Source organism: Rhinoraja longicauda, chromosome 33 (genome assembly GCF_053455715.1).
Source record: "Rhinoraja longicauda isolate Sanriku21f chromosome 33, sRhiLon1.1, whole genome shotgun sequence".
Classification (NCBI taxonomy): Eukaryota; Metazoa; Chordata; class Chondrichthyes; order Rajiformes; family Arhynchobatidae; genus Rhinoraja; species Rhinoraja longicauda.
This window is the reverse complement of record NC_135985.1, coordinates 7,565,235-7,840,633: the sequence shown is the minus strand read 5'-3', so window position 1 is coordinate 7,840,633 and position 275,399 is coordinate 7,565,235. Positions and strand designations below refer to the sequence as shown.

The window sequence follows — 275,399 nt, the reverse complement described above, 5'->3', positions numbered from 1 at the left end:
CTCTATGACACAAATCATAATGACTTAGATGAAGGGATTAAAAGTACCATTAGCAAATTTGCAGATGATACTAAGTTGGCGGGTAGTGTGAATTGTGAGGAAGATGCAATAAGGCTGCAGGGTGACTTGGACAGGTTGTGTGAGTGGGCGGATACATGGCAGATGCAGTTTAATGTAGATAAGTGTGAGGTTATTCACTTTGGAAGTAAGAATAGAAAGGCAGATTATTATCTGAATGGTGTCAAGTTAGGAAGAGGGGAAGTTCAACGAGATCTGGGTGTCCTAGTGCATCAGTCACTGAAAGGAAGCATGCAGGTACAGCAGGCAGTGAAGAAAGCCAAGGGAATGTTGGCCTTCGTAACAAGAGGAGTTGAGTATAGGAGCAAAGAGGTCCTTCTCCAGTTGTACCGGGCCCTGGTGAGACCGCACCTGGAGTACTGTGTGCAGTTTTGGTCTCCAAATTTGAGGAAGGATATTCTTGCTATTGAGGGCGTGCAGCGTAGGTTCACTAGGTTGATTCCCGGAATGACGGGACTGTCGTATGTTGAAAGGCTGGAGCAATTAGGCTTGTATACACTGGAATTTAGAAGGATGAGGGGGGATCTTATTGAAACGTATAAGATAATTAGGGGATTGGACACATTAGAGGAAGGAAACATGTTCCCAATGTTGGGGGAGTCCAGAACAAGGGGCCACAGTTTAAGAATAAGGGGTAGGCCATTTAGAACGGAGATGAGGAAAAAACTTTTTCAGTCAGAGAGTGGTGAAGGTGTGGAATTCTCTGCCTCAGAAGGCAGTGGAGGCCAATTCTCTGAATACATTCAAGAGAGAGCTAGATAGAGCCCTTAAGGATAGCGGAGTCAGGGGGTATGGGGAGAAAGCAGGAATATGGTACTGATTGAGAATGATCAGCCATGATCACATTGAATGGCGGTGCTGGCTCGAAGGGCCGAATGGCCTCCTCCTGCACCTATTGTCTATTGTCTATTGTCTAAGCTAAATTAATCTCCTCTGCCTGCACGTGATCCATATTCCTCCATTTCCTGCTATCCACGTGCCTATCTAAAAGCCTCTTAAACGCTACTATCATATCTGCCGCCACCACCAATCCTGGCAGTGTGTTTCAGACTTTGTGTTTCAGACTTTGTGTAGAAAGGAACTGTAGATGCTGGTTTACAACAAAGGTAAACACAAAATGCTGGAGTAACTCAGCGGGTCAGGCAGCATCTCTGGAGAAAAAGGGTCAGGACCCTTCTTCGGACCTTTAACGTATCCTTTAAACTTTGCCCCTCCCACCTGAAAGCTATGCCCTCTAGTCTTTGACCTTTCTATCCTGAGAAAAAGGTTGTGGCTGTTTACCTTATCTATGTCAATATACCTTACCTTATCAAACCATTCCTCCAATTTGACGACATTGAAAAAATCATCCACGCATTCATTTCCTCCCGCCTAGACTACTGCAACTCCCTATACACTGGGATCAGCCAATCATCCCTGTCCTACCTGCAATTGGTCCAAAACGCCGCAGCGAGACTCCTGACGGGTACCCGTAAAAGGGACCACATCACCGCGATTCTGGCCTCTCTCCACTGGCTCCCAGTACGGTACAGAATCAACTTCAAGCTCCTCCTATTCACATACAAAGCCCAAAATGGGCTTGCCCCCCCCCCCCCCCCCCATATCAAAAATCTTCTAACCCACCACTCTACCTCCAGGTCCCTCAGGTCGGCCGACTTGGGGCTACTGACTATCCCGTGGTCTAGGCTTAAGCTCAGGGGTGACCGCGCTTTTGCGGTTGCAGCTCCAAGACTATGGAACAGCATCCCTCTCCCCATCAGAACTGCCCCCTCCATCGACTCCTTTAAGTCCAGGCTCAAAACCTATTTCTACTCCCTAGCGTTTGAGGCCCTCTGAGGGGGGCGCTGTGAACTGTTTATGTATGTGCTGTTATGTTTGTGTGCCATTGTATGTTCGTTTCTTAGTACCTGAACTGATGTACAGCACTTTGGTCATCGTGGGTTGTTTTTAAATGTGCTATACAAATAAAATTGACTTGACTTGACTTGACTATGTAGTGAGGCAAAGAAATTTGGAGGAAGCATAAAACAGGAGTGGAAGCCTGAGGCCTTTGTGTTGTGCTTGTCTAATGGAGGCCATAGCCTCAAGTTAGCCTTTGCTGCAAAACATGAAGGAGAATTGAAGCTCTGGTGTGCAGGAACGCAATGAATGGCAGTAGGATTGGGATGGAGAGCCCCTTGAGTAAGCCCCATCACCCAGTAAAACCTTGGCCTGTCCGACAGACGTTTACCCCTTGGAGAGCAGGAGGCTGAGGGGTGATCTTGTTGAGGTATATAACATCATGAGAGGAATAGATAGGATGAATGCCCAGAGTTTCTCTCCCAGAATTGAGGATTCAAGAACTAGAGGGCACAGGTTTAATGTCGGAGGGGAAAGTCTTAATAGGAATCTGAGGGGTAACTTTTTTCACTCAGAGGGTGGTGGGGTATATGGAATGAGCTGCCAGAGGAGGTGGTTCAGGCAGGTACAACACTAAAAGACGTAGAAAAGGTCTCGAGGGATATGAGCCAAATGTGGGCAGTGTAGATGGGGCATCTTGGTTGGCATGGGCAAGTTGGGCTGAAGGGCCTGTGCCCGTGCTGTGTGCAGAGGATTTCAAAACTGACAGGGTTTTCATCTTCGAGCTCAAGGGCAGCACAAAATGCTGGAGTAACTCAGCGGGACAGGCAGCATCTCCGGAGAGAAGGAATGGGTGACGTTTCGGGTCGAGTCCCTTCTTCAGACTGATTCTATCTCAAGGGTGTTGTTGGCCCTTTGGCTCAATCAAGCGGGACTGGAAAAAGGAAACATGCTCTCCCACCTCTGTACCCAGCGCACAGATTGGGTGACATGCAATGGCTTAACTGTACAGGAAACTAATCCCTTGTTTTAAATGTTTTCTTTCCAAGGGCTTGAAAAAACATGAGCAATACCAGGTGGAAGTTTGGAGTGAGATTGTATCGCATATTCTAAACTTTAACAGTCGTTGGTGTGCAGACTAAAGAGGGGAGTGATGCAGACTGTAGAGAGGAGAGGGGAGGAGGGGAGCGAAATGTATCCATACATATCTATATGTATCTATCTCTATATGTATCTGTACGTCAGCATGGACAAGGTGGGCCGAAGGGCCTGTTTCCCTTCTGTACATAGGGTTGCCAACTTCCTCACTCCCAAATACGGGACAAAGGGTGACGTCACCGCCCCGCGCCCCACGTGACCTCACCCAGCCAGCGGCCACGTGCTCCCGCTCCACCAATGGCGGCCGCCCAATATCTTGAATGGACTATCCCGCCATTGGTGGAGCGGGAGCACGTGGCCGCTGGCTGGGTGAGGTCACGTGGGGGCGCGGGGCGGTGACGTCACCCTTTGTCCCGTATTTGGGAGCCAGGAAGTTGGCAACCCTACTAATACGGGACAAGGGCGGTCCCGTACGAGACAAACTAATTTAGCCCAAAATACGGGATGTCCCGGATAATACGGGACAGTTGGCAACCCCTACCTGTACACATCCAGCACTCTAAAATTGAAATCAAAATATTAGCTGGCATCGGAAATGATGTACGTTAGTGGGAAGAGTGGAACAGTATGTCAGTACGATGATTTAACAGAGAGTCTGCTGATTTAGAAAAGCATCCGAGCTCCCCAACAAACCCTTACTTTGTTCCAGAAGCCTTTCCTTTCGGACGTTTTAAATCGCTGTCTCCAATGCATCTGGTCCAACTTCAACCCCGCACAACATTACCAGGGGTATGGTTGGGATAAGTATCTTTCCCCATCGCAGAGTGACTCACACCAAACTGTTAAGACAAGCGGGAGAATGTTTCAAGGGATCGTGAGGAAGAATGGTTTCACCCAGAGTGTGAGGCGATGGTGGAGGCATAGACTCACACAATTAACCCGTTCAAGGCCACCCTCGAGTATACTCGTGACTAAAAACCTGGCAGTGAACAGGTTAACAGATATAAAATAAACTCTAGAACCGTGTCAGAAGGGCCAAGGAACAGGCTCAAGTGCAGGCTTGCCGATTGTTTCGCTGAACACCTCCACTCAGTCCGCCTAAACCTACCCGATCTCTTGGTTGCTAAACACTTTAACTCCCCCTCCTCCATTGTCAGAGTGAGGCCCAGCACAAATTGGAGGAACAGCAGCACCTCATATTTTGTTTGGGCAGCTTACACCCCAGCGGTATGGACATTGATTTCTCTAACTTCAAGTAGCCCTTGCTTTCCCTCTCTCTCCATCCCCTCCCCCTTCCCAGTTCTCCCACTACTCCCACTACTACATTGTATCTCAGTTTGCTTTGTTGTCACGTTCTCCCAGCTAACATTGATCTATTCTACATTCTCCTTGATCTCCATTCCCTTTGTCATATTTTCACACCTTACACTTCCTTATTTATGTATCTCCCTCTCCCCTGACGTCAGTCTGAAGAAGGGTCTCGACCCGAAACGTCACCCAATCCTTCTCTCCAGAGATGCTGCCTGTCCCGCTGAGTTACTCCAGCATTTTGTGTCTCCGAAGTGGGATTAGCATTCAATGGTTGGCACAGGCGTGATGGGCCGAGTGTCCAGTTTCTACGATCCATGTATTTCCCTTTTATTCAGCAATGTCAGTGTTAATACCTGGCTGAACACAAAGTGAGAGAATTCATATCAATCTTCTCCTTCGTGCAAAAGAACCAAAGAAACATTTTAAAGCACGCCATTAAAATCTCTTCATTGTCGCCAGAGTATAACATTATTAAATTTGGCAATCAGCTGCTAGAGAATCAAACCGTGTTCCTTCGGGAGACCATGGAGATGATCACGGAAAGTGCAAAAGACTAAAAGTAACCTGGAAAAAAAAAACACAAAAATATTATTCTTGACTTACCCAGTTGGATTCGAAAGAGTCACCAGTTCCTTTGGAAACGCAGATCTTTTGTTTTCAAGATACATTCCCTTTTCAGGGGAGGAAGCGTTGAAAAGGACTCGGTTTCATTACGTCATCGCAACACAATGGTGATGCTTTTAGGGCAAGATGACATTTTCCGAAGGAATTAACCCCGAGAGAAGTGAGATTTCTTTTCATTGCATTCGTTATTGAGCAAGTCCAGCAGAGAAATGTGCCAATAGCTTTCTCTGTTGTCACCTTTACAAACTCGGCTGAGATCTTACTCGAGTTTTGGCCAGAATGACTTTTGCTGCAATTGTTGATCGTGCATTTCCATAATAATTAGCACACATTCTCAGTGATCCAGCAATAGTGATCCGTGGGGGTCCATGATCATTCAATTCCATTCTACAGTCGTAGAGCTATACAGCATGGAAGCAGGCCCTTCGGCCCACCTTGTCCACGCCAGCTCATCTCGGGATAGTCCATTCAAGATATTGGGCGGCCGCCATTGGTGGAGCGGGAGCACGTGGCCGCTGGCTGGGTGAGGTCACGTGGGGCGCGGGGCGGTGAAGTCACCCTTTGTCCCTTATTTGGGAGTGAGGAAGTTGGCAACCCTACTAATGCGGGACAAGGGCGGTCATGTATGGGACAACCCAATTTAGCCCAAATCGCGGAATGTTCCGGCTAATACGGGACAGTTGGCAACCCTACTTATGGCCCTCTATAACCTTCCTATCCTTCTCCACCAAGGACCACAATCCTTGTGGTGGGACGGGTTTGGGGGCGGACAAGCTTGTGGATCTCAGTTGAGTCCAGATGGGCAGGGACGCCTTTGTTGAAGACCTGGATCTCTCAGTCTGTAGAAGGGCCTCACCCCAAAAAAGGTCACCTGTTCCTTTTCTTCAGAGATGCTGCCTGACCCAGCACGGTGGCACAGCAGTAGAGTTGGTGCCTTACAGCCCCAGGGACCCGGGTGCAATCCTCACTAAGGGTGCCGTCTGTACGGAGTTTGGGCGTTCTCCCCGTGCCCGTGCGAATTTTCACCAGTTTCTTCCCACATTCCGAAGAGGTTTGTAGGTTAATTGGCTTTGGTCAAATATCATAAGGTCATAAGGTCATAAGTGATGGTTGTCCTTAGTGCGTGTAGGATAGTGTTAGTGTGCGGGGATCGCTGGTCAGCACGGACTCGGTGGGCCGAAGGGCCTGCTTCCGCGCTGTATCTCTAAGCAAAACTGAACTAAACCCACTGAGTTACTCCAGCATTTTGTGTCTATCTTCAGTGTGAACCAGTATCTGCAGTTCCTTCCGAGACAAATATTCTTACCTAGTTTATGAACACTGATAGGAATGATGGGGCAACTCGAACCTAGTATTTAACCCCTCGTGCTGGTAATCCAAAGAGACTGGGGACTGGACTAGGACGGGTTCCCAATGTGAACGCAGTGAAGAGTACTGCTTAATAAAGCATAAACTCAGTATCGATCCAATCTGTCAGACTCTGATCAGATGAATTGTTATCATTATTCCCACCTTTACCCAGGACCCCCCTGTGATAGTGACAATAAAATATCCCCTTTATATTTTCACATACATTAAAGTGAAGAGCCTTCAGAGATTATACGCCTCTCCCCAATGCAATAGACACATTTTGAGCAATATTATAACCCCATCAGTTATCAGAATGTTCTATAGTTCAGATTCTATGGAAGAATTATTGAGAAACCTAGCCTCCCATTTCATTGATTAATATTTTGCCTCGAGCATTAAAGTAAATATAAAGGATTTCTCTGGTTACCTTTTATGCCAAGAGGAAGTTTCAGACTCAAAAATAATTCTTTCTCCTTAGGTAGAAAGACGTTCTTGCCTTAGAGGGAGTACAGAGAAGGTTCACCAGATTGATCCCTGGGATGGCGGGACTTTCATATGAGGAAAGACTGGGTAGACTGGGCTTGTACTCGCTGGAATTTAGAAGACTGAGGGGGGATCTTATAGAAACATATAAAATTCTTAAGGGGTTGGAGAGGCTAGATGCGGGAAGATTGTTCCCGATGTTGGGGGAGTCCAGAACCAGGGGTCACAGCTTAAGGATAAGGGGGAAGTCTTTTAGGACCGAGATGAGAAAACATTTCTTCACACAGAGAGTGGTGAGTCTGTGGAATTCTCTGCCTCAGAAGATAGTTGAGGCCAGTTCATTGGCTACATTTAAGAGGGAGTTAGATGTGGCCCTTTTTGCTAAAGGGATCAGGGGGTATGGAGAGAAGGCAGGTACAGGCTACTGAGCTGGATGATCAGCCATGATCATATTGTATGGCGGTGCAGGCTCGAAGGGCCAAATGGCCTACTCCTGCACCTATTTTCTATGTTTCTATGTTTCTATGAGTCATAGAGCTGTACAGCATGGAGATATACGTCCGACCATCTTGCATATGCCGACCAAATTGGCACACTGGGCTAGTTCCATTTGCCTGCATTTGGCCCATAGCCTTCTAAACCTTTCCTATTCATGTATCCGTCCAAATGTCTTTTACAAGTCCTATCTGAGTTTTGAAACACTTCACGCTGCCTCGGCAAGGCCAGCAGCATAATTAAGGACAAGTCACGCCCCGGTCACTCTCTCCTCTCCCCTCGTCCATCAGGCAAGAGGTACAGAAGTGTACAGAAACGCACACCTCCAGATTCAGGGACAGTTTCTTCCCAGTTGTTATCAGGCAACTGAACCGTCCTACCACCAACTGGAGAGCTGTCCTGACCTCCCATCTACCTCACTGGAGACCCTCGGGCTATCTTTAATCGGAATTTACTGGACTTTATCTTGCACTAAAAGTTATTCCCCTTATCCTGCATTTGTACACAGTGGGCGCCTTGATTGTAATCGTGTATCGTCTTTCCGCTGACTGGATAGCACGCAACAAAAGAGATTTGCACTGTACCACGGTACACGTAGCAATCTGAACTAAATTGGATTGAAAGTCATATCTGGTACAAATTCCTTCTCTGGAAGCTGTGTACTTTCTTAAGAACCAGCTGCAGTCTCGCTCAGTCGTAAAAGCTGAGTCGTTGAATCTCTGCCTCTCTGTACTCGGTCCAGACTCTCCTGGAATGCGATTAGCATCCCCACTGACTGCCAGAATTATGGTTCATCCATTGTCCCAGAAATGAATAATGCCACTCGTGTTGCAAGTTGTGCAAGAACCGAGGCTGCTCATGGGGTATCATTATAACGGCCCGTCAATCGTCTGCCACTTGTGTCCTTTGAATTCCACCTGTCCCTGATTTAGTTCCGTCATGAAGCTGATGAACTGATGATCGTGTGTCTTGTGCTTCAAGATTGCGCTGTTGTTTACTCATTTGATTTGTGTTTTCTCTGTCGTGGGATTAAAGTGTTTCTGACCCATCAATCAGCGAACGCGTGTGTGGGACACATCTTCAAATCGTACATTTTGCATAAATACCAGCAAACATGAATCCGATGCCAAAGAATTTCTAGCTTTCTGTGTGAAACAACTGAGCATAATCCTCCTTTTTGTTCGTTCCGGATTTCTCTGGGTGAGGACTGCAAGTTTCTCGGTCTCTGTGTAGGCCCTTGTTGAATTAGACAATAGACAATAGACAATAGGTGCAGGAGTAGGCCATTCAGCCCTTCGAGCCAGCACCGCCATTCAATGCGATCATGGCTGATCACTCTCAATCAGTACCCCGTTCCTGCCTTCTCCCCATACCCCCTCACTCCGCTATCCTTAAGAGCTCTATCCAGCTCTCTCTTGAAAGCATCCAACGAACTGGCCTCCACTGCCTTCTGAGGCAGAGAATTCCACACCTTCTCCACCCTCTGACTGAAAAAGTTCTTCCTCATCTCCGTTCTAAATGGCCTACCCCTTATTCTTAAACTGTGGCCCCTTGTTCTGGACTCCCCCAACATTGGGAACATGTTATCTGCCTCTAATGTGTCCAATCCCCTAATTATCTTATATGTTTCAATAAGATCCCCCCTCATCCTTCTAAATTCCAGTGTATACAAGCCCAATCGCTCCAGCCTTTCAACATACGACAGTCCCGCCATTCCGGGAATTAACCTAGTGAACCTACGCTGCACGCCCTCCATAGCAAGAATATCCTTCCTCAAATTTGGAGACCAAAACTGCACACAGTACTCCAGGTGCGGTCTCACCAGGGCCCGGTACAACTGTAGAAGGACCTCTTTGCTCCTATACTCAACTCCTCTTGTTACGAAGGCCAACATTCCATTGGCTTTCTTCACTGCCTGCTGTACCTGCATGCTTCCTTTCATTGACTGATGCACTAGGACACCCAGATCTCGTTGAACTCCCCCTCCCCCTAACGACACCATTCAGATAATAATCTGCCTTTCTATTCTTACTTCCAAAGTGAATAACCTCACACTTATCTACATTAAACTGCATCTGCCATGTATCCGCCCACTCACACAACCTGTCCAAGTCACCCTGCAGCCTTATTGCATCTTCCTCACAATTCACACTACCCCCCAACTTAGTATCATCTGCAAATTTGCTAATGGTACTTTTAATCCCTTCGTCTAAGTCATTAATGTATATCGTAAATAGCTGGGGTCCCAGCACCGAACCTCGCGGTACCCCACTGGTCACTGCCTGCCATTCCGAAAGGGACCCATTTATCCCCACTCTTTGCAGAGTCCTTTCATTTTGCAGCACTTCACAATAACCGTTTGTGTCTCAGAAAATCGAGACACCTCCATATTACTCCTCTCGGTAGCATCGTGTTCAAGCATACGGGCTTCTGTCTCTCGCTCTCTCTCTCTGTGTGATTGCTTTGCACACATTCGTCAGCAGAAACCTGGAGACACAAGAGACAAGAAACTCCATACAGACAGCACCCATAGTCAGGATCGAACCTGGGTTTCTGGCGCTGCAAGGCAGTCACTCTACCACCATGCACCACCGTACCCATCGTCCTTATACCTCCTTCTAACATCTTTCTACCCATCGTATTTGCTATGCAGCATCATCTCATAGAAACATAGAAACATAGAAAATAGGTGCAGGAGGAGGCCATTCTGCCCTTCGAGCCAGCACCGCCATTCATTGTGATCATGGCTGATCGTCCACAATCAATAACTCGTGCCTGCCTTCTCGCCACATCCCTTGATTCCACTAGCCCCTAGAGCTCTATCGAACTCTCTCTTAAATCCATCCTGTGATTTGGCCTCCACTTCCCTCTGTGGCAGAGAATTCCACAAATTCACAACTCTCTGGGTGAAAAAGTTCCTTCTCACCTCAGTTTTAAATGGCCTCCCCTTTATTCTAAGACTGTGGCCCCTGAGATGTTGCTGGTGAATTTACCCGGGTTCGATCCTGACTACGGATGCTGTCTGTACGGAGTTTGTACGTTCTCCCTGTGACCTCGTGGGAAACGTGTGCTCCGGTTTTGTCCTGCATTCCAAAGACGTGCAGGTTTGTAGGTTAATTGTGGAGACAGCACATGGGTTTGGAGAAGGACTTTGGGCAACTCTGGACCAGAATGTTGGACTCCTGGCCTGCTGCTTCTAGTAACATGTGGGATGAAATAAACCAGGAGGTTACATATTGTACAGGGTGGGCTGCTGCTCTTCATTGATACCCAGTTTGGGCAGCTTACAGCCCAGTGGTATGAATATTGATTTCTCTAACTTCAAGTAACCCCGACATTCCCTCTCTCTCCATCCCTCCCCCACCCAAGTCGCACCAGCTTCTCGTTCTCACCAGGCATGAGCACAATCAAGCCACGCTCAAGCACAACAGGTAGTGCATGGAGAAAAATACCAGAGTGCAGAATATTGTGTTACATCATTATAGGGTTGCAGTTTTACAGAGAAAAAAATCCAAGGGCCACCATGAGGTTTAGGTTTATTATTGTCAAATGTACCGAGGTACAGTGAAAAGCTTTGTTTTGTATGCTGTCCAAATAGACCAGAACGCCACAGGAAATCCTTCTTCCCTGTGGCTATCAAACTTTATAACTCCTCCCCCTTCTGTCATGGGTAGACTGAGATTGACTCCTCTCCCCCCTCCCCCCCCCCCCCCCCCCCCCACCCAAATCTTTGCACATCCCCCAAGTCTTTCCACTTGTCACTTTAATTTCACGTATTTTGTATCTAATGACTGTTGGCAGATCAATTTCCCTCCTGGGATAAATAAAGTTCTATCGTATCATATCGTATGAATCCAGTCTATTTGCTGGAAACCACTCAGTGGGTATTTTTAAGGCAGAGATGGATAGATTCTTGATTAGTACGGGTGTCAGGGGTTATGGGGAGAAGGCAGGAGAAAAGGGTTAGAAGGGAGAGATAGATCAGCCATGATTGAATGGCGGAGTAGACTTGATGGGCCGAATGGCCTAATTCTACTCCTATCACTTATGCCCTTATGACCTTATGGCCAGTCCAAGGATGGAAATGCTCAACAACTTTTATTCTATGCCTTTTTATAAAGGATATTCTTGCTATTGAGGGTGTGCAGCGTAGGTTTACTAGGTTAATTCCCGGAATGGCGGGACTGTCATATGTTGAAAGACTGGAGCGACTAGGCTTGTATACACTGGAATTTAGAAGGATGAGAGGAGATCTTATCGAAACGTATGATTATTAAGGGGTTGGACACGTTAGAGGCAGGAATCATGTTCCCAATGTTGGGGGAGTCCAGAACAAGGGGCCACAGTTTAAGAATAAGCAGTATGCCATTTAGAACTGAGATGAGGAAAAACTTTTTCATTCAGAGAGTTGTGAATCTGTGGAATTCTCTGCCTTAGAAGGCAGTGGAGGCCAATTCTCTGAATGCATTCAAGAGAGAGCTGGATAGAGCTCTTAAGGATAGCGGAGTCAGGGGGTATGGGGAGAAGGCAGGAACGGGGTACTGATTGAGAATGATCAGCCATGATCACATTGAATGGCGGTGCTGGCTCGAAGGGCCGAATGGCCTCCTCCTGCACCTATTGTCTGTTGTCTATTGTCTAAAGGACTATTTGAGAAAATTGTCAGTTTTGCATTTAGGATCAACTGGAAAAAGAGCAAACCATAGTTCTTCTGCATTTTGCTTTCAGCAGATGTTTAAGTAAATATGATTGCAGGCAGCTGTATCCAGCGTGGTGTCTGGTGTATGTATCATTGCAGACTGTAGTGATTACGTAGCTAGAAAAGCTGTAGTTACCTTTTCACATATTACAGTGACAATACTGAAATGGCTCTATTCCATGAATTATATTTGGGGTAGAAATCTAAGATTCGCTGACACGGTCCACTCAAAAACAGGACCCCCCTCGTCTCCTCCCCATCGCCCACGTGGGCTCCTAATGTTAATTAACTGCCTTGATGTGAGAGAGACATTTCATTAGCTATAATAGCTCTTAGGGCTAACGGAATCAAAGGATATGGGGAAAAAGCAGGAACAGGGTACTGATTTTGGATGATCATATTGAATGGCGGTGCTGGCTCGAAGGGCCAAATGGTCTTCTCCTGCATCTATTTTCTATATTTCTCTTATCTGTCTTTATCATTACATTGTACAGACAAAAGAAGAGGCAGCCACAGATTTGTATTGATTGCCACACTGTGATTGTGCAGATTTTGCCAGTACTGATTGAAGTACAGTCAGACAGAACAGTCTGATTAGCAAAGAAATTCACTGAGGCTGCAGATCATAAATTTGAAACTTCAGTGATGAAAACTATCAATTACACCGACTGCCAAACTATGGAGTGGGCGGGAGTCAGTGAATGAGACCAATATTGCCTCCCTATCTCCACATTAAGTCGATTTAGGGCGGCACGGTAGCGCAGCGGTAGAGTTGCTGCTTTACAGCGAATGCAGCGCCGGAGACTCAGGTTCGATCCTGACTACGGTTGCTGCACTGTAAGGAGTTTGTACGTTCTCCCCGTGACCTGCGTGGGTTTTCTCCGAGATCTTCGGTTTCCTCCCACACTCCAAAGACGTACAGGTATGTAGGTTAATTGGCTGGGTAAATGTAAAAAAAAAATTGTCCCTAGTGGGTGTAGGATAGTGTTAATGTACGGGGATCACTGGGCGGCACGGACTTGGTGGGCCGAAAAAGGCCTGTTTCCGGCTGTATATATATGATATGATATGATATGATATGATTTAAAGCAGGGTTTAATTTTCACAACCACTGGAGAAATATTTAGACTCGAACACTGGCGAATCAGCCTGATGTTTCATTTTCTGATCTATCTGCTTTAGATGAGTTTAAAGTGGTGTCTGACTTCTTTGTATGAGAAACATTTAGTCAGCACCATCTGAATCTTACACAAACAAACCAATATGATGCATGGTGTGTTGGTATTCATTGTCGTACAAAGTTAAAACAAAATAGGTCAAATTGCAAACAATATTCAAGTTTCATGGACAATTATGAATCCTCCAGTACTAGGCCATATGAAAGAATATTTCATCCATTCCATCGATATCAAGGGCACAGTCGTGCGGCACAGAAACAGGCCCTTCGGCCCAACTTGCCTATGCCAACCAAAAGGCACCATCTAAGCTAGTCCCATTTGCTCATGTTTGACTGATATCCCCCTAAACCTTTCCTATTCATATACTTGTCCAATTAAATGTTGTTATTGTCCCTGCCTCATCTACTTCCTCCCGTTCCATCGCCTCACGATCTTCTGTGTGACAATGTTGTCCCTCAGGTTTCTATCAAATCTTTCCTCTCTAACCTTAAACCTATGACCTCTGGTTCTTGATTCCTCTGCCATGGGTGAAAGACTCTGTGATTTCACCCCATCTATTCCCCTCATGATCTTTTACAACTCCATAAGATCTCTCCTCAGCCTCCCGTGTTCCGAGGAATAAAGACCTAACCCGTCCGACCTCTCCGGATACCCAGGCCCTCCAGACCTGGCAACAGTGGTAAAGAAGGTGTTTGTTTAGTTTAGTTTAGTTTAGTTTAGAGGTACAGCACGGAAACGGGCCCACCGAGTCCGCACTGACCAGCGATCCCCGCACATTAACACTGTCCAACACACACTAGGGACAATATACACATGCACAAAGCCAATTAACCTACAAACCTGCACGTCTTTGGAGTGTGGGAGGAGACCAAAGATCTGGGAGAAAACCCACGCAGTCACGGGGAGAACGTACAAAGTCTGTACAGACTGGACCCGCAGTCGGGATTGAACCCAAGACTCTGGCGCTGTAAGACAGCAACTCTACCGCTGCGCCACCGTGCCGCCCCACTGTTAGGTATGCTTGTTTTCATTGGTCCGGGCATTAAGTGCAAGGACCGGGAAGTTATGATGCAGCTTTATAGGACCTCTATTAGGTTACATCTATGTGCAGTTCTGGTAACACCGTCAAAGGAAGGATATGGAGAAATTAGAAGGGGTGCAAATGAGCTTTACCTGAATGGATTAGAGGTTTTAAGACACAGGGAGGGGTTGGACAGACTTGGATTGTTTTCTCCAGAACTCCAGAGGTTGAGGGGCGACCCAATAGAAGTAGATAAAAAAGTATGAGAGGCTGTTATGGATAGAGACCGTCAGAACCACCTCCCCCATCAAACGCTCGATGGTACAGCTTTAAGGTGAGAGGGGGGAGATGGATGGGGCCAGGCTTTTACACAGGGGTGGTGATGGTGAGTGTCTGGGACTCGCTGCCGGGGGGTGATGGTGGTGGGTGATGGTGGTGGATATCGCACAAGGTCAATCACATTCATCGTTTCCAGCAGTGTCTTGCACAACGCTATCCAGCAGCGTCTTGCACAAATTGTGTGTTGGGTTTTTGTAATGATCAAAAAATGTATTCAATTATTTAAGAACAATATTTACAATACAAGAAAACAAAACAGAGCCCACCACCAGAATACAATACAAACAAATGTACCGAATGAAACTATTATACAACTATAATTACAATCCCTATCCAGGATGCATCCAATCCCCCCGCGGTGCCCAGCGGTCCCGGAAATCCCCCAGGGTGCCCCTGGACAGCGCGTAGTCCCTCTCCAATGCCACAAAGGCACGGAACGTAACCCTGGAAAAGGGGCAGGCAGCCGGCTCGGCCAGAGCCCTCTTCCGCCTGGTGCCATGGGTCGCGGATGGCCATCTTGGCCAAATTGTGTGTTGTTAGGAGGGATTGGGAGCAGGATTGGGCCCCGTCAGTGCTCGGAGCCCCCTCCCCCCTGTTGTACGATAGGACTGATCTTCCATCTTCACCTGCACTTCCGTTTAGTCTCATCGTCAGAGTCCGTCTGCGGTAATGTGCAGAGTGCACGGTGGGTGATGGAAATGCCTAAAGCATCAGATCACAGCGGCAGATGAGGGAGTGGCCTGCCTCAGCAGTCAGTGCAGGAAAATAACTGCAGATGCTGGTACAAATCGAAGGTATCACAAAATGCTGGAGTGACTCAGCAAGTCAGGCAGCATCTAGGAGAGAGGGAATGGGTGACGTTTCGGGTCGAGATGCCTCAGCAGGCATGTTAAATGTACGGATATTTTGTGCACTTGTGAGCACTTTGGAACATTAGTTCTATCCTACACACCAGGGGCAGTTTGCAGAAGCTGATTAACCTACAGACCTGCACGTCCTTGGAATGCGGGTGGAGACCAGAACACCTGGAGAAAACCCACACAGGCCACAGGGAGAAAGTACAAACTCGGCACAGTCAGCACCCGTAGTCAGGATCGAACCCGGGTCTCTGGCGCTACGAGGCAGCAACTCTAGAGCACTGCGCCACTATTACTATGACACCCCAAATGTTTGAAGACTCCATTCTAAGTGTGTGTATTAAATCTGTGTTTTGTCTCATTGATCACCTCGGCATGACAAGAATATATATGTGTGTATGCTCATTTCATCAGGAAAGACATTTGCAAGGAACAATTGGATAAGCTTATTTAAAATATCTCACCCGATACTTGGTTTCGGAAGTAGATCCCATTCTTTATTTTGCTTGCTGTAAAATGATGCAGAATGTTGACTGAAACTGGGGCTCTGAGCTTTCTTTCACCACCGTCTCCAGGGGATCGTCTGCTTGGCAGCCAAGATGTCACCATGGCCATTGGATGGGGGCAGTGCATGCACATTTCCTCCACACCTGCGTTATCGCCCATTGCAGAACCTGCTTTGTGCTGGAAGATGGTGCAGAAGTGTCAGCACACTGTGAATAAGCGTAACCCCCTACCTCCCTCACCTCTGTCCATTTGTTCATTGTAGACGCACCTGGTTGTAAGTGGTTATGATTTGCTAGAAGCGTTATTGCAGAAGCAATGGTACCAAGCAGTTAAGCAAGCCGACTGCAGTTTATAATGGACTTCATTACAAGTTGTTAGGCATGGGTGAATGGCTCAGAAAACTAAAATGTCCATATAATCACCATCACACCCTGAAAAATTACATTTCCTATTTGTAAGCTCAGCTGAGCAAAATGTTTTGGCAACCCTGAACAAATTTTGAAAGACCATTTAGATGTTCTCAAGAAATCGTGAGTCACAATAAATAACAATCCTGCTGATTTCTGTATCATTTGCAGGTGACGAATGGCTGGTTATTCAAAAGTAAAGATTGCTTGTTGTAGAAAAAGTTTCGGTACTCTGCCTGCGTGGCAGAGTGACGCAGCTGGTCGAGCTGCTGCCTCTCAGTGCCAGAGACCTTGGAATGGAGTTTGCACGTTCTCCCCCGTGACTGTGTGGGTTTCCTCCAGGTGCTCCGGTTTCCTCCCACGTCCCAAAGAGTTTGTAGGTTAATTGGCCCTCTCAAAATTGCCCTGGGCGTGTAGGGAGCGGATGGGAAAGTGGGATAACATAGAACTAGTGTGAACGGGTGATCGATGGTTGGCATGGCTTCGGTGGGCTGAAGGGCCTGTTTCCATGCTGTATCTCAAAACAAAACTAAACATCTGTTCCCAGAAAAATCAAATACTGGTGGGCAGTAGCTTTAAAGTGAGATGGGGCAAATTTTAAGGCTACATCTTCCACTGATACCGGGTAACTAGATCACGACAGTGTAAAACCAAAGTGCGTCGTGCGACCAAAACAACGTCCATGGTGGGTCATGGTGGCCGAAGATGTCCTTGTTGGGTTGCTCCTGGGCATGGCCAAACTGGCCATCCGCGACTCATGGCGCCAGGCGGAAGAGGGCTCTGCCCGAGCCGGCTGCCTACCCCTTTTCCGGGGTTACGTCCGCGCCCGGGTGGTGTTGGAGAGGGACCGCGCGCTGTCCACGGGCACCCTGGGGGATTTCCGGGACTGCTGGGCACCGCGGGGGATTGGATGTATCCCGGATGGGGATTGTAATATCATTGTATAATAGTTTCAATTGGTATATGTGTTTGTATAGTATTCTGGTGGTGGGTTCTGTTTTGGTTTTATTGTACTGTATATATTATTTTAATATTTGAATAAATATTTTTGATTTAAAAAAACAAAAACAAAAAAAAATGGTGGGTTATGGTTGCATGGTTGGTGAGTGGCTGTCAAAGTTTCTACTCGCCTTTTTCCTTAAGTAGTTTGATGTCAGCTGGCGGCGGTCCATATCTGGAATGAGATGGCAGAGGAAGCTATAGGGGCGGATACAATTAATATTTGGACTGAGATATGAAGAGTTGGGTGGATTATGGGCCAAATCCAGGCAAATGAAATGATCTCAGAATGCCAACTTGGTCAGCATGGACAATATGGGCGGATGGGCCGGTTTGCTTGTTCCACCGCTCTGTGACAACTTTATAACTCTAAGTATAGTTCACTCAAGTACTTACCCTCTAAATATGGCCAAACAAATTAAAACATGCAAGTAAACACCAGAGGTTTGGAGATGTTTCCTCGTTGTGCACGAAGCCATAAATTGAGGAAGCCAGTCAAGCAACATTACCTTGGGAGCCAGTTACTGATTGTACCTTGTAATGATCCAAATCCAAAGAAAAGCTACTTAGACTGGGTCTCAGTCCACTGGGCCTTAGAACGGAGATGAGGAAGAACTTTTTCAGTCAGAGAGTGGTGAAGGTGTGGAATTCTCTGCCTCAGAAGGCAGTGGAGGCCAGTTCGTTGGATGCTTTCAAGAGAGAGCTGGATAGAGCTCTTAAGGATAGCGGAGTGAGGGGGTATGGGGAGAAGGCAGGAACGGGGTACTGATTGAGAGTGATCAGCCATGATCGCATTGAATGGCGGTGCTGGCTCGAAGGGCTGAATGGCCTACTCCTGCACCTATTGTCTATTGTCTATTGTCTATTGTATTGATGATCAAATTGACCTGGTTTTCATAATTTAAGATCTTTAATGTCAGTCTTGTTTTCAATCAACTACTCCTGTTTACTCTTGCTTTCATTGGAAATGTTAATTATTAAACCATGTTTTACTCATGAATTCATGGATGTGACCCATGGATATTGTACAGAGCCTTCTCAACTGCAACCATTTTTCTTTTGATCGGATAACCTTATGCGAGGCCAGTTGCCATGGGAACTTCTTGTCAGTAGCCGCTGAGGAAAATCATTCAAATTAAATAAGATTATGTTTTTGTTGCAAAACTGTCGGAAGGCGAGGCTTTTCACGGGAGTAGTTGGTTTTTTTTGTTGAGAAAAAGAGCATTTCAATTAGGTCAGACCTGGGTTGCGAGATGGTGTTTCGTTCCCAGCTCGTGAGATGCTTTTCACGGGTAATGTACCTGTCTAATCTGTTAATCATGTGTTTTCATGGAAATCAATTGTCCAAAGCGGACGAGATGAGGCCTCTTAATGGATTCTAAGAGTACACGTCTGCCAATGACAAGAGCTGTCACGATATTTTTGGTGGTGGTTTCCTGGCAACTTTAGACTTAGCAACCGAAATTAAGCCTGTCATTAAAAGGAAATGCGGCGTTCACAAGCTTACAAATCAAAACATTTTCAAAACGGCTGCAGTGTGATTGTGAAAGGTCTATCCATTCATTCCCAGGCTGCTACAGGTATTTAATTTTAAATGATACCAATATCTGAAATGAAGTCAATCGGTAGAAATTGTACATCAATCAATGAATGCGTGACAATTAATGTAGCTTTAATCGATGTGAAATATTTGAGAGAGACAAATCAATTTAACAATTCAAAATGCTTTGGACAGACCAAGTCTGAGTTACCTGATGAGGGAAATGCTTGTACAAAATAAATAGTTTTATGTTTGTTCAAAGAGAGGGATCACAAAAAGTTTGATATATACTGGAGCTTTAAAGGAAACTAAAGTCCTATTGCATTTTAAATCAGAAGATAGCATTTCAACGAAAGTAGATTTGGTGTTTGAAGTTTAAACATGTTTGGGTTTTGTTGTTCTTTGAGACCATCGTATCATTTTGGCAGACGGTTTCTAAACTATACTCTCTGTTGCTACAAGTCCCATTTGATTTGTGTTTCTGCGTTGCTTTATACAAGTTAGGGGAAAGAGACTTTGATCGTAAAATCAGACGCTTTGGAATCTTTTGAAAAGAGATTGCAATGTATCACAAACAAAAGGTAATCTCACCAGAACAGGATTAAAGGGAGGCTTTCTGTGTGGGCTGAGGCTGGACAAACGTCAGCTACATTATCGTGTCTGCTAAGTTGTTTTAAAAGTTGAGGTTGTTCGTCAATGAACTACAAAGCTCTGTGCGATACCCCCTTCCCTTCCAGGACGGTATCCCGTGAAAGAACTTCTCAAGTTTCTGCTTCATTTTAAACAAAGTACTACAGGTTTTGATGCTAAATGTTATGTACAGATGAGCTCAGTTTCTCACCTGGAATAAGAACAAGGCTATTCTACCTCCATTTTATTCATTTATGGGAGATGCTTTTCTGAAGGAGGGCAGCGCAATGCTAGGGCGGCAGGGTGGCGCAGCGGTAGAGTTGCTGCCTCATAGCGCCAGAGACCCGGGTTCGATCCTGACTACAGTGCTGACTGTACGGAGACTATACCTTCTCCCCGTGCCCGCGTGGGTTTTCTCCGGGTGCTCCAGTTTCCTTCCACATTCCAAAGACGTGCAGGTTATTATAGGATTATAGGAAGGATGTCGACAAAATGGAGAGGGTGCAGAGGAGATTTACTAGAATGTTGCCTGGGTTTCAGCACTTAAGCTACAGAGAGAGGTTGAACAGGTTGGGTCTTTATTCTTTCGAGCATAGAAGGTTGAGGGGGGACTTGATAGAGGTTTTAAAAAATTTAAGAGGGACGGACAGAGTTGACGTGGGTAGGCTTTTCCCTTTGAGAGTGGGGAAGATTCCAACAAGGGGACATAGCTTCAGAATTGAGGGACAAAGGTTTAGGGGTAACATGAGGGGTAACTTCTTTACTCAGAGGGTGGTGGCTGTATGGAATGGGCTTCCGGTGGAAATGGTGGAGGCAGGCTTGATTTTATTATTTAAGAGTAAATTGGATAGGTATATGGATAAGAGGGGATTAGAGGGTTATGGTCTGAGAGCAGGTAGATGAGACTAGGTCAGAGAGAGTGGTCGGCGTGGACTGGTAGGGCCGAACGGGCCTGTTTCCGTGCTGTAATTGTTATATGGTTATATGGTTATAGGTTTGTCGGTTAATTGGCTTCTGCAAATTGTCCCCAGTGTGTCAGATAGAACCAGTGTGCGGGGCGATTGCCGGTCGGTGTAGACTGGGTGGGCCGAAGGGCCTGTTTCCATGCTGTATCTCCAAACTAAAAAGGGCAGGAAATAAAAGAGAGGGAAATCAGTGGAAGATGGAGCCTTAAATAGCAATAAATGCAAGGTGATGAAAGCAGGGAATGGAGAGAATGATTATCTTCATCTCCCTCCCCCTATCCCCCCCCTATCCCCCCCCCCCGTCTTTCCTATCATTATCCTACCCCCCCCCCCCCCCCCATCTTCCTCCTGCCCCTTCCACCTATGTCCCTCCCTCTGGCATTATATTTCACTCTTCTTCTCCTTATCGGCATGCTTTTGCCTTCTTATCTCTGTCTCTTTTAGTCCTCCTTTTCTTACCCTTGGCTCCATATCATCACTCTCTTTTGGCCACCCATCTACAAATCAAGAAAACCCCTCACCTGCACTCTACCTGTCACTTGCCAGGTTTTATCCCGCCCCCATCTCTCTTCCCCACCTTTCACACACACCCCCCACTTCCCCTGCCCCCCTACAATCAGTATGAAGAAGTGTCGCGCCCAGAAACATCACGTATCCATGTCCTCCAGAGATGCTGCCCAACGTGCTGAGTTATTCCAGCACTTCTGCACACGATTCCAGCATCTGCAGTTTAGTTTTAGTATAGATTTAGAGATACAGGGCGGAAACAGGCCCTTCGGCCCACCGGGTCCTTGCCGACCAGCAATCCCCGCACATTAACACTATCCTACACACTGGGGACAATTTTTACATTTACCAAGCCAATGTATCTACATACCTGTCCGTCTTTGGAAACCGAAGATCTCGGAGAAAACCCAAGCGTTCACGGGGAGAACGTGCAAACTCCGTACAGACGGCGCCCGTAGTCGTGATCGAACCCGGGTCTCTGGCGCTGCAAACGCTGTAAGGCAACGACTCTACCGCTGAGCCTGCTTCCTCGTGTCTAAAATTAAATCAATTCGCGACCAGCAAATAAACTGAATACGGTATAATACCCGGGAGCAAAAAGAAATCCCTAATTCATCAGAATAATAAGTACAAAGTTGAAAGGAGATTTGTGGGGTAAGTTTGTTACGCAGAGAGTGGTGGGCGTCTGCTACACACTGTGGTGTGAGTGGTTGACACGATAGTGGTATTGAATAGGCTTTTTAGAAAGGCACATGACTATGGATTGATATGGACCACGTACAGGCTGAGGAGATTAGTTGAATTTGGCATCGTGTTCGGCATGAAAAATGTGGGCAGAAGGGCCTGTTCCTGTGCTGTATTAATCTATGTTCTATGTGCTATGAACAATATGCACTTAATACATTTGTAGTCTTTCCCGACGCAGTTAATATAACTTCATTGTGATCAACTTCGGTGGTCAGGCAGAGTCCAAGGAGACCAATGAGCGTTTGTGGAGAAAATTACAGATTAAAATTAATGGTTCAATGGTACTTTATTTTCACATGTACTCTAGGTGCAATGAGATTCGTTTTATGCATACACTTCAATAAAAATCTGTAAGTAAACTCAGTCATAGCTAGCATTGGAAGCACCATTTTATTTACTTCATACCAAGGTTATGCAGACATTTCCCTTTTGACAAAGTAAACGCTATCTCTTTATTTTGACTTCACCTCAGGTCCCTCCTGTTCAAACCCCTCCCCCGCTGTCTTATAAAAAGGCATCTTGCGCTGCGCTCTCCAACACAATCGGCCTTAACATGCTCTGCAATCTCCAGCTCTTCTTTCAAACTTCGGCTCATGTGGAAATGAGGAAGTTCGGCCTGGGCAGTGGGCTGCTGCAGATATCCAGAGCAGCCCACCAGAACATCACCACCGTGGTGGGACCTCCAGTGGCATCGAGGGCCACTGTCCCTCTGCTGCTCCTCCTGGCACTGCTTTGCATTTTCATCAAGCTCTCTCAAAAGAAGTCGACTTTGCCAGGTAAATGGGATCGCGTGTTCCTGTGTGTGTGTGTGTGTGTGTGCGTGTGTGTGTGCGTGTGTGCGTGCGTGTGTGCGTGTGTGTGTGTGTGCGTGCGTGCGTGCGTGCGTGCGTGCGTGCTTGTGCGTGCGTGCGTGTGGGTGTGTGTGTGAATGTGTGTGCGTGTGCGTGTGTGTGTGTGTGTGTGTGTGTGTGAATGTGTGTGTGTGCGTGCGTGCTTTTTTATCTTTTTTTCACTTTTAATTTCCAGTTTCCGTGAACCTTGTTGCGTGTTGTGACTGTTGGCAGACCAATCTCCCTCCGGGGATGAATAGAGTTCCATCGTATCGTATCGTATCGTGTGAGTGAGTGAGAGTGAGAGAGAGAGAGAAAGAGAGAGAGAGATAACCAGAAGAGCAACCTCTCCCGTGTTCCTAACTGTGTGATATCTTTAAGCAGGTCCTTCTTTCTGTCTGGGCATTGGACCGCTCGTCTCTTATGGTAGATTTTTGTGCATGGGAATTGGCAGTGCGTGCAATTACTACAATGCAAAGTATGGCGAGATAGTGAGAGTGTGGATCCATGGTGAGGAAACACTTATTATTAGCAGGTAAATCCGTTTGACAATTTGCAGAAACCCAATAGTTTGTTGAATACTAAAAAGGCACAAGGCGCTGGAGTAACGCAGCGGGTCAGGCAGCATCTCTGGGGAACGTGGGTAGACGAAGGGTCTGGTTTGGGGTCAGGAGCTTTCTTCAGACACCTCACGCGCCATTCAACCCTTCAATTCCAACCTACATCCCAGACGTCTCACTACAAGGTGGTGCAGCGGCAGAGTTGCTGCCTTACAGCGTCAGAGACCCGGGTTTGATCCTGACTACCGGTGTTGTCTGTACAGAGTTTGTACGTTCTCCCTGTGACCGTGTGGCTTTCCTCCCACATTCCAAAGACGTGCAGACCTGTAGGTTAATTGGCTCCTGTCAATTGTCCCTGGTGTGTTAGGGTAGAACTAGTATGCGGGTAATCGATCACTGGTTGGCACAGACCCGACGTGCTGATCGGCCTAAACACGCGCCCTCCAACACTCCAATCCCAGCACTTTGTGTCTTTTTTTGTAAACCAGTATCTGCAGGTCCTTGTTTCTCTAGTTTGTTCAACAAATACTCTATGTGTCAGATTAACTGCACGGACATTGAAGGAGATAACGTTTCTCTCCCTTATGTTAAAGTTAAATAGGCATTTGTTTGTTTTGTGGCAACGACCAGGTTGCCATAAAGACATTGCGCAGGCTCCCTTTCTCCTGAAGATCCTCTGATCCAGCCGTCTTGTTTATAATTAAACCTACGCAGGTATTGTGCTGCAAGGTTTTGAGCTTGGAGACTGTCATCAGTGACTCAGACTGGCACTAGTGGCCAGAGTTAGACAGTCGGGCTGTCAGCCAACTTTCTTTCAATTCTGACTTCTCTGTTCAGATCCTCTGCTGTGAACCATGTGATGAAGAAAGGTCACTATATCGCCAGGTTTGGCAACAAACATGCTCTTCAGTGCATTGGCATGAATGAGAATGGCATTATTTTCAACAATAATCCTTCCATCTGGAAACAGACCCGTCCGTATTTTGCCAAAGGTAAGGAAGTTTTGCCAGCTAGTTGTAAAGTGTGAGTTCAGTCGCGGATGGCAGAGTGACACGATGGTAGAGTTGCTGCCTCACAGCGCCAGAGATCGGGTTCGGTCCTGACCACGGGTGCTTATCTGGATGGAGTTTTACCTTCTCCCCGTGACCTGCGTGGGCTTTCCCCAGGTGCTCCGGTTTCCTCCCGCACTCCAAAGACGTACAGGTTTGTAGGTTAATTGGCTTCGGTAAAAATTGTAAACTGTCCCTAGTGCGTGGGACAGTGCTAGTGTGCGGGGATCGCTTGTCAGTGAGGATGCGGTGGGCCGAAGGGCCTGTTTCAGTGCTGTATCTCTAAACTAAAAAAATAAAACGAAACTGTCTGTCCCAGCCATGAATTTGCAAGGCTGCGCTGTATTAAACGGCTGCACTTTTTCCCAAACACTCTAGCACTCAATTAAAGCTTCAGTATAATATACACAAAATTCTGCAGCCGTATTGTTTAGCAGTTGCTTTAGTAATGCATAGGTCTGGATTAACAATCCAGAATCCAGTAAAAGATCAAATGAGACTGTGACAATCTGAAAATTGAACCTATTTGAAGAATATATGGGGGGGGGGGGAGGTTTAAACTAAATAACCAGAATTATTCAAATAACCATGAAGCTTTGAACTGGTAAAAGCTTACTAGTTCTTTAGCACTTCATTCTTCGATTGGAAACAACTGGAATATTAACGATAACAAAGCTATTCATGAAGTTCCCCTGCCATTGGGCCAATGAATGAAGACCATTAAGTGACGACAATGTTAGAGATCTTTGACTGTGAAGAGTACATTAACAAAATAGTTCATGACATAGTGGTTTTATATTAATTTAACGTGACAAAAGCCTAAAAAAACCCTCTTCTCTGTATGTTGTCGATAAATTAAAATCTCACCCTCCATACAATGAGAAAAATATCTGCAATTATATTAACAATAGATTCAGTAATAGGTTTATTTACGTTAATAATAATAATAATATTCCATGTGCCATGGTCATGAAGCTTTAAATGTTTGGACTCTTAATCCACGAGGTTACTGACTTTGCTGAAGTATTGAATGGGAGGAGCGATGTCTTTAAAGCAAAGTTTTGAGTCAATAAAAATCTTTTATATGAATTTTATTTCCCACCTCCAATATATGGATTCTGGTGGAAAAGAAATCAAGTCATGAAAGGATTTAAGGTCAGATTTTAAATTTCATAAGTCAGAAAATTTATATAATCAAAGATGGGTTGGACACGTTAGAGGCAGGAAACATGTTCCCAATGTTGGGGGAGTCCAGAACCAGGGGCCACAGTTTAAGAATAAGGGGTAGGCCATTTAGAACGGAGATGAGGAAAAACTTTTTCAGTCAGAGAGTTGTAAATCTGTGGAATTCTCTGCCTCAGAAGGCAGTGGAGGCCAATTCTCTGAATGCATTCAAGAGAGAGCTGGATAGAGCTCTTAAGGATAGTGGAGTCAGGGGGTATGGGGAGAAGGTAGGAACGGGGTACTGATTGAGAATGATCAGCCATGATCACATTGAATGGCGGTGCGGGCTCGAAGGGCCGAATGGCCTCCTCCTGCACCTATTGTCTATTGTCTATTGTCTATAAATGGAAGTGTGAAGTAGACAATGCAAGTAAAATTATACAGGATTTTTTTTAATTTTTACTTGGAATTTGTTTTCATCGTTTGGAATTAATATTGTATTATCCGTATATCTGATAGTTGAACAGCTTTACGTTTTTACTACTGCAATGTCAAGAGTGTTTAATTGTCATCTGAACACCAGAATGATTAAATCCTTACTTGCTAAAGCTTTATAGGCCCATTAATGAAAGAGCACATTGATAAATATATAAGGATCAATAATACAATAAATTAATAATCAACAATACCAGGTAACCAGTTCATAATAGAGCACAACGGAAGTCCATAGTGTAACCAAAACAAAGTGTATGGAGGGCCATAGTTGCTGATGTGAGTGCAGTTTTCAAGAGCCTGATGGTTGTTGAGAAGAAGCTGTCCTTGAACCTGATGAGACCGTTTTCAGGCTCCTGTACCTCCTTCCCAATGTGGTAGCGATAGAAAAGCATTGCAAGAGTGGTGTGTGTCCTTGATTATCAAATTATATTTGTTACACTTTAGACTTTAGAGATACAGTTTGCAAACAGGCCCTTCGGCCCACTGAGTCCATGCCGACCTGTGATCACCCCATACACTAGCACTATCCTATGTACTAGGGACAATTAACAATTTACAGAAGACACTTTAACCTACAAACCTCTACGTCTTTGGAGTGTGGGAGGAAACCGGAGCACCCGGAGAAAACCCAGACGGTCACAGGGAGAATGTACAATCTCCGTACAGACAGCACCTGTGGTCAGGATTGAACCCGTGTCTCTGGTGCTGTAAGGCAGCAACTCTACCGCTGCGCCACCGTGCCGCCCTAAATCTCTGCATTATAATTTTTGCTCATTTCGCAGAGTGCTTATTAAAGATTAAAGTTTAAATAATATTCCATTTAATTCTGCTGCCGATCTACTGCTGTGCGATTTAAGTTACGGCCAAAGGCTGCAATACTTTCAGTCCAAGTTTGAGTGGGTCACCAAGAAGCCAGAGAGTGGCTGATCCGCTACCCAACACAAGGATGTACGAGACTCGCCCTAACAATGACCGACGGCAGGAGGGGATGGTGGGCAGTGGGCATGGTTTCCGCAGCCTTGCATCTTGCTCTGTCCACCTAAGGTGCACCCTGAGAGGAGGCATTGAGCATTTGTCAACGATAAACTCTGCCGCTGTTTACTTCTTTGTGGTTTAGATCATGTCATAAATGATAGGAGCAGAATTAGGCCGTTCAGCCCATCAAGTTAAACTCCGCCATTCGATCGTGGCTGATCTATCTCTCCCTCCTAACCCCATTCTCCTGCCTTCTCCCCCCATAACCTCTGACATAGAAACATAGAAAATAGGGGCAGGAGGAAGCCATTCGGCCCTTCGAGCCAGGGCGCCAATCATTGTGATCATGGCTGATCATCCACAATCAGTGACCTGTGCCTGCCTTCTCCCCATATCCATAGGAAAGAAAACTGCAGATGCTGGTTTAAATCGAAGGTAGACACAAAATGCCTGAGTAACTCAGTGGGTCAGGCAACATCTCTGGAGAGAAGGAATGGGAGATGTTTCGGGTCGAGACCCTTCTTCAGACAGAAGAAAGGTCTCGACCCAAAACGTCACCCATTCCTTCTCTCCAGAGATACTGCCTGACCCGTTGAGTTACTCCAGCATTTTGTGTCTACCTTCTCCCCACATCCCTTGATTCCGCTAGACCCTAGAGCTACACATGTACTAATCAAGACTCCAAGTTTACTTTGAAAGTCCATGGAATAATGATAACTTCCTTTGCAAGTCAGGCACCAAATCATCACAAATCAAGCCTCTTGCTTTCCCAAGGGGGACCTATTAGCATCAACCAGTTCCACTGTTCCCATCCTTGCCTCCCTTCATTATCACCTCTTCCCCGGCCAACAATGGACCATTGTGGGTTCCACCCTTCCTTGGTCATCTGTTGCCGGCCCTGCTTTGCTCTGGACTTTTCTTACCCCTAGTTGGCTACTTTCAATCTGAAGAAGGTTTCCCGTTTCAAAACGTTGTCCTTCCAGTATTGATTTTGCAGGATTGGAAGCTCTTATTTAACGGAATGTTTTCATTGCACATAGAAACATAGAACCATAGAAAATAGGTGCAGGGGTAGACTTTTCAGCCCTGCGAGCCAGCACCGCCATTCAATATGATCATGGCTGATCATCCAAAATCAGTACCCCTTCCCAGCTTTCTCCCCATATCCCTTGATTCCGTTAGCCCGAAGAGCTCTATCTAACTCTCTCTTGAAAACATCCAGTGAATTGGCCTCCGCTGCCTTCTGTGGCAGAGAATTCCACAGATTCACAACTCTTCGGATGAAAACGTTTTTCCTCATTTCAGTCCTAAATGGCCTACCCCTTACTCTTAAACTGTGACCCCCCCCCCCCCCCCTGGTTCTGGACTCTCCCAACATCGAGAACATTTTTCCTGCATCTAGTCTGTCCAACCCCTTAATAATTTTACATGTTTCTAAGACCCCCTCTCATCCTTCTAAATTCCGGTGAATATAAAAGCCCAGTCGATCCATCCACGCCTGAATTTAAACTGGATGTGTTTGCTGTACAGTCACTGTACGCACTATGAGACTTGGTGTGAGCGGTCTGTGTATCTATTTCAGCCCTGACTGGCCCTGGTCTGCGGAAGACGCTGGGTGCCAGTGTGGAGTCTACCCGCAGTCACCTGGAGAAGCTGCTGGGAGAGAACCAGACTACTGCCTGTGTGGACATTTTGCTGTTCCTCAGAGCCATAACCCTGGACATCGCCAACAGGCTGTTCCTCCGCGTACCTCTGCACGGTAATCCCTATCTTTGTCCTGCCTAATGCAATCGCCTCAGGCCCAGACAGTCTGTAGCAGGGTCAATAGACAATAGACAATAGACAATAGGTGCAGGAGGAGTCCATTCGGCCCTTCGTGCCAGCACCGCCATTCAATGTGATCATGGCTGATCATTCTCAATCAGTACCCCGTTCCTGCCTTCTCCCCATACCCCCCTGACTCCGCTATCCTTAAGAGTTCCATCTAGCTCTCTCTTGAATGCATTCAGAGAATTGGCCTCCACTGCCTTCTGAGGCAGAGAATTCCACAGATTCACAACTCTCTGACTGAAAAAGTTTTTCCTCATCTCAGTTCTAAATGGCCTACCCCTTATTCTTAAACTGTGGCCCCTTGTTCTGGACTCCCCCAACATTGGGAACATGTTTCCTGCCTCTAACGTGTCCAACCCCTTAATAATCTTATACGTTTCGATAAGATCCCCTCTCATCCTTCTAAATTCCAGTGTATACAAGCCTAGTCGCTCCAGTCTTTCAATTAATGCATTTAATTAAAATTTAAGTACAAAAGTCAACAGTTGTAATTGTCATATACACCGGAAATGGAACAATGAAATTCTCACTGGCGGCAGCTTTACATAAGTTCATAAGTTCTAGGAGCAGAATTAGGCCATTCGGCCCATCGAGTCTACTCCACCATTCTATCATGGCTGATCTGTCTTTCCCTCTCAACCCCATTCTCCTGCCATCTCCTGATAAACCCTAACACCCTTACTCTATCAAGAATCTATCCATCTCTGCCCTAAAAATATCCACAGCAGTCCGTGGCAATGAATTCCGGACCTTTTACAGACCCATTAATGCAATAACACAGATAAATATATAATAATACTCATACATTCAAGTAATAACAGTGACACTAGGCAGGGGTAATAGTGTAATACTGGTAACTATTCTGGCAGTGAAGTTTAAAATGGCGTATTAATCAAAAGCACGAGCAATTAAACCCCTCTGTGTTATTTTAATTCATCCATTCATAAACTAATTTGAATTATTGATTAAAGTTTTGTTCAGTACAAACGGTGCGGAGATTCATTTCACACCAATGTCGAGAGGAGGGAGAGTCTAGGACCAGAGGCCACAGCCACAGAATAAAAGGACGTACCTTTAGTAAGGAGACGAGAAGGGATTTATTTTGTCAGAGGGTGGTGAATCTGCAGAATTCATTGCCACAGAAGGCTGTGGAGGCCAAGTCAATGGATATTTTTAAGGCAGATTCTTGATTAGTACAGATGGGCTACCTTATGGGGTGAAGGCAGGAGAATGGGGTTGAGAAGAAAAGATAAATCAGCCATGATTGAATGGCGGAGTAGACTTAATGGGCTGAATGGCCCTATTCTGCTCCTAGCACTTATGAAGTTATGATCCTGATGCACCTTAATCCAAGGATAAAAATTGAAAAAGTTGAACAGTGTGGAATGTTAGCAAGCAGATTCCGATCCGAGCTCAGTATTTTTCTCTTTCTGGGGAGAAACCAATTTGTAGCCTTTAGCCTAGACTTGCATGCTGAGGATAGACACAAAATGGTGGAGTAACTCAACGGGACAGGCAGCATCTCTGGAGAGAAAGAATGGGTGACGTTTCGGGTCGAGACCCTTCTTCGGACTGGTGCTGTGGCGTGGGACTGGGGAGGGGGGTTGAGGGGGTGGAGGGGGTGGCATGGATTCCTAAACCGGGCAAGCAGCGTTCACACAGCTCGGGTGACTTGACCGTCCGTGGACAAGGGAAGCGGAGAGCTGACGCGCCGGTTTATTTTGCAGAGGGAGAAATTGTGGCCAAAATCCAGAAGTACTTTGACACGTGGCAGACACTCCTGCTGAAACCAGACATCTTCTTCAAGTTCAAGTGGCTGTACAAGAAGTATGAGGAGGCCGCGTGAGTACAATTACTTCCTGGACGCAAGGTCCAGCTTCCGTTGCAAGTGAGGTAACGTTGGAGCACAGTGGAGGGAGGGAATGCCAGGGACTCGTTGAGGGAAAAATGAGACGGGATTTGTATTTGCTCTTCGTGGGCACGTAACGTGCAAGGTTCAATGGGTGAACTCTCCCTGTGGGTGGCACTGGCCCTGTGGGTGGGGCTCACCCTAAGGGTGGCACTAGCTCCTCTAGGTGGCACTGGCCCTTTGGGTGACACTGGCCGTGTGGGTGGGGCTCACCCTATGGGTGGCACTAGCTCCTGTGGGTGGCACTGGCCCTGTGGGTGGCACTGCCCGTGTGGGTGGGGCTCACCCTAGGCAGGGGCTCACCCTATGGGTGGCACTGGCTCCTGTGGGTGGCACTGGCCCTGTGGGTGCCACTGCCTCTGTGGGTGCCACTGCTCCTGTGGGTGGCACTGGCCGTGTGGGTGGGGCTCACCCTATGGGTGGCACCAGGTCCTGTGGATGGCACTGGCCCTGTGGGTGTGGCTCACCCTATGGGTGGCACTAGCTCCTGTGGGTGGCACTGGCCCTGTGGGTGAGGCTCCCTAGGCAGGGGGCACACCCTATGGGTGGCACTGGCCCTGTGGGTGGGGCTCACCCCACGGGTGGTACAAGCCCAGTGGGAGGGACCTGCTCTGCAAATGGACGCAGCCATATTACAGTACCCACAACACTTCTTTCAATCATATTTTACACGTCAACAATCGTTGTGAAGGGATCCAGTTTATAGGCAGCAATCCTTTTGAATGTTAGAACAGGTTTTTACTTGCGTTTATTTTAGCTTAGTTTAGAGATACAGTCAGGAGCAGGTCCTTCGGCCCATCGAGTCCATACTGACCATCTAACACCCGCCCACACGAGTTTTATGTTGTCACTCTTTCTCATCCACTCTCTCCATTGGGGGTAATGTACAAGTAACCTACAATTCACAATAGGGGTAAACTACCGATTAACCTACAAACCCGCACGTCTTTGGGATGTGGGAGGAAACCAGAGGGAGAACATGCAAACTCCACACAGGCTGCACCCGGAGTCGGGATTGAACCTGGGTCCCAGGCAGGCTCTGTGGGGTGTGAGGAGCCGCAAGGACTCGTCTTCCTCCAGTCCCGGTCTCGTCAGGCTCACAGTCACGATGCTCTGTGTGTGGTCACATTTCAGCCGTGAGTTGCAGGATGCAGTGGAAGAGCTGCTCCTGAAGAAGCAGCAGGAGCTGAGAGAGGCTGAGAAACTGCAGGACATCACCGACTTTGCCACCGAACTGATCTTTGCTCAGGTGAGTTGCCCTCACAGTTAACGCTCCACTAACTATTGACTTGCCAAGGAAACAGGCCCTTCGGCCCACCGAGTCCACGCCGCTCACACTAGTCCCATGTTATCTCACTCTCTCATCTGCTCCGTACACATTAGGGGCAATTTACTCAGACCAAATAACCTACAAACCCTGGGATGGCAGATTGATCCCTGGGATGGCAGGACTTTCATATGAAGAAAGACTGGATAGACTAGGCTTATACTCACTGGAATTTAGAAGACTGAGGGGGGATCTTATTGAAACATATAAAATTCTTAAGGGGTTGGAGAGGCTAGATGCGGGAAGATTGTTCCCGATGTTGGGGAAGTCCAGAACCAAGGGTCACAGCTTAAGGATAAGGGGGAAGTCTTTTAGGACCGAGATGAGAAAACATTTCTTCACACAGAGAGTGGTGAGTCTGTGGAATTCTCTGCCACAGAAGGTAGTTGGGGCCAGTTCATTGGCTATATTTAAGAGGGAGTTAGATGTGGCCCTTGTGGCTAAAGGGATCAGGGGGTATGGAGAGAAGGCAGGTACAGGCTACTGAGCTGGATGATCAGCCATGATCATATTGAATGGCGGTGCAGGCTCGAAGGGCCGAATAGCCTACTCCTGCACCTATTTTCTATGTTTCTATGTTTCAAACCCACACGGCTTTGGGATGTGGGAGGAAACCGGTGCACCCGGGGGAAACCCACGCGGCCACAGGAAGAACGTGCAAACTCCACACAGACAGCGCCCAAGGTCAGGGCCGAACCCGGGTGCTCTGGCGCCATGGGACGGCAGCTCTACCAGTTGCGCCACCGTGCCACCTCCTCCCGTAGATCTGTCGTGTGTGGTGAATGCAATGTTGGCATTGGGTCTGCCGGCGCTGAACTAACTTGTCTTTTTCTGCTGTCTGTGCAGACACACGGGGAGCTGACTGCAGACAATGTCAGGCAGAGCATGCTGGAGATTCTGATAGCGGGGCCCGACACGATGTCTGTCACCATCTACTTCATGCTAATGCTCATCGCACAGCACCCCGAGGTGGAGAAGGAGATAGTGGAAGAGATCCACGCAGTCACAGGTACGAGGCAGGGGGAGACGAGGCAGAGAGGATAAACCAGTGTCCACTCTCATCATTAAACTACCTTGCTACTTGGATCCAAACTCTGAGATTGGCTTTGTGAAAAGCAATCGAGCAATCAAGCAATCAGCAGGAAGCAAATCTAAGCTATTGGCTTTCGTTTAGAAATACAGCGTGAAAACAGGCTCACCAAGTCTAAGTCGACCATTAATCTACCTATGCGCATAAGTCCTTTGGGGATCTTATAGAGACATATAAAATTATAAAAGGACTGGACAAGCTAGATGCAGGAAAAATGTTCCCAATGTCGGGGGAGTCCAGAACCAGGGGCCACACAGTCTTAGAATAAAGGGGAGGCCATTTAAAACTGAGGTGAGAAGGAACTTTTTCACCCAGAGAGTTGTGAATTTGTAGAATTCTCTGCCACAGAGGGCAGTGGAGGCCAAATCACTGGATGGATTTAAGAGAGAGTTAGATAGAGCTCTGGGGGCTAGTGGAATCAAGGGATATGGGGAGAAGGCAGGCACGGGTTACTGATTGTGGATGATCAGCCATGATCACAATAAATGGCGCTGCTGGCTCAAAGGGCTGAATGGCCTCATCCTGCACCTATTTTCTATGTTTCTGTTTCTATGAGTCATAGAGTCACACTGCACGGAAACAGGCCCTTCGGCCCAACTTGCCAATGCCCCATCTACACTAGTCCAACCTGACCGTGCTTGGTCAATATCCCTCTAAACCTCTCCTATCCAGGTACCTGTCCAAATGTCTTATAGATTCTAAGTTTCTAGTTCTACGTTATCACAATGTTGCATCCACTTCGTGCACACTAGGGGCAATATATTGGTAAAAGACTCTGAGGTCAGTTAACCTACAAACCCGCACGTCTTTGGGATGTGGGAGGAAACCGTAGCACCCGGAGGAAACCCACGCAGTCTCAGGGAGAACGTGCAATCTCCTCACATTGACAGCGCCCAAGGTCAGGTTCGAAATCGGGTCTCTGGTGCTGTGAGGCAGCAGCTCTACCAGTTGTGCCACCTCATCCAGTAGACTACTACCAAGACTACCGATCAGATGCCGACTAAATTATACCCCGTCCCTCTTCGTCTCCAGGGGAACGGGAGGTGCAGAACAGCGACCTGCAGCAGCTGAAGACGCTGGAGAATTTCATCAACGAGAGCATGAGGTATCAGCCTGTGGTGGATATTACCATGCGCAAGGCACTGAAAGATGACGTGATCGAAGGCTTCCTGGTGAAGAAAGGTACCAACATCATCCTTAACCTGGGCCGCATGCACAAGGACCAATTCTTTCTCAAGCCAAACGAGTTCAGCCTAGAAAACTTTGCCCAGAACGTGAGTATCTCCACTTGTACCTTGCACCTCTCATTCCATAAGATCATAAGAGATAGGAGCAGAATTAGGCCATTCGGCCCATCAAGTCTACTCTGCCATTCAATCATGCCTCCTGCCTTCTCCCCATAACCTCTGACTTCCGTACTAATCAAGAAATTGTCTATCTCTGCCAATTGTAACTTATATTGTTTTATTATTATTAGTATTATGCTTTGTTCATTCCATTTGTGTCAATATAAAGGCAACATTCAATGCACGTGGTCACATTTAATGCTGGAGTAACTCAGCGGGTCAGGCAGCATCTCTGGAGAGAAGGAATAGGTGACGTTTCAGGTCGAGACCCTACGTCAGGTTTTAGGAAGGCGTTGATGTCATATCATATCATATCATATATATACAGCCGGAAACAGGCCTTTTCGGCCCACCAAGTCCGTGCCGCCCAATGATCCCCGCACACTAACACTATCCTACACCCACTAGGGACAATTTTTACATTTACCCAGCCAATTAACCTACATACCTGGAATTATACATTGGAATAAAAATCAATTCATTCAAATTCTTTTTTAAAACTGCATCACTTATTAAAATTATACTATTCAAAATGTGTTATTGAATTATACTATTCAAAACTATTATACATGTGTTGACATGTTCTGCTTGTGGCCATTGTCCCTTCGTCAGATGATGCTTATCATATCATATCATATATATACAGCCGGAAATAGGCCTTTTCGGCCCACCAAGTCCGTGCCGCCCAGCGATCCCCGTACATTAACACTATCCTACACCCACTAGGGACAATTTTTACATTTACCCAGCCAATTAACCTACATACCTGTACGTTGATTTAGTTGATTTAGTTTAGAGATACAGCACGGAAACAGACCCTCCCAGTTGGGTGTGTGTGGTGAAGAAAGCTCACTATTCACAGGTTAAGGACTGACGTTCGCTCCAGTGGAGATGAAGGGCTACCTGTGACCCAGGTACATCTCTCTTAACTCTCAACTTTCAAATGGGTTGCATTTAGGTGCACATTTTTAATTGCTTTTGTATCATATCCAAATTCCAAAAATCAACACTTAATAAAATAAAATTTGCTGGAAACATTTGTTCCGATGAAAAGTCTTCAAGCTGAAACATTGCACCTTTCCACAGATGCTGCCCAACCCATGGTGTATTTCCAGCATTTTCCATTTTATTTCATATTTCATATTTGCAGCATCTGCAGTTGCTATTTGATTTTTTTTTTTAAATGTTTAAATAATGTGCTATTGTGGCTATTGTTCCTACGTCAGATGATGCTTAGTTGATTTAGTTTAGAGATACAGCGCAGAAACAGGCCCTTCGGCCCACCGAGTCCGTGCCGCCCAGCGAGCATCCCATACACTAACTCGCACTATCCGACACACTCTAGGGACAGTTTACAATTTTACTGAAGCCAATTAACCAGCAAACCTGTACGTCTTTAGAGTGTGTGAGGAAACCTGAGCACTCAGAGAAAACCCACGCAGTCACAGGGAGAACGTACAAACTCCATAAAGGCAGCATCCTTAGTCAGGATCGAACCCAGGTCTCTGGCACTGTGAGGCAGAACTCTAAAAAGACAGAGCAAAGAGGAAGGTACAAAGTGCAGAATATAAGGTGTCAGCAGAGTAGTGCATCAGCTCCAGAGACAAAGTCCAATGTCTGCAATGGGGCAGAGGTGAATCAGACGGTGCACTTTCATTGTGCTGCACCGCTCCGATGGAAGGAACATTTAGAAGCCTGATATCAGAGGAGAAGAAACTGTTCCTGAGGCTGCTGATGCCAGCTTCTCAGTCTCTGCTGGACGGGAGCAGAAAGAAGATGGAATGACCAGGGTGGGACGAGTCTTTGATTACATTGGCTGCTTTTCCAAAGTAGCATGAAGTACAGATGGAATCGATGGTGGGGCAATCTGCTTGGTGTGATGGACTGGGCTACATCTGCAACTCCGCAATTTCTTGGGCAGAGTTATTGCCAGACCAAGCTGTGATGCAACCCGACCATATGCTCTATGTGGCTCCATTCCCTACACATCCATATGCCCATTCGAAAATCTTTTAAATCCCACTGTCGCATCTCAAAGGACTGGACAAGCTAGATGCAGGAAAAATGTTCCCAATGTTGGGGCAGTCCAGAACCAGGGGCCACACACACAGTCTAAGATTAAAGGGGAGGCCATTTAAAACTGAGGTGAGAAGTTGTGAATTTGTGGAATTCTCTGCCACAGAGGGCAGTGGAGGCCAATCCACTGGATGAATTTAAAAGAGAGTTAGATAGACCTCTAGGGGCTAGTGGAATCAAGGGGTATGGGGAGAAGGCAGGCACGGGTTACTGATTGGGGATGATTAGCCATGATCACAATGAATGGCGGTGCTGGCTCGAAGGGCCAAGTGGCCTCCTCCTGCACCTATTTTCTATGTTTCTATGTTTCTATCTCCTTCCACCACCTCCCTTGGCAGTACGTTCCAGGCACCCACCACCCCCTGTGCAAAATAACCTTCCTTGCACATTTCCTTTTAAACCTTTAACTCTGAATTTAAAGCTATGCCCTCTAGCCTTTGACATGTTCATCCTTGGACAAAAGGTTCTGACCATCTGGCCTAGCTGCCTTTCTAATCAGATCTCCTCCTAATCTTCTCTGACACTCCAGAGAACTCAGGAACAAACCAGGTTTTACCCCCTAGATTGCCTGTAACTTGGCAGGAGAAGGCTTCAGAAGGCAGTGGAGGCCAATTCTCTGAATGCATTCAAGAGAGAGCTAGATAGAGCTCTTAAGGATAGCGGAGTCAGGGGTTATGGGGGAGAAGGCAGGAACGGGGTACTGATTGAGAATGATCAGCCATGATCACATTGAATGCCGAATGGCCTCCTCCTACACCTATTGTCTATTGTCTATTGTCTAAGGGAGCTGTACATTGCAAAAAATGGCAGCGCAGAGATTTGTACATTGTAAGTTGACATTTGCATCTTTTGAAAAACAAATCGGAGTGAATCTAGAAATCGAAAATTTCTTCGGCTTTTTCATCAAACTACAAAAACGTCTGCAGTCTCGATGGTGGCACGGAGCTGGTTTATATATGGCGCAGTGGTAGAGTTGCTGCCTCACGGCGCCAGAGACCCGGGTTCGATCCTGACCACGAGTGCTGTCTGTGCGGAGTTTGTACATTCTCCCTGTGAACACGTGGGTTTTCTCCGGGTGCTCCGGTTTCCTCCCACATCCTAAAGACATGCAGGTTTGTAGGTTAACTGGCTTCTATAAATTGTCCCTGGTTAGTATAACAGTAAAACTAAGTTTGGATCGCAGTAACAGGATCGTTCAGAGTCAGCATGGATTTACGAAGAGGAAATCGTGCTTGACTAATCTACTGGAATTTTTTGAGGATGTAACTAGGAAATTTGACAGGGGAGAGCCGGTGGATGTGGTGTACCTCGACTTTCAGAAAGCCTTCGACAAGGTCCCACATAGGAGATTGGTGGGCAAAATTAGAGCACATGGTATTGGAGGTAGGGTACTGACATGGATAGAAAGTTGGTTGACAGACAGAAAGCAAAGAGTGGGGATAAATGGGTCCCTTTCAGAATGGCAGGCAGTGACTAGTGGGGTACCGCAAGGCTCGGTGTTGGGACCGCAGCTATTTACAATATACATCACTGACTTGGATGAAGGGATTAAAAGTACCATTAGCAAATTTGCCGATGATACAAAGCTAGGTGGCAGTGTGAACTGTGAGGAAGATGCTATGAGGTTGCAGGGTGACTTGGACAGGTTGTGTGAGTGGGCGGATGCATGGCAGATACAGTTTAATGTAGATAAGTGCGAGGTTATCCACTTTGGTGGTAAGAATAGGAAGGCAGATTATTATCTGAATGGTGTCAAGTTAGGAAAGGGGGATGTACATCGTGATCTGGGTGTCTTAGTGCATTAGTCACTGAAAGGAAGCATGCAGGTACAGCAGGCAGTGAAGAAAGCCAATGGAATGTTGGCCTTCATAACAAGAGGAGTTGAGTATAGGAGCAAAGAGGTCCTTCTGCAGTTGTACAGGGCCCTAGTGAGACCGCACCTGGAGTACTGTGTGCAGTTTTGGTCTCCATATTTGAGGAAGGATATTCTTGCTATTGAGGGCGTGCAGCGTAGGTTTACTAGGTTAATTCCCGGAATGGCGGGACTGTCATATGTTGAAAGACTGGAGCGACTAGGTTTGTATACACTGGAATTTAGAAGGATGAGAGGGGATCTTATAAAAACGTATAAAATTATTAAGCGGTTGGACATGTTGGAGGCAGGAAACATGTTCCCAAAGTTGGGGGAGTCCAGAACCAGGGGCCACAGTTTAAGAATAAGGGGTAGGCCATTTAGAACAGAGATGAGGAAAAACTTTTTTAGTCAGAGAGTTGTAAATCTGTGGAATTCTCTGCCTCAGAGGACAGTGGAGGCCAATTCTCTGAATACATTCAAGAGAGAGCTAGATAGAGCTCTTAAGGATAGCGGAGTCAGGGGATATGGGGAGAAGGCAGGAATGGGGTATTGATTGAGAATGATCAGCCATGATCACATTGAATGGCGGTGCTGGCTCGAAGGGCAGAATGGCCTCCTCCTGCACCTATTGTCTATTGTCTATTGTCTATTGTCTAAGTGTAAAACTAACTATAAAACTAAGTGTAAAACTAAGTCTAAAAACTAAGTCTAAAACTAAGTGTAAAACTAAGTCTAGAAACTAAGTCTAGAAACTAAGTCTAAAACTAAGTCTAAAACTAAGTGTAAAACTAAGTGTAAAACTAAGTCTAAAACTAAGTCTAAAACTAAGCCAAAACCAAACTAATCTCTGTACGATGGTAAACATGGTAGCACTGATCTGGTTTAATCTCTGTACATACAATACAATACAATACAATACAATACAAACTTTATTGTCATTGTGCAGTGTACAAGTACAGAGACAACGAAATGCAGTTAGCATCTTAACCAGAGTGCATGCGATGGAATAGTAAAACATATAATATATACAGTAATTCAGTAGCGGTAGTGGAAATTCCGGTGAACGAGATCAGTCACTGATGGGAGGAGTGCCCGAGGGGGGGGTGGGGGGGGTGGCAGCAATCACCGAAGTGCAGAGTTAAGTAAGGTAACGACCGCAGGAAAGAAGCTGTTCCTGAACCTGCAGGTCCGGGAACGGAGAGACCTGTAGCTCCTCCCAGATGGGAGGAGGGTAAACAATCTGTGGTTGGGGTGAGAGCTGTCCTTGACGATGCAGCGCGCCCTTCGCAGACATCGCCTACTCTGGATAGACTCAATGGAGGGGAGTGAGGAACCGGTGATGCGTTGGGCAGTTATCACCACCCTCTGCAGTGCTTTCCGGTCGGAGACAGCAGTTGCCATACCATACTGTGATACAGTTAGTAAGGATGCTCTCGATAGTGCAGCGGTAGAAGTTCACCAGAATCTGAGGAGACAGATGGACCTTCTTTAGTCTCCTCAGGAAGAAGAGACGCTGGTGAGCCTTCTTGATCAGTGTTGAGGTATTGTGGGTCCAAGAGAGGTCATCAGAAATGTTGACACCCAAGAACCTGAAACTGGAAACACGCTCCACCTCCGTCCCGTTAATATGGATGGGGGTGTGCGTACCACCCCTAGTCCTTCTGTAGTCCACAATGAACTCCTTGGTCTTCTTGGTGTTAAGGACCAGGTTGTTGTTAGCGCACCACGTTGCAAGTAGTGCTTGTTAAAAATAATGCGCTGCCTCTGTCTCTTTGTGGACAAATGTAACACTGTTTACCAATTCTGTGTTTCCAGGTGCCACATCGTTACTTTCAGCCATTTGGCTGCGGTCCAAGGTCCTGTGTGGGGAAATATGTCGCCATGGTCATGATGAAAGGTATCCTGGTGACAATGTTGAAGCATTATACTGTGCACGCACACAATGGGAAAACCCCACACAACGTCAAGCACAACAACGACCTGTCCTTCCATCCCAACGAGGCACACGCACCTCTCCAGATGGTGTTCACTCTGAGGAAACACACAGAGGCCTAGGAGAGGGTGCCGGGGCAAGTGGAACACACACGAGCGTGACACAGAGCAAACTGAGGAAAGCCATCCCTAATGAAACTCTGCCACCTCCTCACAACGTTGACTCCAAACCACGATTAGAAATGCAGCCATCGTCTTTGCCTGTGAAGCTTAGATGTTAAGCGGTTATTTTTCAACATAAAAGTAATTTTCCTATGAATTTGTGTCTTTGCCCTTTTCCAATACATTCCGTCCTCGCTACCCATGGATTTGCTCTCTGCGGATTCACAAGATTAACCTCAAATGATTGTATCTATGTACAGGAAAATAACTGCAGATGCTGATACAAATCGAAGGTATCACAAAAGGATGGAGTAACTCAGCGGGTCAGGCAGCATCTGTGGAGAGAAGGAATGGGTGACGTTTCGGGTTGAGACCCTTCTTCAGACTGATGCCAGGGGGGTGGGGCGGTCCCGCTCCCCTTGACATCAGTCTGAAGAAGGGTCTCGACCCGAAACGTCACCCATTCCTTCTCTCCTGAGATGCTGCCTGACCCGCTGAGATGCTGCTTGACCCGCTGAGTTACCCCAGCATTGTGTGATAGTATCTATGTACACGTGCGTATACTAGGAACGAATCATTGTCTGGTTAATCGTGGCAGTCTGATCCCAAAACATCTGTGTCCATTTGCTACCTCCCTGCACTATTGGTCACACAGTTCCACTTTGTAGCTCTATCACCTGCAACCACTTGCAAGTTTGAATAGACATCAGCGAGCGAAATATCCTTTCCTGTTATGTGTTTAAATGTTTTTGTGTGTTTATGAATGTGTGTTAATGCTTTTGGAACATTATGGGGCATATTAGTATTATTTGCGAGGTGTTTGGACAGCAAAGAAGGGCGTCTTAGTCGAACCCATGTTTCTGTTATCTGTGGAAAGACTAAAATGTCAAACTCTCTCAGATAACGAGGGCTTGGGTGTACACTGAATATTGAGATGATTGGTGTGAATAAAAATGTAGTTAAATAAAAACGAAATGCTCTCAAACCTAGTTAGGAGATTTGAAAAAAAATATAGAGGGGAAAGTCATCTTTGGTAAACAGAACAAAATATCCTTAATAAGGGAAAGATATTTCAAGACGAGGATAAATTGCACTCTGTTGTCAGACCAGACTCGTGTATATCAGTCATTTTCAGGCCTGCATCGTGCAAACCACAGAATATATGCCTTTGTGCTCTGTCTCCATTGCAACAGGTGAGCATCACTTTCGAGCTTACGCTGAGATTGGGTTTCATATCATATCATATACATACAGCCGGAAACAGGCCTTTTCGGCCCTCCAAGTCCGTGCCGCCCAGCGATCCCCGCACATTAACACTATCCTACACCCACTAGGGACAATTTTTACATTTACCCAGCCAATTAACCTACATACCTGTACGTCTTTGGAGGTTTGAAATGCTTAAAATGGAACAAAAAACAAAATGGTTAATTATGAGGTGACTAAATATTTATTCATATTGCACAGAAATGTTGTGATCTCCTGTCTGCCCATTCTTGTCTTGTGCCTTTTATTTACATCTGGAGCCAGCTGGAGTGCAGTTCAGTATTGCGAGCACTAAAGGTAGCTGCTGCCCTGTGGCATCATGCCTTCAACGACGCACTGCTACAAGATAACGGAGAGCCAGCCTGTAAAACACTCCTCCCATTTTCTACCTAAAAAAGTGTCATCCTTGCAGGCTTCAATTCAACCCAAGCCTGGAACTATGCATGCTTCATTGTGGGGCAGCACGGTTTCGCAGCGGGTAACTCTGCAAATCATGCAGCATCCTTGGAGAACATGTTATAAGTGACCCTGAAGAAGGATCCCGACCCAAAACATCATCTGTCCATGTCCTCCAGGAATGATGCCTGACCCGCTGAGTTACTCCAGCACTTTGTGCCTTTCAGAGCCATTTACTTTAGTTTAGAGATACAGCGCGGAAACTGGCCCTTTGACCCACCGAGTCCGCGCCCACCAATGATCCCCACACTATCCTACACACACTAGGGACAATTTATACGCACACCAAGCCAAATAACCCACATACCTGTACGTCTTTGGAGTGTGGGAGGAAACCAAAGAACTTAGAAAAAGCCCACGTGGTCACAGGGAGAACGTACAAACTCCATACAGACAGCACCTGTAGTTTGTGAATTGTGCTCATTAATACCAGCAATTAATGTAGTAAAAGGTCTGGGTAGGGTAATTATTTATAAACTGTAACAACAATGTCTTGGCAGCATCACCCTCAATAAGGGTAGCCTGGTGGCGCAGCGGTAGAGTTGCTGCCTTACAACATCAGAGACCCAGGTTCGTTTCTGACTACGGGTGCTGTCTGTACAGAGTTTGTACATTCTCACTGTGATCGCATGGGTATACTCTGGGTGATCCTCCCACACCCCAAAGTGCAGGTTTGTGGGTTAATTGGCTTGGCACAATTGTAAATTGTCCCTAGTGTGTGTAGGATAGCGTTAGTCTGCTGGGATCACTGGTCAGCATGGACTCGGTGGGCCAAAGGGCCTGTTTCCGCACTTCTAAACTAAACTAAACACGTGACTTGCTGCTGTCAGAGTGATCTACCTGGTTCATCGACGGCCATTAACAAAGTTTTGCCCTAATTTCTGCCTGCAAGTGATTCATGGCCGCTTGGCCATTGATGACAACATCACATGTCTGACCTTTGACAGGGAACCGCTTCCTGCAAATGATGATAGGAAGTGTCTATCTACTCTTCTTGAGGTAGAACTTGAATAACAGATAGATACTCATCCTTCAAAGTAAGTACAAAACAATGTCCTTGGTTTTTCATGATTTACACAACCAAATTGGTGCAAAAGGTTCCAATTTTCAGGAAATGATCTAATCATATCAGTTTACACGTGGGATATTATTACATGTAAAATTGGCTGTTGAATTTATGATAGCATGTTCTCATTGGGATAGCTGGAGTAGGCTGGAACTTTGTAACTTTGTCGGCGCCCTTTACGTGGCTACCCTTTGCATACCTTGTGCATGGAATGCAAAACAAAGCATTTCACTGTGACATGACACATCAATTATTCAACCAAACTAACAAGTTTAAATACGGGGTTGGGTCTTAATATTCAATTTGTAACCCTCTAGTTTCAGAAAAGCAGTTAGTGGGAGCGTTGAGAGAAATATCACTTGGACACAGGGCAGAGGTTGGGAGGGACGTTCTGTAATATTTGTGATGCATCCTAAAATCTATGTAGGGTGCTTTCAACATTCATTGTTTAATATCACGGAAGTGGGGCTTCTGAGAGCCTTACCTGTGCGCCTGGCATAGCTTAAGATATTTACAGTTTATTAAATACCAACATAAGGTCATAAGGGATTAGAATTAGGCCATTCGGCCCATCAAGTCTACTCCGCCATTCAATCATGGCTGATCTATCTCTCCCTCCTTACCCCATTCTCCTGCCTTCTCCCCGTAACCTCTGACGCCCGTCCTAATCAAGAATCTATCTATCTCTACCTTAAAAGTACCCAACATGCCTCATCTACACTAGCCCCACCCACCCACACCACCCAACATGCCCCATCTACACTAGCCCCACCCATCCACACCACCCAATATGCCCCGTCTACACTAGTCCCACATCATTTAATCTCACATCTGCTCCAATCTTCACAATGCTCTGCTCTCAAATGGCCTTTATTTGCTGCATTGTATGTTAGTTTTATTCTGTGCTGGGCTCAAACTGAATATACAGGATATTTCATTTGCTTTTTCAAGACACAGCTCTGTGCCTGTCCTTGCCGTTTTTAGACAATTATTAAAACAAAATTAGCTTGATTAAATCATGTGTTGTTTTGCCAGCTTGTTAAAATGCAGCATGTGCAAGAGTAGCTTTGACTCATCTTAAAATGGTAATTTTACCATAAATTATATCAACCGGTGCAAAGCAGCAAGAATTGGGCCTGTTGCCGGCATGTAGAGATAATTAATATTGATATTAATTAGAACCATTAATGGAAGGTGTATTTCTTTTTGGAAATAGTCCATGTTTTTCTCATCAACTTTGTCTTGAAGAGGAAGGTTGATTAATAAACTGGATTATTCAGTGGATCATTTCTTGTATGGACTACTCGAATCATACAAAAAACAACAGAAACTAATCTGTACAGTCCAATGAACATGCTCCGCTGGTCAGTACAATCACGGCTGAGCCAACCCTGGTCTGAACCCCAGCCTCCACCGTCTCTCGATCCATAAATCTGTCTTCCTCAGTCTGGATCACATTCCCCAACGTTACTGCCAACATCTTTAGTCATCTTCACCAGCGGTTGAAGGGAACTTTTATACTGCTCCCAAATGGAATAGCACAGTCCATAAAAGCCGTAGCTCTCCAAATCTTTGAGCTCAGAAAGCTATTTTCAGTTGGCTGTGGACCTAGATTGTTACTAGGGTTGCCAACTGTCCCATATTAGCCGGGTCATCCCGTATATTGGGCTAAATTGGTTTGTCCCATATGGGACTGCCGTTGTCCCATATTAGGCCTGGGGCCCGGACAGTGTAGGTCCGGGGGGCCGCTCTAGGCCTGGACAGTGTAGGCCCAGAGGCCCGGGCGCTGCCTGGCGGAGGTTGCATAACAACCCGCCTCCCGGCCCGGGCGGCCACCGTTGGTGGAGCGGGAGCACGTGGCCGCTGGCTGGGTGAGGTCACGTGGTGGGGCACAGGGCGGTGACATCACCTTTTGTCCCTTATTTGGGAGTGAGAATGTTGGCAACCCTAATTGTTACCCGCACCTCAATGTAGGCAACTCAGCACACAGAGTCCATTGGGCATGCACAATGGTGTCAAGGATACACAGGGTGCTCCTTTGTTGCATCTTGGGCAGAAGTGACCCACAATAACACTGAAGGAAGTTGTAACTGGAAGATTGAAACCCGTGTTACATGGAGCATGGAGTAGGACAGCACAGAAACAGGCACACAGTGTCCATGCCACACATGATACCAAGTTAATCTCAGCCAGCATGTGATCCATATCCTTCCATTCCCTTCGCATCCACGCGCATATCTAAAACGACACTATCATAGCAAACTCCACCACCACCCCTGGCAAAACATTCCAGGCAGCCACCTCTCTCTGGCAAAAAAAAGTTGCCCCATATATCTTCTTAAATCTGAGTTATGAGAGGTATAGATATGGTAGACAGTCGGAACCTTATTCCCAGGATGGATATGTCAAAGACTAGAAGGCATGGCTTTAAGGTCAGATTGACCTTAAAGCCATGCCCTCTAGTCTTTGACATTTCCATCCTGTGAATAAGGTTCTGACTGTCTACCATATCTATACCTCTCATAATTTTGTACACCTCTACCAGCAATCTGGTAAACCTGGACGACAGGTTCTCCTCTACATCAGCACTGCACTGGATTTCCTCAATACCTAAGAACTTGCTGGAGAATCCCAAGTGTCCACATTCCTCCAGGTGGCGATTGATTTTCTATTATTAACAATCTTCTTCCCATCCCAGACACCTGAACACCCCCTTACCATAGCTGCACCAAATCATCTAACTAACTAATTCCATCATGTGATAGGAGCAGAATTAGGCCATTCGGCCCATCAAGTCTACTCTGCCATCCAATCATGGCTGATCTATCTCTCCCTCCTAATCCCATTCTCCTGCCTTTCCCCCATAATCCCTAACACCCGTACAAATCAAGAATCTATCTATCTCTGCCTTAAAAATACCCATTGGCTTGGCCTCCACAGCCTTCTGTGGCAATGAATTCCACAGATTCATCTGTCCAAAACACTTGGACTCATCTGCCCAGGCAGTCCTATCACCAGCTCACTCTCTGCATGGTCTTGACAATGGTGAGACATGGTGGAATAAGGTCCTACTCCACAATGGATGAAGCTTTGAGCCTTGGAGATGGCCAGATATAGGAGGCTCCTCGGCAAGTCAGTCCAGGACCGGCTGCAGACTTCACGTTGAGTATTCCTGATGCGTACACAAAATAATCCAATAAGTCTAAGCGTAACTCTTCATTGCAAAGGCAAACAAAACGTGGGTAAAGATTACATTGAACAATATGAACACCTACTGCATTTGCATGATCAATGAGAACCCATTGCTTACTTCATCTGAAAAACATTCGAACAATTCAATAAATAAAATAATCGCCTAAGTGGATAACTCAGAGAAATGTACCTACTGTAGTTTATGAAGTGTCAAAGCTGCATATTTCTGAAAGTCTCTTTGCCACAGGACCTGAATAGTCTTTCTACCGCTTTGACTTTTTGGTAGCGCTCTCACTAGTCACTAGGTTTATATGAATAATATTTGTAATTAAAGTGTTCATCAGGAATCTGATCATGCTGTATAAAAGTCACCTTATCACTATTTATTGGGAAATAAAAAGCATTTAAATTAAAATGTGTACCTTTTTTCATTGAGCAACGAACAGAAGCGTTTCACTGTAGCTCGGTACACGTGACAATAAACTTAACTCGAACTCGAAGGTAAGCACCAATGGCATAAAACTCCCAATACCTTCATTCATTATTTAACACAAACGAAAGCTCTCTTCTGTTGCTGATTTAAAGTCATTGAGCCAAAGCTATTCTCTACCTGTGTTTATATTCAAAGTGTGTAAGAAGGAGGACCAGTCTGAGAAGGGTCTCGACCCTTCCTGCTCTCCAGAGATGCTGCCTGACCCGCTGAGTTACTCCAGCATTTTGTGTCTACCAAGAAACTGCAGATGCTGGTTCAAACCGAAGATAGACACAAAATGCTGGTGTAACTCAGCGGGACAGGCGGCATCTCTGGAGAGAAGGAATGGGTGACTTTTTGGGTCGAGACCCTTCTTCAGACTCGAAACATTAACTATGAATTGGATTCTTGTTCTCTGAAACGATTGGGGAGGAAGCCATTCCGACATCCGGTGCTGTGCGCTTTCGTGCTTTTGCATCGTCTGCCTTGCTACACCTTAAAGCAATAACACACAGATCTGAAGATGGGTCTCGACTCAAAATGTCACCCATTCCTTCTCTTCAGAGATGCTGCCTGTCTCGCTGAGTAACTCCAGCTTTTTGTTGTTTTTATTCAGCCTTTCTTAGCAGTAGAAGTGACCCCTTTGCCGCTTGGTGGAAATGGGGATCTTGACGTCCATTTAACAATATCTCTGCATGTATCTAAATGCAAAGCAAGTCGGAAGACATTGTTGAACATAATTTCTTACAATGGAGGTTCTCTACCCATCGGGTTATAGAGCTGTACAGCATAAAAACAGGCCCTTCTGCCCACCCTGGCCATGGTGACATTCCGGGCTAGTCCCATTTGCCAGCGTTTGGTCCCGAGCCCTGTAAACCTTTCCTATCCCTATATCTACCAAAATGTTTTTAGACAGCACAATAGTGCAGGAGTAGAGTTGTTGACTTACAGCCCCAGAGACCCAGATCCCAAGCTGACTACGGGTGCAGTAGGTACAGAGTTTGTATGTTCTGTCTGTAACCCTGTGGGTTATCTCTAGGTGCTCCAGTTTCCTCCCATAATCCAAAGACACGCAGGCTTGTAGGTTAATTGGCTTCTGTAAGTTGCTCCTAGTGTGTGGGATAGCAGACGGGTGATCGCTGGTCGGCGCAGACTCGGTGGGCCGAAGGGCCTGTTTTCACGCTGCATCTCTAAACTAAACTAAACTGAAAAAACGTCATAATTGTATCTAGCTTACTCCGGCAGTTAATTCCAGAAATGAACGTCCCTCTGAGTGAAAGGCTTGCCACTGAGATGCCTCTTCCATCTTTCCCCTCTCGCCTTAACTATGCAGTCCTACCAGAGCAGTCTTACTGCAGTGAGTGCCTTAATGTTATGTGCGCGGTGGTGAAGTTAAAATGATTTATTTCCTTCGGTTTCTGTGGGATGACTCCATGTAACCTGTCCAATCCCTTAAGAATGTTATATGTTTCTGTAAGCCCCTCTCATAAGCATTTATTGCCGGAGGTGACATCCTCTTAAAAGAGTAAAGGGTAAGTGTGCATCGGCTTACATATCACAACACCATATCCATGTCAGTCTGGTCCTGGAAACTAACTACAATTAATTTTGCAAGTTTACTGTTTCGTGAATAACATCCATGACAATGGGCGATATTGACTCCTATATGAAGAGCATTTGTCTTCCCTTATAAGCCGACAATTTGCTTGGATAAAATTATTAGATTTCTTCAATGAAAATACAAATTGTTAGAAATACTCAGCCGGTCAGGCAGCATCTGAGATGGGAGAGGTATGTAGGTTAATTGACTGGGTAAATGTAAAAAATTGTCCCTAGTGTGTGTAGGATAGTGTTAATGTGCGGGGATCGCTGGGCGGCGCGGACTCGGTGGGCCGAAGGGCCTGTTTCCGCGCTGTATCTCTAAATCTAAATCTAAAAAAAGAAGCCATTACCAGAACAAGCCTCACTAACCTGACCTGTTGAATAGTTCCAGCAGTCTCCTTATTAACAACATTGGTACAACAAGATTTACAACATTGGTACTTGATTGATTTCATGTCTGGAGTGATACACAACTACAGAACGATTCATGTCAACACGAGGTTTGCTTGCGATGTGAGTACTGTCCATGACAAATTTATCCCTGCCCCAGTCTTGGCCCTTGATATTTCAGTGTGTTGCATTTACACAAAACATATGCAGAGGGAGCCAAGAAAGCTAAGAAGCAATAAATCCTTTAACTGTATTTTTCAAAAATAAGGTAAAGCATTCTAGTTGTTCACTTCAGTGTAGAATTAGACCGAGTACAAAAATCTGCTCCCTATGAATGATATGAAGCGAGTGACCTGTAGATCAGGTTACTTGCCAGCAGAGGGCAGGGTTGCAAAATTGTTCATGCTTTTATTAAACATATGGTAATCCAGGCTTTTAGCCATTATTAAATGGTATTCATTTTGCTAAATGGAATTTATATTCGGTAGAATTCTGACTTGATATAGAGTCATGGATTTATAGAGCGTAGAAATAGGCCCTTTGACCCATCTCGTCCATGCTCCATCTAAGCTAGTCCCATTTGCTCGTGTTTGGCCCAAACCTTTCCTATCCTTGTACCTGTCCAAATGTCTTTGAAACATTATTATAGTACCTGCCTCAGCTACTTCCTCTGGCAGCTCGTTCCACATACCCGCCACCCTCTGTGTGAATAGGTTGCCCTTGCCATATTAATTATTAACTATTATCAATAACCTGTATTTTCCACCTTGCACAGACCTTTCACACCAGTGGTGATGATATTTTGCACAATGCCCATCATGGGGTAACAATGCGAATGAAATAGCAATAACTCGTCAGGGAGCTGTAGATTTTGCAGTCCGTAGTTGAGTGCGTGACTGTCATTTCTTTGTGTAAACGCCTTGTTGGACAACAAAGGTGATATCCACAAGCCACACTGTATTCTTTCTTTCAAATCCTTCCTGTCAAAGCACTTCCCACACACTCTCCGCACGGTTGACTGGTTGTGTAGGCAAACCCGCTAAAGGTGGAGCTCGGGTTGGGAACATCCAGTGAAAAGCTTTTCACTGTACCTCGGAAAGGGTTGCCAACTTCCTCACTCCCAAATACGGGACAAGGTGACGTCACCGCCCCGCGCCCCACGTGACCTCACCCAGCCAGCGGCCACGTGCTCCCGCTCCACCAATGGCAGCCGCGCTGGGCCCCTGGCTGGGTGAGGTCACGTGGGGCGCGGTGCGGTGACGTCACCCTTTGTCCCTTATTTGAGAGTGAGGAAGTTGGCAACCCTACTAATACGGGACAAGTCGGTCCCGTACGGGACAAACTAATTTAGCCCAAAATACGGGATGTCCCGGCTAATACGGGACAGTTGGCAACCCTAACCTCCGTACACATGGCAATAAACTAAACTGAACTGAACTGTGCTTGCATCCCCACTCCCAAAGATTACATAAGTGTCTCCTTTCAGTAACTCTCCCCACCCTGTGACTAATCCCTCTTCATTTCACAAATAAGTGAACGTTCACAGTCTTTTTCTTAAATGTTTAAAAAACATTTAGACAGATACATGGATAGGCCAGGTTTAACGGGATATGGGCCAAATGAAGGCAGGTGGAACTAGTGTAGATGGGGCATGGTGGTCAGCATGGATTGGATGGACCGAAGGGCCTATTTCCATACCTTATAACTCTATTATGGGAGAGGATTCTAAAATTAGAGGCTTAAATTGAGAGGAGAGAGATTTAAGGGGGACATTAAGGGCAACGTTTTCAATCTGAGGATGGCCAATACCTGGCGACAGCTATAGAAGTGGATACAATTATAACTTTCAAAAGAGATATGGACAGATATATTGGTCGGAAAGGTTTAGGGTCTATGGGCCAAATGCAGGCAGATGGAACTAGCCCAGAATGCTAACTTGGTTGACATGGACAAGGTGGGCTGATGGGCCTGGTACCATGCTGTAAGGCTCAATGACTGTATCACTCTTTTACCGTGTCTTTTCATTAATCCTAACCACGTTTGGTTTGTCCCACCTTTTAATTTCGCAAACAACATGCTGCCTGTTCATCCCAAGAATGAACGAGTTGGAAATGTCCTTTTGCTACTTGTTGCGTTGTGTTGTATTATTCCATTGTTAAAACCAGTGGGTGGGCAGAAAATTAACTTACATCTCTTCATAGACAATAGACAATAGACGATAGGTGCAGGAGGAGGCCAGCACCGCCATTCAATGTGATCATGGCTGATCATTCTCAATCAGTACCCTGTTCCTGCCTTCTCCCCATACCCCCTGACTCCGCTATCCTTAAGAGCTCTATCTAGCTCTCTCTTGAATGCATTCAGAGAATTGGCCTCCACTGCCTTCTGAGGCAGAGAATTCCACAGATTCACAACTCTCTGACTGAAAACGTTTTTCCTCATCTCAGTTTTAAATGGCCTACCCCTTATTCTTAAACTGTGGCCCCTTGTTCTGGACTCCCCCAACATTGGGAACATGTTTCCTGCCTCTAACGTGTCCAACCCCTTAATAATCTTATACGTTTCAATAAGATCCCTCAGATACTTCAGACTGACGCTTTAACACTAAGTCTCTGAACAGATAGGTGGGCCGGAAGGCAAGGATGTCACATCGGCCCGTATTAAGACAAATGTGCACAAAGCCTTCTAACGCAAGTCCGATTTCTCCAACCTTAATTGTTGGTGTCAGGCATGATTATGAATTTAACAAAGTTTGGTTTACCACAATTCATTTCTGTTCTGAACGACTGTAGTTAATTCAAAAATAGACCATCTCTATTCATAGAACATGTAAACATAGAACATAGGCAATTACAGCACAGGAACAGGCCCTTCGTCTCTCAATGTCTGTGCCAAATATGATGCGGAGATAAATTAAACTTATCCGCTGAAGTTAGACACAAAAAAGCTGGAGTGATTCAGCAGGTCAGGCAGCATCTGTGGAGAGAAGGAATGGGTCATGTTTCGGGCCGAGACCATTCTTCAGACCGGTTAGGGAAAAGGCGAACAAGAGATATAGACGATGATGTAGAGAGATAAAGAACAACGAATGAAAGATACGCAAAAAAAATAACGATGATAAAGGAAAGAAGCTGTTTGTTGGGTGAAAACGAGAAGCTGGTGTGACTTGGGTGGGGGAGGGAAAGAGAGAGAGGGAATGCCGGGGTTACTTGAAGTTAGAGAAATGAATAATCTTATCTGCCTGCAAGTGATCCATATCCATATCCAGATCATGAGGGACCCCTGCCACCCCAGTAACGGACTGTTCCAGATGCTACGATCAGGCAAACGCCTCCGCTGTCACGCTGTGAAAACGGAGAGGATGAGACGGAGTTTCTTCCCACAGGCCATCAGGACTGTCAACTTTTATAACTCCAGAGACTAAATTTTTGTCTACACTATAGTAACTTATTAACTTTATTTATATGCTGTAACTGTAATTCTTTTTTGTGCACAATCCGCAGGCATTGCCACTTTCATTTCACTGCACATCGTGTATGTGTATGTAACAAATAAATTTGACTTTATTTGACTTGATATCCCTCATTCCTTGCACGTTCATGTGCCTATTTACAAGCCTCTTAAATGCCACCATCTTATCTGCCACCACCACCATGGCAGCACCCACCACCCTCTGTGTAATAAAAATACTTGCCCCACACATCTCCTTTAAACTTTGCCTCTCTCACCTTAAAGCTATGCCCACTAGTCTTTGACACTTTCCAACATGGGAAACAGGTTTTCGACTGTCCGCCCTATCGATGATTCTCATAATTTTTATATACTTCTATCAGGTCTCCTCTCAACCTCTAGTTTCCTCCACAACACATGCACGGTGGCGCAGCGGTAGAGTTGCTGTCTTACAGCGCCAGAGACTCGGGTTCGATCGTGACTATGGGTGCTGTCTGTGCGGAGTTTGTACATCAAACATTGAACATTAAACTGAACCTTGATCTCCACAAACATTCCCTACTTCCTCCACTCCCATTCTTGACTCTGCCGTTTAAAACATGCCAATTTCCTCACATTTCCTCACATTATACTCGCTGGAATTTAGAAGACTGAGGGGGGATCTTATTGAAACATATAAAATTCTTAAGGGGTTGGAGAGGCTAGATGCGGGAAGATTGTTCCCGATGTTGGGGAAGTCCAGAACTAGGGGTCACAGCTTAAGGATAAGGGGGAAGTCTTTTAGGACCGAGATGAGAAAACATTTCTTCACACAGAGAGTGGTGAGTCTGTGGAATTCTCTGCCACAGAAGGTAGTTGAGGCCAGTTCATTGTCTATATTTAAGAGGGAGTTAGATGTGGCCCTTATGGCTAAAGGGATCAGGGGGTATGGAGAGAAGGCAGGTACAGGTTACTGAGCTGAATGATCAGCCATGATCATATTGAATGGCGGTGCAAGCTCGAAGGGCCGAATAGCCTACTCCTGCACCTATTTTCTATGTTTCTATGTTTCTATTTCCAGTTCAGCAACGTTAATTCTGGTCCATTCTTCACTGATGCTGCCCGAACTGTTGAGTGTTTCTGACAGTTTCTGACTCTGGGAATGAAAGAGAGGCACGTATTTAGTGCTCTACAACTGGGGAGAACCAGATTCTGGTAAAATTCCTTTGTGGGAGTGAGTAAGAATCTAGCCAGCCGACGATAACTGAACCAATTGAAATACCACAGCTAAGTGATGATGGGGGCAATAAAAAAATATTCCAAAAAAGAATGTAGACACAAAATGCTGGAGTGACACAGCGGGTCAGGCGGCATCTCAGGAGAGAAGAAATGGAGGACAATGTCCCGCCCCCTCCCCTGACATCAGTCTGAAGAAGGGTCTCGACCCGAAACGTCACCCTTTCCTTCTCTCCTGAGATGCTGCCTGACCCGCTGAGTTACTCCAGCATTTTGTGTCTACCTTCGATTTGAACCAGCATCTGCAGTTATTTTTTCCTTCCAAAAAATAATATTCAGGTGAATTCTCAGTACATCGTTCAGGCCTGCGAAGCAAGAATTTATCTTGTCCTCTTTCCTAACCTGATGCTCATCTCACATTCTCCGCGTCCTCTATTTCCCATTTATCCCCCCTTTCCCCTCCCCCTGTTTCCTTCCACTCTTATTCCTCCCTCCAGCTTTACACTTCATTCCTCTTCTCTCCTTATCTGACAACCTTTTCACCTCCAGCCTCTACACTTACTCCACCCATCTGCCGATCAAATCCTCCCCCCACACCTGTGTCCACCTATCACTTGCCAGGCTTTGTCCTGCCCCCATCTTCCATTTCTAACCCCCTTGCTCCATCAGTCATAAGAAGGGTCCCGACCAGAAACGTCGCCTGTACATTCCCTCCACAGATGCTGCCTGACCCACTGAGTTCCCCCAGCACTTTGCGGGGTTTTTTTTAAAAGCAAGAATTGAATATCCTTGCTTGCCTGGGATGGTTTAAGCTTTATTAAAGCTCATCCATTTGCCTTTTGAAAGCTTTTCCAAAAAGCATTTGAGAGGATATTAGTCAAATATTTGTAAAGGAAACATATGACCAGAGTAAATGGAGGGGAACAGGTTTGCAATGACAGCTTTGATGTGCAGATGGTATTGGAACGAACACACTGAAGCGAATGACCTCCTTCTGTGCTAAACTATCTCTGTGATAGACTCAAGCGGGCAGGTCTGAAAACTGTAATGCCTTTCACACTAATGAGTGGCAGCTTAGCATAGATTTCATCAGCAAGATGTCTTCATCAATTTATTGCGTGGGCCCATTCGTTCTCCCTTTTCTAATCCTTGATGAAAATCTATGAAGAGTGCTCCTGGATTATTTGGATTATTTGCATGAAAGGGCATGCCCCTTCCATGTGTAACACTGCAAATCAGACAAGAAGGGGCTTGAATAATGCAGAAAGTTTAGTTTAGTTTAATTTAGAGACACGGGAAATAGGCCCTCTCTGCCCACTGAGTCCGCGCCGCCCAGCGATCCCCGCACATTAACACTATCCTACACACACTAGGGACAATTTTACATTTATACCACGCCAATTAAACCCACAAACCTGTGCGTCTTTGGAGTGTGGGAGGAAACCGGAGATCTCGGAGAAAACCCACGCAGGTCACGGGGAGAACGTACAAACTTCGTCCGGACAGCACCTGTAGTCAGGATCGAACCCGGGTCCCCGGCGCTGCAAGGCAGTAGCTCTCCCGCTGCGCCACCGTGCTGACGAAGCCTGTCGTCTTTTTACACATCTTTCCAAACGAAAACAAGAAATGTAGGAATACGACAACAGATTTTGTAGATTCTAAAGAAGTAAAGAACATGTGGTTTACGCTGAGACGGCATTTCTGGTGCTGGAGGAAATAGCTCCTGCTTCTATTTTTTTTGTGTGGTCGTATGTTCGTGGGACTGGATCCAAAAAAACTAAAAGTCACATAGCTTGGAAGATAGTGTCACGAGCAATAGTTGTTGGCTGCCTCCACTGAGGGTGTAGAACGGAACATATGTCGTGACTGAAGAGTTTCCAGCCAGAAACACAATATCTTGAACTTGGATCGCAAAGCATTGAGAAAAAATGTTAAGCAATCTGTTTTCCATTTTGTCTGGAATATACCTGCCCAGCGGGTAAAATCACACCAAACTCCAAATTAGATTGTGGGTATCTTCTCTGCTTTTAGTTTCAGTTGCCCTGCAGCTGCGGCTCGCCAGCAGTCTCTTTGTCTTTCTTCTTTCTTTGTCCATTTGTTAGTGTTAGATGTATGAAATAGCTTATCTTTAGCTGTGTATATGTGAGGGGTGGTGGGGGGTGGGGGAAACATTTAAAAAAATCTCTTCCTCAACGGAGATGCGACCCTTTCCGAGTCGTATCTCCGTTTGCGCTAAACGCGGGGCCTTCCATCGCCCGGTGCGGCTCGGCCGCGGGGCCTTCCATCGCCCGGTACGGCCGCGGGACGGTTCAGCGCCAGGTGCGGCTCAGCCGTGGGGCCTTCCATCGCCCGGCGCGGCTCGGCCGCGGGGCCTTCCATCGCCTGGCGCGGCTCGGCCGCGGGGCCTTCCATCGCCCGGCGCGGCTCGGCCGCGGGACTTTACATCACTGGTGCGGCTCGGCCGCGGGGCCTTCCATCGCCCCGTGCGGCTCGGCCGCGGGACTGAACAGCGCCCGGTGCGGCTCGGCCGCGGGGCCTAACATCGCCCGGCGCGGCTTGGCCGCGGGACTTTACATTGCTGGTGCGGCTCGGCCGCGTGGTCTTCCATCGCCCGGCACGGCTCGGCAGCGGGACTTAGCTGCGCACGGTACGGCCGCGGGGCCTTCCATCGCCCGGCTCGGCCGCGGGATGTTTCAGCGCCCGGTGCGGCTCGGCCGCGGGGACTTGGGCGTGGGGAAGAGAGCGGAAGTTTTGTTGCCTCCATCACAGTGAGGGGGTGTTTGGAGTCACTGTGATGGATGTTTGTGTTGGGGTCATGTGTCTTGTGTTTCTTTTTTTGTGTGACTGCTGGTAATGTAATTTTGTTCGGTACCTCGGTACCGAATGACAAATAAAGGCTCTGTATTCTGTATTCTCTCTGAGATACAGCGCGGGAACAGTCCTTTCGGCCCACCGAGTCCGCGCCGACAAGTGATCCCCGCACATTAACACTATCCTACACACACTGGGGACAGTTGACATTTTGTACTAAGCCAATTAAACTACAAACCTGCACGTCTTTGGAATATGGGAGGAAACTGAAGATCTCACGGGGAAACTGAAGATCTCACAGAAGCATCATGGGCTGTGCAAGCAGGTCACGGGGAGAATGTGCAAACTCCGTGCAGATAGCAACGTAGTCAGGATCAAACCCAGGTCCCTGGTGCTGTGAAGCAATAACTCTACCGCTGCGCACTATGCCGCCCAGCGTGGCTGGTTATTCTTTTGAGTTAGACGTACATCAAGTGACCTTATTAATCATGAAACTAATTTGGCCCTTAATGTAAGCTAGGCTGTTGTCCCAATCTTCCAACCTACCTCAGTGTGGACAATAAACATTTTCTCTGAATCGCTACATTGCTGTAACACTATACTCTACACTCTGCAGGTATTACATGTACAAAGCTTATTAGTGAATGCGAAGTTAGTTATTGTCCTATAGCACAAGTGTGTATAGGTGGTTTACACCGATGAGCCAAAACATTATGACCACTGACAGGCGAAGTGAATAACATTGATTATCTTGTTACAATGGCACCTGTCAAGGGGTGGGATTATATTAGGCAGCAAGTGAACAGTCAGTTCTTGAAGTTGATGTGTTGGATGTAAGAGAAATGGGCAGGAGTAAAGACCTGAGCGACTTTGACAAGGGCCAAATTGTTATGGCCAGACGACTGGGTCAGAGCATCTCTGAAACGGCAAGGCATGTGGGGTGCTCCCGGTCAGCAGTGGTGAGTACCTACCGACAGTGGTCCAAGGAGGGACAAACCACAAACCGGCGACAGGGTGTTGGGCGCCCAAGGCTCATCGATGCGCGAGGGTAACGAAGGCTATCCCGTCTGGTCCGAACCGACAGAAGGTCGACTGTGGCACAAGTCACAGAAAATTTTAATGGTGGTCACGGGAGGAATGTGTCACAATACACAGTGCATCGCACCCTGCTGCGTATGGGGCTGCACACGGAGGACCAACAGCATATTAGGCATAATTGTCTTCGGGAATCTGCCGTGGCAGAAAAATATGAAATCCGGATTACTGGAGAACAGGTGAATGATACCAGCGAGTCCTCAAAGAGTTAATACATCACCAACTGGACAGGCAATTCCAAATAACTCCAATTTCAGACACAATCAATCTCAGGAGGAATAGTTTTCTGACTCAGTTATTCTGTTTCCAGATGGCTAAGCCAGTTAATCAATTTAGCAATGAAAAGCACATTCTCCATTTATTGTATATTTAAAGGGTCAAAATGGCTTGGTTCGAGGACTTGACCGTGGCCTGAATAATGGAATGGAGGAAGAATTATGAATAATAAATTATGGATATATCTCCAATGATAGATAACTTTTTTAATACTCCATTCATTTCTCCAATTTGGATCTCTTATTTTTATTTTATTTTTCTCTATCTTTTCCTCTCTTAAAAAAAAGTATAGAAATATGTAGGACACAATTGTTAATATTAATAATATCACGAATGTATGTAATAAGTAAATTTTATTAATATGTATTTATGTTTAATAAAAATATTTATCAAAAAAAAGCACATTCTTAAAATAGGAAACAGCATTTGGAGATAAACCTGATCATGAGGTACAGACACAAGGAACTGCAGATGCTGGTTTAACAAAAAAGACACAAAGTGCTGGAGCAACCCAGCAAGTCAGGTAGCATCTCTGGAGAACATGGACAGGTGACGTTTCAGGTCGGGATCCTTCTTCAGGTTCTGGGTTCGATCCTGACCTTGGACGCTGTCTGTGTGGAGTTTGCATGTTCTCCCTGTGACTGCATGGGCTTTGTCTGGGTGCTTCGGTTTCCTCCTCAGATACGCACGGCACTCCAGGTTTTTGTTTCCAATATACTGCTGAGTAGGTGGGACATGTTGGCCGGTGTGGGCAAGTTGAGCCGAATTATACAGTGAAGTGCTGTTTCACTCTATGATTCCGTGAGCAGATGGGGAAATAAGGATATGAAAGATGAAGACTCAACAGGAATGACCTCAGTGACAAACCTGGACTCAATTGCTCCATCACTTCACCATCTGAAGCAAGCTGTTTTTTTCCAAATGTCGCTCAACACTATTTGAATCACCAAAGATTGCGAGAAAGAGTGATTTTTAGCACCAAAAAACACACTGCATATGCCATGAAAATAAATCTTCTCTCGAAGCTTTCCAGAAAACTTTTATAAGGGAGGTCACGGTGGTGCAGCGGTAGAGTTGCTGCCTTTCAGCGCTTCCAGCGCCGGAGACCCGGGTTCAATCCGGACTACGAGTGCTGTCTGTACGGAGTTTGTACGTTCTCCCCGTGACCCGCGTGGGTTTTCTCCGAGATCTTCGGTTTCCTCCCACACTCCAAAGACGTAGAATCGCTGCCTCACAGCGCTAGAGTCCTGGGTTCGATCCTGACTACGAATGCTGTCTGTACGGAGTTTGTACATTCTCCCCATGACCTGCGCGCGGTTTTCTCCGAGATCTTCGGTTTCCTCCCACGCTCCAAAGACGTACAGGTTTGTAGGTTAATTGACTTGGTAAATGTAAAAACTATCCCTAGTGGGTATAGGACAGTGTGAGGAGATTGCTGGTCGGCGTGGTCCCGGTGGGCCTGTTTCTGCACTGCATCTCTAAACTAAACTACTGTATAATGTAAACCTTTTACAATGTGACAGGCATTGATGAGGCCATACATTTTCCAGTTGAAACATGTATTCAACAGAGAGTTGAATTTATACATTGCTGTCACGTGTGGCTCCGGTCACGTGTGGCTGCGCCTAACGGCTGCGGCTCTCTGGCAGTCTGTTTGTCTTTTTTTTTGTGTGTGTCGGTGTTGGGATGGTTTTTTGTTTCTGTTTTTGACTGTGTATGTGTGGGGGGTGGGGTGGGGTGGGGTGGGGTGGGGGAAACCTTTCTTTTATTGGGTCTCTTCCCCGGGGCGCAGCTCAGCCGCGGGGCCTTCCATCGCCCGCGGGGCCTTCCAGCTCGGCCGCTGGACTTAACATCGCCGGCGCGGCTCGGCCGCGGGACCTAACAGTGCCCGGCGTGGCTCGGCCGCGGGGCCTTACATCGCCCGGTATGGCCGCTGGACGGTTCAGTGCTCGGTGCGGCTCGGCCGCAGGGCCTTCCATCGCCCGGTGCGGCTCGGCCGCTGGACTTAACATCGCCGGCGCGGCTCGGCCGCGGGACGTTTCAGTGCCCGGTGTGGCTCGACCGCGGGGCCTTCCATCCCCTTGCGGGGGCTGTGCGTGTCGGTCGCTTTGGTAGGGGTCGAGCTGCCTGTCCGTGGGCGCGGGGGGGAAGAGAGTGGAAGTTTTGTTGCCTTCCATCACAGTGAGGGGGTGTTTGGAGTCACTGTGATGGATGTTGGTGTTGGGGTCGGGTGTCCTGTGTTCTTTTCTTTTTTGCTGTGTCTTGTGACTGCTGGAATTTCGTTCGGTATTTATACCGGATGACAATAAAGTTCTGTTATATACCATCTTCTGCACAGTCACAGAACATAGAACAGTACAGCACAGGACAGGCCCTGCGGCCCACAATGTCTTTGCTGAACACAATGCCAAGACATACTCTGCTCTGCCTGTATGTAATCCATACCCCTCCATTCCCTGAATATCCGTGCACCTATTCAAAAGCTCCTTAAATGCCACAATCGTATCTGCCTCCATCTCCACTCATGGTACATGACCCAGCCTGCGTCTTTCAACGAAATCAATCAATCAAACCGTCCACAATTGACTAAAAAAAAATGAAATCTCCACCGAACCCTTTTTGTTACGGGGAGAGATAATAAGAAACATCTTCATAGATCTCATCTGCCTCACTGCATTCGAAGGCAAGGTGACCTCAGTGTGACACTCTGCCTCAGATAGATTTCTCCTGAAATTAGAGACGGTAGGAAGTGGCAGAGAAAGTCATCTGATGTCCCCGTTTCCATCAGACGTTGAGTCACTCTGTCAAAAGATTCCTGTTGGATTGCTGGCACGATGAGCAGACTCTCAAAGAAGTTAGTTTCGTTTCAGACTTCAATTATTATTCCAAATGGTCTGAAGAAGGTTGGCGACACGAAACGTCGCCCATTCCTTCTCTCCAGAGATGCTGCCTGTCCCGCTGAGTTACTCCAACTTTTTGTGTCAATCTTCGGATTAAACCAGCACCTGCAGTTCCTTGCTACACATTATTCTAAATATTTGTTTTAATTTCTGGCGGTTAACCTTTTACAAAGCCAACCTCACTTATAATAATAATAATAATAATAATAATAATAAACATTTATTTTATATAGAGCTTTTCCAAGTGCTCAAAGACGCTTTACAAAAACAGTCATGACATAAAAACAAACAGACGAACTGTCCTGACGGAGAAGCGGCCAACAAATAGCACCAGCGTCCTCTCACGTCAGGGTCCGGCAGTAGACAATAAAGAACACAAGACACACAATCACAATTTTAACACAGACAACCATCACAGTGATTGCTCCAGGCACACCCTCACTGTGATGGAAGGCAAAGAAAAGTCTTATCTCCTCCTCATTCTTCTCCCGTGGTGCCACGAGGCGATCGAGGCTCCCGACTTTTGAAGCCCCCACCGGGCGATGGAAAGTCCCACTTGGAGACACAAGAAACTGCAAATGCTGGAATCTTGCACAGAAAGTGGTGGAGGAGCTCAGTGGGTCAGGCAGCACCTTAGTGTTTTCGTTTAGAGATAGAGAGCAGACGGAAACAGGCCCTTCAGCCCACCGAGCCCGCGCCGACCAGCGATCCCCGCACACTCACGCTATCCTACGCGCTAGGGACAATTTACAACTTTACCGAAGCCAATTAGCCTGCAACCTTGCACGTCTTTGGACTTTGGAAGGAAACCATAGCGCCTGGAGAAACCCCACACAGGTCATGGGGAGAGCTGACAATCTCCGCGGAGGTAGCACCCGAAGTCAGGATCGAACCTGGGTCTCTAGTGCTGTAAGGTCGCAACTCTACTGCTGCACCACTGTGCTGCTGTGGAGGGAAATGCCAGATGAGTAATAGGTGGAATGTGCAGGAAGGAACTGCAGATGCTGGTTTACACCGAAGACAGACACAAAATGCTGGAGTAACTCAGCGGGACGGGCAGCACCTCTGGATAGAAGGAATAGGTGACGATCCAGTTGGAGACGATGCGTCTCAACCCGAAACATCACCCATTCCTTCTGTCCAGAGGTGCTGCCTGTCCCCGCTGAGTTACTCAAGTAATAGGTGGATACAGGTGAAGGGGAGTGATTGGTGGAGTAAGTGACAAAGGCTGAAAAGGAGACAAAATGGTGTAGGGTGAGAAGAGGTGGAGTGAAATGTAAAGTCAGGGGGAGGGATATGGGACAGGGATCAGGGGGAAGAGGGGGATAACAGCATAATATGGGACTCGGAAATGGGAGAAGATGAACGGGGGGAAAACTTTACTGAATTTAGTCAAAAGCTTCTTAGATCAGTGAGCATATGAAAGAGAAATTGTTCCATGAATTGGACTGCCGATATTGCTCAGCTAAGTCCAGTTATATTAGGTTGTACTGGGTCAGTGGACATGCTTCTTTTATTCCTTTCCATCCTACTTGAAAGCCACACATATATAAACTCTCTCATTAAATCTTTCCAAGAACATGAAGCTCATCTTTGTGCTTTGAAGATCTGGCATATTTTCTCACCCTGTTGACTGAAGCTTTAGTATGCAGCAATTTTCAAAGGGCTCGTAACTTTAAATATTATAGGTCAGAAGGTTAAACTATGCTTACAACGAAAATACCTCGCGTTTGAATACTGCATTAATTATGTCTGCTTTTGATGTCCGATCAAAGACTGGGTTACAGCAACCTAATGGTAATGAGCACCCAAATATCCTGCTGGCACTGAGTAATATATCAGTCATGCAGCACATAAACAGGCCCTTCGGCCCCGCTTGTCCATGCTGACCAAGAAGCCCCATCTAAGCTAGTCCACATTTGCCTGCATTTCATGTTCACAAGTGATAAGAGCTGAATTAGGCCATTCAATCATGGCTGATTTATCTCTCCCTCCTAACCCCTCTCCCTCTCCCCATCAGAACTGCCCCCTCCATCGACTCCTTTTAAGTCCAGGCTCAAAACCTATTTCTACTCCTTAGCGTTTGAGGCCCTCTGAAGGGGTGCTATGAACTGTTTATGTATGTGCTGTTATGTTTATGTGCCATTGGATGTTCGTTCTTAGTACCTGAACAGATGTACAGCACTTTGGTCAACGTGGGTTGTTTTTAAATGTGCTATACAAATAAAATTGACTTGACTTGACTTGACTTTCACCTGCCTTCTCCCCATAACACCTGACCCCCATATCCCATAACCCTGGCAACCATATGGGCATTTGGCCCAGATCCCGCTAAATCTTTCTTATCCATGTATGTGTCCAGGATAAATGATGTTGTGATATCTGCCTCAACTACCTCCTCATACCCACCATACACTGTGAAAAAGTCACCCCTCAGGTTCATATTAAACCTTGCCCCTCTCACCTTAAACCTTTGACCTCAGGTTTTAGATTCCCCTACCCTGGGTAAAATGGCGTCACATGGCCCTGTGACCGCGTGGGTTTCTCCGGGTGCTCTGGTTCCCTCCCACATTCCAAAGACGTACAGGTTCGGAGATCAATTGACTTTGGTAAGTTGTAAAATTGTCCCTAGTGTGTATTATAGTGCTGGTGTATGGGGTGATCACTGGTCAGTGAAGGGCTTGGTGGGCTGAAGGGCCTGTTTCTGCGCTGTGTCTCTGAAGTCTAAGACTCCCCTATCATTCACCCTATCTAATCGCCTCATGATTTTACACACCTCTCCATAAGATCACCTGTGCGCTCCAAGGAATGTAGACCTGGCCTGCCCAACCTATCCCTATGGCCCAGGTCCTGGAGTCCTTGCATGTCAGAATTCTGCCCAAAACAGTAATTTATCTGAAATTGCTTTATATCTGAAAAGCAATTTTCTTGAGTGTCATCGGTTGTTTAGTTTAGAGATACAGTGTGGAAACAGGCCCTTCGGCCCACCGGGTCCGCGCCGACCAGCGATCCCCGCATATTAACACTATCCTACACACACACTAGGGACAATTTTTTTAAACATTTACCAAGCCAATTAACTGACATACCTGTACGTCTTTGGAGTGTGGGAGGAAACCGAAGATCTCGGAGAAAACCCACGAAGGTCACGGGGAGAACGTACAAGCTCCGTACAGACAGCACCTGTAGTCGGGATCGAACCCGGGTCTCCGGCGCTGCATTCGCTGTAAGGCGGCAACTCTACCGCTACGCCACCGTGCCGCCCATCACGATACTGGCAAAAGCTTTTCACCGCTTTTTGGAATACATGACAACAATAATAAACTAAATCCACGACTAACATCAGGGAATTATGCCTCATTTTAACGAGTGTTTATCTTTTTATCTTGAAAATAAAATGTAATCAAGAAAATTATTAGTGCTTTTTTAAGTCACTCTGCAGAAATCACCCTGAACTCTTTGCAGAAATCACCCTGAACCCTTCAAGGGTCTTTGCACATCATCACTGAGCTGAAATTAATAAAATTACTGACTTATTCCCCTATAATGTTTTGCCAACTACTTAATGCTTTTCTCCAAAGATTATCTATTAATCCATATTCCTTCATCTCCTTCACCTGTCCATTTTCCAGAGACTATTTCTATTGTATGGATACAGTACAAAGCAGGTCATTATGGTCCATAAAATTAAACCATTGCTCTTCCATTAGTGCAGGAAGGAACTGCAGATGCTGGTTTAAACCGAAGATAGACACAAAATGCTGGAGTAACTTGGTGGGGCAGACAGCATCTCTGGGGAAAAGGAATAGGTGACGTTTCAGGTTGAGACCCTTCTTCAAACTGGGGGGGGGGGCGGAAATGGAAACGAGAGAGTGATATAGAGAGATATAGAACAAATTAATGAAAGGTACAGACAGTGAAACTGACCAGGACAACATTGAAACTAGTAGAACAACGAGGGTGGGAGAGGGACGGAGAGAGAGAGGATGTAAGAGTTACTGGACGTTAGAGAAATCAATATTCATCCCACTGGTTTGTACGCTGCGATTCCATTAGCGATACCACTACTAATTGCTTTCTTTGCAGCCAAATGATTAAAGTATTAAAGGGCAAATGAGAATATAGAGACTTTCAAGATCAGGAAAGCACAACCTGAAAGAATCCACAGGATTTTTGAAAGTCAATTAGACGCAAGACTTGAAGAGGAGGAATGTGCAAAGCTCAATGGAACCATCGAAGGGTGTTACTAATTGGAGCATCTTATTCAAGCCCAAGTGGCCTCCTGGTATGAGTCTATGATTCCATGTACACGTGTCCTTTTCAAATTAATAATGAACTTATGAGCAAGAAGTGAACCATAACTTGAATGTGGATTAGAAGGGTTCTGGTGGTCAGCTGATGGCTTTTGTTCATTGGTTTCACAGTAAGGACATCAGGAATTCCTGCAACATTGTATGCCTTCATGTTTGTGTTTTTCAGGTTACCTGTAATATTCTGAGGTGATTGACTGAACTCCAGTGTTTTCATAGTGTCATAGAGTGATACAGTGCGGAAAAAGGCCCTTCAGCCCAACTTGCCAACACCGGCCAACATGTCCCAGCTACACTAGCCCCACCTGCCTGCGCTTGGCCCATATCCCTCCAAACCTGTCTTTTCCAAGAAGATAATGAAGGTACCACCGTAGTGACAATGGGGACCCGGCATGGGGGAACCGTAGTATCATATCATATCATATATATACAGCCGGAAACAGGCCATTTCGGCCCACCAAGTCCGTGCCGCCCAGCGATCCCCGTACATTAACACTATCCTACACCCACTAGGGACAATTTTTACAGTTACCCAGCCAATTAACCTACATACCTGTACGTCTTTGGAGTGAAGGAGGGTGGGGGGGAGAACAAATGGTGACTGGCTCGGTGGCATTGGGGGGTGTCTGTAACTTTGTAAGCGCCCTTTATGGGCGACTATTTGCATACCTTGCAAGCAAAGAATTTCACTGTGACTTGTCACGTGTGACAATAAAGTATCAATAGACAATAGACAATAGGTGCAGGAGTAGGCCATTCAGCCCTTCGAGCCAGCACCGCCATTCAATGCGATCATGGCTGATCACTCTCAATCAGTACCCCGTTCCTGCCTTCTCCCCATACCCCCTCACTCCGCTATCCTTAAGAGCTCTATCCAGCTCTCTCTTGAAAGCATCCAACGAACTGGCCTCCACTGCCCTCTGAGGCAGAGAATTCCACACCTTCACCACCCTCTGACTGAAAAAGTTCTTCCTCATCTCCGTTCTAAATGGCCTACCCCTTATTCTCAAACTGTGGCCCCTTGTTCTGGACTCCCCCAACATTGGGAACATGTTATCTGCCTCTAATGTGTCCAATCCCCTAATTATCTTATATGTTTCATATTCTATTTATATAGTATTTTTTTGAGGCTATAAAGATGCTGGTACGCACATCAATTAAAAATTAAGTTTCAGTTATCAACAATGGTTTTCCATCGATATAACCCCCATCTTCTGTTTTGATTTTGTGACCAATCAACTTCTAAGTTAATAAACTAATAACTAAAAAGTATAAAATCAACACATGTTAAAAAATTAAACAGATTATAAAACTGATGTGCGCAAAAAAATATTAAGATGCCAATTGGGCGGCACGGTAGCGCAGCGGTAGAGTTGCTGCTTTACAGCGAATGCAGCGCCAGAGACTCAGGTTCGATCCTGACTACGGGTGCTGCACTGTAAGGAGTTTGTACGTTCTCCCCGTGACCTGCGTGGGTTTTCTCCGAGATCTTCGGTTTCCTCCCACACTCCAAATACGTACAGGTTTGTAGGTTAATTGGCTGGGTAAATGTAAAAATTGTCCCTAGTGGGTGTAGGATAGTGTTAATGTGTGGGGATCGCTGGGCGGCACGGACTTGGAGGGCCGAAAAGGCCTGTTTCCGGCTGTATATATATGATATATGATATGATATGATAGGTGCATGTCGTCTCAAAAAAGTATCTGAGGAAGGCTGTCGACCCAAAATGTCACCTATTCCTTTTTCTCCTTTTTCTCCAGAGATGCTGTCTGACCCGCTGAGTTACTCCAGCATTTTGTGTTTATCTTCGTCTCAAAGAAATCACTGGATTTCTCAGAGAAGTCCCTACTTTGTTATGGCCTTATCCTCCCTCCAGTTCCCCTCCCTCTACCTTCAGTCTGAAGAAGGGTTCCGACCCAAACCGTCACCAATTCCCTTTTCTCCAGAGATGCTGCCTGACCCGCTGAGTTACTCCAGCATTTTGGTATAAACCAGCATCTGCAGTTCCTTTCTACACAGTTACTCCAGCACGTTGTGTCTATCAAGTCAAGTCAAGTCAATTTTATTTGTATAGCACATTTAAAAACAACCCGCGTTGACCAAAGTGCTGTACATCAGTTCAGGTACTAAGAACGGACATACAATGGCACACAAACATAACAGCACATACATACAGCGCCCCCCTCAGAGGGCCTCAAACGCTAGGGAGTAGAAATAGGTTTTGAGCCTGGACTTAAAGGAGTCGATGGAGGGGGCAGTTCTGATGGGGAGAGGGATGCTGTTCCACAGTCTCGGAGCTGCAACCGCAAAAGCGCGGTCACCCCTGAGCTTAAGCAGAGACCGCGGGATAGTGAGTAGCCCCCAGTCAGCCGACCTGAGGGACCTGGAGATAGAGTGGTGGGTTAGAAGATTTTTGATATAGGGGGGGCAAGCCCGTTTAGGGCTTTGTATGTGAATAGGAGGAGCTTGAAGTTGATTCTGTACTGTACTGGGAGCCAGTGGAGAGAGGCCAGAATCGGGATGATGTGGTCCCTTTTACGGGTCCCTTTTTCGGTATAACCAGCATCTGCTGTTCCTCCCTGCACAAATATGTTGGTGTTGAGTTAACTTCACCTTTATTTTAAGTGCAAAGATCAATGGAATTAAAGTACGGTCATTGTGAGCGTGAATGAGTACAGATTCAGTGGGGCAATGTATCAACCTGCTCCTGATCTTGGTGTATTATTGTCACACGTGGGAGAGTCTATGACTAGAGGTCACAGTCTCAGAATTAAAGGACATTCCTTAAGGAAGGAGATGAGGAGACATTTATTTAGTCAGAGGGTGATGAATCTGTGGAATTCTTTGCCACAGAAGGCTGTGGTGGCCACAAGTCAGTGGATATTTTTAAGGCAGAGGTAGGTAGATTTTTGATTAGTACTGGTGTCAGAGGTTATGGTGAGAAGGCAGGAGAATGGGATTAGGAGGGAGAGATAGATCAGCTGTGATTGAATGGAGGACTAGACTTGATGTGTCGAATGGCCTAATTATACTCGTATCACTTATGATCTTATGACTTATGATCTTATGTACCAGGCCGTACTTTAGGGAGCAGCCCTGCCAAGCAGAGAGAGGGCCGCGTAGAACTCCTTGGTGCTGCTAACACAGTTTCCACTGTTCGAGCCTCAGGTGTTCCACAGCCTCTAAAAATAGCAGGCCCTTTATGCTTTAGATTTGCTGTATGGCTGCATTCTAAAAACTGATGACAAAAGCCAGCAGACTTGGGAAGAGCTATTTCGGTACCAAACACCGACGAGGATTGGGAGAGTCAAAAGGTGGGAAGCAAGCACAGTCTTCCGCGGCGACTGTTAAAGCGGAGATTGATGGGTTCTTGATTAGCAAGGGGGTCAAAGGTTACGGGGAGAAGGCAGGAGAATGGGGTTGAGAGGGAAAATTAGAGCGACCACGCTCGAGTGGGGATAGCAGATTTGACGGGCCGAAGCATCTTCTGCCCATTCCCTCCACAGATGTTGCATGACCCATTGAGTTCCTCCAGCACTTTGTTCTTTGCCCACAAACATTTAATGTTACTCGATCGTGAAATACTAAATGTTTCACACCATACGAATTTTCGAACTGAAGCTATTGATATTACTCTTTACCTGTAAGTAGGATGCACAGACTCTCTTACAACTGCGTATTACACTGATCCTTTCCTAGATTTGCCCTGGGTCCTTTCAGTCTATCCTTTAGGCGGCACGGTAGCGCAGCGGTAGAGTTGCTGCTTTACAGCGAATGCAGCGCCGGAGACTCAGGTTCGATCCTGACTACGGGTGCTGCACTGTAAGGAGTTTGTACGTTCTCCCCGTGACCTGCGTGGGTTTTCTCCGAGATCTTCGGTTTCCTCCCACACTCCAAAGACGTACAGGTATGTAGGTTAATTGGCTGGGTAAATGTAAAAATTGTCCCTAGTGGGTGTAGGATAGTGTTAATGTACGGGGATCGCTGGGCGGCACGGACTTGGTGGGCCGAAAAGGCCTGTTTCCGGCTATATATATATGATATGATATGATATGATCACAAAAGTCTTTAAAATAATCACTGCTAATCCCTCTTTGCAATTTACCCGATCTCTCTAACTGAGTGCACCTTAGCATCGTTGATGTTTATCTTTAATGCACATTTCTTAACAACAAATAGACTTGGAAGAAGAGAGATTTGGATGGAGGGTCTCAACCCGAAACATTACTTATCCATGTGATCCAGTGATCCAGTGATCCAGTGATCCAATGATCCAGAGATCCAGAGATCCAGAGGTCCAGAGATGCTGCCTGACCTGCTGAGTTACTCCAGCGCACAACAGATATGTAGACACTACATCTTGAACACCAGAATAAACAACAAACAAGAATTTCAGTAAGTAAAAAACAAATGATAATGGCGCAAAATCAAAAACAATGCTCCCAAGTCCATGTAGTTTGGAGTTTAGTTGGCGGTTGTGGTGTTTAAAAGCCTGTTGGTTTTTGGGAAGAAGCTGCTGCTGAACCTGGACGTTACAGTTTTCAGGCTCCTATATCTTTGTCAGTGATACGTTCTTCTCAGTATCATTCTCAAAAGCACGCATTGAGTGGGAGACCAAAACAGGACGCGTCTGGACACAAGATCGCCATTTTAACTCTCTCTGTATTTTCGCAATGCGCTGGGCAGCTTTACCATATTGTTGCATGCATACATCACATTGCAGCTTTACCATATTGTTGCATGCATACATCACATTGCGGCTTTACCATATTGTTGCATGTATACATCACAGTCAGAAATGAGAGCGTGGCCAGGGTGGTGTGGGTCTCTGATGATGCTGGCTGCTTTTTTGAGGCAGGAACTCCTGTCGATCCCATCAATGGTGGGGAGTGGGGAAGTCAGTGCTAATTATGTCGCTGATTATTAATTTATTGCATTATTGTGTATTTGTCGTGTTATTACATTAATGTCCCCCTAGAGATGGAACAAGCAAGAATATCATCGATCCATTGCCAGTATGTGTGACAATCAAACTCTCTTGACTCTTGACAAAAATTATCCATCATAGGAAAGTAATTTGGGGTTTTTTCTTGCTTTTGGGGAAGAAAGATGAGGTTGGAAGTGGTCGTGGCATGAATTATTATTTATCTTGTGGACATTTTCTGATTTCTGAACTTTCTGACATTGCTTTCAAAATGATGCTGTCAGAAGTGTGAAGCAGAAATCGACCACAAGCTGCTCATTCGATGTAGTGTGACTGATCATGAATTTCCTGCAGGCAACCTTAATCTACAAAATTCTGACCCTTACGCTTGAATGCTGCATTTAGAATCAAAGTGATTTTAGCCAAGAGAGTCTAAAAAAAGGGAATCAATGATCAACAGAATGAAGAAGGGTCTCGACCCGAAACGTCACCCATTCCTTCTCTCCAGAGATGCTGCCTGTCCCGCTGAGTTACTCCAGCATTTTGTGTTAAGCAACAGAATGACATTGTGCACATTCAGATGAAGTCAGCATCTCTCAATGGGTCAAACAGAGAACAAAGGTATTTTTGCTGGAGCTGGAAGTATTAGTGAAAAGAACTTGGAGACTCAAAGAGGAAGAGAACCAGAAGAGTTGTCCTATGAAAACTGTATTCACAGTTTATCTTTCTGACAGTGGGAAACATTTTAACTTAAAGGGCATAATTTGATTTACAGGCAGGGGCTAACAAAAAGGAGATCAACAGTTCAAATCCATCTGTGTGTGTACACCCTCAGGTTCGCATTAAATATTTACCCCCTTGACCTTAAACCTATGTCCTTTGGTTCTCGTTTCCTCTACACTGGGCAAATGGACTCTGTGCATTTGCCTAATCTATTCCTCTCATGATTTTGCACACCTCTACAAGATCAGCCCTCGGCCTCCTGCATTCCAAGGAATAAAGCCCCAGCCCGCTCAACCTCTCCCTCGAGCTCAGTCCTCGAGTCCTGGTAACACCCAATCCTACTGTCCTCCAGTTCTTCCCTGTGTTTCCAAGGTGTTGATGATGGGGGCTCAGTATTGATTATCCCATGAATGTCAGGGACAGGTGAAGGGTCTCTTTACTGTTTTGAGGTGATCAGTGCTTGGCACTCCAGGGCATGCGTGACAATCACCCCATGTATCATGGAAACATAGAGAATAGGTGCAGGAGGAGGCCATTCAGCCCTTTGAGCTAACACCGCCATTCACTGTGATCATGGCTGATCATCCACAATCAGTAACCTGTGCCCAACTTCTCCCCATATCCCTTGATTCCACTCGCCCCCAGAGCTCTATCCAACTCTCTCTTAAATCCATCCAGTGATTTGGCCTCTGCTGCCCTCTGTGGCAGAGAATTCCACAAATTCACAACTCTCTGGGTGAAAAAGTTCCTTCTCACCTCAGTGTTAAAAGGCCTCCCCTTTATTCTAAGTCTGTGGCCCCTGGTTCTGGACTCCCCCAACATTGGGATCATTTTTCCTGCATCTAGCTTGTCCAGGCCTTTTATAATTCTATATGTCTCTATAAGATCCCCTCTCATCCTTCTGAACTCCAGTGAATACAAGCCTAGTCGTTTCAATCTTTCCTCATATGACAGTCCCGCCATCCCAGGGATCAATCTCATATCTAATGGAATAAATCTGTATTCTTCAATGGAATGTGTGGAGCATGCCAACTGCAGCAGCCAGTGGTATATACTGTAATATCCATAAATTTATCATTTTTATACCATGGGTTGTAAAAATTGGGTTGATTAAGCATTGTTCAAACAGATGCCATGAAACTATCATTTCATTAACGGACTGCATCTGAATGTGTGATCTCCAAATCCAAATGGTTGTAAGCCCAGTTATATTATTTTGAGTGCTGTCCTCTTGTAATATTCAGTGCAGTAAATTATAATAATGTATTTCAGTCCTTTTATCACAGATTTTGCTTTGACACTGGTGATGGGCGGCACGGTAGAGTCGCTGCCTCACAGCGCCAGAGTCCTGGGTTCGATCCTGACTACTGGGGCTGTCCGTACGGAGTCTGTACGTTCTCCCCGTGACTTGCGTGGGTTTTCTCCGAAATCATTGGTTTCCCCCCACACCCCAAAGACATGCAGGTTTGTCGGTTAATTGGCTTGGTATAAATATAAATTGTCCCTCGTGTGTGTAGGAGAGTGCTGGTGTGCGGGGATCGCTGGTTAGTACGAACCCTGTGGGCCGAAGGGCCTGCTTCCGCTCTGTAAATCTAAAATAAACTGCTTATCTAGGGACCAAGGTTTATGGACTCTAATCCCCTGAAGGTTTAAGCACACCATCTAGGCAAATAATTCTGGTGTTGTACTAAAGGAGTGCTGGCCTGTTGATGGTTTAAAGAAGGACCTGTCCACTTTACCAGATACACATAAAGGATCTCGTGGCACCATGTCCAATGTTGATGTCTTTAACCCGAGGCAGCATGAAGTGAGGCTGTAGTGGACGGGGAGGTTGGTTTGCACCATGCACTGGGCTGCATCCACAACTCTCTGCAATTTCTTGCTGCGGTCTTGGACAGAGTTATCACCAAACCAAGCTGCCCTTGATCGGACAGATGGAAACCACAGGTTTGCACCTTGGTGTGGCTAAGAAACTGAGCTCCGGGATTAACAAGATGTTGGCAGTGGTGTGTTGAGTAAGATCTATATGGCCCGTGACACAGAGGACGAAGGGTCTCGACCCGAAACGTCACCCATTCCTTCTCTCCCGAGATGCTGCCTGACCCGCTGAGTTACTCCAGCATTTTATGTCTCCTGTCAGAGGAACCTTTTCACTTAGAGGATAGTCCGTATCTCAAATGAGCTACCAATGGAATCTATGATCCTGCCTTTTGAAAGACATTTGGACAGATATGAATAGAATGGGTTTGGAGAGCCATGGGCCAAATGCAAGCAAATGAGACTAGACCCATATGCCAATTTGGTTAGCATGGACAAAGATGGGCCAAAGGGCCTGTTTCTGTACTGTACAATTCTATAACTCTAAGGCAGTCCGTGAAAAGTGAAATAAAAATTGCTCTGCGTATGAATGAAATTTACTGGCAATCTCTACGAATGGGAGAAAGTATTAAAATCAGAAGTGCAAATATTAAAAAAAGGAAATTTAAAAGCAAGTGTGAAAGTTATCACAAACAAAAAGTGCTTATGTGTGGTGATACTTGCACTGAACTGTGTACAAAACGGAATTTCAGTTTACCTCGGTAACTGTGATAAATAAAGTCTTCAAGTTTTCATCCTGTGGACATACAGGGGACTTTGGGCACGTTCCAGATATTGAAGCCGTACGCCCACGTAGATTGACGTCCGCACTCCCATCCAGGTTAAAAACCAACCATAGCCACCGACTCCCCACTCAAATGGGACACAGAAGCCCAAAGTATATCAGACCAACCAGGTAGAACCCAAATCACTCCTGTGGAAACCTTGCTGGCTTGGCACATCCAAAGGAAAATGTCTTTAAAAAAAAGCAAATTAATTAATTAGTCGACTGATCGATTGATTGGTCGATCAATTAATTAATCAATTGATTAGAAAAAGCGATTTTTAATTTCTCCACCTCAATCTGATTTCCCATCTAATTAAGATGCGGCACAGTGGCACAGCAGTAGAGTTGCTGCCTTACTGAGCCAGACACCGGTTCAATCCCGACCTCGGGTGCCGTCAGTACGAGGTTTGTACGTTCTCCCTGTGACTGAGAATGTTCTCTCTGTGTGCTCCAGTTTCCTCCCACACTCCAAAGACATGCAAGTTTGTAGGTTAATCAGCTTCTGCAAATTGTCCCTAGTGTGTAGGATAGAACTCGTGCGTGGGTGATCGCTGGTCAGCACGGACTCGGTGGGCCGAAGGGCTTGTTTCCATGCTGTATCTCTAAACTAAACTAAACTAAACTAAGGGAATCCTTTCTTAATCTGGTGTTTTACTTACATTTTCTTTCACACTGTGAATTTTCTGACATTTGCTTTAAATGTACTCTTCACCAAAAATAACAGGAACGGGGTACTGATTGATAGTGATCAGCCATGATCGCATTGAATGGCGGTGCTGGCTCGAAGGGCTGAATGGCCTACTCCTGCACCTATTGTCTATTGTCTATTGTCTATAACTTTGACGGATATCATATCTGACAAATTAAAAATAAACAGTTTAATACCTCCAGCAAACCACACACACAGCTCACACACGCTTTGATTGCCTCAGATTTCTGAACAATTTTACAATCTTCATGATTTATGACTCGTGACCTGTGAAACAACTGAGAAAACTGTATTTTACATTTTTCGTGTGAGTTTCAAGCACCAAAAAACAGTCTGAGAATGACAAGTGTTTGTGTCTTTCTGTGGAGGATCTCACTGCAGTTGTAAACAACACATTATACTTCACCAGCAGCCAAAGGACACACTTCAATCTGCATTAAACTTTCAGTAGGAGACACAAAACTTTGAAGTTTAGTTCAGTTTAGAGATACAGCGCGGAAACAGGCCCTTTGGCCACCGGGTCTGCTCTGAACAGCAATCCCCATACATTAACACTACACCCACAAGGGACAATTTTTTTCATTTACCAATCCAATTAACCTACAAACCTGTACATCTTTGGGGTGCGGGAGGAAATTGAACATCTCGGAGAAAACCCACGCAGGTCACGGGGAGAACGTACAAATTCTGTACAGACGGCACCCATAGTCGGGATCGAACCCGGGTCTCAACTTTCTACTCCAGTCTGAAGAAGGTTCCTGACCCAAAACGTCATCTGTCCATTGCTCACACAGATGCTGCTGGACCCGCTGAGTTTCTCCAGCGTTTTGTATTTTGCTTAAATTTTAGTTTAATTTGCAGAGGGTCCCAGGCCAAACTGATATCATCATCAGGAGTCTGAGGGGAAACTGTTCACTGGTGGTTGGAGATGGACCAGGCATAAAGGGAGATGGATGGTTTATTGAAAGCCATTCCTCAGCTTCATAACCTCATGGTGCATTGTTTCACTAACTTCAATAGTAAACCATGGGCCAAACGTGGGCAGGTGGGACTAGTGTGGATGAGGCATCTTGGTCAGCATGGGCAAGAGGGCTGAAGGGCCTGTTTCCAAGCTGTATGACTCCATCACCCTATAATCACATGCTGCAAGTAAGCTCCCTGGACTGGACATTGGATTGGGACGAGGAATACTACCGGGACCCTTGACTTCCTCGGGCCGGGCGGTTGTGAAGGAGACCCCAGCATGCGGTACAAAAGTGAGAGACACAACTGTCAGTAGAAACAAGACACTGCAGATGCTGATTTACAACAAAAAAATACAAAAAGCTGGAATCACTCAGTGGGTCAGGCAGCATTTCTGGTGAACATGGGTATGTGACGTTTCGGTTCGGGACCCTTCTTCAGTCTGATTGATCGTTCCCTGTTTGTTTTCTTGTATTTAATAAATGTTTTATTGTTAATTTCAAATGGATGAAATGTTCCTTTCTCCATCATTGATCTGAAGGGTGGCACCCATTATCTGAATGGTGTCAGATTAGGAGAAGGGGAGGTGCATCAGCATGCTGGGGGATAGATGTGACTGCAATAAGTGAATCACATAGCTGCCCTGACTTAGTCCTTTGGCAAGATCATTTAAGGTTCTGCATTTGCACAGCAAATGGTCCATTATCAGATTTAGAAATATTAGGGATAAATGGGATTTTTTTTTAAATCTGCTATTATGTCCATTTAATTTTCTGGAGAGATTTTAGTTGAATATTGCAGGCGGCAACACCATAAGAACAAAATATTACTTTAGGAACGACTAGTTCAGAGATGGTTAGGTTTAGAGATACAGCGCAGAAACAGGCCCTTCGGCCCACCGGGTCCGCGCCGACCAGCGATCCCCGCACACTAACACTATCCTACACACACTGGGGACAATTTACAATTTTTCTATCTTGTTCTTTTCCTGCTAGTTTTCTTTGTGGCGTCAGTGCTGAGCTGACGTGATGAACATGGAAGGTGTTGGTTGCGAAGCAGGACGGTGGCAATGATGTCAGTAACGCTTGCTCGCTTCTGGTTAGCATCACCTGAGTCACCTAGCAACATCTAACAAAAAGTGTTACCATATCACACTTCTGCTCGCCCATTCTCTCCTTTCTCTCAAATTCTACCTTAGCTTCAAGCCACACGGCAACGATCAGTACGTTTCGGGTCGGGACCCCTCTTCAGAACATGGATAGGTGATGATCTGGGTCAGGGCCCCCTCTTCAGAACATGGATAGGTGACCTTTCGGGTCGGGACCCCTCTTCAGAGCATGGATAGGTGATGATCTGGGTCGGGACCCTTCTTCAGAACATGCATAGGTGATGATCTGGGTCGGGACCCCTCTTCAGAACATGGATAGGTGACATTTCGAGTTCGAACATCTATTAAAACAATAAGAACGCCACCTATCCATGTTCTCCAGAGATGCTGCCTGACACGTTGAGTTACTCCAGAACTTGATTCAGGAGTAGGAGAGATGCTGCCTGTTCCTCTGCGTTACTCCAGTCTATCTTCGGTCTAAACCAGCATCTGCAGTTCCCTCCTCCACGTGATTAATGGCCTGATGGCTGAAGGGAAGAAGCTGATCCTGAACCTGGGCCTTCCAGTCTTGCCAAAGGCGGGAGTGAAATGAGAGGGCTGGTCTGGGTCTCCGATGATGCTGGCTGCCTTTTTGATAGCAGCGATGATGTCTGTCCTATATGCTTAGCAAGTGATGCGCTGCGATTAACCATAACTCATTCTTAGGATGTGGTGATTTCTGTCGGTGTTAACAGCACTGCCATTAGTCATTTCCAATTGCTATCAAACAAGACCTCAGAAATGTCCACTAACCTTTATCTCCTCCTTGATGAGGTGGTTCCTGAGGCATGCTGGCTATAAATTATTTTTGTATATTTGTTAGTATTTATTTTGCAAGTTCTATTCTTATTGCATCTTTCAGGTCTGTCCCAAATGCTTCATTCCAAACAGTTGGGCCTGCTGTGTTCTGCAGTTGAATCTGGTGCCTTTTTTTTGCAAAAGTACCTGTAAATGGCAGTGAAATACTGTACCAGCAAAGCTAACGTGTCAGTAATTGTGCTTGAAGTAATGACATTGGCGGATACAATAGCCCAGTTGTTATGGTATTGTATTTGCCCTCCTGAGATCAATTCCTAGTGTAGCAAAACTGAGCTAATAACACTTGACAATTTTCGGACATGACAATAAATGCTTCAGAAGTCCAACTTGCCCAGGAGTCTAATTGATGTTGAGTTCCTCCCTTTCCATTTTCCTCGCGGTATAACGCTCCACGGGGCATGGGGTACAAATGCTGACAAATCATGCCACGCTATTTTTAGTTTGCCTTCGAGATGGAAAAGTTTTTTTGCCCTTCCAATCAATTTCCCTTGCCCTGGCCATAGTCCTTCAGCGGACAGCAAGAACCATCAGGTGACAATCGCCAGAGTGCCTTAGATGTCCGCGGCAGAAAGCAAGTCCCAATAATTGAACCTGACAGGAACCTGGGCAAGATGGGCCCAGTATTAACGGCATATGTTTAGTTTCTTTCAGTTTAGTTAAGATAAACAGCACGGAAATAGGCCCTTCGGCCCACCAGCGATCCCTGATCATTAACAGTATCCTGCACACGCTAGGGACAATTCACACTTATACCAAGCCAATTAACCTACATACCTGCACGTCTTTGGAGTGCGGGAGGAAACTAAAGATCTGGGAGAAAACCCACATGGTCAGGGGGAGAACGTACAAACTCCGTACAGACAGCACCCGTGGTCGGGGTCGAACCCGGGTCTCCGGCGCTATAAGTGCTGTAAGGCAGCAACTCTACCGCTGCGCCACCGTGCCGCTCCATATGTGTTGTGCCTTGGGTGTAGCGATGATTCAGTAAAACTCCAAAATCTGTATTACATTTGAAAGAGAAACACTGAACCTGTCATTAAAAAAACTCAGTAGAGTCATAGAGTTATAATGCGCGGAAATGGGCCCTTCTGCCCAACCTGTCCATGCCAGACCAAGGTGCCCCATCTACACTAGACCCACCCGCCCGCATTTAGCCCCTATCCCTCTAAACCTCTTTTAGTCTTGGACCTCTGGGAGCTGGCCATGGAGTCATTGAGTTTTAGTAACACAGCACGGAAACACACCCTTTGGCTCAACGTACCCATGCCCCATCTACACTAGTGCCACCTGCCGCATTTGGCCCATATCCCTCTAATCAACCTGCCTCAACTACCTCCTCCGCCAGCTCAGTCCATGCAACCACGACCCTCACTGTGAAAAAGTTGTCCGTCAGGTTCCTATTAAATATTTCCCCGCTCAGCTTAAACCTGTCCCCTGGTTCTTGATTCCCATTCTCTGGGTAAAAGACTCTGTGCATTCACCCTATCTATTCCCCTCATTATCTTATACACCTTGGGTAGACTCAACATGCTGGAGTAACTCAACTCAGTCTTCTTCAGTCTGAAGACGGGTCTCGACCCGAAACGTCATCCATTCCTTCTCCCCAGAGATGCTGCCTGACCCGCTGAGTTACGCCAGCATTTTGTGTCTACCTTCCATTTAAACCAGCATCTGCAGTTTTTTTCCCTACACATCTTAAAACCTTTATAAGACCACCCCTCATTCTCCTGCGCTCCAGGGAATAAAGTCTTTCCAGTAAGCTAATACTTACCTATTGCACTGTGGCAGAGGGATTAATGCAATTTTACAAACATATAAACAGCTCCCTCCCTGCAGTTGTCAGACTATTGAACGGTCCTCACATAAGCAAGAGTGTAGTCCTGATCTTCCAACCCACCTCTTTGTGGACGTTGGACTTGTTCACTGTAACTGTAACGCTACAATTTTGTTACACTATATTCTGCACTCCGGTATTTTTCTCTTTACCACTATGGGGATTGCACAGTTTTTTTATCCAGAATAGGGCAATGAAGAACCAAAGGACATATGTTTAAAATGGGAGGGGAAAGATTTGATGGGAACCTGAGGGGCAACTCTTTTCACTCAGATGATGGTGGGTGTATATGGAACGCGCTGCCAGAGGAGGTAGATGAGACAGGTGCAATAACACTGAACTGGACAGGTACATAGACAGGAAAGGTTTAGAGTGCTTTGGGCCAAATGCAGGCAAATGGGACTAGCTTAGATGGGGCATCTTGGTTGGCATGGATGGGTTGGGCCGAAGGGCCTGTTTTGTTGCTCTATGACTCCACTTGTGTACTGTGTATTGTACTTGTGTATGGTATGACCTTACCCTGTATCTCGGTACAAGTGACAATAATAAAGCAATAGCAGGAGTAATGGACATTAGAAACGTTTGCTTCCCCCACTTGGGTACCAAGCTCTCAGCACAGAATGCACTTCATGCAACTTTCCGTAGCACCAGCAATCATTCAGTGGGCTCTGTGTCAGATGGGACCGCATGAGGCAGCTGCTTTATCTCACGTGTTTGCCGATTAATCATTCTGACATGGCTGACCCCATTTCCTCACCTGAAAGGCAATGATTGATAAAGGCTTTCTTCTCTCTCGCTCCTCCCCAGCGCCAGAGAACTCTGACAGATTCCCAAAAGCGATAGCAAGCACCACGAAACAAACACTACAGGAAGGTTACATCCAGCATGTACATCGTCCTTCCCTTCATTGTGCTTGTTTCAATAATGTCTGCACCCATTTGTGCTTTCTTTTTAATGTGGAACACAGCACAGTACAACACACAAGATGCTGGTGTAACTCAGCGGGACAGGCAGCATCTTTGGAGAGAAGGGATGGGCGACGTTTCGGGTTGAGTCTGAAGAAGGGCTTCAGACCCCACAATGTCTGTGCCTAACATGATCCCAGGTTGAACTAATCCCCTCTGTCTCCACGCGATCATATGAAGTCATATGAAGAAAGACTGGATAGACTCGGCTTGTACTCGCTGGAATTTAGAAGATTGAGGGGGGATCTTATAGAAACTTACAAAATTCTTAAGGGGTTGGACAGGCTAGATGCAGGGAGATTGTTCCCGATGTTGGGGAAGTCCAGAACAAGGGGTCACAGTTTAAGGATAAGGGGGAAGTCTTTTAGGTCCGAGATGAGAAAGTTTTTTTTCACACAGAGAGCGGTGAATCTGTGGAATTCTCTGCCACAGAAGGTAGTTGAGGCCAGTTCATTGGCTATATTTAAGAGGGAGTTAGATGTGGCCCTTGTGGCTAAAGGGATCAGGGGGTATGGAGAGAAGGCAGGTACGGGATACTGAGTTGGATGATCAGCCATGATCATATTGAATGGCGGTGCAGGTTCGAAGGGCCGAATGGCCTACTCCTGCACCTATTTTCTATGTTTCTATGATCCCTTCCCCTCCATTCCCTGCATATCCATGTGCTTGTCTAAATGCCTCTTAAATGTCACTTCCATTTCTGCTTCCACTGCCAACCCTCGGCAGTGCGTTCCAGACACCCACCACCCTCTGTGTAAAAATAACATGCCCAGCTCATCTCAATTAAACTTCGCCCCTTTCACCTTAAAGCAATGCTCTCTAGTATTTAATATTTCCATCATGGGGAAAAGGTTCTGACTGTCTACCCTATCAATGCCTCTCATGATTATATATATTTCTGTCAGGTCTCCCATCAACCTCTGACATTCCAGAAAAAAACAGTCCATGTTTGCCCAACCTCTCCCTGTAGCTAATACCCCCTAATCCAGGCACCACACTGGTAAACCTGATAGACCTCTGCACCCTGGTAAACCTCTGCACCCTCTCCAAAGCCACTACATCCTTCCTGGGATGGGGCGACCTGAACTGCACCCACTCCTCCGAATGCAACTCTGTAACTATATTATGAATAAAAAGAGATAGACACAAAATGCTGGAGTAACTCAGCGGGACAGGCAGCATCTCTGGAGAGAAGGAATGGTTGGCATTTCGGGTCGAAGCCCTTCTTCAGACTCGACCCGAAACGTCGCCCATTCCTTCTCTCCAAAGATGCTGCCTGTCCTGCTGAGTTACTCCGGCATCTTGTGTCTATCCTCGGCGTAAATCAGCATCTGCAGTTCCTTTTCTACACTTAGCAATAAAAAGATTGATGTCAGAATCTGTGATGATAAAACCATCAGATTATTTTTAAAACCCATCTGATTAACCATTCACAAAAGACAACCTGCAGTTCTATCATGATCTTGAATCCAGAGGCACCTCAATCATAAACCCCCCTCAGTTCACGGGCAAAAATGGATGGATCGTGAACGCCAGCCTTGCCAGCGGTACACATGTGCAAATCTGAGATCTCTCGGCATCCAAGAATAAACACATCCATCTCACTGATGGATCTGATCTCAGCCCCTTCAGCTGCTAGGACTTCAATCTCATTACTCTGCATATTATCTCAATGATTTTAATGCTTAGTCAGTTGTTAATGTACTTGTTCTGAACCTACTTTCAGGAACTCTAATATATTTCTAGATGTACTTTGCCACTAGATTTTATTCTTGCACTGGACAGATCACTGGAAGAGCCACCTTTCTCCAATACACAAGGGAGCAAAAGAAATGAAACGGACATCAAAATTAGATCTGCAATTCCTCGTGCCTCCATTTTTCTGCTCCACCGTGAAATCTCCTCAAGTAATGTCAACTTTGAAGAGGTTCTCCTCCTCCTCTCGGGTGCCAGGAGTTATGGGGAGAATGGGGTTGCAAGGGGAAGATAGATCAGCCATGATTGAATGGCGGAGTAGACTTGATGGGCTGAATGGCCTAATTCTGCGCCTATCACTCATGATCTTGTGAACTCTCACCTCCGGGGGTTCTGCGAGTCCTTCTCTTACTGCTGCCCTCTGTGATTCCTGCTCTTCAACCATGTTCTGATGTGGCTTCGCTACAACAGCCGAATGTGAAGAAGACTCCTGACCCTAAACGTCATCTGTCACATTCCCTCTGTGTAGAAAAGTTGCCCCTCGGGTTCCTATTAAATCTATCCCTCCTCACCTTAAACCTATGTCCTCTGGTCCTCGACTCCCCTACTCTGGGTAAAAGACTGTGCATTATTCCTCTCATGATCCTGTAGACCTCTATAAGATCACCCTTCATCCTCCTGCGCTCCAAGGATTAAAGTCCTAGCCCCCTCAACCTCTCCCTGTAGCTCAGGCCCTCGAAGATCACTGGTAAAGTCTGACGTATCACTGCACAATGCCACTTTATGAGATGCAGACTGCCTGTACACTGATCAGCCAAAACATTATGACCACTGACCGGCGAAGTGAATAACATTGATTATCTTTTTACAATGGCACCTGTCAAGGGGTGGGATATATTAGGCAGCAAGTGAAGTCAGTTCTTGAAGTTGATGTGTTGGATGCAGGAGAAATGGGCAGGAGTAAAGACCTGAGCGATTTTGACAAGGGCCAAATTGTTATGATCAGACGACTGGGTCAGAGCATCTCTGAAACGGCAAGGCTTGTGGGGTGCTCCCGGTCAGCAGTGGTGAGTACCTACCGACAGTGGTCCGAGGAGGGACAACCCACAAACCGGCGACAGGGTGTTGGGCGCCCAAGGCTCATCGATGCGCGAGGGCAACGAAGGCTATCCCGTCTGGTCCGAACCGACAGAAGGTCGACTGTGGCACAAGTCACAGAAAATTTTAATGGTGGTCACGGGAGGAATGTGTCACAATACACAATGCATCGCACCCTGCTGCGTATGGGGCTGCACACGGAGGACCAACAGCATATTAGGCAGGTGGTCGTAATGTTTTGGCTGATGGGTGCAGTGAATACTGCTCACCATTCACAGTAAGAACAGGTATAAAACAGTCACAGTTCAGGCTTGGATGAAGTACTCATTGCAATCTCATCACCCTTTATAAGAAGCTTTCACCCTAATCCCTGAAACGCTTTATTCTAATCCACAAAATAATATTTGAGGTTCAGTATAACTTGATGTGCCTGATATAATTTATATAATTTTCTCAATGCTAATCTTCCTGCATTTTTCACTTTGTATATTAATTCTCCCCACTCTGTTTTTCTGGATTGCATTTCTCTCAAATCCATTAAACATTCCTTCGTTTCTAAGTAAAGGTGAACAAGTTCTCTGAAAGTGGTGATGCAGGTAGAGAGGTGATAGAAACATAGAAACATAGAAAATAGGTGCAGGAGTAGGCCATTCGGCCCTTCGAGCCTGCACCGCCATTCAATATGATCATGGCTGATCATCCAACTCAGTATCCCGTACCTGCCTTCTCTCCATACCCCCTGATCCCTTTAGCCACAAGGGCCACAGCTAACTCCCTCTTAAATATAGCCAATGAACTGGCCTCAACTACCTTCTGTGGCAGAGAATTCCACAGATTCACCACTCTCTGTGTGAAAAAAAACGTTCTCATCTCGGTCCTAAAAGTCTTCCCCCTTATCCTTAAACTGTGACCCCTTGTTCTGGACTTCCCCAACATCGGGAACAATCTCTAGCCTGTCCAACCCCTTAAGAATTTTGTAAGTTTCTATAAGATCCCCCCTCAATCTTCTAAATTCCAGCGAGTACAAGCCGAGTCTATCCAGTATTCCAGCGAGTACAAGCCGAGTCTATCAAGAACAATTTTTTTGAAAAGTTAGAAACAGCTCTTGTAGAGTCATAGAGTCACAGAGTATGAAACAGGCCCTTCAGCCCAACTTGCCAATGCCAACCAAGATGCTCCATCCACTCTCGTCTCACCTCCCCATTATTGGCCCATTCCCTCTAAACTTCTCCTATCCCTGTATCTGTCCAAATGTCTGTTTGTTATAATACCCGCCTCAACATCCTCCTCTGACAGCTCGTTCCACACACCCTCCACAATGAACGTGAAAAGGTTGCTCCTTGGGTTCCTATTAAATCTTTCCCTTCTCACTTTAAACTTATGTCCTCTGTTTTCTTGATTCCCCTCTACTCAGGGTAACTCTATGATAGTCCTAGTGTATGGGGATCGCTGGTCGTCATGGACTCAGTGGGCCGAAGGGCCTGTTTCCACGCTGCAACTCTAACCTAAACTAAAATCTTTGCTCCCCCTCATAACAAAGTATAACATTCATGCGGTTTTACGGAAGTGTAGGTTTGCAGAGTTCTGTAGTTCTTCTTCGTTCAGTGATTCCTGCAGATGACCTCAGAGAAAGTTTAAAAGAGGACCAGCGATAAGCAGAGGATCGCCAATCAAATGCTCCGATGGTTCAAAGGTGCTTCATTGCTGTGTTTAACTGCATATGTACATCTTCCACAAGCCATTTATTCACAAAATGCTGGAGTAACTCAGCAGGTCAGGCAGCATCTCAGGAGAGAAGGAATGGGTGACGTTTCGGGTCGAGACCCTTCTTCAGACTGAATACAATAGACAATAGACAATAGACAATAGACAATAGGTGCAGGAGTAGGCCATTCAGCCCTTCGAGCCAGCACCGCCATTCAATGCGATCATGGCTGATCACTCTCAATCAGTACCCCGTTCCTGCCTTCTCCCCATACCCCCTCACTCCGCTATCCTTAAGAGCTCTATCCAGCTCTCTCTTGAAAGCATCCAACGAACTGGCCTCCACTGCCTTCTGAGTCAGAGAATTCCACACCTTCACCACTCTCTGACTGAAAAAGTTCTTCCTCATCTCCGTTCTAAATGGCCTACCCCTTATTCTTAAACTGTGGCCCCTTGTTCTGGACTCCCCCAACATTGGGAACATGTTTCCTGCCTCTAATGTGTCCAATCCCCTAATTATCTTATATGTTTCAATAAGATCCCCCCTCATCCTTCTAAATTCCAGTGTATACAAGCCCAATCGCTCCAGCCTTTCAACATACGACATCGATTTGTACCAGCATCTGCAGTTATTTTCTTACTCTTCCACAAGCCAAATCAGACTTCTTCCACTGTGAAACCACTCCACCAGTATACTCATCATAAATGCTGAGCCATCGTCTTACACAACTTTCTCCAGCCAATTCTAAGAAAAACTGTTGCTAGATTCAGGTGATTGCTCAACAGTTCCACATCATATGAAAGAGTTATATCTGCAATGAACTGTTGATATGAATCACAATGATTGCAGAAATACCATGACTACATAATAAGACATTATTAACGTAACCGACAATGCCTGACCTGGTCAATTCATTTAACAAGTGCTTTCAAAAACAAATCCCTTTTTTTTCTTTTTACCTCATGCCATTTTTGGTTTCAGTGTTTTCATCTGTCCGCAATGCAATGTGGCATCACTTACAGACCTGGAACAGAATGAAGGACTTTGCCTGGCCAGCATTCAAATTCCAGGGCCTGTTGAAGCAGAACAGCCTTCCTCTGTTAACCTATTCCCTTTTCTGAAGTCAGATTTTTCAACTAGACCTGTTTCTGACTAAGGAGGGGACCTTAGTTATCGACTCTAACCTTCTCCCCCCCCCCCCCCCCTCCCTCCCCCCCTTGAATGTACAGCCCTCCACTCACTCTGCAGCAACCCCGACATTATCGTCAAACCCGCTGACAAGGGAGGTGCCGTGCTAGTCTGGCGCCCTGACCTAGAACCGGGCTGAGCCCTGGCACCAACTCGCACACACCTCCTCTAGACCATGACCCTGCAGATGAACACCAGGCTATCATCTCGCAGCTCCTGACTCTCAGTCCGAAGAGGGGTCTCCACTCAAAACGTTACCTATTCCTTTTCTCCAGAGGTGCTGCCTGACCTGCTGAGTTACTCCAGCATTTTGTGTCTATCGTCTGTTCCTGTCAAAGTTATAACTAAATCATTCTTTTTTTGGACAAACTATTCTATAGGCCAGGCTATCTCAAGAAATGTCTATATGCTCAAATGCAACCATTTAAAATCAATTTAAAATAACCAGTTACCAGTTTCTTGGATTTTATATAAAACTAATGGTCTAAATGTTGTCACCGTCTCCATCGGGTTAATATCTTCATTCCCATTGCTATTTCTTGGAGATTCAAAGAAGTCCAGTATTGACGATAAATATTTAATGATTTATTAAAATGCATGGATGAGATTTGCAATATTTATATTTCAAAAGTTATTTTTTTGATGTTTTTACAGACGTTTGTTGATGTGCGACAATAGATGAAGATGGTGAGCTTTTAAGTTAGTTTTATTTATTAATTTTCTCCAGGTCTCTTCATACTTCAGACATAGAGTCATACAGCACAGAAATAGGCCCTTCAGCACACCTCGTCCATACTGACCAGTTTGGGATGTTGGGCCATTTGTCTGCATTTGGCCCATGGCCTTCTAAACCCTTCCTATCCATATACAGTATCTATCCAAATGTATTTTAGAAGTCATAATTATATCCAAATTTGAGGAAGGATATTCTTGCTATGGAGGGCGTGCAGCGTAGGTTCACTAGGTTAATTCCCGGAATGGCGGGACTGTCGTATGTTGAAAGGCTGGAGCGATTGGGCTTGTATACTGGAATTTAGAAGGATGAGGGGGGATCTTATTGAAACATATAAGATAATTAGGGGATTGGACACATTAGAGGCAGGAAACATGTTCCCAATGTTGGGGGAGTCCAGAACAAGGGGCCACAGTTTAAGAATAAGGGGTAGGCCATTTAGAACGGAGATGAGGAAGAACTTTTTCAGTCAGAGAGTGGTGAAGGTGTGGAATTCTCTGCCTCAGAGGGCAGTGGAGGCCAGTTCGTTGGATGCTTTCAAGAGAGAGCTGAATAGAGCTCTTAAGGATAGCGGAGTGAGGGGGTATGGGGAGAAGGCAGGAACGGGGTACTGATTGAGAGTGATCAGCCATGATCGCATTGAATGGCGATGCTGGCTCGAAGGGCTGAATGGCCTACTCCTGCACCTATTGTCTATTGTCTATTGTCTATCCGCTCCAAAGCTTTCTCAGGCAACTCATTTCAGACATCAGTCTGAAGAAGGGTCTTGACCCGAAACGTCACCCATTCCCTCTCTCCTAGATGCCGCCTGACCTGCTGAGTTACTCCACCATTTTGTGATACCAGACATCAGTTCAGTTAATTTCATTTCAGTTTGGTTTATTGTCACGTGTACCGAGGTACAGTGAAAAGCTTTTGTTGGATTACCTTCTGAGTGAAAAAGTTGTTCCTGAGGTACCTCTTAGATCTCTCCCATCTCACCTTAAGCCTTAGACCATTTAGTTTTGGAATCCAATACCCTGGGGAAAAAGGCTGTGAGCATTCACTTGACCCATGCCCCTCATAACCTTGTAAGCCTCATCAAGGCCACCCCTCAGCTTCCGACACTCCAAAGGAAAATTCCCAGCCTATTCAACCTCTCCCTGTATCTCAAGGCCGCAAGACTTGGGAACATTCCAATGAATCTCATCTGTACGCTTTCCAACCATCTCAAGACCATCTGCATAGTTTTCTCAATTGATGTTCATTCATGTTTTCATTGATGTTACAAAAATCATACGCTATGGGAATGCTTTGGTGTCAGAACATTGTCTGTCTCTTATAATTTATACATCCTTAAACATAAAATAAATGTATGTGAAGAGGCTTACTAACATGATTTGGGTCACAGTCAGAGAGTCACGCAGCGCTGAAACAGAACCTCCGGGCAAGATGTCCCATCTAAGCTAATCCCATTGGCCTGCATTTGGCCCACATCCATCTAGACCTTCTCTATCCATGTGTCTTTTAAATGTTGTTGTTGTAACTCAACTACCTAGCCTCAACTACATCCTCTGGACAGGTTCCATCGACCCACCACCCTCTGAGTGAATCCCTTAGATTCCTATTAAATGTTGTCCCACTCACCTTAAACCTATGTCCTCTGATTTTTTTATTCCACTAACCTGGTTAAAAGACTGTGCCTCCACCCTATCTATCCCCCTCATGGCTTTATACACCTCTGAAACATCACTTCTCAGTCTCCTGTTGTAAAAGCGATAAAGTCCTAGCCTGCCCAACCACTCCCTCTAGCTCAAGACCTCAAGTTCAAAGAAAGTCCTCGTAAGTGTTCCCTGCACCCTTTCCAGCTTAATGACACCCTTCCTGTAGCAGGGTGACCAAAACTGGACATAATACTCCAAATGTGGCCTCACCAATGTCCTGTACAACTGCAACACAATGTCCCAACTTTACTACTCAGTAAACTGACTGAACAGTCTATTTGGCAAAAAGAAGTTAGAGTTGGGAGTAATGGTACCTTTTTACCCAGTCAACAGTACTTTCTGCATTTATTCACAAAATGCTGGAGTAACTCAGCAGGTCAGGCAGCATCTCAGGAGAGAAGGAATGGGTCTCGACCCAAAACGTCACCCATTCCTTCTCTCCTGAGATGCTGCCTGACCTACTGAGTTACTCCAGCATTTTGTGAATAAATACCTTTGATTTGCACCAGCATCTGCAGTTATTTTCTTACACTACCTGTACTTGGTGGACATTGCTAATAATTACAGGGGATGGATAAAGTTCAACTGTTCCAGATGTATTTTAAATGCTGCTGTAGTCCCTGCCTCAACTGCCTCCTCAGGCAGCTCGTTCCACATCCCTTGCTAGGTAAAAGCCCAGACCTTTTATTCAAAGATAAAACAGAATGTGCTGGAGGAACTCAGCAGGTCAGGCAGCATCTGTGGAGGGAAATGGACAGGTGACATTTTGTGTCGGGACCCTTCTTCAAAGTCTGAATGAAAAACTTTGGCCTCAAGGTTCACCTGTGGCACAGTGGCAAACTTGGTAGAGTTGCTGCACCACAGTACCAGAGATCCAGGTTTGATCCTGACCTCGGGTGCTAGACTGTCTGGAGTTTGCATGTTCTTCTTGTGACTGCGTGCTCCGGTTCCCTCCCACATCCCAAAGGCATGCAGGTTTGTCAATTAATAAGGCCACAGGTTCATCAGTGATAGGAGCAGAATTAGGCCATTCAGCCCATCGAGTCTACTCCGTCATTCAATCATGGCTGATCTATCTTTCCCTCTCAACCCCATTCTCCTGCCTTCTACCCATAACCCCTGACACTTGTGCTAATCAAGGATTGGGCTCTGTAAATTGACCCAAGTGCGCAGATCGAAGAAGCGAAAGTGGGTTAATGTAGAACCAGTGTAAATGGGTGATTGATGTCGGGTGTAGACTCGGTGGACTAAAGTTTCCATCCTGTAACTCTAAACAAAAACTAAAGTAAACGTGGACATTTCCAACAAGGTGAGAAACACGAGGAAAGCCAAATCTCTGCACACCAGCAATATCAGGTGACATTTTGTGTCGCGACCCTTCCTCAAAGTTTCTTTGGGACCCGAAATATCCTCTGTTCATTCCCTCCACGGATGCTGCCTGACTTGCTGCGTTCCTCCAGAGCTTTGCGTTTTACATCAGTGTGCTGCTATAATATCAACCCAAAATCAATGATACCGTGTAATAAAGTGTACTGCACTCTGTGGAAATACCAGGGCCAGTTGCACATGGTTTAACATTGAACAGTGTACCTCTGACTCAGTGCGTACAGCACCACAGGAGGCCCACTTACACATTCATGGCATCAAACCCCAGCATGTGCCAGTCACACAGTGTGTCACACCACTCTGAATTCCAAAGTTTATAAAAGGAAATTCACTCATTTCCTCGTGTTTTTTTTCCATGACCTTTGTGACTTTGCCTTTCTTCGAAAAACACAAGCTGGAGGTTTGCAAGTGGTTACTGAACAACAGATGTGTTTCTTAAGAATTAGTTACGTCGATCATGAGGAATTGGGCAGGGTTAAATATTGAGAAACAAGGAACTGAAGATGCTGGTTTACAACAACAAAAAAGACACAAAGTGCTGGAGTAACTCTGCGGGGTCAGGCAGCGTCCCTGGAGAACTTAGCTAGGTGATGTTTCAGGTCAGGAAATCTTCTTCCAACCCAAAACAGTCTGAAGGAAGATCCCAACCCAAAACGTCACCTATCCATGTTCTCCGGAGATGCTGCCTGACCCGCCGAGTTACTCCAGCACTTTGAGTCATTTTCATTCAAGAGTCAAGTGTTTTTTAGTCATATATCCCAAAACGGAAAAATGAAATTCTTACTTGCAGCAGCAGAATTAATATGTAAATGTAGTACTCTGTAAAGACCATGCTAACCAACAAAAAAGCTATATACTTTTAATGTTTCGTATGTTATGTTCGTTAATGTTTTCATGAATATTACAGGGAATATTACACCATAGACTGTGGCCATGCTTTGTTTCGTTTAGCTTAGAGATACAGCACGAACACAGGCCCTTCAGCCCACTGAGTCCACACCTACCAGTGATCCCAGCACGTTAACACTATCCTACACACATGAGGGACAATTTACATTTATACCAAGCCAATTAACCTACAAACCTGCACGTACGTCTTTGGAGTGTGGGAGGAAACCGAAGATCTCGGAGAAAACCCACGCGGTCACGGGGAGAACGTACAAACTCCATACAGACAGCACCTCGTAGTCGGGATCGGACCTGGGTCTCCGGCGCTGCAATCGCTGTAAGGCAGCAACCCTACCGCTGCGCCAACGTGTCAGAAGATTGCCTGACTCCTCAAAGAAGGGGATTAAAATTATAACAACACTTAAGGTGCAGTCTTACCGAACCCCTGTCCCATCACAGAAAGGCACCCTTGCTCATTGCTCAATTGCTCTTGCTATGAAGGCCAACATAACATTTGTTCTTTGAACCACCACGCTTCTTCTCAGCAAAGGATCCACAACAACATCTTTTTCAACACCTTTCAGCATTCGAATCTGTCTTCCTGTTTTTGCTACCAAAGTGGGTAACCTCAGAAAATACCAGGGGCAGGGAGAAGCCTGTGGAGCAATAAACCACAACAGGGTGAAGATGTCAAGTGAGTTGGTGCAATTAGTCAGTCAGATGGCCTGAGGAAGCTTCATTTTTCTTGAAGAAGCATTGAGACTGGAGCATTGAACTATTATCCCAACGCACTTCCATTTCGAAGCAAGGTAATTCATGCAAATACATGCAACAATGAGTGCTAAAATGAAGACATCTCAGTAAGGGAAATATCACAGGAAAGGGGCAGTGCTTGTCCATAAATTAACATTCAGTACAGATTTATCTAGCGTACATTGCAAAGGACAAAACACTCATTTCATGGAAGATAGACACAAAATGCTGGAGTAAGGAATGGGTGACGTTTTGGGTCGAGACCCTTCTTCAGACTGAATTCAGAAGGGTCTCGACCCGAAACGTCACCCATTCCTTCTCTCCAGAGATGCTGCCTGTCCCGCTGAGTTATTCCAGCATTTTGTGTCTACCTTCGATTTAAACCAGCATCTGCAGTTCTTTCCTACTAATTTCATGGATAGGCGTAGGAAGGAACTGCAGATGCTGGCTTAAACCGAAGATAATCACAAAATGCTGGAGTGTGCGAGGTGAAAATGAGTTACAGACAATGTCGTCCTGGTGAATTTCATTGTCTGTAACTCGTTTTCACCTAGCCCACAGGTAAAAAGGACCTTTTTCCTTGAATCATCGTTACTTTTTTGCATGTCTTTCATTAATTTGTTCTATATCTCCCTATGTAACTGTCTTCGTCTCTTGTCTCCCTTTCCCCCGACTCTCAGTCTGAAGAAGGGTCTCGCCCTGAGAGGTCACCAATTCCTTTTTCTCCGGAGATGCTGTCTGACCCGGTGAGCTGGTCCTCCTTCTTGCGACTAATTTCATGGATCTGGTTCTTGTGAATGGTGCATCAGTAAGTCCGCGTGGATCGGTAAGCTTGAGAATAGGAACATCTCAAGGGAAATAGATTTGTAGGAGCCAGTCTTTCAGAGTGTTTCCAGCATAGAGATAATTAGGTTATTTTTAAAGAGGATGAACAAAAAAAAATGTAAATACAGTGCATTTCTTTTGCAATCCCTTTTGGAGAGGTTTTTTTATAAATTATAACCATCATCATTGGGGAAATCTGTATCCTGTTAAATGAGGCAATAATGAATGTTTAAGTCTGCAGTGTTGAATAACCAAAGGGGGGTTGGAGCTGGGTTTCATTTCAGACACAGCAACACTGTTGCAGGATGAAATCAGACTGCTAATGAGCGTACCAAAAAGGCTGCAAAAGCAGACTTCACATTCAATCTTGCCCTCCCGTTCAATGCAACCATGGCTAACCAACTTCTCTCTGAGTCAGTTCCCCAGAGCCCTGCATTCCTCCAATCTTCCAAATATTTAATCTATTTAGAAGGACATCATGAGCTTCTCTATAAACATCGCCTGTCATGTCGTCTCCACCACCCCCTAGGGTCAAGAATTCCTGAAATTCACTACCCTTTGCAAGCAATAAATTCTTTAGTTTAGTTTAGAGATGCAGCATGGAAACAATCCCTTCGGCCCACTGAGTCCACGCCGACCATCGATCGTCCGTTCACGACTAGTTCTACGTTATCCCACTTTCTCGTCCACTCCCTACACACCAGGGGCCACTTCCTGAGGATCCTCAGGAAAACCAACCTGCAGGAGAAGCTCATGATGTCCTTCTATCGCTGCTCCATCGAGAGTGTGCTGGCATACTGTATAACCACATGGTATGCCAGCTACTCAGAAAAGGACAGGAAGGCCCTTCAGAGGGTCATCACGACGGCCCAGAAGATCATCGGCTGCTCACTGCCCTCCCTGGAGCACCTGTTCAGCCTACGCTGCCTCAGTAGAGCAAGCAAAATAATAAAAGATCCATCCCACCCCGGCCACCGTCTGTTTGTTCATCTGCCCTCTGGTCGACGTTTCAGGTCGATCAAATCCCGAACAAACAGACTTAAGAACAGTTTTTACCCCAGGGCCATACGAGAACTGAACACTACCTTCTGCACTAGGCAACACTGTTAAAACTTTTGTACTTAATATAATTGTATTTATTTGTTTTTGCATTTATTGCATATATGTTTTTACGCACCGTCAGGATTGGCTATTTTTTAATTTTGTTGTACTCGTTGCAATGACAATAAATGAATATTATTATTATTATTATTATTAATACCACACATACAAAAAAGACGCACGTCTTTGGGATGTGGGAGCAAACTGGGGCATCTGGAGGAAACGCACGCGGTCACAAGGTGAACATGCAAACTCCATACAGACTGCACCAGAGGTCAGGATCAAACCCGGGTCTCTGGCGCCGTGAGGCAGCAGCTTTGCCAGCTGCGCCATCGTGCCACCCCTTATGCACGCTAGTTTAATATAATCACCTATTTATTATGTGACTATGTCCCCTTTTTTATGAGACTCTCCCACGAATGGAAACATCTTAACATGTACCCTAAAAAAACCACAAAATGCTGGAGTAACTGAGCGGGTCAGGCAGCATCTCTGGAGGACAAGGATATGTCTATAGACATCCCGAGCAATCGCCTATCCATGTCCTTCAGAGATGCTGCCTGACCGGCTGAGTTACTCCAGCACTTTGGGGTTTTATTTTGTAAACCAGCATCTGCGGTTTCTTGTGTCAACATCTACCCTGTCATGACCCCTTAGGATCTTACAGTATATGTTCCAAGATCTCTTTCTTCTAAACTCCAAAGTTGACAGTTCCCATTTGCTGCATTTCCAACCGTGAATAATGACTCCACTCGCCTCTAAACTGGAACCATTAGCGTGAATGGTTACGGTCTTCTTAAAAACACATGTTTTAGAATAAAATTCATTGAGGCCCCTTGTCTATTTTCAAGGAATCCAGGTTGATTCAGTAACTCAAGCCCAGTTCCCTACCCAATGGTCAATGGTCAATAGGTACTTTCTTGTCACCTATAACCAGATACAGTGACATTCTTTGTTTTGCATGCGATTCAGTAAAATCATACAATATATAAGCACAATCATACCTTAGCACAAATGTGCAAAGCTCGTAGTGCATGGACAAGTTGGGCTGAAGGACCTGATTCCCTGCTGCATGACTCAATGACTCTTTATTGCCATATCAATGGAGTTGTTAAAGACGCTGTTTATCATTTGTGTCCTATTGAAATCAAATCCAAATTATTGATTGAATCCAGATAAAAGTGTGTTGGTGGTTGCTAAAGTTACAGTAAGACATCCGTGGAGTTTTATCAGAGGTGTACCACAGGACAATGATTCCACAATGCCCATGAAGTGCAGTGTGAGAAATTTGTCTCTGGCGCTGTTTTAGTCAGTGGTTTAGTTTGGAAGGAACTGAGCGGTAATGAATACAGTCTGAAGAGGGGTCTCGACCCGAAACGTCGCCCATTCCTTCTATCCAGAGATGCTGCCTGTCCCGCTGAGTTACTCCAGCACCTTGTGTCTATCTTCGGTGTAAACCAGCATCTGCAGTTCCTTCCTACAGTTAATGAATAAACGTGTGGTAATGATCGGCGGGTGAATCATATTTGTAGTGTAACGTGATCTGACCAAATCTGTACAGCGCCAATGTGTTTCAGTACACATAAGCCTAAGCAGATGTTCACATCACAGTGTTAATAATCCTCAGTGTAACCAAAGATACAGTTTCTGTTCACCCACCATTAGCTTATTACCAGGCAATAGCATGTGTTTGTGGGCGGAATTGCAGTGACAAAGGTATGATTATCTAGAATCATTTTGTTGCAAGAGCAAAGAATGGGCGGCAAGCTGGCACAGCGGTGGAGCCGCTGCCATACAGCGTCAGAGACCCAGGTTCGATCCTGACGGCGGGTGCTGTCTGCATGGAGTTTGTGCATTCTCCCTGAGACCTGGTAGACACAAGAAGCTGGAGTAACTCAGCGGGGTCAGGCAGCATCTCTGGAGAGAAGGAATGGGTGACGTTTCGGGTCGAGACCCATTCCTTCTCTCCGGAGATGCTGCCTGACCCGCTGAGTTACTCCAGCTTTTTGCATCTACCTTCGATTTAAACCAGTATCTGCAGTTCTTTCCTGCACTCCCCGTGACCTGCATGGGTTTTCTCCTGCTGCTCCTGTTTCCTCCGACACTCCAAAGACGTTAGTAGGTTCATTGGCTTTGGTAAAAATTGTAAATTGGTCCTAGTGTACAGGATAGTGCTAGTGTACGAGAACTGCTGGCCGGTGTGGACTCAGTGGGCCGAAAGGGCCTGTTTCCACGTTGTATCTCTAAACTAAACTAAACCAAAGTAAGTCCCAGCAGCCTTGCACAAAGCATGCATTTAAATTCATCATAGAAAGCTAACATTCCTCTTGACTAATTTCAGTATTAAAAAGTCACTGTCGATAAAAAGCATTGTAATGTGTTTAAAATATATTAACTTGCTGCACTCAATGATGGAATCAGCACTTCTACACAGTCAAAAATAAACCTGACAAACACGACCAACGTAGTGAATAAAAAGAAAGCTGTTATAAGCTTTTTCAATGTCATTAATCATGAAATTGTGCTGCATGACCCAGATTCACCATCAAATGTAAAGAGATTTAGTTTAGTTTAGTTTATAGATACAACATGGAAACAGGCCCTCCAGCCCACCAGGTCCACCATGGCCATCCATCACCCGCTCACTCTAGTTCTATGTCTTCCCACGCCTACATCCACTCCCTGCACAATCGGGGTAATTTAGAGAAGCTGATTAACCTGCACACCAGCAATTGTTTGGGATGTGGGAGGAAACCGGAGCGCCTGGAGGAAACCCTCACGGGGAGAACGTGCAGGCTCCAAACAGACAGCACCCGAGGTCAGGATCGAACCCGGGTCTCTGGCGCTGAGAGGCAGCAGCTCTTCCAGCTGTGTAGGAAAATAACTGCAGAGGGCGGCACGGTGGCGCAGCGGTAGAGTTGCTGCCTTACAGCGAATGCAGCGCCGGAGACTCAGGTTCGATCCTGACTACGGGCGCCGTCTGTACGGAGTTTGTACGTTCTCCCCGTGACCTGCGTGGGTTTTCTCCGAGATCTTCGGTTTCCTCCCACACTCCAAAGACGTACAGGTATGTAGGTTAATTGGCTGGGCAAATGTTTTTAAAAAATTGTCCCTAGTGTGTGTAGGATAGTGTTAATGTGCGGGGATCGCTGGGCGGCGCGGACTTGGTGGGCCGAAGGGCCTGTTTCCACGCTGTATCTCTAAATCTAAAAAAATCTAAGATGCTGGTTTAAATCGAAAGTAGACACAAAATGTTGGAGTAACTCAGCGGGTCAGGCAGCATCTCGGGAGAGAAGGAATGGGTGACGTTTCAGGTCGAGACCTTTCTTTGGACTGATGTCAAGGGAGGGGGCGGGACAAAGATAGGATGTAGTAGGAGACAGGAAGACAGTGGGAGAACTGGGAAGGGGGAGGGGAAAGAGAGGGACAGAGGAGAGTTGGAGGGCAGGAGGAATCACAGAGGGGGAGCAGTGAAAGAGCATGTTGCTAAACTCTTGTCAAAGAGAGGAACTTCTTCAAAGTAGACATACCTTGAGGAGAATTCGCAGTGGAGCGGCTTCCAGCTGTGTCACTATATGCCTTCTCTTCAAACCTGCACCAGTGCAAGTAGAGAGGGCGGAGAAGGGTATGAATACTGGGGCGGAGAGTTCTGCCAGAGGGTATACAATGGTTATGGTGAATCGGGAAAAGGGGGAGACCAGGGGGTAAAAAAGGGGTGAAAAGAAACACATCACACAGGTCCCAAAGATGGACAAAGGGTTCTCTTCCTTAGAATAGCTGAGACACAACTCCCCCAGCGTTAGCCAGCCAGGCTGATTTACCCTGTGTTGCTTAGCTTCCACTAGTAACAAGGTGAGGTTAGACAAGCCTGGATTGTTTTCACTGGAACATCAAAGAGTGAGGGATGAATTGATTAACGTATATAAAATTATGAGAGGCATAAATTGGTTTGACAGTCAGACCCTTTTCATGTCCCCAGAGTGGAAATATCAAAGATTAGAGGGCATAGCTTTAAGATTAGAGGGACAAATGTTGAAGGAGATGGGAGGGGCAAGTTTTTGTTACACAGAAGGTGGTCAGTGCCTGGAACACACTGTGGTGTGGATGGTGGTGGAGACAGATATAACAGTAGCATTTAAGAGATTTTTAGACAGGGATATGCAGGAAATGGAGGGATATGAACTGTGTGCAGCAGAGAAGATTAGCTTAACGGCATCATATTCGACATAGACACTGTGGGCTGTGTTCCGATGCTGTTCCATGTTCTATATTCTATGCAATGACCTCTTCACATAGACCTTGTGGGTGTTTTCTTTAGAATTATAACCCAGGCATGTTAACCCTTTCAGGATATGAGAGACGACATTTGAAAGGGAAATAACAGTCTATTATTTTCCTTGGCTTTGACTGGATCGATTTACTTCCACAACCTTTTTAGATCACGGAGATAAGAAAGTATAAGAATGACAAACGGATTGAAGAATAGGATTTCATGTGGCGACATGTGAAATCAGGCACTGTTATTGTATCGGTTGCAGCTAAGATTGTACCTTCATCCGGTGACTGTCAGGTAGGTGCCTTTGTACTGCGGCTTACAGGAATAATAAAATCAAAGTCAAGAGTGTTTAATTGTCATATGTACTGGCAACAGGATAATGAAATTCTTACTTGCTACACCTTAACAGGCCCATTAACGCAATGACACACAGATCTGATGAAGGGTCTCGATGCAAAACGTCACCCTTTCCTTCTCTCCAGAGATGCTGCCTGTCCCGCTGAGTTACTCCAGCACGTTGAGCCTATTTTCAGTGTAAACAAGCATCTGCAGTTCCTTCCTACACATAAATATATAGTAATGGATATTACAATAAATTAATAATCGGTAATATACCAGGTGATAGAGTCTGATGGTTGCTGGAAAGAAGCTGTTCTTGAACCAAGAGGTCATGGGTTTCAGGCTCCTGTTCCTACTAGGTTAATTCCCGGAATGGCGGGACTGTCATATGTTGAAAGACTGGAGCGACTAGGCTTGTATACACTGGAATTTAGAAGGATGAGAGGGGATCTTATCGAAACGTATAAGATTATTAAGGGTTGGACACGTTAGAGGCAGGAAACATGTTCCCAATGTTGGGGGAGTCCAGAACAAGGGGCCACAGTTTAAGAATATGGGGTAGGCCATTTAGAACGGAGATGAGGAAAAACCTTTTCAGTCAGAGAGTTGTGAATCTGTGGAATTCTCTGCCTCAGAAGGCAGTGGAGGCCAATTCTCTGAATGCATTCAAGAGAGAGCTAGATAGAGCTCTTAAGGATAGCGGAGTCAGGGGGTAGGGGAAAAGGCAGGAACGGGGTACTGATTGAGAATGATCAGCCATGATCACATTGAATGGCGGTGCTGGCTCGAAGGGCCGAATGGCCTACTCCTGCACCTATTGTCTATTCTCCCCAATGGTAGCAACAGGAGGAGAGTATGGGTGTGGTGGTGAGGATCTTTGATGCTGTTGCCTTTTTGTGGCTGAATTGTGAGACAGGAAGGCCCTTTATTGAAGGCATTAACTCTCAACCACACTGCAGTGTCTGGCACAACAATGTTTCAGGAGTTACACCAAGTGGCGCCAAGTGTCCCTTTAAACATGAAGATCAAATGCCTCACCTGTACTTTGATGGCCAAAAAGGTAGTGGTACATCAACAACTAACTTGATTGACCCTTGAGTTAAGGCACGAGGGGAAATGCCATAGAACATAGTTACATAGAACAGCGCAGGACCAGTTCCTTCAGCCTGCAATGTCTGTGCTGAACATGATGCCAAGTTATACTAATCTCCTCTGCCATATCCCTCCATCTCCTGCATCTCCAAGTGCCTATCTCAAAGTCTCTTATGTGCCACCATTGTACCTGCCTCTGTTGAGAAGGAAGAGGGACCATTGAGACTATATTGAATATTTTTGTGGCTTTCTTGGTGCCCTATATAAATGCCCTACATTCGCCCGAGTCTTTGCAGACTTGTGTCTTGTTTGCAAAACAAAGCATTTCACTGCGCCCAGTACATGTGACAATACAGTATCAACCAATCAAGAAAACCAAGATGAATCCCAAAGATAGACACAAAATGCTGGAGTAACTCAGCGGGACAGGCAGCATCTCTGGAGAATAGGAATGGGTGACGTTTCGGGTCGAGTCCATTCTTCAAACTGAGGAAAGTGGTCTGAAGAAGGGTCTCGACCCAAAACGTCACCCATTCCTTCTCTCCAGAGATGCTGCCTGTCCCGCTGAGTTACTCCAGCATTTTGTGTCTATCTTCGGTGTAAACCAGCATCTGCAGTTCCTTCCTACACATAAGATGAATTCCATCTTGCCCCTGTGTAGGAAGGAACTGCAGATGCTGGTTTGCACCAAAAGATGGACACAAAATGCTGGAGTAACTCAGCGGGACAGGCAGCATCTCTGGAGAGAAGGAATGGGTGATGTTTTGGGTCAGAATCCTTCTTTCCATCTCTCCCCCCTGCAGTCAAGTAAGAACAGGCTCTGAATTGTTTTTATAAATTCTGGGGGAAGTTACAGGGAAAGGAATCCCTTAATAAACAGCTTATTTACAGATTAGAAGGACATAAATGTATCAGATCCTTGCATCAGAAATCACTCAGGGAGAAGAAAAAAAGCACAGTGCTGGGGCCAACACAGACTGGACCATCTATCTATCTCACTGTGTCTCTGTGCAGAAAAGTGACCAGACTCGAATGAATGATGGCACAGGCAGCGGAAGTGACTCACATGTAACATTTTTTCTCTCTTCAGAGGAGTTTGGTGGAACAAAAAAAATCGTGCCAATGTTTCCCTTAGTGTGGCTCAGCCGAATTGAATAGAAAAAATCAGCCTTTAAAGGCAGCTGCCTTCTGATATTGCCGGTTGCATCAATCTTATTATGCAGACTCAGTCCTATCCTGTCTCCACCGTTTTAAAGATGATTTGAATGGTGATTTTGCAGCAATGAAGGACAGATCTTGCTTATAATAACTCCAGAGTTGTTTGTGGCCGAACTGTGACTAGCTACTTAACTGTCTGCAGGGAGCTGTGAACTAGCCCAGGCAACAACTGGGCTCTCGAGACTATTATTATACTTTATCAATCATTTACTCAGCTTGAATCCTTGCTTTCTTTCAGCAGCGTCCAGCTCGGTCATTAAGAGTGTCCCCCCCTTGTTCGCATTCAGCCGGTGTGCGAGGGTTTGGAGTGGTTCTGTTCTCCACTTTTATTACTTTCCTCCACTAGTTACAGCCCTTTGGAGAATGGGCTTCGGCGCAAGGCACAACCACTCTCCCGGCCGCCCAGTCACAGGGTTACGCTGTGTTTAAAACAACACAGGAGGGAGGGAGAGAGAGAGTACAGAGAAGGGGGAGAGAGAGTACAGAGAGGGGGGGAGAGAGGAGGGGAGAGGGAGGAGAGAGAAAGAGGAGAAAGAGAGAGAGAGAGGGAGAGGGGAGAGAGGGGAGAGGGAGATAGAAGGGGAAGACAGGGGGGGAGAGGGAGGAGAGAGAAAGAGGAGAGAGAGAGAGAGGGGAGAGAGGGAGGGGAGAGAGGGAGGGGAGAGAGGGAGGGGAGAGAGGAGGGGAGAGACAGGAGGGGAGAGACAGGAGGGGAGAGACAGGAGAGGGGGAGAGGGGAGAGGGGGAGAGAGGAGAGGGGGAGAGAGTGGAGGGAGGGAGGGGGAGAGAGAGGAGAAAGAGAGAGAGGAGAGGGAGAGAGGAGGGAGAGAGGAGAGGGGGAGAGAGGAGAGGGGGAGAGAGGAGAGGGGGAGAGAGGAGAGGGGGAGAGGGGAGAGGGGGAGAGGGGAGAGGGGGAGAGAGGGGAGGGGGAGAGAGTGGAGGGAGGGAGGGGAGAGGGGGAGAGAGGGGAGGGGGAGAGAGGGGAGGGGGAGAGAGGGGAGGGTGAGAGAGTGGAGGGAGGGAGGGGGAGAGAGAGTGGAGGGAGGGAGGGAGAGAGAGAGGAGAAAGAGAGAGAGGAGAGGGAGAGAGGAGGGAGAAGGGGAGGGGAGAGAGGAGGGGAGAGAGACAGGGGGAGAGAGAGGGAGAGACAGGGGGAGAGAGACAGAGGGAGAGAGGAGGGGAGAGAGACAGGGGAGAGGAAGACAGGAGGGAGAGTCAGGAGAGGGAGAAAGTGGAAGACAGGAGAGTAGAGGGAGAGAGAGAGTACAGGGAGGGAGGGAGAAAGAGAGAGGAGAAAGAGAGAGAAAGAGGGAAGGGAGAGAGCGAGGAGAGAGGGGGAGGGAGGAGAGGGGAGATGATGATGATGATGATGATGATGAAGTCGAGTTGGGAGGCGGCAGTGCCCGAAGCTGACTCACTTTAGGCTCAATCTGCCTCCAACTTGCAGTGGTGGCTCTGTCTGTATGCTCGGCATAAATAATTCACTTTAGCTCGACAGCCACCAAGGACAGGGGGGGGGAGAGATGGATTTGGAATCTGCAGAAGTTGGTGAAGTGGACATGTCACCAGGTGAGTGAAGTTTGTTTTTTTTAATTCTCAGAGCCAATGCGGTGTGGAAACCAGCCCTTCTGCCCAACCTGCCCACCCCGACCGACATGTCCCACCTGCCTGCGTTCAGCCCATAGAATCACCTCTAAACCTGTCCCATCCATGTACCTGTCTCATTGCTTCATGAACGTTGGGATAGTCCCAGCCTCAACTACCTCCTCCGGCAGCTCGGTCCATACACCCACCACCCCTTGTGTGAACAAGTTACCCCCCTGAGCTTCCTATCAAATCTTTCCCCCTTCACCTCAAACCTATACGCCCTCTGGATCTCGATCCCCATGCTCTGGACAAGAGACTCTCTGTTTTGGGGAAAGGGCATTTCATGAAACTATTGTAACCTGACGAGACGTGAGTGGATTTACCCCCCCCCAGCGAGTACTTGTATTTTAGACACAAGGAACTTGTCTACACTATAGTAACTTATTAACTTTATTTACATGCTGTAACTGTAATTCTTTTTTGTGCACAATCCGCAGGCATTGCAACTTTCATTTCACTGCACATCGTGTATGTGTATGTGACAAATAAACTTGACTTGACTTGCAGGTAGTGGATTACCAAAAAAAAAGACACAAATTGCTGGAATAACTCAGTCTGAAGAAGGGTCCCAACCTGAAACGTCGCCAGTCTGTCCATGACATGTTCTCCAGAGATGCTGCCTGACCCGCTGAGTTACTCCAGCACTGTGTGTCTTTCCTTGCACACGGTTTGGCACGAAATACCAATGAAAGATCCTTTAAGTGAGCACTTTGTCTCATTCTGCTCGCGTAACTGAGCAAAATGTACACCGCTGGCGTTTCTAAAGTAACAGAATAACTTTCTGTGAAGAATGCACCCCACTCCTTCTGAGGAAGCTTTCCAATGATGCTGTGTTTCCTGTGCAGACTGTTATTTGTGCTTTTAACTTGTGATTAGTATTTCACTCTGTTCGCCAGCTAGTGTCTGTCAATGAGACCAACACACGTTGCATGAATTCATTAGAAGTGGGTCCAGTCGAATATTTTTTTTAAAGCGTCTAATATATATTTGTCCATCTACTTCCCATTTGTCAAATGGGAAAAGATCCATTTCAGCAGGGTTTATTTCCATTTCACTGCTGTTGCAAGGAGTTTAAAAAAAATCAGGACGTGTTTCACATCTGCATTAAACAGCTCTTGTCTCTGTAGCGCCGGCCAAGTTGTCCCCAAAGGGGCTTTCAATTTACAGTGTGGTTACAGAACAAAATATCTCGACAGGCCAGCACGTAGATGTCTTTAATGCTGAGCAGTGGTGGGGAGAGGAGGAGAGTGCGGTGCTCTGGAAGGGAAGGGTAGGGTGAGGTGGACAGATGGGGAGGGGTAGGGTGGATGGGAGGGGGGGAGTTGGAGGGGTAGGATGGAGGAGGGAGGGGGGAGTGAGGGGTGGGTGGACATGGAGGGTAGGGTGTGGTGGATGGGAGGGGAAGGTTGGAGGGGTAGGGTGGAGGTATGGGGTGGGTGGACATGAAGGGAGGGTGGACATGAAGGGAGGGGTAGGGCGAGGTGGGCAGATGGGGAGGGGTAGGGTGGATGAGAGGGGGGAGTTGGAGGGGTAGGATGGAGGTGGGTGGACATGGAGGGGTAGGGTGGATGGGAGGGGGGAGTTGGAGGGGTAGGATGGAGGAGGGGGGAGTGAGGGGTGGGTGGACATGAAGGGAGGGGTAGGGTGAGGTAGACAGATGGGGAGGGGTAGGGCGGATGGGAGGGGGGTGTTGGAGGGGTAGGATGGAGGTGGGAGGGGGTGAGGGGTGGGTGGACATGAAGGGAGGGGTAGGGTGTGGTGGATGGGAGGGGGGTGGTGGATGGGGTGGGATGGATGGGAGGGGGAGGTTGGAGGGGTAGGGTGGAGGAGGGGGGAGTGAGGGGTGGGTGGACATGAAGGGAGGGGTAGGGTGTGGTGGATGGGAGGGGGGTGGTGGATGGGGTGGGATGGATGGGAGGGGGAGGTTGGAGGGGTAGGATGGAGGTGGGAGGGGGTGAGGGGTGGGTGGACATGAAGGGAGGGGTAGGGTGTGGTGGATGGGAGGGGGTGCTGGATGGGGTGGGATGGATGGGAGGGGGAGGTTGGAGGGGTAGGATCGAGAAGGGAGGGAGTGAGGGGTGGGGTGGACATGAAGGGTAGGGTAGGGTGAGGTGGGCAGATGGAGTGGGTGGACCAGAGGATTGGGGTGATCTGAGCCGGAGGGGAAGGGTGGGGCGTGGGGGAGAGTTTGGGAGGGGTGGGGTGAACGGGAGGGGAGGGGTAGCGTGTGGTGGAGAGGTGAGGTGAGGTGTAGTGGGGTGGACAGGTGGAGGGCTGGGGATACAGGGGGTTGTGCATGAGGATGCATGAGTGAATAAACAGGAAATGCACGAAGCTTGCATTGTTTTTATGAGCAAGTGGCAAATATTGGAAACTTTTCCACTTCCACATCAAACTCTGGCTTAAAACTGTTGATTCCTCTTGGAAAACAGCAGGATTTCCGGCCTTTGTGTTAATGAGTAAATGTTTCTGAATGTTGTCCCGGCCTGCTGATTAACAATCCCAGTGACTTTTAGTTGTTTAGTTAATCATTGGTCTTGATTCATGATAACCTTTTAGAGTCCTGGAGCCATGTAGCACAGAAACAGGCCCTTCAGCCCAACTTGTCCATGCTGACCAACATGCCCCACCTAAGCTAGTCCCATTTTGGCCCATAAAACCTCTACACATTTTCTATCCATGTGTCTTTTAAATGTTGTTATCGTACCTGCTTCAATTACATCCTCTAGCAGCACATTCCATACACCCACCACCTTCTAACTGGATCCTCTTAAATCTCTCCCTCTCTCCTTAAACCTGTGTTCCTCTGGTTCTTGATTCCCCTACTCTGGGTAAAAGACTCTGTGCATTCATACTTTGTTTACTCTTTCTTAGTCCAGAGTATTGTACAGAATGTTACAGTTGTACAAGACATTGGTGAGGCCACATGTGGAATATTGGTTTGCAGTTTTGGTCATCCTGTTATAGGAAAGATGTTGTCAAGATGGAAAGGGCGCAGAAAAGATCTACGAGGATGTTGCCAGGACTCGAGGGCCTGAGCTATAGGGAGGGGTTGAGCAGGTACATGGATAGGTCGGGTTTGGAGGGATGCGGGCTAAATGCTGGCAGGTGCGACTAGTGTATATGGGACATGCTAGTCAGCATGGGAAAAGTTGGGCCGAAGGGACGGTTTCTACATTGTAAGTCTCCATGACTCCGAGTAAATGAAGCATAATAAAGGAATTATTGAGCCCCAAGCAAGAACCTAGACATGCCCACCAGTCAGCGTGATGTTGTAAATGATGCAGTGATTTGATGTATGTTGATCTCGGAAAACTTGTTTCTTTTTCATCCAAGGAATAGGTTGCCAATGAAATGATCTTCTCTTCTGCAAATTGACGTTGGTTGGTTTTGCTGTCTACTCTGTGCTACTTGCCTGCCCCTGGACTAATTTTGGAAGGGTTGATGGAGAGATGGGTGATGTGAGTGAGCAGGAGGAGGGAACTGGACTTGGGTCTTTCTCTGGTGTTGCTGAGAGGGGAGCAGAGATGGGAAATGGGAAGCTCCTCACTAGTCAAAGCAGTGGGATTGGGAAGAGAAGCCTAAGGTTCCAGCTGGAGAGATAAGGATGGAAACAGATATCTGTGGTCCTGCCCAGCTAGAATACATGAACACTCTGTCAAAGACCACAGACTAGCTGAGAAGGACAAGACACAATGGCTTACCTCTTCACCAAGACATAGACAATAGACAATAGGTGCAGGAGGAGGCCATTCGGCCCTTCAAGCCAGCACCGCCATTCAATGTGATCATGGCTGATCATTCTCAATCAGTACCCTGTTCCTGCCTTTTCCCCATACCCCCTGACTCCACTATCCTTAAGAGCTCTCTCTTGAATACATTCAGAGAATTGGCCTCTCTGACTGAAAAAGTTTTTCCTCATCTCAGTTCTAAATGGCCTACCCCTTATTCTTAAACTGTGGCCCCTTGTTCTGGACTCCCCCAACATTGGGAACATGTTTCCTGCCTCTAACGTGTCCAACCCCTTAATAATCTTATACGTTTCGATAAGATCTCCTCCCATCCTTCTAAATTCCAGTGTATACAAGCCTAGTCGCTCCAGTCTTTCAACATCTGACAGTCCCGCCATTCCGGGAATTAACCTAGTAAACCTACGCTGCACGCCCTCAATAGGATGCACTTGGTAACTTTAAAGATATTTTGGTACTGAAGTGAGAGTGTAAATCTGACTGGTGTGATTATATATATTTTTTTAAAGCAATCTCGGGAAAGATTGAGGTACATTTGGACAGGTACATGGATCGGAAAGGTTCAATGGGATAGGGGCCAAATACAGACAAATGGGACTAGCTGAAATGGGACACCCTTGTTTGGCATAGACAAGTTGGGCCGAAGGGCCTGCTGTAACTCTTCTGCATTTTGGAAATAGAGAAAGTGAATGCTTGGGCAACAACAGCAAAATCACATCACACTAGGAATGGGCTCTGGAGCCACCAATGTGTTCAGTTGCATCCCAACGTAAACAGTTTATTGCTCAGATCACAGGCCAATCCCATGGTATTTTAAAAAAAATAAACAAAAAATAAATTCCACTGGTGCATGGTGAGTATAAACCATATGCTTTATCTCATTCCGTTTCCTAGGGATTTAATTGTTCATAAATAAACTTCCCTGTTCAGTGGAAACATCTGGATTTATAGTTTGGAACTGAATTGGGTTTAAGAAAGTCTAATGCACTGTAAATATTTTATGCATTATTAACTTATTTAAAGGGACTCCGAATGCGTAAAGATAACTTGGTGAACATTTTTGTCATTAAGCCTTGCTTCTGAGAGTATACTTAGAGTCATGGAATGATACAGTGTGGAAACAGGACAGACTTGCCCACACCGGCCAACATGTCCCAGCTACACTAGTCCCACCTGCCACCATTTGTTCCATATTCCTCCAAACCTGTCCTATTCATGTACCTGTCTAACTGTTTCTTAACTGTTGGAATAGTTCCTGCCTCAACTACCTCCTCTGGCAGCTGGTTCCATACTTCCACCACCCTTTGCGTGAAAAAGTTGCCCCTCAGATTCCTATTAAATCTTTCCCCCCACCTTAAATCTTTGATGTTGCTGCTAACTGCTCCAATTGGGTAAAGACCACAATTTGAAGAACTGCTTTATGTAAACCAGCATCTGCTTCTCTTTGTGTGTCTGCATTGTCATACTTTGTTGCTGGTATTATTGTCATGTGCACTGAGACACGGTCAAAAGCTTTTGTTTGTGTGCTGTCGATCTGGCTCTGCGTTCCTCATCTCCACAGTGCTGTCCAGTCAAATCAAATCATACTATATACGAGAACTACCAAGCCATATACAAAAGGCCATAGAGTCATACAGCACAGAAACAAGCCCTTTGGCCCAACTTGCCCATGCTGACTAGGATATCCCATCCACACTAGTCCCATCTACCCGCCTTTGGCCCATCTCCCTCTAAACCTTTTCTATCCATGTACCTGTCCAAATGACTTTTAAGACATTTAGACAGGCACAAGGTAGTGTAAAGAAAACAAATACTAGACTGCAGAATTTAGTATTGCAACTTGTAATGTTACAGTTGCAGAGAAAAAAACTCCAATATCTGTAATGAGGTAGGTTGGAAGATAGGCACTGCCCCCTAGAGTATGGGAGGACTGTTCAATTGCCTGACAACATCAGGGAAGAAGCTTTTCTGAATCTGGAGATGTGAGCTTTCAGGCTTTTGTACCTCCTGCCTGATGGGAGAGGGGAGAAGAGGGAGTGGACCAGGGTGAAAGATGAACAGCTACTTTGTTCATTCGTTTACTAAGCGGTTCTTCACCAGCTGAGATTATTAAGGGAGGTGATTTAGTGACAGGGGAGGCCGAGATCAGCTCCATCTAAAGCTGCATTTTAACACAACACCCAGAAATCAAAACATTCCACAACATTGTGACATGGAGTCAACTTGCTCAATCTGCTTACAGGCAGGAGGCCAAGTCCACAGCTTCTCTGAGGCTAAGCACGAGGAATTCGGATGCTGGAATCTTGCACAAGACACCAGGTTCTGCAGGAACTCAGCGGGTCAGGCAGCATCTGTGGAGAGAATGGGCAGAGAATTGGGTCGGGACCCTTCAGGCTGATAGTCCTAAGGGAGGGTGATCTGGAAAAGATTTAAAGGATGACGAATTAAAGAACGTTCTTTTAGGAATGAGACGAGGAGAAATGTATCTCGTCGGAGGGTGGTGAATCTGTGGAATTCTTTGCCACAAAAGGCTGTGGAGGCTAAGTCAGTGGATATTTTTAAGGCAGCGATAGATAGATTCTTGATTCGTACAGGTGTCCGGGGTTATGGGGAGAAGGCAGGAGAATGAGAATTAGAAGAACAAATGTGCCGGCAGATTGCAGACAGCTGCAGGTCAAATAAGGTTGTTGCAGTGTGGGATTTTATCTTTCCCAATATAGACTTGGAAAATCCATTGTACTGTGCTCAAAATTACCTCCATGTGTTGTTGAATTTCATAATACTGAATATGATTGAGAACCATACAGCACAGATAGACTCTTTGGCCAAAGTGTCCAAACCAAGTAACCTATCCACCCGTGCGTCTTTGGGCTGTGTGATGAAACTGAACCACCCAGAGGAAACCCACATTGTCACAGGGAGAAGATGCAAACTCCACACAGAAAACACCAAGGTCATAAAGTCAGATCTATACAGCACATAAATGGTTCCCTCAGCCCACATTTTCCATGCCAATCAAGTTGGCAGGTTCCATTTGCCTCGTAGCCCACTAAACCCCTTCCTGTCCAGGTATCTGTGCGAACGCCTTCTAAACGTCTTAACGGTCGGTGCCTGCTTCCATAGATTCCCTTGGCAGCTCATTCCAGATGTGGACTATGAGTGAAACTGGTTGTCCTTGAAGGCCCTCCAATCTCTTACTTTCGACCTGTTCCCTCTCATTTTGGAATCCTTTACACTGGGGAAAGATGTTCACTTTATAGACAATAGACAATAGGTGCAGGAGGAGGCCATTCGGCCCTTCGAGCCAGCACCGCCATTCAATGTGATCATGGCTGATTATTCTCAATCAGTACCCCGTTCCTGCCTTCTCCCCATACCCCCTGACTCCGCTATCCTTAAGCGCTCTATCTAGCTCTCTCTTGAATGCATTCAGAGACTTGGCCTCCACTGCCTTCTGAGGCAGAGAATTCCACAGATTCACAACTCTCTGACTAAAAAAGTTTTTCCTCATCTCCGTTCTAAATGGCCTACCCCTTATTCTTAAACTGTGGCCCCTTGTTCTGGACTCCCCCAACATTGGGAACATGTTTCCTGCCTCTAACGTGTCCAACCCCTTAATAATCGTATACGTTTTGATAAGATCCCCTCTCATCCTAAATTCCAGTGTATACAAGCCTATAGATCCATTGAGCCAAATGACCTGTTTGGATGCAGTAAACAGGGCAATACTGGAGACAGGCTCCAGTCTTTCAACATATGACAGTCCCACCATTCCGGGAATTAACCTAGTGAACCTACGCTGCACGCCCTCAATGGCAAGAATATCCTTCCTCAAATTTGGAGACCAAAACTGCACACAGTACTCCAGGTGCAGTCTCACTACGGCCCTGTACAACTTTATCCATGCTCCTCGTGATCTCGTACACCTCAAAGTCACCCCTCGGCCTCCCACGCTCCGAAGAGAAAATGTGCCAGCCTATCCAACCTCTCCCCATAACTCGAGCCCACAGGTCCAGGTAACGTTCAGGTGGTCCGGAGAGCTGTGTGGCACCAGTTCCATCAGATGCACCATCCGCTATTTGAATATTGTTGACCCCATCACATTGATTCCCATCACACAATGTACCTTCACAATATTCCTTCACTATTGATCTGTTACAGAGAGAATAATATCTGAGTTCCCCTATTCCCATATGTGAATTAATTTGAAATAGAGATCATTTTATTTTTAGAAAGCCAGATCATTATACACATTGGCTTATTTGTCACTGTTCTATTTTACTGTTGAAGATATACGCGACTTGTGGGTTTTTTTAGCACTTCATCTATTTTCTCATATTTCACAGGATACATTAATGGATTTCCCTGCTCTGTTCCTTCCCTGAGTTATTAATAACTTTCCCACCTACTTTGCAGTTTAAGAACAGCATTGTTATCAATGAATTGATTGTGCGATGCAGCGTATGGAAACAGGCCCTTCGGCCCACTGTGTCCACACCAACTATCGATCACTTGTTCACACTGTTATCCCACTTTCTCATCCACTCCCTGCACACTAGGGGCAAATTTACCGTCAGTTATGTACAAACCTGTGGGACGTGGGAGGAAATCGGAGAACCGGGAGGAAACACACACGGTCACGGTGAGAACGTGCAGACTCCACACAAACTGCACCCGAGATCAGGATCGAACCCCTATGAAGATAGATGGAGGGCCAGTGGTGTTGTGGAAGTAGGGAGTCTGCAGAAGTACTTGGACAGGTTGAGAGTGTGGGCAAAGGAGTAGCAGAAGAAATACAGTGTCGCAAACTGTACAGTCATGCACTTTGGTAGGAGGAATAAAGGAGGTGTGGAATACTTTCTAAATAACAAGAGAGGATCTTATGGTCTTGTAGCATGGTTCCCCTGCTGCAGACGTAATAATGTCCGTAAGATATAGGAGCAGAATTAGGCCATACACCCCATTGAGTCTGCTCTGCCATTCGATCAAGACTGATCTATTTTTTCCCTCTCAACCCCATTCTCCTGCTTTCTCTCCTTAACCTTTGTTATTATTTTATCCGTGTTATCGTTTCTCACAAGTACCAACCACGCAGCCAAAAACCAAACCGATGCTTCCATTTCCTCATGAGACCAGGAAAGTTCAGATGCACAATACAATACAATATATCTTTACTGTCATTGTACAGGGGTACAACGAGATACGGAATGCGCCTCCCATACGATGCAATAATTGAATTAGCTAGTCAGTATTAATTTAAACAACCCAATGAAACAAATTGTAACAATTTTAAAACAGAATAAAGTGCAAGTAGATCTGTGCCGGTTCACTGTGCGATGTGACCATCCGGCTCAGCAGGACCGGTTCATAGCAGCTATGGCCCTGGGGATGAAGCTGTTCCTGAGTCTGGAGGTGCGGGCGTAGAAGGTCTTGTATCGTCTGCCCGATGGTAGAAGTTCGAACAGACCGTTGCAGGGGTGTGAGGAGTCTTTGTGGATGCTGGTGGCTTTTCTGAGGCATCGTGTGTTGTAGATGCCCTCGAAGGCTGGTAGCTGTGTTCCGATGGTCCTCGGAGCTCTATGGACTACCCGCTGAAGAGCTTTCCTGGAAAGTGGACAGCTTTGTGGAAAGTGTTGTGTCACGCCTTGGTTTGAGAACAGCACCGCCCAACACCACTGGAAATTGCAGAGAGTTGTGGATGTTGCCCAGTCCGTCACACAAACCAGGCTCCCCGCCATCCACTCTACACTATACACTGCCTCAGGAATGCAAGCAACTTGGTCAAAGATCTTTATCACCCCGGTCATTCCCTCTTCACCCCTCCCTTGTCAGGCAGACGATGCAAAAGCGTGAAAGCACAGATCACCGGATGTCGGAATAGCTTCCTCCCCACTCGATTCAGAGAACAAAGAATCCAATTCAGAATTCAGAGTTAATGTTTCGAGTCCGAAGAAGGGTCTCGACCCGAAACGTCACCCATTCCTTCTCTCCTGAGATGCTGCCTGTCCCGCTGAGTTACTCCAGCATTTTGTGTCTATCTTCAGTTTTTAACCAGCATCCGCAGTTCATACATAGATACATAGACAATAGGTGCAGGAGGAGGCCATTCGGCCCTTCGAGCCAGCACCGCCATTCAATGTGATCATGGCTGATCATCCACAATCAGTTACCCGTTCCTGCCTTCTCCCCATATTCCTTGATTCCGCTAGCCCTAAGAGCTCTATCTATCTGTCTTTTGAATGCAAACAGTGAATCGGCCTCCACTGCATTCTGAGACAGAGAATTCCACAGATTCACAACTCTCTGTGTGAAAAAGTTTTTCCTCACCTCAGTTCTAAATGGCCCACCCCTTATTCTTCCGAAACAGCAGTTTAAAGCTGAGTTATGGTCTTGTAGACTGGTGCAGACAAGAATCTTGACTTATGCTACCCTATCTTGTTTTATATTACGGCTTTATTGTACAAGAGAAGAGAGTTACATTCTCTTCAATTTGTTTGAGAGTTTTGTAGTTGAAGGGCAAAGTATAACTTTGCTACTAATCACAGGATATGTTACCTAAGGATCTTGTAACAAACAGCTCGAGGAGTTATTTTTCTCGGCAATAGTTTGCAGGAAGCTACAGACCAATATGCCGCCCTAAAAGAAGGCGTCTTAGCTCACAACGAGGCATTGCTAATCTGTATCTAGAATTATGTTTGAAAATGTTGTTCCCCTGCAGTTTAGTAAGTTTATTTATAGTATGTAGTGATCCAGGAGTCTACCCAAGGTGTCTGAACTTGAAGAATAAGTTCGTTTAGAGATACAGGGTAGAAACAGGTCCTTCGGCCCACCGAGTCCCCGCCAGCCAGCGATCCCCACACATTAACACTATCCTACACAAACTAGGGACAATGTACATTTATACCAAGCCAATTAACCTACAAACCTGTGCGTCTTTGGAGTGTGGGAGGAAACCGGAGATCCCGGAGAAACCCACGCAGGTCACGGAGAGAATGTACAAACGCCACACAGACAGCACACGTAGTCAGGATCGAACCCGGGTCTCTGGCGCCGTAAGGCAGCAAACTCTGCCGCTGCGCCACCGTGCCGCCCATCTTGCCTGCGATTGTTCTGTCACAAGAAGCATCGAAGCTCTGAGAACCCCCATCCACAGCCTTAAATATTTACCGCACCATTGGTGGCAAAATACATCTGCTGTATTTATCATCATCTGGATTCACCACAACAACTCATCCAGCCTCTTCGGTAACACCATCCAAACTTGCAGCCTAGAGGGACATGGCCTTGTAGGAATAACGTTTACTCCGAGTGCCCCAGACACCCTCCGGACTTGGAACTATTCATTGCCATTGGGTCAAAATCCTGTCACTGTTCTCCTCGACAGCACAGTGGTGGTCCCATCAGTGTACAGGCTGAAATGCTTCAAGGGACCAGTTTATCAGCAATTCATCGAGACAGCTATGAAATGGGCAATAAATGCTGTCCTTGGCAGCAACTCCCTGTCCCCCATGAAAGAATAAATAGTGGACGTGTTTATTTTTATCCAAAAAGGTACCTATTAAAAATCAAGTTATATTAAGTCTAAAATAAGCAACATCGTGTGTCACGGAGACATGGTGATGAGGATGATCACAAGTTCAAAACTGACTCCGGCTTCTCATTACTATGCATTGACTCTGTGCTGAAGAATACTTGTAAAGATTGGATGAGGACAGCATTCATCTCCGCCAGGAATCAAATAGCTTACTGACATTGAATATTTCATATAAAAAAATTACTATTTAAGGAAGTCTTAAAAATTACAATTCAAGGAATTAAAAAGTTATTCCTGTCCCAAATGCTGAAGTGCTTTGTCGTCATCAGTTCTCTGCTCTCGTCTTCTTCTACGTTGAGGTAAATTAAAGACCCCCACACAGTCTTTAAGTGGACTGTCTTTAATTGGACTTTACCTTGCACTAAACATTATTCCCTTTATCATGTATCTGTACACTTGCTGAATTGTAATTGTTCTGGGCCTCCTCCATTGTCAGAGTGAGGCCCAGTGCAAATTAGAGGAACAGCACCTCGTGTTTCGCTTGTGTAGCTTACACTCCAGCGGTATGAACATTGACTTCTCTAACTTCAGATAGCCCTTGCTTTCCCTCTCTATCCCCTCCCCCTTCTCAGTTCTCCCACCAGTCTTCCTGTCTCCGACTACATTCTATCTTTGTCCCGCCCCCTCCCCTGACATCAGTCTGAAGAAGGGTCTCGACTCGAAACGTCACCCATTCCTTCTCTCCAGAGATGTTGCCTGACCCGCTGAGTTACTCCAGCATTTTGTGTCTGGCTCGATTGTAATCAGTATTGTCTTTCTGCTGACTGTTTGGCATGCAACAAAAGCTTTTCACTGTACCTCGGTACACGTGACAATAAACTACACAGTTGGGACATGGTAAAAGATCATTGTGCATCGTAGTTGTTCCATGATGCCTTTAGCTGGCTTTATTTCATCCTGCACTACGCTGTTCTAAAGAAAGATATATCACCTATCCATGTTCTCCACAGATGCTGCCTAACCTGCTAAGTTATTCCAGCACTTTGTCCTTTTTTTGTAAACTAGCATCTGCAGTTCCTTGTGTCTCCACTTCTTGTTGTTGTCTTTCAGTCTCTCGCTTCTCTATTCACTCAAATATTTGTCTCACTTCAAAGAAACTGAGTCGAACTCTTGCGTTCCACAGTTGTCCAAACGCTTGACACAAGAAACAGCAGATGCTGGAATCTTGAGCAAAAAAACTGTGCTGGAGAAACTCAGGGAATGGGCTGCTGAACGATGGTCCCGACCTGAAATGTCATCTGTCTATTCCCTCCACACATGCTGTCTGACCTGCTGAGTTTCTCCAGCACTTTGTGTGTGTGTGTGTGTGTGTGTCGTCCTAACGCCTGAAAGTTTTGGCAAAAGCTCAGTCTTCGGGATTTTAATTGGGACAGAAGTCATTTGGCTGAAAGACTAAAGAAGGAATTTGTCAAACCTAATTCTCTGGTCCAGTGCCAACTTTGCAATCTCCATTTGAATTGAGGTTCGTTGATTGGTAAACAAAAACGACTGAAAAGAAATTTAAAATTCTAGTCAAGACACAATATAGCAGATTGAGACATTTGTGACCCATGAAAGCATTTCCCTTAAATATTGACTTCAGTGAAGTGAACTAACTTTGGGGAACTATGGTGTAAAAAGGCCAGTTTAAGACTTATAAGGCATTGAGATTCTTGGCTAAATGAACACACTAGCTATCTTTTTCCACCAGTTCCAATAGTAAAACTGCTTCAATATGATACTTTACCTCAAGACACTTCATGTTCAAACCAAGTCCAAGCTATAGTATGGGAGGACAAAGTTATCTTGGAAAGGTTTATGTAGGAATTCACGTTTGCATGTGGAAGAAGGCAGCATTCATCGCCATTAATTGCATTGTCTAGCAAAGGCTACAGGGAATTGGCAATTGACCAGACTTGTAAGACCGGGAGTGGAAACAAGGATTGAAAAGGTTAGTGAATGGAAGTGAGGACAATGAGGTTGATTAGCACGGATGCAGTACACTTGGAAGTGCAATGCAGCATTGATATACCAGCATGGCATCAAGCCGAGGAAGGCTGAATTTAGAGATCATTCCAACGATGATCATGTTCCCTGGAATTCAGAGTTGGATAAAGTGAACGTTTGCAGTCTTTTCCACAGCGTAGTGGATTCTAAAACTAGAGGAGCAGAGGGTTAAAGTAAGAGGGCAGATGATTTAAGAAGGATCTTGGGGGCAACGTTTTCACTCAGAGGTTAGTCTGTATCTGGAACGAGCTGCCAGAGTGGGTGCTATAAAAGTGGGATCAATTGCGATTTTTAAACGACATTTGGACAGATATATGGAGAGGAAGGGATTGGAGGGATGTGGGCCAAATGCGGGCAAATGGGACGAACTTGGTGCCAACTTGGTTGGCATGTTTCCGTGCCGTACAGCTCTATGACTCTCGGTAATAAGCAACTTATTGTTTTGAATTTTCAAGATATTAGTGAATCTGGAACGGTAGATAACGGTAGTTCCCATTGGTTGGGCAATCTGGATCCAAAGGTTGTAGACTAGCATCTGAAGCTAGATCATTAACGAATGAAGGTACAAAACACTTTCTATACCAATGGTCTTCGAGATTTACAGCCCACTGCTGCAAATGGTGAGAGATGCTGAATCAATTGCTAATTTTAAATGTGTGGTGAGTGGTAGAATTGCTACTAGTCAAAGCAATTAAGGGATATGGTGGGGGGGGGGAGGGTAGGCTCAAGGGGCGAAATTGTCAACTTTGGTTCTTGTGTTCCTTTGTACTGAGTGACAGAGAATCAGTGATGTTCAACAGGCGAATGGGCCTAAGGTGCTCAGGGTCTTGTGCTGCACAGGGTTTTAGAATTGATCAACAATTAGATTTTGTAGAGGGGTTAGAGGATCATTTATTATGGAGGAGACAAAGCCTGGGTATAAGGTTTACACCAGTGGGATGAATGGGAGACAGCCATGTACCATGTCTGGGATGGACGCAGATAGTCTCAGTGATGTATTGGATGCTGGTGGGAAGATCAGGCAGGGGTTAAACATGTTACCTAGCTTAGAGGTTGGTGTCTTAACAAGACAGGTACATGGGTAGGACTGGATTAGAGGGATATGGGGCATACGCGGACAGGTGGGACTAGTGTAGATGGGACATGGTGGCTAGTGTGGGCAAGTTGGGCCAAAGGGCCTGTTTCCGTGCTGTAAGACTCTATGACTCTAGAAGTTAGTGAGAACATTATCCCAAAAATCATAGTTCCAGGCAGATCATTAATAGAGTCCTCCAGCGCAGAAACAGGTCCTGTGTGTGGAAAAAGTAACCTCTCAGGTTCCTATTAAGCTATCCACTCTTACCTTAAACCTATGGCCTCTAGTTCTTGATTCACCTGCCCGGGGAGGGGGGGGCAGGGGGGGGAGAGACTTTACATATTGACCCTACCTATTACCTTCATGATTTTTCACCTCTATAAAATCACCCTTCAACTCCTCATCATTTAATTCCAAATTATTAGGATAGGAAAGAGAGGGCATTCTCTTAATTTTCATTGAACGAAGGCCGTGCTCCCTAAATCACTAACAAGGTTATTTATGAAATAACTGTACTTAAAGCGCTAGATCGATTTAGCTCTTAAAAACATTCCTCTCCCTGCCCTGTGACATCACTTTACAAACATGTATCTTTTCATGACAAAAGTAATTGATGTTAATGTTCAGGCCAATGATTGTATTAATTTGGTTATTGATGGCGATACTGGCCTTAAACAAATATCACAGTCTAGACTTAGAATACTGGAAAAAAAATCATCTTAACACCAGCATTGAGTGTGACTTTGTTGAGATTACTTCACATAAGATCACCCCAAAGTCAAAATAGTTAATCCATCACATAAATTGCAATTATAATGTCAATTTAACACCAAAATATAAGCTATAAAGTGAACAAAATATTTATTCAGCTGAAAAGCTTTTCATTCGAAACATTGAATATTAATATAGCTATGAATATATACAGTAAATTTATCGCCATGGCTTTTGCTTAATGAGTCTAAAAGCATGAGCTGATTTAGATTTTCAAAAATCTTTTTGCACTAAATCTAAGGCAGAGGCAGAGATAAATGGATTCTTAATTAGTACGGGTGTCAGGGATTATGGGGAGAAGGAAGGCGAAAGGGAGTTAAGAGGGAGAGATAGATCAGCCGTGATTGAATGGCGGAGTTGACTTGATGGGTTGAATGGCCTTATTCTGCTCCTATAACTTATGATTTTTTTTTTGGTTCTTATCATAAACCACCAAAATGTCACCATCTTTCTTAAAAACAATTCCAAAACATCTACCGAGTATCAAAAGTGCTCGGAAATGTAAGAGGCGTTGATTATTTTAATGGTTCTGCCTGAGAAGGGTGATATTGAAGATGGAAGCGTTAAGATGCGGTTGCCTAGATTTGTCCACAGCATGCCAATCGCCGAGATGGCTTCACTATCTTTGCTGGTAGCAAAGTCCCTCTAGATCCAGAGGACATAGGTTTAAGGTGGGGGGGGGGGTTGGGGGGGAGTAAGATTTAATAGGAATCCGAGGGGTACCTTTTTCACTCAAAGGGTGTTGGGTGTATGGAACGAGCTGCAAGGGGAAGTAGTTGAGGCAGGTACTATCGCAACATTTAAGAAACATTTAGACGGGTACATGGATAGGACAGGTTTAGCGGGATATGGGCCAAACGCAGTCAGATGGGACTAGTGTAGATGGGACATACTGGTCGGTGTGGGCAAGTTGGGCTGAAGGGCCTGTTTCCATGCTGTATGACTCTATAACTCTAATTGATAATTAGTCAACGTACCAGTTAAACAGCTTGGAGACAACTGTTGGTGTACGATCTCCAAACTGTTGCTGAAAGATCTAACTGATGAAGGGATCTCAATTTCTAATGATGGGCCTTTGTGTGGGGAGCCAAATTCAAGATTAATATGACCACTCTGTTCTACAGTCCACGTGTGATGTTTTTATCAGATAGGTATTGGGTAGCCAACTGAAGACTTTCAATCATCTTAGCTAACCATGGAGAACCAAAGACATACAGGTATGTAGGTTAATTGACTGGGTAAAATGTAAAAAATTGTCTCTAGTGTGTGTAGGATAGTGTTAATGTGCGGGGATCGCTGGGTGGCACGGACTCGGTGGGCCGAAGGGCCTGTTTCTGCGCCGTATCTCAAAATAGAGGGGAGATCTAGAGGGGAGATTGCATTCTAGGTCATTCTAGGTCACAGTTTAAAATTAACTGTGGTAAAAATACTTGTTTATTTTTTATTTTTTTTTAGTTTTAGGGATACAAAGTGGAGTCAGGCCCATCGGCCCACTGAGTCCACTCTGACCATTGGTCACCTATACACTAGTTCTGTTATCCCACTTTCGCATCCAAGCTAGAGGCAATTTACACAAGCCAGTTAACCAGGGAATGTGGGAGGAAGCCGGAGCACCCAGAGGAAACCCACACAGTCACATGGAGAATGTAGAAACTCTGCACAGACAGCACCCGTGGTCTGGATCGTACTTGAGTCTCTGGCGCGTTTACTACAGCGCCACCGTGTCATCCTAAATTACTAATTGTTCATTAGCAAAAGAAAAAGAGTAAATCTCACAACTTGTGTGACTGTTGAGCTCGCTACTTGCACCATTGATTGTGCTGCTAATCCCATTAAGTCTTCTGTTTCCAACATGCTTTTTCTCTCTTAACTGTTTGGCATCTCAAAGCTGAGATTCGCAGTGAGGCAGCATGAACTATAAAAACAAATGTCCATAAGGTTTTGCTGTGGAGGAATTTTTAGAGCAGCAATCTTTGACTTCCTTGACATTAGCATTGTACCAATACAGCCACCGTAGAGCATGCTTCAATCCCCCATGTGTTCAATGGGCACGTTGCCAACACACACCACTTTGTTTCCAAGGTTCAAGGTGGAATGCCTCTAGGGTTTAGTTGTAAAGCTGTGACATCCGTGGGAGAACGGAAGGAAATTGCTGCAGTTATTCCATTTTATTTGAAATTTAAAAAGGAGGATTCCAGTTCTCTCGCACAAAGAATAATTTCCTTTTAAACAAAAATAATAGGAAAATACAAGATGAGTCACAGACCACAGAGGTTCCTGACACGAGGAAGGGGAAGTTGGAAGCAAAGCAAGGAAGCACCTGCTTCGCAGTGAATGTTAAGACCACTGAGGTTCTAGTCAGATTTTTCGATTTTTCGATTTAGAGATACAGCGCAGAAACAGGCCCTTCGGCCCACCGGGTCCGCGCTGCCCAGCGATCCCCGCACACTAACACTATCCTACACACACGAGGGACATTTTTTACATTTTGCCCAGCCAATTAACCTACAGACCTGTAAGTCTTTGGTGTGTGGGAGGAAACCGAAGATCTCGGAGAAAACCCACGCAGGTCACGGGGAGAACGTACAAACTCCGTACAGACGGCGCCCGTAGTCAGGATCGAACCCGAGTCTCCGGCGCTGCATTCGCTGTAAGGCAGCAACTCTACCGCTGCGCCACCGTGCCTTCATGATGCCCTCGCCGTCAGCTCCCTCATGACCTCCAAGTCATTCAAATGCTACAAGTAACAGTGATACACACCGCACAAAGGTCGAAGTAGTATCTACGCGGAGAGGTTGGACAGACTTGGATTGTTTGATCCAGAATGCCGGAGGTTAAGGGGAAACCCGAATGGAAATCAGTAAATTAATGAGAGGCATCGATAGAGCAGATGGTCAAAGAACCTTTTTTTTTCTCGGGGTGGAAATGTCAAAGACTAGAGGGCATCTCTTTGAGGTGAGAGGGACGCAGTTTAAAGGACAAGTTCGGGGCAAGTTTCTCACGCGGGGTGGTAGGTGCCTGGAGCACGCTCTCTGGGGTGGTGGTGGAGGCAGAAACTAAAGTAACGTTTATGAGGGTTTTAGAAAGGCGCATGGATATGCGGGGAATGAAGGGATATGGGTCACTTGCAGGCAGAGGAGATTAGTTTAACTTGTCCTTATGTCTGGCATGGACATTTTGGGCCGAAGAGCCTGTTCCTATGTGTATGGAGGAACAGCAGATGCTGGTTTAAACCGAAGATAGACACAAAAAGCTGGAGTAACTCAGCGGGTCAGGCAGCATCTCTGGAGAAAAGGAATAGGTGACCTTTCGGGTCAAGAACCTTCTTCAGTCTGAGGAAGGGTCTCGACCCGAAACGTCACCTATTCCTTTTCTCCAGAGATGCTGCCTGACCCGCTGCAGCGTTTTATGTCTGTGCTGTTCTATGAGTGTTTGGGTCCTTGGATGGTGGGAAAGGAAGAGGTGAAAGGGCAAGTGTTGTACCACCTGTGAATGGCAGAGAAAGTGCTGAAAGAAGGCTTGTGATTGGGGGGGGGGGGGGGGGAGGATGGGCCAGGGAGTCGTTGAGGGAATGGTCAAAGGGGAGGGGAGGGGAGGGGAGGGGAGGGGAGGGGAGGACATGTGTGGTAGTGGAATCTCTCTCAGTGACAGACATTGGGAGCTATAATCTGGTGAATGAAGGAAAACTAGTGGAGTGGAAGGTGAGGACTCCATCCTTCTTCTGTCTGGGGGAGAGGAGGTGGGAGACGAGGCTCTGGGAAGTGGGCTTGCTGTGTTGTATTTCTGATTTCCAGCATCTGTGGAGGTGACAGAGGACAAGGATCCTGACACGAATTCCAGCATCTGCCGTCATTTTAGATTCTCTCTTTGATGCCAAGTCTGTTTGAAATGACCAATTGATGTCATGCAATTTCTACGCTGGAAACAACATTTGAAAGATATAATATCCTACTTTGGAGATGCAAGGAATTGCAGGTGCTGGAAACTGGAGCAAAACACAAAGCGCTGGAATAACTCGGCGGGTCAGGCAGCATCTGTGGAGGGAATGGGCAGTTGGCGGTTCGTGTCAGGATCCTTCTTTACTACCACCTCCACAGATGCTGCCTGACCCACTGAGTTCATCAACACTTGCTTAATATCCCACTTTGCTGAGTTCTAGGAGCAGAATTAGGCCATTCGGCCCATCAAGTCTACTCCGCCATTCAATCATGGCTGATCTATCTTTCTCTCTCAACCCAATTCTCCTGCCCTCTCCCCATAACCCCTGACACCCGTACTAATCAGGATTTTTCAAGGAATTCAGTTTGATTCCATAACTCAAGCCTCCTTCCCTTCCCACACCCCTTCAATGGTCAATAGGTACTTGATTGTCACATGCACAGTGAAACTCTTTGTTTCGCATTCCCACTAATCAATAATTTGTCAATCTCCGTCTTAAAAATATCCATTGACTTGGCCTCATTGCTGGGCAATGATAAGGGTACATAGGTAATCAAAAAGGTTTTTAATTACAAGGAACAGTGTGTATATATAGCAGTGAACACTGATTAATGGATACCACGTTCAAAAATAGCTTCAATTGCGTGTAATTGATGTGGAATTTCTGAAAACAAGTTTAGCAGGCACGCAGAAAGATCTCAAGGGATTAGCCAAATTTGGACATGGCCATTGTTCAAAGGCTCAGCAAGGGTGACTGTGCCAACAGCAACGCTGATTTTTTGCATTCTCACGAATGGATCTTCCTTTCACTGATGAATAATCCGTGACCCTTGATCAGCCCACGTTCAGTGGGATTCAGGTGATCTCACTGAGTCACACAAGGTTCTAGGATGGATTGATGGGGGAAATGCTGAGACACTATCCTCTGGCCCAGAGTCTGGTGTCATGGTCTGAGCATTTTATCGGGATGCAACACAACATGTCTGCACTAGTGGGAGAGTCTACAACTAGAGGTCACAGCCTCAGAATTAAAGGACCTTCTTGGAGGAAGGAGACGAAGAGATATTTCTTCAGTCAGAGGGTGGTGAATCTGTGGAATTCTTTGCCACAGAAGGCTGTGGAGGCCAAGTCAGTGGATATTTTTAAGGCAGAGATTGATAGATTCTTGATTAATACAGATGTCGGAGGATATGGGGAGAAGGCAGGAGAATGGGGTTAGGAGGGAGAGATAGATCAGCCATGATTTAATGGCAGAGTAAACTTGATGGGCCGAATGGCCTAATTCTACTCCTATCCCTTATGACCTATTGAACAGCAGACAGAAGACAACTAGATATATTTATGAAGGAAAAGAAAAGCTGGGGTTGGGGGTCAAGTAATCTCTTCAAAACAGCTCGTGAAAATATAATAGTTCAAATAGACCACATATTTTGAGATATTGTGAACTTATTTTGGCTGACAACTCAAATTTTAATTTTGCAGTTTTAATCTCTTGTCTCTGGTCTGTCCGAGCATTGACGGTATATGACTGATGAAAGAACATTGAGTACAAAATAAATCTTGCAGAATGGCAATGCCCTGCAGTTCCATCTGAAAGAGACGCATTTAGTGTACTGAGAGGCTAATGTGGCAAAAAGCCACAAGCTAGGGTGCTGTCCAATTCACCTCTACCCCATTGCGAACATTGGACTTTGTCTATGGAACTGGTGTGCTACAATGTTAAGAACCATATTCTGCACCCTGTATCTTCCCCTTTGCTCTACCTATGTACTTGATTGTATTTAGGTGTAGTATTATCTGATCTGATTGAATAGCATGTAAAACGAAGCTAACCATAAATCATAGGAGCAGAATTATAATCATAATATGGGCGGCACGGTAGCGCAGTGGTAGAGTTGCTGCTTTACAGCGAATGCAGCGCCGGAGACTCAGGTTCGATCCTGACTACGGGTGCTGCACTGTAAGGAGTTTGTACGTTCTCCCCATGACCTGCGTGGGTTTTCTCCGAGATCTTCGGTTTCCTCCCACACTCCAAAGACGTACAGGTATGTAGGTTAATTGGCTGGGTAAATGTAAAAATTGTCCCTAGTGGGTGTAGGATAGTGTTAATGTACGGGGATCACTGGGCGGCACGGACTTGGAGGGCCGAAAAGGCCTGTTTCCGGCTGTATACATATGATATGATATGATATGATAATAATAATAATAAACATTTATTTTATATAGCGATTTTTCAAGTGCTCAAATACGCTTTACAAAAACAGTCATGACATAAAAACAAACAGACGAAATGTCCTGCCGGAGAAGCGGCGAACAAATAGCGCCAGCGTCCTCTCACGTCAGGGTCCGGCAGTAAACAATAAAGAATTCAAGACACACAATTACAATTTTAACACAAACAGCCATCACAGTGATTGCTCCAGGCACACCCTCACTGTGATGGAAGGCAAAGAAAAGTCTTATCTCCTCCTCATTCTTCTCCCGTGGTGCCACGAGGCGATCGAGGCAATCGAGGCTCCCGACTTTTGAAGCCCCCACCGGGCGATGGAAAGTCCCATTCAAGTCAACTCCGCCATTCAATCATGGCTGATCTATTTTTCCCTTTGAACCTCATTCTCCGGCCTTCTCCCCTGGCACCCCTTTTCACTGTACCTCAGTACACGTGATAATAATAGACCTAGACCTAAATGATTGGAAAAATGCCTTGTTCGTGCTAAAGCTATGGGACACACACAGGCAAATGACACCAGTCCAGTTTGCCAGCTTGGTCAGCATGGACAAGGTGGGCCGAAAGGCCTCCTTCCAAGCTGAACAGCTCTACGGCTATCCATTGCAATTACATAGTTGCAGCTCAGAATACATGTACATTTCGAAGAGTTTATAATTAAAGCCGAGAAAATAATCTTTATTAAAAGCAGATGTCTAATAATAGGCTGGAAGGCTATTGTTACAAGGAATCAACTGTCCCATTTAGCCCAGAATATAAAGACATTATGCAATGATAATGAAACATATGGTGAGCTTTTCTGGTACATTACTTCAATTCTTTTCTAATAATTGTTGACTATTTGGGTAGTCAACCATGAATTTTGCAAGTGAGTTCAGGTGTGCGAGAAGATCGTTTGCCAGTCTCGATAAGTCTCTGAAAATGTTTGTTTTAGATTTTGTTTAGATTTTTTTAGATTTAGAGATACAGCGCAGAAACAGGCCCTTCGGCCCACCGGGTCCGCGCCGCCCAGCGATCCCCGCACACTAACACTATCCTACACACACTAGGGACAATTTTTACATTTGCCCAGCCAATTAACCTACATGCCTGTACGTCTTTGGAGTGTGGGAGGAAACCGAAGATCTCGGAGAAAACCCACGCAGGTCACGGGGAGAACGTACAAACTCCGTACAGACGGCGCCCGTAGTCAGGATCGAACCTGAGTCTCCGGCGCTGCATTCGCTGTAAGGCAGCAACTCTACCGCGGCGCCAAAAATGCTGGAGTAACTCAGCGGGCCAAGCAGCATCTCGAGAGAACATCGATCTGTGATGTTTCGAGTCGGGACCCTTCTTCACACTTCTTCAGATCAGTCTAAAGTAGCGCTCCCCGACCCGAAACGTCACTTATCCATTTTCTTCAGGCATTGTCTCCATGGCCACTAAATCGTGGGCCCATGCAACAGTCCTAAGCCAACACCGTGGTGCAGCGGGTAGAGCTGTTGCCTCACTGAACCAGAGGCCCAGGTTCCATCCTGACCTCAGGTGCTGTCTGTGTGGAGTCCACACGTTCTCCTTATGATCACCTGGGTTTCCTCCCACATCCCAAAGATACGTGGGTTTATCGATTAATTTGACCCGATAAATTGCCCCAAATGCATTGGGAGTGGATGAGAAAGTGGGATAGAAGACCTCGTGTTAATGGGTGATTGATGGTCGGCATGGACCTGGTGGGCCGTCGGGCTTGTTTCCAAGGGCTTGCACATGGACCCCTGTCTCTACCTGGAAGGACTGCTGGAGTCCCTGTACGGATGTGGGGGAGGGGGTACAGGAACAGGTGCTATCTCCTGCGGTTGCAGGGGAAAGTACCTGGGGAGGGGGTGGCTTGGGTGGGGAAGGGGTGAGTGAACCAAGGAGTTGTGGCAGGAGTGGTCTCTCTGGAAGGTGGAAAGGGCTGGGGATGGGAAGATGTGGCTGGTGATGGGATCACGACGGAAATGTCGGAGAGTGATGTGTTGGATGCAGAGGGCAATGGGGTGAAAAGTGAGGAGGGAGGACAACTCTATCCTGTATCTTTCAGTCTATCAATTCAATCATACCCTCACACGATCCAACAGTTTCAACTTGCACAAGATGAGGACATGAGATCAGGTCTCTCAACTCCCAGTACTGTCACAGTAAGCACTTCCAATGGTAGTCACTTTTAGCTCTCTGTAATGCAACGGTCCAAAAATTGAGATTATTCAACTTGATGCTGAAGTCGCATATCCGCATGTCAAATAAATCCACCATTGCTAAATGGCGTGGGCGGCTTTATTTAAGGTTTGGGCCTCAGGATGTGGAGTGGACTCTGTCAAGCCTGCACTGAGAAACAAATTACTGTCAGATCAGTGTGTTAATGACTTCCTCTGCAGAAACTGGAATAAAATAAGCTAGCTCTTATCATGGGCAATTTATACTTCAATGCACTAAATCACAAGTGTCAGTTTAAATGAGATCCTCCCTGCTGAATATCAAAATTGAGTTTGGAGGCAAAAGTTTACCAGGATTGTAGTGTACAGGAGCTGTGCATTCTTGAGTTATTTTAGAGATACAGCAAGTAAAAGAGGCCCTTCGGCCCACCGAGCCCACGCCGACCATCGATCAACCATTCACACTGGTTCTGTGTTATCCCACTTTCTCGTGCATTCCCTGCACGACTAGGGATCATTTACAGGGACACATTAACCTACAAATCCGCACATTTGTGGGATGTGGGAGGAGACCGGAGCACCCGGAAAAACCCCATGTGGTCACCGGGTGAACGTGCAAACTCCACACAGACAGCAGCCGAGGTCAGGATCGAACACTGGGTCTCTGGCGCTGTGAGGCAGCAGCTCTACCCGCTGCACCACTGTGCTGCCCCTTCTCATTGTCAAAAAACTTGATCACGGGGTGCCAAATTAAACTAATCTCCTCTGCCTTTGCGTGATTCATATCCAAAAGATCTCCTAAATGCCACCCCTGGCAGTGCGTTCCAGGTCCCTCACCATTTCCCCCACACACCTCCTTTACACTTTGCCCCTCTCACCTTAAAGTTGTGCCCTCTAGAATTTGACATTCCCACCCTGGGAAAAAGGTTCTGCTCTCTTCTCAAAGTTTTATACACTTCTATCAGCCTCCCTTCAGCCTCTGATGCAACAGAGAAAGCAAGCCACATTTGTCCAACCTCTTCTCGTAGCTAATAACCCCAAACCCAGGCAGCATCCTGGTAAACCTCTTCTGTGCTCTCTCCAAAGCCTCCATATCCTTCCTCTAATGGGGCAACCAAAACTGCACACAATACTCCGAATGTGGTCTAATCCGAAGTCTTACAGACACGATTGGGACAATTGTAGAGGGATGAGGGCCAAACACAGGCAAATGGGATTAGCTTGGATGTAGGGTTGCCAACTGTCCCGTATTAGCAGAGACATCGCGTAATTTGGGCTAAATTAGTTTGCCCCGTACGGTTCCGCCCTTGTCTCGTATTAGTAGGGTTGCCAACTTCCTCACTCCCAAATGAGGGACAAAGGGTGATGTCACCGCCCCGCGCCCCACGTGACCTCACCCAGCCAGTGGCCACGTGCTCCCTCTCCACCAATGGCGGCCACCCGGCCCGGGCCAATGGCGGTCTCTAGCCAGCGGCCACATAGGGGACAAAGGGTGACGTCACCGCCCCGCGCCCCACGTGACCTCACCCAGCCAGCGGGCACTGGCTTGGGGAGGTCACGTGGGGCGCGGGGCGGTGATGTCACCCTTTGTCCCTTATGTGGCCGCTGGCTAGGTGTGGTCTTGTGCGGCGCGGGGCGGTGACGTCACCCTTTGTCCCTTATTTGGGAGTGAGGAAGTTGGCAACCCTGCTTGGATGGGACATCTTGGTCAGCATGGATGAGTTGGGCCAAAGGGTCTGTTTACATGCTGTGTGACTCGATGACCCAATCTGTACGTCGAGCCTGTGTATTTAGCACACAACGTGCCTTGTGGGGTTGCAATAACACATGGAAACTGTCCCAGCACAGATCCAGCCACGGAATTAACAGAGCCTAGTTTAATAGGGTATCCAATGTGTGTAAAAGGCAGCATTCTGCTTTCCAGCTCCATTTAATCAGTGATGAAATGACAGTACAGTACATGCTGTGGGCCAACCGCAGGTCTGTGTGGCTCGAAATAATATGATGGCTCGTGATATGTCTGGATCTTGACAGTTATGGAGAGCCTGATGCATTAAAAACCAAATCTGATTTCTCAGACACTCTTTCAGCCAAAGTTTCCTAATTGATCCTGATCTCGGAGCGGTGATGGATGTTACCATCTAGCTGTCGTGAATTTATTTTTTAACAATAATCCTCGTTTATAACATGGAGCAGCAAGTTGCAAACGCCTTCCTCCTTTACCCCGGCCCTGGCGACACGGGTAGAACTTGTATTGTTAATGCCCATTCTGGGTCTCGCACAAAAGACGGTAGAAACATAGAAACAGAAAAATAGGTGCAGGAGTAGGTCATTCGGCCCTTCGAGCCTGCACCGCCATTCAATATGATCATGGCTGATCATCGAAAATCAGTACCCCGTTCCTGCTTTCTCCACATATCCCTTGATTCCTTTAGCCCTGAGAGCTCAATCTAACTCTAGCCTTAGAGGGAGTACAGAGAACGTTCACCAGATTGATCCCTGGGATGGCAGGACTTTCATATGAAGAAAGACTGGATAGACTAGGCTTATACTTGCTGGAATTTAGAAGACTGAAGGGGGGATCTTATTGAAACATATAAAATTCTTAAGGGGTTGGAGAGGCTTGATGCGGGAAGATTGTTCCCGATGTTGGGGAAGTCCAGAACCAGGGGTCACAGCTTAAGGATAAGGGGGAAGTCTTTTAGGACTGAGATGAGAAAACATTTCTTCACACAGAGAGTGGTGAGTCTGTGGAATTCTCTGCCACAGAAGGTAGTTGAGGCCAGTTCATTGGCTATATTTAAGAGGGAGTTAGATGTGGCCCTTGTGGCTAAAGGGATCAGGGGGTATGGAGAGAAGGCAGGTACAGGTTACTGAGCTGGATGATCAGCCATGATCATATTGAATGGCGGTGCAGGCTCGAAGGGCCGAATGGCCTACTCCTGCACCTATTTTCTATGTTTCTATGTTAACTCTCTCTTGAAAATATCCAGTGAATGGGCCACCACTGTCTTCTGTGGCAGCGAATTCCACAGATTCACAACTCTCTGGGTGAAAACGTTTTTCCTCATCTCAGTCCTAAGATGGGCATGTCCTTGTGCAAGAATCATCAGCTGAAAGTGGGCTTCATGCGATGTGTTGCCAACCATGCCAAGGACCAGGCGGCCTCTTCGTTAAAACCCAGCCAATGTTCTCGTAGTTAACGCTTTACCTCTTCAAGAAGGTAACTCTTCTAGATATAGCTCTGAGTGCTAACGGAACCACGGGATACGGGGAGAAAGCAGGAACAACGGGGTACTGATTTTGGATGAGCGGACATGCTCCTATTGAATGGCGGTGCTGGCTCGAAGGGCCGAATTGGCCTACTCCTGCACCTATTTTCTATGTTTTTAAGATGGAGGACTTTTTGGTAAGGTTGCTGAGAGGATTTACGAGGACGTCGCCAGGACTTGAGTGGTTGAGCAAAAGGGAGAGGTTGGGTAGGCTAGGATGAGGGTGGTCTTATTGAGGTGATACCATCATGAGGGGAATATGATCATGAGGGGGTAGATGCACAGAGTCTTTTACCCGGACGAGGTGAATCAAGAACCAGAGAACATGGGTTTAAGGTGAGGGGGGGGACGATGAAATAGGAACCCAATGGACAGCTTTCTTTACACAAAGGGCGGTAAATGATATTATAGAGGTGTATAAAAACATGAGGGGATGGCACAGTGGTACAGCAGTAGAGTTGCTGCCTTACAGCACCGGATACCCGGGTTCAATCCGGGTGCTGTCTGTATGGAGTTTGTACGTTCTCCCTGTGACCGTGTGGGATTTCTCCGGGTGCTCCAGTTTCCCCCCACACTCCAAAGATGTACATGTTTCCTGCCTCTAACGTGTCCAACCCCTTAATAATCTTATACGTTTCGATAAGATCTCCTCTCATCCGTCTAAATTCCAGTGTATACAAGCCTAGTCGCTCCAGTCTTTCAACATCTGACAGTCCCGCCATTCTGGGAATTAACCTGGTAAACCTATGCTGCACGCCCTCAATAGGATGCACTTGGTAACTTTAAAGATATTTTGGTACTGAAGTGAGAGTGTAAATCTGACTGGTGTGATTATATTATTTTTTAAAAAGCAATCTCGGGAAAGATTGAGGTACATTTGGACAGGTACATGGATCGGAAAGGTTCAATGGGATAGGGGCCAAATGCAGACAAATGGGACTAGCTGAAATGGGACACCCTTGTTTGGCATAGACAAGTTGGGCCGAAGGGCCTGCTGTAACTCTTCTGCATTTTGGAAATAGAGAAAGTGAATGCTTGGGCAACAACAGCAAAATCACATCACACTAGGAATGGGCTCTGGAGCCACCAATGTGTTCAGTTGCATCCCAACGTAAACAGTTTATTGCTCAGATCACTCTTAAACTGTGGCCCCTGGTTCCGGACTCCCCCAACATTGGGAACAGGTTTCCTGCCTCTAACGTGTCCAACCCCTTAATAATCTTATATGTTTCGATAAGATCCCCTCTCATCCTTCTAAATTCCAGTGTATACAAGCCTAGTCGCTCCAGTCTTTCAACATATGACAGTCCCGCCATTCCGGGAATTAACCTGGTAAACCTACGCTGCACGCCCTCAATAGCAAGAATGCAATAGAAAGATTGTAAATTGTCCCCAGTGTGTAGGATAGTGTTAGTGTACGGGGATCGCTGGCCAGCACAGACGGTGGGCCGAAGAGCCTGTTTCCACGCTGTATCTCTAAACTAAACTTAACCTATAGCCACAGGTCTGGCAATTGGAGGGAAACACAATTACTTCCCCCCTCTCGAATAACCAATTCTCAACACATTTCAGTATCTTATCTCCAACTGCCCACATTTGCTCTACCAAGCCATTTTCATGTTGCCTGTAGATGTTATTCCCCTCCAACTCATTGCCATGATTGGTGTAGTAGGTTTAGTGGTTTTTGGAAATTGTCCCTGGTGTGTGGGATAGAACTAGTGTATGTGTGATCACTGGCTGGTGCAGACTCGGTGGGCCGAAGGGCCTGTTTCCGCGCTGTATCTCTAAAGTCTAAACTCTTTGCCATATAGTATAAGAAAATAACTGCAGATGCTGGTACAAATCGATTTATTCACAAAATGCTGGAGTAACTCAGCAGGTCAGGCAGCATCTCGGGAGAGAAGGAATGGGTGACGTTTCAGGTCGAGACCCTTCTTCAGACTGATGTCAGGGGGGCGGGACAAAGGAAGGATATAGGTGGAGACAGGAAGATAGAGGTAGATCTGGGAAGGAGGAGGGGACGGGAGGGACAGAGGAACTATCTAAAGTTGGAGAAGTCGATGTTCATACCACTGGGCTGCAAACTGCCCAGGCGAAATATGAGGTGTTGTTCCTCCAATTTCCGGTGGGCCTCACTATGGCACTGGAGGAGGCCCATGACAGAAAGGTCAGACTGGGAATGGGAGGGGGAGTTGAAGTGCTCAGCCACCGGGAGATCAGATTGGTTAATGCGGACCGAGCGCAGGTGTTCAGCGAAGCGATCGCCGAACCTGCGCTTGGTTTCGCCGATGTAAATAAATTGACATCTAGAGCAGCGGATGCAATAGATGAGGTTGGAGGAGGTGCAGGTGAACCTTTGCCGTGGTTGGTACCGTACAGTGATGGGAAGTGAGGAGTTTGACTGATTCTTCTCATTCGCTCTCGGGCGCTGGTTGACAGTCTGAGGACCCCGTCCACTCCTCTCCTCTGTCCCCTGGCCTGCCTGCTTTCTACATTTATCCTGAGGTTCCTTCACTTTATATTTGCATCACTCCATGCTCCTCCGTCTCTCTGCACTGACCTCGGCCTCAACTGCCTTCGCTGTCACTATTGCGTTTGCTCAGATGGAATATCCATTTATCTTTCTAACAGCAGGCTCTGGTTAGAACAACTGCTTAAACCAGGCCTTACGCTGGTGGGAGAGCTAGTTAATTAACATTGTTTAGAAACGGCGGCATTTAATACGATAATAAGAATTAACATTAGCAGTGCTGACAGAAAGGGAGATTCCCTCTGGACCAGTGGATCAGTGGGACAGATTCTGACAGGATTTGATTATTCCAACATAGATCAGCACAGCACAGCAGCAGGTCCTTCGGCCCACGATATCTGTGCCCAACATGGTCCCTGAGTTCCAGAGTAAGGAATCACAGTCTGTCCAAACTCTCCCTGTAACCATCCCCCCCCCCCCCCCCCCCCCTCTTAATACAGACACAAAATGCTGGAGTAACTCAGCGGATCAGTCAGCATCTCTGGAGAAAAGGAATAGGTGACGTTTCAGGCTGGAACCCTTCTTCTGAAGAGGTGCTGTGACCTGAAACGTCACCCATTCCTTTTCTCCAGAGATGCTGCCTGACCCGCTGAGTTACTCCAGCATTTTGTGTTTATCTTTGGTATAAACCAGCATCTGCAGTTCCTTCCTAAAGCAGGCATCATTCTTGTAAACCTCCGCTGCATCCTCACCAAAACCTGTTGTCCAGCTGCCATTTCCGAGACTCGAGCGCATAATCCACTCAAACCATGCTCTTTGCCTTACATCTTTTACAGTGTAGAAACAGGCCCTTCAACCCACCGAATCCACACTGATTCACTAGGCTCTCACTAGGGTCTCTTCTACATCCCGCAGCTCCGCTCTTGCTCCCCCTCCCCCCACTCGCAACAAGGACAGGATCCCTCTCGTTCTCACCTTCCACCCCACCAGCCAGCGGATCCAACATATCATCCACCAACATTTCCGTCACCTACAACAGGACCCCACCACTGGCCATATCTTCCCATCCCCTCCCCTCTCTGCGTTCCGCAGAGACCGTTCCCTCCGCAACTCCCTGGTCCACTCGTCCCTTCCTACCCAAACCACCCTAACCCCGGGCACTTTCCCCAGCAACCGCACGAGATGCAACACCTGTCCCTTTACCTCCCCCCTCAACTCCATCAAAGGACCCAAACAGTCTTTCCAGGTGAGACAGAGGTTCACCTGCACCTCCTCCAACCTCATCTATTGCATCCGCTGCTCTAGATGTCAACTTATTTATATCGGCGAAACCAAGCGCAGGCTCGGCGATCGCTTCGCTGAACACCTGCGCTCGGTCCGCATCAATGCAACTGATCTCCCGGTGGCCCAGCACTTTAACTCCCCCTCCCATTCCCAGTCTGACCTCTCTGTCATGCGCCTCCTCCAGTGCCATAGTGAGGCCTGCCGGAAATTGGAGGAGCAGCACCTCATATTTCGCCTGGGCAGTTTGCGGCCCGGTGGTATGAACGTCGACTTCTCCAACTTCAGATAGCTCCTCTGTCCCTCCCTTCCCCTCCTCCTTCCCAGATCTCCCTCTATCTTCCTGTCTCCACCTATATCCTTCCTTTGTCCCACCCCCGACATCAGTCTGAAGAAGGGTCTCGACCCGAAACGTCACCCATTCCTTCTCTCCCGAGATGCTGCCTGACCTGCTGAGTTACTCCAGCATTTGGTGAATAAATTGATTTGCACCAGCATCTGCAGTTATTTTCTTATAGATAGAGTGGATGTGGAAAGAATGTTTCCACTGGTGGGAAAGTCTAGGACCAGAGGTCACAGCCTCAGAATTAAAGGGCGCTCTTTTAGAAAGGAGGGGAGGAGGAACTTTAGTCAGAGGGTAGTTAATCTGTGGAACTCATTACCACAGAGGGCTGTGGAGGCCAAGTCAATGGATATTTTTAAGGCAGAGATAGACAAATTCATGATTAGAATGGGTGTCAAGATTTATGGGGAGGAGGCAGTGATCAGCCATGATTGAATGGCCGAGTAGACTCGATTGGCCGAATGGCCTAATTCTACTCCTATAACTTGCGAACAAACGAGGGGTAATTTCCAGGGGGGATGGGGCAATTAACCTACAAACCCACATGTCTTTGGATTATGGGAGGAAACCGGAGCACCCGGAGGAAACCCACGTGGTCACAGGGAGAATGTGCAAAACCTACAGACAGCGCCCGTAGTCAGGATCTAAACCTGGTTTCTTTGAAGCAGTCAGGCTACTGACCCTTGCAACTGCTGTACAATTCAAACCAATCCGACCCTAAATCATGAGGCCTCGAGGCTCGAGAGAGAAACATGCTGTGAAACCACATTTGGTATTGGTTTTGGTTCACTATTATCACATGCAACGAGGTACAGTGGAAAACTTTGCATGCATGCTATCCAGTGAGTTCATACCATGCGCAAGACAGAAAGGAAAATGATTTGAAGATGGAGGGAAATGAAGAGACAGTGGAGGATGAGGGGAGGGATATACCAGTGGGGTCCAGTTGTCTGTTCCGTAGAAAACGCACACCTCCAGAATCTGGGACAGTTTCTTCCCAGCTGTTATCAGGCAACTGAACCATCCTACCACAACCAGAGAGCAGCGCTGAACTACTATCTACCTCGTTGGTGACCTTCAGACTGTGCTTGATAGGACTTTGCTATCTTCACCTTGCTCTGAGTGTTATTCCCTTATCGTGTATTTATACACTGGAAGTGGCACAATTATAATCATGTATTGTCTTTCCGCTGACTGAATAGCACGCAACAAAAACTTCTCACTGCACCTCGGTTCAGGGGACAATAAACTAAACTGAACTGTTGTAGTGGTGGAAGTCAATGTAAGGAAATCCTTTGTGATCAATGTTTATTTTTGTCTTTATTTTCACAGCGGGAACCGAAACTTTTAATTCCAAAAGCTTGGCCCTGCAAGCTCAGAAGAAGATCCTCACCAAGATGGCCACCAAGGCAGTGGCCAACATGCTCATCGACGACACGAGCAGTGACATACTGGACGAGTTGTACAAGGTGGCCAGAGAGTACACGAGCGACAAGAAAGAGGCCCACAGGGTCTTGAAGGATTTGATCAAGATCGCTTTAAAGATCGGGATCCTCTACCGAAATAATCAGTTCAACCAAGAGGAGGTGGAGATCGTGGACAAGTTCAAGAAGAAGTTAAACCAGGCGGCCATGACGGCGGTGAGTTTCTACGAGGTTGAGTTCACGTTTGACAGAAGCGTTATGGCTGAGCTGCTGAAGGAATGCCAGGACTTGCTGCACGAACTGATAGAGCGCCACCTCACCCCCAAGTCCCACGGTCGCATCGACCACGTGTTCAGACTCTTCGCCGACACGGAATTCCTGACAGACTTGTACAATCCCGACGGCACGTACAAAGAGTCGCTGCAGAAAATCTGCCGGGGCGTCAACAAACTGCTCGACGAAGGGATTGTCTGAACTCGGCAGCCCCCCGGATCAGGAAGGCTTTCGAGGTTTGGGCCGATCCGCAGAGAACATCCATCCACCATTTTCATTCACCACTTCTACTGTTTGACCTGGGTGCCACAGCGATTCCTTTTGTCTGACTGTTACACTGTAGGTGTTTGTATTTAAATACAAACCCGTTCGTGAATCCAATCTGTTGCTTGTGAGAAAGAGTAAACAATCTGTTGTGCCAATGTATGTTGAAGAGCTTTTGTTAAATTGCTTTTCCACTTGCACGCATTGAGATGCTTTGAGTACTGCTGTCTCCAGAATCCAAGGTATATTCCAGCACAGTAACCCGATTTATTGTTGGAAAATGTATTATGGAAACACAAAGTGATCAATGGAATAATGGTCGAATCATTCTGAAAATACAATAATTTAGGCCAACAGCTGTCGTTAGCTGGGGGTTCAACAGAATTGAATGGATGGTAGAGCTGCTACCTCACATTGCCAGAGACCCAGGTTCAAACCTGACCTCGGCTACTGTCTGTGTGGAGTTTGCACGTTCTCCCCGTGACCGCCTGGGATTCCTCCAGGTGTTCCAGTTTCCTCCCCATCTCAAAGACGTGTGGGTTTGTAGTTTAATTGGCGGCTGTCAAATTGCCCTTGGTGTGTAGGGAGTGGATGCAAAAGTGGGATAAACGAGAACTTGTGTGAATGGGTGATCAACGGTCAGTGTGGAGTCGTGTGGGCCGAAGGGCCTGTTTCCATGCTGTATCTCTAAATGACACAGAATTGAGAAAACATAGTTGTGTCTATTGTGCCTACGCTGGTTCTCCTGTGCTGTTCACTGTGTTCCATTTTTTTCTAATCATTTTCCATTAAAGTTCCCCTTTACAAATATTTATACTGTTGCTCTTCAAATGCCATTATAGACTGTGCTTCTGGTAAAATGTCGCAAGTTAAAAAAAACAGGTTCCCGTATCTTATCTGTCAAAGATCAAGGTAAGAAGTTCCCTACACACCTGGGACCAGATCTGAACCGCTCTGGTACATTTGGAGCATTGCATGCAGTTCTGGTCACCGCATCAATGGAGGCTTTGGAAAGGGTGAAGTGGAGGTTTACCACTGGATTAAGGGGTATTAGTTACAAGGAGATGTTGGACAGATATGGATTATTTTCTCTGGAATGCCAGAGGTTGAGGAGAGACCTGATAGAAGTATATAAAATGATGAGAGGCATAGACGATGTGGATTTGGAACGTTCTCCCCGACATCCACTTAGGTTTCCTCTAGGTTCTCCTGTTCCCATTAAATCGTCTTACTCTCACCTTAAACCTGTGTCCTCTTGTTTATGATTCCCCTCCCCTGATTCGCTCTAGCTATTTCCCTCATGGTTTTATCTGCCTCTATAAGATCAACTCTCAGCGCTCCAAGGAATAGAGTCTTTAGCCTCCCCACCCTCTCTCCACAGCTCAGGCCCTGGCAACATCGTCGTAAACTTTTTCTACATCCTTCCTGCAGCAGGGTGACGAAAACCAAGTACAATCCTCCACATAGGTCATGACCAGAGCCATGACCCTTCTGAAGCGGGATAAATCTTTGAGCAGAGTTCAAGTAGACCACACAGTAGCAGGCAACAAATAACCAGCACTTTCATCTGGAACAACTAAATTGTGAGAATGTTGCCACAGCTCTATGTAGAAGCTTGCAAAGGAGGATTGGTATTAATAGGAGTAAGAACAAGTCTCTCTTTTACACAATTCAGTCTGAAGAAGGGTTCCGACCCGAAAGGTCACCTATTCCTTTTCTCCAGAGATGCTGCTTGACCTGCTGAGTTACTCCAGCACTTTGTGTCTATCTTCAGCATAAACCAGCATCTGCAGTTCCTTGGTAGACGCAAAATGCTGGAATAACTCAATGGGACAGGCAGCATCTCTGAAGAGAAGAAATGGGTGACGTTTCGGGTCAATGATAGTGGGAACCAAATCTGGAAGACTACCTTGCTTTGCAAATCTGGCTTTTTTGTTCACAACCTTTTGTATGCGTTGTTCTCAACGGCTTTAGCACATACGAAAATGTGTCTGTTGCCCAGGTAACTGAAACCTCTACTGGACCAAGGACAGGATGCAGGTTTAGGAAGTACTTTTCTAACACAAGAGTCCTCACATTTATCTGGTTTATCTACATTTTTCAGCAAAAATCTATAAAGCTTAATCGATTGAAACGTTGGTCAGTGGAATTTTGTCAACAAATTCGGTGACGATTATAGCTCTCCCCCCCCCCCCCACACATACCCAGCCCCCCCTTCCCCTACTCTTCCCCCCCGCCCTCCCCACCCCCCACCCCTACTGCCCTCCCCTACCCTCCCCACCCCTACTCTGCCCTCCCCAACCCCCACCCATGCCCTCCCCTACCCTCCCCCTCCCCCTCCCCACCCTACCCTCCCCAACCCCCGCCCTCCTACCCCCCAAATCAACAATACAATGCCGTCAATTATCAGTGTCGGGATTCACAAGTCAAGGAACATCTTTCAAGGGATGCATTCATTGCTAAATCCATTGTAATAATAATAATAATAGTAATATTCATTTATTGTCATTGCAACGAGTACAACGAAATTTAAAAATAGCCAATCCTGACGGTGCGTACAAACATATATGCAATAAATGCAAAAACAAATAAATACATAAATACAATTAAATACAATTATATTAAGTACAAGATTTTTTAACGGTGTTGCCTAGTGCAAAGGTAGTGTTCAGTTCTCGTATGGCCCTGGGGTAAAAACTGTTCTTAAGTCTGTTTGTTCGGGATTTGATCGACCTGAAACGTCGACCAGAGGGCAGATGAACAAACAGACGGTGGCCGGGGTGGGATGGATCTTTTATTATTTTGCCTGCTCTACTGAGGCAGCGTAGGCTGAACAGGTGCTCCAGGGAGGGCAGTGAGCAGCCGATGATCTTCTGGGCCGTCGTGATGACCCTCTGAAGGGCCTTCCTGTCCTTTTCTGAGCAGTAGAGTACAGTTCGTTAGCAAGATAACAAGGGATCTTAATATCAACCAGAGATATACATTCCCTTTACCACATGTAAATCCATCACGCAATGAGCTTGCAACCTTTGCCAAGGGCCTCGAGTGTAAAATTCACATTCAAAACAGCAACTCACTGTGAAGACATGACTAGGGTTTGTGGCGACAATCTTTGTGCGAGAGGTTTGCCAAGAGAATGTAATATCTTTGTTTCTAATGAACCGAGTGAATAATAATCCCTCATTAAAGCAAACAGCTTTTTTTACAGGTTAAACAAACTTCTGTTGTGCGTAATATTTTATTTATCCACCCCTGACCTCTCAGAATTCTGTTACCAAGAAGATCATACAATCATGAAATCGAGAAAAGGCAAAGTTATCTTGCAGACAGGGAACATGGTGGTGCAGTGTTTTAGTCACTGGCTTTGTGTTCCCAGTAATGGATGTATTGAATGTCTCCTTTGTCTGTGGACTGCATGGGTCCCATGTGAAAGGAATATGAGCCTTCACAAGATCGACAAAATGCTGGAGTAACTCTGCAGGACAGGCAGCATCTCTGGAGAGAAGGAATGGGTGGCGTTTCGGGTCGAGACCCTTCTTCAGTCTGAAGAAGGGTCTCGACCCAAAACATCACCCATTCCCTCTCTCCAGAGATGCTGCCTGTCCTGCAGAGTTACTCCAGCATTTTGTGTTTATCTTTGGTTTCTTCCTAGTTCCTTCCTTCACAATCCAGTTTCTCGTGGCTATAGACCACAGCTCTGATTGACACACCATAGGCACTGCTGGTCTGGATGTTAGTGATGTTAGAGGCTTCTGCTTCACAGCTTAGCAAAGAACACTGCACTCTGCATTTGAAAGTGCAACTTGCCCACTACACTAATCCCACCTGCCTGCGCTTGGTCCATATCCTTCCAAACCTGTCAATAGACAATAGACAATAGGTGCAGGAGTAGGCCATTTAGCCCTTCAAGCCAGCACCGCCATTCAATGCGATCATGGCTGATCACTCTCAATCAGTACCCCGTTCCTGCCTTCTCCCCATACCCCCTCACTCCGCTATCCTTAAGAGCTCTATCCAGCTCTCTCTTGAAAGCATCCAACGAACTGGCCTCCACTGCCTTCTGAGGCAGAGAATTCCACACCTTCACCTCTCTGACTGAAAAATTGATGTTTTTCTGATAATTGGAACAACAATATCTGACTACATTGTAACGGGAAATGTTTTCACAGCAGATTTCTGTACAACACGGCCTGTATTGTTCAGTCGTTTCAAGGTTAGAAATCTGCACATTGCCTACCTATAATAGTCACAATGTGCAGCCGGAGCTCTTTCTGTAGAATGTCAAGTGCTGACGTCAAAGCTTCCGATGACTCTGATAAGAAGTCAAGATTCTGTTTCACGTCGTTGGAGAGTGAAAGCCAAAGGTTCCCAAATTCTTCAGTCGACAGTTTTAAAGGCCTGGAAGCAGACAATAGACAATAGGTGCAGGAGTAGGCCATTCAGCCCTTCGAGCCAGCACCGCCATTCAATGCGATCATGGCTGATCACTCTCAATCAGTACCCCGTTCCTGCCTTCTCCCCATACCCCCTCACTCCGCTATCCTTAAGAGCTCTATCCAGCTCTCTCTTGAAAGCATCCAACGAACTGGCCTCCACTGCCTTCTGAGGCAGAGAATTCCACACCTTCACCTCTCTGACTGAAAAATTGATGTTTTTCTGATAATTGGAACAACAATATCTGACTACATTGTAACGGGAAATGTTTTCACAGCAGATTTCTGTACAACACGGCCTGTATTGTTCAGTCGTTTCAAGGTTAGAAATCTGCACATTGCCTACCTATAATAGTCACAATGTGCAGCCGGAGCTCTTTCTGTAGAATGTCAAGTGCTGACGTCAAAGCTTCCGATGACTCTGATAAGAAGTCAAGATTCTGTTTCACGTCGTTGGAGAGTGAAAGCCAAAGGTTCCCAAATTCTTCAGTCGACAGTTTTAAAGGCCTGGAAGCAGACAATAGACAATAGGTGCAGGAGTAGGCCATTCAGCCCTTCGAGCCAGCACCGCCATTCAATGCGATCATGGCTGATCACTCTCAATCAGTACCCCGTTCCTGCCTTCTCCCCATACCCCCTCACTCCGCTATCCTTAAGAGCTCTATCCAGCTCTCTCTTGAAAGCATCCAACGAACTGGCCTCCACTGCCTTCTGAGGCAGAGAATTCCACACCTTCACCTCTCTGACTGAAAAATTGATGTTTTTCTGATAACTGGAACAACAATATCTGACTACATTGTAACGGGAAATGTTTTCACAGCAGATTTCTGTACAACACGGCCTGTATTGTTCAGTCGTTTCAAGGTTAGAAATCTGCACATTGCCTACCTATAATAGTCACAATGTGCAGCCGGAGCTCTTTCTGTAGAATGTCAAGTGCTGACGTCAAAGCTTCCGATGACTCTGATAAGAAGTTAAGATTCTGTTTCACGTCGTTGGAGAGTGAAAGCCAAAGGTTCCCAAATTCTTCAGTCGACAGTTTTAAAGGCCTGGAAGCAGACAATAGACAATAGGTGCAGGAGTAGGCCATTCAGCCCTTCGAGCCAGCACCGCCATTCAATGCGATCATGGCTGATCACTCTCAATCAGTACCCCGTTCCTGCCTTCTCCCCATACCCCCTCACTCCGCTATCCCTAAGAGCTCTATCCAGCTCTCTCTTGAAAGCATCCAACGAACTGGCCTCCACTGCCTTCTGAGATAGAGAATTCCACACCTTCACCACTCTCTGACTGAAAAAGTTCTTCCTCATCTCCGTTCTAAATGGCCTACCCTATTCTTAAACTGTGGCCCCTTGTTCTGGACTCCCCCAACATTGGGAACATGTTTCCTGCCTCTACTGTGTCCAATCCCCTAATTATCTTATATGTTTCAATAAGATCCCCCCTCATCCTTCTAAATTCCAGTGTATACAAGCCTAATTGCTCCAGCCTTTCAACATACGACAGTCCCGCCATTCCGGGAATTAACCTAGTGAACCTACGCTGCACGCCCTCAATAGCAAGAATATTCTTCCTCAAATTTGGAGACCAAAACTGCACACAGTACTCCAGGTGCGGTCTCACCAGGGCCCGGTACAACTGTAGAAGGACCTCTTTGCTCCTATACTCAACTCCTCTTGTTATGAAGGCCAACATTCCATTGGCTTTCTTCACTGCCTGCTGTACTTGCATGCTTCCTTTCAGTGACTGATGCACTAGGACACCCAGATCTCGTTGAACATCCCCTCTTCCTAACTTGACACCATTCAGATAATAATCTGCCTTTCTATTCTTACTTCCAAAGTGAATAACCTCACACTTATCTACATTAAACTGCATCTGCCATGTATCCGCCCACTCACACAACCTGTCCAAGTCACCCTGCAGCCTTATTGCATCTTCCTCACAATTCACACTACCCCCCATCTTAGTATCATCTGCAAATTTGCTAATGGTACTTTTAATCCCTTCATCTAAGTCATTAATGTATATCGTGAATAGCTGGGGTCCCAGCACCGAACCTTGCGGTACCCCACTGGTCACTGCCTGCCATTCCGAAAGGGACCCATTTATCCCCACTCTTTGCTTTCTGTCTGTCAACCAATTTTCTATCCATGTCATGTGCTCTAATTTTGCCCACTAATCTCCTATGTGGGACCTTGTCGAAGGCTTTCTGAAAGTCGAGGTACACCACATCCACTGACTCTCCCCTGTCAATTTTCCTAGTTACCTCCTCAAAAAATTCCAGTAGATTTGTCAAGCATGATTTCCCCTTCGTAAATCCATGCTGACTCGGAATGATCCTGTTACTGCTATCCAAATGCTCAGCAATTTCGTCTTTTATAATTGACTCCAGCATCTTCCCCACCACTGATGTCAGACTAACTGGTCTATAATTACCCGTTTTCTCTCTCCCTCCTTTCTTAAAAAGTGGGATAACATTTGCTATCCTCCAATCCACAGGAACTGATCCTGAATCTATAGAACATTGAAAAATGATCTCCAATGCTTCCACTATTTCTAGAGCCACCTCCTTAAGTACCCTGGGATGCAGACCATCAGGCCCTGGGGATTTATCAGCCTTCAGTCCCATCAGTCTACCCAAAACCATTTCCTGCCTAATGTGGATTTCCTTCAGTTCCTCCATCACCCCAGGTTCTCCGGCCCCTAGAACATTTGGGAGATTGTGTGTATCTTCCTCAGTGAAGACAGATCCAAAGTAACGGTTTAACTCGTCTGCCATTTCTTTGTTCCCCATAATAAATTCCCCTGCTTCTGTCTTCAAGGGACCCACATTTGCCTTGACTATTTTTTTCCTCTTCACGTACCTAAAAAAACTTTTGCTATCCTCCTTTATATTATTGGCTAGTTTACCCTCGTACCTCATCTTTTCTCCCCGTATTGCCTTTTTAGTTAACTTTTGTTGCTCTTTAAAAGAGTCCCAATCCTCTGTCTTCCCACTCTTCTTTGCTATGTTATACTTCCTCTCCTTAATTTTTATGCTGTCCCTGACTTCCCTTGTCAGCCACAGGTGTCTCTTTCTCCCCTTTGAGTCTTTCCACCTCTTTGGAATAAATTGATCCTGCAACCTCTGCATTATTCCCAGGAATACCTGCCATTGCTGTTCTACCGTCTTCCCTGCTAGGGCCTCCTTCCAGTCAATTTTGGCCAGCTCCTGCCCCATGCCTCTGTAATCCCCTTTGCTATACTGTAATATAGCTATCCATGCACTTGCCTAACTGTTTCTTAAACATTGGGATAGTCCCAGCCTCAACTATTTCCTCTGGCAGCTTGTTCCATACACCCACCACCCTTTGTGTGAAAACTTTACCCCTCAGATTCCTATTAAATCGCTTCCCCTTGAACCCATGTCCTCGGGAAACTTGAGAGACCTTGTATAGTATTACAGTGCCTTTTACAACTTAGTCTATTTACGGTAGTTGATCTGATGGTGTTCCCAATGCTGGGGTTAAGTAAGGGCGTGTGCCTCCTCCAGCCTCACGCACCAGGGAGAGGATTGCAATTTACCATAACTGGTTGCGACCCATCAGAAAAATGGACGTTGATCCTCGTTGCCCAATCTCCACTCAAACCCGGATAATGGGAGATGCAAGGCAGACAATTCCCCAGGGAGGGCATAACTCTAAGGGGAGAGGGGAATGTTTATAGGAGGTAAGCCGGGAAACGTAATTCTGCACACAGAGGGTGGTGAGTGCCTTAGTTGAGGGTCGAGGTAGATACTGCAGTAGCATTTTAGAGACTTTTGGACAGGCACATGGATTGTCCCTGGTGTGCAGAATAGTGCTAGTAGTGTACAGGGTGATCGCTGGTCGTCGGGAATGTGGTGGGCCGAGGAGCCTGGTTCCGTGCTGTATCTCGAAACTAATGTAAACACAAGAGAAACCATCCAAGGATTATTTTTCTGTGTCATTCTGCAGGCAAAAAAACCCATTAAAGTTGTGTCGTGCTTCAATCTAAAACATTTAATGACCACATCAAGGTAGCAAAATCAAGGAAGTCAGCGGGCCATGCAGTAAAATAATTTCTGCTTTAATAAAAATAAGGGTTACTAAATTCATACGGTCTTAATGGATTAGCAACATTAATCTTCAAACAAATTATTGACTGTGACTACAAAGACTGGAAAAAGCTCTTTATTTTGCCTAGAATATTTACTCATTTGCTACCTTTTAATGAAGAGTGTCACAGCATGTCCTGTTATTAATCATAGCCATTACGTTGGTTGCTGTAAGTGACTATTTATTTTAAAAAACATTCTTAGTCTAAGACATGTCAATACTTGCCATAGTCATGTGCATTCTCACCCAATTAGTTGCTCGTGAGCAAGCAGAATGAACAATGAAAAATACGCGTGCAATAAGAAATTTTAAAAGTATATTTTATATTCATCGAGAACATTTGCAGAAGCAGAACTATAAATTAGTTGCAAGATAATTTAAAATTTTCAAATTACGGCTTTCAGAAAAGCAAACACTGTATTCGATTATAATGTCTGTCTTCCACGGTGAAAGATGTATGGAAGAAAGCAGCAGAAGGAACAAATCAGGTGCACAAGTTAAAAAAGAAATCTGCCTACTCACCCACTAATTGATGGTAGACACAAGGAACTGCAGATGCTGGTTTACAAAACACAAAGTGCTGGAGTAACTCAATGGGCCAGGCAGCATCATTGGACGACATGGACAGGCGACGTTTCAGTTTGGGACCCTTCTTCCAATGCCAGTGTCATTAAAATTAGGGAGCAGCTGTCTTATAAGAATCCCTTCTACAGTGTCTTATATTATAAAGACTAATGGCAAAGTGTTGAGAAGAAATTATTTATTTTTGGCAGGTTCAGAATTCTAAATATTTTTTTCCAAGGAGAGCATGTACTTTTATATAAACAAGCAGCAGCCACGGATTGTGTGCTGTTCTTGGGAGAGCACTGAGGGAAATGCATGCAACACTTATCACTGCTTTCACCAAGGGGTCAGGGTCTAACACAAGTCAGGATTTCAGACCTAGATGCACATACATTTTCATTGATCAGAAGTTAAGAAAATACTCATGTACGACTAAAGTAATGCTAGAGACATGTGAAGACTCGACCATGTTTATCAGCCCATAAAATACTGCACGAATTTCAAGAGATGGAATTAAAGGGCCTGTCCCACTTAGACGATCTTTTTGGCGACTGCAGGCGACTGTCAAAGTCGTAGCAGATCGCCAAACTTTTCATTTACCCGACGACAATGACCACGACAATGACCAGTCAGGTCGAGATTACAGCGTCTTCTGAAACATCGCGAAAATTCCCACGCTGTCAATGCTTCTCAGGCGTCCTGGTTTTCGTTGAAATCACTGACAAGTCGGTAAGTACTTGAGAGTTTTGAACTATAACACCTTGAATGGGTTACTTAACAACCAAGCTTCACTGTAACAAGGAATAAACTGGATTTATTTCCAGTTTACTAATAGCTGTATTTAAAAAAATAATTTAAAAAGTGGATCAGTGGATATCTTTGTTAATAGTGTGTGGGCATTTTTTGAAAATTTACGGGAGATGCATATCTGGTTTGTGGGTTGAATATCTGGGTTTGGAGCCCACTTTAAATGAAATGGCTGAGGCCAAAAACATCGCAAAAATTCCCACGCTTACCTGACCGTCAAACTGCCGCCTCCAAATCTACCTGTCAAATGTCCCGACGGAAAATAAATTGGTTAAACGCAAGCATTTTATGGTATTTTGAAATGACTTTACTTATTTTAATATTATGTGCTTCTAAATGTATCTTAAGAGAACCTGTCAAACCTGGGGACAGCATGCGACAGCGACCGCAATAAGCTACGATACCTGGCGACAAGCCCAGCTGTCGCGGAGAGATTTCAAACCGTTTGATTTCTCAGCGACATGCCGAGATCCACTACGATCTTTGGAAGACTCCTCACGATCATGCCCGCGACACCCCGGCGAACGTTCAGGGACAGCCTAGTCGCCCGCAGTCGCCTTAAAATCGCCTAAGTGGGACAGGCCCTTAAAGTTGCAAGATAACAATGCGTGGTTTGGAGTACTAGGGTGCTGTCTTCATGTTCGATTAAATACCTTCCTTCCGTACAGCAAAGGGGACGAGTACTTTCTCAAACAGCGATGTCAAGAACAAACCATTTAATGCAATTGTGCGTTTATTTTCATTATGTTCCTTATTTTGTTTTAACTCTCCCAAATGACGGCACAGCAGTTTGGCTGCCATCTTAGTTGCAGGCACTTAATTTTACCCTGATCTCAGGTGGTGTCTGCACAGAGGCAGCAAGTGCTTCCTGTCTGACGACTTTTCCGACTAGTTTCTGACTAGTAATCGTGTTTTGTGTTTCTGCTGGCTGGTTAGCACGCCACAAAAGCTTTTCACTGCACACGTGGCAGTAAACTAAAGTAAACAGATTTGGTTTCTTCCAACATCTCAAAGATGTAATTGTAGGTTAATTAGTTCTTATAAATGAACTTTTTCATAGCGTCACACAACACTGAAACAGGCCCCTTGGCCCAACTCACCCATGCCAACAAAGATGCCCTATTTAAGCTAGTCCCATTTGTTCTCGTTTGGCTCATATCTTTCCCCTTGAGTTTCTTTCCCCTTGAGTTAGATACTGACATCCTTTCCAAAATATTGTACTTACCAGGTTGGACTATTCATCTTGTCGACAGCCATAAGCCGGTATATTAATCTGTGAAATTCCATGTCCTCAAAGGGGTGTACTAAATGTGTAACTTGTTTCCCTTTAACCCTGATTCTGAAATTAGTGGATTGCAATACTTGCACATTACCATATTAAGCATCTCCATTTTGTAGTTCAAATATTTGAAGGCAGCACAGTGGCAGAGCTGGCAGAGCCGTTGCCTCACAGCGCAAGAGACCCGAGTTCAATCCTGACTTCAGGTGCTGTCTGTGTGGAGATTGCATGTTCTCCCTGTGACCGCTTGAGTTTCCTCCGGATTCTCCCCCCCCCCCCCCCCCCCCAATCGCAAAGATTTGCGGGTTTGTAGGTTAATTGGCCTCCGTAAAATTGCTGCTAATGTTTAGAAGGTGGTGGTATAATACAGAACTAGTGTTGACAGGTGATCGAAAATCAGAGTGGACTCAAAAGGCCGAATGTCCTGTCTGCAGGCTGTATCTCTGCACTAAACTAATGTAATATAACACAGAAAGAGGCCCTTTGGCCCACTACACCCCTGCTGATGATAGTACCAGTCTACACTAATCCTTTGGTCAGCACACAGTCTGTAGCCACCTGTACTTTGGCGACTCAAGTGCTTGTCTGGATACTTAAATATGTAAAGAGCACCTGCCTCTACCACCTACTCACGATTCAAACTACACTCTGGGTCACAAAGGTCTTCCTGAGATCCCATCCAATTTACAAACCCACTCGTCCTTGGGATGAGGGAAGAAACCGGAGCATCCGGAGGGAAGCCACGCAGTCACAGGGAGAATGTGCAAACTCCACAAAGTCAGCACCCGAGGCAAGGATGGAACCCGGTTCTCTGGCGCTGCGAGACCAGCTGTGACACTGAGCAAAAGAGAAAATGGCAGAAACATCAAACTGTCATGAATTGATTATCTAACGTGAATCCATGGATCCATGTGACTGCAGAGTGGTTAAAGAGCTCAATGGAAGTGAAAACGTTCACACAATAATTGAGCACATTGCAAAGGAGATCATAATACTTTTGTACTCCGAGAAATAAAACAAAGCAGATGTATACAAAGAAGTTATATTGAGCACAGCAGTCATTAAATTACAGATGTTTACAGAAACCATAATTAAACATATTATATTTATTATGTAGATACACACTCACCCACGCACATTATTAAACAGGGAAACCGTACTATCGGTACAAAATAGGCTTATACATGCATAAGGCTTTGGGTCAGTCTTGATAAGCATTATAACTTACATGCACAACTGCTCCGAAAGAGCTTGAAAACACTTCCCTGATTATTACTTTTATCTTGACCACAGTGCAAGAAGTAAGAAGCAAACTCCCTTCTTTTAATTTTAGTGCAACAAATTAGTGAAGCTCTTGTAGCAAATTAGTGTCACGTCTAGGAATACAGGAGTAATAAAACTCTGCACCATCCAAACGAAAAATGTAATTTTGCAATTTCAATGCAGCTTGCAATAAGAGACGTGATCGAACGGAATTAAATATGCACAACTCAATCAATATCCCTACACAGGTTGGAGTTTCTGTGCTCAAAAACTGAAAGTGTGTGATTCGGCAAAAAAACTTCCGTCATTTAATGAGTACCCCATACATAAATGACTCCAAGTTGCAACACAGGCGGAATAAATTGATGATAAACACAAAACGCTGGAGTAACTCAGCGGGACAGGCATCTCTGGAGAGAAGGAATGAGTGAAGAAGGTTCTCGACCCGAAACATCACCCATCCTTCCCTCCAGAGTTTCTGCCTGTCCCGCTGAGTTACTCCAGCTTTTTGAGTCTACCTTCGGTCTAAACCAGCATCTGCAGTTCCTTCCTACACAAAATAAATTGCAATGGAACTCTTAATTGAGACCTTCCAAACTTGTTTGCAACTATAAAACATGCCAGACATGCTAAAATACTCCAAGATACTTGGCATTCATCACAAAGTAGGTAAGTAGGTTTTTGTTTTCACAATTCTCTTATGTGCAAAACTTCAAACATGGAATCAAAATACTACCATGATCCAAAACGTTTTACCTTACATTGCAGTTTCCATATAATGACACTTGCCTAGAATTTCCATATAAAAAAAATACTTTGGAAATGGCGAGACATTTAAACACCAACCGCGGGCCAATCTCAGGGAGTCTCCAAGAAGCAGTTTCGGTACATGGTTGCTACTGCTGCTTGCTTTTATACTGCGAACGGCTCTTACAATGGTTGACCATTATTCTTGTCACGTTGCCGCTCTGGGACAACCAACCTGCAGTGGCCTTGAACAACAGGTCCTCATCAAACACCACAGCCGCCTCGATTCCAATGAACTTGAGAAATATCGTCGAAACCAGTGACAACAACACAAGCTGCCTGACTATTTCTGCCTCGGGTTTTTGCCGAGCTTACATTTCTCGTATCACCTTCTGGCACTCGTACAGCAGGCAGTCTGGAAGGACACCACAACCTGATCGCAGCCACAGTGATAAAGTCCCAGCTTGGAATCGACAGTGGAGTAAGCAGGCCGTCGATGGAAGCAGCTGGCAGGACACAATCCCTTCGGTTCCTGCAAACAAAGGCAACAGTTAACTTGGACACAGTCATGGAATAAAACAGCATGTCCACTAGGCTCAGTACTGACTGGGGCGTCTGTAATGGGACTCAACCGCTACACCACTGTGCAACCCACTATGCAACTCATAATCAAGGATTCTCAATGGCTCTCCTCTGCCCACCCTCAAAGGATAGTCTTGCTGTGCTGTCTGCAAAAAATGTATTTCACAGTACCTGGTACATGTGACAATAAAGAAACCACTGACCACTGAAGAGCAGGAAGGAACTGCTGATGCTTGGTTAAATCGAAGGTAGACACAAAATGCTGGAGTAACTCAGCGGGACAGGCAGCATCTCTGGAGAGAAGGGATGGGTGACGTTTCGGGTCGAGACCCTTCTTCAGACTCATTGAAGAGGTACGGGCAGGTAAAATTACAGCACTCAAAAGGCATTGCGACCGGTACAAGGATAGCAAAGGTCGAGAGGGAATTGTGCTAAACGCAAGCAAATGGGACTAACCCGGGCAGGAACGGTCAACATGCACATGTCGGGCCAAAGGGCCTGTTTACATGATGCCATCTATAATTGATGTTTTTCTGATAATTGGAACAACAATATCTGACTGCATTGTAACGGGAAATGTTTTCACAGCAGATTTCTGTACAACACAGCCTGTATTGTTCAGTCGTTTCAAGGTTAGAAATCTGCACATTGCCTACCTATAATAGTCACAATGTGCAGCCGGAGCTCTTTCTGTAGAATGTCAAGTGCTGACGTCAAAGCTTCCGATGACTCTGATGAGAAGTTAAGATTCTGTTTCACGTCGTTGGAGAGTGAAAGCCAAAGGTTCCCAAATTCTTCAGTCGACAGTTTTAAAGGCCTGGAAGCAGACATAGGCAGAAACACAGCTAGCATGTCTACTGTTATAAAAGGATCCATGAAATTACATCAGCACACTGGTATCACAAAATAATTAGCCAATGTTATAATTTTACTCTACTATTAATCTAACCTGGAGAACTAGCCCTGAAATTCTAGGCAGAAGCCTCAACACTCCCTTTTGTGCTACGACATTCCACACTGAAGGTAGAGCACATCAAAGGCAAAAAACTGATTCCAAGAAAACATTAAAAGACACAAAGTGCTTGAGTAACTCAACAGGTCAGGCAGCATCTCTGGGGAACCTGAATAGGCGACGTTTTGGGCCGTACCCTCCTCCAGCACTTTTGCCTTTTTTTGTAAACCAGCATCTGCAGTTCCTAGTTCCTCCAAGAAAACATAACTCATCTTTACGAAAGCACAAAGTACTGGAGTAATGCAGTGAGTCAGCAAGCACATCTGGAGGACACGGACAGGCGAGGTTTCAAGTCGGGACCATTCTTCAGGCCAATTGTAGCAGTGGGGAGAACGTTAGAAGAGGGGTGGGGGGGCAGCATTAAGCCTGGCAAGTCTTGGGTGGATTCAGGGGAGGGGGTTTTGTTGGCAAAAAGTTGGACAAAGGCCAGAGACGGCCGGCCGGGTGAAAAGGGGATAAGGAGAGAAGAGGCATGAAATGTGAAATCAGAGGGAGGGGTATAGGTGGAAGGAGACAGTGGGGGGGGGGGGGGGGAGAGGAGAGTGGGATAGAAGGATAGAAGGAAGAATTTAGAAGGATGAGTGGGGATCTTATCGAAATATATACGATTATTAAGGGATTGGACACGTTAGAGGCAGGAAGCATGTTCCCAATGTTGGGGGAGTCCAGAACCAGGAGCCACAGTTTAGGAATAAGGGGTAGGCCATTTAGAACGGAGATGAGGAAAAACGTTTCCAGTCAGAGAGTTGTAAATCTGTGGAACTCTCTGCCTCAGAAGGCAGTGGAGGCCAATTCTCTGAATGCATTCAAGAGAGAGCTAGATAGAGCTCTTAAGGATAGCGGAGTCAGGGGGTACAGGGAGAAGGCAGGAACGGGGTACTGATTGAGAATGATCAGCCATGATCACATTGAATGGTGATGCTGGCTTGAAGGGCCGAATGGCCTACTCCTGCACCTATTGTCTATTGATAGCAGGAGATATGGGTGCGCATCCACATGGGGCACAGGGAAGAGAGAGAGGGGGGGGCTTTAAGCTCTCAATTAATTAAAATAAAAAAGGGGTGATAAATGATCTTCAGAGATGCAAAATCAGTTTGACGAGTTATGGCTTACAGCCAGAAATCTGCAGCGATCTTTCCCCTCGTTAATATTTCCATACCATGCAGACAACATACTCAGGGGAAAAGTGTGTGTGGTCAACTCCAATATACAGGGTTTCCATATCACCCTCGAGACGGAAATATCTGTTTACTCAATTGCCTGGAATATAACTACTTAAGAGTCAAAAGTAAAAAAATGTGTGATTGCAGAAATTAAAAGCAACAACACACAGTTTTGTGCTTAACTAATTGCAGATTATTAATTACTTCTTGAACCAAGCTAAAAGTTTCTTTCATCAAATGGGCATTGATAAAGGTTGATGTGACACAGCATAATAAAACAACAATGTTAAATCATGTTGTTGAAACTAGTATATAATTTTTTTTAAAGAGTTCGACAGGACAGATTCTCTCAGTTGTAGAGTCAGAGTGTCAAGAAAAAGGGTTGGCCATTTATAGACAATAGGTGCAGGAGTACGCCACTCGACCCAGCACAGACCGATGTGCTTTAATGGGAGGTCAGATGAAATATGAGATGCAATGGGATTGTAATCAGCTAACCATCAACTGGTCATGACACTCCAGAAGCACAAGCATCCAAGGTCGGGTCAATTTTCAAACTCCATTGATAATTGAGATGAAGATAAAAGTGGGCGGGTATTCGTCACCAGCAGAATGCTACCACACCGACCTTCGCATCCCCAGGTCACTAGCCAAGGCCTGGAAGCAAGCCACACACCTGCCGGAGTCACCACCACGGCTGCATGTGGCTCACAGACAACGAGGATTTAAATGGAAACCTCGCACAAATTTCACTGTTGCCCTTGCTAAAGATAATGCGACCATTGGGATTGTTAATCCCGAGTGTTCGGACAAAAGATGATCTTTCACCAAGAAGAAATTTAGCAGAATTCTTAATAAGAACGTGAATAGAAGTAAGCAGTACAGTTCAAGTGTAACACAAAATGCTGCATGGTCTGGCAGCTTCTGTGGGGGAAATGGACAGAGCTTTTCAGATCGGGACCCTTCTTCAGACAATCTGAGGAAGGGTCCCAAGCAACTTTGCATTAAAGAACAATATACCATCTGCCCTCCGAACTGCTTGTATCCGCACACAGATTGTGTAATTCATATACAAGCCCCCCTCCCAAATTCCCATAGAACTCCAACATTAACTAGTCTCTAAGTGCTAGAGTATCTCAGCGGGTCAGGCAACATCTCTGGAGAAGATGGATAGTTGACCGCTCAGGTTGGAACCTTTCTTCAGACTGATTATGCTGGGGAAGGGGGGTTAACTGGAAGAGGAGAGGGGGACAAAGTCTGATAACGTAGTTACAGGTGAGGTGGGGGGGAGGTGGTTGATAGGGGGAGGGTTGATAGGGGGAGGGTTGATAGGCAGATGGTTGGATCAAGGCCAGTGGTGAAATGACAAAAGGTGTGAGATAAGGATAGAAGAGTGAAGCTAGATGATCAGTTACAACCATTGACTGATTTCCTACAGTCTGAATAAAGGTCCCGACTCATGATGTCACTTATCCATGTTCTCCAGAGATGCTGCCTGACCCGCTGAGTTTCCCCAGCACTTTGTATCAGTTTGTTTTTGTAAATCAGCATCTGCAATTCCTTGTTTCTACATTGCTGGATGGGGGAGCAGTCTAGATTCAAGACAGGGATTTCTGAGATCTGCTTCTTTCTTTCCTCTTTGTAACATACAATGGTCTGTCACTGACTGCCTGAGAATACGCACATTCAGCCAGTGTGTACACTGTAGTTTGCTGCTCCTCAATCTTCCTCTACTGAATCAAAGACATTTTAAAGCGAATGCTCCATAATTAGAATTGTGAGCTAAGCCTATGCACGAGGAAAGGGCATTTTTAGGAATAATTATAATTTTGGTGCATTTTAGTGCTCGTACCTGATAAAGTCAGTTAAGAATAAAGCCAGTGTACATTTCTCTTCAGTGCATTGACGGGTCTTGGGATGATAACTGACGTGCCCTGAGAGGGCTACCTGGGAGCAAGGCTTCACCATTTGCAGACACAGCTGACATCGGACTGAGGCATGGCATTTTACGGTTGCAAAATGGAAACTTGAACCCTCAACAGCCTGTTTTGTTTTTTTTTAAATATTTTTATTAAAAGTATGGTAAATTACAATAATACAACAGATATATCTTAATACATTTTTTATACCGCTTCATTTTTTTGAGCTTTAAGAAAAAGATAGAAGTAAAGAAGTAAGGAAAGAAAGTGCGCAAGAGTCGTGAAGTGCAAGAGAGTGTTGGGAAAAGAAAGCCCCTTGGAAAAGAAGTAGAGAAGGAAGTAAAGTAAGAAAGTAGACCCTAGAAAAGAAAGAAAAAAAAAAAAAGGGGTAGAAACAATCGCTCTATTATAACATTAAACTCCGCAGGAAGGGGACTACCAACCAAGTCTGTTTTGTTGTTTTACCTCCCGTTACCAGGTCCTGATACCATTTATTTATTTATTTCTTTGTAAAATTACTATTGCACCTCATGCTTGTAATAGGTCCAAAAACGTAGACCACGTCTTTTGGAATTGGTCTGCTTTACCTGCTAAGAGGAAAGGGCATTTTTAGGAATAATTATAATTTTGGTGCATTTTAGTGCTCGTACCTGATAAAGTCAGTTAAGAATAAAGCCAGTGTACATTTCTCTTCAGTGCATTGACGGGTCTTGGGATGATAACTGACGTGCCCTGAGAGGGCTACCTGGGAGCAAGGCTTCACCATTTGCAGACACAGCTGACATCGGACTGAGGCATGGCATTTTACGGTTGCAAAATGGAAACTTGAACCCTCAACAGCCTGTTAAAGAGATTAAAATCAGAGTTAGGGAAGATGACAGAATTATACATTTGCAGCGTTGTCACATCCAAACCAGCAAAATATGATCAGATAAGGAAGGCAGTGTGTAACACAAGGCACTAGAATTCCCCATACGCTGAACTGGACAAACACTTCCTGCTAGCTCAGAGCCAGGAGACTTCACACGAGAAGCAGCTGAGGGGAACGCATGTGGTTTATCTCTCAGCTGAGGAACAAAGTATTAACCGATGGCCAACTTCCTCACATTCTCCACATCCAAAAGAAAAATACAAACAAATGTACAAGTCCAAGAGGTTTTGCTGCAAGATGGCCAATCTGATCCCAAGATATTTGTCACAATTGCGGAACCCGACACAATCTTGCACCAGCGATATCTCAAGACATATTCAAGAAGTACCTTGATGCAATACCAGTTCAATTCATTTGGGAAGATACAACTTTTGTGATTTGGCAGAAAGACTAAAGATAGATCAGAAAACATATTTTCATCCAAGGAGCGTGGGGACATGGAGCTTTTATCTTGAAAGGGTGATGGAGACAAAAAAAGCCTCGGTAAATTTAAAAGGCTCTGTGAACACCTGAGTCTTGGCTACAGTGAAGTTAAAATGCCTGCATTGTCTAAACAACGTGTTTGCCTTACATGGACACAATGGGCCAAATGCCCACATATTTCATTAATTTCTTTATTTTTCAATTATATTATAAGCTTGCAAAAATATAGTGAGGGAGCTGTATGAAAAAGGTCACCCCTCCTTGGGCAAATAACCTGCTTTTGTTACTTAATTTGATTCATTCATTTCTATGATTTATTTTTAATCGATAACATTACAGGTCCTCCTCGCGTTACAAACGCCAGACTGGGGGACATTGCAAATATACGAGCGAGTGTTTAGAAGCCTGGCGGGATGGATTTGTGGACTGCTGTGGGATTACAGGCATCTTCTGTTGGGTGGGAATGGGGCATTTCAATGTGCCTTCGCCCCACCCCCCCCCCCTCCCCCCACACCCCCCACACCCCCCCCCCACCCCCTTTCCCCAGAGCCGCAACAATGTAGGGTTGGGTCGAGTCGAGCAGAGCTGGGATTGTGAGCAGACTTGTTTGTTCGTTCAGACTCAGCGAAGGCAGCTGGCGGCCGCTATTCCCGCGCCTGCTCGCTCACTCTCCCATCACAGCTCTCCCACATAGTTTCCTCTTACAAACTGTTCAGGTTATTCATAAGTTCATAAGTTCCCGGAGCAGAATTAGACCAATTCGGCCCAATAAGTCTACTCCGCCATTCAATCTTTGGCTGATCTATCTTCCCCTCTCAACCCCATTCTCCTGCCTTCTCCCCATAACCCCTGACACCACACTAATCAAGAATCTGTCAATGTAAGAAAATAACTGCAGATGCTGGTACAAATCGAAGGTATTTATTTCACAAAGTACTGGAGTAACTCAGCAGGTCAGGCAGCATCTCAGGAGAGAAAGAATGGGTGACGTTTCGGGTCGAGACCCTTCTTCAGACTGAATCTGTCAATCTTTGCCTTAAAAATATCCATTGACTTGATCTCCACAGCCGTCCGTGGCAATGAATTCCACAGATTCGCCACCCTCTGGTTAAAGAAATTTCTCCTCAGCTCCTTTCTGCAGCTATGGCCTCTGGTCCAAGACTCTCCCACTAGTGGAAACATCCATCTCCACATCCTCTCTATCCAGGCTATGAACAGTTCTCGGGTATGGAACACCGAACCCTGGGAATGCCTATATAGCGTACAAAAATACAATGTAGGAACTGCCCACAAAAAGTAACCACTACTTGAGCAAATACTCATTTGTATCACTAAATTCGAGATAATTACATCAATCATATTTACCTTCAATTCCTCAGTTAATGTAAATTCGATGGTTGCATTCGTAACTTCCATATTGCTGTGATTAGTAAAAAATAGGATTATTAACAGGCAGTCCTCTTTCCAGACTTTGCAGGAAGACAGAGTTATATTTTCAGTGGCACAAACTTGCTCAAATCTTGAATGCAAAAACTCAGAGAATTCGACCGGCAAGCTTGGAGTCAAACTGGAGACAGGTTCATGGGCCACAGAGGAAGAGTTGCAATTTGCAGGCTGTATAATGTCAAAATTTCCATCTGCAAATAGACCCGAAAAAGATTCCTTTGATGCTGTAGGCTTGGCTTCGATTAAGTTGTTACTCAGGGCCCAGGCTTGATCAGATACTTGGCCAAGTTCCACTCCAGAGCAAGTTGCTGCATTCGCTGGAGGTACTGCTTTACTTTCTTGGAAGGAAATACAGCCTTCTGGAACATTATCCATTAGATCTGGAATCTCACCAGGGTGTGAAGCAGTCACCTTCTGTGCGGACGCCATCTTGTCAGAGCTATTTTGTTTCTCAATATTCTTTGACTTTCGGCGAAATGTATGGGCAGTGCTCTGGGTTTTCCCCATCTGGAAAGAATACAGAAAATATGTGAGTAGTATTTTTCAAATCTTTAAATTATTGTGTGCAGGTAGATAAACTATGGTCTTAGCATCTTGTTCGGCACAGACATTGTGGGCCGAAGAACCTTTTCTTGTGCTGTAATGTTCTACGTTCTGAAATGTTCTACGTTCTGATCAGCATTGGCCTTAAGAAAGAATTGCCTTCACAAGAACTTGTTTCTATCTTTTAAACAAATGTTGTGCATAAGCTAGTTCGATTCACCATTACCACATTGAGGACATTGGACTTTGTCTAAGGAGCTGATGTGCTACAATGCTGAGAACTATTTTCTGTGCTATGTATCTTCCCCATGGCTCTATCTGTTGTACTTGAGTTTGACGTGATTGTATTTATGTATGGTATATTTGATCTGTTTGGATACCATGCAAAACAAAGCTTTTTTCTCTGTACCTTGGCACATGTAACAAAAATAAACCGAAACCCAGTCACAATAGACAATAGACAAATAGGTGCAGGAGTAGGCCATTCGGCCCTTCGAGCCAGCACCACCATTCAATGTGATCATGGCTGATCATTCTCAATCAGTATCCCGTTCCTGCCTTCTCCCCATACCCCCTGACTCCGCTATCATTAAGAGCTCTATCTAGTTCTCTCTTGACTAGACATCACAAGATAATCCTATTCATCTTAACTGCAGTACAATCTAAGCACTTCAAAAAGCTGGTTGCGTGCTTATCAGGATTTTAGACAGAGGTAACAAATCGGTTACTGGTTCTGCTGCTCATTTTCTTACACCCTGCAGGTTGAATTGCCGAAGTTGAACTGCAGATTCTACCCAGCATTCAATCAATGAAACAGGAGGCACATGATACATGCCCAGAGATAAGTTCCAACATTACGATGTGTGATGGAAATAATGGGCAACAATAAAGTTGCTGCCTCAGAGAGCAGGGACCCGGTTCAATCCTGACCTCGGGTGTTGTCTGTGTGGAGTTTGCACGTACTCCCCGTGACTTTCCCCTAGTTTCCTCCCACATACCACAGACGTGTGGGTTTGTAGTTTAATTGGACTCTGCAACTTGCCATTGTGTAGGGAGGGGATTAGAAAGTAGGGTAATAGAACTAGTGTGAACAGCTGACTGATGGTCGGCAAGGACTCGGTGGGCCAAAGGGCCTCTTCCCATAATGTATAGTTCACTCAATAATATATAAACTATGAAATATGACTCTTGGAGTTTCACACAAATTTTCTGTGGGTCGAATCACAAAAAATTGAAATCAGCCTGACCGTGGGAGAAGACGGCAGGAGAAGAGGAAAGACATTCTGGCCTTCCATCACAGTGAGGAGGTGACTGGAGGAGACTCACTGTGATGGATGTTTCTTTTTTTTGTGTTTTGTGTTGGTTTGTGATTGTGTGTGTTATTGCTTATTTTTATTGCTCTTATTGTTGGACTGTGGGTGACGGAACTTCGTCCAAAAGACTTGTTTTTTTGGATGACAATAAAGGTTATTCTGATTCTGATATTTATTCACAAAATGCTGGAGTAACTCAGCAGGTCAGGCAGCATCTCAGGAGAGAAGGAATGGGCGACGTTTCGGGTCGAGACCCTTCTACAGACTGAAGAACTTCTTCAGTCTTCAAACTTCTTCAGGTCTGAAGAAGGGTCTCGACCCGAAACATCGCCCATTCCTTCTCTCCTGAGATGCTGCCTGACCTGCTGAGTTACTCCAGCATTTTGTGAATAAATACCTTCGATTTGTACCAGCATCTGCAGTTATTTTCTTACACTACCTGATTCTGATATTGGTTCATAACACAAGTACAAAGGTCTCCCTCTAGTGGCCATGTTGGATACTCCATTCAATGTCTCACAAATGAGGGAGAGAAGTCATCGTCATACAGCATGGAATCAGGCCCTTTGGCCCAACTTGCCCATGCCAACCAAGATGCCCCATCTACACTAGTCCCACCTGACTGCATTTAGCCCACATCCCTCTAAACCTAACGTCCTATTGGTGTAAAATGCAGATCCCACTGCTCTTCCATTTTCTTTTCTCAATATATATATATATATTGTGGGAACATCTTGACATGTGCTTTCATAAGCAGATATTTTCATTAAAGCATGATTGATGATTATGTTCCACCGTGAGACGTTGCAAGAGATCTGAAGTGATTCCGTTTCTGTGTACAAATGTTTATAACTGGCTGCACAGTTATGAGATATAATCCAGGACATTTATGACATTTTGCAATTTCAAAAAAGTTTAGTTCACAGAACCTGTAACTTTGATTTGGAGTTGACAAAAAACAGATTCCAAGCATTTATACATTCCATGATTAGGGATTGCAGAGTACACTTGGCAGACAGCACCCATGAGAGATCCATAAACTTTAACTAGCTAGTTTTTACAATTACCAGAACAATGACAACATTTTTTGGCCAGGCTTTGAACACACGTTAAACTTTTTGCCAACACCTTGAAAAATATTGCTCAGAAATTTAATTTGGGAATGTTCTTTGTAGATCTTTTATAACGCAAAACTTAATAGGAATTGGGAAATTTTACACAGAAAATTCACTATTTATGCCTTGTGTATTTTGAACAAAAGCGAGATATTTCTTCATTAAATTACGCTGTATGCTGTCTAAATGTTACTTGTTGTTAGATTGATTCAATTGCCTCAGTTACAAAGGTTTCACAGAAAATGGTGGCACTGAGCTCAATCATTGCCTGGGAAACTAAAATATGAACAGGTAAATCTGAATGTAATCCTTTGGATGTGAAGTCCTGTAGAACATTGTGAAGACATTCAAACAGGTTTCTTAAATGCATGTTCTTCCCAGAAGCAAAAGTAGTTCGAAGAACAGGCAGTGATCAGAATAGATTTTTTTTTTTTTTTTGCACAATGTCATTGGAAAGTAGAGTATAACTCTAACATATTACCAAAGAATGAGTTTAAGCTTAACAAAACAAAGAGTGTCCACTATCACACCTCAAAGATGTGCAGAGATTATCTTAGATATTTCTAATTGACATTTTAAGGAAGATATTACTTTTCTTTAAAAAAAGACCAAGTGCTGGAATAACTTAGCGGATCAGACAGCAGCACCCCAAGAGAGGATAGACACAAAGCGCTGCAGTAACTCAGCCAGCATGTCTGGAGAAAAGGAATGGGTAACGTTTTGGTCTGAACCCTTCTCCAGACCAAAAGTGCCGGCAACAGATGACCTCAGGAAGGGTGGAGTCCATAATGAGGAGAATCCCAGGAGAACATGGATATGGAGACTCTTCTTCAGACAGTCCAGGGATGCTACTTGACCCGCTGAGTTACTCCAGCACTTTGTATCTTTTCTTTTTGTAAACCAGCATCTGCAGTTCCTAGCTTCTACGGTATCATTTTTCTTTGTAAAGCAAGCTCCACAAGTTAGTTTAGCTATTTGGTCCAGAATTCAAATTCCAACATGAAATTAGGACTTCACAATCAAGGGTGAGTGACTTCAGTGGTACGGGTAGATTAAAGAAGCAGAAGAGATACAAAAAATTGTCGATGGTGGCTTACAAAAAAGGACAACGTCCTGGAGTAACTCCGCAGGTCAGACAGCATCTCTAGACAACATGGATAGTTTCTGGAGAACCTATCCATGTTCTCCAGAGATGTTGGCTGACCTGTTTTAATTTTTTTTAAAAGAGACTGAGATAGTTCTAATTAAAGCAGAGGAGATCAAAAACAAGATAGGTGAACAAAATCAAGAATACGTAGAAAATATACGAGGAAAAGCCATTTCCATTCGAGTTAACACACCAGACCTTTCAGCCTAGGCTTGTGCTGATCAAAAGAACCAATCAGTCTGAAGAAGGGTCTCGACCCGGAACGTCACCCATTCCTTCTCTCCTGAGATGCTGCCTGACCCGCCTAGTTACTCCAGCATTTTGTGATACCTGTGACTTGTACCAGCATCTGCAGTTATTTTCCTATGCAATCTAAATTAGTTTGGCTTGGCATCATGCTTGGCACAAATATTGTGGGCCTATTCTTGTGCTGTACTGTTCTATATTCTATGTTCCTAATAGATCCAACTGCCTCGTGTTGAGATCTTGCTTTTTATGTGCTCATAAAACGTCTTAGGATTTTCTTTGAATTTACTTCCAGTGACTTAAGTGCGAGAAACCAGATGACAGATGAGGAGGAAAAATAAAATCAGGGGCATTATGAACCGGGCCAAACTGTGGAATACACTGCAGGAAAGAATGTACACTCGCTGGCAAACTTCATGAGCATCACGTAAATACTTGAGCGGAAAAAAATACTGCATTGAGGGGAGAGGGCTTGTCTGAAGAAGGGTCTCGACCCGAAACGTCACCCATTCCTTCTCTCCCGAGATGCTGCCTGACCTGCTGAGTTACTCCAGCATTGTGTGAATAAATACCTTCGATTTGTACCAGCATCTGCAGTTATTTTCTTATCTTACATTACAATTGAAGTATCCAGAATAGCCGTGGATTTTCTCAGGCTTCATGCTCAACTCATTCTATTTGTAACCTGAAAATTATTATCAATTGCCAGGTGTGTATCAATTGCCAGGAACTGCAGATGCTAGTTTCCACCGAAGTGAGACACACGCTGCTGGAGTAATTCAGCGGTACAGGCAGCATCTCAGGAGAAAAGGAATAGGTGACGTTTCAGGTTGTGACCCTTCATGAGACTGATGAAGAGTCTGAACCAGAAGCAACACCTATTCCTTTTCTCCAGAGATGCTGCCTGACCTGCCGAGTTACTCCAGCATTTTGTGTCTATCTTCAATAGCCAGGTGCTAGAAGTAAATATGCAATTGAACCAACAATGCTCAGCTATTGTATAAACTCAGGGTGTTAATTCAATATAATTTCTATGGGTGCACTATAAAATGAACCAAAAGATGAATTATTTTTAACAAAGATGGTGCAACAGCTTTGCGATTCATAATGGCTTACAATCCTCTTTGAAGTGAATCTATACACATATATTGATGCTAACTTACCAGATTTACATTATTGGATCCCAAACCAACAAATAGAGATGATGCCAAAAGTTGTTTCTCTTGTTCTTCTGCAGAAATACTGACGACACTTTCTGCAGTGGAGGGACTTTGGGCAGCCATTTCGCCTTCGGAGACAGCACTTGTTTTGATTGAGGTTTCTTCTTTGGATTCTTTGTTTCGAAGGTAGCCCGTCGTACCCCACACTTTCTTCACCCCTTCAAGTTTCAGACCCTCTGAACTGAACACAAAGGGTACACAATTCAATACACAATCCAAATGTTGGCCAAAAAAATCCTTTGTTCATGCATGCAAGAAATCACTACTGCAGAGAATTTTTATAACGCAGAATGTTTGTTCTCTGTCTCCAAACACACACATAAAAGTATTAGTTTTACACTGCTATAAAGTCCCTAAACGTTTATGGGATTGGTTAGATGTTAGATATATGCCACAACTAGAGGTCACAGATTCAAGGCACACTTATGAGAAGTAAGCATTTAATTCAGAACGGAGATTCCAAAGATGTGCAGGATTGTAGGATAATTGGCATTTATAAATTATCCCTGGTGTGTGGAATAGAACTAGTGTACTGGCGATCGTTGGTCAGCGCAGAATCGAGTCGAAGGGCCTGTTTCCACACTGGGATATTGCTGCATGCACACTGACCACCTTGTATCTTCATGACCCCACCCTTCAAATGCACTTAATTAACACTTTAATCAAATGCTAGCCATTTAATATCATTGACTTATTAGCAGCCATCAGGGACTGCTGAGTAACCTTTAATTAATACATCCTCAAGATGAATAAAGTGCTCCCAAGCGATTCCTCTAACTCACAAAGTAGGTGGCTACATCAATTCAGACTCTTCTTTCAACGGCATATTCAACCAAACATGCTCGTGTTCAACACCAAAATCAACCGGGTTACAATCTCAAAAACGTTAACAAAAATCTATTTCACATGCTACATTTACATATTAGATTTATAATCTAAACAAACACATCTGCTGAAGCAACACAAATCAGTAAACTTACTCTTTTAATCCAGATTCTGTGCTGTTGTAAGAAATCTCTGAATTTAAGGACAAGTCTGCAGGAGATTGTCTTCCTGTCACACTGGAGATGTGTGGGCTCGGTGGGAAAGATAGTCCGTACGGCTCAAAATTCAACACTGTGAAAAAATAAAATGAAATTGCAGAATTGTGCGGCTAGTTTATTAACTGAAGACAGCAGGCATATGTGCCAACGTGGTCAAACTTTAGAAGAACGTAGAACCTTACAGCACAGGAACAGGCCCTTCGGCCCCCAATGTCTGTGCAGTACATAATGCTAAGCTAAACTAATCTTATCTGCCTGCACACAATCCATACCCCCCCCCCCCTCCTCCATATCCGTATGCCTGTCGAAAAGCCTCTTAAATGTCACTCTTGCATCTGCCTCCACCATCACTGCTAGCAGCGCATTCCAGGCACCCACCAACCTCTGTGTAATAAAATATATCCCGCCCGCCCCCTTTAAACTTTGCCCCTTTCACTCTAAAGCTGTGCCCTCTCGTCTTTGACATTTCCATCCTGGAAAAAAGGTTATCTTTTCTTTCTCTCTTACACTTGATTTTGCAATAAAAAATATTTGAACACACGAATTTATGGTAATTACTTCAGTTCGATATTTCCATGAGGGGGTGCTGTCTCTCTGTGTATTTGCTTCCTAATCTATTGCACACACAGACTGCATTGACTATACACTGCATTTGTGGCTTTGTGAACAACAAATCCAATGGTCTTCAATGTGAAATTAAAAAAGAAGCAACTCCTTCACCGTGGCAGCACGGTGGCGTAGCGGTAGAGTTGCTGCCTTACAGCGAATGCAGTGCCGGAGACTCAGGTTCAATCCTGACTACGGGCGCCGTCTGTACAGAGTTTGTCCGTTCTCCCCGTGACCTGCGTGGGTTTTCTCCGAGATCTTCGGTTTCCTTCCACACTCCAAAGACGTACAGGTTTGTAGGTTAATTGACTGGGTAAATGTAAAAATTGTCCCTAGTGTGTGTAGGATAGTGTTAATGTGCGGGGATCGCTGGGCGGCGCGAACTCGGTGGGCCGAGGGGCCTGTTTCCGCGCTATATCTCGAAATCTAAATCTAAATCTAAAAACTTCTGCAGTGGAAAGACCGAAATTAGGTCTTGAAAGAAAAATCATATGTGGAAGAGGCAGAAAGAGACGGAAGACAAAAAAAGAACAATTTTAAAACACGTTTCAAAACATTTCAGATTCTCTTGAAATACAAGGAATTGCAGATGATGCTGGAATCAAAGTAAAACAAAGTTCCATGGTTCACATTTGGCACCCTCCAAAGCTGAAAGGCATGTCGAGATCAGGAAATGATGGGGAAAGATCACCGGCTTGAAACATTATCTGCCTTTTCAGACAATGCCTGACCTGCTGCATATTTTCAACATTTTCTGATTTTATATCAGATTTCCAGCATCAACAATATTTTACCATTGAAAGCGATACCAGATGAGCAACGTTAAATCAATGTTGCCCTTCTGTAGATATAAATTTAAAGAGGGCTTGTGGTGATTTTGCTTGACTTTGCCCCAGATTCTAAACAGCTTGGGTTAAAAAATTGTGAAATAAATAAAGCAAATGTTGGAAACACTCAGCAGGTCAGTATCTGTGGAAAGAGAAACAGCGGAAATGGGAAAGAGAGATAACAAGTTTGTTTTCATTGTCAAAGGTGGGGTGAGGACAAGGCCAGGGTTCTCCTGGCGCTAAACTGTTAAAGCCACCATTTGGTTAACAGATTAAAGAGCAGTTATTGACAATTCCAGATTACACCTCCAGTTCAAAGTAAACCGTGGAGCATTTCTTGCCCAGAGTGATCTCTGCTCCCTTTATGGTCTTGGTTCAATGATATATCCACATAAACAGTGTCTGGGCATTAACTAGTAAAGCGAGCTGTGTGGAGGAAACAGTTTTAGAAGACGGCATTTAATTCAAAAGCTCCCAAAAAAGCTTCATCGTAATTGCCCAGCATTAATTTATTAGATGGACGGGATAAAGTATTAGGTTAATAAGCAATTACTTTGATAAAGATAAATTATAGAAAGCCTAAAGAAATTGCTTTTCCGCTGAGAAACCCAATTGATTCCAACATCATTGCTGCATGGTGGCACAGCGGTATTGTTACTGCCCTACAGCGCCGGAGACCAAGTTCGACCCTGACAACAGATTTTGTACTCCTGTGCGGAGTTTGTACATTCTCCCTGTGAACGCATGGGTTTTCTCCGGGTGTTCCAATTTCCTCCCACATCCCAAAGATGCACAGGTTTGTAGGTTTATTGGCTTTAGTAAAAATTGTGAATTGTCCCTAGTGTGTACGCTAGTGCTTGTGTACTGGGTGGTCTCTGCTTAGTGCGGACTGGGTGGGCCACTGTATCTCTAAGGGGTAATGTGAATCATTTATGTATGAAGCAAGTATACCATATCTTTTCTTCACCACCCTATGTACTTGTGTTGCCACTTTCAGGAGAGTTATGGGCTTGGTCTCTAAGATCCCTCTGTATATCAATGCTGACTTTTTTTTTTTCTTTACCTTTTTCTTGAGACAATTTCTCTTCTTGCCTTTGATGATGTGGCTTATACGGTGCAACTCCACGAGCCAATGCATCGGCAACAAAACCATCCAGAAAAGAGAGCGAAGCATCAACCTAAGCAAAGTAACAAGCACAATCCTGCTTATTCTTCTATTCGATTATTTGCAGTTTTGAAAATTGGCCGCATCCTTATAAATTAAATTCAACACAATGATGCAGCAAAACAGGTTGTTTAAAGTTGCCACAGATGCCCTCATTTGAAGGGGGGGGGCACAATGGTGTATCTGCTGCCTCACAACGCCAGACACCAGCGTTCGATCCTGACCTTGGGCACTGTCTGTGCACAGTTTGTACTTTCTCCGTGACCATGCAGGTTTCTTCCCACATCCCAAAGGTTTGTAGATTAATTGGGCCTCTGTAAATTACCCCTAGTGTGCAGGGAACTGGATGAGAAAGTGAGATAACATAGAACTAGTGATTGATGGTCAGTATGGACTTGGTGGGCCGAATGGCCCGTTTCCATGGTGTATCTCTGAACTAAACTAATTTGATATCCATCATGTCCAATAACTAGATAGTCACGTTGAGAAAGAACTCAGAACATTTCCCCATTCCTCAGCTCAGAGGACAGCAAGGGGGTACCAATCTTGGAATGAGACATTAAACCCCTCCCCCTCCAAAAATAAAAATTGCAATTTCTCCCGATATGCTTCGTGCTGAACAAGTTCCCCATATCTTGTTTGAAAATGGCCTGTCACGTTTGCCTGCAGAATAATGAATGTACTTCAAAAATAATTAACAGAAGTAAAGCATCTTGAAATACAAAGACATTTATTTCATCGATGCAAGCTTTTTCCTTAGACTTAAAGCCGTCGAGATTATCTTGCTGTTTTGTTCAGAATTACACCATGAATTCCATCTTCTAACCGAGTTACTGAAAAAACAATTCAGAGCCAAGGAGCTATACAGCAACGAAGCAGGCTTGTCAGCCGAACTCGTCCATGTCCAAAGACGTACAGGTATGTAGGTTAATTGGCTGGGTAAATGTAAAAATTGTAAAAATGTAAAAATTGTCCCTAGTGGGTGTAGGATAGTGTTAATGTACGGGGATCACTGGGCGGCACGGACTTGGTGGGCCGAAAAGGCCTGTTTCCGGCTGTATATATATATGATATGATATGTTGGCCAACTTAACTAGCCGAGCAAAGCCCGCTTTCTGCACCTGGCCATTATCCCTCCAAAATGTGTAGGAAGGAACTGCAGCTGCTGGTTTATAACAAAGATAGACACAAAGTGCTGGAGTAACTAAACAGGTCAGGCAGCATCTCTGGAGAAAAGGATGGATGACGCTCGAGGTCGGAACTTGGAAGGTCACCCTTTTTCTCCAGCGATGCTGCCTGGCCCACTGAGTTCCTCCAGCACTTTGTGTCTATCTTCAGTATCCCTCCAAACCTTTCCTATCCATTTACCTGGCCAAGTATTTTTTTTAATGTTGCAATTGTATCTGCCTCTACTACTTCCTCTGGCAGCTCGATCTATGTACAAACCACCCGGTGTGTACAAAAGTTGCCCGTCAGATCCCTTTTAAAACTTTCCCCTCTCATCTTAAACTTTTCCCCTCTAATTACCCAGCTTATCCTTACAACTCAACCCCTCCAAGAGCCAGTAACATCCTGGAAAATGTTTTTTGCACTCTTTTCGGTATAATGACATCCTTTCTATAGTAGGGCTACCAGAACTGCAGGTAAAGCATTTCAAAATAAATCCTGTGCTTGAAGAAATAGCTCACGCTCAGTGATTTGCAGCCTAAGTAAACTTACACACAAATAGTTACAAGAGACTCACCACTATATCATCACAACTTGCATTCAGTGGTAAAACTGAGGTCATCACCTCTCTGTTCTCAATTAATTGCTTCAACTCAAAACAACTTTGTCTCAAACACGGATCCATTGAATTCCCAAAACTTTGCATGATTTCAGGTAATGCTTTGACATTCAGAGTCAGATGGAAGAGTTTGGTAATTGCACTCAAGATCCAAGTTTTTGTTTCCAAATTTGCAGCACATTTTCCAAGTAAACAATGTAACTTCTGTATGACGTCTTCTGGTTTGGTATCTGATTTGAGGTAGGAATATTCTCCCAGCACCTGATACAAAGAGGAAGAAAATATTTCAACCATTTAATCCAATCTTTATTTTCATACAAATTTCTCTTACTTTCAGCCTTGCAAATATTCTAACATATATTCTCATCATAACTCGGTCATTCACCAAAAATGAGCAGCTTGTGTCAGTTATCTATCTATCTATCTACCTATCTATTATTTTACCAAAACTCTCATCTTGTATGTGGGTTTGTGCTTATATTTGTTTTTGAAATACAGCCAAAATGGTACACGATAGCGCAACAATTTTAGGCGCACCCTCCTCACCATCCCCTTGCGGTCTCAATAAATTAAGTTTTGTTACTTTTTTTAAATAATGAAATGAATAAATTTAAATAAATGCGCCCCCCCGAGGACCGGTGCTCCCGGCGTGCCTGACCTTCCTCCCGTGGTTCAGCGCGGCGGCAGAGTCAAACAAGATGAGCTGCAGGAGAGGTTTCGGGTCCACGGCTCGCTCTGTCCACAGCACTGGCCACACGGGGCCGAGGCGAGTGGCTCCCTCTCCCCTTCCCTGCCCCCCCCCCCCTCGCCCGCCCACGGCCCCGGGGGACACTCCTCTGCCAGGCAACGGGTCCACGGGTCGTCAGTTGGGGGAGGGTTGCCGGGCCCCCAGGAGAGGTTTTCACCCAACGGGGGTTGCCGCGCAGGCCCCCAGCAGAGATTTGGACCCAACGGGTTCCATGCCCATCTAGTATTCATTAATATGTTGATAACAGGCAACGGAACCAAGTAGAGAGCAGTGCTGAGCTCCCATCTACCTCCCTGGGGACATTTGGACTATCTTTAATCAGACTTTATCTTGCACTAAATGTTATACCCTTTATCCTATATCTGCACACTATGGACGACTTGATTGTAATCATGTACAGTCTTATCGCTGACTGGATACCAGGTAACAAAAAGCTTTTCACTGTACACATGACAATAATAAACTAAACATTAAATATGGGCCAGTATGTCTTGGCAAAATGTTCCAGCTTTCTTCCTCCCCACCCCCCCAACCACAATCAGTCTGAAGGGTCCCAACCCAAAACATCGCCTATCCATGTTCTCCAGAGATGCTGCCTGACCTGCTGCTGAGTTACTCCAGTACTTTGTATCCATATCTAACTGGGTCAGCTTCCCTGAAAATATTACAATGTGGCATTAACACACCATGTGCGTGAACAATCACAATCCTATGAACTGCTGAGCCTACTCCATTCCTTTTATTTATAATCTTACCCAGCTCATAACCTGTAGGAATTTCTGGGGATATTGTGCTTTGGGCTTTTCCAAAAGGGCAAGGCAGGAATTCACGGCATAGAGTCTCAACTGCCTATCCTCCACTTCATCATCAAATCCTAGAAGTCAGAAAGAACATCACATTTTAAATATCAATACTAAGCTGCAAATGTATCGATAACATTTATCTTCAGGAGTCATATTTGGAAAAGATCCAACTCGGGTGTCTAAATTATGTGAATGAATGATATACATCTTGTTATACTCAGTTATACCCACAAACGAAGAGTGGATGAGGAAAGACTGACATTAAATGCATTTGTCAGTACGACAATATCTCTGGCTTAGACAGTGGCGCCTAAACCTTCTCATCCAATTGATCAAACGTTTGGACTTCATGGAGAGGATGTTTCCACTAGTGGGAGAGTCTAGGACCACAGGCCATAGCCTCTGAATAAAAGGACATATCTTTAGAGAGACGAGGAGGAATTTCTTTAGTCAGCCGGTGGTGAATCTGTGGAATTCATTGCCACAAGGCGGCTGTGGAGGCCAAGTCAATGGATATTTTTAAGGCAGATATTGACAGATTCTTGATTAGGACAGGTGTCAGGGAGAAGGCAGGAGAGGATTGAGAGGGAACGATAGATCAACCATAAATGAATGGCGGAGTAGACTTGATGGGCCGAATGGCCTAATTCTGCTCCTATAACTTATGTATTTATGACTTATGGCCCATGTTTTAAGATAGCACGATAAATGAATTAATAATTCTGTCAAAATGATTCAAGCTTTGCAGCTTATTCATCACAAAATTAAAGCATTAAGAAAATCAAATTAAATAATTGAAAACAATATTAAAACATGAAACAAAAGACTCACAATGAATATTGTGAGGACAGTGACCCTTCTTACCAGTCTACCCGCCTGCCCCGTGTGTGCCAAAACCTACACCGCAGATGCAAGCCTGCATGTCAACTGGTTCAACAACTCTATATCCTATAATTTTGTTTTAATCCTTTGGACCCCCTCTTCCGGCCCAGTTTCACTCCTTTGCAATGCTGGGCCCCAGATGGAGGTCGGGAACCAGCGATCTTAAGTGTGCATCAGGAATAAGAAACACCTCAATAAAAGATTTCCCTGCTTTCATAAAGGTATGACATTTAAAAGGAGCGCCAAATCATTTAGATGCATGAATAAACAATACTTTACTGTCAGTGATACTCTTTGTTTTGCACACACAAGGTGCATGCCACATAAGGGTGTCACTGACGAAGTTACAAAGTATCCCACACCACGTCTTCTTTTATTCCCCCCCCCACCTCATGGTGGCTCCCCCGCATCTGGTCCTCCCTTGTTCTCCCCCTCCCCCCCTCACAAGGGTCCCCCCACGCCGGATCCTCCTTTGTTCCCCCCCCCCCCCCCCAACTACCCAGGTGGTTAACGCTTTTCAAGTTAAATATAACTACTGAATTTCATCAGTGAAATTTCTGCGGGTCGTTTACCTTCAGCCAGTAGTCTCAAGAAGTTGTTTGGGATTTCCGGTTGTATCATATCTCCGCCAACTGAAAACACAGTGTTCATGGTTTGTATGAACCACTCGTTACTGGGAGCATATGTTTATGGGTTGTCAAGGTAGGAAACCAATCCATCGTAAATCTGTGTGCTTGCGTTTGATGATGTGACAGGGAAAGCAGGGGAGGGGTTGGGAAGATGTACTTCAATTTAAAATTGCACTGAACAATACATGAAAGATTATTTTCTGGATGGCATACTGTTGAAATGCAAATCTGAAATTAGCATCTTCATTGCTCATTTTAGGAAATATTATACAATAGTACCTCGTACGTTATTCTCAGCTTTCTTTTTGCTAAGATTAGCAAGTGATGCAAAGCTAGCACTGCATCACCTTTTTCCACGAGTGGTAGTTCTACTCAATAACCAAAGTCTGTAGACTCTTTTTTGCTCTGGTTTATTTTCACCCACATGTTTAGACCGTAATGTTGTATCCTTATTGTTTCGATGTGGTTATGCTTTATTCTTAATTGTTAACTGTATGTTTGTGTTGTCATTTGTGAGCGGAGCACCAAGGCACATTCCTTGTATATGCACATACTTGGCCAATAAACGTATTCATTCCTTCATCCTGCAGCCAGACCATGCATAGATGCAATTTGCACCAGTCTAGATGCATGGGTACTTTGATTAAAATTTCAGCCAAGCTGCATTTTAAACTTCTGCAGTCATTAAGAGGGAGAACGGAAGTCCACTTAAATCCAATTATATCTGTGCAGCCCAGAACTTTTTTTTAACGTGAACTGCAACATTCCAGATATCTTTCAGCAATGCAGACTGAAACATCATGCAAATTTGCACTTTCTTTAATGTCCAGTATGTTACAACTATCAACGGTGAAGACCTTACAAACAATTTAAGTTTTTATTGTAGGAAAGAATGAACTGCAGATGCTGGTTTAAATCGAAGGTAGACACAAAATACTGTAGTAACTCGGCGGGACAGGCAGCATATCTGGAGAGAAGGAACGGGTCGGGTCGAGACCCTTCGTCAGACTTTTAAGTTTAACAATTTAAGTTACCCTGGAAAACTAAATGTAGGATTGAATCTTCTTTAAAAAATATATACTATTTCTCTAGTCTCTATTCTTTCTCCGTTCACTATCCATCAGAAGGCACCTGGTATGTAATGAGTGATAGAGCAACTAGGCTGAAAGAGTTTGCCAGGATGAATTTTCACATTGCCAATACTTGGGCTATAGGAGCAGGAACCTCATGACAACCTCGATCCTGCAATATAATGGACAATGGTTTAAAGAAATCACTGCGTTCTTTCCTCACCTTAAACTCATTTAAAATGTGACACTAAATATCCATTGCAAGTGTCTTATACCACAGGTTTTTTCCTATTTGTGATTTCAAAATCACCAGTTTTCTCATTTAATTTACACGTGGGAATACCTCTGAGCCCACAGTGGCGCAGCTGGTAAAGCTGCTGTCTCACAGTGCCAAAAATCCAGGTTCAATACTGAACTAGAGTTCTGTTTGTGTGGAATTTGCACGTAGATAAGTATAGCTGCTGCCTCACAGTGCCAGAGACCCGGGTTCAATCCTGACCTGGGTGCGGTCTGTGGAGTTTGCATGTTCTCCCTGCGACCGCATGGATTTCCTCCAGGTGCACCAGTTTCCTCCCAAATCCCAAAGATGTGTGTGTTTGTAGATGAATTGGCCTCTGTTAATTGCCTAGAGTGTATAGGGAGTGGATGAGAAAGTGGGATAACATTGATGTGAACAGGTTGGTATGAACTCGGTGGGACGAAGGACCTGCTTTCATGATGCATCTTTCAATCAATCAACAAACATTTCAAACAGAATAATTAATGTTATCTACAATCAGCGCCAGCATATTTTTCTGTTCAATCTACATATTCTCAGTCTCAGCATCTCATTCCCATTAGGAAGCCAAATATAATCAATGCCTATTTTTTCAGACGCACATCAAATGTGAAAGGATATTTTTCTGCAAGTTCTGCTATTTTGCCAACTAAATTGATGGTGATGTATTCATCCTTGCTTTGTCTCAAGTAGTCCAGCAGTTTCTGCACTATAACAGCTACGTTTTGTGCATTGGTAATTCGGTAGAGCAGTTCTAGAGTCTGTGGAAACAGTGCAACTTGGATCATTTTAAAACAGTTAAAACAATATGAATGAAATGAGGAGACACAAAAAAAAAACGACTGATGCTGGAATCTTGAGCAAAGTACAAAATGCTGAAGGAACTCACCGGATCCGACAGCATCTGATGAGGAAATGGACAGAAGACGTTTCGGGTCGGGACTCTTCTTCAGACTGACTGAAACTCTTTTCCAGTTTTTTGCCCTCTACTTCATTTAGTCTGAAGAAGGGTTCTAACCTGAATCAACATCTGTGCATTCTCTCCATAGATGCTGCCTGACCTGCTGAGCTCCTCCGGCACTTTTGTGCTTCACTGAATGAAATCAGGAATCATTTAAGAAAGCTCATCCACTTGGATATGGAAGAATTAACAATCCAAGGCTCCCACGCAATTTCCACTCACCAGAATCATCTTTGAAGCCAACTGAACTTAAATTAATTCAGAATAAAAACAAGAACAGTAAATCAATCCACTGGTAGATTCAATGAACCTTCAAATTAATGTTTTGAATATAAACAATCCCATCATTTCATTCGGCTTATCAAGCAAACTGCCTGGGTCAAAATGACTTACCTCTCTCTTTATAATCGGGTCAGAGTGATCTAAACATTCAATTATTGTCAACTGGTGCTGAAGAACTAGATTCAAATCTTGCTGGATTACGTATGTGAGTGCTTTTAATCCTGGAACATTTAAATACAATGTTCACTTGTCAACATAAACAATACAATGCAAAATAAAATTATTACAAGACAAATCATCTAATATCCTTACCTAGATATTTTAGGTTGTATTTTGGTGATAAGATAAACTTTCCAGTACACTTTGCTGCCTTCTCCAACAATTCTGACTTTGGATGAATGGTATATATTGTTTGAATACACTCAAACAAAATTGCTGAAAAACACAATATTAAAATGGAGAAGATGCAACATGGAAGCTGCAGAAACGCGTTTCTTGATGAGAGTCTAAAGAATTATTCTTCTGCATTGCAACAATGTGCCAACCGGAAAAAGAACTATACATATTTAAGACAAAATGTAAAGAATTGGCAATTGTTTGAATCTGGCAATGATTTCTTGGCAAAAGAATAGACACAAAGTGCTGGAGTAACTCAGGGGGTCAGGCAGGATCCCTCTAGAACTCGGGTAGGTAATATTTTGGGTTGGGACCCTTCTTCAGGCTGATTGTAGGGGGAAGGGGAAAGAAAACTAAAAGAGAGGAAGGACAGGACAAAGCATGGCAGGTAATAGGTGAACAAGGGAGGGTTTTGATAGGCAGATGGTTGGACAAAGACCAGAGATTTTTTTTTAAAGGTGTGAGACAAAAGGATTGAAGCGTTGTGAATTGTGAAGCCAGAGGAAGGAATGTAGGTGGAGAGGAGAAATAGGAGAAGCACAGAGAAGGTGGAGGAGGAGGGAAAGAAAGGGGGTGTGAGGGGAAAGGGGGAGGGGGTTGTTAAAGATGACCTAAAATTGGGGAATTTAATGTTCATACCATTGGGTTATGAGTTACCCAAGCGGAATATGGAGGTGCTATTCCTGCATTTTGCATATTGCATCACTCTTGCTGTGGAGGCCCAGGACAGAAGAGATCAGTATGGGAATGGGATGGGGAGTTAAAATGGTTGGCAACCAGGAGATCTAGTAGGCCTTGGTGATTTATTGCCAATATATTCTCTCCAAATTGATTAATTGAAAAAGACAGAACTATTCAACTCAAGCTAAAACATTAGCAAGTTTATTTATGGTGCGTCACAAATTCGTACAGTTGCACCAGAGGCGGCTTGGGGTTTATACAAATTGGTGAGATTAATGTCAGAGTATTGTTTACTGAAGACAATGGTTATGGTTACAGAGTCCAGAAATGAAATAAATAAGCGGCCAACAAAAAGATCTCCTTAAAGAATCACTGGCATGGTTCCCATTCAAACCACAGGAGGCAACCAGATTACATCCATGCAAAGCGAACCCCTCTGCCTTCAGAAACATAGGGAAAAACTATAATTAGCAGTCCAGTTCAGAGGATTTAAGGTTGGTTGGTTTAGTTTAGGCCAAAATTGATCATTATAATATACTGTTGAGCTCAAGAAGTGTATACCAAATACCCGTATGTGGTCACTGGAAAATTTTAGCCAGCTGAAGAGGCTATTAGTTAACTATTTCCCAGTTTGAAAGTTTCTCTCCAGGGCATCTGCTCGTTGGTGTGGACCCACAGAAGTAAAGTCAAGTGCCTAGAGTTACTTACCATAGGTTATATTGTGGTTCAAATCAGCTCTTCGTAAAGATTCATCAAGAACATCGTACATTAATTCACTCGTTCTGCGCCAAAATAAAAACACATTGCAAAGATAAATTTAGATTAATGAAGTGAATTATTTTAAAATGCTAGATATTTTAAAGAAAGGTGGCTTGTACAAAGAAAGAACACAGATTGATTTTATGTGCCTTTCATTAGCTCAGAATATCCCAAAGAATTTCACAGCAGTAATTGTGAATTTTAGCTGCTATTTTAACATATTGATTTATACACAAGGGGAATAGTTAGGGTGAATGCACTGTCTTTTCCCCAGGATAAGGAAATCAAGAACTAGAGGGCATAGGTTTAAGGTGAGAGGGGAAAGATTTAATAGGAACCCGAGGAGCAACCTTTTCACACAGAGGTAGGCATATGGAACGAGCTGCCAGAGGAAGCAGTTGTACAATAACAACATTTAAAATGACATTTGGATAGATACATGGATAGGAAAGGTTTAGGATATGGGGCAAATGTGGGCGAATGGAACTACCATGGACAGAGCATCTTGGTCGGCATGGACGAGTTGAGCCGAAGGGCTTGTTTCCATGCTGTGTGACTATGACACTAACAACTATTATTCTTCAAAATTGCCATGCAACTTCACTGTTCAGTCAAACATTCAGGCATGATCTCAATTTAATAATTCATTCAAAGGATTCCACCAGACATTCAAGCATTCTCTCAGTGATGTGACCGCATCCTAAATTCCATACGCAGGTCACTGGAATGGGATTTGACCCTGAAAACCTTATGATCTTGTAACATGTAGCAGCACTACTTTAAAGATACAAATTTAATTTCCAATGGAATTATTATAATCCAGTCAAGTCCCACATCTCAAGTGACTTAATATCTAATAATCTATCTCTCTCTAATCTGAATAAACTACTGAGCCTCCACAGCCAGGGTAGAGAATGCAAAGATTCACTACACTCTTGGTGAAACAATATCATTCCTAAAGAACGCCTTATTCTGAGATTGTGACACGTGGTGCTGGATTCCATCAGTTTCCAGATGAGATCCATTTAACTTGGCATTATGTTCGGCGCAAACATTGTTATTCCTTATCTTCCATGTCAGACAATTAAATACTTCTGAAGCATTATCACTATTGAAATGCACTATAACCGTCTGCTTTTCCTTTTTAAGATTGATTAGTAGGACTGGCTGTTACAATCCCTGAGGTTTAGCACTACAACTGACTTGCATGGTGTTGTTCTTAGGGATGACCACTAGGTGATGTTGCTACCATTCAGACACATCTTCAGTTGTGTGCCTCAACGTCACTGGGTGTTTCGGCCTTTTATCACAAGGCACCCTCAGTCAAGGCAGGCCCACCGCAGGGTGATCAGACCTGGGTGTGTGTCTTATGGTTAGCCTCTAGATGGTCACGTGGCAGCCCAGACAGCATCTCTTCTTTTCAGCCACAGCCAGTGACTGCTCCGTTCGGCAGCACTGGCAAATTCTTTGGTTGCTTTCCTTTGACTCCTACTTCCCTCAGGAGCCTGGTGGTGGAACTGGCAACAAACCCCCTGCACCCCGCCTCCACTGGACGCACCCTTACACTCCAACCTCGCTCCTCTGCCTCCACTGCATAAAAATACAAGCTCCAATTTCTACATGCAAGGACTGGCATGTTAATGATGAGCAACAACGGACATTCTTACGTCGTCGAAAATACATAATGCACGCTTTAAAATAGATAACCCCTATATGCATAGATTTCTGGATACAAATATAATCCCTGTCTGCTTGTTAAAAACCTCACCTGGATGCAACTTTTCCATTTTGAATTCCTACGCCCACATTTATAGTGGAAGCTGCCACTGTGCACTTGTCAAGCTTCCCCTCAGTGGAGTTACTGCAGCACCACTGCTGAGGGAGAGAGAGGGGACAATTACAGTGTGACAAGTTTACAGAGACAGTTACCATTATAAATATAAATAAAGGGCTGAAGAGAAACAAGGACTTTTAATATGGGAACCACTTTCTATCTGTCGATATTCACAAACATTCCTGACCTATAAAAAGATTTAATATAACGACATTTTATTTTAATGTAGAGTCATACAACATGGAAACACGGCCTTCAGCCCAACTTGACCAACATGTCCCATCTACACTAGTCCCACCTGCCTGCAACATGTCCCATCTACACTAGTCCCACCTGCCTGCGTTTGGCCCATATCCCTCTAAACCTGCCATATCCATGTAACCTGTCCAAATGTTTCTTAAACGCTGTGATAGTAACTTCCTCAACTACTTCCTTTGGCAGGTCGTACAATACACCCACCCCCCTTCGCGTGAAAAATTCTTGAATACATTACAGAAGACCAATCTGTAATTAAAATAATTGTATTCAAGATTTTAACTAGCTGCATTAGAACTAATTGGCAATGCCATTGCTTATTATTATTACTTGGGCCACATGTGATTCTACAGCCTCAACCAGCCGATAGAAATATTCCCCAGCCCTTCAGTCCAGGGTGGATGTGGAGAGGATGTTTCCACTAGTGGGAAAGTCTAGGACCAGAGGCCATAGCATCAGAATAAAAGGATGTACCTTTAGAAAGATGAGGAGGAATTTCTTTAGTCAGAGGGTGGTGAATCTGTGGAATTCGTTGCCACAGAAGACTATGAAGGTCAAGTCAACAGATATTTTTAAGGCAGAGATTGACAGATTCTTGATTAGTTTGAGTGTCAGGGAATATGAGAGGGCAGGGGTTGAGAGGGAAAGAGAGATAGAATGGCAAAGTAGGCTAGATGAGCCAAATGGCCTAATTCTGCTCCTATAACATACAAAAATGGTGATAGTGTACTTCCTAGATTTTGTTTCATTTTCAAATATGGTAGATTTATATATTGGATGGAAAACTAAGCAAGGAATAACTTACACCGGATCATCTTTTCCCAACAATCTTAAAATCCTCAGCAACTGGATCTGCAGCCAGGGCGCTGGTACGCTGTGGTAGTTGAAGTCCACTGCAAGCTTTCCTCCAACCACTTGCTTAAGAATAGCTACAAAGCTCCCAGTCAAATCTTTATGGCCATCTGGATTGTCCTAAAATACAGGAATTGAACTATTAACTTTCATTTCTTTACGCCGTAGAAGCAACAATTACCTTTTCAATTCAATACAAAACATAATGCTGGACAAACACAGCAGGTCAGACAGCATCTGCAGAGTCTGACCCGAAATATGATCTGTCCATTCCTTCCACAGAGCACTTTGTGCCATGTTTGGCATACCAGCATCTGCAGTTTCATGTGTCCACATAACCCTCCAAGGTACTGCCTGGCCCGCTGAGTTCTTCCAGTACTTTGTAGAAACAAGGAACTGCAGGTTTACAACAAAAAAAAACAAAGTGATGGAGTAACTCAGCAGGTCAGGCAGCATCTCTGGAGAACATGGATAGGTGACGTTTCAGGTCAGGACCCTTCTTCACATGTGTAAACTAGCATCTGCAATTCATTGTTTTTACATTTTACTGTTCCATTGCAAAACCTGCTCAAGGTAGTAAAGCGCCCCGACCCAAAATGTCACCCATGTTCTCCAGAGACGCTGCATGAGTTCCTTCACTGCTTTGTTTCTTTTGCTCAAGATTCCAGCAGTTCCTTGTGTCTACCGTTTCAATTCACATGCTCATCACTCTTTCCCTTAGAGAGGCACAGTTCAGACTGATGCTACTTCATACAAAACAAGTATTTTCATCATAGTTTCGTTTTTAATAAGTGGTTGACTATCCACTATTACCAAATTGCTCTAACTGGGTCACACGTATTAAGGCTAAGGGGTAAGGGGGAAATCAATGAGGGATTTCATTCCTAAGTGTTTCCAAGTGATTTGTATCAGAAAATATGGGAATGATTTTAGTTTAGAGATACAGCGCGGAAACAGGCCCTTTCGGCCCAGCGATCCCCGCATATTAACACTATCCTACACACACTAGGGACAACTTTTACATTTACCAAGCCAATTAACCTACAAACCTGTACATCTTTGGAGTGTGGGAGGAAATCGAAGTTCTCGGAGAAAACCCACGCAGGTCACGGGGAGAATATTCAAACTCCATAGACAGCACCCGTAGTCGGGATCGAACCCGGGTCTCCGGTGCTGCATTCGCTGTAAGGCAGCAACTCTACTGCTGCGCCACCCAAAGATCATCCCTCATCCTCCTGCTCTCTGAGGAATAAAGTCCAAGCCTGCCCAACCTCTCCCTGTAGCTCAGGCCCTCGATTCCACGCAATACCCTCGTGAATAATCGACAGAAATATTTTTACACTAGCATACTTAGATTAAGTAAAGCTTAAAACTTGTTATCAACTATCACCCTCCTGGAGTCATCAACCTACTAGAGCAGGGAACATGGTCCTTTGCTTCCTTGGTAACTGTCCTCAACGTTCACTGTTGCACAACCTTCCACCTGGCCCCATAGCGTGCCGACTGAGTTGCTGGATAATGACTTACAAACCCATGACCACTTTATCGGAACAAACCCACCCTACCCTGGGGGCAATTAATTAGTGTCACCCTGTTCTGGGGACACCGACACCTGAAGGTCTACTTGCCCCACCCGAGGGGCGGCACAGCGGTAGAGTTGCCGCCCGACAGCGCCAGAGACCCCAGTCCAGAACAAGGGGCCACAGTTTAAGAATAAGCGGTTGGCCATTTAGAACTGAGATGAGGAAAACGTTTTCAGTCAGAGTTGTGAATCTGTGGAATTCTCTGCCTCAGAAGGCAGTGGAGCCCAATTCTCTGAATGCATTCAAGAGAGAGCTAGATAGAGCTCTTAAGGATAGCAGAGTCAGGGGGTATGGGGAGAAGGCAGGAACGGGGTACTGATTGAGAATGATCAGCCATGATCACATTGAATGGCGGTGCTGGCTCGAAGGGCCGAATGGCCTCCTCCTGCACCTATCGTCTATTGTCAATCCTGGTCACGGGCACCGTCTGTACGGAGCCTGCACGCTCTCCCCGCGATCTGTGTGGGGTTTCTCCAGGTGCCCACACTCCAAAGACATGCAGGTTTGCAAGCTATTTTGGCTTTTGCAAAAATTGCAAACTATCCCTGATGTGTAGGAATCGCTGGTCGGCGCAGACCCGGTGGACAATCCAACTCAGCTGCCAATGGAATACAAGAGACTGCAGATGGTGGAATGTGCAATAGTCAGCAATCATACAATGCCACTACTTATGTAGACACACACAAACACTGTTTATGATTGCAATAACATACCCCAGAGTTAATGGACTGACTGAATTATTAAACAGTTAGATCATTTTAGTTTAGCATTCTGCATCCATTACTTCAGTGCGACTTGTTGGCAAAAGAATGAGGTTTGACAATATTGCATTTATGAGGCAAAAGAAAACCACAACAACAACAACAAAATAATTTATTACACCATGGTACCTTAATCAGCAGAAGGTAGATGTGAAGAGAGGCAGCCATGACTCCAGGGTCCTTGTCACACAGGGCTTTCTTAAACTTGTCATGAATGTGTTGAACTTGATTTGGAGCAATAAGATAGAACTTATACAACGCAAGCACTGCTTTTCTTCTTATTATTTCCCTATGAAGTAATATTCTCATTTTAGTTATGTTTACATAATTGCACTCATAATTATGAATTTTAAAACTCCTATGCTGACAGGAGTCACATAATCAACATCTCAGATTTTCTACGTGATCTCATCATAAAAACAACACAATTCTCAAGTTTTCCTTCAATGGTTTACATGGTCTCCCTCAAAGCATGCGATACTGCCAAGCCCACTTGTGAAATAAAGATTTGTTCTGACAGCCAATGCAATTGAGAATTATGAAAGAAAGAGACCCTAACATTTATAGTAGAGATTTATAAATTTCTCTAATTGTTCACGATCATTGTCTGAAAACGATGCATTGCATTATGGTGATGAGAAGCAACACTATTTATTATTCAACAGTTAAGCTAAATGACCTATTTTTTTTAAAATCAGAGTCCAATTGTGGTCAATCAATAAATACAGAGCAAAGTTGTGTATTACGTGATGACAAAAGTTTGTAAAGGCAGGCACAGATCATTTAACTTGACACTGACATGTTCCAGCTTATCAGTGTACCCTTCCCCTAACTTTTCATTTTTCATATCCTTCCCTGGTAAATGCTGATTTAGGACCCCCCTCATATCCCCCAAAGCCATACATGGCTGGGTAAAATGTAAAAATTGTCCTTAGTGGGTGTAGGATAGTGTTAATGTACGGGGATCGCTGGGCGCACGGACTTGGAGGGCCGAAAAGGCCTGTTTCCGGCTGTATATATATGATATGATATGATATGATGATTTCCCCTTTGGTTCCTGAATGGCTCCACCTTTCCCTCACTACTTTCTTGGATTTAAGGTACATAAAACGTTTTGGGATTCGCAGCTTAATCCTGGTTCCGAGGCTGTTTCAAGTCCTTTCTTCCCCTCCTAATAGTACGTGATTAAAAAAAAATTTTCACACCTGACAATAATAAACTAATTTATTTATTTAGTTCTCCCCAAGATTGTTCTCCTGCTACGTAGAGTGGGAGTCTTTTCACCCACAGTGAACATTTTTATGCACCCAGCAAAACACCCTGATTTGTCATGTACTCCGGCAGGATTCCACGGTGAAACAAATGCTCGATAAATTACACCTCACGATGTTGCCATCTTCCATTCTCGTCTCTTACTTTGAATGCTGAAGCTTCTCTTCAACCAGAGGAAGAACGGCAGGGATCATATCCAGTGGAAAAAGCTGGCTGCCAACAGTCAAAGCCATGCAAACCTCAAGAAGGTTTGTGCTCTGGAGATCCTGCAAGTAGACCAAGATTTTCTAGAATTAGTACAATTGCACCAAATGCTTGAAATAAAAATACAAAGGATATATCTTCTCAAATATTTGGACAAGCTCCACTAACTTATATGGATGCACAGCAGGTTTTATTTATCATCTAATTCTAAAGAAAATGCAGCACCAGAGACCCGGATTTGATCCTGACTTTGGCTGCTGGCTGTAGAGTTTATACGTTCTCCCCGTGACTGTGTGGATTTCCTCCCATACTCCAAAGACATACAGCTTTGTAGGTTGTTTGGCTTCTGTAAGTGGTAAATTATCCCTCGTGTGTAGGCTAGTGCTAGTGTACGTGGCGATTGCTGGTCGGACGGACTCAGTGGGCCGAAGGGCTTGGTTTCTAAGTGTAAAGACTAAATTAAATGATTCAGTCTTGGGAAACTTCCAACATTGCAATGCTCTTTCTAGAGTCCCTACACAGCTTTTTTTTTATCATTTTGGGTGTTTAAGTTACACCAGTTACTCGTGTACTAATCATATAAATCATCAAGCAACAGTGTGATGACTTGGTGTGCTCAATGACATTGATACCACACAGAGCAATTTTACTTTAGCCAACAAAACTCCATAAGGAACCAATATTTCTCTTTAAAGCAGTTAAAACAAAATGATATAAAACAATGCACAAAATGAAACTCCTGAACTAGATAGAATTAGTCTGAATGGGTTTTCAGTTTATACCACATGTACCGAGGTACAGTGAAAAGCTTTGTGAACGGGTGATCAATGTGGACTTGTTGGGCTGAAGGGCTGTACCTTTCCATCAATTCAATCAATCAATCAATCCCACTACCCCCAGAAATGACAGGGTGCAATTTACTGATGCTGGTGTAGGATTTTCAATGAAAGATTATTAAAAATGAAGGAAGACATTCCTAAAAGGCCAGTAAAAGCCAGACTTTCATACAATAAGGACAGATTGCTCACTCCACGTGGCCCTGCAATAAAAAGTTGCTATGTCACCTTTTTGTTTTGAAGATGCTATTGGTAATAAACTAATAGGCTTGTAAGCTGAGTAGTAACTGCGGCATCACCCACACCAAGGCAATAAACTAAGGCAACACTTCCATTAGTTTTTAATTCAGTTCACAGATTAATAGTCAGGATTAATCACTGATCAGTTGGGATATTTCTTACCTTTAGGACAGTGTTCACAAGCAGTAGCAGCAGCTCGTGTCCCTCATTTAGAAAGAGAGAAACGGCCAAGTAGCCTAGCAATGAATAAACAAGTAAACATGAGTACGCTCAGTATGATTCTCAAACAAATCTCCACTGCAGAATTTCAGCATGACAATGCGCATATTTTGCAGAAATCTGTAGTGCTAATCTTTGGCAAACTCAAATGTCACATTCAACTAATGCAGGCTGACAACGTGACACAGCTTTCTCACCGCCTGACTAGTCTACACAAAGGTAGCCACAATGTAGAGGATTGCACATAGTAATGACAATTAATCAACAACGATCAGGAGATACATTGAAAATTAACTAATTAACTGGATGGCATGGTGGCGCAGCAGTAGAGCTGCTGCCTTACAGCGCCAGAGACCCAGGTTCGATCCTGACTACAGGTGTTGTCCGTACGAAGTTTATAGGTTCTCCCTGTGACCATGTGGGCTTCTTCCGGGTGCTCTGATTTCCTCCTACATTCCAGAGACATGCAGGTTTGTAGGTTAATTGGCTTCTGTAAATTGCCCCTAGTGGTGTAGGATAGAACTAGTGTAAGGGTGATCGCTGGTCGGCATGGATCGAATGGCCTGTTTCCACGCTGTATCTCTAAAACTAAAACCTGCCCTCAGCAGGCAAGCACAAAGTCACAAGCAAGCATGAGAAGCTTTGTTTTACTTCCTTCTCTGCATCCACAAAATACGGTGGCCAATTTTAGAACCTTTACCAGTCAACTGAACAGTAGACCATTGACTAATAAGTGGAATTTCAAACATTATGCCTGATACGGTTCAGTACCACCCCAGTGCTGCTTCACCAGCGCAACTAAACTGCACATTTAAAATGCTGTGTATTTTTAAAAACACTGGGGAACATACCAACTCTTTTTTCCATCAGGCTGCCCTGCTGAGCTAACTTGATTGCGTGTATGTATCCGAAGGAGGCCTCGTACCCCAGCATTTCACAGTAGATGAGACGCACCAAACATTCACGCATTTGCTTCTGTAACAACACCAGAAGGTATTAAGGAACAATTCGTTCAAACAGTGATTGCAGCGTTCAAAATCTTCCAGCTCTTCACCATCGCTGGAATGCTGTGGTTACTGGCTTTAGATCTTTCATTAACTTCTCTCAACTGAAAGTATAAACAAGGAACAGCAGATGCTAGTTTATACCAAAGATAGACACAAAGTGCTGGCGTAACTCAGCGGGTCAGGCAGCATCTCTGGAGGAAAAGGCTGGGTGACATTACGACCGGGATCCTTCTTCAGACTCATTTTCAAACTCTGAAGTCAGACTCATTTGAGTCTGAAGAAGGGTCCCAAACCGAAACATCACAAAACCTTTATCTCCAGAGATGCTGCCTGACCTGCTGAGTTACTCCAGTACTTTGTGTCTGTCTGTGTTTCTCAACTGAAGTCTAATTTGTAAATATAAATTTTGGGGATACTCATCAGCATGTCACACTCTGTCAGACTGCTTTATGGCATCAGGTGGACCAGGGGGCATAGTTTGAAGCCAGTTCAACAATGGAGCAAAGCACAAAGTGCTGGTAGAACTCAGCAAGTCAGGCAGCATCTGTGGAGGAGAATGGGCAGATGACTTTTCAGGCCCAGACCCTTCTTCAGATGGGTCAAGTGAGGTTCCAACCCAGATATTATCCGTCCATTCCCCTCTGCAGATGCTCCCTGACCCACTGTGTTTTCTCAAGATTGCAACATCTGCAGTTGCTTGCATATCCATCTATGGAGCACGACTGGTCAAGGGGAAGGCAAGCATCTTGTGTGCTAATGTCCATGCATGGCTGAGAGGAGAAAGATGCCACAGTGTCACTCTGTCTGAAGGATCATCTCAGATGCAAAGCAACTCAGCTAACCTTGCACAAATAATACAGTTGTGGGTAAGGAAAGAGAATTTGAGATGTTGCCACAACAGTAGAGCTGCTGCCTCACAGCACCAGAGCCCCGGGTTCAATCCTAACCTCGGATGCTGTCTGTTTGTGTGGTGTTTGCACGCTCTCTCTCCCTGCGACAGCTCCAGTTTCCACCCACATCCCAAAGACATGCGGGTTTGTAGGTTAATTGTCCTATGTAAATGCCCTTGGTGTGTAGGGAGTGGATGAGAAATTGGGATAACATGGAAATCGTGTGAGCGGATGTCGGCGTAAACTGTGGGCCAAAGGGCCTATTTCCATGCTGTATCCTTCAATGCTTCAATCAAACAATCAAAAAACCAATTGTAGTGACCTCAGGACTGACTTGACAACAAAAAATACCACGATAAAATGTGTGTGTGTGATTAAGTGACTTAAAGCAGAGCGAGCTCCAAGCCAGTTACAAAATACTTTATTGAAAGGCAGCAAAAATAATCTATTCCTTCAAAGGAAATTAAGAATTACCGGAGATGTGGTGGGAGCAGAGACCTGTTCTTTTAACACGGCCAATTCCTTCTTGATCAGTTTCTCCTCATCCTTAAACAAAAATATCAACCATTTAGGAATGAAAACTTCAGTGATAGAACATTTGCTGAATTCACAATCTGAACAGTGAGCCAGAATAGACAAAGCATCAGTAAAAAAGTTCCACAAAAGTGCTTGAAAATAATCTTCATATGTCCATATGTTCCAGGAACAGAGTTAGGCTTTTCGGCCCATCTACTCTAGTCTGCCTTTCAATCATGGCTCATCTATCTTTCCCTCGCAACCCCATTCTCCTGCCTTCTCTCCATAACCCCTAACACCCTTACTAATCAAGAATCTGTCAATCTCCATCTTAAAAATATTAACTGACTTTGCTTTCACAGCTGTCTGTGACAAAGAAATTCCTCCCCATCTTTCTAAAGGTACGTCCTTTTATTCTAAGGCTAAGGCCTATTAATGGAAACATCTTCACATCCACTCTCTCCAGGCCTTTCACTATTCGGTACGTTTTACTGACGTCCCAACTCATCCTTCTAAACTCCAGCGAGTTACAGGCCCCTGTTTGTTTTTAAATTGTACACAGAAACATGGGATAGGTGGGCAGTTGCACAAGTTATTCAAACCACCTTATCCTTGTGATGCTGAAGGGAAAATCAATCCAGAAAATTAATTTAAACTATCCTCTGACACGGGACACATTTAAATTCCAAGTGGGGTAAATATTTCAAAACTACTTTTTATGCAAATAATCAGCAACCTTCTCACACGAGGTAGATTCAAAATATTTTAAACCCTTTTAGATACGCACGTGGATATGTAGGGAATACAGGAGTATGGATCACATGCAGGTAGAGATTAGTTTAATGAAGACCAGGCAGCATGGTGGTACAGCGGTAGAGTTGCTGCCTTGCAGCGCCAGAGACCTGGGTTCGATCCCGACTATGGGGGTCAAAGAAACAAGAGTTTTCCTCCAGTGATCTAGCTCACATTTATTTCTCAACCAAGATCACTGGAAAAACTAATAAAAGACAGTGCTGCAAATCCTCTCACAACTAGCAGTGACCCAGGAGAGATAAACAGTGTCAAAACTTAAAGTTGATGTCCATTTATCAAAACCTTTCATTGACCTGAAACACGACATAAGGGGAAAGGAGTGTCTGTTCAAGGAGAGTGAGGACAAGAGGTGGGAAAAGGGATGGGCAGTGTGTGAGAATTGGATGAGGAAGGAGTATGAAGAGGAGAAGGATCAGAGAGAAAGGGGAGGGATTGTCAAATGTGGGTGGGCTTGGTCAGGGGAAGCTGTGGTGGGGATGGGTTTGGTTGTGGAGGGGGCATTATTTGGAGGGGGCTGTGCAGAGGAGGATTTGGTGGAGAGTTGGTTGGGTGGAAGGATAGTTCTGGGAAGGGTAGGGGTAGATTGGCCAGGGTTGGTGGAATGAAATGAGAGGGGGGGGGAGGGTCTGCACTCTGTCCTGTCTAAACCCATCCCATCCTTCCCTCCCTCCTCTACCTCCCTCCATCCTGCTTCCTCCTCCTCTCCTCCATCGCTCCCTCCCCTCCTTCTTTCCATCAATCCTCCCACTTCCCCTCCCTCTCTCCCCTTCCCCTCCTCAATCCTCCTCCTCTCCCCGTTTCCTCCCTCCCACTCCCCCCGCTGCTTTTCCTTCCTACCTCCCTCTTCCTCCTCCTTTCCCTCCCTCCTCTCCAACCTCCAGTCTGAAGAAAGGTCTCGACCCTGAACGTCACCCATTCCTTCTCTCCAGAGATGCTGCCTGACCCGCTGAGTTACTCCAGCACACCTCTCTCTCTCTCCCTCTCTCTCTCTCTCTCTCTCTCTCTCTCTCTCTCTCTCTCTCTCTCTCTCTCTCTCTCTCTCTCTCTCTCTCTCTCTCTCTCTCTCTCTCTCTCTCTCTCTCTCTCTCTCTCTCTTTCTTTCTTTCTTTCCCTTCCTCCCTCCCCCTCCCCTCCCCTCCCCTCCCTCCCTCCTTGCCTCCATCCCCCCCTCCCTCTCGCACCTGTTTGGACGCCAGCTCGCTGAGGCCGCGGATGAAGCCGCCGAGCCGGGACGCGGCCGTGATGCCGGCGCCGCCCTCCAGCGACAGGAGGCCGGGCAGCGCCGACAGCGTCTTCTCCATCACGTCGCTCATCATGGCGCGGCGGTCGGCGAGTCCCCGGCCCCGGCCCAGTAGCTGTTACTGCTCCTCCCGTCCCTCTCCCTCACCGCCGCCACCACCAGTCCGTCCTGGGTCGCGCCATCTTGTTGTTGTTGCCGCCGCCGCTTTCGATCCCAAAACTTTATTGACATCGCAGCGCTGCACCATCCCGGCCGCCAGGGGGCGCGGTGGCCACAGGCTGGTCGGCACCATCCCGGCCGCCAGGACGAGCCATGGCCAGAGACTGCTCTGCACCATCCCGGCCGCCAGGGGGCGCCACGGCCCGACCGTCACACGATGGTGCTGCACGCACCATCACAGCAGCTAGGGGTCGCAGTGGCCAGAGGCTGCTCTGCACCATTCCGACCGCCAGGGGGCGCCATGGCCAGACCGTCACACGATGGTGCTGCACGCACCATCACAGCAGCTAGGGGTCGCAGTGGCCAGAGGCTGCTCTGCACCATTCCGACCGCCAGGGGGCGCCATGGCCAGAGGCTGCTCTGCACCATTCCGACCGCCAGAGGACGCCATGGCCAGAGGCTGCTCTGCACCATCACAGCAGCTAGGGGGTGCAGTGGGCTGGTCTGAGTTCAGTTTATAGATAGTGGGACACAGGCCCTTCGGCCCATCGAGTCCATACTGACCTGCAATCCCCGCACACTAACACTGCCCGACACGCACTAGGGACATGTTTTACAATTATACCACGCCAATTAGCCTACAAACCTGTGCGTCTTTGGAATGTGGGCGGAAACAGGAGCACCCGGAGAAAACACACGCAGATCACGCCATGGGGAGAACGTGGAAACTCCGCACAGACAGCACCCGTAGTCAGGATCGAACCCGGGTCTCTGGCGCTGTAAGGCAGCAACTCTACCGCTGTACCGCCGTGCCGCCCTGTCTTCATTAAACTAATCTCCTCTACCTGCATGTGATCCATGCTGCTCCATTCCCTACGTGTCCAAACCCTTAAACGCCACTATCACATCTGCCTTCACCACCACCCCTGGCAGCATGTTCCAGGCTCCCACCACTCTCTGTAAAAAACCTGGTCCGCACATCTCCATTGTGTTAGACATTTCCATCCTTGGAAAATTGGTTCTGGCTGACTATCATATTTGTGCCTCTCATAACTTTATCAGAACTTCCCTCAACATACGGTGTTCCAGAGAAATCAATCCAAGTTTGCTCAATCCAAGCCAGCCCTTTGCGTCTTATTTTGTAAACCAGCATCTACAATTCCGTGTTTCTACAAGTCAGTCCAACCTGTCCATGCACCCAGTGTACTCCATGTGCTCACCAAAGCCTCCTTCCTCACCTCCATCCTGAGATGCCAGCATCCTTCCCAGGTGAGGCAGAGGTTCACGTACACCTCTTCCAACCTCATTCAGTGTTCCTGATGTGGCCCCCTTTACGTCGGCGAGACCAAGCACAGACTCGGCAACTGTTTCGCCAAACACTTGTGCTAGGTCCATCAAGGTCTGCTGGATCTCCTTCTTCTTCAGAAGGGTCTCAACCCGAGACGTCACCCATTCCTTCTATCCAGAGATGCTGCCTGACCTGCTGAGTTACTCCAGCATTTTGTGTCTAACTTTGTTGTAAACCAGCATCTGCAGTTTTTTCCTATTCATCCCTATCAACATTTCCATCCTGGGCTTCCGGACTATGTTAGCTACTTTTCCGAGGCAGCGTGATGTGTAGATGGAGTCACTGGTGGTGATTCTGGTCTGTGAGATGGACTGGGCAACACTTACAACTCAAAAAAATTCTTGTGTTCTTCGGCAGACGTTGACATTCAATAGCATTACCAGGGCACAAAATGTTTCTATCCGCCTGTCAGCCCATGCCTGAATGCTGTCCAGATCTCTCTGCATTCAGGCCCATTTGATGAGGATTGTGATTTTGAAATCAACATTTTGCAAAGACCTCAGCAAAGATTCCCACTTCTGACCAGATGATGGCAGGAAGGTCATTGATGAAACGGCTGTAGATGGTGGTGCCTCGGCCACCAGCCTGAGGATCTGAGGCTGAGATGACTGACTCCAACAACTACCACCATCTACCTTTGTATGAGGTATGACTCCATCAACAGGAGAGCTTATTTAGTTTAGTTTAATTTGTAGATACAGAATGGAAAACAGGCCCTTCGGCCCAATGGGACCACGCCAACCAATGATCACCTGTACACTAGTTCTACCCTACACACTGGGGACAATTTACAGAAGCCAATTAACCTACAAATTTGAACTTCTTTGGAATGTGGGAGGATACCGTTGCATCCGGAGAAAACCCATGCGGTCACAAGGAGAACATACAAACTCCTTACCTGTAGTCAGGATCGAACCTGGGTCGACGATTGTCATCGTCGTACAACGTGGAAACAGGGCCTTCAGCCCAAATGACCCATAATAACGAGGAAGATACCCTCTCCACACTAGTCCCATATGCAAGTGTTTGGCCCATATCCCTCTAAACCTTTCCTATTCATGTACCTGTCTTTTAAATGCTGCCTCAACTACTTCCTCTGGCAGCTCATTCCATGTACCCACCACCCTCTGTGTAAACAAAGTTGCCCCTCAGGTTCCTATTAATAGACAATAGGTGCAGGAGTAGGACATTCGGCCCTTCGAGCCAGCACCGACATTCAATGTGATCACACCTGATCATTCACAATCAGTACCCCGTTCCTGCCCTATCCCCATACCCCCGGACTCCGCTATCATTAAGAGCCCTATCTAACTCTCTATTAAGTTCTTATATGTGTGCATCAGAATGGCAGGTGATGAGGGAATATGAACATGAAGGTGGTATGTGACTTGGAATGGGTGTGGATCACTGGTATTCTGAAAGCTTCATACATTGACTCAAGAGTCAGGTCATTTCCGTGCCCTTTTTTAATTTCAGCAGAGCATCTATGTTCCAGCTTCTTGCTTTACAATCTCTATTGAAGTCAACAAGACGCACTGGGGAACCTTCATGACATAAGTCCAAACACCACTTCTCTCCTCAATCTTTGCATTCGGTTCAGACAGAGTTTGAGGACATGTGGCAGTTGAGTTTGATCCTGTTGGTGGATTGTCGTCTCAAGTATAGGACTTTGAACAGTCTTTGTCCTGGGGTTTTAAAAGACACATGGATGGGAAAGGTTTGGAGGAATTGCAGGCAAAGGAGACTAGCTTAGATGGCACTTCTTGCTTGGCTTTGCCCAGTTAAGCTGAATATTCATACCACTGGGTTGTAAGCTGCCCAAGTGAAATATGAGGTGCTGTTCCTCCAATTTGCATGTGGCCTGACTCTCAGTCTAAAGAAGGGTCTCGAACCAAAACGTCACCTTTTCCTTTTCTCCAGAGATGTTGCCTGACCCATTGAGTTTCTCCAGCATTTTGTGTCTCTCTTTGGTGTGAACCAGCATCCTTCCTACAGAGTTAGGCCATGAAGTCTGTTTACATGCTATATGACTCTGACTCCATTAAAGTGGAAATACAGACAATTATAATTTCCTTAACTGAACGATACAAGCTGGGGTTGAAATGTTTGCAGTAATAATACTTTACTTCTTATAATAATACTTAAAGTGTGGGCACATTCCATCTTCAATAATATTTTAACCTGTGAGATATTATATATTTTATATATTAGTTCCAAATTCCTTATCACTGCTTTAATTTTTTTTTAATTCTCTTTTCATTATCTCTATTTCCAAATTAAGCTTTTGAGCTTCTCCTAGCCCTAGTCATTGGAAATTGGTTTTAAACCTCTTATTATCTTCATGTGTTTGTTTGCATCATAACCAATGGCTCTGACATTCTCACTACAAAGGAAAGCAAAGTGGATGATTTCATCTGTTACATCGAGTTCTCAAAATGTTCTGCTTTGGTGTATAATCGATAGATTCATATAAACTTAGTGACAGATTGTCTTGGACTATCAGTATGATTCAATTTCCAATGGACGTCTGAAGCATGTTATTATTCCTTCCTTCTGCTTCTGAAAGTTTTGTTGCATTGTTATAATTTTAGTTTTTAGAGCACCCATTATTGTTGCTTTCCTCACGAAAATAAATGCCGTATTTTGAAGCAATTATCGAGTGTGTTTTTTTGTTCAGAATCTATATACTAAAACTCTCGTTTGTTATCTTGTTTATGACTGGACTTCAGCCAAAACTGTACACGATAGCGCAACAATTGTAGGCCCACCTTACTCACCATTGTCACGAGTGATAATGCAAGTAGTTTTATTCAAATCGGTGTAATATTTTTAAAGTTATTCACATTTTAAAGTTTAAATCTATCTCCTAGGGAGGGAGGAGGGAGGGAGGGAGCGGGGAGGAGGGTGGATAAGGGGGGTTGAGGGGGAAGGGGAAGTGGGGAGGGGAGGGGAGGGGGAGGGGAGGGAGGGGGTAGGAGAGGGTGCTGCACCAATGCAGGATAGGTTAAAAAGTAAGTGTTTCCATGGTAAAATACCATGCATTGCGTTGAACGTGTTGATGACATTTCTGCCAATCTACTGAGTCAAAGTAAAACAAACTGATATATAGATGCCAAATCTACAAATGCTGACTGATTAAAACCATGTTATCTCCTCGACCTCGCTGTCCCACCCCACAAATGTTGCTTTATATCAGTCCCTTCTTTTTATCCCTTTTTGCTTTCTATCAGTCCATTTAATCAGTTCTACCTTTGTCACATGCAGCCCTTCTAACAACCATCTAACAACAAGGCTTTCCCATGTTATTCTCTGCCCTCGGTCCCTTCACTAACTCTGTATTTTCGTTAAAAGTGACTATTACTAATCGCGACCTCTCCTGATATTCTGAAACATTAACTCCCTTTTGTTCTCCACAGATGCTGCCTGACCAACTGCGTGTTTCCTGGTTCTATTTCATATAGTACTTGAGTTTGAACTATTTATGTCTATGTATATCCGATCTATTTGGATAGCATTTAAAACAAAGTTTTTGCCACAGAAGGCAGTGGAGGCCAAGTCCACGGATATTTTAAAGGTTATAGATAGATAGATTCTTTATTTGTATGGGTGTCAGGGGCTATGGGGAGAAGGCAGGAGAAGGTGGCTGAGGGGGAGAGTTAGATCAGCCATGATTGAATGGCAGAGTAGACTTAATGGGCTGAATGACCTAATTCTGCTCCTATCAATTATGAACTTTTCACTGTACCTCAATACACATGACAATATTAAACCTAACCCTATATTTGTTGTAGTATTTTCATTTTCTATAAACATCACACGTGACTTTAAACAAAACATTTTTTAACTGAAGCCAAATAAATACTATTGTGAGCTACACAGTCTAATATGTACAGGATATGACAACAGTTTTCCAATGAAACCCATAATGAGGAATATCACAGTGTTTTGATTCCAGTTGCCTTCAGTGGAATCATATCAGCACTGTTTTTATCCATTTATGCTACGCCTTTCCCAAAGTCAACACCTTCAGGTTCCTGGGCGTGCATATCTCTGAAGATCTATCCTGGGCCCAGCGCATTGGTGCAATCATGAAGAAAGTTATCAACACTTCTATTTCCTCGGAAGACTAAGGAGATGTGGTAGGTCGTCGAATACACTCTTGAATGTCTACAGGTGTACAGCGGAGAGCATACTGACTGATTGCATCACAGCATGGTCCACCAACTCCAACGTCCAAATATATAGAAGACCACAGAAAGTGGTACACACTGCCTGGTTCATCATGGGTACTGACCTCCCCACCATCGAAGGTATCTACAGGAAGCACTGCCTCAAAAAGGCAGGTAATATCATCAAACGCCCCTATTTCATTTCACTACCACCATTGGGAAGAAGATACAGAAGCCTGAAAACCCGTGACCACCAGATTCAAGAACAGCTTTTGCCCTGCAACCATCAGGGTGGCACAGTGGCGTAGTGGTCGAGCTACTGCCTCACAGTGCCAGAGATCCAGGTTCAATCCTGACTATGGGTGCTGGCCGTGCGGAGTTTGTACGGTCTCCCCGTTACCTACGTGGGTTTCCTCTGAGATCTTCAGTTTCCTCCCTCACTCCAAAAACGGACATGTTTTTAGGTTAATTGGCTTGGTATAAATGTAAAAATGTATCACCAGTGTGATAAGGGCAGTGTTAATGTGAGGGGATCACTGGTTGATGCGGACTCGGTGGGCCGAAGGGCCTCTTTCCGCACTGTATCTCTAAACTCAACTAAACAAAACATTAACTTTAACAAACCAAGATCTTCTATGGACTGTACCTTTGGTTGCACAACAGACTTTGCTTTTGCATAATCATGGCTACCTAGTGGCACGGTTATTAATTTATTGTATTATTGATTATTGGATAGGGTGGTGAAGAAGGCGTTTGGTATGCTTGCCTTTATAAATCAGAGTATCGAATATAGAAGTTGGGATGTAATGTTAAAATTGTACAGGGCATTGGTGAGGCCGAATCTGGAGTATGGTGTGCAGTTCTGGTCGCCAAGTTATAGGAAGGATGTCGACAAAATGGAGAGGGTACAGAGGAGATTTACTAGAATGTTGCCTGGGTTTCAGCACTTAAGCTACAGAGAGAGGTTGAACAGGTTGGGTCTTTATTCTTTGGAGCGTAGAAGGTTGAGGGGGGACTTGATAGAGGTTTTTTTAATCTTAAGAGGGACGGACAGAGTTGACGTGGGTAGGCTTTTCCCTTTGAGAGTGGGGAAGATTCCAACAAGGGGACATAACTTCAGAATTAAGGGACAAAAGTTTAGGGGTAACATGAGGGGTAACTTCTTTACTCAGAGGGTGGTGGCTGTATGGAATGAGCTTCCGGTGGAAGTGGTGGAGGCAGGCTTGATTTTATTATTTAAGAGTAAATTGGATAGGTATATGGATGGGAGGGGATTGGAGGGTTATGGTCTGAGAGCAGGTAGATGAGACTAGGTCAGAGAAAGTGGTCGGCGTGGACTGGTAGGGCCGAACGGGCCTGTTTCCATGCTGTAATTGTTATATGTTATATGGTTATTACATATTTATCTGGGTGTTACTTGCGTCATAGATCTGTTAGGCTGCAGCAAATAAGAATGTCATTGTTCCAATGCCCGTACATATGACAATTAAACACTCTCAACTCTTGACAAATGCCGAAAAATATTTTCTCCCGAGCTCTGGGCATCAATCATCAAATGTATTAAGCAGCTAATGTTTGAGGGCTCGCTATCGGGAGAGTGTTTGCTGGTGTGATTTATTACACTACACACGGGGTCTTTTGTTCGGGATTCTATGTGGTTGCAACATGGAACTACAATGTGAGGTGCCTAGCGCCGGCGGCCAATGAAATGGAAACTCGTTTACACCCAGCCCACAAATGGGCCGTATATCCTTGATCGCTGTCACTTTATTTTTGCATTTCTTTCATTCATTTGTTCTATATATCTCTGTAACCACCGTCTATATCTCTCGTTTACCCATTCCCCTTATCTCAGCCTGAAGATGGGTCTCGACCCGAAACGTCGCCTATTCCTTTTCTCCAGAGATGCTGCCTGACCCGCTGACTGTTTTCTTTATCGTCGTTACTTGTTTTGAACATCGTTCATTTATTGTTCTTTACCTCCCCACATCGCCGTCTATATCTCTCGGTTCCTTTATCCCTAACCAGTCTGAAGAAGGGTCTCGACCCGAAACGCCACCCATTCCTTCTCTCCGGAGATGCTGCCTGTCCCGCCGAGTTACTCCAGCTTTTTTAGACAATAGACAATAGGAGCAGGAGGAGGCCATTCGGCCCTTCGAGCCAGCACCGCCATTCAATGTGATCATGGCTGATCATTCTCAATCAGTACCCCGTTCCTGCCTTCTCCCCATACCCCCCCCGACTCCGCTATCCTTAAGAGCTCTATCTAGCTCTCTCTTGAATGCATTGAGAATTGGCCTCCACTGCCTTCTGAGGCAGAGAATTCCACAGATTCACAACTCTCTGACTGAAAGAGTTTTTCCTCATCTCAGTTCTAAATGGCCTACCCCTTATTCTTAAACTGTGGCCCCTGATTCTGGACTCCCCCAACATTGGGAACATGTTTCCTGCCTCTAACGTGTCCAACCCCTTAATATTCTTATACGTTTCGATAAGATCTCCTCTCATCCTTCTAAATTCCAGTGTATACAAGCCTAGTCGCTCCAGTCTTTCAACATATGACAGTCCCGCTCATTCCGGGAATTAACCTAGTAAACCTACGCTGCCTATCTTCGGTTTGAACCAGCATGTGCGGTTCCTTCCAACACAGATGAAAACGCCTGGTGCATTTCTATCGCTGAGCTGAGGGTTTGTGTGTGTGTGTGTGTGTGTGTGTGTGTGTGTGGAGTGACGCAGGTTGGGAGAGGGTTGACGCACAGTGGTTGGATTAGCATCCAGTCGCCACCTCCTTGTTGTATTCAGCACTTGTGTCCCGGCTCCGACGGCGCCGCTGTCCACGGTCCTGAAACTGCAACCAGCGCCTGTCCGCCTCTCCACACCATCGCAGCAATGCCTCTCAGACACACTGCATGTGTCCTCCTCCTGCAGGCGGCTGCATTGCTGCTACACCAGGTCCATGCATTCCCAACTCCTGCAGGAGCCCAAGGTAAGTCCCGGTTCAGCTGCGGTAAAAAAAAATAGCACTGGGATTCGATGTGCAGGAAGGAACTAAATCGAAGATTGACACAAAACGCTGGAGTAACTCAGCGAGTCAGGCAGCATCTGTGCAGAGAAGGAATGGGTGACGTTTCGGGTTGAGACCCAACAGTCTGAAGAAGGGTCTCGACCCGAAACGTCACCCATTCCTTCTCTCCAGAGATGCTGCCCGACCCGCTGAGTTACTGGGATTCAAGAAGAAGGGTTGTCTGTGCATCACCAGTGCAGATTAACCTCATCAGTTGAATCCACCGCAGTTAAACTCAACGGATGAAAAGGTTGCATCCAAGCGAGTCCTTTGTGTGTCGGGGTGTAGCCGGCAAAACGGCGTTGCTATTGTTCCCGATTTATCTCTGTACATCTGGCCAAGCCGCCCGAGTTGTGAGTTGCATCCATCAACTGATTTCAGCTGAAATGGTCATAGTTTGTGTAGGAAGGAACTGGCGGATGGATGCTGGTTTAAAGCGAAGATAGACACACAAAGCTGGAGTAACTCAGCGGGACAGGCAGCATCTCTGGAGGGAAGGGATGGGTGAGACGTTTCGGGTCCAGACCCTTCCTCAGGCAGGTTGATCAATATTTCAGCTCAGGGCTTAGCGCTTTGTCCAGCCCAGCGCCCTGGTCGGGGAGATGCAGACCGTTCTATCCTCGGGACGGTACATGGAAGATATACAGGAGACCGTTCGGCCCGCTGCGCCGGTGCTGGTCAGATTGGGATGTTAATGGGTCCAGGCGATTTATCCGCATTGAAAAGATTTCAGTCACAGTTTTCGGTTCTCAGGTCAAGGCGAGTGAGGCGATTAATATGTGGCGTCACAGTCTTTGATATTTTAATATTAAACTAATTAAAAACCTCAGAACCATCGCGTGGGACAAGCATTGCTGACAAATTACCTCTCTGTGGATCGGCCCCAGTATAGATTGTAACGTGCAATGGACTCAATATTCAGTCACACGGCCAGTAACGTCGTTTTAACCAGAGTGGGAATAGATTTGCGACTTGGTAACGATTTCCATTTGTCAAACTGGTAAGGACTATTGTTCAATCTGAAGAAAATATTCTTCAGACGTCACCCATCCCTTCTCTCCAGAGATGCTGCCTGTCCCGCTGAGTTACTCCAGCTTTATGTGTCTATCTTCGGTTTAAACCAGCATCTGCATTTCTTTCCTGCACATCAAGGACTATTGTTTCCGCTAACAGTCCACATTTACTCCAATTTTATTGCCAATTTAAAGTAAAACGTTGTACCATGATAACATTGCACCTTATGAAGGAAGGGACCTTCTAAAGGAGTCTCTCAACCCGAAACGTCGCCCATTCCTTCTCTCCCGAGATGCTGCCTGGTCCCGCTGAGTTCCTCCAGCATTTTTGTGTCGATCTATCTTTGGTCTCTTGGGTATTCTGGAAGTAGAGATGTGTTAGACAGGCTTAGATTGTTTTCTCTGGAACGCTGGAGGCTGAGGGGAGAGACCTGATAGAAATATATAAAATTATGAGAAGTAGAGACAGTCAGAACCCTCCTCCCAGGCTGGGAAATGTCAAAGACGAGAGGGCACAGATTTAAGGTGAGATGGGACAGATTGGAGGAGATGTGTTGGGTGCCTGGAACACACTGGTGATGGAGTCAGGTACAATAGTGGTTTTTAAGAGGCTTTAGGATGGGCACATGGATGTGCAGAGAATGGAGGGGTTGTACCAGATGCAAGTAGAGATTAGGTCACCCAGCAACATGTTCTGCACAGGCAGTGTGCACTAAAGAATCTGGTCCTGTGTTGTATGTTCTATGTTCTATGTGCATCTTCCCCATACATTTCTGCTCACATTTATTCCATTCATTTCAGACAAAGCGGTCTCTAATCTGGAATTATCAGCAGAAAGACCAGGGGAGGAACAGGTAAATGATGCCTTGCTGTTTCACACGTGAGCTTCCATCAGTTGGCGCCCACTTTCACCTACTTTTCACCTCCAAATAAAAATCATTTCAGTTAAGATTATTGTCACGTGTGATGAGGTACAATAGAAACATCTTTCGTTGCATGCTATCCCGTCAGCGGAAAGACTACATGATTACAATCGAGCTGTCCACAGTGTAGATACAGGATAAAGGGAATGACGTTTAGTGCAAGATGATAATTCCTGATGATATGCTTCCCTTTTTATAAATCTAATTTAAAAATCGTCCTTGCAATTGTTGATATTGTCCAGAATGTTCTAATCATGTCTTACAGAGACATTTATTGTTGACCGCCTTCTGTTGTAGCTGCATACTCTGCTTAATCAACCCTTCTGTTGAGGAATCTCTTGGATTTATTTTCGGTAAATTGCCGATGTATTGTGTGCAGTTTTGGTCTCCTAATTTGAGGAAGGACATTATTGCTATTGAGGGAGTGCAGCGTAGGTTCACCAGGTTAATTCCCGGGATAGCGGGACTGACATATGATGAAAGAATGGAACGACTGGGCTTATATTCACTGGAATTTAGGATGAGAGGGGATCTTATAGAAACATATAAAATTCTTAAGGGATTGGACACACTAAATGCAGGAAAAATGTTCCTGATGTTGGGGGAGTCCAGAACCAGCGGTCACAGTTTAAGAATAAGGGGTAGGCCATTTAGGACCAAGATGAGGAAAAACGTTTTCACCCATAGAGTTGTGAATCTGAGGAATTATCTGCCACAGAAGGCAGTGGAGGCCAATTCACTGGATGTTTTCAAGAGAGAGTTAGATGTAGCTAAGAGAATCAAGGTATATTAGGAGAAAGCAAGAACGGGGTACTGATTTTGGATGATCAGCCATGATCATATTGAATGGCGGTGCTGGCTCGAAGGGCCAAATGGCCTACTCCTGCACCTATGTTTCTATGTTTCTTTAACTATGTGACACTTTGTTACCTTCCTCCCCATCTAGGAACTAGACGGACAGTCATCATCGACAGGTAGACATAAGGCTTTTATTTACTAATGCAGAAATTCAATCTGGTCTTCAAGTCACTTTTTATCCTTGCTCAACAAATCAATTTGCTACCCTTGCAGAGAACAAGGTCCCGCTGCAGAATGACTCGTTTGTGGATGACTTCATGCTTCTGAAATCGTTGGCGGAGAAAGAAAGTGAGAAGGCGGGTGACATCAGCAAAGACTCTCCGACCAATGTCTCCGCTCCTCCTCCCCGCAGTGTCATTTCCACCAAAAGCAGGAGACTCGCGAACAATTACGATGATTCCACAAAAAGTGCAATGGATTACAAAGATGAAGGTTTCTTCCTCTTACTGTCCTTTCATTTGCCATTTATAGTAGAGTTATAGTCATACAGTATGGAAACAGGCCCTTCGGCCCTACCTGATGCCCCAACTACGTTGGTTCCACTTGCCCACTTATGCCCCTTGTCCCTCTAAACATTTCCTATCCATGTACCTGTCCAGATGTCATTTATATGTTGTTTTTGTATCTGCCTCAATGCCCTCCTTTGGCAGTTCATTCCATTTACCCACCACCCTGTGTAAAAAAAGGTTGCCCCTCAGGTTCTTTTTATATCTTTCCCCTTTTAGTTTAGTTTAGAGAAACAGCGCGGAAACAGGCCCTTCGGCCCACCAAGTCCGCACCAGCCAGCGATCACCCTGAAAACTAACACTATTCCACACACTAGGGACAATTTACAACTTTACCGAGGCCGATTAGCCCACAAACCTGTACGTCTTTGGAGTGTGGGAGGAAACCGGAGCACCCGGAGAAAACCCACACAGGTAACGGGGAGAACGTCCAAACTCCATATAGATAGCAGCCGTAGTCGTGATCGAACCCGGGTCTCTGGTGATGTAAGGCGCCCTACCACCTTAAACCTACGCCCTCTTGTTTGTGATTTCCCAACCACAGCTAAAAGACTCTGTGCATTCACCTTATCTATTCCCCTCATGATTTTAAGCTGCTGAAACACAATGATTAGTGATACTACTACCTTTTCATTTGTATTTAGTTTGTCTATACATACACAAGGCTTGCTAGTTATAGACTTATGATTACTGGTTCATAGGTTCTAAAATATTTTGCCTCAAATTACATTATGTGCTCCAAAGTCATTTATCCTTGCAGATGACCCTGATGGTCTGCACCAATTGGATGGAACACCTTTAACTGCTGAAGACATTGTCCAGAAAATCGCCAATAGAATTTACGAAGAAAATGACAGAGGAGTCTTTGACAGAATCGTTTCTAAGCTCCTAAACCTGGGACTGGTAAATGTTTCATTTATTTTAGTTTAGCGAAACAGCGCGGAAACAGGCCCTTCAGCCCACCGAGTCCACACCGACCAGCGATCCCCACACACTAGCACTATCCAACACACACGGGGAACAATTTACATTTACACCAAGCCACTGCACGTCTTCGGAGTGTGGGAGGAGACTGAAGATCTTGGAGAAAACCCACGCAGCTCACGGGGAGAACGTACAAGCTCCGTACAGACAGCGCCCATAGTCGGGATCGAACCCAGGCCTCTGGCATTGTAAGGCAGCAATTTTACCGCTGTGCCCAAAATATCTCAAATATAAGAGTTTATTTAGCATGCCATCAAAGAAGAAAACCCATTTTGTAGGCAGAGATTAACAGGAGGGAGAGCAGTGGGTAATCTTATCCCGTTCAAATGCTTTGATTCAGATCCATGTTGAAGGCTCATTGTTACTTCCCTGACAGTTAATTAATGAACCATATGTGCCTCAGGGAAATTAGAGGAAAACTGCAGGAGAATCACATTTCATTTACAAAATGAGCAGAGATGAACAAAATAAATTGAATACAAGAACCAAGACCGAGGAGAAATACTTCTCCCTCCCTCCCTGCCGCTCCCCACCCCCAACACAATTTAGCATTCACAGCTGAGTTTCAACTATCACAAGATTGGCGAATGTATTTGTTATTTTTGGCTCTTTTCTGCATGAAGATATTAGACCAAGAAAATTGTGCTGACAGATAATGGGAGTTCTCATTGCAGACAGAACAGCATGGCGTGAACAGAGGGACACTTGCAAACGAGACATCTGGGGGGGGAAGCAGCAAATTGGAAGAGGGTTATTGCTGTTTCTATCTGCATCTCTGACAATGCTGATGTGCTCTTCCGATAGATAACGGAAAATCAGGCGAACAATCTGGAAGAAGAGGTTGCAATCTCTTTGCAGCAGCTTATCTCCAATGAAGCCCATAAGAATGAAATCAGGGATCAAAATGATGATCTCCCCGTTCTGAAGACAGAGGCCACCCGGAGTGATGGAGACAGGGAGGAGGACGAGGTAGGTTCATTAAAGCAAGTAACTGAGATGAATTCCTCATGTGTGTAAACCCGGATACAAATGGCAGTCAAGTCAAGTCAAGTCTACTTTATTTGTCACATACACATACAAGATTGTGCAGTGAAATGAAAGTGGCAGCGCCTGCGGATTGTGCTAAAACTGCAAAACAGAATAGAATTATTTTTTTTTAAAGACACAACACAAAAAAATAAATTAATACAGTAAATTAGTCCCTGGTGATATAAGAGTTAACAGTCCTGATGGCCTGTGGGAAGAAACTCCGTCTCATCCTCTCTGTTTTCACAGCGTGACAACGGAGGCGTTTGCCTGACCATAGCAGCTGGAACAGTCCGTTGCTGGGGTGGTAGGGGTCCCCCATAATGTTGCTGGCTCTGGATCTGCACCTCCTGATGTATAGGTCCTGCAGGGGGGCGAGTGTAGTTCCCATGGTGCGTTCAGCCGAACGCACTACTCTCCGCAGAGCCTTCCTGTCCTGGGCGGAGCTGTTCCCAAACCAGATTGAGATGTTGCCGGACAAGATGCTTTCTGCAGCCCCAGAGGAGAAGCACTGAAGGATCCTCAGAGAGACTCTGAATTTCCTCAGCTGTAGAAAGCCTAATAGTTTTACTATTAAAGAAGCATATTCACCATCTTATTATTTTTCTCGAGTTGAATATGGTCATGCTCATAAGTGATGGGGGCAGAATTAGGCCATTCGGCCCATCAAGTCTACTCCTCCATTCAATCATGGCTGATCATTCGTTCCCTCTCAACCCCATTCTCCTGCCTTCTCCCCATTACCCCTGACACCCGTATTGGCAGTGTTTGTTCACACAGAACTTGCTATGACCAGCCCTGACCAAAGACCATCAAAAATATCTAGGTGCTGAACAGTTTTTCAATATTTTGAGACTACCATTAAATGTCAAGCCCTGTGCAACATCTATGCTGTTGCAAAAGGAAGATCAAATATTTATTAACAGGCAGAATTCCAGCGAGGATGCCTTTACAAATGCCCTGTAGTTTATATGTCAGGACTTTCACAAATGTTTCCTCAATATGTTGGGCAAGAAATCATAGGATTATATCGTTCATAAATCGTCAACAACAAGACTGGGGAAGTTCCTTCATCCTTCAAGTTTGCATAATTATCATAATAATTCTACAGGGTATAGAAACAGTGTAAAAGTATTCGATAGCCAACAAGATTGATTATATAAAATCTCCCTGAGACGCCAGCATTTTTTAGGGTTTTTTTTTTAGTTCTAGTTACAGCGCAGAAACAGGTCCCCTTCGGCCCATCGAGTCCGTGCCGACAAGCCGCACATTAACACTATCCTTCTCACACTGGGGATGACTTGCAATTTTTACCGAAGCCAATTAACCTACAAAACCTGCACGTCTTTGGAATGTGGGAGGAAACCGGAGCATCCGGAGAAAACCCACGGGGGTCACGGGGAGAACGTGCAAACTCTGTACAGACAGCACCCATAGTCAGGGTCCAACCCAGGTCTCTGGCGCTGTGAGGCAGCAACTCTACCGCTGCGCCCTTTGTGTCTTTTGTGTCTTGTTCATATAAAAGCTTTCCTTAATGAACTACTATGACATAGCATGCTGGGTGTCAGCCTCAGTGGGAACTCTCTCACCTCGTAGGGTTCACACACATTCTCGGCTGACGTTCTCTGAAGAGCTGGAGGTTGGGGGGTGTGCTGTAGAAGCTCTGTCTCTCATGTCGAACTGTCAAACGTCACACCGACCGCATTTTCCTTCCTGGGTGATCACCTCAAACATCCCGTACGACTGTTTGAAGAGAAGCCAGCTTTCCAGGTCTCCATCACCAAACAGAGCAAAACCCATTGTGCTGGAGGAACTCAACGGGGAGTGGAAGGGAATAGACAGGTGACGTTCTGGGTTCAGTGCCTTCTTCACATATTGTCTTTCCATTTCCCTCCACGGGTGCTGACTGACTGACCTGCTGAGTTCCTCCGGCACTCTGTGTTTTGCTCAAGGTTCCAACATCTGCAGTTCGTTGTGTTATCATTAAACCAGATTATCTGCTAATTGGTTGTGTGCCTTTGAGTATTATGTGCCTTTATTAGTGCGCCCCTTTAACCGTGACCACATTTCAGAAAAGATGCATAATTGTAATGTTGGCTGTGATCTGGACACCAAGGGGCTGTGTAAGGTGGGGGAGCCTCTGGGGTTGGGGCTGCTCCCAGGCACCTGTTTCCTTCGATCATCTTGGTTCCAGATGACTGTAATGCTGTTAAATGTCAAAGCCAACTAGTTCCACTTTGTTTAGTATTTCATTTAGTTTAATTTAGTTTACAGCGCAGAAACAGGCCCTTCGGCCCGCCGAGTCCGCGCCGACCAGCGACCCCCTCACATTAACACCATCCTACACTGGGGCTAACTTTTACAATTTTATACCAAGCCGATTAACCTACAAACCCATACGTCTTTGGAGTGTGGGAGGAAACCGAAGTACTCAGAGAAAACCCACTAGGGTCACAGGGACAACGTACAACCCCTGAACAGACAGCACCCGTAGTTGGGATTGAACCTGGGTCTCTGGCACGTTAAAGCAGTAAGGCAGCAACTCTACCGCTGCGCCATTGTGCCGCCCTCAGAGATGGGTCTTTGCCGGCAAGAAGTGCAGGCATGGCTTTTATTTACTGAAGAATACAGTTGAACATCAGTCAGCCATCAGTAAACACCTCCATTTCTGATCTTATAGTGTCAGTTAGTCATAGAGTAATACAGCACAGAAACAGGCCCTTCTGTCCATCAAGTCCTTGCCGACCATTAACCACCATTTACACGAATCCTACACTGATCTAATCCAATTTTAATCTTAATTCCCTCCAGATTCCACCCCTCCCCTACACACTAGGGACTTCAGACAGCGACCAATTCACCAACAAACCTGCACATCATTGAGATGTGGGAGAGCTGGGGCCAGAGCACCCGGGGGAAACCCACGCCATTACAGGGAGAACGTGCAAACTCCACGCAGATCGCACCCAAGATCGGGATCCAACCTGGGTCTCTGGTGCTGAGAGGCAGCGGCTCGACCAGCTGTGCCACCTTGCAATCAGGTCCTCTTCAATATTTGGAACATATAGGTGATGGAAGGACAGATGAAGCAGTCAGTGGGGCCAGGACACTGTTGAGAGGAAGTTCTGGGGCTGCGATGGTTGTCCTCCTATGACCACCACCATCTACCTTTCCGGGAGGCTTTGACTCCAAACATTGGAGTCTTTTCACCTTGACACCCGTTGACTTCAGATAAACCAGGGTTCCTTGATGAGTAGAAAGGAACTGCAGATGCTGGTTTATAGCGAAGATAGACAGCAGTGCTGGAGTAACTCAGCGGGACAGGCAGCATCTCTGGAGAATAGGGTTCCTGGATGCCACACTCAACTAAATGCTGCCATTATACACAGTATCTCTTATCTCACCTCAGGAACTCCATGCTTTGGTCCACTCCTGGATGTGATAAGGTTGAGGTTCAGTGATCGTGGTGAAATCCAAACTGCCCACGGATTTTATAAATGATTTCCTTCGCTTCATAAATTCATAAGTGATAGGAGCAGAATTAGGCCATTCGGCCCATCAAGTCTACTCTGCCATTCAATCATGGCTGATCCATCTTCCCCTCTTCACCTCATTCTCCAGGCAGGACCACTTCGGTTCTTTCTGCTTTCCCTTCTGTACGGTTTTGTGCTGAGCCATATGTTTCCACGTTTTTTTTCTTATTTCCTCACTTTTTCCACAGAAAATCGCAAAAGCTGCAAAGAAACAGCGTGAGCTTGAGAAGACGGAGAGCGACCGGGCCTCAGCCACAGACAAGAACCAAAGGAACAGTCGGCCAGTTGTCGAAGGCATGGACGACCTTCAATACTTTCCAAACTTCTACAACCTGCTGCAGAGCTTAAACACAGGTAACTGAAAACTCCTCGGCCTCCTCCACCGTCAGAGTGAGGCCACACACAAATTGGAGGAACAGCACCTCATATTTCGCTTGGGCAGCTTACAACTTTGTGCGGCACGGTGGCGCAGCGGTAGAGTTGCTGCCTTACAGCACTTGCAGCGCTGGAGACCCGGGTTCGATCCCGACTACGGGTGCTGTCTGTACGGAGTTTGTACGCTCTCCCCGTGACCGCGTGGGTTTCCTCCGAGATCTTTGGTTTCCTCCTACACTCCAAAGACCTACAGGTTTGTAGGTTAATTGGCTTGGTGTATGTGTAAATTGTCCCTAGTGTATGTAGGGTAGTGTTAATGTGCAGGGTGATCGCTGGTCGAGGCGGACTCAGTGGGCCGAAGGGCCTGTTTCCGCGCTGAATCTCTAAACTAAACTCAGCAGTATGAACGTTGATTTTGCTCATTTCAAGTAACTCCTGTAATCCCTCCCCCCTCTCTCCTCCCTCCCCTCCCCTAGTTGTCCTACCCATTCCAATGTTCGCATCCTTGCATCCCTCTCGTTAGTACATCTTCCCCAGCCCACAATGGGCCATTATGGATTCCAACCCTCCTGAGATCAACTGTTGCCGAGGCGATTTCTTCTGGCCCTTTCCCATCTCCAGTACACTCCCCCCCCCCCCTTTCCCCCCTCCCCCCCCCCTTTACCCCCTCCCCCCCCCCCCCCTCAGTCTGAAGAAGGGTTCCGACCCAAAACATCACCCTGTCCTTTTCTCCAGAGATGTTGCCTGATCCGCTGAGTTACTCCAGCACTTTGGGGCTATCTTTGGTATAAACCAGCATCTGCAGTTCCATCCTACACATTGGGCAATCGGGATGAGTTCTGTAAGGCAGGAGTGGTGAGCAAGCAGTGGTCACTGCTATCAATGGGCAAACAAGGCGACAAATTGAAGCCACTGGATTAGTACAGTTAACACTGCTGTGCTACTGCAAGAATGGTGCTTCTATTAAGAGCAAACCAACATCCCCTTGCTATTAGTACTTCCCAACAGTCCAGGAAAATATATATGTACAGTGTAAGAAATATTTAACGACATAATCTTGTTTGCTGCCTACAAACCTCTCACTGAAAATTATCTTTTACAAACATGGAGCCTCATTCCTCAGCTTTTCATTATTGGTTATTAAAATGTTAATAATTTTACTTTAGTACTTCAGTACAGCGAGGAAAGAGGCCCTTTGGCCCATCAATTCCGTGCCGACCAGCGATCGTATACTAACACTATCCTACACACTAGGGATAAATTTGCAATTTTTACCGGATCCAATTAGCCTACAAACCTGTACACCTTTGGAGTGTGGGAGGAAACCAAGGGCCACAGTTTAAGAATAAGGGGTAGGCCATTTAGAACGGAGATGAGGAAAGACTTTTTCAGTCAGAGAGTTGTAAACCTGTGGAATTCTCTGCCTCAGAAGGCAGTGGAGGCCAATTCTCTGAATGCATTCAAGAGAGAGCTAGATAGAGCTCTTAAGGATAGCGGAGTCAGGGGGTATGGGGAGAAGGCAGGAACGGGGTACTGATTGAGAATGATCAGCCATGATCACATTGAATGGTAGTGCTGGCTCGAAGGGCCGAATGGCCTACTCCTGCACCTATTGTCTATTGTCTAAACCGGAGAAAACCCATGCAGCCACAGGGAGAACGTATAAAAACTCCGTACAGACAGCACCCGTGGTGAGGATTGAACCCAGGTCTCCGGGGCGATGAGGCAGCAACTCTGCTGCTTTGCCTGGCACCGTTCAGTTAGTGCCAACACCCAACATCTGGTTCATCAAACTCATAATCCGTATCATTAGTTTTAACGATTGAAACAGTGAGATATTAATGTCAGGTTAGAATTACATTGAGGAAGTGATCACACAATTCATGAAAGAATCTTTTCTCTCTGCAAAACTGCAACTCTGCAAATCAATATGACCATATCAAAATGGTGGACAATATTACAACACATTACAATATTATAAAGTGCCGTATGCAGCAAAAAAACTGGAATTAATATTCTTTTAGAATCAATATTATTTTAGGAGCACTCGCCTTCTGCTATATAATCCCTGAATCAACAGCTATTTAATCCTTCTATCAAAAGCAATTAAGGAATCTCAATTAAAGCATTGCTACTGTTCACAATATTGACTTGTATAATTGAAACCCAGATCAATATTCCTTCTGGATTGGTTTAAAACTGTCCTATTTTGTATGTTGCATGCTGATTTTACCCAATCCGCTGAGCTATTTTTAATTAATACAGAGCAAGACGCAAAGGAGAAGGAAACGCTGATAACCATCATGAAAACTCTGATTGATTTTGTGAAGATGATGGTGAAATACGGAACAATAAAGCCGGAAGAAGGCGTGTCATACCTTGGTGAGATTACATTTAAATATACAATGATTACATTTTAGTGTAAGAAAATAACTGCAGATGCTGGTACAAATCGTAGGTATTTATTCACAAAATGCTGGAGTAACTCAGCAGGTCAGGCAGCATCTCAGGAGAGAAGGAATGGCTGACGTTTCGGGTCGAGACCCTTCTTCTTCTTCAGAAGAAGAAGGGTCTCGACCCAAAACGTCAGCCATTCCTTCTCTCCTGAGATGCTGCCTGACTTGCTGAGTTACTCCAGCATTTTGTGGATGATTACATTTTATATTGGTGTCTAATGATCAAAAAGTAAGATGTCTTGCATATTAGAAGTCAAACCAGGGCAGGACCTTCAAAATGAACGGTTGGGCCTGGAGAGTGTGGCAGAGCAGAGGGATCGAGGATAAAAGGTATTTAGTTCCTTGAAAGTAGCTTCATAGGTAGATAGGGTGGTGAAGAACCGGAGACTCAGGTTCGATCCTGACTACGGGTGCTGCACTGTAAGGAGTTTGTACGTTCTCCCCGTGACCTGCGTGGGTTTTCTCCGAGACCTTCGGTTTCCTCCCACACTCCAAAGACGTACAGGTATGTAGGTTAATTGGCTGGGTAAATGTAAAAATTGTCCCTAGTGGGTGTAGGATAGTGTTAATGTATGGGGATCGCTGGGCGGCACGGACTTGGTGGGCCGAAAAGGCCTGTTTCCGGCTGTATATATATGATATGATAAGATGGCTTTCCTAGATGGCTAGGACTTTATTCCTTTGAGTGCAGGAGGCTGAGGGGTGATCTTACAGAGGTGTACAAAATCATCAAGGGGATTAGGCTGGGAATTGCATATAGAAATTGGGACGCTGTGTTACAGTTGTACAAAATAATAATAAGGTCATGCTTGGAGTATTATGTTCACTTTTAGTCACCTTTGCTAGAGGAAAGATGCCATTAAGCAGATTGACAGATTCTTGATTATTTGTGTATTTGTAAGCCATACAGGCATTCCCAAGGTTAAGACAGAGTTCCCGTTCCTGAAAACTGTTCATAGTCTGGATAGAGTGGATGTGGAGAGGATGTTTCCATTAGTGGGAGAGTCTAGGACCAGAGGCCACAGCTGCAGAATAAAAGGTACCTTTAGAAAGGAGATGAGGAGAAATTTCTTTAACCAGAGGGCGGTGAATCTGCGGAATTGAAGTCAATGGATATTTTTAAGGCGAAGATTGACAGATTCTTGATTAGTGCGGGTGTCAGGGGTTATGGGGAGAAGGCAGGAGAATGGGGTTGAACGGGAGAGTTATATCAGCCATGATTGAATGGCAGAGTAGACTTGATGGGCCAAATGGCCTCATTCTGCTCCTAGAACCAATGAACATGAAGCTGGAATGGGTGCAAAGAAGATTTATGAGGATGTTACAAGGGCTCCAGGGCCTGAGCTACAGGGAGAGGTTGGGCAGGCTAGGACTTTATTCCTTTGAGTGCAGGAGGCTGAGGGGTGATCTTACAGAGGTGTACAAAATCATCAGGGAAATAGGGACAGTGAAAGCATATAGTATTTTTCCCAGGGGAGGAGAATCAAGAACCAGAAGGTGTAGGTTTGAGGCGTGAGAGGAAAGATTTAATATGAACCTGAGAGGCAACTTGTCACCCGAGGGTGGTGGGTGTATGGAATGAACTTACCAGAGGAAGTCGTTGAGGCAGGTCCAATAACAACATTGAAAAGGACATTTGGACAGGTGCAGGGATAGGAAAGGTTTAGTGCCCTGTGCGGGTCGGTCGGGGACGAGCTGTCTGTCCGTGGGCGTGGGGAAGAGAGTGGAAGTTTTGTGAAGGGGTGTTTGGTGTTTGAAGTCACTGTGATGGACGTTTGTGTTGGGGTCATGTGTCTTGTGTTTTGTTTTTTGTGTGACTGCTAATGTAATTTTGTTCGGTACCTTGGTACCGAATGACAAATAAAGCTCTGTATTCTGTAGAGGGGTATGGGCCATGCACGGGCAAAAGGGACTAGCTTAGGTGGGACATTTTGATCGGCATGGATGAGTTGGGCCAAAGGATGTGTTTCAGTCTATAACTCTACGGCTCTCAGAATGCAGTGGAACATCACCTGCAAATGGAACAGGAATATGATCTCGGTCGGTTCTGCAACCGATCATGGATGAAATATGTAACATTAATCCTTGTTCAATTACACTTGAAGGTCGGATAGAATTTTTGGAAAGTTTCCTCTAAGATTTATTCACAAAATGCTGGAGTAACTCAGCAGGTCGGGCAGCATCTCGGGAGAGAAGGAATGGGTGACGTTTCGGGTCGAGACCCTTCTTCAGACTGAGTGCAGGAGGCTGGGGAGGTTTGGTCTCTCTCCCGGGAAACCAAGCTGGCTGGTGAACGTTAATTGTGTGTGGTCTGTTCCATGCAGTACACTTAAGGGCCTGTCCCACGTAGGCGATTTTAAGGCGACTGCCGGCGACTAGGCTGTCGCTGAACGTTTGCCGGGGTGTCGCGCGCGGGCGTGATCGTGAGGAGTCTTCAATGAATCGTAGCGGATCTCGGCGCGTCGCGGAATAATTTTCCAGATAGAAATTTCTCGGCGACAGCTGGCTTGTCGCCAGGTATCGTAGCTTATTGCGGGCGCTGTCTGTCGCACGCTGTCCCCAGGTTTGCTAGGTTGTCGCAGATGCATTTAGAAGCACGTAATATTAAATTAAGAAAAGGCATTTGAAGCTACCAGAAGTTAGTTTTGTTTAACCAATTTATTTACCGTCAGGACATTTGACAGGTAGATTGGAGGCGACAGTTTGACGGTCAGGTAAGCGTGGGAATTTCGCGATGTTTCCGAAGACGGTGTAATCTCTTAGCCAGGTGCTAGTTTCACAAAAAAAGTGACTTGTATCGACCTGACTCGGCATTGTCGTGGTCGTTGTCGTAGGGTAAATGAAAATTTTGGCGTTCTGCTACGACTTTGACAGTCGCCGGCAGTAGCTTTAAAAATCACGTAACTGGGACAGGCCCTTTAATAGCTCAACGTTCCTCCCCACTTTATAAATTATGCGTGGAAATCTGAACTGTGGAGTTTATGTATCATCTGGATTTCATAAAAAGTGCTATCTACCTCATTGGTGACCCTCAGACCATCGTTGATCGGAGTTTAATGCCTTTGCTTTGCACTAAACGTTATTCCCTTATACACTGTAAATGGCTCGATGGTAATCATGTGTTGTCTTTCCACTGACTGGTTAGCACGCAATGAAAGCTTTTCACTGTACCTCGGTGCACGTGACAATAAACTAAACTCAACTAAACTAAACTGTCCAAGCATAAAATGCCAAATTATCTCTGAAAACAACCTCAATTTTACATTCAGGGTTCTAGAATTTGTTACAAAATAATATTGCAGGCAGATAACTCATTTTTCTAGGTCTATTACTATAATGATCCGGAAATCACAAGCCAGGTAATTTCTCCCCTCATTTTTCACTGGACACTGTGTTCAGGCAATTTATGTCAAATGCCATTAGGTAATTTCTCCCCTCATTTTTCACTGGACACTGTGTTCAGGCAATTTATGTCAAATGCCATTGTAGAGAGGTCTATCTCTACCCTACTGTTTCCACAACTCGACAGTGCCTCAGGGGACAGAAACATCTTCAGAAGCTGGAATCGCAAGTAACAAACAAAGTACCGGAGGGACTCAGTGGGTCAGGCAGCATCTGTGGAGCGAATGCACGGGCAACGTCTGGGGTCGGGACCCTACTTCAGACTGATGGAGTGGTGGGGAGAAAGCTGGGGGGGGGGAGGGGGGAGGGGGGAGGGGGGAGGGGGGAGGGGGCTAAGCCCTGGCAAGGGACAGTACTTCCTCAGGTTTGAGGAAAACATTACTGTCACAAGACTGATCAGAGGATTAAGTTACAATGAAACAGCAGAAAAAAAGAACTCGAGGCACAAAGTATTGATGCACTTACAGTCAAGAGAAGAGAAGCTGGATAAATACATGAGGGAGGGAGTAGAAGGTTCTGCTGATTGAATTAGATGACCAGGGATTTGGGAGAGGCCTGTGTGGAACATAAATACGATCGTGGGGCAGTTTCACTGAACGGTCTGCTTCTGGTGCTATAGATTCAATCCAGTTTTATGTCAAATCTGTGGCTCTTTTGGGCGGCACATTGGCGCAGTTGGTAGAGCAGCTGCCTCGCAGCGCCAGAGACCCAGGTTCAATCCTGACCTCGGGTCTGTCCGTCCGCACTTGTACGTTCTCCCACGGAGGTCACGGGGAGAACGTACAAATCCTACAGACAGCACCCGTAGTCGGGATTGAATAGAGAATCCAGGAACAAGGGTAACATGTACAGTATGAGCAGAGATTAAGAAAGGCCTTCAGTGACCGGAGTTTGGAGGAATGAGGAATGATCACACGGAGGCCTGTAATATTTTCAGAGGAGCTGGCAGGGTCAGTGGGGAACAGCATCATCTGGATACAGAGTTGGACATTTAGGTCTGTGATGAGGAGAAGATTTTTAAAATTGAAAGTTATAATTCTTTGGAACGCTCTACCTCAGAGAAGGACATGGATGGGCAATTATTCAGTCCTCTCAAGGCCAGGATCAATATTTATTTTATCACAGAGGGGCATCGGATAGGAAAATGGTTCAAGTGGAGAATCAGCCAGGATTTTTTTATCACAGAGGGAATTACATATGGGCATCGGACAGGAAAATGATTGGTGGAGAATCAGCCAGGATTTTATTATATGGTGGCCTCGACCCATGGGGACAATGTGCCCCAGGAGAGCTGCTATTTCTGATGTTCTTATGTTGATGACAAAATATTACATAGCAACGGTAAGGAAAATGAAAAGTACCACTTTAAAGTCGTGACAAGCATCAGGGATGTGTTTTTTAATTAAATAACTTTTTTAGTTAAAAAAAAGTCAGGGGTAGAAAGTGTGATGTTGGGTTGGAAGCCACAAATGTGCAAAGACCTAATGCTCCATCTACAGTGGACATTTGGGGCTTGAAGTCACAGCCTGAAGAAGTTTTAGCTTAGATAGAAACAGAGAACACTAGTTCAGTTAGTTCAGTTTAATTTATTGTCATTTGTACCGAGGTGTTAACCAGTCAGCGGAAAGGCAACACATGATTACAACCGAGATATCCACAATGTACAGATACAGTACATGCTAAAGGGAATAACATTCCATGCAAGATATGGTCCAGTAAAGTACGATCAAAGATAGTCCAAAGGTTTCCAATGAAGTAGCTAGTAGCTCCAGACTGCTCTCTAGTTGTTAGTAGAATAGTTGAGATACTCTGCAGAATGGCTAGATCTGTGAAGAGAAAAAGAGAGTGGAGAGAGGGTTTCAAACTTCAACAGATAGTTCGTAGATTTGGAAAAGTATCAGCATGCAGAGAAAGGACTGTTCATGCCGCAACTTAAAATAGAATCTTATAACTGACAACTACATTCAGCAGTCTGAAGAAGGGTCTCGACCTGAAACGTCACCCATTCCTTCTCTCCAGAGACGCTGCCTGTCCCGCTGAGTTACTCCAACTTTTTGTGTCTAACTACATTCAGAAGATAGACACAAAATGCTGGAGTAGCTCAGCGGGTCAGGCAGCATCTCTGGATAGAAGGAATGGGTGACATTTCGGGTCGAGACCCTTCTTCAGACTGAATTTGATCATTTTACATGATGCTTCCATTCACAGAGTAAACAATAAAAATATTAAGTGAAACGTTTATTCCTTCATCTAATCCCAGAGAGGCTCAACAATACTTGCGTTATTTACAATGGATCAATGCTGATCATTTATTTTTTCAACTTTCTGGTATCAGCCTCATATTTTCTAATTTGACAGATTAAAATAAAGTGAAGTACTTGGCAAATATTGTGATAAAAACTCTTTGCATTTCCAGGTCCTGTGTACAGCTGACAACAGCTGAGCAAACATTTGGATTAGAATTAGTCTTACAAATGTCATTTCCTTCCTGCGATAACACGTATTTAGGGTTAGTTTAGTTTACTATTGTCACGCGTACAGTGAAAAGCATTTGTTTGCACGAAAACCAGTCAGAGAAAAGACTACACAAGAATTCAATAAGGCTGTCCACTATGCACTGATAAAGAATAAAGGGTACTATATTCAGTGCAAGACACCACATCGCAGAGCAATTAAAGACAGTTCAGGTCTTCAATGTGGTATTGGCAACCACAATTTATTGAATAATCAGTCGCAAAGTTTTACTTCAAAGTGTGTAAGCAATGGAAACTATTTTACAGTTTTTACTATTATAACTAGTATTTCATATAGTATACCATTAGTATACTTATAAGTATATAAATTAGTATACCTTAGTATATGAATTGGTATTCATAAATAAGTATAGTATACTTATTAGGAAAAATATATGAAATAATATACTTATTAAGTTCATAATTGATAGGAGCAGAATTAGGCCATTTGGCCCATCAAGTCTACTCCACCATTCAATCATGGCTGATCTATCTTTCCCTCTCAACCCTATTCTCCTGCCCTCTCCCCATAATCCCTGACCACCGCACTAATCAAGACTACTAAATAATATACTATCATTTAGGAAAGAAAACTGCAGATACTGGTTTAAATCGAAGGTAGACACAAAATGCTGGAGTAACTGAAGAAGGGTCTCGACCCAAAACGTCACCCATTCCTTCTCTCCAGAGATGCTGCCTGACCCGCTGAGTTACTCCAGCATTTTGTGTCTACCTACTATTATTTAGTACTAGACCAAGTTGACCCGTTGGGCCCAAACCTCCTGCATTGGTGCAGCTCCCACTCCCCACTCCCCCTCTCCCCCCCCCTCCACACCCTCCCCCTCCCTTCCCCCCTCCTCCCCTTCCTTCCCCTCCCTCCTCCCCTCCCTCCACCCCCCCTCCCTTCCACCTCAACACCTCTTATCCTCCCTCCCCTCATCCCTCCACCCCCACTCCCTCCATCCCCCCTCCCTCCCTAGGAGATAGATTTAAACTTTAAAATGTGAATAATTTTAAAAATATAACACCGATTTCAATGAAACTTCTTCCATTGGCACCAATGGGACGGCGGTCAGTAAGGTGGGCCTAAAATTGTTGCGCTATCGTGTACCGTTTTGGCTGTAGTTCAGGAACAAACAAACAAACAAACAAGAGTTTTAGTATATAGATAATACTAACTATTACCAAATACAATATGAATTTGCTATTTTACAGTACCAAGTCTGTTTGGCATGCTTGCAGTAATTAATTCAATTTGTTGATTTGTAAGCAACATATTTGACTGCAGTCTTTATATACATTGTTAAAGCTGAGAATAGACATTTTGTTTAACGTGATAAAATAAAATAATGAGTTCCCACTGGAGCAAAACTTCACAAATGCCGAAATCTGGAAAGGGCGAAGCAAACCAGAGTCCAGAGTGTTGAGTGGCAACAAAATGACGTTTTTAAGGCCTTGGTGTTGTAGAAGGAAGGAAGTAATAAGTTTGGGTAAAGATAGCTTTGAGGCATTGCTGATAAACAGGTCAATGTTATAAAGTTGCATTTGCATTCTGCTATAATGAGGAGGGAGTGCTCAAACCTGGATAACAGAAGCATTGAAGAGGATTTGAGGGTCTTCAGCCATTTTAGCTCTCAGGGCATGTTGTCTGCTAAGGCAGAGGGGTTTAGTTTGGTTTAGTTTGGTTTAGTTTAGAGTTACAGCACAGAAACAGGCTCTCCGGCCCACAGACCAGTGATAACCCCGTATACAAGCATTATCCTACAGACTAGGAACAATTTACAATTTTTACCAATGCCAAATTAATCTACAACCCTGAGTTTTGTAGATTAACTCTGAAGAGAGTTCTGGCAGTGGAAGATTCTGCCAGAGCAGGAAGCTAAGCCAGTTTGATCGACAAGTGTCTCAAGATATATGGCTAAATGTGTTTGGAGGAAACAGAACTAAACATCAAAGCAGTAAAAGATTAGCAGATTGTGTTCCCCAGTTGTCATGTAGTGCGTCTACAGTTTTAATCTCTGTCAAAACACAAAGTGCTGGAAGAACTCAGCAGGTCAGGCATCATCTGTGGAAGGAATGGACAGACGATGCTTTGAGTCGGGACCCTTCTTCAGATTGAGGAAATGGGGGGTGGGGGAGAGAAAGCTGGAAAAAAGAGGTGGGGGTGGGCCAAACCCTGGCAAGTGATAGGTGGATACAGGTGAAGGAGGGGGGGCTGATTGTTCGATGGGTGGTGTAAGTAGGGTTGCCAACTGTCCCGTATTAGCCGGGACATCCCGTATTTTGGGCTAAATTAGTTTGTCCCGTACGGGACCGCCCTTGTCCCTTATTAGTAGGGTTGCCAACTTCCTCACTCCCAAATAAGGGACAAAGGGTGACGTCACCGCCCCGCGCCCCACGTGACCTCATCCAGCCAGCAGGCACGTGCTCCCGCTCCACCAATGGCGGCCCCCCCGTCCCGCCATTGGTGGAGCGGGAGCACGTGGCCGCTGGCTGGGTGAGGTCAAGTGGGGCGCTGGGCGGTGACGTCACCTTGTCCCGTTATTTGGGAGTGAGGAAGTTGGCAACCCTAGGATGTAAGTGACAAAGGCTAGAGGTGAAAAGGGGACAAGAGGGCATCAGAGATCAGGAGAGAAGAGGTGGAGTGAAATGTAAATTCCTCATTAGACATTTAGACGTGCATGGACAGTAACGATTGAGAAGTTAAAAATAATTACTCTCTCATTCATCAGTTTGACAGGACAGATACAGGGAGAAGGTCACCCTTGAAATGACTTTTAATGGAAGTCATTAAAAATACTGTCGTGTCGCTCAGGCAGGTGTGATTAATACAAGGTTCAGCAAAGCTGGCAATTAACTGCGATTTTAATCGTATTGCATGTGGAGTTGAGCAAATCATATATTAGGAGGAATGCAAAGAATTATTTGCCATTAATTTCAATCAGTGACCAGCATTTCACTTTAAAATTCACCTTCACAACCCGAATGGCATGCAGAACCATTAAGATGCCATTACAGACCAGAGAGCAGACCGAGTTTACCGGAAAATATATCAAGCTCAGATTAAATATTAATTTTGTTGGAGCAAAAGATTTGCAGCTGAACCTTTAAACCACAGGATTTTAAAGCTATCCTTTGTTAAACATTATCAAATGTAACGCCACCCGTTCCTTCTCTCCAGAGATGCTGCCTGTCCCGTTGAGTTACTCCAGCATTTTGTGTCTACCTTCGATTTAAACCAGCATCTGCAGTTCTTTCCAACACATGCTTTTAACTACAAGGTACTACACCGATCTGCCAAAACATTATGACCACTGACAGGCGAAGTGAATAACATTGATTATCTTGTTACAATGGCACCTGTCAAGGGGTGGGATATATTAGGCTGCAAGTGAACAATCAGTTCTTGAAGTTGATGTGTTGGATGCAGGAGAAATGGGCAGGAGTGAAGATCTGAGCGACTTTGACAAGGGCCAAATTGTTATGGCCAGACGACTGGGTCAGAGCATCTCTGAAACGGCAAGGCTTGTGGGGTGCTCCCGGTCAGCAGTGGTGAGTACCTACCGACAGTGGTCCGAGGAGGGACAACCCACAAACCGGCGACAGGGTGTTGGGCGCCCAAGGCTCATCGACGCGCGAGGGCAACGAAGGCTATCCCGTCTGGTCAGAAACGACAGAAGGTCTACTGTGGCACAAGTCACAGAAAATATTAATGGTGGTCACGGGAGGAATGTGTCACAATACACAGTGCATCGCACCCTGCTGCGTATGGGGCTGCACACGGAGGACCAACAGCATATTAGGCAGGTGGTCATAATGTTTTGGCTGATCGGTGTATATTCCCATTTATAATTGTGTGCAACTTCCAGACTATTTATAGAAAAGCAAACATTATATAGAAATATTTTAAAAGATAGTTCATGTTATAGTATGCAGTGTTTCAATCTATATATAAAATGGGCAATTGCACCACGGTGGCACAGCGGTAGAGTTGCTGCCTTACAGCGAATGCAGCGCCGGAGACCCGGGTTCCATCCTGACCATGGGTGCTGGTCTGTATGGAGTTTGTACGTTCTCCCCATGATCTGTGTGGGGTTTTCTCCAAGATCTTCGGTTTCTTCCCACACTCCAAAGACGTACAGGTTTGTAGGTTAATTGGCTTGGTAAATGTAAAAATTGTCCCTAGTGGGTGTAGGATAGTGTTAATGTGCGGGGATCGCCGGTCAGCGCGGACCCGGTGGGCCGAAGGGCCTGTTTCCGCGCTGTATCTCTCTAAAAGAAGAACCAATACCAGGCTCAGACGGCCTATTGTCACCTTTATCAGCCTTCTTGTGTGCTGGCTGCTTATAAACCTGAGGCTCACAGATAACAGACACCGACTCCTCAATCTAACTCGTCCGTGACAACCTAGGTCCCACATAATGCTCAGGGAGGAACTGCAGATGCTGGTTTACACCGAAGATAAATGCAAAAAGCTGGAGTCGCTCAGCTGGACTGGCAGCATCTCAGGATAGAAGGAATGGGTGACATTTTGGGTCGAGACCTTTCTTCAGGCTGACTGTCGGAGAGAGGAGAACATCTTCAAAGGAGGCAAACCTCGAGGAGATTTCGCAGTGGAGCAGATGAAATGTGCAGGAAGTGCAGTCTGAGGAAGGGTCTCGACTCAAAACGTCACCAAAGCTTTTCCTCCAGAGATGTGGCCTGATCCGCTGAGTTACTCCAGCACTTTGTGTCTGTCGTTGATATATACAGGCATCAGCAGTTCCTTTCTACAAAAAAATACATGGTGTGTTGTGTGTGAAATCTCCCATGCCACTGAGTGAAAAACAGAATCTCCTGACCAACAACTCAACTGATGCTACTGGTAGCAAATTTAATATAAATACCGGCATTTTTGTATGACAATGCTCATGGCTGTCTATCCTTTGGCCTCCTCTCTACTTCAAAGATTTAGATTTAGATTTAGGCGTATTATTTTGACACATGAACTAAGGTACAGTGTTTTGAATGGTATCCAAACAGATATACCATACATTAATATAATCAATTCAAGCTCAAGTGCAATAGATAGAGCAAAGGGGAAGATACAGATTCTGTCTGTACCTAATGTTTGGTTGTGCACAGTAACATCTATTTTAAGTAAGGATTTATGGAGATTAATAATATTCAGGGAATGTTCATTTCCAAATCATAAAACACCACAGTCTTGATTAAAATGAGTGCAGGTTTTGACAAAACAGAGGAACGAGACTGCAAGCCAGATCCAGTAATGCTTAGAAACCTGCTTCGTAATTAGCGGAAGACAGACACAAAAGGCTGGAGTAACTCAGCGGGTCAGACAGCATCTCTGGAGAAAAGGAATAGGTTACGCTTTGGGTCGAGACCCTTCTTCAGACTGAAAGTCAGTGGAAAGGGAAACGCTAGATATGGACAGTGGTATAGAACAAATTAATGAAAGGTATACAAAAATGTAACAATGATAAAGAAAACAGGCCATTGTTGGCTGTGGGCTAGGTGAAAAGGAGTTATGGACGATGGAACTCACCAAGATGACATTGAAACTGGTACAACTGGTACCTGAGGGAGGGACGGAGAATGAGGGGATGCAAGGGTTACTTGAAGTTAGAGAAATCAATATCATACCGCTGGGGTGTAATCTGCCCAAGTGAAATACGAGGTGCCATCCCTCCAATTTGCGTTTGGCCTCACTCTGACAATGGAAGAGGCCCAGGACAGAAAGGTCAGTGTGGGAAAGAGAAGGAGAATGAAAGTGTTTGGTAACCAGGAGATCAGGTAGGCCCAGGCAGACTGAGCGAAGGTGTTCAGCGAAACAATCGCCCAGTCTGCGTTTGGTCTCGCCGATGTATAAGAGTCCACATCTTGAACAACGTATACAGTGGATGAGGTTGGAGGAGGTGCATTTAGCAGACAAGAATAACACTATTCCTAACGATCAAAACATCCCAAATACAGATTAGCGAAACTGTTTGAGCAAGATCAGCAAATTGCTGCAAATACTAAAAATGGTCAATTAAACACCTTCACCATAGGATGCCAGTTGTTATGGCAACTAATGTGCTTGGCCCTCTGGGAATTAGCAAATAAAAGCATTGGTTGCTAAGGTACTAATCCTCCATTAGTCTGCAGATAACATCCCTACTTGAGATTCTGCTTTCACTGAATATTCACCGTGATTCAGCTGTTATTTGAAGGTTTAATGATCTGCCTTTAAACAATAGCTTTTATTTCAATTTTCAGCAGTGAGATTTACATAAGCAGTTCCTAAATGCTCTCCCGAGATTAACGCTAAACTGAGACGCGGAGTGTTGGACTGAATTAGCGATAGAGTTCCATCATTGATCGTCACCAACATGCCTGTGAATCTCACAAATTTGTTGTATTTCATTGAGTTAAAATTGAATTAGGGACACGAGAGACTGCAGGTGCAGGAATCTTGAGCAAAACACAAAGTACTGGAGAAACTCGGTGGGTCAGTCAGCCTCAGTGGAGAGAATGAACAGATGGTGTTTTGGGTTGGGACCCTTCTACAGCCTGCAATGGAGCAGTAAAGTGGAGACACAAGAACCTGAATTACATTGCATACTTGTGTTAGGTACAGAGTGGCAAGGTGGTGTAGCATTAGAGCTGCTGCCCTCCAGCGCCAGAGACCCGGGTTCCATCCTGATTATGGATAATTGGCCGTACTGAGTTTGTACGTTCTCCCCGTGACCTGCGTGGGTTTTCCCCGAGATCTTCCATTTCCTCCCACACTCCAAAGACGTACTGGTTTGTAGGTACAACCCACGTTGGCCAAAGTGCTGTACATCAGTTCAGGTACTAAGAAAAACGAATATACAATGGCACACAAACATAACAGCACATATTTAAACAGTTCACAGCACCGTCTCAGAGGGCCTCAAATGCTAGGGAGTAGAAATAGGTTTTGAGCCTGGACTTAAAGGAGTCGATGGAGGGGGCAGTTCTGATGGGGAGAGGGATGCTGTTCCACAGTCTAGGAGCTGCAACCGCAAAAGCGCGGTTTTATTGCTAACCATAAGACACACACCCAGGTCTGATTACCCTGCTGTGCGCCTGACTCGACTGAGGGTGTCTTGTGATAAAAGGCCGAAACACCCAGTGACTTAAATAAAATTGACTTGACTTGACTTGACTTAATTGGCTTGGTATAAATGTAAAATTGTCCCTAGTGTGTGCAGGATAGTGTTAGTGTGCGGGGATCGCTGGTCGGTACGGACTTGGTGGGCCAAAGGGCCTGTTTCCGCGCTGCATCTCTAAACTAAACGAAATTAAATAATGTAAAGGGAATATGAATTCCTTTAACTTCAAGTAGAAGGCTGAAAATCATCAAAGATAATGCATTAGAGCAGGAGGTTATCTTAAGACTGCTTCTCTGTTCAAGATATACACTGTAGGAATTGTCCTTTCCGAACAAGTGAACATTTGTTAGGATAAAGGACACCAGTGTGATCACTTATCTGAAAAAATGTGTTGGAAAAAATTAGGACACTAAAATGGCACCTCTTGCGCATGGACTGCTCTGTGTGTATACTGCACTAACTGGGGCGATTGTGTGTATGTACAGGGATAGTCTTGCAGATCTGTCTGAAAGAAATGTATTTCACTGTACCTGGTGCACATCGAAACATAGAAAATAGGTGCAGGAGTAGGCCATTTTGGCCCTTTGACCCAGCAACACCATTCAATATGATCATGGATATTCATTCACAAAATGCTGGAGTAACTCAGCAGGTCAGGCAGCATCTCAGGAGAGAAGGAATGGGTGACGTTTGACTCGTCTGAAGAAGGGTCTCGACCCGAAACGTCACCCATTCCTTCTCTCCTGAGATGCTGCCTGACCTGCTGAGTTACTCCAGCATTTTGTGAATAAATACCTTCGATTTGTACCAGCATCTGCAGTTATTTTCTTGTACAATATGATCATGGATGATCATCTTAGATCAGTACCCCGTTCCCGCTTTTTCTCCATATCCCTTGATTCCGTCAGCCCTAAGAGTTACATCTAACTCTCTCTTGAAAACATCCAGTGAATTGGCCTCCACTGCCTTCTGTGGCAGAGAATTCCACAGATTCACAACTCTCTGGGTGAACCGAGAGACATGAGAGTAAAGAAACCATTGCTGCCATTGTGTCTGTGGCATTGTCAATGCAGTTGGGGATGGGGTATTAACAAAGTCTGTACCTTGGACTCTTGAATATGAATCAGCAGGCTGGAATGTATATCCACAGCAGCCTAGAGAATCAATCTGAGTATGGCTGAACTATTTATTCCTGAAGGCTTGGGCGAGGCATCAAAATGAAGCTGACATCATGGGATTCTAAAAGTAAGGATGCAGATCAAGAGTTGGCAACTGTATCACGGCTAAACTTGCATGTGATCCAGAATCAATTTTCATGTTGTGCTGGGACTGCATGAAAGGATCTATTTTCGGAGTGTGGTAAAAGAAACAAATTGCAATCCAAATCGCTCATCCCTCATCCCCAAACCGAATTAGTTTGCAGACCCGAGGATCTGTGGATGTTTGGAATCTTGGGCGAAACACACAAAGTGCGTGCTGGATGAACTCAGCGGGTCAGGCAGCATCTGTGGAGGGACTGGAAAGGCGATATTTTGGGTCTGGATGCTTCTTCACAATTAATGGTAATGTTTCGGGTTGGGACACCTCTTCAGACCAAAGGAGGGTCTCGACCTGAAAAGTCACCTGTTCCTTTTCTCCAGAAATGCTGCCTGACCCGCTGACTCACTCCAGCATTTTGTGTCTATCTCCAGTATAAACCAGCATCTGTAGTTCCTTCCTACACAAGGAAGGGTCCCGGACCAAAACGCCATCGGTTCGTTCCCTCTACAGATGCTGACTTACCCGCTGAGTTCCTGGAGCACTTTGTGTTTTGAATGAGTGTTCCCTGGGTTTATATTGACAGATTGTTTTGAATCGGCTATGCATGATTTGTATCTATGACTGAAGAAATGCATTCAAGAGAGAGCTAGATAGAGGTCTTAAGGATAACGGAGTCATGGAGTATGGGGAGAAGGCAGGAACAGGGTACTGATTGAGAATGATCAGCCATGATCACATTGAATGGCGGTGCTGGCTCGAAGGGCTGAATGGCTTCCTCCTGCACCTATTGTCTATTGTCTATTGTCTATTGAAGTCACTCTCTTTTCCCGGCAGAGAATCTTGATGCAATGATCGCTGTGCAGACCAAAAACAAACTCGGAAAAATCAAGCCCTATGCCATAAGTAAGGAAACAGAAGGTAAACTTGGAATCTATGTTTAAATCTATTCGGGAACATAGTTAAAACAAAACCATTTCTTCAAGGACGTTTTTTTGTGCCAAATTTTAAAATTAAAACGAGGTCTAATTACTTTTCTGCAGGTACGATTGATAACTTAGACAGCACAAAGAACTACTTTGCAAAGCAGGACAAAGAGACGGCTAATTCTGAGGACTCCACGAAAGAGATAATGGAAGAGACAGAGGATGATAAAGGTGGGCATTTCACTTGTTTAACAACACGTCTCGTTTCTCCGCATAAGGACTGAATCTGTCCAAGTTATCGACTTCTCGTCATGTCTGTGGAAGAGCCAAATAGGAAATGGTAACACAGGCGGCACGGTGGCGCAGCGGTATAGTTGTCGCCTTACAGCGCCAGAGACCCAGGATCGATCCTATGGGTGCTCTCTGTACGGGGTTTGTACGTTCTCTCTGTGACCACGTGGGTTTTCTCCAGGTGCTCTGGTTTCCTCCCACGCGCCAAAGACCTACAGATCTGTAGGTTAATTGGCTTGGTAAAATTGTAAATTGTCCCTGGTGCCTGTAGGATAGTGTTAATGTGCAGGGATCACTGGTTGGCACGGACTCGGTGGGCCGACGGGCCTGTTTCCGTGCAGTATTTCTAAACTAAAGTAAAAGGAGATTACAAGCACAAGTTAACAGGGGAGTGGGATATACAAATATAGAATGGAGACACAAGGAACTGCAGATGCTGGAATCATGAGCAAAACACAAAGTGCTGGAGTAACTCAACGAGTCAGGCAGCATCTGTGGAGGGAATTGGCACGCAATGTTTCGGGTCGGGACCCTTCTTCAGACTGATGCAGTAGGGGGCATTAAGTTGGAAAATAGAGGTTTGGGAGGGGCAAACCCTGGCAAGTGATAGGTGGATACAGGAGATGCGGGGGGGGGGTAGTGGCAGATGGGCGGAGTAAGTGACAAAGTCTTGAGGTGAAAAGGAGACAAAAGGGTGTCAGATAAAGAGAAAAGAGGAGGTTTGAAATGGAAAGTTGCATGGGGAAATGGGTGGAAGAGAACAGAGGGGAGGGAAAAGGGAATAAAAGGAAATGGGACTTGGGGTAGGAGATGAGTGTACAGAGGAGGGGAAAGGAGCAAGGTGAATGGTAAATGGGTGCATACCAGGGTGGGGGTCAGTGGAAAAAAGAGGGGGGTAGGAGGTATATTACTTGAAAATGGAGAATTCAATGTTCATACTGTTGGGTTATAAGCTGCCAACGTGGGGCATGAGGCACTGTGTTCATATCTTTGTCTCGTCTACACTCACAAATCAAAAAGATCCAGATAAAGTGATGGTTTGCAGATAAACCTCTTTGCAGATCCATTTGGAAAGGGCCTGGAGAGAAATTGAAAGCGTAAATGTTTATAATGGAAACAAGCTGTCGTCACCACTGACTCACCGGAAGCAGTTTGGCTGATAGGATTGGGCAGCTGGTTTGTTACCAGCTGTGAGGCAGAGACATAAAAGGACGGCTGCTCAATGCTTATTGTCCTGGATATCCCTTTTGAAGGTCAGGGACTGGAATAGAATTAAGAACTGCTGAAAGCACACTGCTGACGAGTGAGCCTCTGCATTACTGCAGGAGTCTCTCCGCAGAGCCAGCCCGTTCTTCTTGAAAACAGTATCATAGGGTCAAACAGCACAGAATCTGACCCTTCAAAAGTTTGGTTAACTTTTTATGCACGTCGAGCATTTTTTCCATTCAAACTTTTAATGCCATTTTAATGATACAGAATTGTTTTGAATTGAATTGAATTGAATACTCCACTGTCACATGTGACAATACACAGTGAAATTCTTTGCTTGATTACCCAAGGTATGCAAATAGTCGCCATGTAAAGGGCGCCGACAACGTTGCAAAGTATCCCACGCTGGGTCCTCCTTTGTTCTCTTCCCCCCCCCCCCTCTCAAGGCGGTCCCCCCACGCCAGGTCCTCCATTGTTCTCCCCCCCCCTCTCTCACGGCGGTTCCCCCATGCCTGGTCCTCCATTGTTTGTGGCAGAATGTCCCCCGACTCCCACTTGGTCTGTCCTCAACCCCCACACCTTCACCGACCCCGACTGGGGCCCTCCTCACCGATGCCAGAAGCACATTTGACAACGTAATCTATTAGCAAATAACATGCGTGACAAGTTTACTTCTGTTAATAATTTGTTGCTCGAGGATAGCCAACTCTATTTCTATTTCCCGGCACAATTCTAAGCAGGCAGTTAACAGGGACATAGATTGCACACATTCAGTCAGTCAGGAGAGTATTGACTTCCAGAAACAAAATGCTGCCTCTTGCATTGCCATCGTGCCCTGAACATTCAACCTGCAGTAAGCCCAGGCAGTATTGGACCACGGTGGGTGAGGGGGGGTGGTGTCCGTTATTGACGATTGTCCCCTATAACTGGGCGTGGGTGATAAATATGAACGAGTTGAACCCAAGGCCGGGCGGGGGTGGGGGGGGGGGTGTTAAACCAGTGGGAAGTCACAGGGTTGGGAGCTGCAGAAACCTCAATCCCACACGCAGTGTGTCAGAGACGGGCCCAGTACTGACGCCACCTTCATGCTGCCCGCTCTCTCCACACCCACGATCATAAACACACCACGTGGTGCCAGGTGGTGAGGTAACCTCATGGAAGTGGGGGGGGGGGGTGAGTGGGGGGTGGGGAGGCGGTGTAATGGGAGTAGGGTTGCCAACTGTCCCCTTTTAACATTCCAATTTAGTATATTGGGCTAAATTGGTTTGGCCCGTACGGGACCACCCTTGTCCAGTATTAGGCCCAGGGGGGGCTGTAGGCCCGGACACTGTAGGCCCGGGGGATGCTATATGCCCAGACACTGTAGGCCTGGGGGCCGTTGTGGGCCTGGACTGTGTAGGCCCGGAGGCCCGGAGGCCCAGGCGCCGCCTAACGGAGGTTGCGTAGCAACCCACCACCCAGATTGGGCGGCCGCCATTGGTGGAGCGGGAGCACATGGCCGCTGGCTGGGTGAGGTCACGTGCGGCGCGGGTGGTGACGTCACCTTTTGTCCCTTACTTGGGAGTGAGAAAGTTGGCAACCCTAAATGGGAGCCTCGCTCTGGTACCAGGTGACCCGTGGCGCACGTTGCCAGGACGATGCAGATGCATCGTGGGTCTCTCGCGGGCCTCGCGTCGGTGCAGTCGCTGCAAGCCCACGTCCAATGTGACGCTCCTCGACAGTGTTTTACTGCTCGCTCTCTCTCTCTCCGCTGCACGGTGCCCGCCATACATCAACACATCAGAGCGCCGTTATTGCGAGGATTTACTGTATTTATGAGGAGGGAAGTCTCTCCGGATATTGTGTAGGAAAAAAGTTGGTCTGAAGAAAGGTCTCGACCCAAAAAGTCACCCATTCCTTCTGTCCCGAGATGCTGCCTGACCCGCTGAGTTACTCCAGCATTTTGTGTCTACCTTCTCTCCAGATATTTATGAATTTATGAGAGGCTTGGTTTGTTTGTAAAGGTCGTTCCGCCTGAACAAGAGAACAAAACGCTGGTTTGAAGTCCTACTTGGAGTTGAGCTTCTGCCGACCTCAGCAATTCCTGTGTGATGCACTCCGCACAGTCCCCTGAGGCACGCACCACCTGCTTTCCAAACACAAAGCCTGGTTCTGCTGCAGCAGCTGGAGGTCACCGTGGATGTCCTGTGTACCAAACCTGTACCTCCCCTGCACAGAAACCATGCTAGAATTCCAAGAATTGACTGTTGCGAGATCCAGCATTATTAACAGAGCAACTCAAGCATTATTAAAAGATCGTTACCGCGCCTTCCATTAATTATTCCATTGTGTAGAGTATTTGAAATCTATCCTAACAACGATTATTTTGCACCTATTTATTCTAAAATCAAAACAGAAAAATAGAAAGGACTTTTCTGGCATCTTGAACAAAACACAATGTGCTGGCGAAACAAAATACAAAGACTGCTCTCAAATCTCTCCCCTCTCACCTTGAGCCCATGCCTTTTAGTTTTAGAATCTTCCAGGCAGTGAAAAAGACTGAGCGTTCACTTTACCCATGTCCCTCATGATCGCGTACACTTCAAGAAGGTCACCTCTCAGCCTGCTGCGCTCCAAAGAAAAGAGTGCTCGCCTCAGCTTTTGGGTGACATTGAAACTCTAACTTGAAATGAATCTTACTTATGGCCAAGAGAGACACAAAATGTCGGAGTAACTCGGAGGGACAGGCAGCATCTCTGGAGGGAGGGAATGGGTGACATTTCAGGTCGAGACCCTTCTTCAGACTGCAGACACCCATTCTTTCTCTCCAGAGATGCTGACTGTCCCGCTGAGTTACGCCAGCATTTTGAGTCTATCTTCGGTATAAACCTGCATCTGCAGTTCCTTCCTACACGTACATACTTGAACCCACTTCCCTGTTGCTGTTGGAGCCTCATCTCTGGGCAGAGTGACCCAGACTCAGCATACTGTAGATACTAAATGCTGGAGTAACTCAGCGGGTCAGGCAGCATCTGTGGAGAAAAGGAATCGGCGACGTTTCGGGTCGAGACCCTTCTTCAGACTCTGGAATTCTCTGCCACATTGTGGAATTCTCTGCCACAGAAGGTAGTTGAGGCCAGTTCATTGGCTATATTTAAGAGGGAGTTAGATGTGGCCCTTGTGGCTAAAGGGATCAGGGGGTATGGAGAGAAGGCAGGTACGGGATACTGAGTTGGATGATCAGCCATGATCATATTGAATGGCGGTGCAGTCTCGAAGGGCCGAATGACTTACTCCTGCACCTATTTTCTATGTTTCTATGTTTCTATGAAGGGTCTCGGCCCTTTAAACCAGCATCTTCAGTTCCTTCCTACCCAGCATGTAGTTCAGAGGAATGACAGCAGGGACAAAATGGCACTCGGTCATTCCCATTACTTTGCCCATGACACAAGGTTTGCATGTTTTGTCTCGAGCACGGTCACAGTGATTGACGGGCCCAAACCTTCCATGCATGTTCTTGTCTGTTTAAACACCGTCAATGATGGACTGCCCTAATTACCCATTAGCTAATGGGATGCATTATCTCCCTTTTGATCAACAGAGCTTGACAAAACAGAGTCTTACCTTTCGGCAATCAGAAAGAATATCGAGTGGCTGAAGAAACACAAGCAGGGGTACGGGAAAGGTAGGTTTACACGTATTAAGGTTGACATTTGTTTTCAGCAGTGAAAGTAACCAACTTCTGATTAAAGGCAAATTGTAAAACACTTCAATGTTTAAATACACCAGGCACAGAAACAGCAGAGAAATAGCCGGAAAGCAGAGTGCAGTAATATTTCATTCAACAGTCATCAAACTGAGACAACAACTCTGTTTTTCTCACTACAGAAGCTGCCAGAGTTTCTAAGTATTATCAGCATTTTCTATTTTATTTCTGCATTCCACATTGACTGCACCAAAGCCCAAGGAAAGGTGGAGCCCACAATGCTCCACTGTTGGCTGTGGAAGAGGCAGGGTGGCTTGTCATCGTGTTCGGCACAGACATTGTGGGCCGAAGGGCCTCTTCCTGCGCAGTACTGATCTAGGTTCCATCTATGGTATTCACAAAATGCTGCAGTAACTCAGCGGGTCAGGCAGCATCTCTGGAGAGAAGAAATGGGTGACGTTTCTTCTCTCCAGAGATGCTGCCTGACCCGCTGAGTTACTCCAGCATTTTGTGATACCTTCGATTCGTACCGGCATCTGCAGTTATTTTCCTAGGTTCCATCGACGTTCATGTCAAACAGTGAATGAGCTCGGTGCTAACGTTTGTGTTCTATGCCCCTTTTCCGGGGTTATGTCCACCCCTGGGTGGTACTTGAGAGGAACTACGCGCTGTCCACAGGCACTCTCGGGGATTTCGGGGACCACTGGGCGCCCGGGGGAAGGGGGGAGGGGGGGGGTGGAATGTGTCCTTAACAAGGATGGTGATAGTTATTTGAAAATGTAGCGATTAGATAAGTTAGTGATTTTGTATTATGGTGGTGGGTGTGTTATCACTGTTTTGGTTGCAGCCCAGTGGTATGAACATCGACTTCTCCAACTTTAGATAGTTCCTCTGTCCCTCTCTTCCCCTCCTCCTTCCCAGATCTCCCTCTATCTTCCTGTCTCCACCTATATCCTTCCTTTGTCCCGCCCCCCTGACATCAGTCTGAAGAAGGGTCTCGACCCGAAACGTCACCCATTCCTTCTCTCCCGAGATGCTGCCTGACCTGCTGAGTTACTCCAGCATTTTGTGAATAAATATCTTATTTTTTATAATGATTGAATAAACTATTTTAGATTTTGTTTTGATGTTTGTGCTCTGCGTTTGACCGCACACAGGTGATGATGACCTTCAGAAGTTGCGAGAGGCCATTGACCAACAAGTTGACAACTACGTACAGATAGGGATCCTGGAGGAAGGCGAGGGGGATATTATCAAACGTATCTACGACAGCCTGTGACACCCTCCGACACACAAAGGAAGTGATCCTCGTCCTTCAACAACGGTTTATTTGAATATAGTTTGTATTAGGTTATTTAATAAGCTTTAGTTTTCTTTCCTTGGCTATTCTGTCGTGTCAAGCAGATTCAGGGACTCATTACTGGAAAAAAATGGCTCGGAAATAGGCCCTTCGGCCCATCGAGCCCACGCTGGTCATCGATCACTCTTTCACTCTAGTTCCGTTATCCCACTTTCTCATCCACTCCCGACACGCTAAGGGCAATTTACAGAGGCCAATTGGCCTACAAACACGCACGTCTTTGGAATGTGGGATGTGAAAACCCCTTCGATTAGTCCGGGTGTCGGGGGTTATGGGGAGATGGCAGGAGAATGGGGTTGAGAGGGAAAGGTAGATCAGCCATGATTGAATGGCGGCGTAAACTTGATGGGCCGAATGGACTAATTCTGCTCCTTTAACCTATGAACATAAACCAGAGCACCCAGATGAAGCCCACGCGTTAAAAGGGGGAACGTGCAAACTCCACCAAGACAGCAAGAACTGGGCCGCAAGAACTGGCAAGGGAAGGGAGGGAGGTAATCGCGCTCTCCCAGCGGGGAAGGCTGGGGGGGGGGACTGGCAGGGAAGGGGCAGATGATTCCCCACCCACGTCTTCTACAGCCCTGCTGTCAGCTGAAAGCACACATCCGCAGCCTCACTACAGACAACGGACTTTCCCCCAGCTTCTGAATAGAAACTGCTCATTGCACCGCAGGGCTATTACACACGACAAAGCTTCATACCCTAACACCCATCTTCAAACAAGACGTTTCGCCAGAAACCGCCCCACCAACCATTACAACCCTCAGTCCCACCACCTGTGACGCACCCAGCAGCTTGCTACGTTAAGGCAAGGTGTGAATTCACAGGAGATTATCCGTGTACTTTTGATTTCCTTTCCCCGTTAAGATTTATCTCTTGGGCTCTGTGTCATCTCTTGCAACGATATTCCATCTGATGAATTCACAAAGTATACCTTTTTATTAACTATTTGCAAGGAGTTGTGGAGAATTAATAAAGGATTGGAAGAGTTCCCCCAAAGCTTGTTTAGATGTAAATGGTGTCAAATGTTTTCCCCCTGATTTTGCTCCACGGTAAATTAGTTTGTGCCGTTACAATGGTAGTCCTTTAATTTAAAAAATAACACTGACTTTTCCTGCCAAGAAGTGGTTTCTGTAAAATTACAAAGGTCACTCAAGTGGTAACGTCTCTTTCCAAAAGAGTAACTTTCCCAAACTGATTACATCGTAGAGTCGTAGGGCGTAGAAACAGGCCCTTCGGCCCGACTCGTCCATGATGACCAAGATGCCCCATCTAAGCTAACCGCTGTGTGTTGTGTTTGTATCACAAAGTCACGTCTATTGTGTCTGTAAAGAAAGGGGGGTGAGGGAAATGTGATACATTCACTTCTCCAGATGGATCACACATTGAATTTTGGCTCCTTTGTGAGTGTAAATGATTCCCCCATCATGTGTTTGTCAGTGAATGTAAGAAGTATTTTGTTCAAGTGTAAATATATGTTAAACTTTCAAACTCGTGTAAAAATGCTACAATTAAATTGATTGAGTTTTCTTTACGAACTTAACTTTTCCTGGAACAAGTCTCAATTCAGAATAGTCTCCCCATTTCATAACCATGCAAGAAGTGTGTCCAAATCGTAATACATCGGATAGATATGTTCATAATTGCCATGGATATCACGATTACATAATGACACCAAAAAAAATGATGGTCATAATTTTTCAGAGAATGTTGGAAGAAGACGTTTATCCAGCTTCAGGTTTCAAGATATAAAGTTCTGGAGGCTAATTGGTATCAGTCTAATAAATATCAATCCAATGCTAAATTGACACAAATTCATAGCCCTTGATGATACTGCAAACCAAGGTGGCAAAACACAAAGTGCTGGAGGAATTCAGCGGGTCAAGCAGCATCTCTGGAGAAAAGGAATAGGTGCGTTTCAATAGACAAAAGACAATAGACAATAGGTGCAGGAGTAGGCCATTCGGCTCTTTGAGCCAGCATCGCCATTCACTGTGATCATGGCTGATCATCCACAATCAGTACCCCATTCCTGCCCTCTCCCCATACCCCTTGACTGTCTTTAAGAACTCTATCTAACTCTCTCTTGAAAGCATCCAGAGAATTGGCCTCCACTGCCTTCTGAGGCAGAGAATTCCACAGATTCACAACTCTCTGGGTGAAAAGGTTTTTCCTCATCTCCGTTCTAAATGGCCTACCCCTTATTCTTAAACTGTGGCCCCTGGTTCTGAACTCCCCCAACATCGGGAACATGTTTCCTGCCTCTAGCGGGACATGTGTCCAATCCCTTAATGATCTTCAGACTGCGAGGGGGTGGGGGAGGAACCTAGAGGTATGAAAACGTTCAGAACAAATCGGAGCCAGCACCGATGGTCAAGGGGGAACGCACGCAGAGGGAACGCACACGGGGAGGGAAACCGCCGAGCACGGCCCCTGCTCGCATTACGGACCGGAGAGGAGGGAGTCAGCCGCAGATCGACCGGTAAGCAGACTGGCTGCGGGAGGCTGTGCAAGGCCTCGATGGTGGAATGGGCCACTGGAGGCCCTACAGCAGTGGTGGACACCAACGACTACCGGCTGACCGACCCTGCAACGCCGCCGGGACAACCAGCCCTCATGGTCAGGTCAAGAATTCTATTCTTATAACAACCGAGACTTGAAAATGGCACCAAAACTGTCTCAGTGTAATCCTACTCTACACTTCTGCTATGTCTGAGATGCGTATCTAAGATGTATCTAGGTGCTTATGTATAGTGATACTTGTACTGAACTGTATACAAAATTTAATTTCACCATACATCGGCATGTGAGACAAATAAACTACCATTGAACCATTGACCACTGAACCATTTTTGTAACCAACATGCAGGTTTTATTTTTTCAGACACAGCACCGATGTATAATAATAATCTTTATAATAGTATGTGCAAAGACTGAGTAACCGGCACACACTGCAAAAAGCTAAAGAAATACACGGAATACATCACTTTGGGTTGAAGTTGTAACAAAAACCATTTATTGCAGATTTTCAAATTAAATAGAACAAGTTCTCATTGCCAATACATTGTTTTTTAAAATATCCAAGGCCACAACATACAGACAAACAAACAATTCATGCATAAAAAGGTCACTGCATTTGTTCACCCATTCGAGTCCTGAATAACAAGTTACGGTTCACAAAGTTTGGAATCATCACCGTGAACAATGTTCTTTCAAAGCATATTTGCCCAATCTTAGTCCTGAATAATCTTTGCACAGTTCAGGACTATTAACAGAAAGCAATGAAACTAAACGAAATTTAATTCAAACACAGCACACATAGATCGTTCTCATCCCCCCCATCTGCAAATAACATCCATGGATAACTGTTACAGAGTTTAATAATAACATCCATGGATAACTATTACAGAGTTTAATACTGTTTCGTGACAATATCCGATTTTGGAATGCGTTACCATTTTGCCACTTCACTCCACTTGCACTCAGTCCTGTCTGTGTGAAAATCAAAACCAGACTTGAATCTCAGAAGGACCGCAGGTGAGCAGGTCTAACCTACAATGCCACAATCACACGTGATCCAACCCATGCCACAGAACCCAAACAGTGACAATAAATGTATCATTCAAGTTGCAGATATAGATTGAAATGAATGAGAATGAATACCAGCTCGTTTTTATGAAAGGTCATCCGCCTGCAACGTCAACCTCACAACCGGGTGGTAAACTGCAAATCGCTAACTGCTCATGCAAGTGTTTAATGGAACCAGGAAATTCTTACTTACTGCAGCTTAACGGGCTCATTAATGCAGTAAGTGCTGTGGTAACTCAGCGGGTCAGGCAGCATCACTGGAGAACATGGATAGGTGACGTTCCAGGCCAGGGCCTACCTATCCATGTGATCTAGAGAAGCAGCCTGACCCACTGAGTTACCCCAGCACTTTGTTTCCTTTTGTGAAAAGCAGCAATTTCTTGTTTTTACAATATTTTGGGGATCTGGATATGTAGTAGAAAACAGGAAAAGAAGAAGAAATGAAGAAAATTACATTTAAATCTCTGTGCCAACGAAGGGCTCCCCGATTGAGGGATATTTTCATCTGTGTTAGAAATTTGTTAATATGCTCTAAAAACTAGCCCACATTATATAATGATATGTTAATATGCTCTAAAAACTAGCCCACATTATATAATGATATGTGATTTACTTTTTAATAACAAGATCTTTAGCCAGAGTTTGGTCATCAGAATGTGCCATTTTGCAGTTAAAAACCACAAGACATTATTAAATGATAATAATGATTAAAATAATATTTTAAAATACTGAAATGGAATAGGGCACTGCCAGCTCTTGGTTGACTATAGAAGTTCCTTCATCTTCCCGCTTGAATTTGTTTTAAAAACTTTTAAAAGGAAAAATAAAAGAAAATTCAATGCCAAACTTGAAAATAATTGGCCCCGATAAAGTAATTAGACATAAACGTACATGAAAATCATGGAACGCTACTCATAAGCAATAAAACCGTAGGACTGAAATGCATTAAGCTGGAAAAATAGTTTAAAACGTTCACCCATGGAATTTTTACGTACTTTGCTGATGCTGATAAATATCCTACCTGGAATAAAATATATGCCCCTTGCTCGTTCAGATGGCAATCCAAGTGTGTCTATCTGGTTTCAGACGATTTGATTTCTATCGGTTATGAGAGTTCATTTAAAATCTGCTTTCACTTGATAGCTAGTATGTCACATTCTCTCTATCCATTATATTTAAAATTGCCTGAAAAATGTAAATTGCCTTTTGTTATAGAGCAAAGCACTTCGATAGATATGGTTCAGTTAAATATTTGATATAATCAAGTGGAAAATAAAGCAAACCATGATGCCTACAGCTCATAATGTGTGTAGTTAATCCCTGAATTGTCATCATAATATCAATACATTCATGGACAGAGTTGACATCTTTAGTCAGCAGGGCAATGCTGACCTGCACAAAGGTATGTTAGAACTTTGTCACTGCTAAATAACAACTCACCACAGTCTCAGCAGCAGCCAAGCATCTCAATCACAGAACGCAGAAGTTGGGACATTACTTTACAGTTGTACATGGTGCTGGTGAGGCCACACTTGGTGCATTGTGTTCTCTTTTGGTCACCCTGCCACGGGAAAGATGCCATTAAGCTGGAATGAGTACAGAGATCCACAAGGATGTCATCAGAACCTCAAAAGGTCCCGTGTTATATGGAGAGGTTGGGCAGGCTTGGACTTTATTCCTCGGAGCGCAGGAGGTTGAGGGGTGATCTTATAGGGGTCTATAAAATCATGATGCAAGTGCACAGAATCATTCACACAAGAGCCAGAGAACATAGGTTTAAGGTGAGAAAAGAAAGATTTAATTAGAACATGAGGGGCATTTTTTCCACACAGAGGTGGTGGGAATATGGAACGAGCTGCCAGAAGAAGCAGTTGACGCAGGTACAATAACAACATTTAAAAGACATTTGGACGGATACATGGACCGGAAAGGTTTAGAGGAATATGGGTCAAATGCAGGCAAATGGCATTGGCTCAGACAGCTGAGTTACTCCAGCACTTTTGTGTCTTTCTTGGTAAACCAGCATCTGCAGTTCCTTGTGTCAACACTATTGAGCATTTGATGACTGCAATTGTATGCCGACAGCCAACGTAGCTATCTGAACGAGCAGTGCTCGCAGGTAATTGCTGCATCTCTGTCAATATACATTTAGGTCCATCGCTTAGACACCCGGTTCATTGTTCTCACCGACCATCCATTCGGGTTCATTGTTCGCAGACTCTTCTTTCACCCAGTGTCCACAGCACCCCCCCCCCCCCCCCCAGTGCAAGGCCAGGCCAGGCATGGTCAGAAGCCACGGTGCTATTCCAGCCCATCTTATAGAAAGTGCTCCTCCATGCCGGATATGAGCAGCTAACACTGCAACCCAAGTGCTAACCAAACCCATGACAGAGGCGGGCGGGGCAGGCAAATGGAAGTTAGGTCAAGAGGAAAATTAGGTAGCGGCCAAAGCTAATTTGAATGAGTTCTTAAAACTACCAACAAAATGTCAAACTAAATGCTTGATAGAATTGTAAAGTGATTCGTCACAGATTTCCAATCAGAAAGCCCGTTGGAATGTGAAGGAAAGAACTGCAGGTGCTGGTTTACACCGAAGATAGACACAAATAGCTGGAGTAACTCAGCGGGTCAGGTGGCATCTTTGGAGAAAGAATACAGGTGAGAATAGGTACCCCTTTTCTCCAGAGATGCTGCCTGACCCGCTGAGTTACTCCAACTTTTTGTGTCTATCTTCAGCCTGTTGGAATGGGCATTTTGGCATCATTCACATCACAGGGACAGAAGATACCCACCCTGCCTGTTAATGTCACACACTGAGCAGTTAGCTCAAATGACCGAGTCCACGCCACTTGAATTATTTAACAGACCTTTGCAACTTAGTCAGAATGTGAAAGAAACACTTGTTAGGCTCATCAATTCCAATTTAGTTGGTGCACAGTTGATCTCATTAAAAAAAAACCCAGCATGCCCACCCTCAGAATTTCTGCCTAGGAGTTCGAAGGAGCTAAGCCAGGCACCAACGTCACAAATTACTGTGACAACTGCAATCCCCTTGAGTAAAGCTTTAGCCAGTTCAGGCAATTAAGTAACCACAACGATGAGAAGAGGGGTAAAAAGTCTCCCCTTGTCTCCCCATCCCACTGAGCGGGGAATTGATCAACAATCGAATCAGTTAATCACTTTTCAGAGAAAGTAAATGCTCACGTGTAGAGATAGAAGCCTAGGCATAGCATGTGGTGTTCATCTATGACAGAGGGGGAAACTAGATTTAAAGACACAGCGTAGAAATAGGTCCTTCGGCCCACCGAATCCACGTCGACCAACAATCACCCGTACACTAGTTCTATCCGACACTCTAGGGACAATTTACAGAAGCCTTTTAACTTATAAACCTGCATGTCTTTGAAGTGTGGGAGTAAACCAGTGCACCCGGAGAAAACCCACACGGTCACAGGGAGAACATGCAAATTCCATACAGACACCACCCGTACTCAGGATCGAACCCGGGTCTCGCTGGAATTTAGAAGATTGAGGGGGGATCTTATAGAAACTTACAAAATTCTTAAGGGGTTGGACAGGCTAGATGCAGGAAGATTGTTCCCGATGTTGGGGAAGTACAGAACAAGGGGTCACAGTTTAAGGATAAGGGGGAAGGAAGTCTTTTAGGACCGAGATGAGAACGTTTTTTTTCACACAGAGAGTGGTGAATCTGTGGAATTCTCTGCCACAGAAGGTAGTTGAGGCCAGTTCATTGGCTATATTTAAGAGGGAGTTAGATGTGGCTCTTGTGGCTAAAGGGATCAGGGGGTATGGAGAGAAGGCAGGTACGGGATACTGAGTTGGATGATCAGCCATGATCATATTGAATGTCGGTGCAGGCTCGAACGGCCGAATGGCCTACTCCTGCACCTATTTTCTATGTTTCTATGTCTCTGGGGCTGTGAGACAACAACTCTGCTGCTGCGCCACTGTGCCACTCTCATTTCCCGGGGAGATCAGTCTGTCCGCAACGGTTGAGACTCAGACTTGGAGAACAGAGTGATTGAAAATGGCACCAACTGCCTTACTTACTGGAACACAGTAACAGTGGAATGAATCGACAATGACAAATGCGACCACTCTCAGAACCACAGGCCTCGCTCGGATCGGCTGTGCTCGGTGGCACATTAGCTTCAGGTCAGACTCCGTATCCCAATTAGCCCATTCAAGAGTCAGGATGACCAGAAACCCCTCTCCTCACCCCAGCACTGACGGCAATTTCTTTTGAAGGCTATCTGTTTTGTACACGACCCTTGCAGAAACTGGCTACGTGTGTGAAACAGCACCACAATGGTTCCCTTTAACAGCAAGTGGCCCATTTGGCTTCCATACCCACACAGCGTGTTTAACTTTATACAAGAAATATGATTCCAATTATTTAAAAAAAATAATAAAGTTTGTCATTAATCCATTGTCGTTATCCTAAATTAACATTACTGCTTAGCACTGAATGTACTCTATTATTTTTGGTTTCAACTTAAAGATTTCAAACAAATAGGCTCTTCGAATCACTCGACTAATGTTTACAGGATTGTCGGGTAAACGTCTAAAATGAGATCTCTTCCTCTCGGTTTAATCTAATTTTGCAAAAATATAATAAGGTCGTGTTTTGGTTCGGATTTGATTATTTCAACTAAGCTTAATGTTGGAGTAAAGCACTCACCTCTGACCCAGACCCACCACATGTTGGACATCAGGAGAAAGGCCAGTAGCCAACACGTGTAAGATGGACAATGGGCTTCCGATTTGAAGCCGAGTGGCTCTCACTGCTCCGCGCACAATGTCAGGCCAGCCATAGGTAGGTAGATAGGCGGCAACAAGCACACACTGCAAATCTTGCTGTGGGAAATACAAAACAGCGAGTGGAGGTGGCAGAGGGAGACACAGAGGTCACAGCAGCTCACACTTCACACCAAAGACGCACACTCTCCCTCTCGTCCCCTGCCACCTCGCAGTGTACAAAGCAATGGCTTAGATTTAAAGCGAATTCAAAACCCGGCAATCACAAGAGGTCACACAGTCTGTCCACAAGTAACGGGAAAACCGATTATCCTTCGTGTGGATCCCTTCATTCACGGCTCTGGTAGGAAGATGTGGCCGACGGGTCATCTTGGTGTCCGGTGTCACCGGATCTGTGGCAAGTAAAGAATTTGATTATTGCTCGGCAAAGATGGCGACACAATATGTTTGGAGAAACAACAGTCATAAAAGAAAACACATTAAAATTGTTTTTTTTTAAATCGATCTTTGGTTGTGAAGGCATGAAGGTTTTGAGAATGACCACGTTTGGAAGTGAAGGCACCACATTTATTACATGCTGTAAACTAAAGGGACTGATTCTCATTCGCACGGTTTTAGTGAGAAAATATGTCACACTGGAGCTCTGTGAGGCTGTCATAATGCTTGGCATATACAGACGGTGACTCAACGACACGTCGGAGGGCAACACTTTCATCAGATCTCATGTGTAGAATAACCAAAAGCTTCACACTGCAATCTACTACCCATCCGTCTGATGCTGCCTGTCCCGCTGAGATACTCCAGCATTTTGTGTTTATCTTCGGTTCAAACCAGCATTGGCAGTTCCTTCCTCTTCATGACATTTCATACCGGTTACTCTTATAGATTCATTGGGTCAAACAGTATGGAGACAGGCCCTTCGGCCCAATTCGTCCATGATGCCCCATCTAATCCAGTCCCATTTGCCTCCATTTAGCCCACACCCCTCTATATCTTTCATATCCATATAACTGTCCAAATGTCTTTTAAATATGTTATTGTACCTGCCTTAACTACCTTGTTGCTTTCCATACACCCACCACCCTCTGTGTTAAAATGTTGCCTCTCAGGCTCCTACTAAATCTTTCACCTCAGCCTAAACCTGTACCCTCTAGTTTCCTGCTTCTCCAACCCTGAGGATTTACTGTACATTCATCCTATCTGGTCCCCTCATGATTTCATACACCTCTCTGAGATCACCCCTCAGCCTCCTGCGCTCCAAGGAATAAAGTCCTAGCCTGCCCAACCTGTCCCTTATTGCTCTGGGCTTCGAGTCCTGGCAACATCCTCGTCAATCTACTCTGCACTCTTGAAAAATCGAAAGAGAACAACAATATAAATCAAGGTACTTTACGGGGGGATAAATGTTTAACCACAAAATAAGGACATTAAAGGTAGGAGGAGCCAGGCATACAACTGGGATTTAAGCAACAGGATTCCCATTGCAGAACGGGCTATAGAGATGAATGGCTGCTATTTATATTATTGTTTACAAGGCCCATAGTCAGCTTGAAGGATTTACAGCCTGATACCGATGGCCTTCCAGGAACTGACAAGTATTTGGCAGCACTAGATAAAACTATCTATTCAACACATCCCCAACAATATGCTCTCTGCACAGTGTAATGGATGCGTTCCAAGTCACCAGCTCTCTCCACTGTGAAGAGCATGTCCTAACCCCAATAACCTGCTTTGCAAATTCCTGATAAGATCCTTGCAAAAAATCTTGTGGATTTCTGGCGAAAAGGAATAGGTGACATTTTGGGTCGAGACCCTTCTTCAGACTGAGAATCAGGGGAAAAGGAAACAAGATGTATAGAACAAATCAGAGCTGGCGCCGCTGGCCAATGAGCCCACAATGGTCCACTGTTGGCTGTGGAGGAGGTGATATCGAAGGGATACGAACAGTAAAACTAGAAGGTCGACTAGGGTGGGGGAGGGATGGATGGAGAGAGAGGGAATACAAGGGTCACTTTTCAGATTTGCAATCACCCTTTCTTCTATTGACGCAACAACATGTGAAAATTAGCACTTTGATTCTAATCTTGTAGCTAGCTTGTCGATCCAATTATAATGCACCTATTTCACACAGAGACAGTGACAGCATCTGCCATGGACAGATGCTCATCTGAAACAATGCAGGATTTAACACAGCAAAACTTGAATATTCCCAATGTCGTCATTCAACTAATCAAGTTTATTGGCAAAGGTATACTGTGGAACCTTGGCTGAACACATGCTACGGCTGCACATTTATTTAAGATCTTCTTGTTGGTCCCTTAAATATACTTGCAATAGACTTGGAAACTAGAATATAACAGCTCCATCCAAGACCGCAAGAAATTGCAGGGGATCGTGGACACAGCCCAGACCATCACACAAACCAACCTCCCTTCCATCGATTCCATTTGTACCTCACGCTGCCTCGGCAAGGCCAGCAGCATAATCAAGGACTAATCGCACCCCGGCCACTCCCTCTTTCCCCTCTCCAATCGGGCAAAAGGTATAGAAGTGTGAAAACGCACACCTCCAGATTCAGGGACAGTTTCTTCCCAGCTGTTATCAGGCAACTGAACCATCCGACCACAACCAGAGAGCAATCCTCAACTACTATCTACCTCATTGGAGAGCCTCGGACGATCTTTGATCGGATTTCACTGGCGTTATCTTGCAGTAAACGTTATTCACGCTATTCCCTTTATCGTGTATCTGTACACTGTGGATGGCTCGATGGTGACCACGTATTGTCTTTCCGCTGACTGGTTAGACGCAACAAAAGCTTTTCACTGTACCTCGTGTACACGTGACAATAAACTAAACTAAACTAAAATATAAACAGTAGCCGTTCATCTATGGAGCTTGTTATGTTCCAAAAAATCCCACTTTGTTTCCTGGCCCCAACCATATTGTCCCTGTTCTGTAACTAAGCATTTATCTATGCTCTGTAAGACCTCGTTACCCACTGAGAATTTTTTTTTTTTGCACGGAGCAAGTAGTGCCAATTATAAAGTTTAGTTTAGCTTAGTTTTTGTCTTTTTACTAGGTTAGGTAAGGGGGAGGTGCAGCGAGACCTGGGTGTCCTTGTACGCCAGTCACTGAAAGTTGGCGTGCAGGTACAGCAGGCAGTGAAGAAAGTTAATGGAATGTTGGCCTTCATAACAAGAGGATTTCAGTACAGGAGTAAAGAGGTTCTTCTGCAGTTGTATAGGGCCCTGGTAAGACCACATCTGGAGTATTGTGTACAGTTTTGGTCTCCTAATTTGAGGAAGGACATCCTTGTAATTGAGGCAGTGCAGCGTAGGTTCACGAGATTGATCCCTGGGATGGCGGGACTGACATATGTGGAAAAATTGAAAAGACAAGGCTTGTATTCACAGGAGTTTAGAAGGATGAGAGGGGATCTTATAGAAACATATAAAATTATAAAAGGACAGGACAAGCTAGATGCAGGAAAAATGTTCCCAATGTTGGGCGAGTCCAGAACCAGGGGCCAGTCTTAGAATAAAGGGGAGGCCATTTAAAACTGAGGTGAGAAAGAACTTTTTCACCCAGAGTTGTGAATTTGTGGAATTCTCTGCCACAGAGGGCAGTGGAAGCCAAATCACTGGATGGATTTAAGAGAGAGTTAGATAGAGCTCTGGGGGCGAGTGGAATCAAGGGATATGGGGAGAAGGCAGGCATGGGTTATTGATTGGGGACGATCAGCCCTGATCACAATGAATGGCGGTGCTGGCTCGAAGGGCCGAATGGCCTCGTCCTGCACCTATTTTCTATGTTTCTATGTTAATATTGCCAAGTGTTCCGAGGTACAGTGAAAAGCATTTTTGTTGTGTGCTTTCCAGTCAGCAAAAAGACGATACATGATTACAAACAAGCCATCTGCAGTTTACAGATATAGGATAAAGGAATAATGTTTAGTGCAAGATAAAGTCCAGTCAAGTCCGATACACGATAGTCCGATGACCTCCAATGAGATAGATAGTATGTCAGGACTGCTCTCTAGTTGGTGATAAGATGGTTCAGTTGCCCGATAACAGCTGGTGTTATTATTGGAGAGTTTAAATTATAGTTTAGTTTAGTTTAGAGATATAGTCTGGATACAGGCTGTTAGATCTGAAGAATGGTTCCAACCCAAAATGTCACCTATCCATTTTCTCCAGTGATGTTGCCTGACCTACTGAGTTACTCCAGCATTTTGTGTCTATCTTTAGCATTATGATGAACCTCTTCTAAACCTTCTCCACAACCTTCCTGTAATTAGGCGACCAGAACTGCACGCAATATATATAATAAATATATTTATTGAATACATTTACGGCAAAGATTTACAGGCGCGGGAGTCAGGAGTATGAGGAGAGAATGGTAAGTGATGTGGGGGCCAGGATTTGATTAAACGTGGTCATAATGGGTTTCCTCACAATGGGTTTCTTAGACTCCTATGTCCCAGTTTGGTCATTTATTTTGAACACCTGTACCATCTAATGGTTCAATGGTACAATGGTTCTTTATTGTCATGTCTGCACAGTGAAATTCTTTTTTTCGTAGCTCACATATCTAAGCTGAGTGTGGCACGGTGGCGCAGCAGTAGAGTTGCTGCTTTACAGTGCCAGAGGCCCGGGTTTGATCCTGACTACGGGTGGCGCAGCGGTAGAGTTGTTGCTTTAGAGTGAATGCAGCGCCGGAGACCCGGGTTCAATCCCGACCACGGGTGCCGTCTGTACGCAGTTTGTACGTTCTCCCCATGACCTGCGTGGGTTTTCTCCAAGATCTTCGGTTTCCTCCCACACTCCAAAGACGTGCAGGTTTGTAGGCTAATTGGCTTGGTAAATGTAGAAACTGTCCATAGTGGGTGTAGGATAGTGTTAGTGTGCGGGGATCACTGGTCGGCGCGGACCCGGTGGGCCAAAAGGGCCTGTTCCCGCGCTGTATCTCTAAAAAACTAAAACTAAAAACACTGACAGGGTGCTGTCTGTGTGGAGTTTGTACGTTCTCCCTGTGATCGTGTGGGGTTTTTTCCGGGTGCTCCAATTTCCTCCCACACTCCAAAGACATACAAGTTTGTAGGTTAATTGGTTTTGGTAAAGTTGTAAATTGTCCCTAATGTGTAGGATCGTGCTTGTGCACTGGATGATCGCTGGTCGGCGCAGACTCATTGGGTCGATGGGCCTGTTTCCGCCAAAGTATCTCTAAAGTCTAACGTAAAGCTGCACAGCTCTGAGCTACACAGTCTGAGTTTAACTAGCTAGCCCTTTATCACAAGTAGTTGAGCCCCGTGCAGCAACCTGGTGCCTTGCCAGAATCCCTCCTTGGCCAATGCCTCCCTCCTGCAGTGCAATGCTCTCACCTGCATTGAATGCTCCAAATGAAAAATCAGCAGCTTTCCCTGTAACTGCAGTAGCATATCTCAGCATTAATATTCAATGCGTCAGCTGAAGTTCAGCATCTCGGTTCTTAATGATTTATAGATTCCCAAACCAATGTTGTTTACCCATGAACTGAAAGTGCTTCCCTATAAAGTATGCAATCTCTTGTGCTGGTCTTCCTCCCAAGGTATACCATCCATCGCACACTCGTGCTTTCAAGAGAGAGCTAGATAGAGCTCTTTAGGGTAGCGGAGTCAGTGGGTATGGGGAGAAGGCAGGAACGGGGTACTGATTGAGAATGATCAGCCATGATCACATTGAATGGTGGTGCTGGCTCGAGGGGCCGAATGGCATCCTCCTGCACCTATTGTCTAATAGTGCCATGGACAGCAATGCTTCCACACCTCAACAATTTTCTTTCCTTAAATAGAATCCCAAATTTCCCGGAATTTGATGGTATTTCCTGAAATGTTCAAAAATGCTTCCTGCGTGCTATTTGTTGTTGTTTTTCTTTTGCGGGCACACGTTAACAACGCAAAGAAGAACAAGGCAAAACAGATCTATGTCACTACACCGTATCTGCCTACTTCTGCTACTCACTTGTACAGTGTTATGCAAGGCATTATGTAGTTTGGGCATGTCCTTGCAAGGATCCAACTGTGCCCTTTCTTCTGAAATGTTCGTTTTGTTAACAACAGTCCAAGCAAGCTCTCGTTTTAGATTTGGCCTGTGGTCATTCTTTAGCAGTTTGAGTTGGCTGAAAATCCTTTCAACAGCAGCATTTGAGAAAGGAAATGGCAGCAACACACTGATTATTTTGCTTAAATTTGGGTGCACTTGGTTTCCACAGGCATCTTTCTGTGTGAATACTCCCCTCCAATACTCCTGTACTGACAAACTGCCATTCAAAGTGGGGCGCATGGAGTGTGTCCTCCATTCAGTGGCACCATGTTGAACTGATGAAACTTCCTCCAGGTATGGCAGTTTTTGGCACAATGGTGCCAAGGATGGTATAGAAACCGAACGTGATGAAGACTGAAAGAACGTCTGGATTCCAGGTTGTGGTTTAGCCAGATCCTCACTCATTTTGGAAGCTTGCCGATGAGTCTTGCTCGCTTTGTGTCTCATAATTGTACTTTTCCCCATAGTGATGTCCACTTTACAAATGCTACAAAATGGTACAAACTTCCCAGTACTGTCTTTCTTCTTCTGTAGCACTGTAGCCACTGTGAAAAAAGCGGGTTATGAAGCCACCCATCTGAAAACATAGCTTTCTTCTTGGCAGACGAACACGAAAGTAATGCTTCTGGTGCATCCGGGGACAGTTGAGGACAGCACAGTGCAGGAACAGGCTCTTCGGCCCACAGTGATTGTGCTGAACATGATACCAAGACCAACCCCTCTCTGCCTATATGTGATCCATATCCCTCCATTCCCCGAATATCCATGTACCTATCCAAAACCCTTTTAAACACTCCTATCATATCTGTCTCGACCACCATCACCCCCGGCCGCATGTTTCAGGCCCCCACCACCCTCTGTGTGTGTTAAAGAAAAAGAGGATATGCTTTTAAAAAGTACATATTGTAAAGATTAATGCAATTCAGATATCTCCTACATTGTTTTATCCAACAAGGCTCCAAAGAGAGAAGTGGAACAACCTTCCTTCACCTCAACGTACGTAACCACAGGCCCAACCAACACACACGTGCCCAGGGTCATTGTGCCCATGGCATTGTGTATCCAGGTTTGATTTCATATTCCCAACTCAACTTGCCTGTTTAATGAACAAGGGGTTGAAGTTACGGGGCTTGGTGGAATGTGGAACTGGTGCCATAATTAGCTCATTCATCATCGTATGGAACAGCAGAGAAGTCTCGAGGGGCCAAGTGGCCTTCTCCTGCTGCTAATTTGTATGCAAGTAGATGAGGAATTCCTTTAGCCAGAGGGTGATGAATCTGTGGAATTAATTGCCACTGAAGGCTGTGGAGGCCAAGTCAATGGATATATTTGAGGCAGAGATAGACAGATTCTTGATTGGTACGGGTGTCAGGAGTTATGCGGAGAAGGCAGGAGAATGGGGCTGAGAGGGAACGATAGATCAGCCATGATTGAATGGCGGAGTAGACTTGATGAGCCAAATGCCTATTTCTGCTCTGATAACTTATGAACTTATGAAGTTCAAAACTGATTCAGGAATGCTTCTTGCAATACTCAGTGGTGTTAAAAAAAAAACACAGGTTCGAATAGATCTCCGGTGTACCGCTGCCAACAAAAGCAGTAAAATAAATGGAGTCCCTCCACAGATGCTGCCCCACCCGCTGAGTTATTCCAGCAATTTTTGTTTTGATCAAGATTCCAGCATCTGCAGTCCCCTTTGTCTCCAAAATAAATTGCCTGGCCCACTAAGTTACTCCAGCACTTTGTGTCTATCAGCAGGTTTATTTAAACGCTTAAACTAGCAACATTTCTGGTCCCCGCCATTGCAACGTAACTGCAAAATTGCAGTATGTGGTGGGCCAACAGAATATTTAGTGTTTCTTTAAACAAAAATAAAGCTATTCTCCATGTTGGCAAATTTTCACATTCACAAGCTGGACAACAAGAAGTTGTTAAATTTACATTCACAGCAATACAATAAAATTTCACTTTGCAAACTACATATCCCATGAGGGCAAAGCACTGAAGATTAAAACCTATACTTTGTTTAAGGATCTTTGGGGAGTGGAGGGGAGGAGGGATGTATATTGGTTCATGTAAACAATGTGAAAATAAAAATCAATGGAAAATAAACTTCACATCTGGAAAATAATAGGATGCATTTAGTCCATGTGCAACTCGGTAAGGAAGATATTTCTAAAACCCGAGTAAAAAAATGTTTTTCAGTACATTCAAACCGTATGAAGCTTGATATGTTGAACTGACCCCTGAATGGCTCATCAGAAGTACTGATAATAACAAAACAAAGTCCCTACCAAGTGCATAATACAGTAGGAATTAAGGAAGTGTTAATAAAGTTCAGAATGTCATAGGCAATGCGAAAACTAATGAAAGTTGGAACCAGAATGGGGTTTGAGGAGAATAAATGTTGAGAATATCAAATGTACAGTATTTTACAAAGAAAGTAAAATAGCCTTGAAATAAAATACCCTCTCGTACTGTTATTGTGAAGAAGTACAAGGCATGTGACAAAGAGACGTCTCCAGTTAACAATGCACCTCTCAATGTTTAATTTTTGATGCAACGTTTGTTCCAATCGCCCCCAGCACACCAGCAAACACGAGACCCAAACCACCGTCAGGGCCGGCCTTGTTACTGAGCCTCCCTCTCCTCGAGGACCGGCAAGACCTGAATTACTGCAAGTAAAATGGTTCAAACTGAGATGAGACGGACAACCAGATGACTGAATGTGTAGGAAGGAGTTGCCGCCTCACAGCACCAGAGATCTGGGTTCAATCCTGACTACGGGTGCTGTCTGTACACAGTTTGTATGTTTGGCTTCTGTAAATTGCCCCCAGTGTGTCGGATGCAAAAGTGGGCAAACACGGAACTAGTGAACGGGTGGTCGATGGTCGGTGTGGACCCGGTGAGTCGAAGGGCCTATTTCCATGCTGTACCACTAAAACATCTGTTCTAATACCCTCATCACAACATGCCCTCCCAACAATTCTCATGTTATTGGTAACTGTGGACCCATTAGACTTTTACCTTCCTCGTATATATATATATCACAAGTAATTGAAGTCAAGATCTAATTCTTTGGAAACTCTCTTATCTAAATAGCTTGCAGCCAGAAATATTGAGTGTCTAGTTTTAATCTTTCTTCTCATGAAAAAGACTAACCATTACCTCCGAATTAATGACCGTGTGGACAGGCAGGATCCTGACCACATATATGCAATGTGATTTATTTATTTGCGAATATTAACTTAATTTACGAGAAAGAAATTTGGAGCAGATATCACGAGGCGTTGGCAATTTCAAGGCTTGCTTTGAACTAGAACATCAAGCACACCATATTATTTGCAACTGATGAGCGTATCGAGGGGACTCTGCTGAATTTGAAAGGCCTTGAGCAGTTTTGGCATCAATCTAACATTTGTCACATGCAAATGCTACAATCATCTTCCCAAATTGAATTGTTCTGACCTTCGCCCTGCTGTTAGCAGCTCTCGAGCTTCCTCCCAGGCAACAGAAAGCCTCAACGTCAGACCAATTGCCAGCAGTTTCTGCGGCAGGAAAGATTACAACCATGCAAATCCTACAAAGTGGTGCTGTCGCAGAGAGGTGGATAAATGGAAGGTGACGTACAATTAACGTACTGTCAGAAGGAAGCTGAAGGCGTCTGTCCTTTGTCATTCTATACTTCACCTGCACAGTACAAAGTGCTGATAGCACGTCAACTTTCCACCCTTTCATCTTCGGGAGCTGTCAGTCTAGTAGATTATGTCGCTGAAAGCTGCAGGAGTCGTGCATAAAAACAGCGCGTTTGAACCCCAGTCAACAGCTAAGCATGGATGAGGAATGCCTGGTGAACCTATTGCAGCCGATCCATGCCCAGATGAACCCACATTGCGGAGGGATGCGTGGGGATGCGTGCCCAGAGAGCGAGCTACATCGTGACTTACCGTAACGCAAAGCTGCATAATCTGCGCATACCCCGAGAAACGCATTTAGTTCTGTGTTGGAAGGAACTGCAGGTGCTGGTTTACACCGAAGATAGACACAAAATGGTGGAGTAACTCAGCGGGTCAGGCAACACTCCTTCTCTCCAGAGATGCAGCCTGTCCAGCTTTAGTTTAGTTTAGAGATACGGCGCGGAATAAGGCCCTTCGGTCCGCACCGACCATCGACCCCCGCACCTTAACACTACCTCCACACACCTGGGGCAATTCTAACAATTCACCTACAAACTGGTACGTCTTTGGAGTGTGGGAGAAAACCCAAGATCTCGGAGAAAACCCATGCAGGTCATGGAGAGAACGTACAAACTCTGTGCAGACAAGAATCCGTGGTCAGGATCGAACCTGGGTCTTTGGCGTTGTAAGGCAGTAGCTCCACTGCTACGCCACCCCGTGTCGCCCGCAGGCTACAGATCAATAAATTTGATCTTGACAAATGAAGCTTCATTGGGGTAACTGTGTTGCAGGCGGGGATAAGGAATTAGGTCAACTGGTCATCATCTCACTGAATGGTGGGTCGGGCTTGAAAGGCAAAATGTCCCACATCTTCAAATCCTCACTGCCGACTTACTTTGTACTCTAGGATAAACATGTGCTAATTTAACCAAATATTTGAAAATATCAACTTCAGTCACAATGATTATCTGAAAGTTCAACTTATAATATCCATATTAAATGGCTTTAAAATAATTTCAGCTTTATCCACCAAAAACAAGGTTTAGTGTTAAATGCATTACTCACAATCAGTGCATTTTTTGCAGAAATAATCTAACGGCTGATCTAATTTGCCCTCTCAACCCTGTTCTCTTGCCTTCTCCCTGTAACCGCTGACACTTAATCAAGAACCTATCAATCTCAGCTTTAAAAAGAACCAATTTGGCCTCCACTGTGGCAATAAATTCAACAAATTCACCACCACCTCCTCATCTCTATTCTAAAGGCACATCCTTTTATTGTGAGGCTGTGCCTCTGGTTCTAGACTCTCCCACCACTGGAAAGATCCTCTCCACATCCACTCTACCTATGCCTTTCTCTACAGTGCAGTGCATATATATTGTGCACTTAATTAAAATACAATTACCCGTGATCGTCCTCCTGTATTGTTTTAGCAGCCGCTTGCGTAGATAGTTTAATCTGCAAGTCCAGTCTCTGTAAGTAGTCTTTTGCAGACAGTTCCTCAGGCTGCGTGGGCCTGGTGTCTGGATCTTCTGGACTCGGAGATGAAGAGCTTTCTTCTTCTTCGTTATTCAGAGGCCTTCCGTCACTGAATGCATACGTTTCTCTGGATTCATTCTCAGGAGAGTCCAACGAGTTCAGTCCATTAAACAGTGACCCCTTCTCCGATACCACTGGGATAAGGAGGGTTTTCCTCAGGAATATGCAATCACTTGTGAAGAGTTTATTTGCCCTTTTAATTTGCTCCGTCTAGGAAAAAAATCAGGATAAATGTTAACGACATCTTAGCTGCAGATTTGTTTTGTTTTACAATATTATATTTCCCATATTCTGATGTCTGCTAAATAAATTTTAACCTGTAATGATGGTGGCATTTTGGTATAAATTGTACTCTGATGTAATATAAGAAAATAACTGCAGATGCTGGTACAAATCGAAGGTATTTATTTCACAAAATGCTGGAGTAACTCAGCAGGTCAGGCAGCATCTCAGGAGAGAAGGAATGGGTGACGTTTTCGGGTCGGGACTGAAGAAGGGTCTCGACCCGAAACGTCACCCATTCCTTCTCTCCTGAGATGCTGCCTGACCTGCTGAGTTACTCTGGTGTAAACTTAGCTGGTTTAGTTTAGTTTAATTGAAAGATACGTTGTGGAAACAGGCCCTTCCGCTCACGCTGACCATCGATCACCCGTACATTAGTCCTATGTTACCTCACTTTCACATCCTACACACCAGGGGCAATTTACAGAAGCCAATTAACTGACAAACCTGCACGTCTTTGGAATGTGGATGCAGACCGCAGCACCTGGAGAAAACCCACGTGGTCACAGAAAGAACGTACAAACTCCGTACAGACAGCACCCGTTGTCAGGATCGAACCTGGGTCTCAGGTGCAGTGAGGCAGCAACTCCATCGTTGTGCCACTGTGCCGCCCCACAGTATTCTACTAAGTTGGTTGAAGTACCAATACTCCAGGGAAAACTAAACAATGAAGATTTATTAGACGCTGGAGTTTTACCTTGGGACCAAGACTTAAATGCAGATTGATGGGACGAAACCAATACAGCTATAAAGCATCTTAATGAACTGCATTTGAGTAGTATCTTAATGGCTACTGGCTCACTGCCTCAAGGACAACTGATGTGGGACATGCAGGGAAAATAAGCCACACTGCCCAGCAGTGGGTGCCCTTTATCGGGGCATTTCTGGAGCTGGGGGCATCATATCCACAGCCAGAATGTTCAAAATTAAACCAGCAGTTTATTCCAGTTGTAGCTTACCAGTTTACCTACAGCAAGTGAATACACCTCTGATGGAATGGCCTTACATGCAGAGCTCTGGGCTGGTATCTGTTCGGCACTACATTGTCATAGCACCTTTGTTCTCCATCTGAGTACTTATAGAGCCAGACTTCTTATGCTTTAAGAAAGGCGTCTACTCAGGGCTGTACTGGGAGGCTGATGCGAGTGGCAGAGGGGGTAGTTGAGGCAGGTACGGTCACAACGCACAAGCAACACTTGGACAGGTACGTGGATAGGAAAGGTTTAGAGGGATATGGGCCAGACACAGACAGGTGGTACTTGTGTCGATGGAGCGTGTCGGTCGGTGTGGGCGAGTTAGGCCAAAGGGTCTGTTTGCACGCAGCATGACTGTGACTCCTGCTTTCCCCGCTCCTGTACCTGGGAGCCGGTGAATCCCTGCCCTGGTACTGGACTCCGCAGGGCTTGGCGAGGAGAGGCTGGTCACCAGCAATAATCAAGGACCAGTCTCACAATGTCCCGCCACGGTCTCTCTCAGCGCCTCCTGTAATGGAAGCTGCTGCCTCCTCTGCTCCCCTCTTCCTTTAGCAAGAGGTACAGAGGTGTGGAAGCGCACACCTCCATATTTTAGGGACAGTTTCTACCCGGCTGTTATCAGGCAACTGAACCATCCATCCTACCAACAACGAGAGAGCAGTTCTGAGCTACTATCTACCTCACTGGAGACGATCGAACTATCTTTAATCGGACTTTATTGGTCTTTATCTTGCACTCAACGTTATTCCCTTTATCGTGTATCTGTACACTGTGGACAGCTCGACTGTAAACCTGTATAGTCTTTCCACTGACTGGTTAGCATACAACAAAAAAGCTTTTCACGGTACCTCGGTACACGAGTCAATAAACGAATCTAAATTGGTGTTGGCAGCCTGGGGCGAGGAGTGGAGTCACTCAGCACTGAGGTGTGAGGCTCGGAGATGTACCACAAATGGTAGCACAGTACACGTGACCAGCCCTGGGGACTTGGTAGCACCTGCTCCGTTTGTTGACTGCCCGCCTGCACACCACAGTCTCTCTCGGCGCCTGCTGCACACTCTAATGGAAGCTGCTACCTCCTCCTGTCCTTGGAGGTCGGCAAACATCACCAGGCTGGTCGTCCCGCGTCCCGTGAGCGTGCGGATGGAGAGAGGGTGTCTGCGCAGTCTGTCGACACCCGAATCAGACGCTACTAGTCACCGCCCCGCAGCTCAGCAGCTGAGCAAACGCACAGCCCTCCCCCAGCCTGCCCAACACCCACTCACACCAGCTGCCTCCCCAAACCATCAATGTGCTGATCAATGCTGGATGCATGCCAGCTGCCTGGCGCAGCAATGCAGTCAGTCATGCATGAGGCCATCGCATGGCTTTTGGACAATGATTCCATCAGCACTCTTGGGATGGCGTTCTGAATGCTAAGCAAGCTCCCGATGCAGCAGGTATATGATAGTGGACTCATGGAGCTGTACAGCACAGGAACAGGCCCTTCGGCCCACCAACTCCATGCTGACCTCTATCATTCTGGGCTAGCCCCAATTTCCTGCATTTGGCCCCTACCCCTCTAAACTATTCCTGTCCATGTAACTGTCCAAATGTCTGAAAGCTGTAATTGATATGGACTACCCTCCAAGTGAAAACATTGCCCTCGAGGTCCCTCTTAAATCTCTCCCCTCTCACAGGACTATGCCCCTTAGTTTTTGAACCCTCTGCCCTGGGTGAGAGACTGTGAGTGTTCACGTTATCCATGCCCCTCAAGAAGGTCACCCCTCAGCCTCCTGTTAGGCTCGCGATTCCAGCATCTGCAGTTCCTCCCAACTCCACAATGAGATCACTACCTCAAAGGTGCACATCAAACATAATCTTGAAGGAGGCCTTCGACATAATCACAGTGTGTGCATGTCTCTCTGTCTCTCTCCCCCTCTCTCCGTCTCCCCCTCTCTCTGCCTGTGTATGGAGGAGAATTCTATGAATTACATTGTAACTGAGGGGCAAGATGAACATGTCTATGATAAAGGATTCAGTGGTGGATTCTTCAATAACGGGTTTACAGGCCTTCATTCTTCATCTGAAGAAGGATCCCGGCCCGAGACGTCACCTATCAATGTTCCCCAGAGATGTTCCCTGACCCGCTGAGTTCCTCCAGCACTTTGTGTCCTTCATCTTTCTTCCTGGTTATGCACCTCACTGTTGGAAATATCCCTGCATCTAGTCATGTCCCAAATAACCGAGTCAAATCTCATGAGGCCTCAGGACACGTTACGCAAATCTAACTCCCTCACGTACCTTTCTTTCCCTCAAAAACAAAAAGCCAGCAAATTAATTCAATGAATGTTTTATAACTGGCAAACAATGGGCAAGTGATATTGTATGTGACAGAGGAAAGATGATAACAGTACTGGCGGGGCCGCCCATTCCCACTCATGCCTTGTGTCCGTGTGAGCAGCCCAGATCATTAATCACATCCTGTGGCTGCAACTCAATTGGATATTTTCAGCAGAGCCAGGAAAGTGAAAGCAATCTTTAAGCTTCAAAAACATCTGGTGAGTCAGAGAGGATTTCTGTGAGGGCAGTTTGAGGAATGGAATGGTTGTAGCGAGAAACATTGGTGCAATTTAACGAAAGATTATATTGATACAGCCGTAGGAAACACAGCAAACCCTTAACATGTGCCATCTCACAAATTCACAGTATTCCTCACCATGGACATAACCTAGTCACGGGGCTAACGAGTCATAGAGCTGTACAGCACAGAAACAGGCCACTCAGCCCAACTCATGTGACCAAGTTGGCATATGGGGCTAGTCCTATTTGCTTGCATTTGCTCCATATCACTCCTAACCCTTCAATCCTTATATCCGCCCAAATGTCTTTTAAAATTTCCATATGTCCTTTAGAAATCCAACAGGATAATGTAACATAGTAAACCAAAAGACTCCTGGAGTGTTTAAACTACATTTTGAAATTGGAGGCACTTTTACCATCCCTCAGTTAATAGGCACGGCGATGCAGTTATTGAGTTGCTCCTTTGACAGGGCGGCACAGTGGCACAGTAGTAGAGTTGCTGCCTTACAGCGCCAGTGACCCGGGTTCAATCCTGACAATGGGTGCAGTCTGCACGAACGTTTGTGCGTTTTCCCCATGACCTGCGTGGGTTTTCTCTGCGAGTTCCGGTTTCCCCACACACTCCAAAGACGTATAGATTTGTAGGCTAACTGGTTTGATGTGTGTGTAGGATAGTGTTAGTGTGCGGGGATCGTTGGTCGCCGTGGACGCGGTGGGCCGAAGGGCCCGTTTCCACGCTGTATCTCTAAACTAAACTAAAGGTGCTGGCCACTTCTGCTTCTGCTGGTACTTATACAGGCTGTATAAATGTGCTTTGTGAAACAGGAACCACTGTTGAGCTCCTGCACAATCGGGCAAAATTAAGTGGCTACACAGTCACGAGTATCAAGGCAAAGTGCTCACAATCTGGAAATCTTACCTTCCAACAATCTCTGATTTTCCTACCTGCCAGGATTCTGATGGTCAACGCACCCCAAGTGAAGCACTTCCACCTGGCACTTTTATCAGTAATGAAGGCTGGATTAATGAGTTCTTTGTTTTAGCTCGACAAAACAAGCACAATTTGCTTTAGCGAATCACAAAGTGCTGGAGGAACTTTGAGGTTCAGGCAGTATCTGGGGAAGGAATGGACAGGCGACATTTTGGTTCAGGACCTTTCTTCAAACTCATTCAGACAGAATGGAGAAGGGTCCCAACCTGAAACATCGCCTGTCCATTCCCCCCACACCCCCAGATGCTGCCAGACCTGCTGAGTTCCTCCAGCACTTTGTGTTTTGCTCAAGATTCTGCAGTCCCTTATGTATAGTTCTTTTTTACTTCTTCAATCAATTACAGATGCTATTTATGCTGTTGAGAATTCATGGCCATTAATGGAACATATGCCCAAGAAAGTTAAGTTACTCTAAAGCGAGTGAGAGGAAACTTGCTTGCCTATCTCTGTACTGCAACAATCCAGTTCAATGTAAGCTGCCTTGAAACATTCATTAAAAAATAACTACCTTAAAACTTGATAGCCTTTCCATCCAATATGAAAAAAAAAGGTTTCGCTTGGGCAGCTTACGACCAGTACAATAATTTCTCTAACTTCAAGTAACCCTTATATCCCCTCTCTCTTCGTCCCTCCTACACCTAAGTCATTGTACTGGTTTCAGTCGTCTCGTTAAGTCTCATTGTCTGTAACTCATTTTCACCTAGGCCACAGCTAACAATAGCCTGGTTTCCTATATCATCCTTACTTTTTTTGCATATCTTTCATTCATTAGTTCTATATCTCCCTATGTCACCGTTTATATCTCTCGTTCCCGATTCTCAATCAGAAGGGTCTCGACCCGAAACGTCGTCTATTCCTTTTCTTCAGAGATGCTGTCTGACCCGCTGAGTTACACCAGCTTTTTGTGTCAATCTTCGGCTTAAACCAGCATCTGCAGTTCCTTCCTACACTGAAAAAAGGGTGGCCAGTCAACCAGGACTCTGGCCAAATCCGACCCCAATTTATGTACTGTTCCTGAACATTAATACTGAACACTGGAATTTAGAAGGATGAGAGGAGATCTTATGGAAACGTACAAGATTATTAAGTGGTTGGACATGTTAGAGGCAGGAAACATGTCCCCAATGTTGGGGTAGTCCAGAACAAGAGGCCACAGTTTAAGAATAAGAGGTAGGCCATTTAGAACATTTTCAGTCAGAGAGTTGTAAATCTGTGGAATTCTCTGCCTCAGAAGGCAGTGGAGGCCAATTCTCTGAATGCATTCAAGAGAGAGCTGGATAGAGCTCTTAAGGATAGCGGAGTCAGGGGGTATGGGGAGAAGGCAGGAATGGGGTACTGATTGAGAATGATCAGCCATGATCACATTGAAAGGCCGAAGGGCCGAATGGCCTCCTCCTGCACCTATTGTTTATTGTCTATTAACTTGAGTCTTGCTAGTCCAGCTGATTTCTTTCTTTTCTTAATGGATTTCAATAAAAGCCTTCAGATGACAAAGTTGTCAAGAGTAATCCAGTACTTAAAAACGCCATCTTCCCACAGTTGTGAATGATATATGGCGTAAGTTATTGGACGCAAGTCTCAAACACTAATTACATTGTTGGACTAGCATCAGAATATCACATTCATAGTCCCTTAAACCATGACCTCATTAGAAAGCTCATAAAACCCCATAGCTCTTTAAGATCTTACAGAGGTGTATAAAATCATTAGCGGGGAATGGATAGGTTTAAGATGAGGGAAAAGATTTAACCAGCATCTGCAGTTATTTTCTTACATAACCTGACATCCTAACTCGTCCATGCCAATAACGATGCCCAATCTAAGCCAGTCCCATTTACCTGCAGTTAGCCCATATCCCTCTAAACCTTTCCCATCCATGTACCCATCCAAACGTCTTTTAAATTATAATATTGTACCTGCCTCAACTCCTTCCTCTGACCACCTTTTTCCCATCTCATCTTAAACCTGTGTCGTCTGGTTCTTAATTCCCCTATTTGGGTAAAAGATTCTGTGCATTCACCCGATCTATTCCCCTCATGATTTTATACACCTCGATAAGATCACCCTTCAGCCTCCTGCGCTCAACGTACAATGTCCCAGCCTGCCCATCCTCTCGCTCTAGCTCAGGCCCTCTAGTCCTGGTAACATCCTCGTCATTGTTCTCTGCACTCTTAGACAATAGACAATAGGTGCATGGAGGCAGCACTGCCATTCAATGTGATCATGGCTGATCATTCTCAATCAGTACCCCGTTCCTGCTTTCTCTTTCCAGCTTAATGGCATCTTCTTGGAAAAGACCAGTTTACTACAGCACAATGAGGCAACGATTCTGCCCATTGGATCCATGCTAGACCCAGTATGGCAATCCCATCCCATTTCTCCTTCCCTCCCTGCAGCCCTGCAAATTATTTGCTCTTAGATGCGCATCAAATCTTTTTTTTGCCACTTTCCCACAAAAATAGGTAATTTACAGTGGACGTACATTTCTGGAAGAGAGCCAAGCACCCAGAAGAAGCCCATGCACTGACAGAGAGCACCCAATGTCAGGATCAAACCCAGGTCCCTGGAGCTGTGAGGCAGCAACATTCACTGCTGTGCCACAAGGACACCATTTTCACTTCAAAAATGCAGACGTCCAAGCTCCAAATGTATCTTCAGCAAGATTTCAAACAATCTCATCAGTTTTATTCAGGAATCTGCCTCCATCAGCAAATTTGCTGTCGAGCAGCCGTGCAGATCCACTGGGACCAAGTTCAAGTTCTTATAGGAAAATAACTGCAGATGCTGGTACAAATCGAAGGTATCACAAAATGCTGGAGTAACTCAGCAGGCCAGGCAGCATCTCTGGAGAGAAGGAATCATATCATATCATATCATATACAGCCGGAAACAGGCCTTTTCGGCCCTCCAAGTCCGTGCCGCCCAGTGATCCCCGTACATTAACACTATCCTACACCCACTAGGGACAATTTTTTTACATTTACCCAGCCAATTAACCTACATACCTGTACGTCTTTGGAGTGTGGGAGGAAACCGAAGATCTCGGAGAAAACCCACGCAGGTCACGGGGAGAACGTACAAACTCCTTACAGTGCAGCACCCGTAGTCAGGATCGAACCTGAGTCTCCGGCGCTGCATTCGCTGTAAAGCAGCAACTCTACCGCTGCGCTACCGTGCCGCCCAATGTGTGACGTTTCGGGTCGAGACCCTTCATCAGTCTGAGTTCTAAGTTCAAGTTCTTGGTTTGTACTTTGAAAGCTTATAGGAATTATAGGATCTTACAACAACCTCAATGTACTGCTGTCTGAAAGATTAAAAAAGCAATTCCTGGTAGAAGAGCCATGCGCAAGCACAAGATCAGACTCGGTGACCATCTTCCAAGGCTGAAAGGTCTACTGTTATTTATGCCAGATTCACATGAAGACTGGCTGATGGGTTTGCTTGCTGCACCATTCTCCGGCATCAGTCAGTGTCTTCTAAATACACCACGCAGTTCACAGAGAACAGTACAGCACAGGAACGGGCCCTTCAGCCCGCAATGTTTGGGCCGAACATGAGGCCTAGTTAAACCAATCTAATCTGCCTGTACATGTAGGGGTTGCCAACTATCTCACTCCCAAATACGGGACAAGGTGACGTCACCACCCCGCGCCCCACGTGACCTCACCCAACCAGCGGCCACGTGCTCTACCGCTCCACCAATGGGGGCCGCCCGGGCCTGGAGGCGGGCTGTTACTCAACCTCCATTACGCGGCGCCCGGGCCTCCGGACCTACACTGTCCGGACCAACACTGTCCGGACCTACACTGTCCGAACCTACACTGTCCGGAAGGTAGACACAGATTTTAACCAGCATCTGCAGTTTTTTTTCCTACTACACTATCCGGGCCTACACTGTCCGGGCCTACAGCGTCCGGGCCTACAGCGCCCCCCGGGCCTAATACGGGACAAGGGCAGCCCCGTATGGGACACATCAATTTAGCCCAAAATACGGGATGTCCCGGGTAATACGGGACAGTTGGCAACCCTATGTACATGCGATGACTGGAGGCCCACAAAAGCCTGGGGATTGCCTGGAACGGGGACCGCTCATAACAACAAGCACCTGAGGTCAGGATCGAACCCTGGGTCTCTGGTGCTATGAGGCAGCAGCTCTACCAGCCGCGCCACTGTACTGCCGCGCAATGAAACTATATTCAGTAAAGCTTTGATAGGCACAAAAAGCTGGAGTAACTCAACGGGTCAGACAGCATCTCTGGAGAAAAGGAATAGGTGACGTTTCGGGTCAAGACCCTTCTTCAGCTTTAATCTCCAATTACTTCATTTTGTAAAAAGAACAAATGACTGGATAAAAATGTAAAACAAATGAATAAAATTGTCAACAAAATGTCTTCCAGAAACATTGATGACATTCAAAATGTCCCCAGGGCATTGTTCTTGACAGAGTTCGCCAGGAGATTGAAAAGATATTTACATATTCATTACATTTCCATGATATTCAAATGGAAATTGTTTCCAGAATCATTCTATGAGAATTTTACAAATCATCACACTGCAACAAAATCCAAAAAGGGTTGCTAAGTTCCACAACAATTTTCACCATTCACTGAAGACGCAAAAACAGAACTGGGTCAGCTGTCAAATCCATAATAATATGCAAGGGCAGCTTGAGATTAAGGAGGAGGTGTTGGGGCTCTTGAAGAGCATGAAGGTGGGACAAATCCCCGGGACCTGACAGGATCTATCCCAGGTTATTGAGAGGCAAGAGAGGAGATTACAAGAGCCTTAATGGAGATCTTTGTGTCTTCTCTGGCCACAGGCGAAGTCCTGGGGGACTGCAGAGTAGGTAATGTTGTTCCTTTCTTTAAGAAGGGGAGGAGAGAGAATCCAGGGAATTATACGCAGGTGAGCGGCACGCCAATGGTAGGAAAACTATTGGAGAGGAATCTTCAAGATCAAGATTGCTGGGGTCGCGGACTGAGAGGGAGGCTGTCAAAGTATTCAGCGGGATTTTGATCAGCTACAGAAATGAGCGGAAAAATGGCAGATAGAGTTTAATTCGTGCAAGTGTGAGGTGTTGTAATTTGGGGGGTCAAATGTAAAGGGAAAATTTACAATTGATGGTAGGACCCTTAAGAGCATTGATGTACTCAGGAATCCTGCGGTCCAAGTTCATAACTCCTCAAAAGTGGCAAAATAATTAGATAGTGTGGTATAGAAGACCTATGGTATGCTTACTTTCACAGGTCGGGCATTGAATATAAAAATCAGGAAGTCATGATACAGCATTTGTTTAGGCTGTGTTTGGAATATTGTGTGTAGTTCTGGTTGCTCCATTACACGAAGGATGAAGAGGCTTTGTAAAGGTGCAGAGGAAGTTTTCCAGAATTATGCCTTGATTAGGGGGGTTTTAGCTACAGGGGGAGTTTGGACAGACTTGACTTGTTTTCTCAGGAATGCCAGTGGTTATGGGGAGACATCGTCAGTCTGAAGAAGGGCCTCGACCTGAAATGTCACCTATTCCTTTTCTCCAGAGATGCTGCCTGACCTCACTGAGTTACTCCAGCTTTTTGTGTCTATCTTCGGTTTAAACCAGTTCCTTCCTACACACTGAACTGTTCCATGTTTCATCAGAGAGTGACTGTGATCCTTCCCTTTGGGTTTCACAGAATTGAAAATGTAAAGCTAGATAAATGGTCAATTGCAAATGGTTTAAGCATCCTGAATGGAGTCTTTATGCAACATCGATCAATAATTTCAGATCCCAGGAGGAGTGGAGGCAAATTCCAAGATGCATTCTGCTGCAGACTGCAGGGTGATCTATATTGATCCAAGTCTGAAAGCTGTACTAAGGACTGCTCCATCAATATTACAAGAAGACCGTAGCAAAGCTCACATAAACGGAGGCTTAATTAATTACAATTATTCTTACATCGAATGCATTATCCGAATGTAGTAAATCCATGCAAAGACGTCCTTTGAACCAGTTAGCATTAGTAATGCAACTGTCAACTGCCATTTTGTTGTCATTCGTACATCTCAATGAATGAAACAATCACGTCCAATGAATTTGTTCCTCTGATTGTGGAAACAAGATTGCAGACGCTGGCTTACACTAAAGGACACAGAGTGCTGGAGTAACTTAGCATGTCAGGCTATTGTCATTTTCAACTGGTGAAATGTCATTTTCAACTGGTGAAAATGGATAGGTGACGTTTGGGGCCGGGGACCCTTCTTCAGAGTGATTGTGGGGGGCGGGCGGGAGACTGGAAGAAAGAAAAGACCAGGATGAATCAGGGCCGGTAACCGATGACCTCAGGCAGGGTGGTTCCCTGATAGGCCTATTGTTGACTGGGGATGGTGCAATCCCAAGAGGGACACACCGTTGTTAACTGTGATATTGGTTAATCGACATTTAGTGGAGGAAGAGAGGGGGGAGGGAAAGAGGTCAAATGCAAGGAAAAGTTGAGGAGAGTGTATGTAGAAGTTACCTCAACTTAGAAAATTCAACGTTCATACAGCTATGTTGTAACCACTCTTTTAAATGTTGCTATCACACCTGCCTCAACTACCTCCTCTGGCAGCTCGTTCCATAGACCCACCACCCTCTGTGTTGCCCCTCGGGTCCTATTAAATCTTTCCACTCTCACCTGAAACCTATGTCCTCTAGGTTCTTGATATCCCTCTCATCTTTTCCTAGCAATTAGGAGCATGATTGTCCTTGAAATGGGACAAGCAAGGAAGCAAGGCTGTGGAAGTTAGACATTACTTTAAGGTTTATTTGACTGAGATTGATACAACCATGAAGAGAACTCTTAAAGATGATTCAGACAAATTGTTTCATGGATTTAAAAAAAACCAAAATGGAAATCAAACAGAAATTCCCACCTGGAGAAGCATTGCTGGAGAGGTTAACTTGATTAGTATGGCTGTCAAGGTGAAGGCAAGAGAATCGGGTTAAGAGGTAGAGATAGATCAGCCACGATTGAATGGTGGAGTAGACTTGATGGGCCGAATGGCCTAATTCTGCTCCTGTCACTTCTGAACAAGATAACCATGAAAAGATGTTTAGGAAAAAGGATTAAGAAGCAACAAAATAGGTGGCCTGAAAGAAAAGTTCCGTTTTGGTACTTACCAATTGTACTGTTTTACGGGATTCTTCAAATAACTATTTCTGCCACTGGATCTGTAATAGGATCTTAAATATTTCCTGTGGTGAATTCATCATTTGTCATCGCAGTTTGGTCCAAAGCCATTCCACATGTCCAGGCAGACACTGGAATATCCTCTTTCAGAATTGCTTCAAGTGTACAAACACTGAATGCACAATACACTATTCAGAGACCCCAACTACATACGATAAAAAAACTTGCATTCCTGCAAAGCAACCTACACTTATTATATAATAGCTCATCCCGGCAACCAATTCTAGAAATGTAGAAGCAAAAGAGCTGCGGATGCTGGTGTACAAAAAAAGACACAAAGTGCTGGAGTAACTCAGCGGGTCAGGCAGCATCTCTGGAGAATATATACAGGTGTCGTTTCGGGTCGGGACCCTTCTTCAGACTGAAGAGGGGTCCCGACCCGAAACATCACCTGAGCATGTTCTCCAGAGATGCTGCCTGACTCGCTGAGTTACTCCAGCACTTTGTGTCTTTGATCCTAGAAATGTTGCACAGAAGTCCTTTTTTCAGGACCCTGGGTCATGTTGAATCTCAAGCACTGTGGAGTGTTCAAACAAAGGGGAGTGAGCCTTTCTCTTCATTCTCCAGGCACAAGGTCTGAATAAGCAGACTTTGTACATCCAGCATCAAGATTAAAGGCGAGGCAAAGGCAGCACAAAGCCTGTGGGCAGTTGGAGAGGTGACCGAAGTTGGATTCGTTACAAATGAATTCCACATACACGCGGGCGGAGGTGGCTGCGAGGGGCCCGACAGCAGCCGGGCGAGTGAGAGGATCGAGCGCAGCCCGCGGCAGCTGCACGGAACGGCGGTGGAAGGAGCCGACTCCATCGCGCTGGGCCCACTCCTACTTCACCCATCCAGGGCCTGAGAGTGAGAAAATTTAAAAACGCACGTCTCATTGGGCCAAGTTTGGAATTTTCAGAGACTTTGAAGTTGCAAGATGGCGTCAGAACGTGGCGACTCTCCGCGTGCTGTTCCAGACGAGGATCTATTGTACTCACGTTTAGTCACAAAATGCTGGAGTAACTCAGCGGGTCAGGCAGCATCTCAGGAGAGAAGGAATGGGTGACGTTTCGGGTCGAGACCCTTCTTCAGACCGATGTCAGGGGGGCGGGACAAAGGAAGGATATAGGTGGAGACAAGAAGGCAGTGGGAGATCTGGGAAGGGGGAGGGGAAGAGAGGGACAGAGGAACTATCTAAAGTTGGAGAAGTCAATGTTCATACCGCTGGGCTGCACGCTGCCCAAGCGAAATATGAGGTGCTGTTCCTCCAATTTCCGGTGGGCCTCACGATGGCACTGGAGGAGGCCCATGACGGAAAGGTCAGACTGGGAGTGTGAGGGGGAGTTGAAGTGCTCAGCCACCGGGAGATCAGGTTGGTTAAGGCGGACTGAGCGAAGGTGTTGGGCGAAGCGATCGCCGAGCCTGAGTTTGGTTTCGCCGATGTAAAGAAGTTGACATCTAGAGCAGCGGATGCAATAGATGAGGTTGGAGGAGGTGCAGGTGAACCTCTGTCTCACCTGGAAAGACTGTTTGGGTCCTTGGATGGAGTTGAGGGGGGGAGGTAAAGGGACAAGTGTTGCATCTCCTGCGGTTGCAGGGGAAAGTGCCCGGGGATGGGGTGGTCTGGGTAGGAAGGGACGAGTGGACCAGGGAGTTACGGAGGGATCGGTCTCTGCGGAACGCAGAAAGGGGAGGGGATGGGAAGATGTGGCCAGTGGTGGGGTCCCGTTGTAGGTGTCGGAAATGTTGGCGGATGATCTTGTACTCGCGTTTAGTGTGATTTGACTCAATAACACGCAAAATAAGTATCTCCGTACACCTGACACTAAATAAACCACTGAACCATTGAAACATGAGATTTATTTGGCATTTCTTGCTGCGCAGCGAATGTTTATGGGGCTTCCTTTCAGCGTGCCACAGACTTTGTTCTCCCACAACTGCATTATATAGGAACTCCCAGGAGAGTAACCAGTGATAATGCACTCACTTTTAACAAATATATCTCCTCCTTAATTCACAATGGGTTGCAAGGTTGTTTTGTTTCTAATTTTGTTTCTAGGAAAGGTTTAAGGGGATGTGGATGAGCCAAATGGTGGGGCAGGTGGGACTGGCGTAGATGGGGCATCTTAGTCGGCATGGGTAAGTTGGGCCGAAGGTCCTGTTTCTGTGCTGTATGACTCTTTGACCTCTCTAAGTACAGCAATGTTACTGCACTAACATCTGCCTTCTTGGGTAGTGAACATTGCAAATATGGCCCACAGCAAACCGTGCATCAAGCTGAAAGCAAGCTCTCTGAATTCCCAAGAAGACATCACAGCCACTATGAATGCACTGATAAATTTTAGAATTTTATCATTTACATTTACAATTAAGAAAGCTATTTTGAAAAAAAAATCTCATAAAAGGCAATTGCAAATCAGACAAAGCACTGAATGCTCGACACAAAACACAAATTAAAAATGCAAATGTTATGTAATACATTCAACTTAAAAGCAATTGCAAGTATAAAGGGGAAACAAATGATCTGATCTGAGTGAGTGGGAGAGACCACAGCGGATGAAATAATTGGAAAATTGTACGGCCACGCACGTTACAGCGCACAACGGAAACGCACAGTTTGTTCAATGCTCCGATGTCGAGCTGATAAAGCCATGGAAAGACACAAAGTGCTGGAGTAACTCAGCGGGTCAGGCAGCATGTCTGGAGAACATGGATAAGGGTCCACGTTTCAGGTCGGGACCCTTCTTCAGACTGGTTGTAGAGCGGGGGAAAGAAAGCGGGGAGAGAGGAGAGGCAGGACCAAGCGCGGCAGGTGAAAGGCAGACACACATCCATGTTCTCCAGAGATGCTGCCTGACCTGCTGAGTTACTCCAGCACTTTGTGTATTAACCAGCATCTGCAGTTCTTTGTTTCTAGGTTACCAGAAATTGTTGAATTCAGTAGTAAATCATGAAGGCTGTACATTAATTTTGGGGGGATATCTCAAGCAAGCATTCATTCCTCATCCCCAATTGCCCTTGAAGTGCACACCTTTCTGAGGAACCCCCTCCCCCACCCCCCACTCTGTCCCCTTTCTCCCCCACCCTTCCCTTTCTTCTAGTACCCGTCCACTGACACTATCCTACACACTAGGGACAATTTACAATTTTTACCGAAGACAATTACCTACAAACCTGTACGTATTTGGAATGTGGGAGGAAACTGGAACACCCGGAAAAACCCCACACGGTCACAGGGAGAACATACCAACTCCGTACAAGCCCGTACTCAGGATCGAACGCGGGTCTCTGGCGCTGCAAAGCAGCAACTCTACTGCTGCGCCACCGTGCCGGCCATACAATATAATTTAAATTCCCACGGCAGCCCTGGTGGGATTTGAACTCAGATCTGTAAACTATTAATCCTGTACTTTAACTGCTGTGCCACCACCTTACACCTCCGCATTCATCACTTCCCACAACTTTCACCTCCGGGCAGATCAGGAACAATTAACAAGGTGAACCCACCATCGGTTACATGAATTAGTCTTTCCTGATATCCACCCTGTCACGGTACACTCTGTACCCTTCACCTCTTCATTCTCTGCGACCTAAAACATCTTTAAACATAGAAGAGGACAGCACAGGCTGCTCGGTCAACAATGTCAGTGTCGAACACGATGCCAAGATAAACTAATGTCCTCTGCCTGCATGTGATCCATATCCCTCCATTCCCTGCACAACCATGTGCCTATTTAAAAGCCTCTTAAATGCCACTATCGTACCTGCCTCATCTACCACCCCTGACAGTGCATTCCATGTACCCACTGTGTACAAAAAACTGCCCCGCACATCTTTCACCTTAGTCCCTCTCGTCTTAAAGCTATGCCCGACAATCCTTGACATTTCCACTCTGAGAAAAAGGTTCTGACTACTAATGTTTGATTTCTAACTTTTCTCAGCTCTGATTGAAACAAATGTCACCCACCCAAAACATTAACCCAGTTTCTCTCTCAACAGATGCTGCCCAACCTAATGTGTGCTTCTGACAAAATGTGTAGGGAGGATCTGCAGATTCTGGTTTAAACCAAAGACAGACACAAAAAGCTGGAGTATCTCAGCGGGTCAGGCACCATCTCTGGAGGAAAGGAATAGGTGACGTCTCGGCTCGAGACCCTTCTTCAGACTGAGTCAGGGGAAAGAGAAATTAGTTTCACTGGGGTCCTGTTGAGTTCAAGTGCCTTTTTAACTCGTTATCACCTATCCCCCAGCCAACAAAGGACCATTGTGAGCTCCATCTTTCCTTGATTATCGTTGCCATTCATTTGTCCTATATCTCTCATTTCCCTTTCCCCTGACTCACAGTCTGAAGAAGGGTCTCGACCCGAAATGTCACCTATTCCTTTTCTCCAGAGATGCTGCCTGGCCCGCTGAGTTACTCCAGCATTTTGTGTCTGCCTAATGTGTGTTTCTGGCATTTTCTGGGGTTTATTTGAGTCACATAATAAACATAGGTTTAATACTGTGCCAAAATTACTGTAGGTCCCAGGTATGCTGTGTAACCAGTCTAATGGCAATATTATCATTAAATCTATTTACAGAACTTTAAAATGCCTGTTGTCCACAGTGAGGCCTGTGACAAGTTGCCTTGCAACAATCGATAGAATCTAGCTGTGCAAAGCAACAGCACAGATGGCTGTGCAATGTTGTCAGGCCAGGCCTCATTACTTGAAGCCATGCACCACCAGCCTTGTGGTTTTCAGCACTGTGGTGCTGAAATCATATCAATGCTGTGCTGAATAAATATGCAAGGCTTTCAGAGTCAATAATTCTAAAAGCATGGGCTAAAGAAAGAGAACAAGAGTGGTAACAGTCAGACTAAAGTTAAGAGCATCTATGGTTCAGCTACTGGTGGGGTGGGGGTAGTGGATTTATTTAGATTTTAGATTTAGATATACAGCGCGGAAACAGGCCCTTCGGCCCACCGAGTCCGCGCCGCCCAGCGATCCCCACATATTAACACTATCCTACACACACTAGGGACAATTTTTACATTTACCCAGTCAATTAACCTACATACCTGTACGTCTTTGGAGTGTGGGAGGAAACCGAAGATCTCGGAGAAAACCCACGCAGGTCACGGGGAGAACGTACAAACTCCGTACAGACGGCGCCCGTGTTCAGGATCGAACCTGATTCTCCGACGCTGCATTCGCTGTAAGGCAGCAACTCTACCGCTGCGCCACCGTGCCGCTTAAGGTGAAGAACTATTAAAAATTGCCAAGCTAATTCAAAAGACAGCTTACTAACCTGTGAGGCTGAAAAATTTCCAGAGGAGAATAAAAACCCACCCAGATCAATACTCAAGCTTACAATGGTCTCATAATCCAAGTACATTCAGAAGGGATCTGGATAAATTCCGGGAAAAGATAGCACTTGGTACAATTATTGGTAAAACAAAATTGAAATATTCAACAACTTTGGAAAGAAAGAATTTGGGCATTTAGTACCTTTGAATTCAGCAAACTAGACAATAGGTACTTATTGATTATATTGTCTATATTCTTTCTCGCATTGTCATTTAAATTTGCAGCCATTAGCCTTAAATCGAAGAGTCTTGCAGTCTGCTTGGACTAAGACATCAAGCAAAAAAAAGCAACATCTGTACAGGGACAAACACCATATCTCCAAACAAGATATTAAAAAGATATTAATACTACATAAACTAACAGTACATCCGTCTCAGCTTCCTGGCAACAGATTCCTGGCATCCCTTTAGTTGCTTTATGGTATCCATTCCAGACTCTGTCCTGACAATCAGAGACACTCACTGAATGTTCCCGCAATAACTTTAATCCTCTTTGTATGAAACGCTAAGAATTAAATACAGGAAGCCCAATGAAAATTTTTATTACAATTCCGCTGAAAAGTTTAAATATTTCAAATTATTTACGCCAAAGAACTGATTGAAGGTAGCCATTTAGTTCATGACAGATGTAAACCACTTGAATTCATGCCAGAATTTAAGGCCTATGGTTTAACATTAGCAATACAAATAGGTTTTACAATAGAGAAACAAGGAACTGAAGATGTGGGGTGAGGGGTGGAAAACTGGAAGAGAGAAGGGGCAGGACAAAGCCTGGAAACCGAAACAAACTCAAAACATCACTTCTCCATGGTCTCCAAAGAAAACCCATGGTTTCTTTCGAAAGGTTAGTTAAGGAACAGTGAATATTTCTTCTATCAATGAAAGATAGCTAACAAAAGGATGCACAACTCATGTATATCGGCGAGACCAAGCGCAGGCTCGGCGATCGTTTCGCCTCAGTCCGCCTCAGTCCGCCTGATCTCTGGGTTGCTCAGCACTTAAACTCCCCCCTCCCATTTAAACTGGAGCAACAAACAACCTCCAGCTGTGGGATCTCAGCGGGTCAGTCAACGTCTGTGGATAGAAGGAATGGGTGACGTTTCGGGACGATCCCCATCTGTGGAGGGAATGGACAGACATCGTTTCATGCCAGAGTCCTTCATATTGACTAATGCAGGGTCCCGACCCGAACTGTCGACTGCTAATTTCCCTCCACAGGTGATGCTCGAACTGCCAAGTTACTTCCAGCAGATTGTTTGTTGCACTGTATTTGTGTTATTAATTGAATACTCAGAACTTATAAGTTTTCTAGTGATGTGTTAATTATGATAGGGATTTGAACAAAGATAGCTAAATACTAAATTACAGTTTAGAAATCTAATGAACGGTGGACAACTATTAAACCAGAATTCACAACTGAATTTCATTCCATTAAATGTTTCAAAAAATCACACTGGAACGATCACATTTTCTTTCTTGTTTTAAGTAGGCAAAAGGTGACAGGGGAGGGGGGGAGGGGAGGAAGAGGAGGGGAGGGGTGAGGAGGGAGGCTGAAATGTGGGGGGAGGGGGAATGGGAGGCTGAAAGGGGATGGGGAGGAGGGGGGGAGGGAGCTGGGGGGTGAAGGGCGGGTCATTGGGGAGAGGGGCAAAAGGGCCACAGGGACCGGGAATGGGAGCAGAGAGGGCAGGAGGTGACAGAAATGGGGCAGCAGGGATAGGAGGAGGGGGGTGCAGAGGGGGCAGAAGGAGGGCAGGGGCCAGAAGGGGACCTGAAGAAGGTGGGAGCAGGGGCACAAGGGCTGGAGGAGGGGTTGAAGGGGGAGGCAAAAGGCAGGATGTGGGGGACAGAAGGGGGAATGTGGGGTGCAGGTGGGGCAATGGGGAGCACTAGGAACAAATATGGGATCAGAGGACACAGAGGCAGAAGGGAGGATGGGGGGCAGAAGTGGAGTGAGGAAATAGGTGGGCAGAATTGGCGGGGCAGAGGTGGGCGGAGGTGGTTCAGAAGGGGAGAACAGATTGGGGTGGGGGGATCAGAGAGGGGTGGAGGATCAGAGAGGGGTGGGGGATCAGAGAGGGGTGGGGGATCAGAGAGGGGTGGGGGATCAGAGAGGGGAGGGGGATCAGATTGGGGTGGGGATCAGAGAGGGGTGGAGGATCAGAGAGGGGTGGGGGATCAGAGAGGGGTGGGGGATCAGAGAGGGGTGGGGGATCAGAGAGGGGTGGGGGATCAGAGAGGGGTGGGGGATCAGAGAGGGGTGGGGGTCAGAGAGGGGTGGGGGTCAGAGAGGGGTGGGGGATCAGATTGGGGAGGGGGATCAGAGAGGGGTGGGGGATCAGAGAGGGGTGGGGGTCAGAGAGGGGTGGGGGATCAGATTGGGGAGGGGGATCAGAGAGGGGTGGGGGATCAGAGAGGGGAGGGGGATAGGAGAGGGGAGAGGGGTAGGACAAGGGAGGGAGATCAGATTAGGGAGGGGGGTTAGAGAGGGGAGGGGGGGAATTAGAAAGGGGGTGAGAGTGGGTAGAAGAGGGGGAGAGAGGATTAGGGTGCAAAAGGGGATGTTGTGTCCAGTGTCTCCCCACTGATCTGGGCCCTCTCCTCCCTCCCCTCTATCCCCCTCTCCCCTCCTCTCTCCCTCCTACCCTCTATCCCCCTCTCCCCTCCCCTCTATCCCCCTCTCTCTCCTCTCCCCCCTCTATCTCCTCTCTCTCTCCTACTTTCTCCTCTATCCCCCTCTCCCCTCTCTCTCTCCTACCCTCTCTCCCCCTATCTCTCTTCTCTCTCTCCTACCCTCTCCCACCCTCTCCCCTCTTCTCCCCTCTCTCCTCCCTCTATCATTCCCCTCTCCCTCCCCTCCCCTCTCTATCCTCCCCTCTCCTCTCCCTCTCTACCCTCTCCTACCCTCTCCCTCCTCTCTCCCCCCTCCCCTCTATCTCCTCTCTCTCTCCTACTTTCTCCTCTATCCCCCTCTCCCCTCTATCTCTCCCCCTCCCTCCCACCCCTCTCCCCCCCTCCCTCCCCTCTCCCTCTCTACCCTCTCCTACCCTCTCTACCCTCTCCTACCCTCTCTCCCCCTCTCCCCTCTATCTCCTTCCCCTTCCCTCTCTCCCCTCCCTCTCCCTCCCCTCCCCTTCTCTCCCTCTATCTCCCCCCCCCCCTCCCTCCTCACTCTCTCTCTCTCCTACCCTCTCTCCCCTCTATCCCCTCTCCCCCCCCCCCCCCCCCCCGGGCCCCGGCCCCTGACTCACCGTCACCCCGTAGTGTAGGCCCAGACCCCGCAGCGTGTCGCCGCCCCGCACCGGGTGATGGACGTAGCGCTCGGCCAGGGGCGCGGCCACGCTCGCTGTGCTGCCGTACCAGCGCGCCTTGGTGCGGGCCAGGCTCTGCCACAGCTCGGCCTCCTCCTCCTCCTCCTTCTCCTCCTCCTCGGCCTCTCCGGCCTTCTCCGCCGCTCCGGCCTCCCGCTGGGCCTGGGCCATGGCGCCCCCTCTCCCTCTCCCCTCTCCCCCCGGGACCGGGCCTGCAGTTCCCGGCCTCCTCCTCCTCCTCCTCCTCCTCCCCCCGGCAGCAGCAACAGCAACAGCAGCCGCTCCCACACACACCACACACACTCACAACCTCCGCCGCTCTGAGCAGGAGGCGGGGAGGTTGGCAGCGAAACACGGCATGACCCGGGGAACAGCATCCAGTGGACGGGCCGAATGGCCCGCCTCCCCCAACGTGGTGCAGACAACCCCCCACTCCCCCTTGCACTGAGTTTCATTCAACAACATAAAACATCCCAGCATCTGCAATCTCTTTATTCCAGAGTGACCCACAATCTTGTTGTTGTTGTTTGTTGTTGGTTGGTTGTTGTTGTTGTTGTTGGTTGTTGTTGTTGTTGGTTGTTGTTGTTGTTGTTGTTGGTTGTTGTTGTTGGTTGTTTTTGTTGTTGGTTGTTGTTGGTTGTTGTTGGTTGTTGTTGTTGGTTGGTTGTTGTTGTTGTTGTTGGTTGTTGTTGTTGTTGGTTGTTGTTGTTGGTTGTTGTTGTTGTTGGTTGTTGTTGTTGTTGGTTGTTGTTGTTGTTGTTTGTTGGTTGTTGTTGGTTGTTGTTGTTATTGTTTGTTGTTGTTGTTGGTTGTTGTTATTGTTTGTTGTTGTTGTTGTTGTGTTTCTGCACTTGTTGGTCCTCAGTTTAATTTAAATTTAGCCCTCACATCAAAATTTAAGATTCACACCTTTAAGTCAAGTCTCTGGTTATCGTGTGTGCGGTACGGTAACAATAAGATTCAAGATTCAAGATATTGTGAGAGAGGGGTAAAAAGGGATAATCTCACAATATCAAGTAGTGTAAGACAATAACTGCAGATGCTGGTACAAATCGAAGGTATTTGTTTCACAAAATGCTGGATTAACTCAGCGGGTCGGGCAGCATTTCAGGGGAGAAGGAATGGGTGATGTTTCGGGTCGAGACCCTTCTTCAGAGCAAGGCAAGAGCAGGCAGGTTGAAAAGTGTGTAGGAACAAACTGCAGATGCTGGTTTACACCGAAGATAGACACAAAGTGCAGGAGTAACTCAGCAGGACAGGAGAAGGAATGGGTGAAGTTTCAGGTCGAGACCCTTCTTCAGACACTGTTAAAAAACTCTGCTCCTCATGAAGCCATTGGGTTAAAGTGACATCTGTTGACATCCCTGAAAGTTGTGGGCTGGAATCTGTGTCAGAGATCCCAAGACCACTAACAAGTGCAGAAACTTTTTTTTAAAAAGAAACTATGGATCATGTTGAAATAAGAGATTGCAGATGCTGGAATCTTGAGCCCAAAACAAAATGCTGGTGTAAGTCAGAAAAGCCACCAGCATTCACAAAGGCTCCTCACACCCCTGCAACAGTCTGTTCGGAATTCTACCATCGGGCAGACGCTACAAGGCCTTCTACGCCCGCACCTCCAGACTCAGGAACAGCTTCATCCCCCAGGGCCATAGCTGCTATGAACCGGTCCTGCTGAGCCGGATGGTCACATCGCACAGCAAACTGGCACAGACCTACTTGAACTTTATACTGTTTTAAACCTGTTTCTAATCTTGTTTCACTGGATTGTATAAATTTATACTGATTAGCTAATTAATTTATTGCATCGTATGGGAGGCACATTCCCAATCTCGTTGTACCCCTGTACAATGACAATAAAGATATATTGTATTGTATTGTCAGCGAGTCAGGCAGCATCTGGGGAGGGAAATTGGCAGGCAACGTTTCGGGTTGGGACCCTTCTTCAGACTGATGGAGTAGTTTAGTTTAGAGATACAGCGTGGAAACAGGCCCTTCGGCCCACCGTGGGCGGCACGGTAGCGCAGCGGTAGAGTTGCTGCTTTACAGCGAATGCAGCGCCGGAGACTCAGGTTCGATCCTGACTACGGGTGCTGCACTGTAAGGAGTTTGTACGTTCTCCCCGTGACCTGCGTGGGTTTTCTCCGAGATCTTCGGTTTCCTCCCACACGCCAAAGACGTACAGGTATGTAGGTTAATTGGCTGGGTAAATGTAAAAATTGTCCCTAGTGGGTGTAGGATAGTGTTAATGTACGGGGATCGCTGGGCGGCACGGACTTGGTGGGCCGAAAAGGCCTGTTTCCGGCTGTATGTGTATGGTATGGTATGAGCCCGCACCGACCAGCACACCAACACTCCTCTACACACACTGGGGACAATTTTACATTTATACCAAGCCAATTAACCTACAAACCTATACGTCTTTGAAGTGTGGGAGGAAGCCGGAGATCTCGGGGAAAACCCACACAGGTCACGGGGAGACAAGCACCGTGGTCATGATGGAACCCGAGTCTCTGGCGCTGTAAGGCAGTAGCTCCAACGCTACGCCACCATGCCAAGTAGTGGGGAGAAAACTTCCAAGCAGCATACCTTTGAGGAGATTTTGTAGTGGAGCAGTAAAATGAAACATGATTGTATGTGGTGACCCAGGAAGCATCTTGATGCATACCAATTGTGCCTGAAGTTTGTCTGGAAACTGCAGATGAGGATGTGTTTTAAATGTTTAAGATGAAAATGTTATGGAATTGCAGAAAACTACTTTAGACAGCACAGTGGCACACCAGTAGAGTTGCTGCCTTACAGTGCCAGAGACCCAGGTTCGATCCTGACTACGAGTGCTGTCTGTATGGAGTTTGTACGTTCTCCCCATGACCTGTGTTGGTTTTCTCTGAGATCTTCGGTTTTCTCCCACACTCCAAAGACGTACAGGTGATTGATTGCTGGTCGCGCAGACTCGGTGGGCAGAAGGACCTGTTTCTGCCCTGTGTCTCTCAACTGGAGATACAGCATGGAAACAGGCCCTTCGGCCCAGCAAGCCCACGCCGATCAGTGATCACCCCATACACTAGCACTATCCTACACAGTAGAGACAATTTACAAGTTTACCGAAGCTAATTAACCTGCAAACCTGTGCGTCTTTGGAGTGTGGGGAGATAATTGGAGCACACGGAGAAAACCCACACGGTCACAGGGAGAATGTACAAACTCCGGACAGACGGCGTCAGCAGTCTGGATCGAACCCAGGTCTCTGGTGTTGTATGGCTGTAACTCTACCACTTTGCCACTGTGCTGCCCCTGTGCCAAAGCCACATGGTGTGGTTGCTATCATAGGTCAGGGCATTGAGTATAAGAGTCAAGAAGTCCTGAGACCGCTTTATAGGTCTTTGGTTAGGCTGCATTTGGAGTATTGCATCCAGTTCTATTCGCCTCATTACAAGAAGGATGTGGAGGCTTTGGAAAGGGTGCAGATACGGTTTAGCGGAATAATGCCTGGGTGAGGCTGGACAGACTTGGATGTTTTCTCTGGAATGCCAGAGGTTGCAGGGAGAGCTGCTGTATGTGCGGCACGGTGGCGCAGCGGTAGAGTTACTGCTTTACAGCGCCGGAGATCCGAGTTTGATCCCGACTACGGGTGCTGTCTAAACGGAGTTTGTACGTTCCCCCCGTGACCTGCGTGGGTTTTCTCCAAGATTTTCAGTTTCCTCCCACACTCCAAGGACGTGCTGGCATGTAAGTAAATTGGCTTGGTAAATGTAAAAAATGTCCCTAGTGGGTGTAGGATAGTGTTAATATGTGGGTATTTATTCACAAAATGCTGGAGTAACTCAGCAGGTCAGGCAGCATCTCAGGAGAGAAGGAATGGGTGACGTTTCAGGTCGAGACCCTTCTTCAGACTGATTCCATCAGAAGGGTCTCGACCCGAAACGTCACCCATTCCTTCTCTCCTGAGATGCTGCCTGACCTGCTGAGTTACTCCAGCATTTTGTGAATAAATACCTTTGATTTGTACCAGCATCTGCAGATATTTTCTTACACTACCTGTTAATATGTGGGGATCGCTGGTCGGTGCGGACCCGGTGGGCCGAAGGGCCTGTTTCAGCGCTGTATCTCTAAATTTTAAAAAGTATATAAAATTGTGAGATGCATCAATAGGGAACGTTTTAGAGAACCTTTTTCTCAGGATGGAAAAATAAAATACTAGAGGGCGTTGCTTTAAGGTGAGAAGGGCACAGTTTAAAGGAGACATGGGGGACAAATATTTTACACAGAGGATGGTAAATACCTGAAACGTACTGCCTGGGATGGTAGTTAAGGCCGATTCTATAGTGGCATTTAAGAGACTTTTGGATAGGCAGATAATATGGAGGGATATGGATTATGTGCAGGCAGATATGAGTTGTTCTTGGCATCATGTTCGCCACAAGCATTGTGGGCTGAAGGGCCTTTTCTTGTCCCATAGTGTTCTATGATCCAGAAGAGAACTTAATCAAATCAGATTACAAACAATCTTCCTTCAACATACTCATAACTTCATACGTCATAAATTAATCAAAATAAGTCGATTCGGACTTTAACATTTTCCAAGGTAACTTTTTTCTAGGAATAGGATACTCTGAAACATGAAAATCAAAATGACTGCAGATGCTGGTAATTTAAATTAAAACAGGAATAACTCACCAGATCAGACTGCATGTTCTCTTTGTGACAGCTTGGGTTTTTCGTTCATTGTCGCGTGTACTGATGTACAGTGAAAAGCTTTTTGTTGCGTGCCGCCCAGTCAGCGGAAAGACTATACATGATTGAGGCCATCCACAGATGCAGGATAAGGGGAACAACGTTTAATGAAATGCTACTGTTGGAGTAGAGGTTTAAAAGTGTGGAGCGATTGTACTGAGTGATTGCAGATCCACTTCTGGGACCGGCATGCAAATCACCTGACTATGATGCCATCTTGGGTGCTAGTTTCCACCCTCAACTTTAATTGGCCTCTGTAAATTGCCCCTAGCCTGTTGGGAGCGGATGCAAAAAGTGGGACAACATAGAACTAATGTGAACGGGTGATCAAAGGTCGGCATGGACTCATTGGGCTGAAGGGCCCGTTTCTGTACTGTATCTTTCAATTGATGAAGAACGAAAATTCAGATAGTGTGTTGGTACCCGGGGATTAGGCCACTCCCTGGACCAATCCCCCTCGGCATGGGTTGGGCAGGGCTGGGGAAAGGACTAGTGCTACGGGGTTTGCCTGAAGGGGCTAGAGAGATAACTCGTGCTTGAGACTGAAGAGAGTGTGGATGATCTGTTGCTGCATTAAAATTACTGTTAATACCTACCTGGAGTCTTGACTGATTCTACTGCGTCCAGACCCACTACAATAGTGTCTAATGGCTGGGTAATTTGACATTGTTCATTTTACATCCAATGTCAGAATGGCCTTTACTTTAGAGTGCATCATCGTTCTAAAAATAGCCAACCTTGCCTTCAGTTGTTATTCTTGATCAGTCAATCGATTGCATCAAAATGCATGCATTGTCTGAGCTTCATGAAGAGCCAGCATCAATTTACAAAAGATTTGCCAATTCTCTGGCATCCTTGCTCTCTCCTGTCTCCGAAGGCCTTCACTTAAAGTGAAATTACTTGTACAGAACAAAAATAATTTGCTTTAATTTTAACTAATTAGGCATGAAGTGCGCAACAGATTGATGCACATTTCAATGCTAAATACAGTATTTCAGATGTCAAACTGAAGAGATGCAGAATTACAATGTTGTCATTTCATAAAATGACATTAAACATTTCATAATTTGACTTGGGAAATATTTAACAGGAACCTGAGGGGCAACATTTTCCATGCAGAGGGATGTGGGTCTATGGAACGAGCTGTCAGAGGAGGTAGTTGAGGCAGGTAAAATAACATTTATAAGATATTTGCACAGGTACAGGTTAGCCTAACCTTCGCAAAAGTTTGGAGGGACAAGGGCTAAACGTAGGCAAATGGGACTAGCTTTGATGGTGGCATGGATGGGTTGGGTGAAGGGCCTGTTTCCGTGCTGTATGTCTCGATACCTCCAATAATTCACAGAGAAAAAAAATCTTAATACTTATTATAATAGACACAATTTTCATTTCTTATGTTGCAGAGAATCTGATGACATCACATCATGCAGCCAAAAAAATGTCATGAGTGCCAAACAGTAGAAGATTCTGAAAAATCACATCACATTTTAAGAGAAGAAAAGTAACTGACATTTAAAGACACAGAAACTGCTTATGGTGGAACTTTCAGCAAAATTCAGCGGGTCCTGCAGCATCGATAGAGGGAAGGACAGACAATGTTTCGGGTCTGGACCCTTCTTCAGACTGATGGAATGGGGGGGGTGGAAAACAAAGTTTAGCAAGAGACATGTAGATAAAGACTGCTCGCCACTCTATATCACTGACATGATGAATATTTGTCATGTTTACGAACATCAGAAGGATTACATGATTAATAATTATTTCGCTGGGTGTCTCAATTCTTGTGATATTTGAAAGGCAAATTTATCTTAAGTCAACTTAAAACAGACGGAAGAACATTCAAAGGTAATACAAAGAATACATACAAAGAATCTTTCAAAGGTAAAACTGAGTCATTCAAAATGTTTGATAGCTATTGTTTAGATAGGAATTAAGTAAAAATTTCAACCAAAAACCAATATGGTTTAATCTGTTTGCTGAGTTCAAACCAAATCCCTTGTGGATTAAGCAAATTTCCAATTCATTTTTGCACTGTTACGCAAAGATATTTTCTTGCAGCTCTGTACAATAAAGTCTTGCCAATCCCTTGGCCTGTATTTGGACAGTCAACTGGAACTCACTGTTAGAATAATTTCAAGAGGGACTGAAACGGGGCTTGTGAATATTTCAGCTGAATTTGACAGAGAAAGAGGAAGTTAAATTTAAAAGGGAACTTATCACACCCTCCCAACATCCCCCAAGGACTTTAGTTTGATTAATTTATACTTGAAGCGTGTCTATTATTGCAGAAACCAAACTGAGTTTCGCAGGTTCTCATGAACGAAATGAGATGAATAATCAGTAACTGTGCTTTTAATGATTGATTGATTCAAAGATGCAGCATGAAAGCAGGTCCGTCGTGAGTCTATGCCGACCATCAATCATGGTGGCGCAGCGGTAGAGTTGCGGCCTTGCAGCGCCAGAGACTCGGGTTCG

At 45.5% G+C, this 275,399-nt stretch overlaps 5 protein-coding genes across 10 annotated transcripts; 3 read left to right on the top strand and 2 right to left on the bottom strand.

The window, feature by feature from the left end:
* Positions 1-18,540: 18,540 nt before the first annotated feature.
* On the top strand, positions 18,541-40,580 carry cyp19a1a (cytochrome P450, family 19, subfamily A, polypeptide 1a). Of its 2 annotated transcripts, XM_078427373.1 has the most exons (10): positions 18,541-18,865; positions 22,246-22,450; positions 22,889-23,039; positions 23,902-24,056; positions 28,330-28,506; positions 30,305-30,419; positions 31,621-31,735; positions 32,660-32,822; positions 33,936-34,177; positions 39,996-40,580. In XM_078427373.1, exons 2-10 carry the CDS (start codon positions 22,276-22,278, stop codon positions 40,233-40,235), a joined length of 1,533 nt encoding a protein of 510 aa, XP_078283499.1. In that variant the 5' UTR covers positions 18,541-18,865; positions 22,246-22,275; the 3' UTR covers positions 40,236-40,580. The 2 variants fall into 2 exon arrangements, with proteins under 2 accessions (XP_078283499.1, XP_078283498.1); XM_078427372.1 differs by lacking the exon at positions 18,541-18,865 and having other exon boundaries at positions 22,228-22,450.
* A 60,242-nt stretch (positions 40,581-100,822) lies between these two features.
* Positions 100,823-134,799, top strand: tnfaip8l3 (tumor necrosis factor, alpha-induced protein 8-like 3). Its single transcript, XM_078427341.1, has 2 exons — positions 100,823-101,070; positions 133,359-134,799. The coding sequence occupies exons 1-2, from the start codon at positions 101,025-101,027 to the stop codon at positions 133,922-133,924; spliced, it is 612 nt and encodes a 203-aa protein (XP_078283467.1). The 5' UTR covers positions 100,823-101,024; the 3' UTR covers positions 133,925-134,799.
* An 11,443-nt stretch (positions 134,800-146,242) lies between these two features.
* Positions 146,243-185,861, bottom strand: ap4e1 (adaptor related protein complex 4 subunit epsilon 1). 5 transcript variants are annotated; one of them, XM_078427277.1, is made up of 21 exons: positions 185,637-185,861; positions 183,601-183,672; positions 182,081-182,204; positions 181,173-181,246; positions 179,875-179,996; positions 178,588-178,747; positions 176,068-176,234; positions 173,123-173,196; positions 171,650-171,772; positions 171,449-171,558; positions 170,716-170,855; positions 168,691-168,803; positions 167,189-167,307; positions 165,644-165,946; positions 163,798-163,912; positions 161,239-161,374; positions 160,202-160,439; positions 154,594-155,181; positions 152,525-152,715; positions 148,437-148,597; positions 146,243-147,730 (listed from the first exon to the last, which is right to left on the bottom strand). In XM_078427277.1, the coding sequence occupies exons 1-21, from the start codon at positions 185,769-185,771 to the stop codon at positions 147,570-147,572; spliced, it is 3,426 nt and encodes a 1,141-aa protein (XP_078283403.1). In that variant the 5' UTR covers positions 185,772-185,861; the 3' UTR covers positions 146,243-147,569. The 5 variants fall into 5 exon arrangements, with proteins under 5 accessions (XP_078283403.1, XP_078283399.1, XP_078283400.1 ...); XM_078427273.1 differs by lacking the exons at positions 146,243-147,730; positions 148,437-148,597 and adding an exon at positions 151,833-151,998; XM_078427274.1 differs by lacking the exons at positions 146,243-147,730; positions 148,437-148,597 and adding an exon at positions 151,833-151,998 and having other exon boundaries at positions 182,081-182,201.
* Positions 185,862-194,125: 8,264 nt separating this feature from the next.
* scg3 (secretogranin III) lies at positions 194,126-229,413 on the top strand. Its single transcript, XM_078427266.1, has 12 exons — positions 194,126-194,357; positions 196,250-196,302; positions 197,318-197,345; positions 197,443-197,661; positions 198,496-198,638; positions 199,524-199,688; positions 203,467-203,632; positions 205,919-206,035; positions 221,237-221,320; positions 221,443-221,556; positions 226,406-226,489; positions 227,668-229,413. The coding sequence occupies exons 1-12, from the start codon at positions 194,261-194,263 to the stop codon at positions 227,787-227,789; spliced, it is 1,392 nt and encodes a 463-aa protein (XP_078283392.1). The 5' UTR covers positions 194,126-194,260; the 3' UTR covers positions 227,790-229,413.
* A 1,454-nt stretch (positions 229,414-230,867) lies between these two features.
* lysmd2 (LysM, putative peptidoglycan-binding, domain containing 2) lies at positions 230,868-268,369 on the bottom strand. The gene is made up of 3 exons (XM_078427532.1): positions 268,131-268,369; positions 247,403-247,746; positions 230,868-236,629 (listed from the first exon to the last, which is right to left on the bottom strand). Exons 1-3 carry the CDS (start codon positions 268,359-268,361, stop codon positions 236,566-236,568), a joined length of 639 nt encoding a protein of 212 aa, XP_078283658.1. The 5' UTR covers positions 268,362-268,369; the 3' UTR covers positions 230,868-236,565.
* Positions 268,370-275,399: the final 7,030 nt, after the last annotated feature.

Bases quoted from the DNA above. Each gene is read 5' to 3' on its own strand.
- cyp19a1a (XM_078427372.1), top strand. From the start codon at position 22,228: ATGCTCTGCAATCTCCAGCTCTTCTTTCAAACTTCGGCTCATGTGGAA. The intron at 23,040-23,901 runs GTAAATCCGTTT...TTCTCTGTTCAG, and splicing joins GAAACACTTATTATTAGCAG to ATCCTCTGCTGTGAACCATG. The intron at 31,736-32,659 runs GTGAGTTGCCCT...CTGTCTGTGCAG, and splicing joins CCGAACTGATCTTTGCTCAG to ACACACGGGGAGCTGACTGC.
- lysmd2 (XM_078427532.1), bottom strand. From the start codon at position 268,361: ATGGCCCAGGCCCAGCGGGAGGCCGGAGCGGCGGAGAAGGCCGGAGAG. The intron at 247,747-268,130 runs GTGAGTCAGGGG...TTTTTTTCCTAG, and splicing joins GCCTACACTACGGGGTGACG to ACGGAGCAAATTAAAAGGGC. The intron at 236,630-247,402 runs GTAATTGTATTT...TACTTGCCACAG, and splicing joins ATACAGGAGGACGATCACGG to ATCCGGTGACACCGGACACC.
- scg3 (XM_078427266.1), top strand. From the start codon at position 194,261: ATGCCTCTCAGACACACTGCATGTGTCCTCCTCCTGCAGGCGGCTGCA. The intron at 196,303-197,317 runs GTAAATGATGCC...CTCCCCATCTAG, and splicing joins AAAGACCAGGGGAGGAACAG to GAACTAGACGGACAGTCATC. The intron at 221,557-226,405 runs GTGGGCATTTCA...TTTGATCAACAG, and splicing joins AGAGACAGAGGATGATAAAG to AGCTTGACAAAACAGAGTCT.
- tnfaip8l3 (XM_078427341.1), top strand. From the start codon at position 101,025: ATGGATTTGGAATCTGCAGAAGTTGGTGAAGTGGACATGTCACCAG. The intron at 101,071-133,358 runs GTGAGTGAAGTT...TTATTTTCACAG, and splicing joins TGAAGTGGACATGTCACCAG to CGGGAACCGAAACTTTTAAT.
- ap4e1 (XM_078427277.1), bottom strand. From the start codon at position 185,771: ATGATGAGCGACGTGATGGAGAAGACGCTGTCGGCGCTGCCCGGCCTC. The intron at 165,947-167,188 runs GTAAGATTATAA...TCTTTGTATCAG, and splicing joins TCCTACAGGTTATGAGCTGG to GTGCTGGGAGAATATTCCTA. The intron at 161,375-163,797 runs GTAAAGAAAAAA...ATTTTTTCACAG, and splicing joins GAAATTGTCTCAAGAAAAAG to TGTTGAATTTTGAGCCGTAC.